This window comes from Ostrinia furnacalis, unplaced genomic scaffold, assembly GCF_004193835.3.
Source record: "Ostrinia furnacalis isolate ACB-3 unplaced genomic scaffold, ASM419383v2 OfSCF7067, whole genome shotgun sequence".
Taxonomy (NCBI): domain Eukaryota; kingdom Metazoa; phylum Arthropoda; class Insecta; order Lepidoptera; family Crambidae; genus Ostrinia; species Ostrinia furnacalis.
Window position 1 is genome coordinate 235,054 of NW_021137306.1, and position 288,358 is coordinate 523,411.

At 37.5% G+C, this 288,358-nt stretch overlaps 7 protein-coding genes, 2 long non-coding RNA genes and 1 other non-coding gene across 14 annotated transcripts; 6 read left to right on the forward strand and 4 right to left on the reverse strand.

The window, feature by feature from the left end:
- Positions 1-1,388: 1,388 nt before the first annotated feature.
- LOC114363341 (poly(A) polymerase-like) lies at positions 1,389-4,041 on the forward strand. The gene is made up of 2 exons (XM_028319026.1): positions 1,389-2,222; positions 4,033-4,041. The coding sequence occupies exons 1-2, from the start codon at positions 1,419-1,421 to the stop codon at positions 4,039-4,041; spliced, it is 813 nt and encodes a 270-aa protein (XP_028174827.1). The 5' UTR covers positions 1,389-1,418.
- Positions 4,042-13,272: 9,231 nt separating this feature from the next.
- Positions 13,273-19,622, forward strand: LOC114363342 (uncharacterized). Of its 3 annotated transcripts, none has more exons than XM_028319028.1 (2): positions 13,273-13,977; positions 14,139-19,622. In XM_028319028.1, the coding sequence occupies exons 1-2, from the start codon at positions 13,825-13,827 to the stop codon at positions 19,461-19,463; spliced, it is 5,478 nt and encodes a 1,825-aa protein (XP_028174829.1). In that variant the 5' UTR covers positions 13,273-13,824; the 3' UTR covers positions 19,464-19,622. The 3 variants fall into 3 exon arrangements, with proteins under 3 accessions (XP_028174829.1, XP_028174830.1, XP_028174828.1); XM_028319029.1 differs by having other exon boundaries at positions 13,273-13,959; positions 14,121-19,622; XM_028319027.1 differs by having other exon boundaries at positions 13,273-13,887; positions 14,049-19,622.
- An 8,800-nt stretch (positions 19,623-28,422) lies between these two features.
- Positions 28,423-38,708, forward strand: LOC114363348 (ancient ubiquitous protein 1). The gene is made up of 7 exons (XM_028319036.1): positions 28,423-28,562; positions 29,189-29,262; positions 30,680-30,813; positions 31,746-31,812; positions 32,616-32,751; positions 34,317-34,467; positions 35,489-38,708. Exons 1-7 carry the CDS (start codon positions 28,497-28,499, stop codon positions 35,725-35,727), a joined length of 867 nt encoding a protein of 288 aa, XP_028174837.1. The 5' UTR covers positions 28,423-28,496; the 3' UTR covers positions 35,728-38,708.
- Positions 38,709-40,448: 1,740 nt separating this feature from the next.
- Positions 40,449-171,456, reverse strand: l(1)G0007 (ATP-dependent RNA helicase l(1)G0007). Its single transcript, XM_028319038.1, has 21 exons — positions 170,818-171,456; positions 170,263-170,571; positions 169,492-169,707; positions 169,065-169,159; positions 168,272-168,474; positions 167,666-167,764; positions 167,229-167,358; positions 166,715-166,804; positions 165,878-166,018; positions 163,036-163,188; positions 161,907-162,100; positions 62,224-62,403; positions 53,516-53,599; positions 52,001-52,151; positions 50,920-51,017; positions 49,753-49,980; positions 47,990-48,161; positions 46,254-46,395; positions 45,305-45,465; positions 44,063-44,303; positions 40,449-40,969 (listed from the first exon to the last, which is right to left on the reverse strand). The coding sequence occupies exons 1-21, from the start codon at positions 171,147-171,149 to the stop codon at positions 40,783-40,785; spliced, it is 3,606 nt and encodes a 1,201-aa protein (XP_028174839.1). The 5' UTR covers positions 171,150-171,456; the 3' UTR covers positions 40,449-40,782.
- Positions 81,700-86,579, forward strand: LOC114363352 (uncharacterized). The gene is made up of 2 exons (XR_003656771.1): positions 81,700-81,868; positions 86,261-86,579. It is a non-coding gene; the product is annotated as an uncharacterized LOC114363352 (long non-coding RNA).
- On the reverse strand, positions 87,395-91,576 carry LOC114363353 (uncharacterized). Its single transcript, XR_003656772.1, has 2 exons — positions 91,244-91,576; positions 87,395-90,806 (listed from the first exon to the last, which is right to left on the reverse strand). It is a non-coding gene; the product is annotated as an uncharacterized LOC114363353 (long non-coding RNA).
- l(1)G0469 (lethal (1) G0469 NlpC/P60 domain-containing protein) lies at positions 155,241-160,057 on the forward strand. 2 transcript variants are annotated; one of them, XR_003656770.1, is made up of 5 exons: positions 155,241-155,763; positions 156,111-156,286; positions 157,037-157,144; positions 157,713-157,809; positions 159,364-160,057. XR_003656770.1 is itself a non-coding variant. In XM_028319037.1 (4 exons), the coding sequence occupies exons 1-4, from the start codon at positions 155,427-155,429 to the stop codon at positions 159,457-159,459; spliced, it is 717 nt and encodes a 238-aa protein (XP_028174838.1). In that variant the 5' UTR covers positions 155,241-155,426; the 3' UTR covers positions 159,460-160,057. The 2 variants fall into 2 exon arrangements, 1 of the variants encoding a protein (XP_028174838.1); XM_028319037.1 differs by lacking the exon at positions 157,713-157,809.
- A 69,268-nt stretch (positions 171,457-240,724) lies between the features above and the next one.
- On the forward strand, positions 240,725-242,901 carry Pcna (proliferating cell nuclear antigen). Of its 2 annotated transcripts, none has more exons than XM_028319041.1 (7): positions 240,725-240,835; positions 241,076-241,192; positions 241,289-241,395; positions 241,488-241,645; positions 241,749-241,865; positions 242,094-242,269; positions 242,617-242,901. In XM_028319041.1, exons 2-7 carry the CDS (start codon positions 241,079-241,081, stop codon positions 242,725-242,727), a joined length of 783 nt encoding a protein of 260 aa, XP_028174842.1. In that variant the 5' UTR covers positions 240,725-240,835; positions 241,076-241,078; the 3' UTR covers positions 242,728-242,901. The 2 variants fall into 2 exon arrangements, with proteins under 2 accessions (XP_028174842.1, XP_028174841.1); XM_028319040.1 differs by having other exon boundaries at positions 240,736-240,808.
- A 1,089-nt stretch (positions 242,902-243,990) lies between these two features.
- Positions 243,991-247,186, reverse strand: LOC114363355 (zinc finger protein 41 homolog). Its single transcript, XM_028319042.1, has 3 exons — positions 247,024-247,186; positions 245,930-246,088; positions 243,991-244,433 (listed from the first exon to the last, which is right to left on the reverse strand). Exons 1-2 carry the CDS (start codon positions 247,049-247,051, stop codon positions 245,949-245,951), a joined length of 168 nt encoding a protein of 55 aa, XP_028174843.1. The 5' UTR covers positions 247,052-247,186; the 3' UTR covers positions 243,991-244,433; positions 245,930-245,948.
- A 39,566-nt stretch (positions 247,187-286,752) lies between these two features.
- Positions 286,753-286,825, reverse strand: TRNAA-AGC (transfer RNA alanine (anticodon AGC)). Its single transcript has one exon. It is a non-coding gene; the product is annotated as a tRNA-Ala (tRNA).
- Positions 286,826-288,358: the final 1,533 nt, after the last annotated feature.

The window sequence follows — 288,358 nt, forward strand, 5'->3', positions numbered from 1 at the left end:
GTAAAGTAAATATCTCTATCACTGTTAGTAGTAAACATCTTTTCTATATAGTCAAGAGTAAATTAAAGATTTCCAAGTAAATACAGAAATATTTAATACCGAAGTGCGTAACCATGTTTAACGCACCGCGGAGCGTATTTTTGTAAATATTGTAAAGCAAACTCTAGTAAATGGAGCGAGCAGAATTGATCTCTTAGCCTTAACAAATAGAGACCACGTCATTGTGGTACCGGTTACTTTACCGGTATCCCGGCATGATGCGACGAACATGCTCCGAAAAGTTTGCATAAGTAATTCTGATTTTGTTTTCAACTTTCTCTTTCATATTGTACACATTGGACATGCCCTTGCATTTGTTTTAATTAATTCTGTTACAATTATACGTTGGCGTCTGACAAGACAGTGAGTTGATTAATTTTTTGATTTATTAATATAAAGTGAATTGAATTTGACTGCATAATATGAGAGTCAGTTCGCGAAAATGTCATTAAGTTTCACTTTGATCTTGGCGAAAAGGCAGAAAAGCGATAAATGTCATTATGAACTGCATAAAATAATGAATTATGACGAAAACTGTACATCAAACTTCAAGTAACGTAAGCACGATCAGCAAATACTAACCGATAAATGAAATGCAACCATTTCGCTGCGCAAACGGCTACAGCAACCGTAATGGCTTCAAATCGCTTTGATTATGCTCATTCAGAAATCCTGTATAGTTCAGGTGCAAGTAGGCCCGAACCACCAAATTAGGTGTGAAACTGCCTCAGATAGAACATTACACGCTCTGCGGTCGTTTTTGATACTCACAAATTTCAGACGACAGACGTGCGTAATGGCCTGTCCGAGCCCAAGATTGAATAGCGGTACTCGGCGCAACCACAGGGCGAATATGAATCGGAAAAATTGCATAGAAATTTAAATAAACGCACTTAGATACGCGCCAGGTAACGGGACAGCATGCTGGATAATCAAACACTGTAAGCCTCGTTAGCTACAACTAATTAACTTTATTAGAATATGAATTCTCAGCCAATAAAAGCATCCTTTAGGCTTCCGTATGTCATTACCGTTACGAACTTACGATGCAATAACGAGGGACAGGCAAGGAAATCATAAAATTAATTCGCCTCTAAATCGATGCAAAATTGCAAAATCAATGTAACCATCAAAGTAAACTGTAAGTTGGATGTTTGTAACAGGTAATAATTCCGAGAGTGCCAGCTATCACACGTTACGACTGGCTAATGGCTTTAAGTATCGTAGCAATTTCCTAAGACAGTTGGCTATAGATGCAGCCGGTGCAGAATCGGATGCAGCGTAGGGCGGGCTTAAGTAGGCGCGCCGTGCGGCGGCTGCGGGCTGCGGCGCTCGCGCAGTCCCGCTCGCATCGTCGCCGCGGCCGCACGTTCGCTGCGATGAACCGCCCGCTCGCCACGCTCCTCGCGCTCGCCGCCCTCGCGGCCCTCGTCGCCGCAGAGCCCCCGCGCCCCCGCCTCTTAGACTTCAACCCCTTCGCATGGCTCCCCAGCAACAGGAACAGATCGCCATCCATCATGGACTACTTCTTCCCCCCGTCGCGCACCCCAAAACAATCCAGTCTGGAACCGCCCGCTGACCGGAAACCACCACCCACCGTCCCCGAAACGACCCTCGATAACACACCCGCACCTACCACCATCGAAGAACGGTCAACAACCTACTCCAGAAAAGTCTCCACCAAAACAAAATCCACCCTCCCCGTGACCGCGACCTCCCCGCCGAAAACTAAAAAACCCTCTCGCAAACCCATCCCAGTCGAGACTACCATTGAGGCCAAAACAACTCTAACAACCAGAATTGAAACTCCACCCCCGACGGTTAGGGTTACAACTGTTTCGTCGGCGTATCGTCCCACGAAGCATTATTCTATTCGGCCGGTGTTGAGGACGGAGACGCCGACCGTTCAAGATACTGAGACAACGAGTAGCGATAGTACGGAGACCGTTTCGGAGTTTGACACCGCTGGTACAACGGTGGAGGATGCGAAAGAGACAGTGCCGACGCTGAGTACTGCTGAAGATCAGCGGTCAACGGACGCGGGGACTTTGAGCACGGCCACCGTGGAGTCGACCACCCCGACCGAAACCACGGACGCCGCCGACAGCCGCGAGGGCTATCTTCCGCTACGTGACAAACCTCAGCAGACACACGTCAAAATCAACGATCAAACAAAGAAAGAGGTCAGTGGTTTCATACAAATACTATCCCCCAGCGTTGTTTTTCTTAAACGGTTACAGTCTAATAGCCGCGACTTTCTTAGCTCCTGTTACTGTATTTTCTCAGAGCGCTCGTAAATTTCTTTCGATCGACGCAAACGCATTCGCCACACATAAATAATAAGTCGTCCGATGGTAAAAAGCAATTTTCCATAGCAAACGTCGGTGCGTTGAGGGGTGTAGGTACATAATTTTCTACTAATTAGACTTAAGAAAGGTTAAAGTGCATTCATCACTTCGATTGCGTTCCCACATTACGCGTGTAGATCGATGTAAATTATTTGCTTCTTGCAAGCTTTTATTAGCAGCGATATTAAATGTTCAAGAACTGTGAAAAAGTTCTGCGTAAAAACACGACAGTATTTCACGCCCCGTGGTCGCAGTGGTTAATTTTGTAAGTATGTACCTACACACAATTAGTGAGCACATGTTTATTTATGTTTTATGCATTATGTCATCGAGTGCTCTGTTCAGCAATCCCAAATTTAAGCAATTGCATCTTTCTCTTAATAGCAAAAGATAACACGTTTGGCTAGAATTTAAGTAGTTAATTATGTAAAGTAGGAACTCAATGTAACTTTTATTTAAAAATTAGACATCAAACAGGTCATAAAATTGTTCAAACCCTTTTTATATTAACGAAATTTTCTAAATTTCATACAATTCCGTACAAGACGGAAGTAATATTTCTATGACACCGTCAAAACTCTTATAAATCTCCCGAGGAACCTATTCACACATACTGCAAACATGAAAATAGTGCTTTGCATAATCCCATTACTTTAAAATCGCACAAAAAACATGCAACAATAGAATCCATTAGTTTTATGAGTATTACAAAAAGCGGAGCAATTATCAGGCACTATTACCCATTTTCAGTCTTAAGCACCGGACACAAAACAAAAAGTGAGAAACAAAATGAAATATGTATTAGTTGCGTAAAGGGAAACCAGGGATGTTATATGCGATGTAGTTTTCACACCTTACATTTACGTGTTTTTTGTTTTGTTAATTGCCAGTACAAATTAACAAGATCGTTAACAAATTCAACATCTAATCGCGCTTTAGCATTATAAACTGATCGCAGTACAATAATGATGATTTATTTCTTCAAAAATGGATCAGCGGATATCTCGAGAGGTATCATTACCTGGTTGACTGCATTAGTTGTTCAATTTCTATTTTCTCAGCTTACTCTTCCGAGGGCAAAGCAAAAAGCACTAGATCATCTAAAATGCGTTACTTTCCTGTCATTAGTGAGTTTGTGGTCTCAACCACAGTGGCGGAAGTCCGCAAAATTTTTGGACAGAAACAAATTTAGCTTAGTTTAGTAGACGCTATTCACTAAGAAAACTTTCACTCTTATACAGTCAATCTATCATAGGTAACGGATGGTCAGACATTTTCTAAAGCCGACCGATCTTTTGTTGAGGGCATTAGCTTTGTCGCTAATTACTATCTGTATTTGTCTTTGAAATGACTGAAATTTCTCAGCCAGTTATCGTTTCGGCTGCTGGAGACATTTTTGTGACGTAAGTTAGTAATTATTTATTACTTTAAGAAGATTCGTACAAAGATTTTAATGATTAAAAGCAAGTTATAATCATTGCGATCATTATTTACGCGTTGTTTATTTAGTTACATAAATAAGTGTGATAAATTTTATAGCCGTTATAATATCACGGTCGCTTCTAAATATAACTGGATACTCGACGGTACTAAATAACTATAATCACTACCGTTATTTATAAAATCAAATGTTTATTCTCCATAGGAAATCTGATAGATAAATTATTATTTTGCACAGATGTATCGGTGACTCGGTGAGTTAAAACTATAGATGGATATTCAGTTAAAGTAATGACCGTCGTTCCCATGAAGTCTGTAAGAGGCGATCTTCGGCAGTTGAACCATAAATTTGTCTGTGCGCAGGCGCCGGCTTGAAGTAACGGGCAGTAACAAGGAAAAGGCAGAAGGCTTGCTTTATACTAACAATTACCATTATAAGAAATTGCAATGCAGTGGCAATCTGGCCCCACTTAACCGTCGAACCTTTCTGGTTTCTGATGTAAGTTGCACGCGTTGCGTGTGCACTGAAAAGCATGGTCTGGGCCTTCTGTCTTCTATTTTTGTAATATCTAACTAACGGACTTGCGGCTAGTATGGCCAACCGGACTGCATGTTACACGTTTTTGCACAACTCTACCCTTTATGTCTAATCCAATAAGATGCTGGGAACTCGGCGCCGGTTGGCTACACGCTACCGTATTTTAGCGGTCTGGATCATTTGCATTAACAATGTCATATTGCATCGATTTATGATTTTATTACATCATTACATCACGCGAGCCAATTATTCCAGTTTATCGATGTTCTCGTTAATTCAGTGATATTGAAATTACTTCGCGTAGTTCATTCACAGGACGTGTGTACAGCAAAGGCAGTTTGATATGCGTTGCTAATACCGTTAGAAGTTCCTGGCATTTTAATAGAATCGCTTTTTGAAATCTTGGAATTCGTTGCTATTAGAAAAAAGGTCGAATGTCTGGAATCAGTTGTCATGCAGTCAGTTAATTTGTGAAAACAAAAATTTTAGAAATTAAATCACCTTGTTAATTTTAATCAAATCGTAACAAATTTCACTTTCGCGAGTTGTGGCAAATACTCAAGGTTTGCATTGATACTTCGTGCCTAATTAATCAGTACGCATTACGGTTAGAAAGTGGATAGATAGTCGGATCTGTTCGATGGCCCGAAGAGAAAGGGGCGAACCTTAGGAACGTAACCTAAGAACTAGGTTGGTACGTAGTAATCAAATGTACTTCGGTTGAAAGTGTTTCACGACAGAAATAGTCCTCTAAACATAGCTCGCGATAAGAAATGCAGGGATAAATAAGTGTCAAGAATCGACTCTATGGGAATAAAAATGTTCTCATCTCAATGCATCCTTCAGATCAGCACGGAGATTGTCCACAAGTTGCACTTATCTACCATCTAAGAATAAAATAAAGTGTTAATTAAATCGACAAGATCACACTATAGGTGTGCCGATATCAGCAGGTTGTTAGGTTGTTACGATCCACACACAGTTTGCAGTTTAAATGAAATATTTTCCTATTGCATAACTTTCATTTCAACGTGTATCAAATCAAAGTCATTCTTCGTGACATTTTCATTAAAATCAATTACTAAAAAGCGTACTTCATACTGGATTCCTTTTATTTTTTTGTCGGTGTTAAATAATATATTGCATAAGTTTTTTGTAAATGGCAGTTACGGTGTTATCTCAAGTGTAAAATTGAATTATCGCAGAGTCGTATTATGAATGGACTGGCCTCGTGGTCTCATTCGTGATTCATTGTTACATACTATTAATCTCACTCAACTAAAATAGTATTATGTACGTTTTATCTAAATCATAATGTCTTTATGATGATTTCATACAAACGCTTTATAATTAAAACGCGTTTGGGGTAATATCTGAAGCAGTTACAAAGGAACGTATAAAAATTGAATATTTTTAGATTAAGTATTACGGTACCACTCTTGGATTACTTCGAAGCTGGTGACCCAAATGCCATGGTTTCACCTCATGGTTTCGTTGGTTAAATTAAGTCCGCTAAAGAGATTAACAAAAACTCGCAGTGAAGAAAAGAAGTGGGCTTTAGGTTTAATGAAAATAAACACAACAGGTATACTTTTCTGTAAAAAGGTATACCTTTGATCGACGCTAAATTTTCTCAACTTTTTTGTAATAAGCAACAAACATAGTGCTTCCCATGGAAAACAGATGACGAAAATCATAGGAAAAAATTATTTTAGAATGCTCGCCGTGCATTGCTGCACACGGTTACTGACTTGAAACAAATTGTCAACAACGCTGAGAAAAAGTAAGTAGTTTAAACTTTCGCTTATTCCAAATTAGTGTACACGTAAATCACCATATGGTGACAATGACCCAGTGCCGCGTGAAAATTGTGGCACCAATATGTGCGCGCACTGAATGTAGTGTCACGAAACTGGATCAACTTAAAGACTACGGAAAATGATTGATAGAAATGATCCCCAATCATCCATTTGATCATAAGCATCATGCATTTAATAGCTGGAGAGCAATTCAGTTTCATGATATGTAATTCTGTGACTTATTTCTTTAAGTAGATATACATATGTATGTGCGACAGTTTTGATATACTAAACATGGAATAAAACCATCTTGATCGAGACTCGCCATCGACTTAGTTTTTGATTGAGGAAATTATAGTGACTGGCAAGTAGTACTGTTGGCACTCTATATTGTATATGAATATTAATGAAACGGGTCAACTACTTAATGACTATCCATAGAATGTAGTGCAATGCAAAGCTGGCAATTATAAGGTCTAATGACACATAATGTACCACTTGCATGGAATGAGGCGCCGCCGAAGGGTGGCGGATGGGAATCATGCAAAACTAACGAAGTAGCTAGTAAGTACATGATATGCAGCGAATGTCAAGTGTCATGGTGAAAGGTGCATCACTATTGCGGTAAACGTTAGGTTGTCAACCACAACTAAAAAACGTCTCGTTAGAGCGCTCATGAATAAAGCATTTTCTATTCCTGACATGTCAGAGAGAACTTTGAATGAGTTAAAGCTTCAAGTAAATTTTAAACTACTAGTTTTTCAACTCATCGAAGTAAATGCAGCAGTTTTCACAGATAAATCAAAGCTGTCGGATGCAGTTCGAATGATATAACGAATCATATAGCTCAAGCTAGCCCGAATCCAGTTCCGTGCTGTGTCATAATGAAACGAACTCGAATGCATGCGACGACCGACATTGACTCGGAACCGTTCAAGGCCATCAATTGTTGCATAAATGCATCATTTAACAGGTTCCGAATGCTTACACGTGAACATTTTTGCATCAATTGATATCTATTGCGTTTACAGTTGCGTTACGTATAAAGTGTGTGTTTTAATAATCCGGTCCGGTAAGACCAGTCTACATATGAATCTGCAGCGGTAGCCAATACTAGCACTTCCTGGCTTAGAACGTTATTACAGTAATGAGCTCTCAGAAGTGCTGTTATTTAAACGAATCGGTAGAAGACCATTTGTTGTTTATTTCAAAGATATGCTGTAGTTAACCGGAGTTACGAGGTGGATATTATGCTCTTAAGCGCACGAGAAGAAAAGGAAAACATGGTTAGATGAAGCGTTGTAAATAGTAACTAGCCGTCTATTTATGTACTAAATTCTGTTGCCTATCCTATCTTCATCTCAGCCTATCTCAAAGACTAGATCGAGTTGCGTGAACCTGCGTCCAATGACATAACCGATTAGTCAAAGCCAATTAGGGTTGTCGTCACGACGTGTACCGTAAAATGTGTTTATCCGCTACACTTAACACGCGAATGCCACACGCGAAACAGAATGATATAAATTACCGTTTTTTATTGATCTAGCTTTTGCTCGCAGCTTCGTCTGCGTGAATCTTGGAAATGCTTTTTATCGCGCGCGTCTTTATCTTTTAAAGAAAAGGATCAAACTATCCTGATTCTGGGTCTCAGTCTCTCTTCACCTTCCTTGACTGTTACAAGAACAAAAGATATACAATCTGTTATGGAGGCTATTTTTCAAAATACAATATCGGTTCAGCGGTCAAAGTGTAAAGTCTATTTGTTACCTAACAGACAGACTTACTTTCGCATTAATAATTATTATTATAGGATGGATGGATTGAAAACAATAGATAGTTAATTAAGACATCGTTTACGTCTGTGCCCTATGTGCGAAGACGCCTTTAACGTACAGAGACTTTTCACCATTAAACCTTTTCCTCAATAACATCAAAACAACGCGAATGAGATCTTGGAATTCCTCATTCAATACCAGATTGATAGATTGGGTAATAGTCTTGACCAATTTAATTAAATATCAAGCGGCAATACAACATGCTTCGTCATCAAAAGACACAACAAACAAACAGTACGAAAGCGAATCTAACAAGTCATAATCGTAGAAAGTGTGCGTAATTGATTTTTTTATATATCTATGTGTCAAGTAAACAGTAATGGCAATAGCAATCGCGTTTTAATGTACTGCGATTGTTCAAAGGTTTGATTCACTGCTGGTATTAAAACGGCAACATACAATTACACTTCTACACTTCTTAGTTTGATACGGTATTTAAGGTTTCTAATCGAAAAACAAGTCAATTTCAGAATAGGTTGGCATGCTTTAAATTATTGGGCGATGTGATTAAGCTATTTTTAATCTTATGTGAGGAGTGTATATTAACACATCATCCATCTTACTGGCAGGCTATTAAGGCCAAATCATTTATTAAACTAAAGACCAGTTAGCAATATTTGCGCAGCCAAAGGTGGAAGTTAAGATAAATATTGTTTACAACGTTATGCTTTTACATTAAGGACGAAGTAAAATCGTAGTCAACAGAATCGTTATTTAAATTGGCATCATTTTCATTTAGAAAGTCAAAGGTATGGTAATTAGAGAGTAATTGTTAGTAGAAAACATTTTCACTCTCAGTGTATCGCGAAGAAATACTAATGTATTCAGAGCGGCGAGAAAATTGTAACACTAACTGTATTGTCAATAAATCAAGTATTTGCCAAGCTTTGCCAAGCGTAACAAGCAAACTGAGCTGGTTGCTAAATCATTGTCTTTTATTAATCTCCATTAATTGGAAGTGAAAGTGCAAATCGATTCGCTATTAGGTCAAAATGCCGATTCAGAATTCTTCGCCTCTGACCCTACTGCCAATCTAATTTAACTATTCAATGCTTGTCTAAAGAAAGATCGCTCTTCACAAGACTCAATCAATGCAGAAAATATTACTCATGTTACATAAGATTTTTGTACCAAATGTCATGCATTGTTTCATTCAGTCAACTTGTATAGCAGAGAAAGTTCAACAAAGGGCTCTACATGAATTACTTACCTTAAAAGTGTCAGTCAAATTACGTCACGTCTCGTATATACGATGACGTATCGATGCTTACCTGAAACAGTAGAGCACAGATTCAAAACGATTTCGTAACAGTTCCAATTACAACTCGTACGCATAATACCGTACGTATTTGTTTAGGAGCCTCGGGCGAAAGTTACCGGAATAACTGACCTCTCAATTCATTATAAGATAATCGAAAGTAAAATTAATTCGGCATCGATATTGTTTTGACAGCGGCGATTTTATTGACACGTGTTAGCTGTACTATTAGAGGCTAATTGAAACGGCGATGAAACGGACACTCGATTATTTTAGTGTTACGCAATCGTTTAGGAGTAATTTAATTGTTATTAACAGCCTTTTCTGTGAGAATAGATATCTAATAGATTGAAGGGAGGTTATCCTAATTAAAATCTTCTATTAGATTTGCAAAAAAGGTATTGTAAAGGTATGGTATACTTCTTTCTCTACATTAAAAAAAAAAGAAGATGACATTTGTTATTATTACTGTTGACATAAGATCAGTTTACGGGATGTATAGGTAACAAGTGTCTGTTAAATAGGCCGTCTTTTCTGCTTCGACTTGCGAATGACCTAGCGAAGTGCGAAATTACAGTAAGAGAACCTCCTATCAAAAGTAACAGCTTTCGCAAATTGCTGGGTTATAATCTAAAATACCTCTGGGAGTAATGAAAGAATGGTTGTTGTATAAATGCCCATTTTAGGGATAAATTTCCCTTGTAACAATCTGTAATGGTTCTATTATGCTTTAAGTGAGTAACAATTCGAAACTTTTCATATCGATGGAGCGAAAAAATTAGAAACTGCAATGACCAAGATGGTTAGACGTGATTCATAAAGAAAAGAAACAAAAATGTATAGATGCGGCATCGAAAAAATAACACTCGAATGGAGTCAATAAAGCGCAGCGCTAAAGATTATCAAATAGATGAGAATAGGAGATAGATCCAGCTAACTAGTTATGCATCACTATTAATAATATAAAACGTGTTTAGCGCTTGCATACATAAATGGATGCGGCAAGTAATCCACTAGTCGAACTACTGCAAGTGTGAATTAATAGGCATAAAATGAAGCGTGTCCAGTCTCATCACATCTTTTCTTCGTCGCTAACATAAAGCTAAAAAAGTGCTGCAGAAATTATAAGATAAAAATCTTGGGTAGTTAGGATAGTAAACAACGATAGCGTATCTTGTTTTAAATTTGCGAATCATTCTACCCCAGTTTCTCAGTGAAATTTACGAATATTTGCGCGTTTCCTTAGTCTTATCAGTGACCGTTAAGACAATTACAGCTGGACTGTATCTGAACATCATTACAGTACTGCTTGATGCTAACAGCACGCATCATATCATAAAATGTGCGGTGATGGAAACAACGACTATCAACATTATCGCTGTAACGATCTCACTAGAAAGTTAACTGTTCAAAGTTTTTATCATCACTGTTTAGTTAACTAAATGCACGTTTAATACATTATACTGGCGCAGGAATTCAAATCTATAATTATTGTACACGCTATTTCATACTGGATGTAGCCATGAGAGAGTATAAGATGATGCACGCAATTTCTAACACTGCCTCTTCCTTGAATGTTACAATGTTAAGCATAGAGAAATTCTTTGCCATCTCAATTTGAGTGAGTTGACATGGTCCAAATTGAAACATTTTGAACGTTATTACTTTGGTGTGAGAAGTTCTGTATATTTGTATACCCCAGGTCGACGTTTGTAAAGTTGTTCATGCAATTTATACTACACTTCAGACAAGTGCAAACACCGACAAGCTTGCAGAAGCGATACGTGTGAACAACTTGACATAGTAAACCGTGACTAAGTATGACAGCAAACATGCTAACAGTTTGTAGGCGAAGCGCAAACGCTTGTCAAACAAATAGTTGTTGTAAAGGCCGATGATGAGCACACACTTGAAGGTACAGACGAGTGTGACTAAAGGACTTGAACAGACAATTTGCACACAGTTGTATTGTAAAGCTTCGTACGATAAATACAATAGGAGCTGGAGACCAGTAGACTAACAATATGTCAATGAACGTGAACACTGGAATTTAGAGAACCACGATGATGAAATCGATAAAAATAGTAAAAGCAAAACAAAAGACTGTTCTTTTGTTCATTGAATAACCAAAAAGATAGAACGTACCGTAAATTTTGTTTTAGACAGTCGGCGGACGCACGAGTAAATTACAGATAAGCAATCTGTAGAGAGTATCGATAGCAAATCAGTTAAATTAGCAACGTATCTATTAGGAGCAGCAGTGGTACTCCAGATGAGTGTATCTCGCCTACCGTTGCGCCTCCAACGGAATTGTGTTCAATAAAGCACTGTGTCAGCTAGCGGTATGCGCTTTTTTCCCTTGCCTCGTCCAATCCACCGTGCTCCGCCGAGCTGCGATTCGATAAGCTAGGCTTAATCGCGCTTAATAAACGTGATTCGTTTTTCTTTTGTCAACTCACTCCATTCGATACTCGAAAAAACATCACACACAAAAACAATTTCAGTACCTACATCGCCAACAAATTACAGAATACGTAACAATAGAAAGCAAGAGTTGGAGATTAAAGTTACATATAGCTAAAAAGATTAAATAATGACCAAACTCACTTTTCAATCTACAGCTTCTTTAATACCTCAAATTAATGACTTTGCAATCGTAAAAAGTGGACAGTCAGCATGCTATACTTAAATGCACGGTACGGGTACTTCGCATCGCATAACTCTCACTGCAGTCTTAAACTGTTACTGGAGTAATTTTCTTCGCACTTAACATGTATATTAAAGAAATAATGGGTACATTAGTTTCCGAGAAAGAGTGATTAAATAAAGTTGGGCGCAGAAGGTGATAAAGGTAGCGTATACTGTAAGAAACGTCATTAACAGTATTTGGAGCATGCGAACGTGGGAAGTTTGTATTGGAGAGTTGTATATTCAGAGTCGGGGAATCGACCGAGCAATATTGCATTGTGTGTCCGCAAATTAAAATAAATTGTGTGGGCGCTGCCAATGATCCGAATAGAAATTCCGGTGGCAATCTGGAGAACGTGACCACTGTTCTTGTTTGCATTGCGGTTGAAGCGGCTATAAGCGGACGAAAGTCAACCTACATTAGGATCTGGCACGTATATATTGCTGACAATTTCCCTACTGACGTGGGTCAAATTTTATTTATGTCACCGTGCTGCATTGCGGAATGAATGCAAAGGTTGTCCGCGAATCGAGCCTGTGCACGTGTGAGCATAATCAATGGGTATTCGGCGCACGCGCAGAGCGAAATTCGCGTGCCGATTGGCTCGTGCCGGCGAGTCTGCTGGACTCTTAATCCGAGGATTGTGTGGAATCACTTATGCAAATTGGTGCCGCCATAATATAATCTTTTCTATTTTAAACTTTCGCGCCTAATCTAAGGTTTTTCTTTTTTTTTCTAATCACATAAGTATCGGTGTTTCGCCANCTAATCACATAAATATCGGTGTTTCGCCAGCAAAACACTAAAATCCTTCTCCTACCGCCTTCCTTATCTTCCCTCTCCCTTGCACGCATACAAGGTGCCCTTGAGCGAGTGAGAAGAAAGCATCGAGGAATTCGCAACGTTTACGCCCATTGCGTGGACACAACCGCACATCAGTTTGGCTCGGAATGTGACGGGAGGAGCAGCGCCCGCGCCGCGTTCAGTCCCACAGCTCTGGACTGAATTTATTTATCGTTTTATATTGTGTTAATCGCATTTTGGAGATCTCCCGCGAGTGTATTTCGTGGACCACATATAGTGCAGTACATTGGGTGTGTGAANAAATATGGTGCAGTACATTGGGTGTGTGAAATATCATCGAAGAAGACGTCCACGTAGACGATACCACCTGGATGCCAGCGCCCGGAAAACCCAGCTCATCGTACCAAGGATCCTGCCTACAAGTATCTCTCGTGAGTCTTTACCTTTCAAATTTCCATCCTTCCCATGTGTTTTGCTGGCCCACGTTCACTTTTATTTCTCATTATTTTATGGAGATCAAAGCAAAATAGTACAAACCGCAAAACCAAACACCTACAGTCCACTCCAGGGGTTTCGACTCCTAACCGCGGTGTGAAGGGAATAATTTACTTTCATACTAACGGTGGCTCCATCTTGTTTTTGGCCACACCATATTTATGGTCCTTCGAGCCGGATTTGCTTTATCCGCAAAAATCATCTCAAACTTATTATATTTTATTGTTCTCACGTAACATTTCCGCATTTTCTAACATTCTACGCATTATTTTAACAATATTTTGCCTGGATGACACCATATTTCTTTATTATAAATATTTTTCGCTCATAAGTAAATATTTCGTTCAATACATATTTCAATCGCTCTTCAATCGTGCTCCATCCCGCATTATTTATTATTAACCGCGTTATGAACAGTCACTGCGTACTGTCATAATTAATTCTACGCTCATTTTGCCAAACTCAACGCTCGCTTGGTCTCTAAGTACCTACCTCCGCGCCCAGCTGCACACTGCAGTTTCGTGGCTCATTCCGCTTCTCATTTACTTTAACCGCGTCCTTATTATACATTTATTTAAAATGCCAAAGGCTAAAGAAGATGCCTCAGTCAGTGAGACTGCCAGAGATTCTCTAGCTATGGACATTCAATTGGCATTATCATGTCGCAATAGAATATTTGCTCGCATTCAGCGCACTTTCGACCTTATTTCAAAGGTCAACTCCGGCGCTGAGGCGTCTTTCCATTCTATACATAGCCAGAANCCTCAGTCAGTGAGACTGCCAGAGATTCTCTAGCTATGGACATTCAATTGGCATTATCATGTCGCAATAGAATATTTGCTCGCATTCAGCGCACTTTCGACCTTATTTCAAAGGTCAACTCCGGCGCTGAGCCACAGGAAAGTTTTATGTCCGCATGCGTCAACATAGATGCAATTCGCAACGAGTTCAGTGCTGCACTAGACCGTTATAATTATCTTGTTCTTAAACAAAACGCTAACGCCGTTATCGACGAACAGTCATGGACTAATTTCGAGGATATGTATTGCCGCATTAAATATGTTTATTCTATTTTTTCTAAGTCCTCAATCGAGCCTTCTTCGACTGGCAGTGACATTAAAAAACAACAAGTGCGTCTGCCGCCCTTAGAAATCATGTCCTTTGATGGCGACATTCGTAACTGGCCATTGTTCTACGCTAACTTTAAAACTACAATCCACGAAAATAGATCTTTGACAAACGCCGAAAAATTATATTATCTACTGGGCAAACTGTCAGACAAAGCTCAAACCGCATTTTCGGGTATTAATCCAGATGGAAATAATTATAATCTCATTCTTGAGTCGCTCGTTAATAAATACGAAGACAAGCGTTTATTGGCTTCTACATATTTAAATCAGATGTTTAACCACAAATCATTTAGTTCCGCATCTATCGATAATTTCGAATTATTTACTGATAATTTTGTTTCCGCCGCAAATGCCTTAAAAAACCTTAAAATCGATAATCTCACTGATTTCATTCTGTTTCACATTGCTATACAGAAAATAGATTCGGAAACCGCCAGATTATTCGAAATGAGTTCAAAAGACGAAATTCCTAATTTTAATAGTTTAGTCAAGTTCATCAAGGAACAGTCACGCGTTTTACAAAATACTAATAACTTAAATAATTCAACGGCGCGTGTTAATACGTCACAACAATCACAAAAAAGGCAATTTAACTTAAATAAATCTAATAAATGTCCGCAACCGCAATCATACGCTGTTATAAATAAACCCGCAAAGTGTTTATGTGACAATTTCTTTCATGAACATTTGTATAAATGTCCCGCATTCTCTAATATGTCACCGACCGCTCGGTTTAATTACATTAAACAAACAAACGGTTGTATTAATTGTTTGAGTAACAAACATAAGACCAATGTCTGTCAGTCTCAGTCTAGATGTAAAACTTGTCAAAATAAACATCATACTCTTTTACATTTCACTAACCGCGATAACGCTTCTAATTCACCGCAAGTGCCTTGTGGCTTATCAGCCGTCGCTAGAAACCGCTCGGGTTCGATTCCGGCGCAGAGCGCGCCTACGCCGCCCACGCAGCGAGTAGTTGACGCCATCGCGGCGCAGCCGTCCCTTTTACACGCGAGCGCGCTGTCTATGCCGCCATCGCCGTCACACGCGCAGCCTTCGTGCATTCATAGTAAGCCGGCCGCGGCGCCGATGGGCGGAAACGTCACTCCGGCCGCTCCTCAATGTAACGCATCCATCGCCGCGTCAAATAAAGTAAACAATCATCTTACTTCTGCGTGTAAGCAGCGATGTATGACGAACTCAACAATATTATTGTCAACTGCGACAGTAGTTGTTCGGGACTCTTTTAATAATGAACACCTCGTTCGCTGTTTATTAGATAGCGGTTCACAAATTAATTTTATTACCGCAGACTGTTGTAAACGATTAAGTTTAAGTAGTCAATTTTCAGATACTCTCTCTGTCAAGGGTATCGGTGGTACGGAAAAATCCGTTAAGGGTTCCGTATATTTCCAATTCGCGTCCCGCTTTAATTCAAACGTTAAATATAACGTAGATTCGTTAATTGTCGATGAGATAACCGACGATCTTCCTACCGTTCCGGTAGATACTTCCGCATTGCCTTATCTAATGGGTTTGCCGCTCGCCGACGAATCGTTCGGCACCCCCGGGCGCATCGACGTGCTGATCGGGGCTTCGCTTTTCCCGCATCTGTTGCTACCTCGCGTGGTCAGCAGCAACTCCTCCGCGACTCCTGCAGCTGTGCAGACCGTCCTGGGCTACGTAATTATGGGCAGTGTGCCCACGTTGCCTGCGCGACGTAATAAAACATCGCTCGCTTGTTGTTCTTATATTCCGCGTCCGTCTGACATAAACTCATTAGAATCGGCTCTAAAACAATTCTGGCAAATTGATGAGGCTCCCGTCACTCGCTCGACAAGTAAATCATTTGACGAGTTGGAGTGCGAGCATTTCTACGCAGCGACCACGGAACGTGATCCTAATACTGGCAGGTACACAGTTGCCTTACCGTTTCACTCTGACGTTTTCTCTTTGGGAAACTCAGTAGATGTCGCGAAAAAACGCTTCTTCTCGCTTGAGAGAAAATTAGAATCCGCGCCTGAATTACGAGCCGCCTATAATGACGTCATTCGCGAGTATATTGAGAAAGGTTATCTATCTCTTGTATCACCCGATATATTCAACGACAGTCTTCCTGACTACGTTATCCCGCATCACGCAGTTGTACGTTTAGATAAATCTACTACTAAACTACGCTCTGTCCTAGACGCTAGCTCTAAGACAAGTTCTGGCCTTTCGCTTAATGACATCCTTCATAGTGGCCCGAATTTACAGGGTGATTTATTTAAAATTCTTTTGAATTTCCGCCTTTTTGAAGTCGCTCTGTCGGCTGATTGTCGTCAAATGTTTTTACAAATTGGCGTAAGAGAAAACGATCGTCGCTATCAACGCATTTTCTATCGTTTCGACATGAACGATCCTTTGGTATTATACCAATTTAACCGCGTTTGCTTTGGACTCAAGTCGAGCCCGTACCACGCTCTCCGCACCGTACAACAGTTGGTTGAGGACGATGGCCATATTTTCCCGCTCGCTCGCGCCGTCGCTTCCGACTCGCTGTATATGGACGATATAGTTTTTAGTGAACTATCTGACTCGCGCGCTATACGAGTCGCTAACGAATTAATCCTACTTTTCAAAGGGGGTCAGTTCGATTTGGTCAAGTGGACGAGCAATTCCCAATCTGTACTAAATAACATTCCTGCATCCCACAGGTTGTCAGAACAACTAGAATTCGATAAGACCGTAGAACAGAGGGTTCTCGGCCTTCGCTGGTGTAAGTCGAACGACTCCTTTGAATTTCTCATCACCGCGCCCCCTGATACGTGTTCAAAACGCGCTATTTTGTCTGTTGTCGCCCGTCTGTGGGATATTATGGGTTTTGTCGCGCCAGTGATTCTATACGCGAAATTGCTTATAAAAGAGCTGTGGCTGTTGAAGCTCGACTGGGACGATGAGCCCCCGCTTTCTATTATAAATCTTTGGCAATCCTTTCGCTCTGCCTTACCGCTTTTAAATGACTTTAAAATTCCGCGCCATTTAGGTGTGTTTGAAAATTGTATTCTTCGCATAATTGGTTTCTCGGACGCGAGCGAGCGCGCTTACGGCGCCGTCGTTTACGCTCACGTTACTTGCGGTGATCAAGTAACTGTGCAGCTGGTCTGTGCCAAGTCTAAGGTTTCGCCAGTCAAACCCATGACCATTGCTCGGCTAGAGCTTTGCGGTGCAGAGCTTCTGTCGAGATTACTTCGTCGTGTTCATGACACATATGACCCGCGTTATAAGATTACCGGACTTTACGCATTCACCGACTCAAAGGTGACTCTTTGTTGGATTAATTCATCCCCGCACCGCTGGCATACATTTGTGGCCAATCGGGTCGTCCGCATCGTAGACAATGTTCCCGCGGAGCATTTTTACCACGTAGCTGGCACTGAGAATCCCGCGGACTGTCTCTCACGTGGCTTGACGCCCGATAAATTCATTGAGCATCCATTGTGGTTGCACGGACCTGCTTGGGCCCAGCGTGACCCATCTGAATGGCCTATTTTTAAAATATCCGACTTGGGTTCAAATGCCATTCCAGAGGAAAAGGTACACGCATACTCAGTGGTTTCCGACCCTGAAAATTCTCTTATTCTCGAACTTGCAGAACGCACGTCATCGTGGACGAAGTTACTGCATATTATCGTTTTCATGTATCGTTTTATGAAAAAGATACCTCGCCGCTCTAGCGCAGTCACCGCGAGCGATTTAATATTCGCTGAAAATGTCTTGTTACGTCACGTTCAGAGAAGACATTTCTCTAAAGACTTAGAGTGTTTAAATGATAACAAATATTGTTCTCCCGCTCTTATAAAACTCAGACCATTTCTTGATAATGACCTGATTCGCGTCGGTGGTCGATTAGATCACTCGGCTGAAGTTTACAGTACAAAACACCCTGTGGTGTTACCACGCCGCGACCGCGTAGTTGATCTTCTTATAGATTATTATCACAAAAAATATTTGCACGCCGGTCCCGAACTTGTAATGACATTATTACGTCATAAGTATTGGATCTTGTCGGCCAGGCGAATTATCCGCTTCAGAATTTATAAATGCAACGCTTGTCACAAGTGGAAACCGCGACCTCTAAATCCGCCGTTAATGAGCGACCTACCTAAATACAGAGTGACCGCTGCTAGTAAAGCATTCTTACATACAGGCTGTGACTACGCTGGTCCTATGCAATATGTGCCCATCCGCTCAAGGGGTGCGAAGAGCCGCAAGGGCTACTTGTGTATATTTACATGTATGACTACACGCGCAATTCACATTGAATTGGCTACCGATCTTTCTACCGCTTCGTTTGTCGCCGCGCTTAAACGTTTTTTGTCTCGCCGCGGACCGGTACAATGTTTGTACTCGGATAATGCTACCAACTTTCGCGGGGCTAATTCTTACTTACGCGACTTATACAATTTTATCAATAAAGATTACCGCCCGCATTTTGAGGAAGAGCTCGCTGAGCATCGCATAAGTTGGCAATTTATTCCACCCGCTTCGCCCCACTTTGGTGGCTGTTGGGAGTCCATGGTCAAAACAGTGAAAACTCATCTTTTTAAAACTATAGGTCAACAACTTCTTTCTTATGAAGAGCTTGTTACTATAATAACTCAGATCGAGTGTTTATTAAACTCTAGACCCCTGACCGTTCTTAGTTCTGACCCTTCAGAACCTGAGGCTCTTACGCCTTCACATTTTTTACACACATTCCCGCTTTATTCTTTGCCCGCCGCGGAGATAGGTCCTTCCCTTGAGAACCTTATCGAACGACACTCACTTATGGACAAGATGGTCCAGTCGTTTTGGAAGAGGTGGCGAAGTGAGTATCTTCATAGTTTACAAACGCGTCTTAAATGGAATAAACCCGATGGAGACACGATTAGGGAGGGAACAGTAGTAATTAATGATAACGCGCCTCCACTATCGTGGCCTTTAGGTATTATCGAGAAGTTGCATACTTCTAAGGACGGTGTCACACGGGTTGTATCCGTACGCACTTCTAAGGGTACTCTGATTCGACCAGTGGTACGCTTGTGCCCAATTCCTACGCAGTAATTTATAATTTTATTCGCCATTCCCCTCATTCATTTTATTAACCGCTATATTTATTATAATACATTTCTTTAAAGGTGACCCTTTAAGGCCGGGGGGGAATGGTGCCGCCATAATATAATCTTTTCTATTTTAAACTTTCGCGCCTAATCTAAGGTTTTTCTTTTTTTTTCTAATCACATAAGTATCGGTGTTTCGCCAGCAAAACACTAAAATTCCTTCTCCTACCGCATTCCTTATCTTCCCTCTTCCTTGCACGCATACAAGGTGCCCTTGAGCGAGTGAGAAGAAAGCATCGAGGAATTCGCAACGTTTACGCCCATTGCGTGGACACAACCGCACATCAGTTTGGCTCGGAATGTGACGGGAGGAGCAGCGCCCGCGCCGCGTTCAGTCCCACAGCTCTGGACTGAATTTATTTATCGTTTTATATTGTGTTAATCGCATTTTGGAGATCTCCCGCGAGTGCATTTCGTGGACCACATATAGTGCAGTACATTGGGTGTGTGAAATACCTCATAACTCGATCATCATCTTCGAAGAAGACGTCCACGTAGACGATATCACCTGGACGCCAACGCCTGGAAAACCCAGCTCATCATAGCAAGGATCGTGCCTACAAATATCTCTCGTGAGTCTTTACCCTTCAAATTTCCATCCTTCCCATGTGTTTTGCTGGCCCACGTTCACTTTATTTCTCATTATTTTATGGAGATCAATTGTCATTCAAAGCAAAATAGTACAAACCGCAAAACCAGATACCTACAGTCCACTCCAGGGGTTTCGACCCCTAACCGCGGTGTGAAGGGAGTAATTTACTTTCATACTAACGGTGGCTCCATTTTGTTTTTGGCCACACCACAAATGATACGAGAAAACGTTTTGTCCGGACGGATGTGATTGTTAATTCATGGAAGTCCTAGGACAAGACTGTGAGCAATAGAGACAGAAACTGAATACGGTAAACGTAACTTGTCACAAACACAAATAATCTGAGTAACAATGTAAGGTATGTCGACTGTCTAACGCGGTGCCGCGTTTTCATCACGCCGCGAATGTGGCAGATAACACTGCTCGTATCACAGCGGAGATCAGGAAACTCGCGGCACTCACGACCGTCTTGTTTATATCGTGACACTCCTATCTGTCTGCCAACAAATCGGGGTTTATGGAAAACCTTTTTCTTTGCACACACCGCTCACGCATGCAGAAATTCACGCCTCGGATTAATCTAATCATCGCAAATCTTTCTATCCCATCTAACTCTCGTCGCTCACGCGCTGCTCATTATCCGAAATCGCCTAGTGATTTATATTTGCGTGCGGATAATGGACTTGTCAAATGATTTGCGAAGTTTTGCATATGATAATCGGTTGTTTTCAATTGCTTCCCGCCTTAAATACGTATTTCATAACACGTGTGACAGAATGCGAGCGGCCAGTTAAGCATTTCCAAGTGCGGTAAGACGTAACTAATGGTGAGCAATATAAATATGTCTGTTGAGGTAATGAGTCTGTCGGCTCTTCAGAACGTTAAGCCTAGGCGTAGACCACCGACTTTTAGTTGGCCGATATAGTTGGGTCGGGCTATTAATCAGTATGGAGATGTATGAAAGTGCGCACATTGCACCGATTTGGTATTGGCCAATTCTTCATACAAATTAAATTCGGGCCCAACTATCGGCCAGCTAAAAATCGGTGATCTGCGCCTAGGCTAAGGTAAATTTCGTGACAATGTCGTTGAAATTGAAGCTTTTGAGTTTAATCTCAGCTTAGCAGTAGACGACATCTATTCTATTGTTGAAAATATACCTTTCTTATTAATTTGTAACAAACCTCTTGGTAGCCTACACCCAGGTTTCCCGTAACCTTTATCTGGTCATACATTACGCCAACGCTCAATTTTACTCAACAATATTACTACCCCACAGGCCTGCGATAAATCGCGCTACGTGCCCAGCCTATTGCCACTCAAGTAAGCTATTGGTAATCGATTGAGCTACGTTACTTACCGTTGTTCTTCCATGGATTCAATTTAGTCAATAAATACGGAAAAGAAGATTTTATGGTATCATGTTCAGCGGTGTTCACGGCGAAACCTTATGACATTCAGCATAAATAAGTAGTTATTTTAAATTAAAAGGTTCATAAGCGCCTGGAAAATTTTATATGGATATGTAGGATTTTAGTTTTATTAATCCTGGATATTCAGATAATCAGAAATACGAGTACATTGCCGATTCTATTCAAAGAAGAGGTCACGAACTTCTGTATAATCGAGGTAGTCTCTGGTTAAGTTCAAGATAGACTGGGACAGTAATGCAGAGACAATTACAATCTGCCCTCCTTAGATGTGAATAATGGAGCCCTTATTGGGAGAACAGGAATGGGGCCGCGGCACTGCCCACCAGTGAAACGGTAATGATCGTGAGATTTGAATGTACACTACCTGACGTTAAAGTATATGCAGGGTGACTCGAAAGCAGAATCGTGTGACACCTTGGAGAAAGATGAAAAAATTGATGTTTTAAATGTTTTTAGATAAGACACCTAAAGTATGAAAAGTAACAATATCAACGGGATATGATAGAGATTTCAATGTTAGACAATTTTAGGATTTGGGAGACAATATTGAAAGTATTGTTTTGTGCTTAAGTTAAAACGTAATAAGGTTACCTGGAATTATTTGATTTTTTTACAGTCGGTTGCTTGCTATAGTTATATAACTACTAAGTATAACAAGTCGGAAAAATGTGTCGTATAAACATATCAAGAAAATGACATTTTCATAGCAACAATTTAATGGACACACCCTGTGTAAGCACCGTATGACTACAGTTATCCTGATTGCAAGGGCGTAAGCGATTAAATCTAGACATGCGTAGCAATCATACAGAGAAGTATATGCTTTCCTGGTAATATCATAACATGTACGGGACCTACACTTCATGAATCTAGCAAAAATATTTTTTTTCCTTAATTACAGCTTTTACTGGATCAATAGATACGAACCAGTTTGAACAACATGTTTCATTTGGACCATTTAGATGTAAATGATTGGATAAAAATTAATATTGTACACATAAATATGTATAAAGGTGTATGAATGGACAGTTGCGACTAGGCCCACGCTTCAACGCGGTCTCATACAATTGGAAGAATTGCGTACACCACATGTGTCAAAGAATAAATTCGTCTTACTTTGGAAATCAATATAGCCTTAACTTTAAATACATTTTCATTTGGTGTTTTTACAATGTATCGGTTGATTTCCTGAATAAATATATAATAATTTTTTGCAGCTGAAAATCATTTAGTTTTAACTACGATAAAAAATCGTCGCGAATATAATTAGAGAAATATTGTCAATACAGTGTGTCCGGGCTTGTAGTGATCAAACTTTAAGGGGGAAAACTAGGGATAATTTTATCGATAAAAGTAGTTCAAATTTGGGGCTTGACCCATTTATCGCAAAATTACAGGGATTTAAGTTTTTAATTTTTAGTTTTCACCTCTTCCTTCAAAAACAAGTGAAAGCGTGGGTAGCTTAACATTAATAAGCAAATATTTTATATCATGCGATAGCCAATAAAATTATGTATTAGTAGAAGTAGAAAACAGACACAAGTTTCATACATTTTATGGGAGTAAGAATGGATTTAATTAGAAAAATACATGATTTTTTTCACTTCTTTTTCAGTTATTTTCCAACACAAGAAAAACCAGGTCGTTAAAGTATGTTTTATTTGCATTGTATTCTTAGTGTTTGAGCTATTCTACAAAACGAATGTAAATTTATTAGTCTACGTCTATTAGTTTCGACGTAATTGTTTAACAAAGATACCCCTTCCCAGCCGCTTCCATAGCGCATCGGAATAGGTTGTGTGATTCTTTCAGGCAGTGCATTTTCGCATGTTAGCAGCGCTATGGAACCGGCTGGGAAGGGGTATCTTTGTTCAACAATTGCGTCGAAACTGATAGATGTAGACTAATAAATTTACATTCGTTTTGTAGAATAGCTCAAACACTAAGAATACAATGCAAATAAAACATACTTTAACGACCTGGTTTTTCTTGTCTTGGAAAATAACTGAAAAAGAAGTGAAAAAAATCATGTATTTTTCTAATTAAATCCATTCTTACTCCCATAAAATGTATGAAACTTGTGTCTGTTTTCTACTTCTACTAATACATAATTTTATTGGCTATCGCATGATATAAAATATTTGCTTATTGATGTTAAGCTACCCACGCTTTCACTTGTTTTTGAAGGAAGAGGTGAAAACTAAAAATTTAAAACTTAAATCCTTGTAAATTTGCGATAAATGGGTCAAGACCCAAATTTGAAGTATTTTCGTCGATAAAATTGTCCATAGATTACGCCCTTAAAGTTTGATCACTACATGCCCGGACACACTGTATATTAACTTTAATAACATGCTATAAATGTTTCCGCTGGCCTATAAAAGTTGTAATTACCGCGTTTTATTCAGCAGTTGTAACAACTAAGTCATAAAGGTTCTATTTCAGGAAAAATGTTCAGTTATTAGGATGTATTAAAGCGTTATAATCGCCCTAGGTTCAAGCGGCGTAATTATATGTGCCTTATAGAGAAAGTGTACGCCTCACACTGACCCTATTACGAGAAAGGATACCATTTTATTTCAATTAGTGTTATCATTATATAACGATTGACAAAGACACAAAAGGCAGGGTAATGGGTGAAAGCGACAGAATTGATTCTGAAGCATCATCATCCGGTCTGATAACCTTAGCTTCTATTGTCGGTGGCAGCAGCGTACAATAAAGATGCTGCATTCAAACGCTGGCGTTTCATTTTCCTAAATGAGTTGCCAGTTGTAAAACTGAGTCGCAGATGGGTTATTAGGCATCGGTAGCATTGTACAACTCGATGTGGTCGCCCACAAAAGCTTTCTCGCGGCCTTTATACCTTTCAGCTGTCAATAACCGTGCTCGAGCTGTTATTAATTCATCGTTGACGATTAATGGGACTTTGTGATATCTAAATTGGATAGAATGATCGAATTCTCACAGATTTTATTGTTCGGCCGAATTAACGGGCGTAGATACAGACGTGCGCAGTAGCATAACGTTGTGACTTTGTATGGTCGAAGTGTGGAGTCACGTTCGCACAATTTACCTGCCTGACCTACAAACCCTTCACCTAGGGCACTGTACTACTGTACTAAGGTAGAATAGTGACCATGTATTTATGTATCATCCACTCTATAATTATAGCTTTCGCCTCTAATTTAGAGAAATAAATCCCTCTAATTTAGGGAATACCCTACAAATATGGCCCATTATTTTTGTCTATTTTGACGTCTCCCACTGCCGATTTCACTTGGTCGGTCCAGCGCATAGGTGACCTGTCACGCGCTTGGGTTCCTTCGACTTTTCCTTGGACGTTTTCCATCCTCGTACTTCTTAATTATGTGCAATAAAGTTTTCAACAATAAACAATTATAAGATCACTGACACAGTTCAGGCTCTGGTTCTCAATTCATTTTAATAGGACGTACAAAACTTGCTACAGTCTATGGGCACTGACTTAATACAAGTTCCTAGTGCGCGTACCGCGTTTATGCCAATTACATACGCGTTCGACCAGGAAATCCTGTAAACGATAATTTATTAATATAAACATAACACCATGTACCATTTCTCGAAAATATCCATCGCTAGGTAGCCGCTTGAATAACAAAATACTTTGGCTTGTCGGTGATAAAATAATCATGGGTTTTTAAGTTAAAACGGTGGTTAATGAAATAATGTTCCTCTATGAACCACCGGTGCAAAGTATAGACGCAGAATTGCATACTTAGCCTTGTTTTTAGCATAAGCTGTCAAGTCACGGAATAAAAAAATAGTGTCAAAGTCAATGTCAAATTAAAAAAACTTATTGTGGTTAAAATATCCAATTTCATGGTGATCATGATATATTTTTATGTTATTTACCTAACGGCAAAAACCATAAAATAAGTGAAGCCCATAAAATCAGCAAATAGCGTGTGTTATTACAACATAAACATAGAAATAAATGAATGCACATCCAATTGAGCCGTTTAGTGTAATAATGCATAAAATGAAAACTTGTGTTGAATACATGACTGGTACATTTGCATAAGCACCATGTTGCATATGTAATGCTTATTTAATAACGTGACAAATTAATAGATGACATGAGCTTACATGAAGCAGCATACTTCTAATTTATTTATAGCGAGTTAAAAATGACTCTTCATTATTATTTCTACGCGCTGGCATTTTTCTTTCAACGCTTTTACGTTTTAACTTTTAGCACTTTCTAAAGAACTTTGACAGGTGTTTATCGATTTTAATTTGCATTATTAATTAATAATTGTTATATACACGCAGAATGCCAGTTCATATCTTCGAGCGCAATAATTTTGAGACGACTAGTGAAGTGGTAGCGATGCGTCATGGCAAAAATAATAATCACGAATCTATCATATCAGAAACGAGTGCTTTGACGCTCTTCTGTTTTCATAATCTACATTTTGTCTGTCAGCAAGTTGCACTCCACGCATTTCCCAAACCGTCAAGTGCACGAATCTCCCGTTACCCCGTTACCTCAAATTCCGTAGCACAATGGAGCCGTTGAGCGATTCCATCGATGGGTAATTTAGGCCCATATTGTGTTGCCGAAGGGCCTCGCAGTGGAAAGGCACGATAACATAGCCAACCGACCGGAAAGTGGTCGCCACTTTAATTGAAAATGAAGGAAAAAACGCAAAGACAGATGAATTAATCGAGCGCCATCCGTGAAGTACGCGGGAATCTGAGCGTACCGTTATAGACGAAGAGCTAGTGAACGCCAGAATTATTATGAAGTTTGGGTCATCTTGGCTTTGGGAGCTACCCTAAAAAAACTGTCTGGCAAGGAGTTGGAACTGTCAAAACTGTCTGGCTGTTGGGGAAAATACTTCTAATTATTGCCCAAATATACATAAAAATCAGATTTTATGGTATAACGTTAGTAGAATTACAGTCTATTGAATATACAGAAAAAGTCACCGTAAAAGTAAGACTTACGTTATACCATAAAATCAGATTTTTATGTATAATATTTGGGCAATAATTAAAAGTATTTTCCCCAACAGCCAGACAGTTTTTATATAAAATGACGTAGGTCTGGCGTTCACTAGCTCTTAGTCTATTACCGGTTTGGTGATAATAATTCCTGTACACATCACTATTGTCAGCTATTACCGTTTTCGGTAAAGTCTGGGTAATGTAACGGGTATGACAGTATTTGTGTGAAACGTTTGAGATTATAATCAAAATGAGTTCACACGAGTTCAATGAACGATATTTATTAAAGCAACAATTAAAAATGGCGGTGATGAATTTGAAATGATTATAATAAAGTTTTGTACACAGTGTAAATTTTTGATAAATATCTAGTTTTACAATAGTTTTGTTAATGCTAAAACGGTTGATGCTAGATTTAATCATTGATTAATTGCCTAAATAAGCATTCAATGGCAAGACCATTCAGTTTTAGTTATAGTCAAAGCCTCATCAACATGGCTACAAACTGTATTCTAACAAATTAACGACTTTTAACACAAAACCCAATACATAATGTATTAACGGTTATTTTATCGTAGCGCATTAACCGACGTATTAATGAGTAATTAAATGTCGAAATGAGGATTGAATGAAATTTTATGACAACAATGAAAATTACCGCCACAATCAACACTACCGTTAGGGCTATTATACCTTGAATTACCATGGATGGCTAGGCCAATTTAGACCCTTTGTCCTCTGCCTGAGTACTAGAACAATTTACCTACTTGATTACGAATTGAAAGGGGATGTTGTGCTAGGACGCAATAATCGCAAATTAGGAAGCTTTTATGGTCTTGACGGGCGGGACGACTTCGCAATTTACAGGAATTTTTGGTATTTTCTTACACGGTCAAGGAATCTTATAACGTAAATGCATCCTACTATTTCTAAAGCAGAAACATCTCTATGTTCACCAAGCACCTTAAATGTCTCTTTCAGAGGCAAAGTAAAGATTTTCTAAATATTTTCAAGAAAAGTGCTTCTTTTTGATAGTTAAGATTGAGAGAATTGAACAAATTCGCCATTTTGAAACTACAAAATGTTATAATTTCCTGTCTGCAAGCCCAAAGTTGGCCACTAATGCGTTGGTGACAGGAAGAAAGTAGATCTTAATACAAAAACGAGTATTTATCCTAAATTGTCGTTTAACGCATTCATCGATTGAAATGTACTTAGACCACATGTCGTTTTCTACTCGTGACTGGAGAACTGGCACTGCTTTTGTTACACATTACAGACCATTCATTTTTGTCGCAAAATCGCTTCTATTACGACTACATAAAATACATCCGTGTTAAGCCTAACGTATTGCTGAGAATACGCACTGCTTTTGGTAAAAACAACGGCAGACAAGCTAAACTCTATGGCATCTTATGTTCGTTGTAATAGGGCCGAGTTTTCAACAAAAAAAGTAAAGACTGATGTGCCGTCTGTACTTGATTGTCCATTCTCGAACGCTGCGGTCAAGTGCGTGACGTTATCACTTTAATGTGCGCCCGCGCACGTGCCGCACTGTCCCGTTTGTAATCCTCATGCGACAAGCGACCGCATGTAATAAATATACAGGGTGTGTTGTGTTTGATCAACGGAAAAAGGAAGCTTCAGAAAAGGACTGTGTACTGTAGGAAATTTTTATAGAAACCTTGAGGATTTTTCTGGAATATTTATACTCATTCGGTCTTATNGAAAATGCTTTTCGCGGGTGGTGCGATTTATTTGCTGTCGAGTGTACATTCTGAAATTAATAGCTAATAGAAAACAGTCAATATTGCCGTTTTCACTTACTAAGGCCACTCAATACAAAAGTTGACAGTTATTTTTTCTGCACTTATAATTTACATCGCTGAGTTTTCACAACAACGTTGTTCCAGGAGTGTACGTCAAGCTAAAGGGCAGCAGAGATCCGCGCTGCAGCGTGATGGTGGCCAACTGCGTGTCGTGTCTTGACGCGCTTGCAGCCTCACATGTGCTGGGCACCATAAGTGTATGTATTCGGGAAGTGGGAAATAATTTCCCATCCTTTGTTATTTTTGAGTACATAGGCCGAGTTGCACCATCTTACTTTAACTTTGACAATCGTCAAAAATCTGTCAAACTCCGTACAAAAAGCACCGGATAATGTTATTGTCACGGTTAAAATAAGGTGGTGCAACTCAGTCATAGTCTGCTAATGATAGCAGAAAATGTGCTGATTGCTTTCTGATTTTTTGTTTATGTATAAATGTTTTCAAATCAGATGATAAACAATACGATAAGTACCGCGTAGTATGGGATTAGTAGCGCCTGACGTCATAGTTTATGCCCTATGAAATCGAGATTCGAGATTTGTTTTGTTTATTTTTTTATTGACAAAGATCTAATAACACATCTTTACTCAAACAAGTAAAGCATGCAATGATGACAAGACCAAAAGATGTGTTTTTATAGTTTTTTTGTTGTTCTAGTTTTTTAAATAGTGAAAAATTTTTAGTGCATTAATTACTCTGTAGGCAATGCAAAGTGAGGTACAAAATTAATGCATGCGATTTTATCGAATGGACAAGTCATTATGCAATAATCACATAATTTATTACAGCTGTTCAGTTAAGCATAATAGCTTTTTTGTTTCAGTTAAAGAAGTGGAAAGTGCCTCCATTTTTTGCATCCACGATGGGTATAAGAAATGCTGCGCAGTTTGTTAGGAAGTAAGTACAATAAGTAATGTGTATATTTCATGTATACTTTTTATAGTTACAATGGTTTTGGTTGTTTAACCTGTGAATTACCGGGTCACAGTTCTGTGTCATGGCTAATGGCTCATTCAACGCTATTATGCGGTTTCAAGGTCGCGGAAAATAATTATTACTGAAGTTTGAGCACTTTTCAAATGTTGGGGGCCCTGTTATAACGTTTTTAATTTCCTCCTCTTAATCACGCGGCCCAGGTAAGCGAGTGATTAACCTTAAAAAATCTTAGCCTAAAGCTTCTGCCTCAAATTTTGCGGACAGCCGCTGTTTTTAAGGGGTGGTCTAATTCGTGTCCGACCTCGACGAATTTACACTAGTTCTATGAAGCGTCAAGCGCCGTTAAATTTCGCGTGGGACATAACTGTTATGTGGGGTCCCTAGGCGGTTGCCTTAATCTGGCCTTGGTGGCCCCGTATCATTGATACGCCTGATACGGCGGTATCGACGTCCTTGAAACTGTTAAACATAACGCTTCACTTTCATTCTAAGACCACCTCACATTAGGGAGTGGATTTACATTAAAAATGCTGATGCCGCGCTATCATATAGTATGAAATTACGAGTCGCGCGACAGTCAAGTAAATGCGAAAGCGCACTATGGCTAAGAACTCACGGCGCGATTTTCACCCGCGCCCGCGGCGGTTGCGGGCCCACAGCTTCTGTAGAATGCAGATACTTATGTAAAAAAATAAAGCACAACTCACGACGCGGTTTTCGCCCGCAGCGGGCGCGGTTGTATACGGGTCCCGCGACACCGGCGGGCAACTAGTAGAATCGCGCGGGCCGCGGTAATCGCAGCCTCGGCGGTTTTCGCCCGCGCGCTCTGCGTTCGATTGGCGGGCGACCATTTTGTACCAGTGACTTAACTGCCCGTCTTGCGATTATCGCCCGCCACGTTCGCGCGTCGTGAGTTCTTAGCCTATAGGTTTAATGAGTAACGTTCAAGGCTTCCACAGACCAAACGCGGGTCAGAAGCAGTGCGGGTCAGTTGCAGCGCGGCTGAGGCACACTGAAAGCAGCGCAGTTTCAAAGCAGTTGCAACGCGGGCGGTTGTCAAAAATTTAAATATTCGAAAACCGCTTTCAACGCGCTGCTACCGGCCTGCGTCCGGTGTGTCATGCTAATATGGCCGCCATAGTAATACAACAGCGCAGGCCCGCGCTCGCGCCGCTTCTGTCCCGCTCCCGCGTCGCCTCGTTTGTCGTTCGGCAGTTGCAGTGCGGCGCGGTCGGAGCGCGTACCCGTGTTCAGATTTGATGTGACACACTTCAAAGAGTTTCTTGTATTACAACTTGCGCGGGCCCGCATTCAAACTGCGCTGCTACTGCCCCGCGTTTGGTATGCCTAAGCCTTTATTTATTAATTGTGTGTGCAGACAGCACTTCGGCGAATGCGCCAGCCAGCCGGTTCTACTGCAACCAGAAGGCGGCGCCGCCAACGGGCGCGGCGTGCTGCGCTTCACCGACTGGCCCTGTCCCCTCGGCAACCGCGTGCAGCCGCTAGCTATCAGTGAGTATACCACATTCTTCATCGCTTTAGTAATAGCCAGGCTTTAGTCTGTACGACTAGGCTAAAACTTACGGCGAGCACTCGACGATGGAATCGTCATACGCATGCGCTACTTATAGTACTGTTTTTCAATACAGGGGGCTATTCAGAAACGCTATTTATGTAGATTCGGGCCTATCTTTCGCTAAAGCCCATGCTAGCATTGAGAGAGGGATGGTAACAAACTTCGGATAACGTTTTTCGGAGTAGACGGACAACCGACACAACAACAACACACAACCGACGGACGACAAACCTTAAAACCTTTTTAGGGGTTGAATTTTTTTAAAAGGAACCCCTCATGCAAAATTTGAGACTCCTAGCGCTTGTAGTTTCTGAGATTTCTTGATGAGTGAGTAATGCCCGTTTTCACCATCAATCCCTAATTTTTAAGTGACCCCTATGGTCACTTTGATGGATGGATTTGATATGGATTGATGGTGAAAACGGGCATAAGTGACTTTTTGCTTTATGTCGACTGTAGATACCTGTATTTATTTTTGTGACGTCCCGTCTAATAAAAAATAGAATGTGCGAAAGAATTACACGAATTAATATCATCGGGGAACCAAACGCAGGTTAGCGTACCATCCCTATATTGTTGACATTCCACCAGCTCGCACTAAGCGTTTCGATGACTCTTATAATGCGAACAGCTAGGGACAGGAATTCGTTGCCTGCTGCTGTCTTTCCCGAAAACTACATATAATCCGGGCCTTTTCAAGGCGAGAGTGAATAGGCACTTACAGGGCAGATATGTACCATCCTAGACTGCATCCCACTTAACATCAGGTGCGATTGTGGTCAAATACCTACCTTGTTATGCATAAAAAAAAATATTACTCTCAAATGATGGTATTGTGATGAGTAAACTCCTATTTTATCTTCATCAGCTGTCGAGCGGCCATTCACCAACGTGACGGTACATCGAGCAACCGACGCCCGCGACAAGTTCCCCTGGTCGGACGCGTGGTGGTTCCTGTGGACGCCGGCCACCGTGTTTAGTATCACGCTTCTACCCGCTTTGGAGAGGCACGACGATGATGACGCTGCCTTCGCCGCGAGGATACGGCAGACTATCGCTGATGGGCTTGGGGTAAGTCAAAAAAAGTAATCTTCTCTCTAGAGTATCAAATGTTGAGGAAACATGGAAAATTGGAAGAGCTGAAGATCAGTCGCTGACACATTTGGGGTGTGTCAAACAATTTTGACTAACATCCTTTGGTATCCCTAACCTTCGATCTAAAGCATTAGTTCGACCATACAAAAAAGTCCGCCCAGTCAAGATTATTTATTGGTCGTATCGAGCAGTCTGGAATGCATTCTCTGGCGGTCGCAGGTTTTTTATACTTAAGCACATAAATGGCCCGCGTCCCCCTATAAAGGTCTTTGCGCCTCCCCTAGGGGGCGCGCCCCCCTCTTTGGGAACCAGTGATCTAAAGCATCGGTTCCCAAACTTGTTTTGTCTACTGCCCACTTTGAGAATAGATTCTTTTTAGCGGCCCCATTTGTAGTCGAGAGTCGAGTGCTCAGTCGGTGTCTAAGAGACCTCCTAGTAAATGACGCCTCCCAAGCCTCTACACAACGTCCCGATTTTTTTTCTGGGTCTCTTACCGCCCCCCTTTAAGCCTGCAGCGCCCACAAGGGGGCATTATCGCCCACTTTGGGAAAGACTGATCTAAAGCTATCTGGTTTGGGACACTGATGTCAGACTGGTGGTATGTAAGTATTGAATAGACCCTCGTAGTATGTATGTTCCCCTGGTCGGACGCGTGGTGGTTCCTGTGGACGCCGGCCACCGTGTTTAGTATCACGCTTCTACCCGCTTTGGAGAGGCACGACGATGATGACGCTGCCTTCGCCGCGAGGATACGGCAGACTATCGCTGATGGGCTTGGGGTGAGTCAAAAAAAGTAATCTTCTCTAAAGCCTGGTCGCCCGCAGTGAGTGTGCGAGCGCGACAGCAACATTACATGCGAGCGACAAGGATGGGCAGCTTGGGGGTCATTGGACGGGATTCCACGTGCTCACGGACCAGGCTTTAGAGTATCAAATGTTGAGGAAAGGCAACATGGAAAATTGGAAGAGCTGAAGATCAGTCGCTGACACATTTTGGCTGTGTCAAACAATTTTGACTAACATCCTTTGGTCTCCCTAACCTTCGATCTAAAGCATTGGTTCGACCATACAAAAAATTCCGCGCCCCCCCTCCTCCAGTCAAGATTATTTATTGGTCGTATCGAGCAGTCTGGAATACATTCTCTCAGCGGTCCCAGGTTTTTTATACTTAAGCACACAGGCCCGCGTCCCCCTTTAAAGGTCTTTGCGCCTGCCCTAGGGGGCGCGCCCCCCTCTTTGGGAACCAGTGATCTAAAGCATCGGTTCCCAAACTTGTTTTGTCTACTGCTCACTTTGAGAATAGATTCTTTTTAGCGCCCCCATTTGCAGTCGAGAGTCGAGTGCTCAGTCGGTGTCTAAGAGAACTCCTAGTAAATGACGCCTCCCAAGCCTCTACACAACGTCCCGATTTTTTTTTCTGGGTCTCTTACCGCCCCCCTTTAAGCCTGCAGCGCCCACAAGGGGGCGTTATCGCCCACTTTGGGAAAGACTGATCTAAAGCTATCGGGTTTGGGACACTGATGTCAGACTGGTGGTATGTAAGTATTGAATAGACCCTCGTAGTATGTATGTTCCCCTGGTCGGACGCCTGGTGGTTCCTGTGGACGCCGGCCACCGTGTTTAGTATCACGCTTCTACCCGCTTTGGAGAGGCACGACGATGACGATGCTGCCTTCGCCGCGAGGATACGACAGGCCATCGCTGATGGGCTCGGGGTGAGTGGATACGATATTTTTAGTGACTGGGCGAGGAAAAAAGGTCAGTCACTTAAAACACTCAGAAGTTGGCTACTAGTTGTGAAAGTTATGAATTTTCTTTCGCTGAGAGGATAGAGCAGCGTTTCTTACTTACTTAAAATTTTCACGTTTTACTCTTCTTCAGGCACGTTGAAAGAGATACACAATTCCTAGATTACAGTATGCGACTTTGCGAGGCCTGAGTTGAGCTTTGCATTACTTATCGTAATTCACTGCATGAGCACGATTTCCTTTGATTTACTAGAGGCAAATGCATTATTTCGTCTCACGCTGCACTGGCCACTCTGACGTTTGCGTGATTACGGTCAACTCCGTAGTCCAATAGAACAAGACCACTTTCACACTGATTTGCTTAAATTACTCAGCTTCATTCTACCATTCTTTAACTATATCCTGCCGAAGGAGTTAGCAGATTATACGGACTATACTATACAGGGTCGCGGGAGGTGCCTGGATGCGAGCGGCGCAGGACCGGTCTTTGTGGAAATCCTTGGGGGAGGCCTTTGTCCAGCAGTGGACGTCTTTCGAAAACGAACGAACGATACAGAGTTTCATAATCCTGACGTTCCTTCATCGTCTACTGCCCAGGTGGAGCTAGCGGAGTACAAGTGGGAGGAGTTGAACGCGGGCGGGCGCGCGCCGCGCCGCCGCGAGCCGCCGCCCGAGCTGGCCCGCCTCGCGCGACAGGTCAAGGAGGTGCTGCCCGCCGTGCCCATGAGGGACATCATGCGAGACCTGGGTGAGTGGCTGACTATCTATGGATACATTATGGAGCCATATTGAACTAAGAGATACTTAAAGGAGGTTTCAGGGAGATTAAAGGAATTTTAAGAACACTTCAGGGATCACAAGTACAATTTAGGAATCCCAGCTACACTTTAGCAGTCCCAGTGTCACTAAAATGTACCGTAGGCCGTACCGTAGCAACACAAACACACATACACTACAACTATTTCAAGTTACACTCGGCTATCATATTCCATTGCTTCTTTTCTTTAACTTTATTGTTAAAACTTATATGTATTGACTTAATCAGATCTGACTGGACAGAGAGACTGGATCCCACAACACAGGGAATCCTAGTGTGGGAACCAGTGCCTTACTTTACTGCTAACATGTAAACTTTTGAAATAAATAAATTTAATTATTACTGTTCAAGATGTCCCAGAAACACTTGAGGCGTCCTTTCCAGGAATTCCAGATTTCCAGGGATAATCAAGGAGTCATAAAGTATTTTAGGGACTTAAGACATTCAAGGGGTGACACTATAAAAAGTGCCAGTGACGCTTCAACGATTTCTAGAAATCTTAATAACAATATTAATGGGGATATAGATATTTTTTGTACCTCTTTGAACAGGCTTAAATACCAACTTCATCATCTAAATTAATGTTGATGAGCCTCACTTTTTTAATATTATATATATATCTATTATATACACCTTTAAAAGTGTACCGTGTCAATCTTTCATGCATGCAGTGTTTACCGTACTATTATTGTGCACTTAGTTCTAAGTTATTGTTATCTAATTTTTTGTAAGCATTGGTGTAACAATTATTGGTAAACCAAATAAATAAAATAAAATAAAATAAAAAATCCTTCAGTCTCAGGGACTTTAGAAAAGGGTAATTATTTCGCATTTTTACTTCTAAAATATACTTGGCTCCCTACACGGACACTAAAGGACTGACACCCATCGCCTTACCGACTTACCCGTCTGCACTAAGTATTTTAATTTAATACATCCCAATTATTCACAGCAACGACCCGCAGCGTGGACGTGACTATAACGAACTTCCTCGAAGGCGTGAGTCCCTACACGCCCGAAGCCACGCCCGGGCCTTCCGCGCCGCGTTACGTCACACCGGCTCCTACCGGAGTATTCTCCACGAATGCGCGCGATAGACAACTCAGCTTCCAGGAGAGAAAGGCTAATATGATAGCGGAGGCTCGCCGCAAGTATATAGAGAAACACGGGCTGGATGCGGCGCTGTGCTAGGTTAAGGGGGTAATGTTATGGATAGTTGTCTTCGACGGTTGAGGAAGAAGGCTGTTTAAAGGGGCTAAGAAGGTACAGTGGTTCCCAATCTTCGGGGTGAAGTCCCAAAGAAGTAGAGAATGCAGTAATAAAGTCTCGACGGCATTAGGGCACCAATCGCGTTAAATTTTTCGCAATGATCACTTTTTTAATTGGTCACGTTGCAATTATTGAAATTTGTGCTGAAATATTGAGATTCAGATGTGCCTTAATGCAGACGAAGTGCTAGAAAAGTTAAATATCAAAGTCGAAAGTAGCGTTCGACTTACATTTTGAGGGCATCTATACACCCGTATTCACAAATGATGCTTGTTTAAATGAAGCAGCAAATCGAACGCATAGCGTTAAATAGAGCTCTGTGATTGGTTCGTATGTCACCCTGTGCGTCCACGTGCACGGTGAGACCTCATAGTGATGTTTGTGAATACGAGCGTTAGTCTCGTTGTAGTCCGTAAAAAAGATTGGGAATCGCTGAATTTGAGACGATAATTCTTAGCCCTGACGATATGTAACGATGCTGTGAGTTCAGAAATGTTTTGCTTTAGGCTATTTTGTAGAGATTATTATTGGTTGATGCATTGTTCGACAATAGCTCTTCAAGTCCTCGCAAAACATAAGAATAAATTTGAGCCAATTAATCCCCTAAAGTGAATTCTTGCTTGTTTAATGTCTTCGCAAATAATACAATTATTATATAGCTCCGTTTTGATCTATCACAATTTTTCAAGTCTATATTTTCGACTATTTTTGTATCTTGTTATTAAAACTTTCAATTGTATCCTTAGATTTAGACGCTGAGATTTTTCTTTTTAGTTTAAAAATGTAGTAAAACACCAATTTGGTACTAATAAGGGTTACTATAAATTATTTTGTAATCTTAGAAGTGTTGTTGAGGTTAGATGTTTCAGATGTGTAAAAATTATATCTAGAGGAGGGTTGGTCGTGAAAATTATCCATAAATGTTACTACCCACGGGGAACGCGAGACGAACATAGCAGTCAAAGGATTCGCCGATACATTACTCATTATAGTGCCTAATAGATTCGATGTCTGCATTACTTTCTCGTAAGTTTAGGAATGTGATTTCTGGCGAATTATTCGAGTGACTTGTAATGCTTTATGTACTCGATTATTGCCATTTTTTGCCACTTTAAACACTTCAGATAATGATCGCTACGTGAGTTCCGAACAGAGAATCATCCTACAGTTTTTAATTTTAAAGTCACGATTGTAATTCGCCTGACATCGTTATAATTTGTGAACGGTAGGTATATGTTGAGAATGCGACATATTTTTGCTTATCAGTCTTTTTGTTTGATTTTTTGTCGTACCAGACAGGGTTGTCAACTGTAAAAAAAAATATTTTTGTCAACATTCAGAACACATTATTTTATTTTTATCAATCTGTGGTTGAGCTGGGCAATAAATTGATGTGTTCTTACGTATGGCATCGATTCCTAAGAGTTATAACGGATTCGCATAAAGAAATGGCTACGAGTATAAGTACTCATATTAGTGGTTTTAAATAGTATAAATATATGTGATTGAAAATATATATTCTATAAACAGTTGAGGGTTTAAAAATATGTTTTGTATCGAATCGTTCCAAATAGTATAGAATGTTTATTTCTATGTCCTTAACAGGCCTTTTAAAGTAATATTTTGGTATTTAACGCTAGCTGAACGTGTTAGTGACTAAGAAAATAACGGCTCTTTTTAACCTTTGTTAGGTTAGTGTTTTACATACATATCTGTTTGGTTAGACATAATTATTATTTTAAATTTAGTTTTAACTCGGTTGTTTTATTAATCCAATTAGATTAGCGTCATTATTATCTTTTAATTTGAATTATTAAGTTTTTATTTTCACTGGTGTCAGTCATTGTTTTAACTCATCCAAGTAATAGATTTTACTGATTTTAAAATTCTAGTCCAATGAGGCTTTTCTTACAAGATATCACAATATTATGCTAACACATAAATAAGCTTGTTTATTGAAACAAATAATTTATATTATATACTTTAGTCGTTTGATATCGTATCGTGTTTGATTAAATATTTTTCCTAATGTATATTTTGATACTAATTTCATTTTCTTTCATTCATATTGACTGACATCGCTTACTTGTCCAAATGTGACTGTTAAAGTTACATCAATTAATGTAGCCTAATTGATTCATTATTAGATCTCATTGTACAGAATTCATATATCACAGACATACAGTGCCGTTTATACGTGGTTATTGTGAATACATTTGTACATATTATATAAAGCAATATGTCGTTCATTGAGTTCAGTAAAGAAATCGCTCGGTCTTTCTAATATAATGCGGTTTTTATGCTCAACACATCGAAAGACAAATGTATTTTATTTTAAAACATTCATAATGTAATTAATATACGATACGTTGAGTATTTAAACCGGCTAAAATTCAATTAAACAATTGTTTTGGATATAATGCACAAACCAAGAGGGTTGATCCTATAAATTACAACAATTTCAATGAAATAATCGTTGTAGAATAAAGGTAGCAGGAAGGCGCTGGATGCAGGCCGCTACCAACCGTGCGATGTGGAAGTCATTGGGGAAGGCATATGTTCAGCAGTAGACGTCCTATGGCTGAAATGATGATGATGATGATGAATCGTTGAAGTCTCAAGAAAATAGAGCTGTCGGCAATTTAGATTGGGAAAGTGTTTTTATTTTGAGACAAAAGTGTTCGAGTAGTAGTTTTAAAGGGTTGAGCCTTTTGTTTGTGCATTAGACCCAAAATTATGCAAGCTGAGTGATTTCATAATCAACAATCTAAACTATTTTATAACTGGCGTTAGTATAGTGTGACGGTGGCCTCATGCTAATAATAATATTTGTACGGTAATCTTAAAGAAATAAATTCGCAGAAATCGATTGTCATGATCCACATCAATAAATTATAATACAGGGTGTCCCAAAATTTGCACGTCACACTGACACACTATGGAGCGAAATTGAGATTTATGGACATAGCGATTTTTTTCACAATTTCTATTTGAAAAAAATACCTATCGATAGGTTACGTTATTCTGATGAATAAATGCTTCACAAGTTTTTCTCTAAAACCAACAGTTTGACTGGAAAAAAATATTTTCCATTTTCGTTGTATGAAATGAAACATAAAGTGGTCGATTTCGACTAAGCCTTGACAGATCTTGCTTTGAAACTACTTAAGCCTTGTTCTATGGCTTGTTGACTGTAATCCTACGCTATCAGCGCGCATCCAAAGTTGCCCGTTCACAAGTTATGAGGTTCTGAAAAATTAAAAAAAAGTAAGTAAAAGTGACTTTTTTTTGGAATATCTTTAAAGATTTAACAAAAATATAAAGATTTTATACGTTAATAATGTAAATTAACCTTAAATTACTGCTAAAAACACATTTTAGTAAACTTAAAAGGAATTAAATCAGCGATTTTTTTTTCACAATTTCTGTTTAAAAAAAATACCTGTCGATAGGGTATGTTATTCTGATGAATAAATATTATGAACGTTTTTCTCTAAAACCAATAGTTTGGCTGGAAAAAAATATTTTCCATTTTCGTTGTATGGAATAAAAAAAAATCGCTGATTTAATTCCTTTTAAGTTTAGTAAAATGTGTTTTTAGCAGTAATTTAAGGTTAATTTACATTATTAACGTATAAAATCTTTATATTTTTGTTAAATCTTTAAAGATATTCCAAAAAAAAGTCACTTTTACTTACTTTTTTTTAATTTTTCAGAACCTCATAACTTGTGAACGGGCAAATTTGAATGCGCGCTGATAGCGTAGGATTACAGTCAACAAGCCATAGAACAAGGCTTAAGTAGTTTCAAAGCAAGATCTGTCAAGGCTTAGTCGAAATCGACCACTTTATGTTTCATTCCATACAACGAAAATGGAAAATATTTTTTTCCAGTCAAACTATTGGTTTTAGAGAAAAACTTGTGAAGCATTTATTCATCAGAATAACATAACCTATCGATAGGTATTTTTTTCAAATAGAAATTGTGAAAAAAAACGCTATGTCCATAAATCTCAATTTCGCTCCATAGTGTGACACCAGATGTAAATGAGCTTACGACGCATCTAAAAAGTATATTAAGTCCATTTTTAAAAATAACTAATATGAGTCATATTTCAAAACTCATCACTTTTCTATGGAAATGAATAAATAAAATTGATCATATCTTAAAACTTATGAAACTTTCTATGGACATTAAGCTTGTTCGATGCGTCTTAGACTCAGCTACCTCCAGTGTCAGTGTGACGTGCTAATTTTGGGACACCCTGTATTAACAGCGTCAGCAATAGAATAAGCTAGTACTAGACTGAAATTGGACCTAAATCCAACAGATGCAAAGGCCATAATCGCACGCTACCGCGCCCGACTTATCGTATACTAGGGTACTGCCAACCGGCTTCCTTATACATAGTTGTTCAGATATTAAGTTTATTCGACGGTGATTATATTGAATAAAAGTTTTGTTTCAAAAATAATGATGGTTTTTTATTTCATACACATTGAATTGTACGTACAAATCTTAATTTATAATAATAATAACTTAATCGATACAACGTGGATTGAGTTAGTCTTAAATTGAGCGTTGATGTAGTATAGGTTTCTTTTATTGCTTTTTGAATTTGAATTGAATTGAATTGAATTTTATTGCTTTTCTTTGGAAACCCAAATAGTTTCCAATTATTGAATTCGATTTGTTTTTGATCTCAAATAACCAGACGTGACGTCAATTTCTTATTGCTGCAAAACCTAAAACGGAATCACGTCTCTCAAAGAATCAAACGTTAATGTTAACTGTTGCCCTATGAACATAGAGTTCATGTTTTTGTTTATGGTGACGTAATAATTTACGTGCGCTTTTTGTATACTTGATTTGACGCGTTTTTTGACACGATTTTTATTCTGAACAGATTGTCTGGTAGTGTACTATTGAAGTCCATTGTTGGAAGCCATTATATCCCTTATTCCCAAGGCGTAAGCTTCAAAGTCCCAACCGCTGCGGCGCGCGTCGCGGCGTGTTAAGACCAGGAGTCGCTACTTCTTGCGTGACGGGCACGTCTTCTTCGCGTTTCTTCCGCTCTTCGGCCATCTTCTGTTCGGCTAACTTCATCTCTTCTTCCATTCTTTGGAGGTGCACTGCTGCCTCTTTCCGCTTGTCGCGGTTGGACCTTGGGATGAGTAAATAAATGATAAATAATGATTCTGGCACATAAGGAGTCAATAAATGTTAGGAACTTTTTAAAGAACATAAACACTGTCTCTGCCAGTCTCTTGCAACAGATATCTAGCTAGACAATTCCTAGAAACTAAGCCTCTTTCCAGAACACAATATCAGCCAGAGCCCGAACAGAGCAGAGGTCGGGCGCAGGTGAAGAAAAATGCATGCGTCTTTGCCGAGACAGGAAGAAAAAGGACGAAAAATACCTTCTCACTAAAAAGACCCCGATGCTCCATTACTCGCCATATGTGGGAGGAAAAAACTATAAATCCCTTAAGACGGGGAGTGATGGGAGCAGCTGGGAGCACATAGCTGTTCCCGTCTGATACTAGTCTACTCTAGGATAAGAATCTATCCAGATCCTCCGTTGTTGAGGATTCCGGGTGAAGCTCCCTTCCACATTCGGCCTGACCTAAGTGGAAGGGAACTGGGATTCCGGACGAAGCCTTCAATACCACAGCCCCTCAAGAGGTGTCCCTAGATCATGTAGCGTCAGTCTGCAATCATTAACCTAGCTCCCTCTAGTAACACTAGAGAATAGTTTTTTTGACGGGGAAAATGCATTCTATCTTGCATCAACAGGGTAGGTTTTCTGAGGCTCACTGAGTCAGAAGGACGAGACATGCTAATAAGACCCAGATGCTCCGTCACTCGCCATAAGTGAGCGCGAAAAATGCAGCTGGGAAGCACACAGCTGTTCACATCTTTCTTCGCTCGCCTCCTTAAGCGATAAGAATCTATCCAAACATGTTTTCTGCAAAAAGAGTCCACCACTCACTTGCCAGTCTCCTTGAGCGAGAAGAACATCGGCCCCAGCTCGGCCAGCCAGCGGCCGTCAACAGCTGTGACGCAGTGCATGTACTCCTTGGCCGTCATCATGAGCTCGTGGTACACCACGTAGTCCGGCGACGAGCCCAGCCCGAACAGAGCCGACGTCGGGTGCAGGTGGCAGGTCACATACTCACCTTTTTTATGACGAGGGTAAAAGGAATATTCCACCTTGCAGGGACAGGGAAGATTATGTGAGGCTCACTGAGTCAAAAGAACGAGCCATAAGACCCCGATGCTCCGTCACTCGCCATAAGTGGAAGGGAACTGGGATTCCGGACGAAGCCTTCAATACCACAGCTCCTCAAGAGGCGTCCCTAGATCATGTAGCGCCCGTATGCAATCGTTAACCTAGCGCCCTCTAGAAACACTAGAGAGTAGTTTTTTGACGGGGAAAATGCATTCTATCTTGCATCAACAGGGTAGGTTTTCTGAGGCACACTGAGTCAGAAGGACGAGACATACTAATAAGACCCAGATGCTCCGTCACTCGTCATAAGCGAGCGCGAAGAATGCAGCTGGGAAGCACACAGCTGTTCCCGTCTGATGCTAACATCTTTCCTCGCGTGTCTGCTTCAGCGATAAGAATTTATCCAGTCATATTTTCTGCAAAAAGAGTCCACCAATCACTTGCCAGTCTCCTTGAGCGAGAAGAAATATTTTTCCTCGCTTATCTCCTTCCGCGATAAGAATCCACTCATGTTTCTGCAAAAACAACATCCTCAAAAAACTCCACTCACTTGCCCGTCTCCTTAAGTGAGAAGAACATCGGTCCCAATTCAGCGAGCCAGCGGCCGTCAACAGCTGTGACGCAGTGCATGTACTCCTTGGCCGTCATCATGAGCTCGTGGTACACCACGTAGTCCGGCGACGAGCCCAGCCCGAACAGAGCCGACGTCGGGTGCAGGTGGCACGTCACATACTCACCTTTTTATGACGAGGATAAAAGGCATATCCCACCTTGCAGGGACAGGGAAGATTATGTGAGGCTCACTGACTCAAAAGAACGAGCCATAAGACCCCGATGCTTCGTCACTCGCCATAAGTGGAAGGCAACTGGGATTCCAGACGAAGCCTTCAATACCACAGCTCCTCAAGAGGCGTCCCTAGATTATGTAGCGCCCGTCTGCAATCATTAACCTAGCGCCATCTAGTAACACCAGAGAGTAGTTTTTTGACGGGGAATGCATTCTATTTTGCATCAACGGTAGGTTTTCTGAGGCTCACTGAGCCAGCAGGTGAAGACATACCCACTAATAAGACCCAGATGCTCCGTCACTCGCCATAAGTGGGCGCGAAGAAAGCAGCTGGAAAGTACACAACTGTTCCCGTCTGATGCTAACATCTTTCCTCGCTTATCTCCTTCAGCGATAAGAATCTATCCAGACATGTTTTCTGCAAAAATGACAAAAAAGTCTACTCACTTGCCCGTCTCCTTCAGCGAGAAGAACATCGGCCCCAGCTCGGCCAGCCAGCGGCCGTCAACAGCTGTGACGCAGTGCATGTACTCCTTGGCCGTCATCATGAGCTCGTGGTACACCACGTAGTCCGGCGACGAGCCCAGCCCGAACAGAGCCGACGTCGGGTGCAGGTGGCAGGTCACATACTCACCTTTTTATGACGAGGGTAAAAGGCATATCCCACCTTGCAGGGACAGGGAAGATTATGTGAGGCTCACTAAGTCAAAAGAACGAGCCATAAGACCCCGATGCTTCGTCACTCGCCATAAGTGGAAGGGAACTGGGATTCCGGAAGAAGCCTTCAATACCACAGCTCCTCAAGAGGCGTCCCTAGATCATGTAGCGTCCGTCTGCAATCATTAACCTAGCGCCCTCTAGTAACACTAGAGAGTAGTTTTTTGACGGGGAAAATGCATTCTATTTTGCATCAACGGTAGGTTTTTTGAGGCACACCGAACCAGCAGTACGAGACATTCCCACTAATAAGACCCAGATGCTCCGTCACTCGCCATAAGTGAGCGCGAAGAATGCAGCTGGGAAGCACACAGCTGTTCCCGTCTGGTGATAACATCTTTCCTCGCTTGTCTCCTTCAGCGATAAGAATCTATCCAAACATGTTTTCTGCAAAAAGAGTCCACCACTCACTTGCCAGTCTCCTTGAGCGAGAAGAAATATTTTTCCTCGCTTATCTCCTTCCGCGATAAGAATCCAGACATGTTTCTGCAAAAATAACATCCTGAAGAAACTCCACTCACTTGCCAGTCTCCTTGAGCGAGAAGAACATCGGCCCCAGCTCGGCCAGCCAGCGGCCGTCAACAGCTGTGACGCAGTGCATGTACTCCTTGGCCGTCATCATGAGCTCGTGGTACACCACGTAGTCCGGCGACGAGCCCAGCCCGAACAGAGCCGACGTCGGGTGCAGGTGGCACGGCATGCCGGTACGACAGTTTACGTACTCGCCGATGCCTTTGAGGCGGGCCGCTTGTTGGAAGTACGCTGGAAGATATGGAAATTTTGATTAGTTCTAAGGTATTATAACAGTCTTTCCCAAAGTGGGCGATAACGCCCCCTTGTGGGCGCTGCAGGCTTAAAGGGGGTCTCTACACTGTAGAGCAATGGTTGTTAACCGGTGGTCCGCGGACCACTGGTGGTCCCTGGAGGCATTCCAAGTGATCCACGATGTGCACTTGCACACCTTGGTCAAAACCACTTTTAACAGATTTTTGCAGTCAAACTGGTTTTGACCGATTATTAGGTGGTCCCTGACAAGACAGAAATTTGGTAAAATGGTCCCTCATGACATAAAGGTTAAGAACCACTGGTGTAGAGGCTTGGTAGGCCATTTGTAATTTCATCTACTTAGGAGGTCTCTTAGACACCGACTGAGCATTTGACTCTTGAAAATTTAATGGGGGCGCTCAAAATAATTTATTCTGAAAGTGGGCAGTAGACAAATGAGCTTGGAAGCAAAATAAAGTTTTGACTTGTACAGTTCGAGCTAAGATGACCAGCTCTACTGTGGTTGAGGATTTGAGATGAAGCTGGCTTTTACCGTGAAACGCAAGTCAAGGTCAAAAGCTTCTCTGATATGGGTAAAAAAAAATCTCAAATCTTAATTTCAATATTTCATTTAACCACTGCTAGATCATACAGTGTGAGTCTTGATAAAGTGCACATATGAAAAAAAGGTGAAACTAGACCTATTTTTATCGACGAAAAAAAGGTAAAAATATCCGAGTTTTTTTTAAATATTACATTTTTTTTCTTTCAATTTGTTATTTTAAAGAAAACGTAATAACTTTTAAACTAAGAGGTATATCTTGATAAAATAAAAACAGTAATAATGCAAAATAACAGGCGGTACTAAAAAAATACATACAATTTAAGTTAGATACATAGATACCAGGATTTGCAGCGCTAGATACGACACATGGGAAAAGTCCGTTCGTGGCCAAAGGCTGAAATGATTTGTGACGATGATGATGATATAAGCTCACCAGAACAGATGCATTTGCGAACAGTGTCCCAGTCAGTCCCGCACGACGCGAGCGGCAGGCGTTGTTGCTGTAGGATGTCCTTCAGCTGTTGTCGCACTTCACGCACTTTTCGCATGGCCTTGCCGTGGACGAAGTGCTCGGTGCACCACTGGCTGGAATATCTGCGGGAGAATTTAATGTTGACACTTGATTCATAGAACAATAGGGTATTAAATCGTTTCATAGACGAAGACGCGCCCCACCATTCTTTAGCTAATGTTTGAGTGTTATCGGTACATGCTAAATTATCCATGAGTGCACACGCACACTACAATAATGACGCTCTGATTGCTCGGATCAAACTCTCCGCACCCCGCGCGACCGAGAACAAAAATTGGTAGGGCGCGTCCGAGTGGATGAAACGATCTTATAGTTGATACCACCACCAATCTACTGACATTATTTTTATGAGTCAAAACATGTCTAAGTTATGGATTATGTATGATTCTACCAAATGAATTGACTAACTATTGATTAATTGCAAAGAAACTCAAAATACAAATTTCAGTTAATATTCGATGACGTAATTTCAACGGAAATGGTAGTCCAAGTGATATCACGCCATAACACACCAAGTAAAATTAATTAAAACCTGTTTTGTGCAATGATTTGTGTGTGATTGAGTAGGTAATGCAATAGATACTTAGAATAAATAAAGTCGAATAAACAAAATTATAAAGCTTATATCACAGCTTATTATACAAGAAAGCTGCTACTTTTGAGAAAGCCAGTTCCAGCCAGTTCCTCCGTGGTTGAGGATTCCGGGTGAAGCTCGCTTCCACCTTTGGCCTGATCATCACTTAGGTACCATCAGGTGAGATACAGGCCAAGAGCTTCCTCGTTGTGGATAAAAAAAAAGTACAATAATTAATTTCAAAGCATCCAGTACAAGTATGGGCATTAAACTCACTTGTTAGCCTTCCACTGGTTGTACAAATGCAGCAGTGTTAGATGGTCCGACTCAGGCACTTGAAACTTTTCCTTGACGGAGTCCGCTTCTTCCTCGCGTCCTTGCGGCCGGTAGAATACAGATGGGACTGACAGCATGGATACTGCAAGGTAATAAGGGTTAATTTACTTATTTATTTATTAAGGAAATAAACAGCAACATTCATAAATAAAACAGTCTACTGAATGAACTAGCCCAAGGGTGGCCAACTTGATTAGACATAAGATCTACTGTTTACTAACGAAACCCAGGGCGATCTACCACTTACATACTTCTTGAAATCTTAAATGAAACAGCATAGTTTAGTACACAATCATGTAGTATTTTTTGCCTTGCCATGATCGACCCCTGCACTAGCCATATTGGGGGAGGCCTATGTTCAGCAGTGGACGTCCTATGGCTGAGATGATGATGATGATGATGAGTAATCCATATTTAGGATGTGAGACACAAACATAATATTAGGTGGTATCAAATTTGTATGAGGAAACGGCTAAATCGGTGTAGTGGGCGCTTCCATACGTCATGTTCATACTGATTAACAGCCCTACCAAACTATCGGCCGACAAAGTCTGCAGTCTGCGGGGTGTCTTATTGTTTTTCATGAATTCCTCGAAATTAACTTTCGTTAGACGCCATAGGGTCTAAAGAAAGTTTTCACTAGGTTAGTTTACTTGATGTGGATTCAATATGACAAAAAATCGAAAATGGGTACAAACATGTGTCCACTATCATCGGTTTCAAAAATGGTTGTTCATAAGGACAGACCAATTGACACTCGATGCGCGCTCAAATTCGAAGTGTTTCAATGTTTTCTTAAATTTATTACTTCACTGCACTTAAGAACACAAAATAACACCAGATTTGTACACTAAAGTTCATTAATTAATAAATTAAAACCTTTAAAACAGATCGACCACGCTTCCTGTTCAACTACCCTCCAATAAAAACAGATCTACCTACTAAACGATCTACCATCCTTTTTTATTTGACTACCCCCACTAAAGTGACAGTTTGTCAGTAGTGTATTTGACAATAATACGCTCACAGATAACAACTCTCTTAAGGTAAACGCACACTTATTTTAACCGAACGCGCTGAATGAGTCGATTTAAATAAATCAGCATTTTGTTTTGTTTACTAGCGAGGGGTGTTAGGTTTTAGACCCAATGAAAATCGCCGATATCTTGGTTACTCAGTTTATTTGTGACCAGAGTGAGTGTGACATCTATTGAAACTAACGGAAACTATTTACTACTTGCTGATACACGCTAACGACTCCGTGTACCTATAGACCATGGCATATACTAAGATTTATCTGATCCCCTGAGGCGCCTCGCCATGTCCACCATCCTCCACGACTTCAGCTACGTCTAAAAGGATCAAACCCTCGCCCTAAATAATCTACCAGTCTATCCACATACCTATAATGAGCACCTCGTCAAGGCATCCTGCTGTCTGCCTATATCATTTAGGATCCACAGCTGGTGCAAGAAATCAGGTACTTGTCCTGGGATGTACGAATGCATATCTATAATGAGCACCTCTGCACTACATCCTGGTGTCTAAGGTACAAAAATCCAAATGGTATTTGGAATCAGGGTCGTGTCCTAGGACCTCCGCACGGCTACTGTCTAAGGTACCTAGGGTCCACAGCTTGCACATGGAGACAGGACATTGTCCTGGGATGCACATACCTATGATGAGCACCTCCGCACTGCATCCCATCTCAGCCGACACTATGAGCATGTGGCACTGCGGCGGGTCGAGTGGGAACTCCGCCATCTGCCGGCCGAGGGGCGTCAGCGCGCCCGTGCCGTCCAGCGCGCCCAGGATCCATAGTTGGTACATGGAGTTCAGGATCGTGTCCTGGGGAATAACGATATGAATCAATGGGGCTATTCTTAACTTTACAATTGCTGCGGCTAGCTTAAACGTAAGCCTTGATGATCAGTAAAAATTAATAACTGTATAATTAATAACTGTATCAGGAAAAAATAAATACACTCGAAGTCAAATAAATCGCACCTCCCGCGAAAAGCATTTTCAAACGTATGCATCCCCACTTTCCCACCAATATTGGTACCATTTAAAAGCCTAGTTCTAACCTTCATTTCATTAAAGCAAAGGTTTTTACACCAAAAATGTGTCTTTAGAAGGATCCAGAGTCACTTCTTCAAAAAATAGGTAGTTACGCTAGAGCCAACTTTTATGGCTATAAAACTGTTAAGTTGGGTTTAATTGCTATCCATCTGTTAAAGAGGACACGTGATATCATTATTTGGTTTTATAACCATAAAAATTGGTCCCATAGGTGGGCCCAAAGTGAGGTATTTTTTCAAGTCACATTTATGGTATATGTTAATCATTTATTAAGAAATTAAATGTGTTTTTCTTTAAGGATATTTATTGGGCTTTCAAATAACACCAATATTGTTGGGGCACCATGATTGTGTCAGAAGAAAATCGTTAAAGTTCGCGTCGCGGAAGGTGCGGTTTATTTGATGTTGAGTATTTTTCTTTTGTTAATTATTCTAGATGTGGGGTATTGGTCCAGAAGCCATAAGTTCTGTGTGACAGCATAATAGATTTGTACTCAAGTGTCATTTAAGGGATATGAGCTCTGCTCAGCCATTTCCACTGACGCTGAGCGGAGACGAAACATGTCATAAAGAACAATTACTTTCTTATTATCGTCTTTTCTCGCCTCATTGCCGCTTTAACAGAAAACAGGCTTTATTCTCTCTCCTGTTCTAAGCTTAAGTGCACCTGTGGCGGCAGGTCCATAAAGTCCAGGAAGGCCAGCTGATCTTCAACTCCTAATGACTTGAGGAGCAGCAAAGTGCGCTATATCTCTGGTACAGTAGCCGCTAGTAATTTGCGTTGGTAATACCGCTGCGTGTAGAGGCAGAATGCCTTAACCTTACCTTTACCTTGTTTGTACGGTGAGAGTTGACTCAATAGTTATCTAGTGGCATCTGCAAGAGGATCATGTAGCTGAAAATGGGGAGAAGTATGCTGACCTGTGGTGGCGGGTCCATAAAGTGAAAAGCCAATAAGTCTTCAACTCCTAATGACTTGAGGAGCAGCACAGTATTAGCCAAATTAGTCCGCTGTATCTCCGGCATAGTCGCAGCTAACAACTCGCGCTGGTTTTGCCGCTGCGTGCACCTTACGCTCCCGATAGTAATTTATTGAGCGGCATGTTTAGGAGGACCATGTAGCTGAAAAGGGCTGTGAAGAAGAAAGATAATGCTTTACCTGTGGTAGTGGGTCCATGAAGTGGAAAGCCAATAAGTCTTCGACTCCTAATGACTTGAGCAGTAGTACAGTATTAGCCAGGTTAGTACGCTGTATCTCCGGTACAGTCGCAGCTAGTAGTTCCCGTTGGTATTGCCACTGTGTGTAGAGACAGAACGCCTTGCCGTGCTTGCCTAAAAAGGAGGAGAAATATACTAACCTGCGGTGGCGGGTCCATAAAGTGAAAAGCCAATAAGTCTTCAACTCCAAGCGACTTTAGCAGCAGTACAGTATTGGCCAAGTTAGTCCGCTGTATCTCCGGCACAGTAGCGGCTAACAACTCGCGCTGGTACTGCCGCTGCGTGTACAGACAGAAAGCCTTGCCCGGGCCCGTTCGGCCCGCACGACCCGCCCTCTGGCGTGCGTTGGCCTGGCTCACTGGGTAAATCTGTGGAAATAGACATGTTGACACCACCAATCAATTGACGTACTTTTTAAAACTGTCAAAACGAAACTCACCCATAGATTTTGTATGGCACTACAAGCAAGTAAAGTCACTATTTTGTCAACTCAATTATACTACTTTTTTCAATTACAATGCGACCAATAATATAATCGTAATTAACAGGTAATTTAAAATTAATTAAGTTCTTAAGACCAGAATGAAGTGTCTTTTTAGAAAAGTTGTGATTAGTCCTAAGGCATTCCCTGGTATCCCCCAGGATTTTGGGGTTAGGTACCTATACCGATTCAAAGACAATCGCACCCCCCGTATCAAGACATAGACCGCAGATTTGCCATGCAGATGTGCCAGTGAGTACTAATCTTCGCGACTTGTGTCACCCCCTGATGCTTTGCACGCCGCTACTGTGGAGAATGTTGTCAAATTGTCCATTGTATAACTTGTAGTCTGTGCCTAAAGATACTGGTCATTTTTCAAATAAAAAAAAATATCAAAACTAATTTTTGGTTACAAAATAAGGATAAGTAGGAGGCTTCGGCAAACTCGACGTTTAAGGTGCAAGTTCGTAGCCGACTCCATACAGCAGCAGCAGACGATGCAACGTGTCGTCGCGACACTATTGTTTTCTATGTATTTCTATGAGATAGCATCCGTTGCTAGCTATACGTCGTCTGAAAGCATTTCATAGAAAAATGTAGAATAGAAAGTAGTGTGTCGCGGCGACATGCGTCTACTGCTGTCGTGTGGAGTCGGCTACGAATTTGCAACATCTTAACGCTATGTAATAATCACGATTAAGCAGATTACATGATCTAGAAATTTTAATGTAGATTTACAAAATTTCAGTTTCTATACGCGCAAACAATACTATGTGAACTGCGAGAGTGATTAAGACCAGAGGAAAGAAATAAAGAGGTAACTTACCTGTAGAGCGTCCATACCAATCCTTGGATTGTACACTTTCAGCTTGCAGTAACCGGAGTCCACCACGTACATGATGCCGTCGACAGTCAGCGACGTTTCTGGAAACAAAAAAACAATTTTAATAAACTTTCTGCGATGTAGCTGTATGCTTGATTTCCAGTAGTACACACAGGAGTTGTTTCCACAGGATTTCCTGACGTCCTCATAAAGGTAGCAGGAAGGCGCTGGATGCAGGCCGCTGCCAACCGAGGCCTATGTTCAGCAGTGGACGTCCTGTCCTGTGTAGCTGAAATGATTATGAGACCTTACCAGCAATGTTGGTAGCCACGATCTTGGCTTGCAGATCAGCTGGTAATTGAGAGTAGATCGAGAGCACCATGAAAAGCGGCGCGCTGTAGACTCTGTATGAAATCTAGTTCAATAAACCAGCTGTAATTCTTACCAACCAGGCGAAGGTCGCGGAAAGGACCTGGATGCGGGCAGCGCAGGATCGGCCATTTTGAAAATCCTTTGGGGAGGCCCTTGTCTAACCGTGAACGATATTTGGCTGAAACGAACGAACTGTTATGAGCCTCTGGGGATTTGGGTTTTTAAAAAAGAACACGAGATTAAAAGGATAAGACAGCCGTCTAGTTCGGATGGTGGAATGAGACTGACTTGGAAATGCGAGGTATCGCAGGCTATGGATGGAAAAGGATGAGTCGGCAAAAGGCGGAATGTCAAGTAAGCAATATAGGGTGCGAGGGCTATCTGTAACAGAACGAACGAACGAAGACCTCACCACTAATGTTGGTAGCCACGATGCACTTCCTCTGGCCAGGTGGAGCTCGCTGGAAGATCTTGGCTTGCAGGTCAGCTGGTAACTGAGAGTAGATCGAGAGCACTATGAAAAGCGGCGCGCTGTAGACTCTGTATGAGATCTAGTTCAATAAACCAGCTGTAATTCTTACCAACCTGGTGAAGGTCGCGGGAAGTACCTGGATGCTGGTAGCGCTGGACCGGTCATTGTGAAAATCCTTGGGGAAGGCCTATGTCCAGCAGTGGACGTCCTGTGGCTTAAATGATGATGATGAGACCTTACCAGCAATGTTGGTAGCCACGATGCACTTCCTCTGGCCAGGTGGAGCTCGCTGGAAGATCTTGGCTTGCAGGTCAGCTGGTAATTGAGAGTATATCGGCAGAACCGTTAGAGGCGGCGCACTGTCCAGGTCTGCTAGACGCTCTGTGAGAACCTGGGGAAGAATTAATAAATAAATGGGCGTTTTACACTGCGCCATTTAGTCTCAAACTAAGCAAAGTTTGTTCTATGGATACTAGACAAAGGATTTGTGAATACATATCTAAACATAGAAAACACGAAGACTAAAGGACGTAGCACATTTATTAATTCGGAAAGAGATCCTAACCGTATCAACTGGAGGCGATCAGTAAGTATTCTTTGTATGAAACTTCACAGTGCAACGTACTTATCCGCACTGTAAGGGCTATATTTCACCGGGACACCATGGCGGCGCAACCAGTCGCCGGCTACCAACAAAATTTATACAGCTCTATAGAGTTACTCACCTGGTGTCCGTTTGGTTGCGCAAAGCTGTATACATTTTGTTGGTAGCGGTGACTGGTTGCGCCGCCATGGTGTCCCGGTGAAATATAGCCGTTAATGTTAATGATAATGATCATGTATTTTAATTTGTTCTTTCGAGGATCGTCGAACCTGCGTCCTTTGGCATAGTAGCCCAGTATCACTATACCAAATAGTCACTATCTATGACCATTTGTATTTCTATTTGACGGCTATAAAGTTTAGTTGTGAAAGACAAAACGCTTATATTATAGAGATGACAAAGGACAATGACCAAAAATGTATGGAGTGTGGTCCAAATGTCCACCACTTACGAGACCTATGTAGTAAAATAGTCTACTAAATACTGATTCATTATAACCAAACCGCAATCAAAAATATGCTGTCAGTAAAAAGTTATGACTGAATGAAAAGTCTGTTTTTACCTTTTCATCCAAAAAATGTTCTTCGTATCATTTTACCCATTGCACATTTTGGACTAATCTACGCATGTTATGTTCATGTCGCATGTGGCGCGGGGTTATAGATGAACTAGCTGTGCCTACGACTTTGTACGCGTGAGAATTGTTAGAATAATGTTTCCCATTTTTACAACATTTGTCTTTACTGCTCCGCCCCTATTGGTTGTTGGGTGATGTTATTTGTCTTAAAACCATCCTTGATAAATGGGCTATCCATAACAAAAAAAAATTTTCAAATCGGACCAGTAGTTCCTGAGATTAGCGCGTAAATTACTACATTTTTTCAAACAGTCATAACTTTTTACTGACAGCTTATTTTTTTTCGTCCCATACTGAAAGTTAATCTCTATTTAATGGACTATAAGCCAATATAGGTCTCATTGGTGGTGGACATTTGGACCACTTTTGGTCATTGTCCTTTGTAGATCAAACAAATTGCTATGCAAAATCAGAAAGGAGAAAAATTATGTACTAAAAAGGAAGCCGTATTCGTTTCCCATTGTTAGTCCTTGCTAGGTTTAATGACGTGTTAACAAATGAGGTTCTTACTTACCTCACAAGTAACTTCAATATCTTCTTGACCAGGCATGAAGATTAGGATGTCTCCTTCGTCAGGCTGTAGATGAATCTGCAGAGCCTGAAACAAGAATGTTAATGTTAAACAGTGCCGTAACTAGGGCGGTGCCAGCGGTGCCCAGGCACAGGGCACAGGGCGCAGACCCTGGAGGGGCGCAGAAATGACCAGACCAGTATCTAGTTTTGTATCATGCACGCTCTGCACCCCCCCCGTAGAAGGTTACTTTTTATTCAAAAAGGTTACATTTTTTTATATTTCTCGCACCGGGCGCATAAAAGGCTAGTTACGGCACTGATGTTAAAAAGAAATGCATAAAAAAGCGCAGATAATAACAGTTCTCGCTTCTCTCTAATTCGCTTCCACCTTGCTTCGGCCTAATCGTAACTTACAATCAGGTGAGATACAGGCCAAGAGCTTCCTCGTTGTGAATAAAAAAAAAGTTTTAAGTCGCATTAAACTCATAACAGATCTAGTCTCTAGAATTCAAAAAGTTGAACGAACTCGATGGACGCTCGTCTTATGATAGATTCTTTGATACGAATAAAAATTGCTTTGCGTAATTTTTTTCCCAAATTGGTAACGTCTAATAAAATACTCATCAGTTAAGAATAATCGTCTCAGAGGTCCTATAAAAAGATATGATCTAGTGGTTAAAACCCTCACGAAAAAAAAATACAAATTAACTTTATTCGCTAAAAAATGAGTGTGACAGGGCATAAAGACTTTTAAAGACGATGTTTTGGACAATGTTAACACACAGGTACCTACATGACACAGGTGGATGAGTCAGTATATAACCAGCTATTATTGCGAAAACACTATTGCCTTGATTCGAGCCTAAGCTTATAAGATTCTGCATTAAACCAGTTCATATTTGCTATGATGCACGTACCTGCAACCTTATTTGAAGCTATCTTTATCCAAATAGCAATCACTGATCTAAACATATAAGATAAACATCTATTGCGTAGTTTGACGTCAATGTACTTAAGAAATGAGATAAGAGACGATGCTGTGCGAATCGTGAATGGGAGAAAAGTTCTAAGAGATATGGAATTCACTGATTTTTAGTGTAAACTGACAACTAGCTATGTCAGCTGCTTAAATCTCAAAAATATTTTGTAAAGTATACGTCTCAAAATACAAGATAATATTACTGACCATCGACCCACCATAACCAATAACAAATTATACCTATTGCAGGGATTAATTTTAAAATCGCTATAAAAACGTTTTTTTATTTTTTCAATTTAAATCATTTATTTACTCAGACGTGGTACAATTTCTCCCTATATGACATAAATTAAATTCCGCATGTATTATTTGAAAAAGCATAAACACCTAAGTGCTGTAGAGGAACGTGACTGTAGTCTACAGACTGCAACAATGTCATAAGTAAATAAATAAAATGTATTCTTCTTTTCGTCATGTTAAACATAATAACTTTGAACTTGTGTATAGAATTCCAACAAACAGAATCCATTTGCATTTAGAACGAGCGATAAATGCATATTTGACGTCAAGAAAAGTCTGCGTATCGAGTTAATAAAGTTGAGGTCAGAGAGGACATCCCTGAGGCAGTCCTCAAGGTCAAACGTTCGAGAACTTGAAGCTTTGAAGACTGTTTACTATAGTAAATAACTCAGTCGAATTCAATTTCACAAGTTTGTTCAATTTATCAAATAAGATGAAAGTTGCGGGGAGGCGACGTTGACAGATTTTATTACTGTCAGAGGCTTCAGTAAAATCACAAACACGATTAAAGCTACTTCTGAAACAAACGACAATGACTGGAATATAAACAACTTATCTTTCATTGTTGTAGTTTACGACTCATAAGTTTTATAGTTTTTTTTGTTCAAATTGGTAAGAAGGTAGGTTAATTTGACATCTAACTACATAGATTGTGTGAAGAAAATTTCTGTATAGACTAACTTTACATTGTTTCTGAGGCTTTTATGTGGTGATTAGCCCGCTCCGAATTAGCCGGATTGATAGAGTCAAACCTACATTCCACGACTTTGAGGTCAATTACTTTACAGCACCATCATAGGTGTGTTATGTTAATTAAAGCTAATTACTTTACACCACTATTATAATAACCACTATTTATGGCCACCAGACGCTGATTAGTGAAAGAGGGTTACATGTTAAAGGTCGTCAATGGGATGTTCAGTTCACAGCGTGTGCTTACCACGGTTCTGTTTATTTAATTATGAGTTAGAGACAAAACAGTAGACTCTATCATTTAGAAATTGTGTCTCAAATTAGGGTTACGTATATTCTATTTTATGGAGCATAATGTAAAGTTAGATTTTCAGGTTCGAAGATCATAACTTCTTACAGCAACACACGTATCATCATTCCACTTTCTTGGGAACTGCGAAATAATTATGGCAAACATAGTGGGCGTTCTGCATCTTTTCTATGTAGGTATTCTAGATTATCTTTTTCTCCGATAGCTACACCAATATTTTATTTCTATAACTGGTTCATTTCGCTCATAAATCGCAAGTTTTTAGTGCATCTTAAAACGCTGTTCCTTTGCGATATAGCATCATGGACCTAATATAAAGTATGGTAGTATAGACCATGGTACGCGTGATAGACCCTTCTTTTCCTAATTTGCGTACATAATAATCAAATTGGTATGCACAATCATCTCGATTTCATCGGACGTGGGATCTTTCTATAGACCATTGTTTACAAATCTGGCCCGGCCGGTTTGTATAACATTTACCATGAACTGGGGTAATCTAGAATTATCGTGCGCCACTTACATTGTTTGGATTCATTTGCAAACATGTTGCTTAAACAAGTATATTGAACAAGTTTTTTATTTGTAATTTGCTCACGGTTCGTTTAGAACTTTATAGAAGTTCTTGAGGATAAATTAAGAAATGCAATTTGAAACAATAAAAAAAAGAGTCGGTAAGGGGAATGCAGAATTTTAGATCAGTGACAAAAATCTTAAATAAACCAGGCACAGTAATCAAAAAATCATAAGGAGAAGAATATTGTAACATGAATAATGTAATTTATTAATTTTGTTTCTGAAGTGACACAATGATGTAGAGTTATCATTTTTCGAATAAAACTGTAGGTTTAATTGAAACGAAAGTGCTAATTATTTCACTAGAATTCATAAAACTGTAAATATTTTAGATCAACACGAGTTTCACGACTATTCGCGATTATTGTAGTTGAAATTATTAAAAGCGCCTGTATTTTCAGGATGTGCGTTTCTAGAACGTTTCGATCGGATATTGCGCGTTCCACGCATTGTGTGCAAATACAATTAGGTGTGCGTAGGCAACTACAAGAATATTAATTAAAACGAGTGTTTTATTACTATGCAGACGAACAATTTACGTCTGTGGGTGGTCTGTATTATCAATCGTAATTTGTACATTTTTGAAATTATACCCTGAACTTATGCCCTAATTAATTAAATTTACACCCTAGTTGAACTCTGGTTTAAATTGTCATTTAGTATGGAAATGTCATTTTAATCCAAGGCTAGACAGAGACAGTCATGGGTACTGCACTACATACATTTCTTTGAGCGCCCCCCCTGGCTAACTTTTATTCTCAAAGGTTTAAAAGTTCTAAAATGTTATTGTATTTCCTGTTTTTAAGGGTTTGTTAGTAGTTGGTTAGCTTTTAAAAAATGTTATTGCCGACTTAACATTTGTTACCAAAACAAAACAAATACAAAATACGTTCATAAACCTGGATCGACTGTGCTCATTCAAGAACCCCAAACTTGGGCTTGCCGGTCATCGAACGTCGTACAACCCACCAAGTCAGGTGGTAATGTGCACCTTATTGGGGCGGCTTAAGGGCTACATTACGAATCATTGCCAATTGTAGCCGAGGTAATTTAATTAGTGGCAGTGAACGCAGTTGCAAACACGCCGCGCCTACCCATTTGTTAGATCGAGGTGGTGGGCCGGGCTATGCAAGATAGATACAACACGCCAAGTAAGTATTTGACTGCAATCGCACCTGCAGACACAGGATACTAGCTGAGATATTGCTCAATGTCGATATAAGTTCAACATACAATTGCAAGCTAGCGAGATGAGTAGATGTACGTACCGCATACCGCTATCATTAAAAATAGACTGAAAAAACTTTGTGCATTTTAAGGTGGAACTTACCTGCCCGTAAATGCCTATTCACTCTCGCCTTGAAGAGGCTCGGATCTTGGTGATAGATTAGTAACACCTTAATGCCTATTGAGCAGTATTTAGTTAGGATTTATCCTAAGACGAACATAGTTTATAAACTATGTTCGGCTCAATATTCCTAAATAAAATACGTTATATTTATGTAACATCAAAATAAACTAAAAGTAAATAACAGCTATTTGATGGTAAAGAATAAACAAAATGCACTAGACAGTGACTCAGTCAACGCCTGAAATTGTCTGTGTGTGGGCAACTGGGCATGTCGCGTGTGGGCTGTACGATCAATTAAAAGGCGGATATAGTCTTAATTAACTTTTAAAACCCTTATGAGTAATTTACAAGTCCTTTAAAGAAATATTGATATACTGAGAAAGAATCGCTTGGCTGGTCTGCGATCAGATATAATGCCTCGTGTCATATTATGCCAAGCTTATACGCTTAGTGCAGAGTATACTTTTTTTACTTTACATTTTTTTCTTCATGTCGGCTGCTTCTGCGTTGCATAAACCGGACCACGGACAACTTGTCCCATTAGTGGTTCTAATGGCGTGGCGTAGATCAATCGCAAAAGCGCTATTTATCACACCATTTAATTACTAGGCTGCTATAGTTATAACTTACACCAGTTGCACAGTTGCATACATTCTTTTAAAATGCAACAGGTCTCCACAATTTCAGTTGTTTAGAAAAAAAGCAGGTACATACGTATGATACGTCAATGTTTAATAATATATCAGAAACAACCAAAAAATCGGAGTGTGGAAATGGAATAGTCATAGTTCGACATTTTCAGCAACTTTAGGGCAATGCACGAAAGTTTTTCTATGTTGAACCGAAACACTCGATTTTACTTTTAGTTTTGCTAGTCTGTTAGTAAATACTAATTTTGTTCAATTATTATGCCCCGCATAGTCACGGTAGTGTAGTTTTTTATGTTTTAAGTTTTACATATTAAGTACCCCGCATAAAAAAATACTTTCAGCGCGATAAACTTAGAACAAAAAATAATTAAACACAAAAGATAAATTACTATAACTCGTGTGTCTAGCTTAGTCGTGTGTCTAGCTCTTGATACAATAGATGTAGATAATTTCAACTACCATTATTTAGGATCGTATTAGACGATAATTAATATCAACGACCCATGCATGTCTTTTAACAAACGTGTAAATGCATACCGGTTACCGTAAAGTTACTGTTAAAGTTAGGTGGTGCAACTCAGCCAAAGAGTTCGTTCAACTTATGATAAAAAAACAATGCCAACGTTCAAAAATTGAATTTATCTTTCGTTTAATCAAGGCTCATAAACACGCAAAGGCGACGACAGGCGGAATGCTTTTTTGCATAAATCTGACGTGTAATCAAACGATTTATGAACTTTTTATTTCGCTGAATTTGTCTTCCCCTCGGGCTCGAACAGGTTAATAAATTATTTGTAAATATGATGACTAAACGAACTTCTAAATTAAGTCGAATTGTCTTGGAGAGTCCAAGATCAGCTGGAGGGTTCTCGCTTTTATTAATAAGTAAATAACTATAAAAAAGATATCACAAAATAATGACATGGACGTCTAAAGGGCGTGCAAGCATCATTTCATCCAAATGACGTCCACTGCTTGACAAAGGACTACCCCAATGAATTCCACAAATACCAATTCAGCATTGCTCGCATCCAGGAGCTTCGCGCGATCCTTACCAGATGATCTATTGGGATGCCTGCCAACAATAAGTCCGTGGTCGCTACTCGAGAACTTTTCTGCCCGAAACATTGAGGTATAATGTACGCTAGTACATTATTTACACCACAATGACCCCAAAGCAACACAATGCAAGGATGACTGACGCCCGTATTCACTAACATCACTATGAGGTCTCACAATGCTGGTTGACGCACAGAGTCACACACGAATCAATCATGGAGCTCTATTCAACGCTACTTATCTTCACTTATGGAAGCATCGTTTGTGATAACGGGCGTACGAAAACAAAAGACAGACGAGTAACATGAGAACGCATAAAAAAATGTCATCCAAAAAAGGATGCATTTTACGTTGTTACATTTACAATTACAGTTCACCACGTTTGCAACGGGTCGTCGACCCATGCAGTTCCCGCTTGCGGCAAGAATGTGCCGATTAGTTTCGTAATCCAGAGCCGATATCGATAAACAAGTAACATGCAAATCGATGTTAATTGGCAAATCTTTCGTTTCGTTCAAAGGTTGGTCAATGTAATCTATTTGTTACATTTTCGTGGCTATTGCTGAACCATCTTTAATGATTTTCGGTATTATCAGCCAAAAAAAAAACCATAAAGAGCTGAAATAAGACGAGATAAAAGTTTGGTCGTTATGGAAATCCTTCGAGGAGGCCTTTGTCCAGCAGTGGACGTCATTTGGCTGCAATGAACGATCGAACGAACAATTTGCCCTGGTAAAACGCATCATTTCTCAAACCAAGTGTCCAAGGATATTTATTTCTCGATTTAGTTAAGTGATACGTATATGCTATAAGCCTACTTATTGTGTGATATATTGTGTAGCTAAGTATAAAAAGAAACAAGTCATTACAGATATAGTTAAGCATTTATTTTCTTTTTTTCTCCTTCGCACTTAAAAATACTAATTTAATTTAATGTTATTGCAGTTTGCAACAGGAAACATGCCGCATTACCGTTTAAGCGATTATTGTAAATGCCCACTTGATTGTTCCTAAAACGCGCGTTTATTATATGGAACCGTTTCTAATTAAATTAGGGTTGCCACATCGTCAGTCGACAAATAGATTTAAATTCAGCGCAAACGTTTCATTAAAAAAAAATAATTGTCGCTCGAAAAACATCAGCCAATCGAATTCGCAACAAAATACAAAGGAATTGGTTTTATGAAGTGGTCCCGGCTTTGCTTTAAATAAAAATAACATAAAGAAAAAAAAATTAAGTAAATAAAAATAAAAAACGCATACCTAATGAACGCTTTGTATATTGCGTTCTTTCATAGTAATAAAAACCGGCCAAGTGCGAGTCGGGCTCGCGCACAAAGGGTTCCGTAGCAGCAAATATAATAAACTTATTATGTCAATTTAATCAACCTATCTCAAAAACTATAAGAGATACTTTGATCAAACCAAAAATCGTTGAAAGAGTTAATTAGCATGCATCACCTCTATTTTTTTTAGAATTTTATACCCCGTAGTTATAAAAATAGAGGGGGGGGGACATACTTTTTACGACTTTGAGAGCTGATATCTCAAAAACCGTTCACTTTAAGAAAAATGTTTTTTAGAAAACTTTATATCATTTTAAAAGACCTTTCCATTGATACCCCACACGGGTATGTACATCGAAAAAAAATTTTCATCCCTCAGTTACATGTATGGGGGGCCCCACCCCCAATTCTTTTTTTTACTATTTAGTGTCATAATTTTGTAGCGGTTCATACAACACATATTCCCATCAAATTTCATCACTGTAGTACTTATAGTTTCCGAGTAAATCGGCTGTGACAGACGGACAGACGGACAGACGGACAGACGGACAGACGGACAGACGGACAGACGGACAGACGGACATGACGAAACTATAAGGGTTCCGTTTTTGCCATTTTGGCTACGGAACCCTAAAAACAGACTTGTTATGCATGAATGTGTGAACACAAACACAATTTTACACACAAATATTAAGAGGCAAAGCTACATTTAAGATTGTAATTTGTAATTGTAATAATCGCAGGAATGTTTCTACAAAACAGCGAGCCGTTCGAAATCGTGAGCGTTTTGCATTAATTAACAACGCTATGAATACGCATGTAAATGCACTAAACCAAACATTAACACATTACTACTATGTTTGTTTTAATTTTAAGTAACTAAAAGATATTTTTTTTTTAGCTTAATAATAATCTAACAAAAATATATTTGTGTGTATGGAAATGTCTACAATAAGATCTTCGGCTAAGTTCGGGTGGGACACGTTCACACACAAAAGGTATAATATAATTTAACTACATTTAAAAAAAAACTTAAATTTTCTATGATTCAGTGTACATACACACAATAAAGTTTTACTATCCATGACGGTTTCACAGATTTAACCCGGTAGTAAACACATAGAAAGGGTCTATTCAGGATAGAAATATCTTGATGTCAATTACATACCGAATTTCAGCTATATCTTTGGACAGACCGAAATTCAACACAGTTTAACAGTCCCGTCCACGTAGTCTTCACATTCTTCGCGAAGAAAGTGTCTACAGTGGGGATATTTCCGAAGAACGCTGAGAACTTGGACGAGTCCATAGTCGCTGACGTCACGATCAGCTTCAGGGGGGACTACTCCGAAAAACGTTGTCAGAACTTTCGAATGTTGCCATCACTCTCACGCAAAGCGAGATGCCAGCATGAGCGTAGGTGACAAATAGACTCGAAACTACATAAACAGCGTTTCGGAATAGACCTGCAGGTCCGAGCTAGCTAGTGATGGATCAAGACTTACCTGTTTAACAGCCCCATCCACGTAGTCCTCGCAGACATTCTTCGCGAAGAACGTCTCTACAGGGAAGGTCCGCCCCGGGATGGTGAAGGTGGGGACATTTCCAAAGAACGCTGAGAACTTGGACGAGTCCATGGTAGCTGACGTCACGATCAGCTTCAGGTCCGAGCGACGGGCCACCACCTGTTGGACAAAAAAAGATCAATTATTTATATTGTATTGCACATCACTTAAAAGCTCCATGTGTCTTGACAGGCATACCAGTGGTAGACTTTTCGAAAAAAAAAAAAAGCATTTTTCGCCTCATCTAGACAGACCTTCGTCTGTCGTCTTCGTCCGCTGATGGAGAAAGACCTTCCCAAATGATTTCCACGAGTCTTGCGCTGCCCGCATTCGCAGGCGTTTCCTACCCTCATTCAGGTTTTTAGATGCATTAAAGATTACATTTTCGATATCTTGCATAGTTTAGATAAGTGAGATCACTTGTATTATGAAATATTTTACAGACGGTTATCATAAGAGTTAAAAGGAAAAGTGTGGAAAAACATGACGACAAAACGATCTTTGATCGCTAACGTTACCAGTAAAACAAGTACTAAACAACGCCCTGCATTACGTGCCCACTATAAAACGATTTCCAATCAACATTATCCTGTTACTGGGCCCAACAAAAACTGTTGTTTTTAATTGAAATCTATTTTCTAATCTGGTTTACCTGTCTAGACCGATTGTTATTCATAACACTAGCGATTATGGCGCAGAACAATTTAACGGTCGGTTGGGCGCAGGAGTCGCCTTGCGCATAAACGACGCAAAAACTACTAAGCTATTTGCGGATACTTGCCTAACAATGTGATGCATAAAAAGTGCATCTACAATGTGAAGAAGTACGTGTTTTAAAGACCACTGTTAAATAAAAGCCTTGCCAAGCCGCGTAGTAGATTCTTTGTAATAACTGAAGTTAATGTCTGGAGTGATTTACACTTCATGATCATAGTCTTCTTTTCTATTGAAAATGAATAGAATAGAAGACCGTGATGTAGCTAATAAAATTACAACAAAGTTGGCATTTTTAACCTTTATAATGTTCGCGGCCACTGTAATCTAAATAAACCATTCAAATCTATTGGGAAGCTGTAAATACGAGCTAAAAGAACAATCCTTCTCTACACACAGTAATATCAAAATTAAGTCAATTTCTTATTGCAGGAAAAGGCTTATTAATTAACATAATAACAATGATCATGGTTTGATTTAAATGTAAACACCATCCGCATAGAGAAAGTGTGCAATGCGTTCGGATATAAGTGGGATGAATGGTAGCTCGTAGATCAATGCCGTGTACGTACAGTCAGATGCACCTGAAAGTCCATACTCTATCTTAGGGTTTCTGATTTCTCGACCTATTTTTTTTCTCGACTTTCGAGAATTCTCGAGGCCAAAGTCTCGAGTTTTCTCGGGTCTCGAGTCTTTTAATGAAAACTGCTGAAATCGGTTGAAATTTGATAAAAACACAGGTTTTTTTAATCTCATATACCTACTTTTATGCACAACAATCAATATTAGAATTTTGTACCACTTATTTTGGTAAGGAAATAAACAAAAAATAAAATCTTCTTTCATAATTAATATTTACCAATAATCATAACAAAAGTCATAAAGTCGCCTGTACTTTAAGGATAAATAACAATAAAAATCTGGAGCTACAATTGAATCGCTTGTTTTTTAAAGAACACAAGTCCAAGTAGCAAAATTACGATAAATAGTTTTTTTTATGAACAAAAAAAAAACTTTTTAATATTTTTTTTATTTTTTTACATATTATAACGAATTGAATAAACTTTACGAGGAAGCACGAGTACCTAACCTAACGTCTGTTAGGTAAGGTAACTGTCTAATTAACAATTTTTTCAGTCTTTAAATCAGTCACATTAAACATACATGTAATAAATATAGCATACTCGTTAGTGAACATTATTACTTAGTTTCAATTAAGATCATTACTTGCTCAATCAAATCAGTTAAAAAAAGAAAGAATGGGCCAGTCTAAAAGCAACGTTGACCTATTAAATAATTAAAAACTTACTTTTGTCTAAGAAAATAGGCTTTCAAGAATATTAAAGCTTCAAAATTGAAACTCGAGAATTCTCGAGCTTCGGTAATTTTATTCTCGTCTCGAATGAAGCCAAATTTCTCGAGTTTTCTCGAGTTCGAGAAAGCTCGAGCAGAAACCCTACTCTATCTATACCGACGGTCAATTTAACTTCTTTTGTTTATTGATCAATAGGTACCTACTCTTTAAAGCAAGACATTCATGGTTAGTTTTTGGATGCACATTAGTTCATCTAATCAGTATAATGGAACAGTTTAATCTGTAATCAGTCGTTTCAGCCAAAAGACGTCCACTGCTGGACAAAGGCCTCCCCCAAGGATTTCCACAGACCGGTCCTGCGCCGCTCGCATCCAGGCACCTCCCGCGACCTTCACCAGATCGTCGGTCCACCTAGTGGGAAGCCTGCCCACGCTACGTCTTCCGGCTCGTGGTCGCCACTCAAGAACTTTCCTGCCCCAGCGGCCATCAGCTCTACGAGCTATATGCCCCGCTCACTGCCACTTGATTTTAGCGATTCTGCGGGCTATGTCAGTCACTCTGGTTCTCCTACGGATCTCCTCATTTCTGATTCGATCACGCAGGGAAACTCCGAGCATAGCACGCTCCATCGCCCTTTGGGTGACCTTGAGCCTGTAATCAGTACTAATCCTGAATGTAGAGAGATGTTTATTTGTTCCAATGTGAAGTTAGACAATTTTTTGCAAGTTCATAAGGTTCAACGTCAAAATGGTAATGTGGCTTGGACTTTATGCAGCTGATTGTATAGTGGATAGATATTAATGTATTGTACAGTCGGCGTCTACTTTCAAAATGCACCGGTCCTGCCCACACGCTCCTGTGGAAAGCGCTGGTTTAATGTACTCTATGATCTTATAAAGTCACTTTAAACGAGGTTATAAAATATTATTGAACAGGAATGTTGACGATAAAAAATCATCTGCTTTTCACATTTCAATTCGGGTTTATTTGCACTACACTTTTCTTCTAAAAATTCAATTTTCAAACCTCAATGTTATATGGAAGTTATGAATGTAAATGAATGCCGAAAGTATCATATTGCTTTTTGAAAGAGCTATTGATGTGTGATCACTTATTTGACTCTATCAAGTCTTTCGTCGGTTAAATAGATAATGATTTGATACTCAAAAGCTTGTAAAAACACGAGCTCGCATTTGCGCGTAAAAAAAGTATTCAGGAAACCATACAAAATAGTTTTGAAAAGATTATGGAGTAGCTAGTTATTTTCTTGATAGGTACCTACATGATAATAAATTGAAAATACGGCTGACTGGGCATTTGAATACATTGTCTCATCATAAAGCATAAGAAAGTTGTGTCCAATGGCTCTGAAAATTGGATCGTTTTTATATTGCGTTACATTGTTATAGTATCAGTAGGAGATTAATAACATATTGGAGGATATTAACTGTTCAGATAGCCATAAAGTCAATCATATTGTATGTTTATTTATTGTAACAGATCTATAAAACTATTTTTTGTAAAAACAGCAAGTAACTCTCAAGAAGCTTGTTGGCGACATCAAACCTTTTTATATGTATTTTTTACTTTTTATACTTTTTTTCTATTTCTATTGTTTTTGATACGTCTTGTGGACTTACGATATAAAAAAGTGAATGAATACACGGTTTTTGTTATGTCGTAAAGTTTCGTGTTTGCTTTAAAGTAGCTTCTTATTCCCATACACACGAGGCTCACACATAGGTTTCACAGTGAAATCCACAACAAATCCACAACAAAGCTAATTAATTCGCCTGAAATTAAATATAGCACGTATTGCGCGATTATTTTAGTGCTAGACGAATTTGACGTCAAGGCCCTTTTAATTACTAAACAATATTATTAATTCAAAGATTCCTTTTATACGTTTTATTATATCTAACAATAAGCTTTCTCGTCAAAACACCCACGCCTATTAATAGTCAGGATACAAAAATAGCTAACGACAAAATAACTGAAAATACTTTCTCCCATACATATTGGACTCAATATATTGACGTCATAGTTTCGGGTGAGGGACACAATCGGAATAGCAGAGGCGATAACATTACAGTCTAGACAGATAGCATTTTTATAGATGTCGGGACACTTAGTCGGGATTAGGGCATGAATATCGGAATCTCGGAATCTCGTAATATCGGAATCTCGGACTGCGAGATCCGATATTTCAATTCCGATATTGAGCGACCCAATATCGTAATATCGGAATCAGATAAAAGTTTTAATTGAGGTTTTAAACAAAGCGTTTAAACTCGCCACAACCTGCCACAAAGCCCAAAGTACATGATTGGCAAAGACCAATGATTTTCTCATGTCTCTCACCATCACTTTTTGTTCCACTGCAAATATTTTAATATCTTTACTATTTATGGTTAATTTAACTTGTTCCAAATCAATTTTAGCATTTGCCATAGGTACGTGGTCAACAAAGAACGACATCTCAACTCCCTTTCAAACATTAATTTTACTGGACTATGGACCGCCAGTTCTGCGTACTATGTGTCCTGCCCATTGCCACTTCAGCTTGCTAATCCGTCGGCATGCTATGTCAGCGACCTTAGTTTACGGAGCTCTATCATTTCTGATTAGATCTCGTAAAGAAACACCAATCTTATCCCTGTCCATAGCACGTTGTGCCCTATATTCAAAGGCCACGTTTTCGAGCCGTATACAGTGTGAGTCACGTTAAAGTGTACATATGAAAAAAGATGAAACTAAACCTATTTTTATCGACAAAAAAGAGGTCAAAAAATTTTTGAGATTTTTTTTTAATTTTTTATAGAATTTTTTTTCTTCCAATTACTTATTGTAAAGAAAACGTAATAACTTTTAAACTAAGCGGTAAATCCTGATAAAATAAAAACAGTAATAATGTTAAATAATAGGCGATACTAAAAAAAATATATAAAATACACAAAAAAGGCCAACAAATAATAAAAAAATATACTTTTTGAAAAAAATCTGCTTTGAAATTCGTGTTTTTTTGGTTTTTGATAAATTTCTCCAAAAAATGCCCCTATAACCGGTAATTTTTATCACTTTGTATTATTTTCTTTCGTGTTAATTTCGTAAAACCAAAAATCGCATGTCTCTATCCCTATCACAACGTTTGCAACGATCGTTTGAACAAAGGCCTGCCATAACATTTTTAATAATTAAAAAAAAATCTCAAACATTTTTTGACCTCTTTTTTGTCGATAAAAATAGGTCTAGTTTCATCTATTTTCATATGTACACTTTAGCGTGACTCACACTGTATAATCACTGGTAACACACACTAATTGAAGACTTTCGTCTTCGTATTAGACGATTTACCTCTTTCTCGAAATTGCATCTAACTACCTAACTGATCGTTTGTCCGAGATAGACATACTTACTTGTCAACAATCTCGAGAATCGAGCTCCTAACCGAAACTGGGTAAGGAGCAACATGGACATTCGACATAAGCTTCGTTTTTTCCATATTCATCCGAAAGCCTACCTGTTGGGAAACTCGATTAAGGTCTTCGAGCATTGTGATAAGGTCTTCCAACGGTTCTGCCTTAGTACGAAAAACAGACGGACGATGAGGTAGCAAGGTTCTGAAGTGGAGGCCACGTACCGGAAAGCGCAGCGTAGGACTCATAACCACAATGTGGACCGACGAACTCATAAAGATAAAGGTAGCAGGAAGGCGCTGGATACAGGCCGCCACCAACCGGCCATTGTGAAAATCAGCATCGGAGCCTGTGTTCAGCAGTGGACGTCCTATGGCTGACATATGGCTGGCTAGTGGTTTTGTGAGTTGTACATCGATAATCAAAGGAACAAATTACAAGCATATTCAAGTTTTTACCACTATCTACAATTTTTGTAACACGTGATTTGAATGACTGTAAAATTCGTTCCACCAACATAAAACAGGGTAATATAATGAAGGAGTAAAAGTTTGTTTGATACCTGTGATTTTACAAAAACACTTTAATTATTTGCTAGTCCTTATAGGCTCATTATCAGTAACCATTCATTATCAGGTGATCCGTCTGCTCGTTTGCCTCTTGTCACATAAAAAACCAAATGCAATGGATACCCATAACGTAAAAATGGTTTTAAAATACTTCAATTTTATGAAGTGCTGTTTTGTACCAAATTAAAGATTTTGACTAAAATCATTATTTTATTGTAAACAATCCAGAATTCTTACGAATATAACCAAATATTAATTTTATAGCACATGAACTCAATTCCGATATTAATATCGGAATTCCGATATTGAGATCTAATATCGGAATCCAATATCGGAATTGAAAACCTTCCGATATTACATGCCCTAGTCGGGATATTATTGGGGGATGGAATGGAAGCTGTAAAACTAAAACTGATTTTAGTAAGACCGCGAATGTAGGGACTAGGGTCGCGTCGAGTTTACGCTGCAATTTTTTGACAAATTGCACTTACAGCGACTGCCAAATAAATCATAATAATGGCAAATACGAATAATATAAGAAATGAAATGAAGTAGTTTATTCAGTCAGTACGCATAGGCTTTTTCCAGGGCACTTATACACGTCCCAAATATAACTTTCCCTACTACCACTTCGGGACAACATATGGGCTGGTGCTGAGAAGAAGTGGCGGAAGAAACGCATCAGTTTTGTCAGCCTCCAAATGAAATGCCAAATGTATCATCGTGCTTTAACTCGAAAATTCAAGCGGAGATTTATCTAATTAAACAATTAACCTAGACGCGTAAAACCAAATATGGACGTTTTAATGAAACCTCGCATCACCAAGCAATATTGTTGTGTTTCGGCAGTTGGAGGATCCTTGACAAAAGAGGAAAAGCCAGTTCCTCTTTTGTCGAAGATCCCAGATGAAGCTCGCTTGCACCTTCGGCCTTTTCATCACGCATTGAGTGAGATGCAGGCCAAGAGCTTTCCCGTACCACGGTAATATTATCATACAGTATTGTAACTTCATATAAACCGAAGAATCGCGAGCTTTCCTTCGAAATTCAAATCTCGGTATGCGCTCGACATGCAAAAGTCGGGGGTGTCGCGAATGTGCCACAGTAATAAACGGACGATGTGTTGTTTTTAAACAGTAAGCGCTCTTTTTTTTATAAATATAATTACAAGTACCTATTTATACAGGGTGTTAGGTAAATGGGTTTATAAGCCGACACTAACCCATGCTAACATATGCATATAAATGGTATGGTGAAGTCAGTGATATCATCATATTCACCACTTTATTTTTTTTTAATTTTCATACAATATAACATTTATAAAATCAGATTGGTATGAAAATTAAAATTTTTAAAATGATGATAGCAATTTTCTGACTTCACCATACCATTTATATGCACATGGGCTAGTGTCGGCTTATAAACCCATTTACCTAACACCCTGTATAATAATCAAGCATTTTGTACGTCTCAGTCGAGGCGCATACATTTTACGGTCGCAAAATAAGATTGGTTACTAAATCTTAACACAAATATATTTTTTTAATTAAATCTACTAATCACAAAACAACATGCATTTTTATCCTATTTCATTCACAAAGTATTTTGTTTGTCAACATAAAATAAAAATTTACAATCACAAAAAACATTTACAAAACTAGATAGAAATTCTAAGTAGGCAGTTGTAATGAAAATAGGGTCTGCAGGTGGGCAGCCCTATCGCATGTTGTCATTCCGTGACGTACCGCGCGGCTGTTGACATTTATTTCAAAAATATGGTCGAGTTGGAGTACTGTATAGATAGTATTACCGTGCCCGTACGGTAAAAAAAACCTCGCATCTATCTACTAACTTTTGAACTTTGGTATCTAATATTAGATAATATACCTCTCGTTTACGTCAATCATTTACATAGAATGGTTTACACCAACAGCAAAATTTTATGCTTGAAGAAATGTAAAAATTGGAACTTATAAATAGTAGATTGCGCAGGCAGATCCGACGTCAAGGAGTCACGAGGTGTTTTGTACTGACTAAACGATACGCCAACTCACGAGCAGAGGTGCGATGTACCATTGTTTAATTAATTACCCGTGTGCAATTAATATGGACGTGTGAAAAACATTATTTGAGCACTACTTTGTCACAAAAAGATAAATAGGGCCAAAAACATAATAAATTAAATGAATTACACATACGAGTACCTACATCAGCCAATAATTAAGTTAGCAACAATTAGAAAGGGAGGAAATAGAGGTAAATAAATAATGAAGTCACAATACGTACTCTAACAGAAACAAACAACATTGAGTAGTAGGTACACATCATAAATTGTTACGTTCATAAGCTTTTTGGCAGGAGTCCACCTTCTATTACTTTTGACAGCTCTATGAACAAGTCATAAGAGACATAATTGCAATGAATGTATCAAATTCCACATATTTGACATCCACTTACATCAAGCGTACCACACAAGTACCAGAATAGATCGAGCCAAGCCCCCAAGCATGTGACGTAGTTTTAAATTTAACCGCACCAAACGTTCGGAATAAGAATCCGAGCGTTCCATTGGTTAATTTATTGTCTACAGCCCGAATGTTATAACGGACATTTTTAGTTCGTTAATTGGGACGGGAACGTGACTTGATTTTAGAGGTAAGCAATTTAGAGCTCGATGAAGAATTTGATAAATCTTAAATTGTAGAACTTCTACATCAAAGACCAAGAAAATATAACTAAATGTAGAATTTACTAAGTCAATTTGAATTCGTAATAACAGTAGACTTAATAAATAAACATGAAAAGGACGAGGCAATGATAATAGAATGATTGGAGTTGTAATAGATGAAATGATTAGAAGTAAGATTCAATAATTATTATTGTAAAATACATAAAGCAATAATGGTTTGGTATTTGTAAATGTTTGACATGAATGTCAAACAAGTAAACGCAAATTAAAAGTAACTTGATACGTTGGATGCGCTGCGACGGCGTCTGTGCGATCTTGACATTGGACGGAACGATGCTATTTTCGTCAAGCTATAAAAAGTCAAATCAATGAGCAAACGTAGTGATGTTTGCTTGACAAGGATTGAATTGTGAATATTGTGATTCTATAGGGTGGTATTTTGACAGGATTTCCAAAACAACGCGTAAGAAAACGACGCTACTATGTAGAACAAATAAATAAGTGCTTCACGCTAATAAGACCTTTAACACAAAAACAAATATTTCATGTGAAAATGAAAATGAAAAATATTTTATTGACACTTAGTACGAATGTTACAAGTAGTTGAGGAATTCCTCTCTTTAAGTTTAAGTAACCTGTATTGAGAGGAATCCACTCTTTCGTCACATCCATAGATGTTCTAAACTTACATTATGAAAATATTACCCACTTAATAACAAACACACAACACAAAATAAAAAAGGTTTATATTACCGAGGTTCGGGATAAACGTAACGTTCATGTAAATAAACGTAACTTATTAATTTACATTGATTCAATTAAAGGTGAGTATAAAGGAACAACAAGTTTTCTACCAAGTCATAACCATTTTCAATCATATTAACATAATGAAAATGAAATGAAAATGAAAATACTTTTATTAAATAAACACTACAATTACGAGATATGTGCCGCTCTCGTATAAGGTTAACCTGTGTAACGAGAGTCAGGCTCCTCCTCAAAAAAACATAAGACTAAAATTTAGTGTTTAGATTAAATTTTATCTTTTAATTTAAAAAATAATTTAAATAGAAAAACAAAACAAAAATGTGTGTGTGATAGTGGGAGTGTGATTTTGTATGTAAGTGAATAAGTGTGCTAAGAGAAACTAGTAATTGTCTGGATTAACTTTTCTAAAGTGTCGTACGTATATTGTTCCATCCATTTTATAATAAGTTTTTTAAACGTTACCGAAACAAGTTGTGTGATATCTTTACTGCAAGTATTTTGTTGTACAGTCTAGGGGCCATGTGTGAAAAATGCCGTTTCATGAGTCCTGAGTGTGTTGTGGGAATAGTGAACCTAGGGACTCTCCTTTTGTCTAATGTTGTATGTGGGACTATTTTGTTGTGGAATCTACATAAGGTTAATAGTATGTATAATTTACGGACTGGGAGAACCCTAGCTTGCTGATACAGATGCTCTGTTGGGAACCGATAAGGAAGACCTAGTGCAACTTTGAGAACGGCTCTTTGAGCTCTTTCCAGCAGAATCATATCACATAGGTAACAATACTAAGAAAATATGCATATTAACAAAAGCCTTTTTAAAAGGCATTTGTATTTAAATTCATTTAAGAAAGTAATATCTCACCACACCAGATTTCTGATTGATTCTCCGACAATAGAGTTGTGTGGGATTGATCGACATTCATTAGAACCATTTACGCCCACAAATCGGTACTCGCCTCATGTGATACACGAGAGCGATAAGCTCAATGCTCCATCGATAATATTTGTAATAAAACCTCGTTTTATTCTGTCTCGCCACAGAAGTAATATTGGTTATTATTTTATGCAGTATATGAATGGGTATTTCTGTCAATCTTACCATTACTAGCCCATTGATCAAACTGTGACGTTTGCAACGTAAATTATAACATTTACAAATCTGCTTTACTAGCATGACCAACATGTTACTTTTATTATTGTAAATTAAACACTTGTCATTTAAAATCATTGTAGTGCCACGAAAATATGGCATTCTCATAATCATCATCATCATTTTCAGCCTCATAAAGAAGCTCAAAGTTGAAGAAATGAGGAGATCTGTAAACGAACTATTGTCACTGACATGGCCCGACGGATTAGCAAGCTGAAGTGGCAATGGGTAGGGCACATAGTACGCAGAACTGACGGCCGATGTCATTCTCAATGCTATGAAAATTGGCGTATACCATTATAGCACTTCTTTCTTTTGTTTTGTATTCTTCTTCTTGAGTTATGGTCATTTTTCCGCTGGCTCCTCTAACTTGTCCCCCCAGTGATCGAATTTGCGCTTGATAGCCTGCATCTGGGAGGAAACCTCGTTAGGATCAAGAGCTGCGTGGGGCTGCACTCTGATAAGGGTAATATCCTCACTCCAATTGAACCTGACAGCATAATGAATTGTGGCATGGATAGAGTTAACTTCGGCGCCAATATATCAGACGCAGGCTGAAATATGTGCTATTAGATTTTAAATGTCTTGAAATATTTTTTCAAGTTATCTAAAATTTGGTTTGAGATGCGACTCTTAACGCTACAAAATTTGAATAACTGTGATATGTGGTGATATAAGATTCAATGTATGGTTAAAGAACAACCTTGATTTCTCGATTCAAAACACAGTTATAAAGGAACTAACATGAGGAGTGTTACAAAATTTTGGCATCTGTCATAGGAAACAATCTTTTTTTTTTACGGGCGGGCTATATTGACTATTTGAATGCGGATTTTAGTAGGGACGTTGATTGAAAGCGGTTAATAGTTTTCTGTAGAGTCGACAGCACATCTGTAACATCAATGTAGGATTTCCCGTGACGAGACGCTTAATCACTTATTCATGAATTTCACGCTACGTTTACAAATCAAACAATGTAAGTACGTTCGCACTTGCTCGTATTGGGCAACGTCCAAAGTTGCTCCAAACCCAAAGTCCAAAGCGGTCTAGTTCCACTCATTAATTCCTATCAGGGGCCAAAGAGACCGACACGTTTCGCTTTTCATGTTTTAATTGGTCACGTTTGGAATATCATTTCAGTGTACTCCGTTTGTCGTTTCGACATCGTTTTGTACGACAGCTAAAGTTGGTTCGGGACCATGCATTGCCAAGGATCTTGAGAGCCAAAATAAACATCCAAATGCAACATTAAATGACTTGTGGTGACCTAAATATGACTAATGATGATATAAGTCATCGTCATAATCTATCTCTGGACATAGTCGTTCCTTGATTCACGTCACACTGATGTCCATTGTCCAGTGTACTTAGAATATTAATATTTGTAACACAGATCCGTATTATAGCGGTAAGGTAGAGTAAACGGTTGTTTAGCATTCAAAGGTCAATGGTAAATATAACTGAACTATGGAATTACTTGGCTGTGGGTTATGTTGGTGTGAGTTTGAGAAGCAAATCATATTGGAATTCATTATTTTTGTGTGCTTTGTTGCCACGAGAGGGTGAAGGCTCTTTTTGATTCAGTGTAACATTAGTTCCTCCACCTCATTTAACCTCTTCAATGCATTATACATTCAAACATCTTTTATTCAAAATAAAATAACATAATCTACTTACATAACGGCCAAGCTAATAAAGTTTAAAGTATTTCCATTGTGGATTTGTAAAAGATTCATCCGAATACTTTGTAAACATCATAATAGTAACTACTACAAATTGCTTCCAACAATGTCAGGTTAATGTCCATATACGAATAATATGACTAGCGGGTAATGCCACCATACCATCATTCAAAAGGTCAGGCTAAAGTTCTTGTATGACAAGGAGTAATGCCACCATAACGCCAATGAAAATAAAAGACAAAACAAGTGAAATATTTTAAAGAGCTGACGAATGAGTAAGGCTGAGTTGCACCATCTTATTTTAACATTGACAAACGTCAAAAATCTGACAAACTCCATACAAAAAACACCGGTCATTGTCATTGTTACGGTTAAAGTAAGTTGGTGCAACTCAGCCTAAGAAGCTGTCACCGTCGTGGAAAGACGTGGGAATATGATTGGGGCCGGGGTGCCAAGCGCACACGTGGTTAGCTGACGTCAACAGACATTCTCCCACTGGGACTTGTCCATGCAAGCGTGAAGGGACCATGAGTCAGAGTTGAGTATCGATAGAATAAAACCAATACTACCATCAATTTATCGATAAATGATCTCAATAGACTATAAGCGTGACGTCACAAGTATATTTTTCTATACCTACAGCAAAAATAGACTTGTGATTGTCATCATCATCGTCATAATTTCAAACACAGGACGTCCACTGCTGAACATAGGCCATCCTCAATGGTTTCCACATGTTGGTAGGGGCCTGTTTATCCAGAGCCTTCCTGCTACCTTTATGAGGTCGTCGGTTCACTTTGTGGGTGTACTTGTGATTGTGATTGCCCATAATGCCTACTTAAGTAGGTTCGCGCCTGATTAAAAGTATCCTTGCATCGGAGAAGAAGTTAAGATATCACAATTTTGCGTCTATTTGTAGTCTGTTCCTTAACTGACGTCAGACCGCCACATGAGTAGAAAATTACCATGTGAAACAACCTCTTTGACAGATTCAACAAGTGGATACCCAATGCCGTGCATTGCACTTCACTGAACTTCAACAACCTCAGTTCACATCGCCGCGTTCAGTTCTGCTAACTCTTACGAGACATGTCAGCGTGACGTCATGACGTCTGCGATTTGCGTCAACGGATGCGCGGGCGCTGGCATAAAGAACGCTTTCACCCTTAAATGGCAGGATCGATGCATGCCCTAAAAGGCGATGCCGGTAAAATCTATAATTGGGTGCACGTACAGTCCGATGAGAAAATACTATTTTTGTAGAACCTAAGAGAGGTTTTGTAAAATCAAAAAATCAAAATCAAAAATATTTATTCAGTTTAGACCACAAGTGGCACTTATGAACGTCAATAGAAAATAATAAAAAAAGAAAAAGGTAGCCCTTATGGGGCACTTTACAAGTCTCCTTATCTTTTGGGCCCTACCAGCGCTTCGAGACAAACATATGGCAAGTGCTGAGAAGAAACGCCGGAACAAACTCAGTCACCACTTATTGCCAGGAATTATCTAACGGTAAGAATAGTCAAATTTAAGTACATCAAATATGTGCAGACTGAACTGACCACGCATCCTTGTCATCAATATAGTCTCGAACCTTGTAGTACCCTTTGGACATAAGGGTATTTTTTATATGTATCTTAAATTTGTTTATTGGCAATTCGACAAGGTTGTGTGGTATTTTGTTAAATATGGTAATACATTTCCCCAAGAATGAATTACCTATCTTATGCAACCTAAATGATGGAACAGCAAGTTTATTCTTATGTCTCGTGTTAAATGAGTGGACGTCACTTTTCTTAGTAAATAAATGTATATGTTTACGGACATACATAATGTTATCAAATATGTATTGCGAAGCCACAGTAGTAGTAGTAAGAAATAGTGACAAACCAATTAAATTATTTAAATTTTTACAGCAAACCTTTTAAACGAACATTTTCTTAACTAGAATTTGTCCAAAAAACGGTGAAAATAGCAGAAGTAGTGAATAATTATAAAATGCTAATTACTAATTAAAAATGCTAATTGATGAATAGTACTAAAACCAATTAAAACAAGTCTATAATGAAAAATTCTGAAATGTTTTTCAAGACAGTACCTATGTTTGGATAATTACTTTCCAACTAATTAAAATGCCGCTGAAAATTACATTTGAATTGTCTAAGTTTAGAGCCACGGTTAGGAAAAGCTGTCGTGTTCTTTGTTTTGTGACATCACGGCGTAAGAGATTTTTTTAACATGGTCTTAAGTAACAGTGTACCCTGTTACCTACATGCTACTATGGCACAAACTTGACTTTCACTGGTTGGGTTTTTATTGGCGGCCAAGCCAAGCTGTAGATCCTGGCTACACAGGAGTTGCAGCGGTGGGAACGAGAAGTGGGAATAGTCCCGTACATGCTATTATGTACATACACACAGGTGCAGATAAGGGAAGTTCTGACTTTATAGATTTATTACTTTTGGTTTTATCTATGTAAATAATGTATTTTTCATACAGGGCGTTAAGGATTGTCCCATGAAGTATTCTTTTAAACGAAAAATCTGTTAAGTACCACCTACAAGTAGTTTGACATCTCAAACTACTTTTTTCAGATGCATCCATCTGAATGGCAAAAATCCATACAGTAAATGTTGACGACCATAATTACGAGTAGCAATAAATCGTGGAATTTCAGTTTTTAGTATGTAGAGATAAATTAAGGTTTTATTTTGATCTCATGAAGGCTATGGTTATTCTTGTTTATTGAACTACATATTAAATAAACAATATTTTAAGCCTCTTACGATATTTTCACTATCGATAAGTATAACAGTACCTATCGATAAGTTACAACAGTAAGTAGTTACCTACCTAAAGTTAAAGTGTCAATCGTTCAGTCACCGATTGACTTATGACCGTCGGTAGCGGGACTAAATACAATTGGTAAGTACGTTGACCTTAGCAACAAACTGTACTAAACGAACTGGTACAAATGGTAATTGGTAACTATAAATAATTCCATCAAATAGTCGACGCCTCGTAGCGATAATTTGCAAGATGGCGCTAGAGACGAGTGGATCAGAATCATTTGTCAAACAACGCACGTGTTCATTAGTTTAAGAACAAAAATAGACTACTTAGACTCTATATGGCACGCCACACAAATCTGATAAGTAAATGAAAGAAATATTAAATCAAAAGACTTCAGTTTGTTACAGTTTCACACCTAACCATTGAATTTTAATAGAGAATCGAGATTGTCAAATCGAGAAGGAACTTTGTCTAGAAAATATGCTCTTTTCATTTAAAAGTCAAAAGTGAAGGTTGATAGGTAGATGATTAATTCCCAATTTCAGGATGTGTTAAAAAGGCGGCGTTACAACTTTTTGAGTCAGGCTACTCAAATCCACGAGGTTGAAACAGCCAGATGACAGTTTTGTATGTATAACAATTCTTTTTTCTGTACTTAAGTAAGAACAAAAGCTTACTCCCAATATCTATTACATAAGGCATTGTAGTTTGCAACTGCAATACTGCAAATTGATCTCTAAAGTGCAGTAAATTGCAGTTATTTGCACTAAATTGATTTGTGGGCGATTCAGACAAGCACTTCCTTAGAAAGTAATCCATTTACATAACAAAAAGCATTAACAATTGACAATAACCGAGGAGACATGATTATGATTAGAGAAGTGACAAACTGACTCATAAAATTATATCGATAGTTTAAATCAGGTATTAAAATTGCTTCCGAGCGTAACAAGTTAGGAAGTAGCTAAAATCATATACAACGTGTCCCAAAATTCAAGGATAAGCCGGCGCCGCAGAATGGACATAGTCATGACTACTTTAGGAAAAATAAGAAAAAAAATCTATCTCAATTATTTTTTAAGTTACACAATAAATTATGAAATTAGTCGAAAATTGACACCCCTTATGATATTTTACATTACCACGACCACAATTTTTCAAATACTTCTGTTTTTTTGTTTGTATCGGCAACTTAAGTAGTGCTGCTGTCTACCCCAATTCTTAAAACCCTCAGAATCCTTGCAGTTTTTACACAAAAGTTAATCAAAATATGATATTTCCTTAAAATTTTGAACGATTTTTACTTTCACTCCACTTTGACTCGTCTTTTTGTAAAAAAACAGTATGAACACTACTGCGGCAAGTTTTTTATAAAGTTGACGCAACTATCCAAGATGCCAAAATGGTATAATACTCTAAGAAAACTAGTCGCAAAAAAGATATGCGTACCATTTTTACAAGCACTTCGCTTGTTAGTTAGTATGGGATAAATCTTGCAATTAAATTTAAAACCAGTTCTCCTCAACCAATTGAGCTGGAATTTGGTATACTTATGTAAGTACGATGACATTGCAATATTATGGTATCATTGAGCTGGATGGAGTCTGGAGGTGGCCATAGGAACTTCTAAATGAAATCGCGGAATTGCATCTAGTTTAGGTTCGTTAGATTTGTCTTTTCAAGCACTTGGGTGCTAGATGATGTCCAGGATCCTGATGATGAAGTCAAGAGGTGGCCAGGAGCTGGCCATAGGAACTCCTAAACGAAATAGTGGAAGCTTATCGAGTTTGGGTTCGTTAGATTTGTCTTCTCGGGCACTTGGGCCATGAGATTGAGAAACAACTAAAAACTTTATTTACTTTATTATAATCGCGCATGGAATTTATTCCTCTTTTTTTCTGTTTGCGCTACAAACTTTCGAAATTATTTGAACCTTGCATACAATTATTTTTATCGTTAAATTATTTCGTAAAATTTCGCATTAATGCTTGTTTTTAAAAAAGTTTTTTTATTATAACTTTATTTTACACTTTTTAGTTGTTTCTCAATCTCATGGTCCAAGTGCTCGGGAAGTCAAATCCAACGAACCCAAACTCGATCATCTTCCGCCATTTCGATTAGGAGTTCCTTTGGCCAGCTCCTGGCCACCTCTTGACTTCATCATCAGGACCCTGGACATCATCTAGCACTAAAGTGCTCGAAAAGATATCCAACGACCCCAAACTAGATGCGATTCCGCCGTTTCGTTTAGAAGTTCCTATGGCCACCTCCAGACTCCATCCAGCTCAATGATACCATAATATTGCAATGTCATCGTACTTACATAAGTATACCAAATTTCAGCTCAATTGGTTGAGGAGAACTGGTTTTAAATTTAATTGCAAGATTTATCCCATACTAACTAACAAGCGAAGTGCTTGTAAAAATGGTACGCATATCTTTTTTGCGACTAGTTTTCTTAGAGTATTATACCATTTTGGCATCTTGGATAGTTGCGTCAACTTTATAAAAAACTTGCCGCAGTAGTGTTCATACTGTTTTTTTACAAAAAGACGAGTCAAAGTGGAGTGAAAGTAAAAATCGTTCAAAATTTTAAGGAAATATCATATTTTGATTAACTTTTGTGTAAAAACTGCAAGGATTCTGAGGGTTTTAAGAATTGGAGTGGACAGCAGCACTACTTAAGTTGCCGATACAAACAAAAAAACAGAAGTATTTGAAAAATTGTGGTCGTGGTAATGTAAAATATCATAAGGGGTGTCAATTTTCGACGAATTTCATAATTTATTGTGTAACTTAAAAAATAATTGAGATAGATTTTTTTTCTTATTTTTCCTAAAGTAGTCATGACTATGTCCACCCTGCGGCGCCGGCTTATCCTTGAATTTTGGGACATGTTGTATGTAATGAGACATTTTGTATATTTCATAATTCATGAAGATTTGAGAGTAATATTGTAAAACAACAACTTGAAAACCATTATTAATAACACTCGTTTAATCATTAACAAAAAATATAGAGACACGTAGTAGCTGTCGGCCAAAACAGTTTTTTAGTTGAATTACCTAACGATAACTCTACAAACAACTCTATAGTGATGATTAAATTATCGACATTTTCTTCAAGTTAAATTCAAATCAAATTGATTTCAGAAAGTTATGAAACGCCGCTTACAGAATTTTCTGAGGTTAAGTATTACCAGGCCTGTTCATCTCCGCGAGTTTACATCGAAAACAAAATACGCACGATGGCCCACCTACAGGATACTATTCGACAAGGCCTCACATACGAGCGAATATTGACTCACGCACGCGTATTCTTGTGTATGACGGAAGAAAATAAAGAAAATGGTGTACTAAACACTGTGCAGTATTTAACTGCCTAAATAATAATAAAAACACAGAATGTACTTTTTTAAGTTGTCTCAAGACACTGAGAGGTAAATAAGTAGTTAATATTATTCATGATCATTCATGCTAAATCATGTATTTCCTCCGCCATTTTCCGCAGTTTGGCACCTCACGTCACATCATTTTACCGAAGTCAGCCCTATAGCTTCGGCGCAGTGCCGATCACTGACGTTTGTCAGCAAAATGGTGCTTGACTCTTGAGACAGGCTAAATTACACCATATTGTTAATGACATTGAGCATACATTTTTTTAAATACCTTCGCGAAGTAAAACTTCTGTACGTAGTACTTATTATTATTCTGTGGTATTACGTACAATATTTCAAGTACATACCAAGTACCAACTCCAGTTCAATCAATCTTGCTCTATAAATCTCAGGTTACAGTCGTCACGTGGTTGAATATTCGCAATCATGTCAAGGACTTTCGCATCTGGGCGCTTTGTTTTATGGCATCGTTTTACGATGGTTCTCAAACTTCATTTTACAGACCTCCTTTATTTTCAATAAACGTTAGTGAAGAAATAGGCTAGGTTTCATATTTAATGTCTCATTTTTAGCATTCCATAGTTATAGGTAGGACAGCCAACAAAGGGTTCCTGTGCTCGCACCTTCGGCCTGATCATCACTTTCCATCAGGATGAGATGCAGGCCAAGAGCTCCCTCGTTGTGGATAAAAAAAAATCCTCTTGGAATTTTACAGGACATAGCTATAGTTGTCTTATGAAACAGTTCTAACCGACAGGGAGACTGTTGAATAGACTTGAGTTTTCCATCACAAGTGTGCTGTTATAGTTGTTTCCATACATTCATTACATGTCTTGATATTCCTAGTAATTTTCTTAGTAACTTCCACTTCTAAATGGGAGTCGTACACTTTGAGAAGCAGTGACATTACATCGTTTAGAATTAATAGTCAAACGAACTTACCTGTACGTGAAGTTCGACTGTAATTATGCGAAGTTGTTGTCTCGTCCGAAGATGATGAAAGATAACTAGTGTAGTCCCGGCTTACATCCTCTGGCGTCACACAATTTTAAAGCTAAAATAAAATATTTCTGAACGCAGTCGTACCTAGGTCCCACCACGCCATCTANGTACTGTTAGTAGCACAACTATGTCCTGGTGTCTACATAGCAAAAAGGAATCTAGCGCCATTGTAAAACATTTTCGTGTATTACCTTCGCAGGGCAAGGCAAGGGCGGACAACCGATAGGTACTTTTTTTTTTTATTTTGATTTTGATTTTTGAACTATAGCCTGGTCCGTGAGCACGTAGAATTTTGTCCAATGAACTCTAGCTACCCATCCTTATCGCTCGCGCGTAATTATGTTGCTATCGCGCTCGCACACTCACTGCGGGTGCCAGTCGCACAGTCGCGACAGCAATATAATTACGCGCGAGTGATAAGGATGGGCAGCTAGGGGTCATTGTACAAAATTCTACGTGCTCACGGACCGGGCTTTACACACAGCTAACTTTCCCCCGGGACAAACTTGACCTTCACTGGTTGGGTTATTGGCGATCAAGCTGTAGATCCTGGCTACACAGGAGTTGCAGCGGTGGGAGCGAGAGGCAACGGGACTATTCCCACCTCTCGTTCCCACCACTGCAACTCCTGTGTAGCCAGGATCTACAGCTGACCGCCATAAAAACCCAACCAATGAAGGTCAAGTTTGTCCCGGGGGAAAGTTAAACCGTCATTGGACCCGCAACGAAATTAATCAGAACATAGGAGGAGTTCGAAATTGAGGTTCGACTTCCCTCCATTGCAAAGCGGATGACAGGTGACAAAGGTTTAAAACCTTAAACCTTTGTTTAAAACGAGAGGTATAAGTCCCGTAGCTGTATTCCCCGCCCATTTTCATTAAAAATAAAGGCTTAAAATTAATTAAAATACGTTTTTTTCCAGGCATACCCAGAGTACCTCATCACATACCAGATAGTGAGCACCGAGAACAACCAGGGCGCGGTTTGAACAGTATTCTGTACAGTTAGTTACGTAAATTATTCGTAGATATACACAAAGAGCGCCGCGTGTCTGTCTGTGAGTTTGGTATACTGGTATACTGTATTTCAAGGTTGGTATTGGTTGGTACCTTAATAATGCCAATATTTTTGACCAAACAAGAGTAAATATTAATCTCAGAATAAATCGTCAGTTTTGACATATTTCCCATACTGAAACTGTCAATGTGACAGTTATACCAGGAGTTATTCTCGGATAAAAGTTCGGTCGAATCGGGCCTAGGTGATGTCATAATAAAGATATGTAAAAGCTGATATTTGGTACGTAAAATGCCGAATTTTTAACGGTTTTTAGTTGGAAAGACTATTTTTAGTTTACTTCTGTAAAACCTATACTTGCTTAAACACGAGAACAGTATAAAAACCCACACCTTCAGTATTTAATACCACGTTTAAAGCAAATGAATATTAATTACTGAAGTTATAAAAGTAAACGTCTAAAGCCCGGTCTACACTCACTGCGGGCGCCCGTCGCAGTCGCGACAGCAATATAATTACGCGCGAGCGATAAGGATGGGTAGCTCGGGGTCATTGGACAAAATTCTACGTGCTCGCAGACCAGACTATAATCAGGAAATTATACGTTTTGTTTTGTTGACGTGCTATCGATTCTTATTTTACCGGTTTTGGACATATCAATCTTACTTGATCAGAGTTGATTAATAAATTGTTTGCTTCGTTGTCCTTTACACAAAAATATACTTTATTGCTTACACTAAAAAACACGATAGACACGCAAATGTAATAGGCTAGTTTCCTAAAAAAATTTTTTTAGTCCGTCATGTTTAATATCAAAAAATATTGGACACATATATTTTTATTTGTCAATCTAACAAATAATTACATAGTTATGGTGCGTTGAAGTTCCGCACGACGTCACAACGTGCGGCACTTTTATGCACGCATTGACGTCACGGGCCTCTTCTTATGAACTTTGGCGCGCTTTATCTCTTTAAATTTTCATTAGTTTGAAAAAGTGAAAAACGTGTAGAGTATTTTTTGATAAGTTAACCGACGGACTAATTAAAACTCTTGCTTTTTGACCCAGGAAACATCCCTATTGTAGCTGAGGCGCTCTTACCGCTAAAAGCGGTCTCTTCCACACAACCTATTGGAAGAGAAACTATTGGTCTAGCGCTGAACTTAATCAGTGCCTCAGGTATGGGGGCGAAATCAGGGATGTTATGGATATTCGTAACCGTAACCGAAACTTTCGGATATCCGAAACCGTAACTGTAACCGATTCAAAAGTTTCGGATAGTTTCGGATGTAGCCAGTTTCAATTGTTTTTTGTATAGCATTATAAAATATGTAAAGGCATACCAGCCTGATTTACCTTTATAATTCCATCTAAAGCCTGGTCCGTGAGCACGTGTAATCCCGTCCAATGACCCCAAGCTGCCCATCCTTGTCGCTCGCACGTAATTATGTTGCTGTCGCGCTCGCACACTCACTGCGGGCGCTCGTCGCTCAGTCGCGACAGCAATATAATTACGCGCGAGCGATAAGGATGGGTAGCTTGGGGTCATTGGACAAAATTCTACGTGCTCACGGACCAGGCTTTAGCATAATTTTTTTTATTCGATGTAAAGTGTGCGGCCATGTATGAACCGTGTTGGACAACTATTGCAAATTGCATTCTAAAGCACAGACATCCGTAACCGTAACCGAAACTTTCGGATATCCGAAATAAAAAAATATCCGTAACCGTAACCGGTATAATATTATTCCTATATCCGTAACCGTATCCATAACCGAAACTACATATCCATAACATCCCTACTTCATATGTGCTTCAGATTTGTATGCTCTTTCACGTCATATTATTGTCAGTGTCACCCCTCTACTTGATGCATTGGTTGAGTTATGCAATATACCTATAATGTAAAATATATTAATAAAGTCTGACTTTAGTTATGTAAAGATATTGTGAACATCTCGGTAGGATTATGTATGGGGAAGTTGAACAAGTTTGTCTATGACATAGACAATTAATACAGGGTGTCCCGAAAACATCGTGCCAAAGTTAAGTAGAAAAGATACACTGGGTTTATAACTGGAGAAAAATATCAATGTAAATAAAAATGTATTGCTAAAGTTATTGATAAAGGCCAAATTTGGAAAAGTATAGAGCAATTCCGTAATATAATCATTATTAAATGTAAAATTTATTAGAACTTGCAATAATAACTAATCTGTTTCCTAAATTTTACTAGATTTTTTGTTTTAAATTTTAATTGAAATTAAAATGTAACTTTAAAATTGCACACCCTTTTAGTCTATCATTTCTAAAATATGGCATTTTAGTATGGACACCCTGTACAATCGAGTAGTGGGCGTGGCTTCCAGTATTTGTCTGTGGTTATGCAAAGTTATCTGTACTATACATCGTTTCATCCACGAAGACGCGCCCCACCATTCTTCCTCTAATGTTTGAGTGTTATCAGTACCTACACGCTAAATCATCCATGAGTGCACACGCGCACTACAATAATGCCTTACGGATTGCTCGGACCACACTCCCCGCACCCCGCGCGACCGAGATCAAACATTGGTGGGGCGCGTCCGAGTGGATGAAACGATCTATATTGATGGGATATTTTGAGCAACACTATAATTTACGTCCAGTTACGGACTGCTACATTCTGAAATGATGATTATTGCTATGCATATTGTTTATTATTATTGAGAAAACTCAATTTAAAGTATTGGATTTCAACTTAAAAGCTCAAAATACAATAAATGTATTGTAAATTTATTATCTTGATGAACAGTTATGCTAGATCAATTTTATGGACTAACAATTAATTTCAGAACATTTTATATGTAGACATTTTTGTTATTGAATGTATAGTGATGCATTTAGGTTTGTTTACAATAATTTTCATTTAAAACGGAGGGAAGGCTTTTTTTATTTGTGATTGATCTATTTTTTCGCATAAAAGGGGTAAGTTAGCCCCAAAATGACAGCAGGACTGTCATTTTACTAAAAAAAAGTATGTATAAAAATCAAAAATTTATAATTTCGATCTGTATGTACCAAAAAAAATTAATTTAGACTTCTATTATTATTTCGGAATTTTGGTATGATAATGTGTGATGCGTTTTCTCGGTTTCTGTGACAGCATGGTGTAGATACGCGGTATTCAAGTAAAGATTTGTCTGTTATGTATATTTTTGTATTCTGTCATAAGAATTGAGCTAATTTACAAGGTATTTAGCGGTCTCCCTCCTAAATTATATTGCCCTTCCATTGATATTTGTGAAGTATTATTAATAGTCAAACGAACTTACCTGTACGTGAAGTTCGACTGTAATTATGCGAAGTTGTTGTCTCGTCCGAAGATGATGAAAGATAACTAGTGTAGTCCCGGCTTACATCCTCTGGCGTCACACAATTTTAAAGCTAAAATAAAATATTTCTGAACGCAGTCGTACCTAGGTCCCACCACGCCATCTATACCTGTCAACTCATTCAAGTTTAAAGTAATTAGGTTTAATTTTACAACTGGGGCGTTTTGTAATTACTTACTCTTAATTATTACAATAACCAAGGGTTTGGGTGGGACTCATCATCTTCGGACGAGACAACAACTTCGCATAATTACAGTCGAACTTCACGTACAGGTAAGTTCGTTTGACTATTAATTATGCTCGTTGTTGTCTCGTCCTCGATGATGAAAGATAACTAGTGTAGATGTTCAAAGATAAAAGTTGTAAAATTAAACAAACATGTTCAAATTGTAAAATTAAACAAACATGTTCAAATTGTAAAATTAAACAAACATGTTCAAATTGTAAAATTAAACAAACATGTTCAAATTGTAAAATTAAACAAACATGTTCAAATTGTAAAATTAAACAAACATGTTCAAATTGTAAAATTAAACAAACATGTTCAAATTGTAAAATTAAACAAACATGTTCAAATTGTAAAATTAAACAAACATGTTCAAATTGTAAAATTAAACAAACATGTTCAAATTGTAAAATTAAACAAACATGTTCAAATTGTAAAATTAAACAAACATGTTCAAATTGTAAAATTAAACAAACATGTTCAAATTGTAAAATTAAACAAACATGTTCAAATTGTAAAATTAAACAAACATGTTCAAATTGTAAAATTAAACAAACATGTTCAAATTGTAAAATTAAACAAACATGTTCAAATTGTAAAATTAAACAAACATGTTCAAATTGTAAAATTAAACAAACATGTTCAAATTGTAAAATTAAACAAACATGTTCAAATTGTAAAATTAAACAAACATGTTCAAATTGTAAAATTAAACAAACATGTTCAAATTGTAAAATTAAACAAACATGTTCAAGTAAAAAAAGTATTGTTTTATTCAAAGTTTCATTAATTAGTAACTATTACCCTTATCACTACTTAATCAGACATATTTTTCTTATGAGCTAAATAGCATTCATATAAACTTATTAATTTCTAAAAATGTTCACTGCAAAGTAACTATTATTTATAATGAGTCTATTGTAACACCTTCAAAATACTGTTTGTGGATTCCCCAGACCAAGCAGCTGTTCTCCGTATAACTTCAATATTATCACATTTTTTTTTTTTTTTTTAACATTGCAGATGTTGTAGCGTGCCTAATGCTATGAATGTATGGTAAAGATTGATGTGTCTATACCACTTTCTGTCATGCACGTCTCTATCCAACAGCTGATTGTGCTGGAGGAAACCTTTTTGTGTGGTTTTCTAAGATGTTTTATTGCACCAAACTAATCACTAAGTGCTTGAGCAGGACAGATCTCTACTTTATCCCTAAAGAAAGGTAATGTAAATGGCTGACACGTATCAGACTTGACCAGAGGTCTTTATTAATTTTAATTTAATTTATCAATTTTAATTGTTACACAATCATCCTTAATAACTATGTTGTTTATTTCAATTAAATTTAATGTTCGCATTCTTTGACATGTGGCTAAAATTACAATATAGCAGTCTATTTTTATATTCCATTTCAATACCTATACTTAAGAACTGTGGATACATCCCATGTATCATTATATTTAGGAGCACTAGGTCTTAACTTAAAGAATCCTTTAAACAATCTTTTGATATTTTCATCTGTTTCGTCGAGGTGAGTACCTATAAAATTAATGACAATGCTGATCTAATATAATTCAAACTACCTTATGACAATACCTCGTGAAACTTTTTAGTTAAATAAGTAATAACATCTGGAAAGCTTGGCTTATTTTGTTGATAGCCATAATTCTTGTGCATACTTAGTCCATACTACAATACATGGTTGGTATTGTTTTAATGTATTAACAGATATAGAAACTGACATGATCTCGGATCTCATAATCTCACTGATTCCAGATTTTATTAAGGCCTGCCTGATAATACTCCTGCCATCAGTCTAGGTTCTTGTGCACGGGGTGTGGTTCTTTGGAATTTTGTAATATAAGTAAATCTTTAGTAAGTTTCAAAATTGATGGTTTGTGAACTAGCTATCTCATAAACATAATATGGTGTTCCAATATGGAACTACCCCTATGCCCTTTATCTGAAAACTATTTTTTCCACGGTTTTAAGGATCATGTTGGAAATTAATATGAAACTTCAGTTGATATCAACAAAGTGTAAATACATCAATTGCAAATGCATCCAGGTCAGGACGCGGTGATACAAATCAATGACATTTCTTGTTAGTCTTTGTTGCGAAGAGATCTATGGATGGTGTTCCTAAGGTTGAAGTTATTTGTTCAAAATGTAATTAATTTCCCACTCTATGTTACTTGGTGGTTTCCTTGGTTCAAAAAACTGCAATTACATTAATTTTGATGTTTATGTACATAAACTGATTATAAATATCTCTTAATTCACACCATTGCCATATTTGTTTTGCAAGGCTATGTAAATGTAGATATTGAATACCACCTAGTCTGTTTATACATATGGATAGCAGTAACATTGTCTATTCTAAGAAGTATTTGGTATTTTGTTAACTTTGATGCAGGCAGCTTTTAATTCAAGAGCATTTATATGAGAGCCTAGTTTGTCCTCTGACCATACTACGTCTGTAAGACTTGTACCACATGAAGCTCCCCATACTGTCATAGAAGCATCACTAAATATCTCGGATATTTAAGTGTTTTTTCTAATAGTATTCTTAGATTCATTTACACTATTGCTCCGCCTCTCTACGTTGATTGTTAAAAGAAATTTTGTATTCATTTTTATCATTATACCTACTTTTTAACTGCAAGAAATTTTAGTTAATTATTTGGTGTATAAAATACCGTATTTTATGGCTAGACATATAGCTTCAAGCTTACTTGGCACATGAACTTATTGTGAACATCACCTTTGACTATAACTCTTTAATCAATTTAAAGAATTTACTTTCTTTTAGTTAGATAATATACATTAATGTCATTTGTACTGTATTAAAGAAACCTTACTGAAGTTAACGTTACTGTTTGAGAATCAGATCACACTTTTCTTTGTTAACAATAAAACTTTATGTGGATAAGATCTAAAATCATGTTCATATTATTAAAACATAATATAGTCTTTACCAATACCCGGATAATTGTCAATTATAAATAATTGAAATGCAACTTTTCTCTCATAGAGCAGCTGTAATTTGCTGTAATTTTCTAAAGTCCAACAACATTTACTTAGTAATGTTTTCCTTCATAAAAATAAATAAATACTTTACCTTAAATACTTTTTAACAACAGTCATTTATATTAGTCAGGTAATATGCATCTTTGTGATCTAAAGTTACTAAATAGGTAATAATTATTCTGTATAAGCTTACATACTGTGCGATAATCCTCTAGTTTAAAATGTTCAGTATTCACAAGTGTTAAGTTTTTCAAATTCAAAATGAAACATAGGTACCATTTGGTTTCTTATAACAAAGACTGGAGAACAGAATCGATCACTTGTAACCATCATGTTTCAATGGCATTCGTACTGAGTAACAATTTAAATTTTAATTTAATCTGCCGTTGGTCTACCAATAGCAAATTATTGTTTAGGGGTAGAGACCCCTGTTGAGGTAATTATTTATAACCCTGGACACAATATAATATCACAGGATCACTAGTGATTTGCTTCCAATTGTTAAGAATAAAAACTGATTCTGCCTACCTTAGCATTATTTTTACCCTCGTCTCCTTGCTGGCTGGTTTTGACGATTGCATGTCGGCCCGCCTGACCTCTGGAACCTCTGTGATCACATCCGAGGAGGGCCTCACCAGTTTGAAGCACGATTGTTCTCGTTCTTAGCAGATTTCAGATCACCTTATGAAGTTCTCCTTTTTCTCATTCACTATCACCTTTAATTCCTTTCATGATTATTGAACTGCCCTTGCAGTTTTTATTTTTTCAATCAGATTATTACCAAACAAATAATCTCCATTCTCAGTTTCAAGTAATGAGTCCTTAGATTGTTATTTTTTATTGTTGAGAGTGCCAAGTTTCTACATCAATTGGTTTCCGGAACATATAGAATCACTTAGCTGCTAACCCGCTTCATTCAGCTTCTTATTACAGTTTTAGTTGTTAATGATCTCCGATACACATCTGTACAGCATGGCCTACACAGGCCAAGGCTGTGGACATTTGTTTCTGTCGGGTTTCAATTACTTGATCCCTTCTCTTAGCCCTGTCATTTAGAGCAGCAGCAACTTCCTTATTATGTTTTTGAGCACACATCTTGAGTACATTCTGGAAGGCTGGATTGTCTTTTGTAACTGTTTCTTTTTCATCTTTTTTCAGTCCTTTCTCCAGGATCTCGCACCATCTCTCAGCAATTTGTTTGAGCAGAAGTGCATTCTTAGGGGTTGGAGCGGGAGCCACTCCTAGTATATTCAGTACTTCATCCCCTAATTCCTCCTTTTTGTTGTAATCCTCGTCAAGGATAAGATCCTCAAGGAATTCTGTTTCAGGATGATCATTCTCATCTTCACTTTCAATTTCACCTTCAATCTCCTTTTAACTGTAAAAGAAACACTATTGAATGGAAGCTCCTGGTACTGTGCTGCATTGTACCGCGAAATTTACATGCATTCCCTCCGGATGCATCGAGGTTTGCCGACAACGTGTGGTCCATCATAGAAAACATAGTTGCATAGCTTGTCATGCATAAAAGTTGCGTGCATTCCCGAAGAATGCCCTTGGTAATTATTGCCAACCGTGTGTGTTCCCACAGAACACCCCAGTGGTTGCATAAATAGACAAGTATTGTTTTGTCGTAGCGTGCCTTGCCGCCATATTGCGTCATGCAACAAATGCGTACATCGCCGCAAAAAAAGTGCTCTACTTATATCGCCAACCTCGTGTGTTCCCACAGAACACCCCCATGGTTGCTATAAGTAAGTTTATTACCAATAAACCAGAGCCTCGAACAGATTCTTCATTTTTTCATAACCTCACCTTCGTCATCGGATTCCGGTAAACTGATTATTTTCTTTTCCAACCGTCGAATCTTTTTCAGTAGAGGAAGTTTATGTTCTCCTTTCCTTTTTATTTCCATTATTTCGAATATTCAGTACAAAAAACACTATAAAATAACAAATTTTTCACGACCGCAAACGTGACGCCATTAAACACGGAAAACCGAATGAGTTGACAGGTATAGATGGCGTGGTGGGACCTAGGTACGACTGCGTTCAGAAATATTTTATTTTAGCTTTAAAATTGTGTGACGCCAGAGGATGTAAGCCGGGACTACACTAGTTATCTTTCATCATCGAGGACGAGACAACAACGAGCATAATCTGTATTATCATAGCGACATGACCAGACGGTGACATAGATGATGTCACTTACTACTATGCTATAAATAAACTTGTGAAGTCAGCAAATATTAGAAATACGTATACTTAAACTTGATCTAATTATTACTAGTATGCCATTGATTACACAGCAGTTAGGTAGATAATATGAGATTTTTTGTTTTGAAATAATCTGGGTGTTTTCTATGTATAGTATGTACCTATGTATTTACAAAAAAAAAGTATTTAAGTATGTTTATATTCGTTGTCTAGTACCCACAGTACAAGCTTTGCTTAGTTTGGGACAAGAAACGCAGTGTAAAATGTCCAAAGATATTAAAAAAAAAAATTGGTAAAATTGTTTCTTTTTAAAGCTTTCAAGCAAAATTTCACGTGTATCTTACTAAAATAAGGCGTCTGTAGTTTATGATATTAGACGTCTGGGTCGTTAACAACGACAGACGAAGTTCATGTAAGATGTTACACGAGTGAGACATCTTGAAAGACAAAGCCCATATACGTGAATGGCCCAGACTCTACACTCTAGTTGCTTTAAAATCTAGGACATTTCCTGTGTCAGTAACTCAGTAACAATAGAGGACAGCTCGTCTGGGTTTCAGTATGACTGGTATGACGCAGAATTTACATGGTTCACGGTCGGAATATTCGAATTTGAAAAATACTTACAGTTTACCATTCAAAAACATTTTATTGAATTTTCGTTAAGAAACAAAGGAACCACTGGTGAAAAATGTAGCGCATCGGCTAAATTTACTTTTGCAGTTTTCAGTAGTTTCTAAATGCATTTAGATAATGTTAAAAGTGAGTCCTGCTTGACAAGTATAAAATATAGTGACTGCAAGGCCATACTATAACAAAATCTAACTAAAGAGTTTATTATAATGTAATTTATCATAATCTTCTCGATGTTATGTTTCCCCACGTAAGTGACTAAGGGCAAACACGTAATGACGTCTAGCTTCTGTTTGGTAATTTGATAACATCCTTAATTGTTTTCTGATTATCTAGGATTTACCCTTTGACGCATGTTTATGATTCCACAGCATATTCATTTACATATTGATTGGTATTTCTTCTGTAAGGGTTTTCTTGAAGTAGCGGTATTCTCACAAACTCTGGTATGAGAAAACTCACAAAAGGAAATAAAACTGTCTTCTCTGGTCATCCGTATTTCTCCTAGCAACATTTGTCCCCACAGAGATTCCACCGTAACTGGTGTTGTAGTGCTCACAACATTCATTAGGGGCATTATTTGATTTCGTGACTTGTTCGTCAACTCGCACGTGTCAAACTCGCTAGCGGGTGCGAGTTGGGAAATTACGATTTCATCTATTATTTTTGTCGTCAACTCGCACCTCTTCAAAAGTACACTCAAAAGTGTACAAAGATTCCTGACATTTTTTCGCAAGTCTTGTACGAAATATGCATGGGAAAGGTTCGCAAAATCTTACATAATAGGCTTTCATCCGCAGAACTGAACTAGACCTTCCCACCGATTAATGCACGGCGTTATCTGTCCTTTAACTGTCGAGAGAAAGTTATTTATAACGTTATACAATAAATCTCCGACGATCGCCTTGAGGGCAATTAAGATTGCGGCTCTGATAGGGCGGGGTTATTTGCACCAATTACGGAGTCTTGCGGTTTATTTCCAGTTTTAGTGGCAAGAGACAAAAGGCAAAGTTTTTGTGTAAGCCTGTTTTTCATTGGGACAAACCTGGCCTTGACTGGTTGAGTTTTTACTAGCGGTCTAGCTACTACAATTAGTTCAAAGATATTTTTTTCTCAATAGGAGAGTTGGAAGAACTTAAGGACCCTGGTTACTCAGAGGGCGACGCAGTGGAATCGAAAGTTCGGAAATTAAGTGACAGAACGTAAGCTACCAATGTATTTTACACTAGATTCGCGAGTGGGTGCCAAAAAACTTCGCATGGCTTCGTCTGCCACTGTACCAGTATACTGTATGTCAGGTAAACCGAGTAATCAAATTGTTTCGCTTGACTCCGTACTCCTAATGGATTTAACGGTTACTTTCATGTATGATTGGTCCATTACTTTAATGAGCAAGACAGATCGTTCTCATTGATAAAATAGACAAGCGACACACGATCCGGCGTCAGCTATCCTGCGGCCTCTAGACGCCGCGGTTTAGTGACGTGTGGATATGCGTTTCAAATTTAAAACATGTAGGTTGTCGGTCATCGCCGCTTTTATACAAGGCTTTTATGTTCGTTTCATAAATTGTAAGTTAAGAGTATAATGTGTGTGTGAGTCATAAGATCACTTAACGCAGAATCGTCAAATTAGTTTTATGATAACTAAGTACTGACATGATGCTCAGCATGATAATGGTACCTCAGTGTGGACGCGCCGTTAAGAGAGGTCCAATTTAGCCATTTTTGTTCCATCTTTACTTTCGCACACTAAACTTAATTTGATTGAAACCAAACATGTACGTGTTTAGGCTAAGTTTTATACAGTAATACATTTATTCTTATTCTTATCTAGGTACTTCTTGTGAATGTTAATAAATAACATGTAGGTATCATTATCAAACTCGGTATTTACAGCTCTATATCATTTTGAATGGATAAAGTAGCATTTACTCTATTCAAGTTTGCGTGAGTTACGACCTGTTATCACATTGCTTTTTTATGATTTGCGGATCATTTGTCGATAATTATAATCCAACACATCACTACGCGGCGTCACGCACGTGTCTGCGTGCGTGGTGTCATGGCGCCTCAACATCACGCGTACGCGCATACGATACCATCTACCTTAGGGCTGCCCCCATACAAAGCGGAGCAGAGGAATTGGCAAGGAATGCGCAATTATTTGACTTTGTAACAGGCTATAGAGAAAAAAAAAAGCATTTGGCAATTGTATTTTATTTGTTACATTTCACACATTTATTTATAGGTCCCATTTAAAAGCGCTTCAGCTTTCTCTAGCACTGCAACATAATCTTTAATTGTGGTTTTTCTACAGGCACAGGTCCGAAGAGCACTTATACAGAATAGGCAGTAGGTATAAAAAGGAATTTAAAAAATTGATTGTGTGCATTTCAACACAAAAATCTACAGTTAGGTCACATGCCAAAGTCGATGACTGATCCTGACCAGCACATGTATGCCAGCGTGGTATAGACAATACAAAGTAAAAGCAACGGTCTAACTAATTGCATTGTCGTCATTCGTCACAATACATGGAACGAAACGAGACTAAAGACTGCAAAAAAGAGCTAAATAGATTGTTAGTAACTGTATTGAATTTTGAATAATTATTCAAATTCCGTCGAAAAAAAGGTTCATGGTTATTTATTTGCCATTTACCAATTTAGTTTTGGGTTTCAAAGGTAAATATCTGCTGATTTTTAATTACATTGTTAATTTGGATTTAAATTGGTTTGAAATAAATGCATGTAAATGTATTCAAGAACATATTTAATTTGGGTGTGTTTGGAAAATTGTTGTGAGAGGTGAAATTTAGTAGGAGATAAGATCCATAGAGGATTACCAGCAATATCAATTTTATGGCAAAAATAAAATATCAAAAGTTTTCTCTCTGAGAAAATGTTCGCTTCTACTTTAGTGGAAATCAATCCTAAACAGAACAAGTCACTTACAGATATCCTTGCAAGTCGAATTACTCATAGGACTTACTCGTAGTTGCATTGGATTAAATTCCCTTTGAGAAAATGATTCATGGTATGAGATGACGTACGATGTACAGACGATCACATCAATTTCAACACTGTGTTATCTTATGCTCTTATAAATAGGTTTTATTTTACAACAAATATAAAGTCTGGTGTCTTGTTGACTGTACAATTCTCAATTTCAGTGGGAGGACGCCTACAGCGGATGTTCTCCTACACAAGTGACGTTTGTTGGCAAATATGTTTGAGAAAAACTAGTGGCGTTCACCACACTTAATGTTCAATGAAATAAAATACTCGAATTTTTTATCATACAATCTGTTGACATGGCCATGGCCATGGCCTGTGTTTATAACATACAAAAAAACAATAGAAAAAAAGGGAGTAGCAGTATATTACAATAAACATTATGTTTATGAAATAAAACAATGGGACAAGTTTACATTTACTGATAGTTAATCTCCTGTTTTCTTTTAAACGTGTATTTAGACACATTATGTTAACTAAAATCTTAAGTTATGCTAATTATACCTCAGAAACAAACTACTACATAAACGAGCATCAACACCTTTTGTAACATAGCAACAAACGACCGCACCATGTTCTGTGTATACAAAATTTTATTACTATGTACTTTACATTTGCGTATGTTCATTTGTTTTCAATAATTTCAGCAATTTGTTTACTTGAGTTTATTCAGGTGTTTTTTGTCATGCCCATTTTCCTTTATTAGAATGTCAACCATAAAGCATTGAGCAAATAACTATTTTTTCAAGTACATAACCGCAGATTCAGATCCAGTTTCAAATCTCGTTCACGTTTCAGATTATCTGATAGAAATTGTCGCTATCTAGGTGATTTTATCTGCGAGATATCTTTGCCGAAACCTGTGACGTCATTAGTTGTATCTTGATGGATAAGTTCTTAATAGGTTAATAGGGACTTAATCAGAAGACTTTGTATCCACAGTGAAGAAGCTTTTGGCCTATACCTCACTCATTGTTGTTATAGCGACAGACTTGTAAGATGGTGGTAGCTAGCCAGGCGGACTTAGAACAAGCCCTATCACCAACCAAACCGAACAGAAAAATCTTCCCCCCGTGGGAATCAAACCCGGGATATCGGAGTCTGAAGCAGGTAATGTTATTGGATTTATTTAAATATAGCTTTATCTTTGCATTTCCATCTGTATTTTAATGACAGTCGTCACTGGGAGGTTATCTGCCGGACAGTTGTAAACTGTAGAGTCGTAAATATGTCTTTATAGCTTCTTGTTTATTTTCTTCTATGCATTATTTGCAGTACGTCCATTTTATTTCATTTTAACGACTTAAATGAAGTTAATATTGTGGGTAGAGATAAAAAAACGTATACAGGATGACTGTTTAAGTAAATAAATACGCAAAATCGAGTGAAATACGAAACAAAATGGCAGAGCTTTAAAAGGCCTTGTCCGTGTATCACATTTACATACTTTGTAGCTGTGTTCGTTTATAAGTAAAACCAACATAAAATATTTGTGAATAAATACTAATAAAACTTTATAATATAGCAGTCAATAAACACTCAATAATTATCGTGGGTCTATAAATAGATCTTGGTATGCGCGCGCGCAACCAACAGTGCTATGCGCGGTATTTGTAAAGTATTGCAGCCGGTATGCAGCTATACCTCGATAAGCTGCTTTCTTTTCATGTCTAAGGTTTAGTGTTCACTGTTCATGATTCAAGTTACCGATAGATGGCGCTGTGTACAAATTGAATCACGGTGTGCTTTATTTGCGAGTCTCTAGGTTATCTCGGTTTTTATCAAATCAAAACCAACACCTTTGGGTTTTTTGGTACATGTACATGGGCCTTTGAGCCGGATTTTGTATTTGTGAACGATATTCTTCTTCTTCTCAGTCATTACACTCTTGACAGAGTGGAGCGTCTTGAATTGTGATTGCTTGGATGTTCGTCTAATGATATCGTCATCTTTCCCTGTTGGTGGTCAACTCATTGCACTCGTACAGGGGACCGCCCACAACGATATTAAATAATTATGTATAATCATAAACGCTTGTAAAAAACGAGAAGATCTTTAATTTTTTTTGAAAATTTGGCAAAACAAAAACCTTGGACACGAATAATACCAATAATGGGACTTTTAACTTAATAACAGGAGGTTAAGGCAGCTATTATGGCTCCACATGTTAATTAATTTAATGAACGCTTTTAACGTTGACCTCAATATCAATATTGTAATGCCATCACTATCACTTTATATTTTGGAGGTAGTAAAGACACACCCAGTCCACAATCGAGGTGACAATCGGTGTGACCACTTTTGATCTAATGAGAAAATGTAAGATTCAAAAACAAACATAACTTTCAAGTATATATTTTTGATGATTGTGGACTAGCACCTTGCATTTTCCAATTTTGGAATACGAGGCTGTTTTACTGTGTTTGATAGACAGACAAATAGATAAAGTGGTTCTTTAAGGGTTTCCTTTTATACCTTGTCATTTTTTTTTATTTTTTATATCCTTGGACATTTTACACTGCACTTCTATTCCCAACTAAGCAAAGCTTGTACTATGGGTACTAGACAACGGATATAAACATACTTAAATACTTTTTTTTTTGTAATTACATACATATTATACATAGAAAACACCCAGTCCAATACAAAAATTTATTGCACTTTAAAAAGGTAGAGAGTGATTGCTACAATCAGTTTGATTAGTTGCGGATCCAATGACAGTTTAACTTAGCCGGGAGATGCTTGGTCTTCACTGTAGATTCTGGCTACAGGAGTTTCAGCTGTAGGATGAGTTGGGAATAGTCCCATTATAGTTAGTTTGAGGATTGAGCCTGTTGAATCTACTTCTGTTAATATGACCTTCTTCATGTCTAAACGTTAGCTAATCCTCATATTCTGACCACTTATGTAACAACTGGCTGGACAAGTAACATAATATGCGCTTGCGGTTTATCATGAAATATTAATGAGACTAGACTACTTTAATAACATTCATCCTAGCTATTGCGGTTTGACCGATACTATTTTTTTTTTATCCACGAGGAAGCTCTTGGCCTGTATCTCACCTGATGGTAAGTGACGATCAGGCCGGTAAGAACTTTTTAAATGAGACATGAAACGTGTTTGCTATTGTTGAAACCACGTTGGGCGCCACATTTCAGTTATGATTAAGCCTAGGCGCATACCACCGATTTTTAGTTGGTCGATAGTTGGGTCGGGCTGTAAATCAGTATGGACATGTATGAAAGTGCGCACATTACGCCAAACTGGTATCGGCCGTAAGTAAATATCGGGCCCAACTATCGGCCAACTAAAAGTCGGTGGTCTGCACCTAGGCTAAAAGGAATTTTGTTTGAATAAAAGGTACGTACGCCGTTGTATATTGTCTAAGTGCGTATAAGTTTACAGACAATGACTGACAGGGATTAACTCTGCGTTTAGCGTTCAGTGATAAGTAATAAAATCTGACTGAATTATTAGGTTTCATTGATCTGAAAACCCTTATTTATAACAAACGTAAACTCTTCCTTTCTATGCAGTTGGGTAAAAATAGTTGTCTGTAATCGAGACAAACAAGATACTAAAAAGAAATGTGAATGCCACGTGACACATTAATATCTACAGTCCACAGCACATCATACGATTCGTTTTTATTGTAAAATATCCTCTATTACAACTATACAAGATTGCCAAGGTGTTAGCTAGATATGACGTCGTCATTACGAAGAAAGCAATCAATAAAAGTGCGGTCGATCGAAAGCTTCACTTGCAACATTGCTTTTACAATGACTTTGAAATATACTTGTTATTTATCACGTATGCGTACTCGATTCAAGGGCATCGATTTAACAGTATTCAAAAGTAACTTTATGAAAAGCATAATTGAATTTAAAATTGAGTGCAGGTGTATAATCATTTATGTGCTATTTTAATGTTCATACGCTAATAAATTTTAATGTATATTTGTCATCAAGTATTTTTCCTAGCGCCATTTTTACATGTAGGTAATTAAGTACACACACCGGCAGATTTAGAGGAACGGAAAAAAAAGCATCAATATCATCATTATTTAGGAAAAAAATGCCTAATTATGACATTATTTTTTAATTTAATTCTAAATATGAAAAAACTAATTGCCAACAGTATATTTTTTTAATTATTTTGTTTAAATTACCCCATCAACAGTTTCGTTGAGTGTTTTGAATTGAATGAAACTTTTGCTAATTTGGATTTCTTTTACGTGAAAGATGTTTTTTTCCGTCATAGAAAACATAGTTGCATAGCTTGTCATGCATAAAAGTTGCGTGCATTCCCGAAGAATGCCCTTGGTAATTATTGCCAACCGTGTGTGTTCCCACAGAACACCCCAGTGGTTGCATAAATAGACAAGTATTGTTTTGTCGTAGCGTGCCTTGCCGCCATATTGCGTCATGCAACAAATGCGTACATCGCCGCAAAAAAAGTGCTCTACTTATATCGCCAACCTCGTGTGTTCCCACAGAACACCCCCATGGTTGCTATAAGTAAGTTTATTACCAATAAACCAGAGCCTCGAACAGATTCTTCATTTTTTCATAACCTCACCTTCGTCATCGGATTCCGGTAAACTGATTATTTTCTTTTCCAACCGTCGAATCTTTTTCAGTAGAGGAAGTTTATGTTCTCCTTTCCTTTTTATTTCCATTATTTCGAATATTCAGTACAAAAAACACTCTAAATAACAAATTTTTCACGACCGCAAACGTGACGCCATTAAACACGGAAAACCGAATGAGTTGACAGGTATAGATGGCGTGGTGGGACCTAGGTACGACTGCGTTCAGAAATATTTTATTTTAGCTTTAAAATTGTGTGACGCCAGAGGATGTAAGCCGGGACTACACTAGTTATCTTTCATCATCGAGGACGAGACAACAACGAGCATAAACCACCGGTGGTGTTGAGAAACGCGTTACTAGAGGAATGGCAGACATTGCCCCAAAATACCCTTCATAACATTAACTGCAGCATGCTCAGATGAATGGAAACCATCATCAGAGCAAGAGGGGGAAATACCCATCATTAATTAATTCATTTGGTTAGTGATAAGCTACCCTAATTTTTAATCTGGCCACAATTTCTAATTTTTGATCAAAACGGAAAAATTGAAATTTCGTTTCGATGATTTTTTATTAAATAAAAACGACTAAATATTTAAAAAATCTATGTTATTTTATTTTATTTTAATTATCTCTTTATTTTGTATAATAAATATTTCATAGATCAGTAGTAATTTTCCTTATTTTCATTCTTTTTTTTGCGTTCCGCTAAATCTGCCGGTGTGTGTATGTTGTATCTTTTACTGTGAAGACTAATAGGGTTGTACACAATATAAAACTTCTGCATCGCATAGACCTAGGTAATTACGAGTATTAGTATGACAGCTGTAAATTAACTTACAGACAGTTATTATTATAGGGGAGGCGTATTATTATCATGCAAATGATCTAAGATAAAGAAACAAACACACAATTTAAAATCCACATAACTGTTCATACGAAACAGACACATTGATTACCAAAACCATTAACAAGTTACTAGAAAATACTACAAAAATAGAAATAATTGCTTCGTTTACTAACAATTAAAACCAAATTAGTGTGGAGCCGACATCTATATATACATAAAAGAAAGTCGTGTTAGTTACTCCACTTATAACTCAAGAACGGCTGAACCGATTTAGCTGAAAATTGTCAGGGAGGTAGTTTAGAGCCAGGAGAAGGACATAGGATACTTTTTATACCGTTCGAAATAAAAAAAGTCTGCTTATTTATTGCCATTAAGGCGGAACAAAGTTCGCTGGGTCAGCTAGTAAACAATAAAAATTACCGTAGAAATAGCTGCAAAGAAATTAAAGGTGATTTAGGAGGTGGTGTTGCCAATTTTTGAGAGCCAGAAGCTGTGCCAAGAACGAATAAATTGCAACGAGCTTAAAACGTAACGAAAAAACAAGGAGACAAGAATGTGAGATAATTAAAAAAGTAATTAAGTCTGTGAAATTTAATTAACTGCAATTAAACTAAGTCGGATTAAACATGTTTTTGGCGTGGGTTAACGGTTTTAATTTACTTTTAAGGAACAAGTGAACAAGTATTAGTACTTAAACGTATTAATTACAGTAAAAGAAACGTCAATACCTACAAAATGCTCATGCTGTGTTAGGAGGTGCCTACAGTATTTAATCATGTATTTTATCACAACCTCTTATAAAAAATACTTCACCTTATCGAGGACTTTATCTTAAAATAGCCTTTTGTTTAAGAATTTAATGTTACATTTCCAAGACAAATTGTTAAAACGTACTTACAAATTCGAAACAAAAGATTATCAACAACTCTCGAGATTTGTTTTGACGCTAATTACTTTAGAAATCTGTTACTTCTTTTTAGAGGCACTACTACTTTTGATTCCGATGTATCGTACTAGTTATCTCAGTCATTTACGCTAGTACGCCGGGACGAGTGAAAGAGAAAAATAGAATCGAATAAATGAAAATCGATTTTCAGAGTTGGGACTCCTACGTACAGCGTGGGTGGCATCACGAGTCTTTGCTTTGTGACCTCGACATCTTAAATTCAAGACGGTGCTTCGTACGTGACGTCTTCTCTGGGAAAATTGGAAATTCCTTTACAGAAAAAGGGAATGTCTATTTATAAAAGGTCACTGTATCCTTCGTCGAAAAGGGGACCTAGCGGAATATACGGGAATAATCTATTGTATGTCTGTGGTTGAGATTCCGAGTGACGCTCGCTTCCACTTTTGGTATAATCATTGCTTTCAACTTATCAGATGATAGAGCTTTCCGGTTGTAAGTAAAAATAGCTTTATCACTAGTTTAACAACACGCTGCTTGGTAATATCGTTTTATAAACTGCCCAAATGTAGATCCTGGCCCATTTGTTGTCCCGAAGCAGTGGTAGGGTTAAAGTAATACTGGGACGTGTAAAAGGGCTCTTTATAACTCTACTTGCAAAATAAATAAATTTGAATATGCACAGGAGTCGCAACTTCGCAACGCAAGGTTGGTTCCGATTCGGAAACTTGTACTTGATAGGAAAGAATATCCGTTAAACCACAAAAGAATTTAAGTCTGTTTTACCAATAACATGTCAGATGGTTCATGAGCTGAAATCGCAAGTCTTTTATTAAAAGCTCTTGCCTGCAGTAGACATGAGTTTCTAATGTTGTTACGTATTTAGGAGGTTGTTACATATTTAGTACATAGGTGTTTCCATTCAATGTTTTCCTTGGATCGATTTGTTGTGAAAAGCTGATTATTAAAAGCTCTTGCTTGCAGTAGACATGTTTCTATTGTTACGTATTTAGCAGATTGTTGTATTTTTTTTGAAGATTATTTGTAATTTGTTATATCACAAATTACTAATACTCCCGTTAGCTCCTCGTACTAAGCTAAATATGCTTGTGTCACGAGTGAGCTCACCACAATAGTCAATTTAGTAGATAGGTAGTTGTTTCCATTTAATATTTTCCTTGGATCGGCTTGTGTTTGTCGTGTGACACAGAAAGCGGTCGTTTGTTGCATAATTCGGTTTATCGGCGCGTGCGCAGCGCTTTTAATAGACCTTCCTTCCGTTAGCTGATATCGCGAAACTGCGAAACAAGCTGAACTTTGCGTGGAACTTCATGGAAGTCACATCCGAAATGTATCAAGTTCAAGAGGATCACCTAAAACTATTTTACACCCGTATTGACAAACGATGCTTGCATAAATGAAGCAGCATATTGAACGCACAGCGTTCAATAGAGCTCTGTGATTGGTTTCATGTGTCATCCTGTGCGTCCACGCGTACTGTGAGACCTCATAGTAGTGTTTGTGAATACGGGCGATAGTATTTGTGGGTTTTTACCAACACAGCAGTGTAGCATAGTAATCATTAAAGAATTAAATGAAATTGAGGATACAATGACCTTAGAGTTGATGAGCACTGACACTTGATGAGCTGCCTTGCATTACTGAATTACATTTCTTTTCAAATAAGTAAAGTGATTTTACCTATTCGGAAATCGAACCGTAAACCTACAGCTCAAGAACGTCCAGCTTCGTTATCACTAGACTCTCTTTTGATTTTAATATAAAAAGACGAAGCGGCGACATATACTTAAATCATGTATTATGGTATATGTATCCGTGACGGAGTGTGTGTGTGTAACAAAACCCTAATAAATGTGCCAGTCGCGATCACTTCACAAATTACACCCATTTTCGTGGTACAGGTGCACCGCTGGTAGAAGCTGATAAGGCAAAACGAACACGACCCAGTGGGCAGGAAAACTAGGGTACATGTTGTGAAAATTGATAAGAAGGAAAACCGCTTGGGATTAATAGCTTTTATATAAGAACAGATGTGTGGTGTATATGTTTATATGTCGCATTGGAATTACATAAGCTATGAAAGCTATAAAAGCTCGCTCAATATTATCATAATAAACTACACAATAAAGAACTATTACAGATTTATCTATAACAGAATTTAGCATTTGAGATCGTAAAATGTAAATCACAGGAAGGTCCATTCCTGTTGTTAAACACATTATAGTCCCAAAACAATAGCAAAATAGCAGCTATTGCCTTCGCTTTAAAGTTCAAACATTGTCACTGGCCTACGTGTCAAAAGATGCGTGAGCGCCGGTCTACGTGCGTCGGAGTGCGTGCCGCGCGATTCTGCATTTTGGGCCAATGCCCGATTGTTTGTTTCGCTCGCTTTTTAATCTTGATACGTCATTGCGACCGCTTAAAAGTGGCGCACTTCCTTTATTTGGAAGGTTCCTTATGGATAATAAGGATGTTTGCACCGATTGAGGATTTTTTGAAGTTATTTTTAAAGAATAATAAAGAAGAAACAAAGAAAAGTACCTGTTTCGGGTTTAAAGTTAAATGACCGGGTTCACTTACTTTCATTTAGTACAACACTTTTATTTGTCAATTTACTGTAAAATTAAAACAGGGAAAACGATTTTTTTTTATTCAAAAGCTAAGTTGTTGTTGATGTAATGTTTAATTTAAACCAAAATACTACACTCGCGAGCAAAAGTATGGAATCACTTACATGAAGTTGTTTCCACGCGATCTTGTGTACTAACGAATTTGTTAGTAACAAAAAAAGTAGCACCATTTTAAAGATTAAACTTTTAACTTTAAATTGATACCAAATTCATTTAAATCACATCAGTATTTAAAAAGATATCCCGGCTGATGTGAAGAAGTAAGGAAAAAGACATGTATCAACTGTTTGATACGTCGCGAGTTGCGGCCTATTTACCCCCTATAAAAGCACGTGTTTTCGGATTTTTGCGTTCACACGTTGATCCATACACATCTCGGCTTCTTTTGACACTTTACCTGGGATTCTACACCTACAGAAGCAGCACAAATCGTTGCACTGTTGCAAGAAGGGCTCAGCCAGCGGGCTGTCGCACGTCAGCTCCACATAAGCCAGTCCTGGGTTTCGAAAGTTTTAAAACGCTTTTGAGAGACTGGTGGCTTTATCCCGAGACCAAGTTCTCAACAGCGCCGGTGCACATCGCAGAGGGATGACCGTTTTTTCATGTCAACCTCTCTATGAAATCGTCATTTGACTGGTATCGACGTCCAGCAAGAGCTCAGAAATGTTCGTAGGATAGCTGCTGTTAGCGAGTGGACAGTTCGTCTAAGATATGAGCAATAAAATTTGACTCCAAAAAGGCCTGCCACAGGCTGGAAACTGACGGCAGGTCACCGACAAGCACGCTTTCAATTAGGTCGCACTCGGAAGGCGAGTAATGGAGGCGAGTTTTGTTCTCCGATGAATGCAGACTGTTTTTGCAGTGCAGCAGTCGAAGAGGTCGGGTCTATAGATGGCCTGGGGAGCGATTTGTGCAGTACTGGTTCGCTAAAACATTGGCTTATGGGGGTGGCTTGCTCGACATCCCATCGAGATGTGTAGGAGCAAATTGAAAGCGTGCTTATCGGTGACCTGCCGTCAGTTTCAAGCCTGTTGCAGGCCTTTTTGGAGTCAAATTCTATTGTTTATATCTTAGACAAACTGTCCACTTGCAGCTATCCTATGAACATTTCTGAGCTCTTGCTGGACGTCGATATCAGTCAAATGACGATTTCGTAGAGAAGTTGACATGAAAAAACGGTTTTCCCTCTGCGATGTGCACCGGCAATGTTCAGAACTTGGTCTCGGGATAAAGCCACCGGTATTCCGAATGCGTCTTCAAGCTTTCGAAACCCAGGACTGGCTTATGTGGAGCTGACATGCGACAACCCGCTGGCTGAGCCCTTCTTGTAATAGTGCAACGATTTGTGCTGCTTCTGAAGGTGTAGAATCCCAGGTAAAGTGTCAAAAGAAGCGGAGATGTGTATGGATCAACGTGTGAAAGCAAAAATCCGAAAACACTTGCTTTTATGGGGGGTAAATAGGCCGCAACTACTGCTACTTTTTTTGTTACTAACAAATTGGTTAGTACACAAGATCGCGTGGAAACAACTTCATGTAAGTGATTTCATACTTTTGCTCGCAAGTGTATGTTCCCCTGTTGGATAGTAGGGTAGAATGTTGGATAGCAGGATAGAATGTTGAAAACGAAACACTGTCCAAAATTGTTACTAATAAATTTTCGGTACAATTATTACGTGTAAATTATAGAGTTCGTAAAGCTTTCGTAGTTGTATAAACAAAGCTTTTAGGGCTAAGTGCGGTCCTTGGCAAAAAGCCACGACAACTAGGCGCCAAATTGTCATTCCAGTCACAAGTTTTGAACAAAACGTCCTTAACGATGTAAAGTTCACAATTGTAGAGTAGTAGTAGAGAAGTACAGGATTTTATTGCTATTTCGAATCTACGAGTAGGTGGAGTAGGTGTACAAGGGGTGATTCTAAAATTCATTAATTAATTTTTGAAAGAAACAAAATTAGCACAGTATTACTGCAACACAACAACATTCCGCACAACAAACTCCTGTTTAATCAAATTTATTAACGGTCGGGATCCAATTTAATTTAGCTAATGTAGTTCGTCTACTGGTAAGCTCTCTTGAGGCGCATCATAAGTAGTATACTATTTCGTTAGTAGTAGGGGAGAGTTCGGTATATTATACCGCCGGGTAAATTGTACCACCCTTATATTTCGTAAACTATTTATTGAATGTCTGTAATTGCAACACTCAGCGATACACAACTAAAACCAATTAATATCGGCCATGTGGTTTTTGCCGTGACAACAAACACGTGTGTTTTATTTTGAAAAGTATTTTTTCATTGTTTTCAAGTAACTTTTGACAATTCATGTTTATATTGTAATTTTGTTAAATTTATTCACAGGATGTTTCTAATATATTATTTAGAAGCGTAAATTAGTGTGGATTACAATTATTTGAAACATTTTTCGGTATTTATAAGCTATATTTTTTACCGATTTTTTAAAAGCACTATCACCTAGTCGGCTAAATTGTACCACATCAAGTTGTATGGAACTTTACCAAAGGATTTTGAAATTTTTTTTAGTAAATCATATTTTGAAGTTATAATAGCGTAGNGGAACTTTACCAAAGGATTTTGAAATTTTTTTTAGTAAATCATATTGAAGTTATAATAGCGTAGATGTGTTTGACTAACAGTAAATGAAAGCAAAATACTGGCAAAGTAGATTAGGTAGAAGTGTGCGTTACGATAATTGGAATTACAAAACTTGTACTCAAAATCGTGATAACGTGTAAAACAATATCGATTGTCTATGTTATTAACTACTGTTCCTCTTCGTTTCCTAATTTGTTAAGAATGTATCGTATAATATTTTGCCATAGTTTTTTTAAAGGCTTGAAATTTATTGAAATCCAATTTAGTAACCCTGTGGTACAAATTATCGAACCGGTTGGCTAAATTGGACCGAAGCTCTGAACTCGTACTTTGTTGATTTGTGCTAAATATACAACAATCATGTTAATTAATACTCATGAAATAGTAAGTTGAATAATGTATCTTTTATTATATACCATGGACATTAGCAAAAACAAAAGAAAACTATGTGTAAAATGGGATTGAAAAAAACTGGTCCAAATAAGCGGACTCTCCCTTATATGAAACTTCGGTTGTGTTATACATACTTGAGGTTGTAGTTGAGGAACTCCTCAAGGCGTCCACTACCGAAACAACTGTTATGAGATTTTTTTATCTATCTGCCCTTGGATTTGAATACCACTGGAGAAATTGACAGCTTGTTAAAAGTTATCTATTCGCCAAGCCGAGATTGATCAACGTCAGTTCTAATCATACCATCAAATGACAGCTGTTTATGACAGCTGACGTTATCATCCATGAGGTGTAAGAAGACATAATATTATACTAAAACGTTTGTTTTTATTTGTATAGAGAACAATAGTGTCTAGACAAACCTAAAGAGGATTTAGGACGCTATTTGGATCAAATATGTAATTGCTCAATGATGAATAATAAATAAATAAATAAATAAATATTGATACGGGGATTTCTACTACGAGTATATCTGTTAAATTTTCTAATTTTACAAGTAACAGGATTTATTATCAGAAATAATCTGTAGCTACTTGACCCTTTAAAAGATTAACGTAGGGAGCAGTGACAATCCCATTATTCGTTTACGTCACCTTTGGAATCCATTTAGCTTTGTGCCGTGTGTACAAGCAGAAATCTCGAACCTTATTCTTTAGACATAAAGTTCACAATCAGTTAAAGAAATCTGCCATTTTGTGGTATGTTGTGATGTCGTGTACGTTTACGTTACGCGTAGTATGAACTGTGAGGTCACCTTTTAAATATGTAGCTGTTTTGGTTCGTAATGACGTGACGGTGAAAGTGTATGCTTTTTTATGTAGCCTTCTTTTTATCTTTATTTTATTGAGTGTCTTTGTCTATCTTTTTATAAATATGTAATAGATTTTCTATTGTTAGATTTTATCGGTGCTTGTGCTTGACTGATAGTAAAGTTTAATATTTTCTTCAATAGTTTTCTCAAGCATTACATTCCATTACCCATATTAGCGTCACAGATAATATAATAGATCATTTGTTATCTTTATTATGTTGTAACAAAATGGTTTGTTAATCTCCTCACACCTCTTTTCTAACAAAATGATGTTTTCTTAACTGTCATTTATGTTAGTTGCAGGGCATGGCTGAAAATCAGTGTTGCGAAGAGCCCTTCTCCTTACCGCAAACGCCAGCCAGGCCAGGTCCGATTCCAGGCCTTCGGTGTGCTTTTATCTAACCTCATGTATTAAGTTTCGAAGTCAATAAATACTTTCTTTTTCTAATACCTAAATCATGAAAATGCTGAATCATTATAAAATGAAAAGCAAAGCCAAACAAAGGATCCTATTTCAAAATGGACGCACGGTGTCACTTTCCACCATAAAAGCCGAGGGTTATTTTAGAATAACCGCCTCCATACAAGGCCACAGCTAAGGGGACAAACTTGAACGCGCTAGATGCAGTCACAGGCTATAAATGGACATGGAACCAGACATGCAGTTAGTGATGGCCATTTATTGGCGATTTATCGATAAATGTTGCAATTCACGAAGGCGGGCTTTAAGTGTGTGGTGGCTCGCTACTGTTCGTTTTTCAAAAGTTTTGATAGACATTGCACTATCGTTATGTGCATGTACACACCCAAGTAAAGCTCACTCGCTTTCGTGAGTTGTAAGAAATGTACACTAAATATTATTTTCAGCATAGTCTTTTTCACCTAAGATGATCCGTATGACACTTCAAGGTTATCCATATTAGGTACGCATAATATGCAGAATATTTTTGAAAAAAATATTTGTATTTTATTAGCAATATAATAAAAAAAATAACTACTTGTCTCGAAATATATAGTAAAAATCTGAGTCTATTGATTATATTTTAATTAAATACGATGTAAAAATATTTTTTATTTAATGTACGCAATGTGTGAAACGGAATAGATTTAGTGCTGGGGTATTTGTTGTATAACAAAATCGATTATTTCCGCGGTTCATTAATCGATTGCAGTGAATTAGTTATTAAAAACATCACAAAAATCAACTATATTTTTCGATTGTTGACTTTAATAAACGCATTGAAAATAAATTAATAGTTTTTAATTTAAAGAAATAGAAACAGTACTTTTTAGGAATCGTTTTTTTGAACACGAAGTCCATGGAATTTGAATTTGTATTATCAATAAAAATTGTTACAATAATATTCGTAATTAAAAAAAAACTATGTTTTTTGTTAAATAACACCTATACAAAATATTTCTCTAAAAGTAGGTATTACTAACTCTTAGAAAAAAAAATCGATAGATAAATTGCTATGGTTTAATTATGTGACATCTCTATAACTTTCAAACTCGAAACGTCATACGAATCATCTTACGTGAAAAAGACTATAGGTTAGTTTGTAAGTCCAGAATAATTAAAAGTTACTTCAGGCATTAATTACTGTAAACACGCGTAGTTGATCACTGCTCATTTAAGCTTTTATAAAAAAGGCCAATATTTTGAGTATTTAAGCCAATAAGTTAGAAACTGAACTTCTGATGATATTCATGCATGATTATGATTACAGTATTGTATGGATATGAGTGTTTTTCCATATGCACGGCAACAGAGTTATTTTGATCGTGAAGTAGTGATTGTTAATCTAATCCAAAGTCAAGTTTATATTTCATGCTGCTTTTCCACAAAAAAGGTTATTTGTATTTCACGATATTTACTTTTTTTTTATTCCTTTCGCTATACAGAGATATCGATAAATCTATCGATAGACCAGCAGCACTATGCATAGTTTGTTATGCAATTGTCTACGCTAGGCCTTTGCAATTAGTGCTCACTTCATAAGTGAGGAAAGTGTTTCTATTTCTGTGTTGTAATGCAATACTGAGGACGTATTAGAAGGTCTCCTGGAATGTTAGGCGTTTTATTGCTTGGACGTGCTACTATTTGATTTGTTAGGGAAATATATTCTAATTATTATTCCAAGGATCACTTACAAATTCACAATTTGAAATGACAAATGCTTTTGGAGGAACATTTATCATTATTGCTGTAGAGACTTATTTATCTTATCCCGATAAGAAATAGTTTTCGACGTTTCTGAGAATATTAATGCTAATCCGTTGGTCATTGATAATGTCAGATTACTTTCTCTGATGTTGGTATCGGATATTATTTAGTGGAGTTTCTTGCGCTGTTTCTTCTCAGCACTGGCCCATTATTGTCCCGAAGCAGTTGTAGGGTTAATACTGGGACGTGTAAAAGTGCTTTTTAAAGGCCTAATAATTGCAAACAAAATGTTTTTATTTTTTATTTAATACTGGACTTTTTATTAGTCTGCATTATGACTTCTATTTTAATTTTTAAGCTAAAACCTCTCAGATAGAGATATACTTTCTTATAACTTACGAACGGAATGTGTGTGAGAGTTGGTTGAGACACGATCGTGGAAAATGTTCTATGAGTATATTGCAAGTATAGTACACAACTTACAGATTAACGGTATCTAATAGCAATGCCTGACACGGCGGGCTATAAATAACTTAGAAACTACTGCTTTAAGGCTACGAACTGCCTTAACGTTCAGTAGGTATTGATAGAAATAAAGGTGCTTAAGAAGCTTTTCAAATCTATAGGTACTAATATTATAAATGCGAAAGTAACTTTGTCTGTCTGTCTGGTTGTCTGTCTATGTCGCTTTCACGCCTTAACCACTGAACCGATTTTGATGAATTTTGGCATAGAGATATAGTTTGAGTTGCGGGAAGGACGTTTTTCTGTCACAGACAAAATTCCACGCGGGCGAAGCCGCAGGCGGCAAGCTAGTACAGAATATGAATAGAATAGAAGTGAGCTGTCAAAATAAATAAAATATCATAAACAATCTAGTTCTCAAACTAGGATCATAATATTAGATTTTAAGGCACGGTATCATTTGAAAGCACGTTATTAGCAAGTCCGTCGGATGAACCCTTTATTGGTTGTGAAGGTACACGTCACAATTTTGTGGTAACCTACTCACAGGGATCCACCGACTGACCGACTGTCAATTTTTGTGGCAGGTTTTTAGGAATGGCATGCGGATTTAAAGGTTCGAATCAACATTCGTAGACTTATGTAACTTCTGCAGATGGATTATTTACTGGATAAGATTATTATTTATAGATAGGATCAATGGATCATAAGTGGTATATGATGGTGATCCATCAAGGATTTTTGAGACAGTCACCTTCAAATTAATGCTGAAGATAAGGTCATTTCGTGGATATTAAAACTGCACTTATTTTGGATTTTCCAAAGCCGAATGCCCTTGATAATAATTATTTACCTATATGAAATTTTTTAGCTCAATTCACTTCATGTTATGACAAGTCTCATAACTTTAACAAGTAGGTACGGGTGTGCAATTTTTTCTTAATTCACTTAGTTCTCTGTACCACAAGACGAAAGCCAAGTTTATCCTAGGAGAAAAAACAACTGCTTTTGGACTTTTATGAATAAAAGTAAATATAATATGCCCAGCTCTACATAATTTACAATATGCAAATCTTTCAAAATGTGGTATTGCGACAAATCTCCGGTCTCCTCAAAGCTGCGCATAACCAGATGTACCACAGAGAGCATGGCGCCTTAAGAGTTGTTTATCGGTAGAGCAACCGGTTTCACGGGAATTTGAGCCTTTGCACAGTCGAAAGCACATCAGCCTACACATTTTGGTCGCCAAATAGTCCGTATTACAACCTGATAAGACTCTACTGGGTTTAGCTTGATGTGCTGTCGAATGCTCTACTTGGGGCCGCCGAATACCGAAGGCGCGATTGTTTTGGGTTTCGCAGACAGCTGGTTGTGGCGAATTTGGTTGATTTTGGTTGAATGTCCTCCCAACGCGACCGTCGCAAAACCATTGTGGGGTCAAAAATTATTTTAAGGATATTCCCTTAAGAGTATTTATTGTTTTTGTTTCGTTATTCCTGTAACTAAAGAGACAACTTTGGAAGCTTTATAACGAGGAATTCTAAACAGGAACTGAATTAATTTGCTGAAACGATTAAAGGACAATGTTCGTTCTCCATACATTGTTCGCCTAAGAACCAACAATTTTGACATATTACTATCCGAAAGCGAAATAATACGATTCTGTGTGTAAGAACAATGATTCCTGATGGACACTTGCCATAAAATTAATGATTAAGAATATTAAATCACAGCGATTTTATAATATGTCGTTTATGACAACATGGCGTCTAATGTATTGTGTGAATGTATGAACACCGATTCGCGAAAAATGTTTTGTATTGTCGTCACGCCGAGTCGCAGCCAAATAGTATAAAATAATAGAACAAGTTTTAGAAATACAACTCGGCATTCCACTTTTATGTCAATATCTTTTTAGCTTTTAACGCAAATCTAGTCTTCAAAGCAGTTTAATCGATTTATTTTATTTTCAAAATAGATATTTTATTGTCTATGATGGCCGCAGGAACATCACTATCATGGACTCCCAGCAATAAAGTACGGTAATGCCTCGTACAGATTTTATCGGCAAAAATTATGGAACTTGATAGGTTTTAGACCATGCCACGCACCAAAACGTCCGGAAGTTGTAATAGTATTATAGAATAAACGTTGAAAGACTTATTTATTTAATTTTTCAATGCTTAAGTGTCCATTAGAATGAAAGGGTGCTTAATGTATTAAAAAAAATAGAAAATAATTATGATGGGTTAATGTTTTTGGGCGGTTTTTTAGGCGGTTTCTGACAATGTCCTTTATTACGTTGTTCTAAGAATCTAAGATATCATATTTTTATTTGAAATATCTTTCGTCTCCTTATTTGTTTGGAGAAAACTTCTTAATATGTTTGTGTTGTCACGTGTACATACATACAATAATAACAGTATACTTATTATTTATAAATATTATTATCGCACGTGACAGTTATTAACAGTTAACAACGAAAGCATTATTTTTGAACTTTGTATCTTTGTTAATAGATAACCTTTACCACCGAAGGAATTTAAAATGTAAAGAAAAACGAGACAGTTAAGTTAAACATTCTTTAATTTTAGAACTTTATCTGGGTCGTTTAAAGATAAGTTCATACCTAATTATGTTTAACTGTGTAATTCGTTAGTGACTAGATATATCGACCCCTTTCTCAAGATGGAATCCGGATCTCTATCACGTTTCACATTGTTTTGTTGGTCTCGTTTATAGCTTTAGTAGTACATTCCGGCATGTATTGTTGTGTGAACTTTGATTAAATTATCTCCTAGGGTACGGGTGTTCCACTTGATAGAATAGAGGCGATTTGACCACGTGGCAGTTGTCGGTTGGAGGAAGGGTAGTGTACAGCTCTAGACAATAAAATTATCTGTACTATGTTATGTACTGTATGTACAATGTACATAATGTATTATGTAAATGTAAAAGCAACAAAAATGTGTCATACGCCGGTAATTGTATTATTACCGATTCAGAAGGAAAATAGAGCAACTCATGAATTGGAGTTAGGGTGTGATCGTCAAGGAGAGAGATACACGATTTTTTCATACTTAAAAGAAGCAGACGATGATGATCAATAGGTTGATTTGAATCTTGTATACTTACACTAGCGGCCGCCCGCGACTTCGTACGCGTGGATCCTTTTTTACCCCCTTTTCCCGAATTTTCTTTGCTATAAACCTCACGGAGCCCGAGACCTTTCCAACGAATGCAAAACCGTGGAAATCGGTTCGTGCGTTCTGGAGTTATAGCGTCAGGGAGGAAAACCCGACTTATTTTTATATAGTAGACTAGCGGCCGCCCGCGACTTCGCACGCGTGGATCCTGTTTTACCCCCTTTTCCCGAATTTTCTTTGCTATAAACCTCACGGAGCCCGAGACCTTTCCAACGAATGCAAAACCGTGGAAATCGGTTCGTGCGTTCTGGAGTTATAGCGTCAGGGAGGAAAACCCGACTTATTTTTATATAGTAGATTTGATAATTAACCATAAACCGATCCTGAATAATGTAGAGACAACGGCACAATGTATACCACCGTATGTAAGGTCGAATTTGCAACAAAAGAATATTTTATGATGTCGTTTAACATACATGTTATAAATAAACCTACATATCGAGCAGGTGCTACTTCAAACCCGGTGTACTTGTGGAGCGAAAGTGCCGAGAATGCCGCGATCAGATATCACTTGCACAAGCCTCGTTACTGATTGGAACCGTGTGAGGAAACGATAAGTTCCAATGGATTTTACTATATCGATAGGGGTCCATTCTACCTCAACATGTAAGATTTCTAGAGCTTTTAAGACAAAGGGGTAGAAAGAAACCTATACATATATCCAGCAGGTAAAATATTATCGGCAGGTAGCTAATTGCTCATAAGATAGGCCTCCTAATTGATGATTATTGTCCGTGGTGCATATTTTTTCTTAAAGGTTATCATACATTTGTTTGCCACCTGTCATCCGTTTTGAAATGGAGGGAAGTCGAACCTTAATTTCGAACTCCTCCTATGTTCTTCTGATTAATTTCGTTGCGGGACCAATGACAATTTAATTGTCCCCCGGGACAAACTTGACCTTCATTGGTTTATTTATGGCGGTCAAGCTGTAGATCCTGGCTACACAGGAGTAGTAGCGGTGGGAACGAGTGGTGGAAATAGTCCCGATATCCAGCAGGTGCTACTAGTGCAGGTACTTGTGTAGCGAAAGTGCCGAGAATGTCGAGATCAGATATCACTTGCACAAGCCTCGTAAGATTGGAACCGTGTGAGGAAACGATACGTTCAAATGGATTGGACTATATTGATAGGGGTCGGTTCTAACTCGAATGTGAGAATTCTAAAGCCTATAAAAGAAAGGATAGAGTTGAATATTCGTAGTGTTAAGCAATGTCAAAAAGTAGAGCCCCTGAATATTACACTGAAAAAAATGTTTGGTTGCTGCTTACACAACAAAAGTGACCACCGAACTAAGTGTTAACTAGGTATAACCAAACTAAGTCTAGCTCACTACAGAATTATTTGTTTAATTTACACAACATTTTGTTCCTCATATCCAAAGTGTTCGGTGGTCACTTTTGTTGTGTAAGAGTAGGCGCACACCGTTGATTTTTCGTCGGCCGATAGTTTAGTCGGGCAGTTGATCAGTATGGGCATGTATGGGAGTGCGCACACTACGCCGATTCGATTTGGCCGATTCTTCATACAATTTAAAATCGGGCACAACTATCGGCCAACTAAAAATCAACGGTGTGCGCCTACTCTTAGCAGTAACCAAAAAGTTTTATTTTTTACCAGAGACACTGTGCACTGACACTGACATTTAGCACCAGCCCATAAAATATGTTGTCCCGAAGTGGTGGTAGGGCAAGCTATTTGGAAAGCGGCCTAGAACGGGCCTAAGTACAGAATAACAAAACTTTGACTTTAAATAAGATATATCGCGAAAACTTTTTTTTTTTTATTCACTACGAGGAAGCTCTTGGCCTGTATCACCTGATGGTAAGTGATGATCAGGCCGAAGGTAGAAGCGAGCTTCACCTGGAATCCTCAACCAAGGAGGAACTGGCTATCTTACCTCTAACTGTCGGACTCTCTTTCAGGTTACCTACTAGAGCTTTTGCTAGTAAATCGTTTTTGTTACGAGTAAATGAGGGTTTTCTCGATTGAAAAATCTGCCAGATGGCAATACGTAGACGGGAGTTCCAAATGCTGCATGATTGGTGGATTTTGACATGACATTGACAGATATGTCAAAATCCACGACGACCCTCATTGGACTTGGATGATCATAAAATCTAACAGTGCACAATAGCATTCGTGCACTTGTTATAAGTTTCATACTGAAAATATAATAAATGAACTAAGAATATAAATTGAAAAATAAAAACTAAAAAAAATTTTGCATTCTTCCTGCATCAGTGTTTCTGAATACATTCCAAACATAAAAACAATTTGTAAGAATAACTGTAATAAACGAAAATTTACATAGACATACGTGTCTAAGTATGCAGGTACTGTTACTGTACAGTAAAATTTGCCAATTTTCTATGGTAAAGAACAATGAAGCGTTTCATATTGAAAAAATACAATTTAGTCACGTCGAGTTAATTGATCGTTGATATACGAGCAGTTTATTAAACTTTGAATTAAAAACCTCGAGTAACGGGTTCAAGGGAGTTTGATTAAATTTTGAACTTGACTCTCGATATCAGTTGTAATATTTCAAAGTCACACAGAATTAAATTAATTCAAACTTTTCAACGAAGGTCTAACTTAGCGTACACAAATGTTTTGATTGTCTGAAGAGTTTTTGTTGAGTTTAGAGTTTTATGGCAATTTTAATCAAATCAAATCATTTATTTGTATTAAATGTGTGTGTGGTTTGACAGTTGGTAAATGGTAGGGTAATAACATCACATTTACACACATAGTACATTTGATAAAAGAAGTGTATCTAACTCTTTTTAAATTCAGTAATTTATATTGCTCAATATTTACCGTTAGAAGTTTCAGCTTATATGGGGTTCGCGACTATAGTCTACTGGTAGACCCTCAGCAATCAATCTCCACTAACTTTCAGTTTGTAGGGTTTTCTCAAGCACATTACTAGGCATAGATGTGTGCAGTCTGTTGTAATGGTTCATAGATATTAACTTGATTTGTTAGCTAGAAGTTTATGTTCACTATGTTATAAGTATGCACTGTGAATGTATCAGGTATAAATAAATAAATCGACAGTGCGATACACTATTGAAGTATAACTATCGCCTTTAAAATATCTCGATAGTGTGTACAAATAACAGCCTTTAACATTGCACGTGTTTTCTTCAAAGCACAATGCACTTCACACGTGCTTTAAATAGTAACGGATGTGTTTCTCAAGAATACTCATTATAGAGATAACTTCCTTCAAGATTATTGTAAGAGACCTCTGTACATATGGAATGTTAACTTATCTATTTTTACACTATTACAAACACTCCATAGAACGTTTTACTTACATCATTCATGGAATTAATTATTCCTAGTGCATCGTAAATTTATTTATCCAGGGATGTTATGGATATCCGTAATCGTATCCGAAATTTTCGGATATCCGAAATAAATAAATATCCGCAACCGTAACCGTAACCTATTCAAAAGTTTCGGATGTAGGCAGTTTAAAAATTGTTTTTTGTATAGCATTATATGTAAAGGCATAACAGCTTGATTTACCTATTAGAGTAAAATAAAAATTGATTTTTTATTTACTTTTTATTCGATGTAAAGTGTGCGGCCATGAATGAACCGTGTTGGACAACTATTGCAAACTTCATTCTAAAGCACAGATATCCGTAACCGTAAAGATAGCATTCGGATCAAGACGACCGCGACGCGAGACCACGACTCGAGACCGCGACCGGCGACCGGTCGCAGGTCGCAGGGCGACAGCTACTTACGAATCTTCGCGACACGAGTCGTGCGACCCATACGAAACTCAGTATGCTTGCAGTTACTAAACTAAACGGTTGTCTTCCATCCATCTGTAAACAATAAAAATAAGTACCTTTTCTAACAAAAATATGTATCATTTGAACTTACTTGTTTTATTTAATGCTTTTCCAATTTTTTCCTAAATATTGTCTCTCACAGTATTATCTTTATAAGCTTGAAGTCTCGTATCGAATACAGGTGCGTTTTTACTTACTAATTCTATTAAAATTTCGTCTTCGTGCGAAGAAAACACGGCCATTTTGCATCTGTCGCGCCACGGCACTGCCTTGTGAGCGACCGAGTCGCGCGACGCAAGTAGCCGGCAGGCCACGCCCACACGTCGCGCGACTCGGTCGCTTGCATCCGTCAGCACTTCCTATTAATTCATATAAAGCAGTGGGTCGCGGTCGCCGGTCGCGGTCTCGAGTCGCGGTCTCGCGTCGCGGTCGTCTTGATCCGAATGCTACCTTAACCGGTATAATATTATTCCTATATCCGTAACCGTATCCATAACCGAAACTACATATCCATAACATCCCTATATTTATCAATGCGCGTGCGCACTATAATTATAATTTATTTTATTGTAGCTCATATCTCATTGCAGCAGAGTTCAAGATAGTTTGTCATTAAGTGTCGGTTAAATGAATATTAATTAAAAGCCTTGCTGATATGAAAGGTCGTGACCACATTGTTAATAGTTATTTTAGTTTAAAAATAGAAGTTATTGATAACAGTGCTGCACTGCTGTGGTCAACTCTACAAAACGTTTCGATTATCAACTCTATACGTCTTTTTCGCTCATGGTAGCATCCGAAGGATACTGAAAGAGATGAGCAGAGACGAATGCTTTATCGAAATCGCTTTGGTAGTTTTATTTGCATTTCGCAACCTCGTAAAAAATAATATTATTTAATTGTAAAATTGAAATCCGGAATCAAGTTTAGTGTTCGCTTTACTGTTAATATGCAATGCAATAAAGATAGTTCAATAATAATTGTTGTAATTATAATAATTATCCAATCAAAATATTAATACGTAATTGTCAGTTGATTTGATGTTGTATTTAGTAATATGGATTTAATTATTAATGTCGGTAATGAAAGTCGAAAAAAATGAATCTCTACATTTATATCGTAAGTTTGACAAATAAAGTCCCAAAAAATAACGAATACGTACAAGTGCTGACTACGAACGAATCTAAACCTCACGAGAAAAGAGGACACACGCTTAAAAAAATGCCAGATATTAGCTGATGAGCGAAGACACTGGTCTTAAGAACAGACTTAGCAGTGGGTGGACATATATCGATAGGAAGATATACGGAAGCGACACTTTCGCAATGAGAGTACCAATGACGAGCAATTAAAGAATAATGATATGAAACTCAAGGCCTCGACCTCTACCATTATCATCAAAAACAAAGTCCACACCAGGATCCTGCTGCCAACTGCGCCAGTAATTAACGGTATAAAGGATTGACGAGCAATCACACAATATAACATACGGGCTAAAAATACACGAGATATTAGTGCCAAAAGTTGGGCCATGGTACAGACGACAGCATATCAGTCTTTACACTTTTCTTGCAAAATCCCTCCCTATTCCAAGTACAAAGAGGACACAAAGTTTAGCTGAGTGCCGTTGACTGTACTTGGTGTGGATGTGTGGATGCAGACTCATTCATCACTTTGTTTACATAGTCAATTTTGATGCTGTTGGGGATGGTTCGCAATAGGAACATTTGGAAGCTAAGAAGTATATGGCGGTCTACAATGTTGTAGCAATATTCTTGATTTGCCCATCAAAAATAATTAAGTGTTGGTAGGATTTCCCTGCCAGAAGTTTAATTTCAAGGAGATGATAAGTATTTGGTATAATATTCGTTGGGAAAATATCAAGTTCTTTAAGACTAACAGGACTAATAGCAATTGTAACGAATGTCCTTTTAGTGTGTGTCTGTCGTCACGACTGGGTATGTCTAGCGATTAACGTTGTATCATGACGTACTTTATGAGCGATGAGTTACTCTTATATGTTAATGACACACGAAAACTTTCCACCAACTACGTCACTGGGATCATAATAACAGAAAATAAATTGTTTGGCCGAGAAATCGTAATCGTGTTGACCCATATACGCTAATCGTTCTATTCTAGAAAGTTTTCCGATATGTCGACGATATACGCAGACAGTAAGTATACAGTAATGTTTATTTCGTAACGTTTCATTACTCCAATAAATCTGAGCACTAATAAATGTTAATATGTTTGTTTACAACACGTCAGACGTGGATTGGTGCATCGAATGTTCGATAATTGTGCGCATTTAGTGCATTTCTGAGGTAGGTGGTTCTTGTTTGTAGTACGACGACGAAGTAAAAGAAATGACTCTACATACCAAGCCCGCCGACTTTATTTCCAAAGAAACATGTCGACCACTTGCACTTTCTGCCTTGTGACAATAATGTGTAAAAAGTCGGCGACTGAAGTCGACGGGTCGGCGTATTTGGTGCGTAGACTGTATAACAATAAAATTAGATTCATTTTTGTGTTTTTTTCTGTCTCAATATAGTAAGTGCACACGTGTTTTTTTTAGTATCAAAGTTGTGGAAGTGATATTTATTATGGAAAATTAAAGTCGTTAAAGTTTTTATTTTATCAAACTAGATAATTATATCGACGAAATTACGTCCTTTAACTAAAACGAAAACATATAGTATGTAAACAGATCGGGGGTGTGTCACACTATATTTATCAACGGAGATCATGGTTTGAAACGCAAAAGAATCAGATTAGACGTAGAAGCAAAGATTGGTGCTGAAGCTTGTGCTGATAAGCTGAATATTGTGTGATAAGAAACTATATTGTTTACGCTTTTTTCAGGTTGTTTGTATTTGGTAAAACGTAGTTTTTATATTAAAAAAATATTCATTAGATCTATTACGTGTTTTTCAGGTTGTTTGCATTTGATGCAACGTAGTTCATATATTAAAAAGCTTTGTTATTTGTTTGCTGTTAATGAAATTATTAGTATCCGCTTGCTATTTCAAAATAAGTAGGTGTTTTAATCATACGTACTTCTTCTTCTTTTCGTGTCGACAACAAACCTACACAGTGTCAGCCCAAAACTCCGCCACAAGAGTGGCGTTGTCAGTAGCACTCATCAAATCCTCCTGAGTGCAGTTGTTTGGGCACTCAGGGCATGACATCAGGTGCTTCATCATACGTACTATGAACCGGAATCGTAGCAAGTTTGATAATATCTTGGTAATCGAATCATATCATAATATTAAAGCATTAAAGGAAAAAATGACTAATAAGCAATTATAGCAAGAAACTGCTCATAATTCCGAGTGACACTCTTAAAATCCACCAATACAATATTAAGTCCAAGAATATAATTTCAGAGATAGTCACAGGTCGTCGCTCCATTTAGTTGAAGGCTACACAGAGTACGCTATTTTACTCCTACAAAACTATGCGATGACTCGACTCTACGCGATGCAGCTCCAATTTGGGTTTACGGAACTATCTGTGTACAGTCAAGTGCATATTGTACAGTCACGGAATGAAAAGGTTCGTCAGTTTTCAAATTGATTCCTTCAACGAATCGCGAGCACATATTACCTTTTAAAACTATGTTACAGAATAATCTCGAGTTAGAGAAAATAATCTTTAACTGTTCGTCAGTAAAGTTCAAAATTATTCAGATCAAAGTTGTTTGACAATTTATCTTGTCAAGAAGATTATTATGATTGATAAACTAAAACCTTGTTGGTTCAACCTGCCATTATTATTTCTATTAAATAAAAAAAAAACTATTGTCAATTGCTCAATGTTATCATTGCATTGCACTGATGGGATAGAAAAATAAACAAGCAAAACCTTATTCGTTAGCAAACGTCATATTTATTTAAATGTTAGCAGCACTGTTTCTTGCACTGTTATGTTGGCAGGTTTGACTCTTACAGTACCCAGTGCAAGCGAAAACCGACACTAAGGTGACGAACCTTTTCATTCCGCGACTGTACATAATACTGGTTGCTTTTTGTTCTTATAACAACCTTTTTAAATCTCGTAGTAAGGCAAATTTGCTTGGGTTCACCACAATAGTCGAGCGGCGGCAGGGTTCAAACCAGAGCGTTCTTTAGATCTCGAGTCGGCAATCCGATACATTTCATGATGGCTATCGTTGCTTTTAAATAAGAAGCTGTTTCAGGAGGTCAAGCGTCCGTTTTTGTTCTGATTTAGGTTCCTTGGGATTATGTCTCCTTGTTTGCTTGAAGTACCACCGCCTAGTTTCACTTTCTCAAATGGGTTGTAAGGCTGGTTTTAGTGCCACGCGGACCGTCCGGTGCGGACCCGCTCCGCACGGCCAATCTGTATGAACTTCTAGGGAGCGTTTTAGACTAATGCGGTCCGGAGGAACCGCTCCGCTCCCTAGCAGTTCATATAGATCGCCTGTGTGGAGCGATCCGCACTGACGGTCCGCGTGGCACTAAAACCAGCCTAATACTTTTGTGTCTGACTATATAGTCACTGTCTGCGAGCGATGATGCGACACCTGCGCTCATTAAAATCGCTACCTATTGTTTGTGCCAAATTGATACAACTTCCGTAGGTGCGCGTACACTGGGAATTTGTCCTGATTATTTTTCACGCACGTTGATCAACACGCAGAAAGATGGCACAACTTTCTCTCTCACTTATTTTTCAGGCACATCGATCACGAGCAGAATTAATGTAGTCTACACTAAATGTATTTTTACTGTTAATGTTTGTTGATACTGCCCAATGCTGAAAGATCGTGATTATTTTGTAATTTATTCAATTACTTGTCTGTTCAATTGAATATTCTCTCTTTGCTTCATCTGAGAATAGATCTCTATACGAGTAAAAAGTTATTGGAAGAGCGACAATTTAAAATAATGGTTTGTATATTTTACACACAAGTAAAATTAGTGACCAACTAACATCCCTTTTTACACCGAAAACGTTGCTGTTGCCGATACAAAAATATTAATGACAAGTTGTCGATTTTAATGCGCGCTATATTTTAAAATTAAATTTTTGAATTCACTTCCGTGGCACGATTCGGAAGTCAACGTCCCAAAAAGGTTTTCGGAACTTCATGGCCAAAAGCTGCAACTGCAGGACTGCCTAATATCGTTTCCGTATTTTCGTATCTGGCCATCCCTTTCACTCGAATTGAGATGCCGGAATGAGCGAAAATGACAGATGAATTCATAAATATACGGTAACAGAGTAAGGTAGAAGCCCCGCTGCGCTGAAATATCGAAATTTTATTGATGATAAAAAAAATGGTAGCAATTTTATATTATTGAACTGCTTACAGGTATGTACGAGTAGTTGTCTTCCGCCACACCACCGATTTTTTGAGAGCTTTATGTCTACCTTGAAATGATATCCATACTATAAACCGGACTGGTCAAATAATAGGTTGATAGAGTCACCTAGATAAAACTAGATTTAAAATTGAAACCAAAACATTTATAGCCAAATATTTAGTCACATAACAAAAGCGAGAACAACGAAATTGCCTTTTAAAGACACAGAGTATGTATCTTGCAACTTGTCTATCAACTTATTAAAATATCGCGTCTCACAATAAAATTGAGTTAATATTTATCTTAATTAACCATAGTTACTGAGCAGTTAACATAACCATTATCCAATAACATTGTATACTATTTCCTTAAAGTGCATGTATAAAATAATTATTGAGTAAATATCTAATTAACCAATATTCAATACGATATCTAATGAAAGCGTGCAACCGACGAGTAAATACCCGTCTATCTATCGACAGCACATCATCATTGACTATATTTTTTTAATATTAGCATCTATTACAGCTGTATAAGATTTCAATATTAACTTTAATGTGTTGGTTACACCTAATTTGGTAAATTAGAGGCACTGGCCCATTTATTGTCCCGAAGCTGTGGTAGGGTTAGTACTGGGACGTGTATGGTTCCGATTTCCTAGATATTTTGATAGTGAAGGTTGCATGTGATTCATCACACACACAATACACGGTATGTTTGTTTGTTACGGATCTAGGTCGTCTAGTTTTGGATTTCGTCAAGGCCTGGGAACAATCGATCACGTTCATACACGAGCGTCTAAATAAAGAGTGTCCCTATTTATCGTGAAACTTATAAGACTACACTTATTTATTTCAAAAGCATCATGTCCAACCATCTTTTATGTCATCGTTTTTAGTTTAATATTTTTCCTTCAAAGCAATTTAATTCTTTTCGACATCAAAGCTGTTACTGTGCTACATTTGATCGAAGCGAATCCAATTTATAGAGCCAGTTCGATTAAATTATAATAAGGCTTCTAAAAATTGGATTGATATTACTCTAGGGTTCCTTCAACGTGGTATCGCTCGACTGAAGAAAATACTGAATGAGTTTTAGAATGCTCTATAGATAAAGGGATATACTTTTACAAGACACGAAATTCTCAGTTACCAGCAACCCGACCCTGCTCGCACAATGAATTAATACTTACGCCTGTATTCACAAACGATGCTTGCTTAAGTGAAGCAGCAAAACGAACGCACAGCGTTGAATATAGCTCTGTGATTGATTCGTGTGTCGCACTGTGAGTCCACGCGCACTGTGAGACCTCATAGTAATGTTGGTGAATACGGGCGTTAATAACCTTGCTTGCGAAATGCTCAACCAGTGTAATTCTTAATTAATAGTTTGTGTTATTTTGAAATTATAATTGTAAAATAAAAAATGATCAATGCCTTTCATTATTGCAATCCGATTCTGCTACCTATTCATATTTAATTATCTTTCTCCTCATAAATTATGACAAAAACTTTCGATTAAAACCATGATGCAACCATATCTATTTGATAATTAATTAGGACCAATTAGGACACGGAAAATTACGAAGCTGATAACGGGAGTTGGGTCAGTTAGTCCTGGTTTATTGACATCTGAATTGTCCTGATAAGGATTGGTATCTCAACAAGCTGTGATTAATGCAGGGCGTCAGGAAGGCGGCTTGCGGTTAATCGAAGCAGTTAATTATAGCTAACATACTCAGGGTCTGTTCCCACTTAGACGAGCTTTTCTCGATCCGTCTAAAGAAATGGATATGCCAGTTGGCATGGGCAGTACAATCATGAACATAGGCCTCTCCTAATGATTTCTATATTGACAGGTTCGTAGCGGCGGGCATCCAGCTCCTTTCTGCTATCTTTATAAGGTCGACGGTCCATCTAGTAGATGGACGTTCCACGCTGCGCTTTCCGGTGCGTGGCATCCATTCCATTCATGGCACTGTTCATAATGAAGGACGGATTAAGCTCATTATTTGAAATTTATGGACTCAATAAGAAATAAATTAATTTAATTTTATTTTGTTTTTTATGAAATTAAGTTCAATTGAAATTCAAGGATAGATTCTGATTCTTTTTAAGGGTGTAGAGTCTTACTTTAATAAATAATAAATAAATCTTTGGACAATTTCACACAGCGCCAGCTAGCCCCAAAGTAAGCAACTTAATGCTTGTGTTATGGGTGCTAAGCTTAACGGATATACTACTTATATACTTTTTTTTTTAAATACTTTAGTAAGTAATACCAATACTATTATTTATCTATGCTAATACATAGGATAGAACTACTTACCCTTTACAAATCGATACACGTCGTAGATCAATTGCGATCGATTTGCTTCCGATTCGAGTTGATTAATAAGCAGGACTGGTTCTTAACGAGGTGTTTAGATAACATACCTCATTGCATGCGTTGCATGGCTGTGTATGGGTGGGAACTTCTAGATAATGTTGCATAACTCATGTTGTAGAGTGGAACTGAATTGAATTGAAACTGAGAAGTGCTTTCAAAGTAATTTACTGGGACATAAAGTTGTTAGTACAGTCACCAACACTACATTAGGTAGGCAGGCAGTATACTTTTTAAGTGTAATACGCTGGGCTATTAGATTGTTGAATAAACTTCGAAAGACTCAAATATTTAACAACTAAGTTCCCAAGTATCATTTGAATTCCATAAAACTTCCAAGTTTCATGAAAATGTATTGTTTGGGAAATTGACAATGTTTGATTGAAAATAATAAAACTAGTTTAAGCAGTTTGAACATTTCAAATTAATATCAAACTTTCAGGGCAGAGTTGATGGCCGTTGGGGCAGAAAAGCTCTCGAGTAGCGACCACGGGCCTGAAGACTTAGTGTGTGCAAGCTTCCCCACTAGGTGGACCGACGATCTGATGAAGGCCGCTGTAGGCCCATTTATTGTCTCGAAGCAGTGGTAGGGTTAATATTGGGACGTGTAAAAGTGCTTTCTAAAAGCCTATTTGCAAAAATAAATTAATTTTATGAATTTTATGTAAGTACTAGGATGCGGGCAGTGCAGGACCGGACGTTTTGGAAATCCTCGGGGGAAGCCTTTAGTACAGCAATGGATGATATTTGGCTGAAACGAATGAAAGAACTAAACTTTCAAAGTCAATAAATAAGTGGCAGCTATCAGATGAGATGATGATGTAAGAGTATAGAGTAGACAGTACTACTTCACCTTGAAAATGAGCATAATAATAGCAAATAGATGTCACAGAAATGAAAACGAAGGCGATATAAAGCATATCAACATCTAAACAAGGAAATCTAACAATAGATTTGCATCGTGAGAGCACTTTCAACGGCACTTAAGCCTATAAATGTTCGTTGTAAAATAGTTCCTCTTACAACTAAATAAGATCTTCCAGTGTTAAGCTAGACGAGCTGTCATCTGTACTATGATCTCAGATACTAAACGTATTCCAGCGCCTTGACATTGAGCCAGCTATAAGGAAGTCGCTATAGCACTCATAGCGTAGTAAGCCACGTATGAACGTAAACAAAATGTGGGTGTACGGTACGTAGCGATTGCATAACTTTGTCACATGTATCCCAGCCCAGTACGTCAGTAACGTCACAAAGAAGTAAAATACAGTATGTATCCCAAGACGTCAGTTACATCATAATGAAGTAAAAGACAGTAATATCATTTCGAAGAAAGCAATGAATATAATATGACTTCGTGAAGTTAAAAGAGCTCTTTTAAATGGTGAAAAAAGTGAAAATCCTTCCATGAAGAATATATGGGGCTCTCTTTTTTCAGAAGAGAGGAACCTTCGTACTAAAAAATCACCAATCTCTGTCTTGTTGAGACAGCAACGACGAAGGAACGATCAATATGATAAGATATCCAAAAGAAGCTAACACTTATCGCTACTTAGAGTTCATTTCATAACTATGTAAATGCTTTTAGAGTTGCAAATCTATTTATGTATACTTTACACATCGATTGCTAACCTTGTGAATTGCACATAATAGATAATGTCAATAGTTTATATTAATACTAGCTCCTGTCTGTGGTATCAGCCGCATAAACATCAGTATATCACAAAGAATCTGTCTATCATTCCAGATGAAATCATAACTGACAGAGAGCCATCTGCGCTCACCTATTGTCTGGAGCTCCGGCCGGAGAAAGCTGCTCACGGCTATCAGCAGTTCTTCCGAAAAAAACACTGACAGACATGGTAACTTTTGAATTAAGGAGATCTTTCTGCCTCCTTCCAAAAGTTGCTGTGCCCTAACTGGGTCCATATTGTGTAAATGCCTGTATTGTATGACCTATGTGAATAAGGTAAAGCAATAAATGATTGAGTATTGTAGTATTGAGAAATTAATTGCAATATCAATACTGCTACTGTTAGTTTCATCACATTGCACAATAGTCTCGAGCAGCAGTTCCCAAAGTTGTCTGGGCTATGACTCATCTAATACAAGTTCCCAAACTCGGGACCCACCTATAGAAAATTTCGCCCGCTGCCCAGCGGTTGGATGGGTAGGGTGGTGTGTCGTTCTACAGGCAGGGCCCACTCAATGTTCGCTCGCGACCCATAGTTTGGGAAGCCCAGGTCTAGAGATTTACAGGGATTGAAGTGTCAACTTTCGAATAAGCAGTCCGATAGAAGATGCTCGTTTGTGATTATGACACATATTCATAGGCGTGCGTGGAATGAATGATATAGTAGGTACGTGATATTAATCGATATCGAGTTCATTTTATTTTCTCGTCACTAAACCAGGTCCGTTGCCAGGAAACCCCACGTGGTTATGCCTGGTATTCCGATTGTCGAATAGGGTATTTGACACCACCAATCAATTGACGTACTTTTTAAAACTGTCAAAACGACACTCTCCCATAGATTTTGTACGGCAATACTAGCATGTGACGTCACAATTTTATCAACTCAATGAAACTACTTTTTTCAATTATAATGCAACGAAAAATCGTAATTTACAGGTAATTAAAAATTAATTAAGTTTTTAAGACCAGAAAGAAGTGTCTTTTTAAAAAAGTTGTGCTTTAGAATTATTGGGAAATGGTGTCAAATACCCAATTGCATCGATTATGCAATCGATTGTACGCGTCTGCGTCTATTCGAGTTGGCATTGGGCTGATGATAATTATAAAATGATAGATGAGTATACAACTACACGATTGATTGCGTATGCGTATTTATGTCATTACTTTGAAAGGACTTTTATGGGTATATAAAGAGGTAAGTAGCTTTTGGTGCCGGTACTGAATAAATAAGGCGTGATTTATGACAGGAAGTAACCTACGTACAGATGACTTAGCAAAGGTTACGGGAAGCTGCTGGATGATCAGTAAGATAAGGCCGTAGCCTTTTTTTAACGTCGGGAAATGCTTAGCGCAAACCCACTGGTCGATGCGGACGACCAGTGGATTATGTGGGACTCTCCCCGCCTGCTCACTAAAGGCGGGGCCTACCCACTAAAACCCGACGGTGTCCACCGGAGCCCAAGCCTTATTCTGACCCTAAATGATAGTGTTCTGGACTGACCTACAAGTAATACTTCTGGACCATTCCCACTTCTCGTTACTACTGCTACAATTCCTGTGTAGCCAGGATCTATAAGCTTGACCGCCAATAAAAACCCAAACAGTGAAGGCCAAGTTTGTATCAGGGGAAAGTTATACTGTCATTGACATTATGGACCCGTAAAGAAATTAATCAGATATAAGAGTTCAAGTAGTACTGTCTCAACACACACGAGAAAAACAAGATTCTCGTGTAAGTCAATGACTTGAATTTCAGTGAATACGATAACGGCAGAGGTCACGCCGATATTTGCAATGATACCTGAGGATGATAAGCCAGGTGGAAAATTACCGCATATTATCAGTTATGATAAAACAATTCGTTTTGCAGCTTAAATTGTCATTCAATATGAAAAACCCCAATACAATTATCGTGTTGTGAGACGTCTGTCACGTGCCATATCAGAGTAATTAATCGACCTATCGGGCCTGCTCTTCTGAGCGTACTTATAGTGCTACTAGAAAAGTTGTCCGAGCACCAACATCACCACTAAACATAAACTCTAAACGAAATTTGGTAACTTGGGGAGCTTATAAATACGTACAGGAGGACGTATTTATTGGTGTAGTACGTACCGTACTAAGTTAAACAAGTTTATATCGAAAACAGATAAGTAATTATTAATGAACAGCCTTGCTCGCAGTTCAGAATCAGATGTTATCTAACTTAGATCTCAGAGTGGTTTTAAAGATTATAACAAGTAGGAATGTACTCGTAATAAATTTTTAGACTTCCGCATTACGACAACCAATAAAATACACACACATCTAAAATGTTATTTATGAGTATGAAGCAAGATATGAGAACAATCAAAAGTTTTTTTAAGGACTAGCGGCCGGCGCCGGCGACTTCGTACGCGTGGATCCCATTTTACTTCTTTAGGGGTGGAGTTTCGAAAAATCCTTTCTTAGCGGATGCCTACGTCATAACATCTACCTGCTCTACCTGCATGCCAAATTTTAGCCCGATCCGTCCAGTGATTTGGGCTGTGCGTTGATAGATCACTATGTCATTCAGTCAGTCAGGCACCTTTGAGTTTTATATATTTAATAAAGATGAAACAATATCTATGGTGAAAATGGTGTTTTTTGGTTTCAAAGGATATTTGACGATAGAGATAAGTATCTGACAGAAAAAACTCACCGGTAATCAGCAACTACTTACTCATCTGATAGCGTTATTTCAGATAAGTATTTTTGTAGAATCAGGAACCGGCAAAACTGACTCTCAAACTTGTTGGCAAGCTTTGGTGGTATGTACTAAAAAGTAAATAGCTGTTTTATTACAAGCAAGTACATTTTTAGTGCTCATAAAATTCAGCCACAATGCAAGTTTTAGATATCAGCTGCGAATGCAAATATTTGAATTTGTTTACGTTGTGACATGCGAAATATTAGGGAAGGTCATGGAAGGATGATAATTGCAAGCAAATATGAATTAAGCGCATTTGTGCATGACTAACAACGATAAAACTAATGCGTCGCATTATATTTACGAAAGAACTCGACGCAATACGTTTTTGCATGCAAGGTCACATGTTAGGGGGATTCAAGGTTACAATGATAGGGGACCAACTTAGGGCCCTGTCCTGATTGAAAAGTCAAATGTGTTTATGTATTTATTTTGTTGTTAGGAATACAAACAGCATTCTATTAAATACATAGAGTTACCAAATTAAACTTTACATTTGCCAAAAGAGTTTTCACAATGTTAGGGGGATTCAAGGTTACATTGATAGGGGACCAACTTAAGGTCCTGGTACACGGACGGATCCAAAAAGGAAAATAATGTAGGTTGCGGGATCTACGGAGAGAGGCCTAAGCTCAAAGTTAGCCTAAACATGGGGACTGAAGCCTCAATCTTCCAAGCCGAGGTCTTTGCCATAAACAAATGTGCAGAGATAAACTTGGAAAGGAAGCTCCAGGATCAACACATCTACATCAACTCAGACAGCCAAGCAGCACTGCTGGCCTTAACATCCTTCGAATACACGTCAAAATTGGTGCAAACATGCACCGAGACACTGAATGCACTGGGAAATACCAACAAAGTAACGCTTACATGGGTACCAGGACATTCGAATATAGAAGGAAACGAAGTAGCAGATGAACTCGCCAGAGATGGAGCCGATAACCCTCAAATCGGCGTAGAACCGTTCTGTGGCATTACCAAACAACGAGCCACCACGCTACTAACCGCCCTCTGCAAACAAGAGGCTATTGAGTGGTGGAAGTCTACATCGGGACAAAAACACTCAAAAGCACTCATTCAGGGATATAGCAATAAAGTAACTAAGGAACTGCTAAAGTTCAAAAGATACAAAGCCTGTGCAGTGACTAGAATACTGACCGGCCACTGCAAACTAAACAAACATAAATCGAACATGAACATGACCGAGGAAACTCTGTGCAGATTCTGCCATACAGAAGAAGAAACGGCCATGCATGTTCTTTGCTCATGCTTCCCGCTTATGAGCAAGAGAAGTATCCATCTCGGGCGACACATCATGCACCCGGATGAGATAGCAGATATCACGCTCCAAAGAATCTGGAAATTTATAGACTCAACGGGACTAAGCAGTGAACTTTAAAGACAAGGGCTGCCACAATAGATCAAACCTGGTCGAGTTGGCGCAAATAAAGGCCCAAAAACCAATAATAATAATAGGGTCCTGGCTGACATCTGTTGCGAGATTAAGGACATTCGACAGCACATCAGACACACATGTTGTAATATGACTCTTATTACAATAACAAAAGATGTCACTGTGTTAACTTTGATTTGTTGTGTGATTTATAAAATGCGATCATTTATTTGGAACCCAATTAGGTACGATTGAATGCCTTACAGAAAATGTAGAGCGATAAAAAAAAATACTCACCTAAGTTAAAGATTTGTCTTCGCGGTAAGTTACAAGCAAATACAAAAATTCATAAGACGGATTAGGTAATACTTTTGCATACAAGTAAAAACAAACCATAATTCAGGTCATGTCCAAAGCTATGTTTACCTAACAGCGTCCAACAATATGTTTTCTGACCTACGCCGTCACCTTCACGCTCGGATGCAAAATAATTCGAGACGCATCGCACAAAAATACACTTGCACAAATACGTGTAGTCTTGGCCGGTGCGAAAATGCACCAAGGAAATGTTTTATTTTTTTCTATCTGTGGAATTTTAAGGGCTGGTTCAGACTGTGATAACGGCGCGGTTGTTGAGCAGTTCTCGTGCATTTCCGTCAAACCGCCGTTACCGCCTCAGAGCTCGCCAATGAGAACCACCCAAGAATTTAACGCGCGTGTCTAAACCAGGCCTAAGGTGCAGTAGAGCGTCGATTATCCGAACGTCGATTAACCGAACGGCCCCGATCCCACCCGACTCGCGCGTGTCTCCCTCCTCCCACAGTTCCCGCAAGCGCCTGACAAGCGGTCAGTTGTAGACGTGCGTCACTTCTACATTGACGCCAGTCAATTAACTGTCGTAAAAGTAAACTCTCCATTGAAAATGTCTAAACGCAAACGTGTTGTCCTCACTATGAAAGATAAATACGATATCAATAAACGTTTAGAGGAAGGTGAATCTGCAACCAAGTTATCCAATGAATACAAAGTCGGCAAGTCTACCATCTCAGATATAAAAAAACAAAAGACAAGCATAAGTAATTTTATATCTCAGCTTGATGCTTTTGACGGATCCACGAGTCGTAAAACGATGAAACTTGCCTCAAATACGGATTTAGATGATGCTGTATATGAGTGGTTTACTCAAAAAAGATCACAGGGGGAACATATTTCTGGTTCGATGCTGTGTGAAAAAGCAATTGAATTCAACGAAAAACTCGGAGGGCCATCAAATTTTCAAGCAAGCACTGGCTGGTTAAGACGATTCAAGTTAAGACATGGCATTCGTGAGCTCCAAACACAAGAAGATACTCTGTCTGCTGATATATCAGCAGCAGATTCATTGAAAATTATACTAAAGGAAGATGATTGCGCTCTCGAAAACGTTTATAATGCAGACTCAACTGCAAGTTCAGGTAATGAAGACGAACACATAATTGGTGCTCCAGAAGCGTTTGCTTGTTTAGACACTGCCTTGCGTTGGTTTAAAACGCAAGCGGAGAGCGACCAGAATCAAATATCCGCCCTCGAAAAAATACGTGATATAGCCGCGCGAAAAGCGAGCTTATCTTTGCTTCGGCAGACGAAAATTGAAGATTTTTTTAAGCGTTAATTGTACTATACTTTCAATACAAGACTCTACTTTTTTAATTCTATTTTGTCATTAAAAATAAGTATTAACTTATATACAAATTGTGTTTGAATTCATTCCAAAAAATCGGTAAGTAAACCAAGTTTTTATTAACTCTAACGTGTTAAGAACATCTCTACATATTATGTATCCGTGCATAATATGTAGAGATGTTCCTAATACATGGGATTCGTCTAGACATAAATATCGATATTTTTTATCACTGTTTACATCGTGTCCAAATATTCAAATGAATAATGTAGGTCAGACAGAGTATAGGTAACATAACGTGGATATCAAAAATGGTCATCGTGACGCTTTCTAGGTCAATCGATTTACGGTAATATTTTATGAGAAACCTATTTACTTATCGCGCAGACGTGTATTCTGGAAAATAGAACTATGTTAACCGTTACGTTAAAAAAAACAAGGACCCTACAAACTAAGCTAGTTTTTTTATGGATGCATAATACGAAAACAAAATAATACGAAAAAGCAATAGTATTTTCTAATCGACTACTTTTGTATTGCCTATTTTTTTCATTCTCTCTGTCTGATAAAAAAGGAACAATCTAAGTAGGTACCTGCAAAAACGTGAAGTCTACAAATCCTTACTTCTAAAATGTTTTATACAACAATCGATTGGAAAAGGGCCCGGAGTCTTTGTGATGTTTTTGCTCTGGATATTAGATTCTATTCAAGTTGAAATTTGAGCAAAAAACTCGTTAGCCGTTCGACCTTGCCATTCGATAGCTTGCGATTTTTTTCGATATCGATAAAAATATCTTACCTCACAAGAAAAATAGTAATTCTAGTGATTCACATTTCAGCGATACAAGTCAAGGACATAAAGGATACTACGCAGCATCTACGGATTCAAATGTCCAGATGACAATAAATGAAATAAGTTCGGCATATTTAATTTCAAAATGTTGATTTACATAATACGAGTATGTTTTAAGTATGTCATCACAAGTTTTTGAAGACTAAGGTCAACGCATTACTTCTTCTTCTTTTATTAATGGCGATGGCACGCATTACTGTTTCTGTTAAAATATGGAGTGTTAGAGAATAACTGTTATTAAGAGGTACTTTAAGATGTTTAAGGGGACTTGCTGAGAATAAGTTTTTTTTAATAAAATAATTATACCATTACGAAAAAACAACAAGATATAAAAATCACGAGAACATAATACCACAAAAGGACAAACAACCGCAACCCAGTTTTACAAATTATGATAGTCGAAAAACTTCGTAAAGGTATAAAAAGATTTCAGGCCAGATATTATTTAGGCTTGTTATTCTGTTCCTTATAGAATAAATTATTATTCAGACAGGGTCACTTATTTGCATACGAAAAGATGAACAAAAAAGCAAAACAGAAACCATTTTCTTCCGCAGACACCTAGTCATGTTATGTGGTTTTACTTGTGTAATGTATGTAAATTAAGAATAGATAAAGAAATAATCTTACATCCCTGTACAAATATGTTCAATGACAAAAATGAAGCTTAAAAATACAGTACACACACTTATAAAAAATGCTTAATCCAATAAGGAAGTGGGGATACATTTCCTTCGTATTAATGTCTGAAAACAATGAAAAATTTCCCGTTCACAAACATTGTATAGGATCTGGGGACCAAGTTACTGAAGTTAGCGATATTAAAATTCAAATTAAATCACTTTAGTCGTCATCACAGGTGATACAAGATTCACATGAAAAATGAAAAGGCTGTCAGTAACAAAAGTTAAGGTTAAACACCAGTTCTGAGTTTATCCAAGGTCCAAATCCATTAAAGTACACCCTGTAGATTTGCTTGAGCACAGCTCTCACTGTCCTTGACTCAGCAGTTGCGTGTTCCTCCCAGATTACTCGGTCCTTGGGGGCGCAATTTGGTTGATGGATACAGCAACTGACATTGACTAGGACAGGGAGAAAATAAAGTGTTCGTTGTTCAGTCGCGAAAAATGAAAAACGCTTTCTGTAACAAAAGTTAAGGTAAACTCCAGTTCTGAGTACATAATAATATGCTAGGTCCATATCCATTAAAGTGCACCCTGTAGATTTGCCTGAGCACAGCCCTCACTATCCTTGACACAGTAGTTGCGTGTTTCTCCTTGGGGGCGCAATTTGGTAGATGGAAGTCGGTCAACTGCGTACTAGCGATACAGCAACTGACATTGGCTAGGATATATAGAAAATAAAGTGTTCGTTGTTCAGTCGCCTTCAGGGCTAAGGGTCCTTTGTTTGATACAGTCGGTCTAGGTCACGGAATATTTCAATCCATTTCGTAGCAAGGGTATCTTGTAGGGCCTTGGGCATACAATAATTTGGGATCCCGCAAAGAAGGCAAAGAAAAATTTTTTTCTGGTATTATCTACACTAATATTATAAAGAGGAAAACTTTGTTTGTTTGTTTGGTTGTAATTAATAGGCTCAAAAACTACTGGACCGTTTTTAAAAATTCTTTCACCATTCGAAAGCTACATTATCCACGAGTAACATAGGCTAAATTTTATTTTGGAAAAAAAATAGGATTCCGTAAAATATGTAGTCCGCGCGCGCGAAGCCACGGGCGGAAAGCTAGTCTTAGATAAATGTTAATCCGAATGACATTTCTGTATAGTATTGGGTATTAAATTGGTAGACAATGGACATCACTTAAAATAGTATTATTCGTAGCTTAACGTATAAGCTTTAGGAGGGCGGCAACCCTGGTCCAAATGTGATGCATGCATCTTAGGTTTTAGTGTTTGTAACATGTTATGAAGTCAATACTATTTACGGGAATGACTCGCTTCAATATTGCAAATGCACATGATGCATATTTATTAGGTATATTTTTATTTAAATCCAATAATAATAGCGGGAAAAACACCTTTAGAAACCAGTTACGTCTATTGTTTTACCATGTTACGACACAAATGGCAATTAAAATTCAATGTTTATTGCGCAAGAACATAAAAAAATCTACGCTATTTTTTGCTAGAACTATCTAATGTAAGCACGGGTTAATGCAGTTTTAATTATTTTTGTAATCAGAAGAGTTCGGGCGACATACAGAAGTTACTATACTTAGTTTTGTTGTCAAGGCTGTGTATTCACAGTCTTATCACAAGCATCACAAGGCAGTGATGTCAGTCATTTGCAATAACGTCAAACCTTTTGTTTACTGCACACCTTGTTAACAGCGATGTATCGGTTTGATTCGATATCTCGGATTGCATGTCATCGGTCCGATTTCAACATGATCGATTATGCCGCAATGATGGGCGACAGCAGATCTCGTGACGGTAATAAAGTTTGACACCAGGGATAATTAGATTGACTCTACCATGATAATTCAATATCTTTATTAGTATGTAGGTTTTTGGAGCACTTATACCTGCTACGTCTCAATATAGCTTACAGCTTGCCCACCACTACGGTACAACATATCAGCTAGTGCTGAAAGGAAGTGACGGAAGAAACTCAGTTACTAGCCTCTTATACATGGTATGTTTTCGAGTTTAAAACTATCAAAAATCGCGGAATATACATGAGAGTGGGCTCTCTCTCTGGGCACTTGACACTATTTTTGGGACATCATGTATGTTACAGGATGTACACTTAACCGAATTCCTATTGTTAGCCATAGGTATGTCTAGCAACGCACACTATCACAGGAACATACTTAATTAAACGCTTCGTCTGTATTTAATATTTCTCTTAAGATACGAATCCAATCACAGCATAGAAGCTGCTGTATACAATGGTTATCATTAGGAAGACCTAGTTTACAGTTTTTTTTAATAATAGCCAGACGTTTGTTTTGAAACGGTATGACTAGAAAAGGAAATATTTATACTTTTTTAATGGTTTGCAATAATTGTTTCCCATTTAACACCTACCTACGTGCATTATGCTAGGTGAATGTCAACATAGGTTGTGTACAATCGTCAGCAAGTCTATTTTTGTTGGATAATAGCACTTATTGCGACTGTATAAGATCCTATAATGTTAGCTAAATAAGCTGTCGTCTATACAATACGACATAAATGCCCTGAATAACATAGATAATTACTTCCCGGCGACATTTCACGCGATCGCTCAATCGAAAAACGCATTATGGTAGCTACTGCACAGCTGCGCTACCTACTGGATCTCTAGACAATGCTAACTGTACACACACAAAATCACGTACGTCATAGCTTCGCTATAAAGCAAAAAGTGGGCCAAGTCACTGGAAGACTCTAAAGTGCACAAAAAATTAGACCTTCCTACTTACGACCCATGCCTGTAAGATCATGACCCATGAAACTGTATGCCTTTTCATCATATAGCTTCCCAAAAAGAGTTCAAACAAAAAATATTAAACTATTATTACAAGGCACTCTACTTTACCTTCAGTAGGCCCACAATTAATCATTTGGCTAAATATAATCTATTCAATTGAACTCGAAAATAACGGATTAATTTCGGAATAGTGGAAATCGATTTAGTTTTTGCAGTGGCATTTTTTACATCAGCGAATTTTATTTATTCTAAGAAGCGAAATTTAACATTTAAGAACAATAACGCTTACTTAGTTTAACGAAAGTTTATGTTTGTATCAAAACTACATTTCTTGTTTATGCAACAGGTAATTACTCAAGTAAGTAGATACATCGAGCAATTAATTACTAGAAGCGATTAAGTATCATTCGAATAGAAAGTATCGATTGGATCTGGATACGAGTGTATCCGAGTGAAACTTGTTCCCGGATCTTTTGAAGAACCGTATTTGTTATTAAATACAACATTGATTGATAGTTCCAGTTTATTCTGTAAACTATTATTGGTACCGTTTGAAAGAGCTCGTGAAGCATTTTCAGGATCAGTAACCAGTTTTTCGACACCTTGTATAGTTTAGAAATAAGCGGGTGAGATCACTTATTGTTTCCACCCTGTATATGTACTTTGGATATGACAAAATGGTAGTTATAAATCGATGTTGGCTTTGCTATCGAGTGCACAACCCGTTCGCGCTAAGTTTGCCGGTCCGTGGAATGCGCGTCCCCTCCTCCAACCACGATTAAACGCATTTAGTTAGTGATTAAACGCAATTAATGTGTATAAGACACATACCCAAATACACAATTTTTATCAATAATAATAAATAAAAATATTTTCATTATAGTATGTTAAAGTTATAGACGCTACCCTTTGAGTGACGTCATATCGCTAGCGGCAAACTTATCACGAATGGGTAGTACCTTATGCATGCCGTATTGAAAATAATAAAGCATTTTACGTTATAAATGGAACATTTACGAATATTACCGTCAATTAATAATAGATATCACGCTAAATATAACTTGGAACAATAACCCGTTTATGTCAAATTAACTGTGAAAGGCTGGTTAATGTTATAATTATTTGTTAGCGCCGATTATTATAGTAAGTTGTTGTGCAAGTGCAATTAAAGAAAACTTAAATCAGAACTTGATCAGTTATATTTATTTAATACCAATTAGAATCTGTAATTGTTATAAATTATAAATCAATATTTGACGAGATATTAGTTTAAAAACTTGTAAGTGGGTAGGTACTAATTTAAGTCTACCTACTCGTATTCCAAAGGTATAAAGTTCTACATAATGGTGTCAACAAAACAATGTCAAATATCTACATATCCAGTATTTGACGTCGGCGTGACGTTTTAAGGCGGTTACGTGTTTTGAGAAACGTACCGATGACAGGCGCATCAACGTAAACAATATTGATCTTATGTAGTTTCAATAAGAGCGTTTTTGCAACAAAAATTTATAGTCTGACGTGCTTTTACTGTACTTTGTGCACATTAAATTACACGGTCCGTTTCTGAAGTTATACAACGATCAGGAAAACTAATATTTTATTAACAATTAACAAAAGTCAAAGTCATAAATATTAATTTATTAATCCAGTATTAGTTAGTTAATTGTCAAGTTATGTGCATGATAATCATATTCTTTGGTCTGTATACACATCTTTACACAACACATATTTACAAAACAGCTCTACATATTCCAAACTTGGGTCTTAACGCGAAGTTTATTAATGACATATACATGTAAGGGCATTATTAAATCGTTAGTCAAACCTACCATTAAATGATTCATAATATGGTTTTTTACAAGCGTAGTCGCCATAAAATGATGGTATTTGATAGTTTAACAACCCATGTACTTTACCGAACAAGTTTTAAATTACCGATCAAGTTTAACGGTATCTAACGACGATTTTGCATGTGTTTTTACAAAAACCAATTGTATACAAAAACCTATTACGCACAAACAACCATTCAAAAGATTGATCTATTACGGACCCCTGTATTGGTGATCTCTACCATGTAGCCAACTAGAATTCAACTTTAAAGTGTGTGTATAAAGTTGAATTTTGCTTAGCTAAAAGTACAAAAGGGCACCGGGAGATGGATGGTAGAGCAATAGAGCTTACGTGACCAAAGACACGTAGAGTAACTGCGCAAAAAGTAAATTTCGGCAGTCATTTGTTACGACCGTCGTAGTCCGATGAACTGGTGATAACTATTCGGTTAATTATTATTTTAATTATATGTATTTAGTTAATTGCTTCTTCTACTGCTAGAGGAAAGCGGTGGTTTAGAATTAATTTAGTACTGTTGCCAGTACATGCTTTAAATTGATGAAAAGCGCAATTATTGGATGCTAATGAAGTTTACAGGTAGGTAAATTTGAATAAGAACGGTAAAATCTGTTAGGCTGAGTTGCACCATCTAACTTTGACCATAACTATAACGATAACCGGTGTTTTTGGATGGTTTGACAGAATTTTGACGTTCGTCTAAGTTAAAGTAAGATGGTGTAACCCAACCTTAGACTTACCGAAATGTAAGCAAGTAAAGCTCAATGTTGAATAGTGTGCTAAGGCTCTCCTTAGCACACTATTCAACACTGAGCTTTACGTTTGGGTTAAGAAACACCGAACATAGCCCTCTGGCTATCAGAAATCAGAAGATCCGTAAGGAATTCAATTCACAAGTTCTTACATCTTTAATACATAAACATGTAAGAAATTTTAATATTCATGAATAAGCTCATGAAACTTTGAACCTGATTTGTACGCATTTTATTACATTTTATACACACACATTGTGTATGTATATTATATTCGTAATACATTGGTATTTATTAGTATTTTTCCTTGTTTTTTCTTGATTTTGACTACATCGAACACACCAATTGCTTTTTAGTCTTGGGGTAACTACGTTCTTATGTGACGAGAAGAAATAAGGAGTTCCCGGAATATTCCCATTGCGTGGGAATCATATTCCCTAGAGGTAATCTGGAGCGAAGAATCAAATTTGGAACGGTAATAGGTACTGCGTTTTTAAGCGATAGTACACCGCGCCACAACATCTACGTCTTCAATTTGTACACCTGTTTGGATCAAGTTTCAAATCAATGTTATCAGCCTGCATAGCATTTATATCAACCGGTTTTACCAATAATTTGTAAAACAAATGATTATGATCAATAATAATATCATCGAAATCCGATCAGTACTTTCAGATTCCTTATTTCCTTCTACAAACATATCTAAACTTACAATCACGAACTATTTCCTGCTAATAAATAATACCAGTGTCAAAAATATCGCAAACTCTTCCTTTCACGTAATTGTCTGTCAAATTAACATTATTTTTTGTATATTTTTTCATTAAAAATTATATTAATTGTCTGTCATTACTTGAATTAGCCGGTAATTGGCGAATTCAACGCCTTTACTTCTTACTCAACATCCAAACAAAGCATAATGCATTTTTTTGTAATTATTTTTAAACACGATACTATTTACGTAATAAATAACATTATAATCTGACAAGTCAATTAATTGTTAACGATAAAATACTAATCCCACATAGTTTTGCCGGAAAAGATACCGTATCAGTGATAACAGAATATGAAATTCATGTTTATTATGATTTTTAATTCCTATTATGTATATTCTACCATTGATATTTACCAAAGGAGGCGTAATATAGTCCGATATTTTATAATAAACCCATCAACTATTTTACACGGATTATTGGAATTTACAAGCAAAAGAAAATAAATACTTGTTAAAAAGAGTTTCAAACATTAACTAATGATTTGACGAGCTGAAGGGTTGTTTTCTTTTATCATTTTATATGAAAAATGACAGTGGTTTAAATTCAGGTTATCAGAAAAAGCTTAAAGGTACATCACATGCTTATTTGATATAGATTTTCATATCATCCAAGTAGGTAACTTCAGTTTGTTTCAGGTGCGAATATTATAGATTACATTGACGCATGTAAAATGATAAGTAGCTGAATACCAGTAAGTATTTATCCGTAATACATCAAGTTAACTAATTGGGAATTAGCATGGCGCCATTAATTGATAACATATTTGATAGGATTTTAAAAACATTTATGTACTATTTACTAAGTGTGATATATGGTTAGGTAAACCAATAGGTATCTTCGTACATATCTAAAGTCTAAAATTTATCGACACACATTTATGAGTCATGTATGCGATTATTGTAATTTTACGTGTTGTAATATAACTAACAAATATCCTAGCTTTAAAAAATCTGGTAGAGTATGATACAGCCAAATACATATCTAATTTGCACAAAACTCTACCAAATCGTAACTTTAAATCGTGACGTCACAGTCGGGGGAAAATGGTCAAAAATTCCACAAATACAAAGCGAGCTCCGAACACGTAAACCATTATAATAACCATTAGTTCATTCATTCAGATATAATTGGACAAAGTACAATAAACCGGCGCAATCCTCGGGACGCAAACATATTGATTTTCGCAGAATCTCTACTCGAGGTTGGTGACAAAATGTATGTATTATAGCTACATAATGCAGTAATATCATTTCAATGAAACGTAGTACGTATTGCTACATAATGTGCATCATTTCATTGAAACAAAGGTATGGGTGACTCAATAAAACTGACGTGTTATTTGGTTTTACATCGTACTGACAAGTGTGATGACCGCAAAGGTATTCCAAGGGTTTTCTGCAAGTTTCCATATCCTTATAGTTTCTTTTTTAGTAAGTATCTACATTGAGTGGAGCGTAAAACCTAAACCTGTCTTCCATCTCTATCGACTTGGTTGAAAAAACATAAAACTAAAAAAAAAAATTAATTTTACAGTTGAAAGACACGTTTTTCTGCATCTACCACACCCACGACTTTCTTAATGAAGTGTGAGACACGAACCACTACACCCGATAGACTCGATGGTAGATATAGTTTTTATATTTCAGCGTGACGTTTTTGATTATTATCATAAGTAAATCTAAAGATAAACGTGATACGTTTTGTGTGGTACGTAGAATATGAAGTCAAGATATTGAAAAACTAGATCTTGACACCGATATGAAGTGAGTAATAACGTTATCTGATTTGAGATAAGATTATTTCAAGGCTGAATTTATTACGCTGGGAGAAATATGCTAGATTTATGGCGAAATATTGTCATATCTATACCAACATTTATAAACAAACGTATAACCGTATCATCTTGATAAATATCGATAAAAAGATAGATAAAACAGTCTCCTATACTCTACATTTTGTCTTCTTGAGAAGATTTTTTTTTGTGTGACAGGAGGCAAACGAGCAGACGGATCACCTGATGGTAAGTGATTACCGTCGCCCATAGACACTCGCAGACCCAGGGGCTAAATTCGGCTATTAAACTGCAATGATGAGGATCTTTATTTTGTTAATTATATTCACAGTACTACCTTTTATATACCCGCTATCCGCAACAGGAGGGCAACTACGAAACGCAGACGCAACGTCGATCATGCTGGCATCTTGCTTTGCGTCAGGGGCAATGGCAACGAAACTTCGGATAACGTTTTTCGGAATAGCCCCTTACAACGCGAGCCAAGGCCTAGGAGCAGAATTCACACCACCTCGAGGACTTGAATGCTTCTTAAGTGTCGACGGGATTACAGAACGACAAAGGTTGATAAATTATTATGTACTTCGTAGTAAAGTAGTACTTAATTATACAAGATTTTCTGATTAAACCCACTCATTTTTCAACCCTTCTCAAAGATAGTGGGTCAAGGTTATAAACTCTCTAGCGTTTTCTGAAACCATTTGTCACTGTCAGCTTTATCGTTAAAAGCAAGTCGACAAATTTTTATAAGGTAACTTTCCATAGAATTTGTTTTTTATCTGGATGAAGTGTGGGCTGACCGATATAAGAAAACCTTGAACTTGTTGACAACTTAAAGAATTAGTACTCGACAGAATAGATAGTGGGATATTTTCTGATTAAGCTTGAGCTTCTGATTACCTATACGATTACATAAACCAAAACAACATTACTTTGGGATGAAAAAGAAAGGTACACAAAAAAATATTATTAAAATGATCTGTGTTATAAATCTATCAAATGGCATGATCATCAGCTGATATCTTATTCTGTGCCATCCACTACAGCTAACTTGCTAAGGGTGATGATTGTACTTGCTAAAGTATTTTACATGTTCCTAATTGACAATTATAATGCTACAGATATTAAAATCACGGCATTCAGCAATTTAGATCAAGGTCAAGTCCACAAATTCTGCTACGACAAGGTCACGGTACACGTGCTCACTAAAAAGAATAACCGACCTTAAAATGTGTAAAAAGGTCACTTGAAAAGGATAGTTATAAGGGGGTCAAAGCAACAAACAATAAAGGAATAACTTATTCCTGAGTCCCCCAAATTCTATTCGCCTTGTGGATAATTGGGAAAAGATTGAATTTTTGGTCACGAAATCTGACCTCGGAATTGATATTTTGATGAAGATGATTACAGTGATGAAGTAATCATTCCAAGTATAAGGTCAAACGCAAAAGAAGCAGACGAAAAATTCTAATGCCAAATTCTCATGATATTACTTGAGATCAACAACTCCAATTGCACTCTACTGGTGGATATAAGCAGAGAGTCAAAGAGCATGACCTCTATTATTCATACAGAAACTGCTAACTATATTCTAAATATCACATCTTACACTGCGTTTGCTGCTGCGAGACGCTCTCTGCGAGATCCTGTTTACTCCACCTCTCATGGGCCTCTTTGTTTTGTTCTGGAAATAAAAATATTTGATTTGATAGAACTTTTGCTTGTCGATTTAGTTGGTCATCGACAGGGAGTTGATGAAGACAACGTTGACAATCACCGACATAATAAAATCAGTCCTACAAAAGATGAATAAGAAACAAAATCTATTCAAAACATCAAGGCCAAGAAATGTGCTGGATAAACTTGAGACTAATTTGTGTATCACCAACATATAGATAATACCAGCCCTACAAAAGACAAATATACTCAGAAAACCAAGGCCAAGAAAGGGTGGACAAGGCCGTCAACTCCACTTCCGAGGCTCGGAAGAGATTGATCGGTGCAAATGTATCACCCTGTATAGCTAATAAACACATTAAATGACTATAAACAGAAACAGTAGTCCATTTTAATGGATGTGACCAGTCGTTTGGTAGTCATCCAACTAATTGAATGATCAAACGAACTTACCAAGTGAAGTTCGATCTAAATTATCCTGTTTTCGCCGAAGAGATTTATTTTACCATGTAGTACCCCTGTACGACAACCCAATCCGCACACAATATTCAGCGTAGTAGTATTAAAAAACAAAAGAGCGGGCAACCCCACCCCTACCACGCTGTGGGCTCGGTGTCCGAGCGGTCTCATTATATTTAGAGAAGAGATGACATTGACGTTTACCTCCAGGGAAGAAGATATAGAAATCTTCGGGTTGGGAGGGACCTTAAATCTCTTCGGCGAAAACAGGATAATTTAGATCGAACTTCACTTGGTAAGTTCGTTTGATCATTCAATTATCCTGCTTTCGCCTCCGAGATTTATTTTACCATGTAGATGTTTAGAGCATGGATCAATGTCCATGTTAAATGGTTAAGAGAGTAAATGTCAATGTACTAAATACATAATAAAGCAATATTTTTGTATTATAATCGTATTGCATCACTTATTCATAACAATAACAAGTATCACGGTCTCAACAAGATTTTGTTCATTATAGAGTATTATTATATACATTTATTTGTACTTCTATTAACTGTTAAGTACGACTACTGATTGTAAAAAGTTGCCAAGACAGTTGACAGAGCATCCTGTCTATCCAGCACACTGGCTAATTGAATCAACGTTGACAGCGGCGCAAACCGCAGGCAATACTGCCGCGTGTCGCGTGCTGTGTGGGCCGAACACCCTCGTGTCGACACTCCTTTCCTATATTTATCCAGTTTCATCTCAGAACTGAGCTTGACGACGGTAGTGGTTAACACCGAATCGATCACAGTGACTGCAAAGCTAACACTCTGATTGTTGTAAAACATAAGCTCACTTGCATTTTAATTAATAAATAAATAATGTGGTTAATTAAAACTTATTAATTTATTTGGATACAGTTTGACCAGTATTCCAAAACAGTATTAATTTGGATTCCAAGTAACACTGTTGCGAGGAAAAAGTTTGGTTTCTATTTAATAGCACCTTTTAATAGCAATCTTTTGATTCTTGAAACCTGACCTATAAATTATATTATTTATTTAAATAATTATATATTTCAATAAATTATATGATTTCACTAACGATATTGCTAAGCGGTGGTTATTTAATGTTATTATAGGATGCACCCGACTTTAGAATATGCTAAGAAAATAGAGTAAGGTAGGTACAATGATGTAATTGAGCATTGTAAAAATATTTATTTGTCAGTCATTTAGTGTAGTGGTTTCAAAACGGACTACTATGCCGAGAGGTCCCGGGTTCGATCCCCGGCCGGGCAGAAATTGAATTGATACATTTTAATTTCTGTGATGGGTCTAGGTGTTACTATGTATAATATGTACTTATGTATATAAAAACGGTATTTAAGTATGTTTATATCCGTTGTCTAGGACCCATAGCTTTGCTCAGTGTTTGGGACTAGGAGCGTAGTGTAAAATGTCGAAGGAAGGATATTTATTTATTATTTGCGGAGTGTATAGCGGAGTCTGGTACGTTTTGTTTGATCCACGACTGCCAAATACAAAACTTACTGCAAAGGAAAGGTAAGCTTAAATGGGCAATATGGTACTACTGATGTACCTGTTGCCCCAGCATTCTATTTTTTTTTTTTTTTTTATTATTATTATTATTTTTTTTTTTTATTTATTTATTTTTTAGTGAAAAAACGTATTAACGTCTAAAAAAAAAAGGGTCGCCATTCTAAGGCGAATTAATTGGAATTAATTCATGTTAATCGTGTAGAAATCTCTACGCCAGACGATAAAATATGAATTATGACTAAATATCAAACAAAGTTCAAGAAACAAAAAATAGGTTTATGTCATGTACAGAAACCAAAGCGTCTAACATTTTCTGAGACAATATTAAACCAAGTTCCTACTCCGTGTCTTTATTCAGACACCTTGATTCAGTCAGCTTCAGTATTATGACTGTGATGATTGAATTTTTATAATCATGCTAAGAAAAAATAACAAAATACTAATTCTCAATTTATACTTCATAGAAAGGGAAGAAAGACTCATTCATTATTATGAGTTTGTGGCAGCGTTATCAATTCGTAAAATAAAATCGCATTATTTTTTGGTATTATTAAAAAATGTCCTTAATCTAAACTAAAGGTTACAAGTAGTGGTAGTACTGGTAGGTACCTACATAATACATAGTTTATTTTATGTGGTTGATTCGTTCTTTGACTGACCAAAGTCCACTAGTCCGGTTGTTATTACAAGCGGCCCGATTTATTTTTTGATGCGTCAATAATTTTCTATTACATTGATTACAATGTAATTATTATTGTGTTATATTTATAAAGGCATAGTTATTATCGCTTTAACGCATAATAAGATACTTTGCTTGTCTAAAAGATTTAGCAAGATAAGAAATGATTCAATGTATTTCATGATGTCGCATCTCTTCTTATGAGAATTCTAACGTTATACATAAATAGTTTATACGAACCAATTGTAAAACAGTACATGGAGTTAAAACTGACCTTTTTTTTTTTTTTTTTTAAATAAATAATAATAATGATGATGAAGCCTTACTTTGTAAGACTATCAATAGTATTATTAGCATTAATCATACATTGATTAGTAGGTACAAACCTACATAATAATGTTTTTCCAATACAAGAAAAAAATGACGTCATCTTAAGTACCGATACCGATACAGTTTAAGGAAGCTCTTAGATTTTATCTATTATTTATAGATACAAGCTGGTGAGACGTCATGAATAAAAAAATAAACTTTGTAAAAATATCAGGGCTAAAGAAAGGCCGCAAAGAGACAAACAAAAATGTTGCCTGTTTGTTCAGATACAAAACAAGCATCCGTTAAAATAAGACCATAATTCTATTTGCTTTTCAGTGGCTATCGTGTTTATGTAATAAACATATTATATTAGTAATAAGTTTCTTTAAACCATAAATGAATCTTTTGTTAAAAGTTTAATTGCGGTTAAAATATCATCCCTTTTGAAGTGCTTAAACCACATAAACTTTGTTTAGCATCTTATATAAACGCTATCTAAGTCCACCATCTAGGAACATTTTTTTTTTTTTTTTAACAAGTGGGTAATCTCAGAATGTACTCGTGTTGACGGATGCGATTAAGAATATTCTTAATATCAACGTCTCTGCGCCGACGTGTATAATTATTTGTTTGTATAATTAATTATGTTTACTCGCATGGTTATGATGATTATGAAAAAAATCATCTGGGTTCGATTCGGGAATCGAATAGGTATCTCGGTACAATAAATTCTGTAACCGGATAATATGTACATTGCATTTAAAATAAAAATATTTTAAGCGGCCAGCACATACCTGTACATAGATGGCGCGTCGTCTAGGGACGCGGGTTACCTTGGTGTTCTGGTCGGTCTTTAATGGCGCTTCCCGCGTTGCGCTGGCAGCGCTGGGCATGCGGCGGCGGCGGCGCGGCGCTGCGGCGTAAATAAAGGCGCCTGCGCTTGTGGAAGGCGGCGTGGTTGCGCCGCGGGCGGGTGATAGGTCTTAGCCCATCATACCATACAGCAGGGCGTAGCTTGTCGGTACGGCCTCTGTATAAAGCCTCGATTCACACAGTTATGCGAACGGCTAAAGCTTAATTATATATTCAGTGCAGCAGCCTGGATTAGTTGTCATATCAAATAAATACCTCTTTTCCCGTTTTAGAGGATTATAATGAGTTATAGTTGTCGACCGTCGATGTAATTGGTCGACCGACCGGAAATGTAGAAAGATCTTTGTAAGTTTCCAACAAAAAAAATGTGAGACTGATAAGTACTCAAAATCACAATGTCAGTTAATATGAGTCGTTGCATAGAAAAAACGACATATTGTCATACTTCATATATAAAGTAGGCATTTATTTCCACTTCGACTCGGTTCGGTCAACAAACCGGCCTAAGGTTTATTTAGGATCTTTTATTCTGACCTTATAATAGCAAGTAATGAATCTACATAAATGCACTTTGAATTTTGATCTGATACTTATTTCTTTCTTACTAGCCTTTGTATTTAGACCAATATCGATTGGTGTAATGTATAAAAATACAAAACAACAAAATTATTCAGTTACCCTTTGTAGCATTGAACAATGTGTATGGCCACAGGGTCATCGGTCGTTATAAAAGCAGGCGGAGGCTCGACTGGGGCGAGTGCGTCCGCGGCGCCGGGTCATCAGGCTCCAAGACGGTTGATGGTTCATAAGGTGTAAGGCCAAGAAGGCAAGCTCTTAATGTGGGTAGTTTCGTACAAACGCAACATTTTTCTGTATGAGCTCATTATGTTCTGTTTTTACGGCTTTTTAAAATGGCCGAAAAGAAGATACTTAACTCGTAAAAGTGAATAATATTACAATACCTGGCTATCTCGGTAGTTAATATCTCGTTTTTACTCGCTAGAGCAAAAAACGGCTACTGGTTAAAAAATAACCGAACATAAAGTGGCTGCTGGTTAATATCTCGTATTAACGCTACTGGTTAAAAAATGACCCGCAAAAATGACCGAATATAAAGTGGTTGCTGGTTAATATCTCGTATTAACTCGCTAGAGCAGAAAATGGCTACTGGGTAACATCTCGCATTACCTCGGAGAAAAAAATGGCTACTGGGTAACATCTCGCATTACCTCGGAGCAAAAGAATGGCTACTGGGTAACATCTCGCATTACCTCGGAGCAAAAAAATGGCTACTGGTTAACATCGCGCGTTAACTTGGAGCTAAAAATGGGTCAAAGTTACGCGTCGTGTCACAACGCTTATAATAAAAATGTACGAGCACTTGCACAAAATAGTTGTTACAACCAACCTTTTGTTGGGTCTAATTCTCGTCACTACACTGCACAACTTAAAATAATTACGTTTTTTGTCGGTAAAAACGTCCTGGTGACGTCACTTAAGCATTTTTCTTATACTGCGTGCGGTCGTTGCGCGTGCGCACAAAGGAATGAGACCGCTCGGACACCGAGCCCACAGCGTGGTAGGGGTGGGGTTGCCCGCTCTTTTGTTTTTTAATACTACTACGCTGAATATTGTGTGCGGATTGGGTTGTCGTACAGGGGTACTACATGGTAAAATAAATCTCGGAGGCGAAAGCAGGATAATGCCGTTTGAATGTTTGTTGTCCAATTGCACTTGAAAGCGCAATAATTTCATTGTTTGTTGTGAATTGGATTGCTGATGACCTTTTAGGCTGGTGACTCAGAACAAATAACAGTCTGGTGGTCCGCTTACAGAGCTACTAGGTCATTTAATGTTGTGGATCCGAATCCAGTAAGGGGCAATGTTACTCGAGTATTTTGGAGAAATAAATAGTTACAGTTATAAAGTTCTTATATTATTAGGTACTCCTAACAATTTTTTCTTATCACTTTCAGCTGTCGCTTTTTACAAGCTTTATATTGACTTCACTTGTTAGTATGTGTGGGACAAATCTTGCAACTGAATTTAAGACCAGTTCTCCTAAATCGATTGAGCTGAAATTTGGCATACGAGGGCTGCACTAAAAGTATCGGGAATGGAATATTTCCACTGTTCCAGTCATATTAAAATCTATTTAATTGCAAACTCCAGGGTTTTAAAAATCGTATACCATTTATTTATTTTAAAAAAGATTCTCGGTCGTATCACAAGGTCTTGTCAAACTTGTTTAGTCGTTGAGAAAATGGAATTGACTCGAGAAAATTCAAGAGCGATGATTTATTATGACTTTTGAAGTGTTTTAACACAAAAACAGTGTGTTGACCGGATGATTTCTGCATTTGGTAATGAAGCCCAATCCAAAACCACAATTTATCGCTGGTTTCCTGAATTTCAACGTGGACGTGTCAAGCTCAGTGATGATCCCCGTCAAGGTCGTCCAAAAACTGCAGTCACCTAAGAAAACGTTGATGCTGTGCGTAAGCTGATTGAAGAAGATCGACATGTGATATACCGCGAAATTCAGGCAACTTTAGACATTAGCATGAGTCAAATACAAATAATCTTGCATGAACAATTAGGTGTAAAAAAGTTGTTTTCCCGATGGATACCGCATTCGCTCTGTGAAGAGCTCGCGTTACTTGGTGCGTCAGAACTCTCGGGAGATTACATGCAGGATCCTCAAATGCTGTATACAACATCGTATCAGGTGACGAATCATGGATATACGCGTACGAACCCGAAACAAAAAACCAGTCACGAGTTTGGGTGTTCGAAAATGAATTAAAGCCAACAAAAATTGTTCGTTCACGGAGTGTTGCAAAAAAAATGGTGGCCACGTTTGTCTCCAAAACCGGCCATGTTGCGACTATTCCTCTTGGGGGACAAAGAACGGTTAATGCAGATTAGTATGCTAGCATTTGTTTGCCACAGGTCGTTTCTGAACTCCGTAAAGAGAACTGCAACCGCCGCATCATCCTCCATCACGACAATGCGAGTTCTCACACCGCGCACTGAACAAAAGAGTTTTTAGAGCAAGAAAACATAGAATTATTAGTCCATCCGCCGTACAGCCCCGACCGAAGCCCTAATGATTTCTATACTTTCCCTAAAATAAAGAATAAATTGCGTGGTCAGAGATTTTCATCACCTGAAAAAGCTGTGGAAGCCTACAAAACGGCCATTTTGGAGACCCAAACTTCCGAATGCAATGGTTGCTTCAATGATTGGTTTCGTGTATGGAAAAATGTGTCAAATTTCGCGGAGAATACTTTAAAAAGCAATAAATACATTTTTTAAATAGTAATGTTGTTTCACTTCCTTGATTCCCGAAATTTTCAGTGCCGCCCTCGTACTTATGTAAGTACGATGACAATGCAATGTTATGATACCATTGAGCTGGTCTGATGATGGAGTCAGGAGGTGGCTATAGGAACTCCTAAACGAAACGGCGGAAACTTATCGAGTTTGGGTTCGTTGGATTCGACTTCTCGAGCACTTTAGTGCTAAATAATGACCCAGAGATTGAGATACAACTAAAAAGTGTAAAATAAAATTATAATAAAAAAAAACTTTTTTAAAAACAAGCTTTATCCAGAAATGCAGTTGTACTAAAATGAAAAAAATAATTGTATGCTTGGTTCAAAGAATTTCGAAAGCTTGTATCGCGCAAACAGAAAAAAAGAGGAATAAATTCCATGCGCGATACAAGCTTTCCAAATTCTTTGAACCAAGCATACAATTATTTTTTTCATTTTAGTACAACTGCATTTCTGGATAAAGCTTGTTTTTCAAAAAGTTTTTTTTTATTATAATTTTTTATCTTTCGCTTAGATCTCTTCTTCTACCTATCGGCAAAGATTGTCCAGTGACTAAGCGAAGAAGATTCAGAGGATCAACTGCTTGAGGACAAAACAAATACGGATAATGTTATTTAACTACGTGACCAGAGGCACGCACCAACAATCTGGTTTAACCGCTGTACAAACTCAAAGTAAAACAAACTGTATTTGTTTGGAGTACTTATTAGTATATCTAAATAAGTAATGACCAAAGTAGAAGACTGATTAATTAATTATGTTTGCTCTACCAGACTAAAGGGACTTGAATGCTGAAATCTTTATCAGCAAGCGCATCAAGCTTAAAGCTTGCAAAATCGACGCGAGCGCTACATTCCACAAGCGTGATTCCACAATATTTACGTTCGGTTCGCACGTTTCGTTACGTTCCGTTGGTTCACGCCCATGCGCCGGCGCAAGTGACGTCACGCAAGTGAACGACCTTGGGCATAACTTTAACATGTGCTGAGATACTTGAGAATTCGACGAAGAAATAACACGTTTTTCTAAGCACAAGTAGAACTGTACAAGTTGAAGAGGCAAAACGAAGTAAAAAAGTTCATAGATAAATTATTTGTGAGGAAGTAGAATTGATTGATTATATTGGCGGAAGTATTCGTAGATATAATGCTATCATCAGCATCATGAGGTCATTTATTCTCCATTGCAGGAGCACGACCCTCTCCAATTTACCACAGGCAGATGTGGGATTTGGCCTTCATATTCCCCACGCCATCGCGCCACACTGGCCAGACGAGTTGGGGAAACCTGAGTATATTGTTTCTTGAACTAATATTTCACCATTAATTCATACTACGAAATATTGATTAATAAAACAATTAATTATGAATCAAATCAAAAATACTAAACTGCAATAATTTCGACAGTTACAAAGCCTCGACAAATAAATTCTATTGCGATACAGACATGACAAGGTTGTAAAATTAAACCAAATTACGAAAAAATTTGGAGTATAATAAATACTTAAATTTTGAAATGCGTTTTTAAATCGACGATAATTTACCGTGGATTTACTTAAAATATGGAATCGATTAAGTATAATATTAATTTATGAGAATAAAATACACATTAATATATCAAGGACAAAGCCTCAAACGTTCAAATATAAGCAGACTTAGGATATCTTTTTGTAGTCCGTTGTAACTCTGGCGCCCCATTAGAATCCAAGGTGGTCAATAGAAATCAGTATCTTGACCAACTGTCGATAATGTGCCACTATAAGGAATTGGACGAGACTTTTGTCAACAGTCTCCGTAGTAAATATGTAGACTTCTAAGCAACAGTGAGTGTAATAGATAGAACAAGATTTTTTGAATGCTTGGAAATGTTTCACTAATAACCTGAACCGATACGAGTGCAAGATGGGTTGCCTGATAATTTTATCGTCAATCTTTTTTGTCTTCTGTAGATTTCGATGTAACATGGCATGATATAATTAACGATCTAACTAGTGGGAGATCTGCCCACACTACGTCTTCCTGCTTGTACTCGAGAACTTTTCTGCCCCTAGGGCTGATAGGGGTATCTATCAGCCCTAGGAGCTATGTCGCCCACTGTCACTTGAGTTTAGCAATTCTGCAGGCTATGTTGATCATTTTTCTTGCGGATCTCCTCATTTCTCATTCGATCACGGAGGGATCCAATTACTCAAAACAAATGACGTGAGAGAGAGATTTTAGGAATTGCATATATGACTTAAGTAATTTCTAAAAACAATAATGAGCACTCAGAATGAGTAACTAAGATAACGAAACGGCTGATGTCAACTTTTTCAATGAAAGAGATCAGATCGATATCAGATAAGCTCGACAAAAGGAACAAAGAACGCCGCTCTACAATATTGACGTTTTTCCGGAAACTTCTTTTCATGACTTAAAAATATTCAAGAACAGAACTTCATGAAAATAACGAACTTGATAAGCGAGCGAAGTAGCAGAGGCATTCGTGTCAAGTCAATACACCTTTATAAATAAAGTTTGACCACGCTAAAAACATCCTAGCGGGTCAAGCTTATGCAAATACTTATAATTATGTACGAGTAGAACATTATGAAATAAAAGCAGAAAAACTTGTATTCCGTTGCCAAATTGAAAATGAAAAGTTTGGGAAGTCTATCAAACAAAAGTCCCTTCTCATTCCAAAGCTAAACTTTACCCACTTAATTTCATTAAACGATCCAAGTTCCTAACATTCATAGTCCTCAGCTTCATTTGCATAATGAAGTTGTTTACCTAACATTGGCGGGCATAAAGGTAAAGTGGTCAATTTTGCCGGTCAATCGTGTAAATGCAGTCCGCGATTTTATTATCCGAGAGAGAAAAAAAACCTACCTGCCGGTTGGCGCCGGCATGTCGCGGGAACGGGCCGAAGGCGGCGGGGGGAGCCCCGCGGGGATCAGAGGGAGGTGTGACAGCTTGTGTGAGGTCAAGCTCGGTGCAATGGTTAGTGAGGGGAAAGCAGAAGCGAATAACGGTATTCGTTATCGCTCTCTTTGGTACACTGCCTCTCAATAGCTAATTCGAAAATGCATGTGTACTTGATGCTTGTCACTTTTTAGATATGGTATCATTAAATCGTAATGATCTTAATAATTATGATTGAGATGTAAAACATACAAAATCGGCGACGATCGGTAACCTGCTACGGCGGGTCTGGGGTCCTGTTTTATAAGGGCTATGAGGAGAAAACCTATTAACAAAAACTGGAGGAGGGGATTGCGGTTCCCCTCGAATCCGGAGTGGTGAGACGGAGCTGTGGTCAAATGTCCAAGTTAAGGCTCTAAGAGAGCTCTCTTTCAATATGCTCCGGTGGACACCGTCGGCTTTTAGCTCACTGGTCATCCCCATCGGCCATTGTGTAATTGGGTATATGCATACTATCTTAGATTGTTGAATTGCTATCTAATAATAATATATTGTAGTTCAATAAAAAATCGATAAAATTCGTGAGCCTTACATAATTATCAAAGAAAGTAACTTTCAACATCACACTAGATTGATTGGACTCATTAAAAGTGTAAAATGGTAACAAAAAATAATTAATTACATTAATGCGCACGAATTAGTAAATTAATGTAAAGATATACTGACGGCATTTGCTGTAACGGCGATAGACAGATATTAAAGCTGCAAGGATGGTTTTTAACAATTTTTTGTAAGGAAATTTTAGGCACAAGTACATGGTACTTTCATGCTATTAAATAACGGGTAAATAACGTTATCTCTTGTTATCGGTACGTCGAAGTGTCGGACGTCTCTATTCAGGTCGCGGCGCGTCGGGGCTCCCCGCAGCCCGCGCCGCCCCCCCGCCCGTATAAAGCCGCCGAAACACACGCGCGCCGCGTTTATCGTCACCGCGCCACCGTGTCGCACAGTTCTCCGCAAGTGTTTATTTACGCGAAATTGTGAAAGTGTCTGCGATTTCACGAAGTGAGAGTACTTTGCCCAACCAAACACCTTTGACAGTCAAGTGGGGGTGAATTGTTTTGCGAATTTTAGAGAGGCGAGGTTCAATGGAAGCGAGGTTCGTGACCTGCCGGAGTTTCCAGCAGATCAAGCCGCCGGAGAAGAGCATCGCGCCGCCGCCGACGGTGAAGGGGCTCCTGTCTCGCTTCGGGAGCCAGGCACAGGCGCTGTTCGCACCCAAGAAGCCGCGTTTCGGCTCGTCGGTGGCCATCCACAAGCTCCGCGAGACCAAGTGGTTCAAGCACGATGAACAGAACATCCTGTGCGCCGTGCTGGAATCCGGATTCGTGCTGGAGGTCCGCGCCGAGGAACCTCTCCCACCGGACTCTACTTTGTGTCCCGATTACCACATGTACGCCATTGCCATGTGGAAGAAGGGTAAAGGTGTGTATTTTGTTTATTTATTGGCTTTGTGTTATCGTATTTAAATGTTTACATTGGTTTGTAACGTGATTCGCGCGCCGCGGCCGAGGCAGCACTGAATAAAGTTGGCACACGATTTAGTCACGGTCGCACGTTGGGCTCACAATAGGATTTGTAAATAATTCATGCTGGTGTGCAGCCGGCGCGTCCGACTTAATTACATTAACAGATGAATCGTCAATGAACTATACGTCCGGTTTTGTAAGAGCCATTAACGTTGGAATGCTACGCGATAAATTTTTTAAGATATTCTAATTTTACAATCTTTCGCCGGGTCAAATATCTGATAAGGAATTGTTTGTCAACAGAAAAAACAAAGAACCCGGAACAGATAGAGGTGTATACAGTACAACAGAAAGGAGTGCGCAAACGTGTCGTCAGGACAACATTGAGTGCCTTCTGGAAGAAAGATTCTGTAATCCGCATCAACAACATTGATGACAAACAGGAGACCCCAAACAACGAGAAAGACATAAGAGCCAAGGTAATAAATCCCGACGAATATCCGACGATCCCAATTAAGCGTTTCCAATTCATAACTTCGTAATCATTCAAAATCCTTGTATCATCAATCAACTTGTCGGAAGAGGAACCGTCCATAATTTAATTTGCTAGTTACATCGTTATGATTCGATAGTCAGAGCTATAGACACATCTGTCGAAACAAGTTATACCCGAGAAAAAACTTAATGACATAACTCGGGACGGCCTTCGCGATGTTCAATAAATCTAGTCACGAATGTAAACCGTTACAGCTAATGTAACGCAACATTGCCAAGAGCATCGATAGTGTAACGTAATTACGAAACTAATGCTTAACCCCGATAATTAAAATCAATTTTGTATCATGAAATATTAAGTAGACTTCAATTTAAATGCTAACAAGCACGTCCCCAATTTAGTTAACAAATGATAACCCACTAGTGTGATTGATAACCCAATCATTTGCTTCTACTTCTAAATAGGGCATCACCTATTCCTTATTACTCATTGTCCTTTCAATCTGTGAATTCGTGGAAACTTTAATGCATGACTATTCAAACCTTCAAAGGTATATCAGTTCTTTCAGTCGAACGTCAGAGTTCTTTCTTCTTTGCGTAGGCTTGCGTCAGAATTGGAAACCTCTCATTTCAGATTGCGAATGCCTTGTGGGGCTTTCGTATCTTGGGCACTGTGGACTGAGTGACACAGTGAACAGTGGAACGGCTACTAAGGAGGCTTCTACTGATTGCAGCTGGATATGGCAACTAAGTCAAGGTTCGAGAGGAACTGGCATAATACACTGCATTTCGTCCACTGGTGTCGGTACGGGGAGACTCCGCAAGAAGCTCGCATGAGACAGGTAAATAAACTCCACTCGTACGCACGCATCCAACACAAATGATCGATCCCGTAAATGGAATTCCTTCGGAGAAAATTCTAGAACCCTCAGTAACGGCGTTTTCGCACGCGCCGACTGGTTTTACTGGTTTGCGTATTTATAAAACGAATCAATTTCGTTCGTTCCTTTTTTTAAACAACCGTATCACTGTTCTACGTAAATGCCAATTCTAGAGTTTTTTTCTTAGAGACTGCATGTTTATTGTTTTCAAATTAAATCAAAAGCTGTCCTTGCAACATTAAAATCTCATCTAAAATAAGTCAATCATGTGTATCGATACAGTAATTTGTGATGACAGTTTTCTTATTGTCCCGTTTCTATTTGGGTCATTTCTATAGCTTACTGTGAATGTTTTGCGCTTAAGTTAACTGGTCATTCAAATGGGGCTTCACCATACAAGACGAGATTAAATAATGGTAATGTAAGGGGAAGATGTGGCGGTCATCATGAGGCGACGGTGTAAGCATGGACACCATCGATGGGTCGACGTACAAAACCGAGAGATCGCAACGTAGCAATTTTGTTACAGATCAGCTTAACGACGTCGAAAACACCTATGATAATCATCTTTTGATGGTAATCATTGAGGCAGTTCGGACCTAACAGCTGGCAACTTATACACACCGGTGAGGTTTTAAATTTTAATGCCGGTTAAATTTCGCCCCTAATTTTATGTATCTGTGTTTATAGTATGTAGTCCACACTTGCACATGTACATTTTCACACAATACACGTGTCGGAAGACATTAAAACGAACGTGACTCTCGAGCTATGGACGGTCAAGAATGTCTTAAAGCGACTTTTATCTTTGCAGGGAAATTATTTCTATGCCATTCGTGATGTTAGAGATTCTGAAAGTCACGATTGTTTTATAAATGCAGGTTACGATCACACGTATTTTTTATCATGTCTAATCGATTACCGTTGGAAACTATATCTATAAATCATTAACAATATTCTGACACACAAACGCCTTTTATAAAAAAACAATTATTTTACTAGATTTTATAGTAAATTTCAAAAAAACAATATTAGGACAGGTAACTGTGTCCACTTGTGAAAACAATGATATCATTCTACATTATTGTAAGTCCTTTGCAAAGACAATTTGTTTAAACAACTGCTAAGGCTTTGTTAGCGTACAACGTATTTAGTCACTATCGACATTTATCATTGTCTACTTGAAATAGGTAATTTTAAATTCCAATTGAATACCTATACCTTGACTATAAACTGAATAATATGAAACTAGATATTTTGTTTCGCTGAATTAAGAATTGATTTAGAAAGGTACGTTTTTTTCTATTACATAGGAATTTGCACACAACACATCTTTATCTATTTTAAACTACATATATCTATTTTATCTATATGTTTTAACACGATAGAGGTGGCAGTCACAAACATAAGTCCATACATTTTAGAAATTTTCAAACTAGTTTTTGTCTAACAAAGCAAAATTTTCTACTTGTCTTTCTTGTGTTATCATCAGCCTGATGTTTTGTTCAATTTATTCATATTCTTGTTTTGGTGGTGTATTTTAAACTTAGATCTGATTAGAATCATGATTTTTGACTAACAGTTCTGTTTTTTTGCCCCCCTTTTTTAACAAAATGTTTTCCCTTCTTTTATTTGGTGATTTTAGTATCTATTTGTTACGCAAGAATAATATCGTAACTTGGGATACACCACAATATTATTCAAAGCATATTGAACTTTAATGACAAGAACATTAAAACATTTACGTAACAAAATACCAACACAAAATATTGACGTTTTTATCAACGGAGTTTGCCCGCATTGAGTCACCTTGAGGTTATCAGTGCAGTCGTAATTTTATTGCAATAGTAAACCGTGATAAAAGTAGACCTATCATAACAAAGAGGTCATGGACAGTTTCCTAAATATGTATATAAATTCGTCTAAAGACATTATCAAGTAGTTATCAATTTTATTGCGCATTTTAAATGACAAATATTACACAATAAATATCCAAATTAACTATAATTTGTTATCCAGGATGTGGTTAGATTATTATTTTTATTAACCAAAACATTGTAAAAATATTTAACTTATTTGTTTCCCTAAAACCCGTCCCGCGAATAATGTCGTAACTGAAAATTGAGTTGCAGCGTTATACGTCGGAACATGTATTTCATGTAAAGTATTTTTTGTTGCAGATAAGCGAGTCGCTAAAGTGGGGCAACATCGGCATGAACATGGGCGTGATGCTCGTGAGCCAGGCCCACGTCAGGGAAAAGGCTAAATCAGTCTGAGTGTCACAGCCCAGCGGCTCAACCGCTGGCAACACCTGCTGCGCTTGCTTTTGGCTGCCCAACACCAACATAGACTACGTCTAATTTGAAATTCAAACACCATTCGAATTTCAAATTTCGGAACACGCAGCTGATAAAAAGTTCCTTTACTTTGAATTTCAATTTCGAATTCTCAATTTCGTCGTTCTATTCTACATCAGTATTTTGTCTCTCTTTCGCTCCACTATCTTGAGTTTGTACGGACGCTCTAACGAAGAGGTAAATTATTGGACAAAACAAACATTCCTAATTAAAGACGCCCCGTGCTAGTAATAATGCTCTAATCTATGATATTACAGTGTTAATCAGTTTTCGTAAGATAGGCGATAATGTTAAGGCGAAATCATGATTAATGGTCTGAGAGTGACAACCCTAGTCTTACGTGTTACTTCTATGTTTTTCTTATGAAATAAGACTGTTTTCTATTATATTTATGATGGAATAATGACAATTGACTACGACAAACATAATTTATTGAATTGGAAATTTAATACATCTCTATCAATGTTTCGTAGTCTGTTCAGAGTTTGATATGTTTAAAGTATTTCGATCTTTGTATTCTAAATAACGACCTAATTAATGTTATTTGTGAACGTCGGATGTTGAGTTTGTGAGAGTATTGTACTCGTAAGTTAAGTTCTATTTATAATGAAGCATTTTTTATAATAAATGATTAATTGATATTTCTGTATTTTATTTGAGAGATAAAATGTTCGTAAAAGTGCTAATTATAATATTATGATTAGGGTAAATCAAGATCATTCCGTGCCATATAAGAGCACTATTCAATCGAATCATGATAGACACTTATGGAAATTCATGAAATCTGACACCAAAAGAAGAAAACAATATTATTATCATCAATACTGCAGGAGCAGGAATCAATAGCAGGCTGCAACCAATAGATCAACATGGAAAGCATTGGGGGAGGCCTATGTTCAGCAGTAGACGAGCTATGGCTGAAATGATGATGATGATGATCATCATCAATATATTCTAGTTCGTCATAACTTAAGTCATTTTAACTAAATAATTCACAGCCCTGACTAGAGAACGCAGGAGTTAGTTAAAACAAGTTATAAGTAGCTATTTCATAGATAGCACGCAGTAATAAACTTCATAACAGTGCATAGTTATCGATGTTAGTTAATATGTATGTAGTTCAATAGCAATCTATTGGAAATAGTGACTTCATATTATGTTCAATAAAATATAGGTACAAGTATCTAAATTGTTATTCCAGCTACATTATTCAACGTATCAACAGATATTGATCTAAAGTGAGGTATCCCACTATGAAGTGGGATACGTATAAAAATGGTGTGAATTAATTGCTAATGAAAATGATCCATCCTTTTTTACGTATATCCATAATAAAATGACTATTTCATGGAATGCAGATGGTACTTTTGTAGCTTTGATCCATTAGTTCTAAGTGGCTAAAGATTTTAACTTTATCAGAAAGTACCATATACCATCTGGTACGTTATAAAGATATTGTGGTTGCTCTGCTTATGGTTCACCTAGTGTAGTAAGCGAGATTTTTCAGTCGCCTGTCTTTATGAAGAATTTCTACGCTTAATTTTACAACGTCATGTAGTGTTTGTTAAGAAACAGGGAGGTGGGTATTTTATCACATATCTTTCATGTATTTCTCTGAAATAAAAAATCTAAAACATAACTATCCTTCTGGCGTATTTGGATAAATAACAGTCCACTGACCTCTCTCAGCAGTCCAAACAGCATGTCAGTAGACAGCGATCGCTCGTGGGCTTCGTCCATGATGATGGCGCAGTAGTTGTCAAGATCCGGTTCCCTTAACCCCTCTCACAGAAGGATACCATCCGTCATGTACTTGATGACAGGATGACAGTCTAGCGGAGCGGAGTGAGGAAGCGGAGAGGAGTGAGGAAGCGGAGCGGAGCGAGAGAGTAATGTGGAACGGATTACGGACTGCATCTGTCCATAGACGCGGAGCTAGGTATCGGAGAGGAGCGCTCCACTTCTCCGCTACAAGTTTTCTCTCCGCTTCCTGGTTTTTAAATCTAAAATACAGTTCACTGACCTCTCTCAGCAGTCCAAACAGCATGTCAGTAGACAGCGACCGCTCGTGGGCTTCGTCCATGATGATGGCGCAGTAGTTGTCAAGATCCGGTTCCCTTAACCCCTCTCACAGAAGGATACCATCCGTCATGTACTTGATGACAGGATGACAGTCTAGCGGAGCGGAGTGAGGAAGCGGAGAGGAGTGAGGAAGCAGAGCGGAGCCCGAGAGTAATGTGGAACGGATTACGGACTGCATCTGTCCATAGACGCGGAGCTAGGTATCGAAAAGGAGCGTTCCACTTCTCCGCTACACATCTTCTTTCTGCTTCCTGGTTTAAAAATCTAAAAAACTGTTCACTGACCTCTCTTAGCAGTCCAAACAGCATGTCAGTAGACAAGGACCTCTCGTGGGCTTCGTCCATGATGATGGCGCAGTAGTTGTCAAGATCCGGTTCCCTTAACCCCTCTCGAAGAAGGATACCATCCGTCATGTACTTTATGACTGTGTTGGGAGACGTGCAGTCTTCGAAACGGATCGCGTAGCCCACTTCGTCACCTGTAAGATTTTGTAAAGGTTTGGATTAGAAGGGATTGAAGGGCGAGATTTGTTTCAAAGGTTCAAAGTTTCTACTTTCCGGTGTTTTCCTTGGAATAAGTTATGAACTTTGGTAAATATGTAAATACATTTATTAATTGTTTTTTTTTATTTATTTGTTTATTAGTAGTTGTTGTAAATATTTTTTGTCCTCAAAGTACAATTTATCGGTTTTCACTATGAGCGCCTGTGGGTTGTAATATAGCAATGTAACTAATAACACGTTTATTGCCCGCCGTAGCTAGCAGGTGCCGGGCGAGTTTACCGAAGGCCCTTAAATTAGGGTTTCAGCAAGTGTCATCGGGTGTAGGTAGTGCTTTAGAACCAGAGAACAAAACTATTAGAGTAATTTGGCAGTTATTAAGATGCTTTATGAAAGGTTATTTATCCATACTAATATAATTCGCTAATCTCAGGAACTACTGGCCCGATTTGAAAAAAATATTTTTGTGTTGGATAACCCATTTATCGAGGAAGGCTTTAGGCTAAAATATAACATGACCTTACGGCCAATAGGCTCGAAGCAGTAGAGAAAATGTTGCAAAAACGGGAAATATTATTCAAACTATTTTCGCGCGTACGATGTCACGGGCACAGCTAGTTATCAATAAGAGTGTTATTAAATTGGATAGACTAACGATCTAGTGAAAGTCGCCGCAAACACCCAGATACGAGTAGCGTAGGATCGGTCGTAGCAGAAATTCTTAGGGGTGGCTTTTGTCCGACTGATAATGATGTCTTTATTTGACTAATGCCCGTTTTCACCATCAAACCCTAATTTTTAAGTGACCACTATGTAAACAAAATTCCTGTTATGTGTTACCATAAGCGTCACTTAAAAATTAGGGATTGATGGTGAAAACGGGCATTAAACGAACAAGTGTATTGTGTATTACCTAGCTTAGTATTCATTTCATCAGAGACTCGCTTGGCTACAGACATGGCAGCTACACGTCGCGGCTGCGTGCAACCGATCATTCCCATCCGGCTGTAGCCTTCCTCGTGCAAGTATTGGGTCAGCTGCGTAGTCTTGCCGCTGCCGGTCTCACCTGTAATCAAAATCAAAATTATCTTTATTTGTTTAAATCCTGGTCCGTGAGCACGTAGAATTTTGTCCAATGACCCCAAGCTACCCATCCTTATCGCTCGCGCGTAATTATATCGCTGTCGCGACTGTGCGACGCGCGCCCGCAGTGAGTGTGCGAGCGCGACAGCGATATAATTACGCGCGAGCGATAAGAATGGGTAGCTAGGGGTCATTGGACAAAATTCTACGTGCTCACGGGCCAGGCTTTAGACTAATTAAATTAGTACTTACAAATCGTCAAATGCTCTTAAGGAGCCTATACATGTCTCATTCTTTTTTTGCCCTACCAGCGCTTCGAGACAAACATTTGGCAAGTGCTGAGAAGAAGCGCCGCAACAAACTCAGTCACCACTGTCTGCCGGTTTAATAATAATCACATCAAAAATCGTTTAATTCACATAACAAGCTTAGAAGTAATGGAATCACAGATCGCAGAAACTAAAGGGAGATGTGAAAAGGGGGCGGGGCCAGTGTCGCAGCAATATGTCCAAAAACAGAACACATTGCGCGAGGAATGAAGACACAGTGACATTATGTGTAAACAGTTTACATTGCTTGCGTAGTACTAAAGATTGTTCAAACGTTGAGTACTGATACCGCAGTGGATAAAGAGCACATATTTTGATTACTTTGTGTGCGTGAATTTCTATTGCGACACTGAGTGTCGAACTCAGCGCATTAGTTGGCATCTCTCTATACCTCTATGGTGTAAACAGTTTACATTGCTTGCGCAGTGCTAAAGATTATTCAAACGTTGAGTACTGATACCGCAGTGGATAATGAGCACATTTTATTTTATTTTTTTATTTTATTTATTTAATAGGACAACCAACAAGACATACACTGGAAGACAATCAATATTTACAACGTATTTAACTTAATCTAAGTGCTGCCTTAATTATAGGTTGCCACGGCATGCAATAGTGGACTTATACATAAACAGTGTCTACACTTAAAGAAAAGAGTTTCTTCAGCGAGTATTATTTAGCTGGAATAACATTTCGCCAGCGACTCGATGCGAAGCTGTTTAGGATTTTTCGTTTAAATGAAGGTAGCTTGTCCCGAAAGACATCTAGATCAAGATCGAGGTTCCTTGATATACTTTTAAACTGTCTTTGGAGTCTGTTCATGGTGGCGTAGTGACCTAAATACATTCATACTATAAGAATACATTCAATCGAACGTCACTGCGTATGAAGTGGTCTGTACCCACATTACTTGTAACTTGGTATACGAACGAATAATCACACTGAATGCAGTGTGTGCACATGACACACACTCTTTGCGACGTATTGTTTTTATTTTGACTACTTTTGTGTGTGAATGTCAAATGCGAGACTGGGTTTCGAATTCAACGCATTAGTTGGCATTTCTCTGGATCTCTATGGACACTTTTTTATACATAACATGGCAGTTATTTGACCACAATCGCACCTGATGTTAAGTGGGACGCAGTCTAGGATGGTGCATATCAGCCCTGTAAGTGCCTATTCACTCTCGCCTTGAAAAGGCCCGCATTATAGTCTTCGGGAAAGACAGCGGCAGGCAGCGAATTCCAGTCCCTAGCTGTTTGCATAACAAAAGAGTCATCGAAACGCTTAGTGCGAGCTGGTGGAATGTCAACAATATAGGGATGTTACGCTAACCATACCATACCATACTGAGGGTAACAACCTAGTCCATAAAATCGTACTGTATTAAAATTTGTAAATCATATTGGCTGTAACCTGTTTTGTACGTCCTAAATCTATATAAATAAAAATGAATTGCTGTTCGTTAGTCTGATTAAAACTCGAGAACGGCTGGGCCGATTGAGCTGATTTTGGTTTTAAAATGTTTGTCGTAGTCCAGGGTAGGTCAAAACGGTGAGCAAATAAGGAAAAATTGCGATGGCTTCTTCATTGCCTTTAAGGCGGAACAGAGTTCGCCAGGTCAGCTAGTAAATAAATAAATAACATGGAAATGATTGCTATTTTTCATTCATTTTCATTCTATGAAATGATGATTTTTTCATATGATTTCACATGCGAAATTTCACAGGCAATGATTTTTTTTTATTCGCAGTGTAGCTCTCTCATATAATGTGCTACTTTTAATGAAGTATGAATTATGATGAAGGATTGCTAAAATATGAAATGTAACAACATCTGTTTCATTTATGTCGCACAACAAAAAACAAACAGTTTCACAGCACATAAATAACCGCGCGACTAGTGAAAATCATTCATTTCATCTGCCTGCTATCTAATGAAATCATACGAATGATGACAAGGAAATCTAAACCTTACACCTTTGAGTTTAAAGTTCATATTTAAAATGTCCAGTTTCGTCCGTCATCACATCTCTTGTCCTTTTCTAACACGCACATGATCAAATCATTCCTTCTTATTCGCTCGGTCGCTTCGCAGAGCTGCGCTCACGGACTTCGCTCGAATGAATTAATGAAATTCATGTGATTCGTGATTTCGTTTACTGTGAAATTATAGCAGTCTATGTGAAGTAATTTAGCAGGTGTGATTAATGAAATTCATTTCATATGATTTTCACCTGCTATTCATGAAATGTTCCATGCCTAGTGGAGTTAGTTTGTGTAATTCTTTCGCACATTCGTTGTTCGAACTCTCACTTTAGTGTTGTCCAGCTGTACTCACCGACGATGATGACGACGCTATTCTCCCGGATGACTTGCATCAGCTCCTCGCGTACGGCGAAGGCGGGTAGGTAGCGCCGTTGTTCCGCTATCGTCTTCTTTGTCACGAATTCCGACTTGGACGCTGGTTCTTCTGCCTCAGCTAGAAGACAGAAGGAATGTCATTGATTTATTCATCACACATTAGTTTGGGAACAATGAGGTCATTGTGTGTAGAATATGACCACTCCCACTCTTCTTTCATCATCATCATCATCATTTCAGCCATAGGACGTCCACTGCTGAACATAGACCTCCCCCAATGACTTCCACATCGCACGGTTCGCACAGCGCCTTCCTGCCTTTATCAGGCCGTCGGTCCACCTTGCGGGTGGACGTCCCACGCTGCGTTTTCCGGTACGCGGCCTCCACTCCAGAACCTTGCTGCCCCATCGGCCGTCAGTTCTGCGTACTATGTGCCCTGCCCATTGCCACTTCAGCTTGCTAATCCGCCGGACTATGTCAGTGACTTTAGTTCGTTTACGGATCTCTTCATTTCTGATTTGATCTCGTAAAGAAACACCGAGCATAGCCCTTTCCATAGCACGCCACGCACCTTCTTTCAGATGTCGTAAAACCCGATCAGCGAGCCTCAACAAACTGTCTGACGTTTACTGTCAAATAAGAACCTGTCACTCGCCAGGCAGTGGCGCTAACTAGTGAGCGAAAATACGGTAGTTATCTTATTACATTTTATACTTAACAGTATGGGGGGATTAAGTTTGTAAACACAATTCATAATAAAACACTGACACAGACTTCAATTTTGCTGGAAAAATAACTAAGTGAAAAATATTACCTTTGTCCAAATGTTCGGCATATTTATACGCTTCCTTAGTAGGTCCATCTTCCTCTTCTTCTTTCTCTTTCTGTATTCCCATGATGTTTCCTGAAAAGGAAAAGAACACAAGTTAGAAAAAATAAATCGATAAACTACACTACATTTTAAAACCCTTCTCCAACACAGCATATTGCTAGCATAGCATAGCTAGCTGTGCTCTTATTACTAATTTTAATACTACTTGCATTAAAAGCCTCTTATACAGTGAAAGTTACACTTGGTGTGGCTTTTTGTATACAGTCGCCAGCTGCCACATTATAAGTATATTTTTTGTGGCAAAGTCGCACCTATTACAAGTACACTAAATGCTACAGCATCAAATAGTTCGTAACTTCCAAAGTGGCCAAAAAGTTGACAACACAGTTCCAATCGTAACGAAGACGTGTTGAGAACTTTTTGAATAATTTGGGTGTCAGGAACTATTTGACGCTGACTGTACGAAAAAAAAGACAAAATATAATATGATTTGTACCTAATTTAGTCCCTTCCAGTTTCCAGTGTTTCTTCTGCGCTTTTCTTCTTTCTTTTTGTTCTCTGAACGCCTTCACCAAGGCAGAACCTTTCCTGGCATTGATCGCCATGTCTGACGTTGGATCTTTTACCTAAATATTAAAACAATTACATTAAAGATATTAGAGTATACAATAAAATGTACAAGATTATGGGTGCAATGTAGGAAGAATATAAATAAAGCTTGCCACCAGGTGTGACGATGACCAGTCTGGCATGAGTGTGGAAGTTATTTTTTGTGGCCTTTATTTTTATAAAATATCGAGGCACCACCCATATTTTACATAGCATATGAATTATAATTTTTTTCTGAATAAGCTTAGCATGTTGGGAATCTTTATAATACCGTTAAAACCATAATTATTATAAGATGTGTGATGCTTTAAATATAAAGCTTACCGGGATAACAGGCTCAGGCTGCTTTGTAAAGACGATTCTTCCGTCGAGGAATGGCGGCACGATGTTATGAACAAGTAGATGCACGCGGTCTACGCTTTCCTATAAACATAAAATTGGTAAAAACTTTACTGATATTAATTTAGAGGGCACATAGTACGCAGAACTGATAGCCGATGCGGCAGCAAGATTCTGGAGTGGAGGTCGCGTACCGGTAAGCGCAGCGTGGGGCATCCACCCACAAAGTGGACAGACGACATCATAAAGGTAGCAGGAAGACGCTGGACGCAAGCCGTCTACCAACCGGTTAACATGGAAATCATTGGGGAGGCCTATGTTCAGCAGTGGACGTCCTATGACCGAAATGATGATGAATTTAGATAACACAGATTAGAGCGCAACCATTATTTTGTCAGTGTTTCTTTTTGTGCTTGATAATGTATAATTATCTACCTACATAAAATTTGTTAATTTCTCATGTAAGTGACTGTAATGTTTTTAATGAGAAATAAATGTTCTTTAAACCTATTACAAAAATTGTTTGCACTCAAGCGTCAACAGATGGCGTTGTGCTGAGTTGACTCGCGGTGACAAAGTTTCTGCTCTCACCTCGTCCAAATCATTGTTGACGTTGATAGAGTGCACCACACCACTGGTCAGCATTCTGTTCCGCTCCCACAGCTCGTTGTCCCTGTCTATCTGTTGTCGCTGCGCTGACACCTTCCGATTGCGTCGTTTCTCTATCTGTTCTTCTTTGCGTGCCACGTATTCCGCGCTGGTGCCGGCGAATGGATCCGATTCGTCTGCTTCACCTGATTAATAGTAAAAGAATTTATAGTAGTGTAATAGGGCTATCGTTTTTATACTCAACTGTTGGCACCCCTGGCGATTGACAGGACCTTACTCTACAGTGGCGCCATCTTAATGAGTGCAAATGCGAGTCTTCCTACCACTTTCGCGCTTACCAGTTGGTGCCACTGTCATCGCTACTAGCAAGTGACAGGATCTAACTCTACAGTGGCGCTAACTGGTGAGCGCTAAAACGATAGCCCTCATTATGTTACGCTTTAAGGCTTGGTTCAGACACGCGGATTCTGCGTGGTTTTCTTTCTTTGGTAAGGCAATGAGGCGGTAACCGTGCGGTTATGGTTTGATGCGAAAGTACGAGAACTGTGCGATTATAGTTGTGTCTGAACCAGGCCTTATACTCTCTAAACCAAGGGACTACCAGCAATCCCATATCATAAACAAATTAAAGTGAAGCTTAGAACCGCAACGAAATCTGAAAGACAACAGCAAAGTACACCATTTACTTCCAAGTTGAAGTTAAGACAGATGACTTGCATAGTCTTATTAAAACAGGTTTTTGAGAGAAAAATGTATTTAAAAATGGTTGACATACCTTCACCCATGTTGTACCAAGCTCTATCTAATTTCTTTTCAGCTTCTTCCCATTCAGAGTCCTCAATATCCAAGCCACGTCTGGAAGTGGCAAACCTGGAAACGAGAAACAAGATAAGGTAAAGTATATTGTAAGTGGCATATTGTAAAGATATGACTTAAATCATACCTGCTGATAGGTTCCTAAGAGCATTGCACACATTTTAGTGTAATTGCTCAGAAATATTCAATAGGAATATCAATTTACAGAAACACAGTATTTAATTACCTCATTAATGGATAACACTAGGACAATATGGATTTCTGGAGTGCATAACTGCAGAGAAGGTTGACAAAAAATCGCCAGTATTTTTTTTCAATACACAACATGAATTTTTAGCTTCACTGCAGTTGGTTAGAAAATGTCTTCAGTTTTTGCAATTACTTACTTGTGTGGTGTAGCTCTATCCGAGTACACATAGGGTCTCCCTTTGTAATCCCTCAATGGTTTGCCACTCCTGTCACTCCTCTGTGACCTGTCGGATGGCCCGGCATCCCGCGGCAGTGGGGTCGGGAAGTCCCAGCTGGATTTACGTAGAGGAGCCTTGAGATCATCATCATCGTCATCCCAGGCTGTTTTGTCTGTGGGTTTTAGGACTTTCAGGCTGAAAAACAAAAAGCATTTTAAACTGAATTCGTAAAATTCATTTATTTTGCAAATAGGCTTTTAAAAAGCACTTTTACACGTCCCAATATTAACGCTACCACTGCTTCGGGACAATAAATGGGCCAGTGCTGAGAAGAAGCTATGTACATTGTATTTTAAAAACAAGGGCAACAATCTATCTCTACAGAAAGCAATAAAAAAATTGTTTGTCTTGTCTATCACTTTGTAAATGGTAATTTAACTCCTCTTGACACTATCATTAAAATCTCATTCTAAAGCCCGTAGTTCAGTGAGCACGTAGAATTTTGTCCAATGACCCCAAGCTACCCATCCTTATCGCTCGCGCGTAATTATATTGCTGTCGCGACTGTGCGACGGGCGCCCGCAGTGAGTGTGCGAGCGCGACAGCAACATAATTACGCGCGAGCAATAAGGATAGGTAGCTTGGGGTCATTGGACAAAATTCTACGTGCTCACGGACCAGGCTTTAATAACAAATGATCCAGACTAGGTTGTGATAAACATTTTGTGTATCCATATAATTTTACAATACCTGGGTGTCCTAGGCTCATCCTTAAACCTTGGTTCATAATAGCTCCTTCTTGAGCTGTCTCTACTTCTTTCACTGTCCCGATCCCGCCTATCCCTCCTCTCGGAATCCCCTCTCCTCCCCGAATCCCTGTCTTTTCTCCTATCTCTATCCCTGTCCCTGTCTTTCCTGTAGTCATCATGTCTTCTGTCCCTGTCACGTCTGTCATAGCGGTGTCTGTAGTACCGATCATCTTCGTCATCCTTTGATCGTGATTTCTTTTCTTCTTGAGTTGAATTGTGCACTCCTTTCTCTTTTAATTCTTTATCTTTCCTATAAACAGTCAATCAATATTAGGAAATCACCAACATAAACAGTAAATGTGAAATAATAACCTAAAAATTTTACTTGATTTAATAAAAAGAATTTAAAAGTTGGTTCAATAATTTAGGGCAGTGAATACATAAATGGCAATACAGTTAGTAAGCACTACTACGGTGTAAAATCTACTAGTGACACAACATTTCTTGCATGTGATACATACAAGAAACATTTATATGGAAAATCTATGATTTTTACCTCTGTAACCTCTCAATCATGCGTTCCCGCGCTTGTTCTGAGATACCACCAGTGTATGTCGGAGTCTCTTCATTGTGCTTCCTATATTTACGTTCCTTAGTCCCGCTAGATTCACTGCGATCAGCCTCATCGTCTTCTTCATTCGCGTCGTCTTGGAATGATATCAGCCGATTCTGCTTCCTCTTAGTTGCAGCCAGCTTATCAAGCCCCAACAAGGATGGCCTTGCAAACTGGAAGTCTGCTGGTTCATCCTTCTTTTTGATGATCAAACCTCCAGGAGCATCCCCAGATGATCCCTCCAAACGATGCAGTGTTTTGTCATCCTCCGACATTGTAAGAGGTAGGCAGAGTCACCAGTATCTCACTTTTTTAAGTACACAGCTATTGATTTAACAGTTTTGAGTTATTTATCCGAAAACAAAAGGAATAAATTGCAAAACATTGCACCAGATCGTGTTCAAAATAAAAGCATAGAGAAAAGTACTTCTTCTTCTTCTTTTATTATGGCAACGACTTGGTATTGAGAACCATGATTTCGCCAATGTCACGTAAACAGCTTTGACAGAGTGTAACAGGGTTTAAAAAAAAAACAAAAGTATTTACATTTCTAATTAAAAGCAAAATTATTTGTGTGAGTACCTAAAACAAAAAAGACAACACAAATTGAGACAACACAAATAAATACATAATATAGAAATTAAAATGTAAGGGAAAAAAAAGGGTAGGTAGGATGAAGGATTGGGAGAGGAAAAATAATTTTGATTACCTACAAACGAATTTTGCGGGATTGGATAAATTTTGATAAAAGTTTTAAAAGCGGGGGGTCCATAGAGTTTAGTATNTCTAGAGAAAAGTAATACATAGGAAATAAAAGTGACTGACGTTTGACACTAATGACATATTCACGTGCTGTCAAGTAAAATGTTGCCATGATAAAATATAACTAAACCATTTTAACATTGAGTGGCATTGACTGACTTTAAAGTTGGAGAGGGCATAAATAAAATTCCTGTCATGTGTCCAAAATGGTACAAACATTGTAAAGAATTTCCATTATAATTATTTTCTGTTTTATTTATTTATTTTATTTTATTTATTAGGACAACCAACAAGACAAACACGCATTATGTTACCATACCGACCATCCATAACGAGAACGATTTTTAATCGTGCTAGGGGTACTGACGAGTTGGGTTTTGGGTGGCGTTCGGGAAACCCAAAAATTAGTCCTGAAGTTCGAAAATTACGGCTAAACTCTCTTGAAAGTAAATGAAGCGTAGGATCCATTATAGGCTAATAAGAGCTATAAACTGAGGGAATTGAGCCCCTAAATTATTATCATTACTTAATATTTATCTGAGATTAAAGCCCAACATTATGTAAGTAATTTAAGTAACCTACCTACTTACTTAAGTGCCTTGGAAGCTTATATATCTAATCAACTGTAATCGACTGAGCCTAAGAACGGGTTTTGGGTCTTGGGAACGCAGGGCGCGTTTTTAAAACATACGATTTCAAAGCAACACAATTCGCAACCTAACTATATTTAAGTAAACCTATTATTTCGTTGCGATTTGGAATTGCTTCAAAGAGAAATCTTCAAAATCTTATCTATCAAGTGACTCTAGATAAGTTCTTGGAAACTATGAAATTGGTTGGAACAGTGTTTAACAAGCGTGTAACTTTTTATTTGTAAGGGCTTACTTACATAAGTGTCTAAGGGCGTGCCGATCATTATGTTGTGTACCTAAACACAACTAATCTGGAGACGAGCAGGTCTTGTTGAGTTAGGAACATAATATAGGTAAAAATAACAAATCTGATATTAAGTAGACAGATAGGTTCCTGACCCTTGTCATATGCCTGACACTCTTTTAAATGAACATGATTTGCACATTAAACGTGTATAGTTGGGTCAGCGCTAGTCCGAGGGTTGCGGTCAAAGGGTTTGTAAATACATAAAGGAATAAGTAGGTACCTGCTCGTCCTTGCACAAAGCACGTGTAAGCAACAGAATATCAATAAGCGTGGGAAGGTATTATGTGTCCTAATAACAATCAATCAATTAGCTGGAACTCGTAAAGCTTTGCATGAAATTCATCTTCCCAACACTCAATCTGTCATGGAAATTAGAGAATTATTGCCCAGTGGCGGAAACGCGTTCATACCTAGAATTAGTGCCAAGCAATTAAATCCTACGAAATAAACAAAATAACCGCCGCAAATTGCACATATGCGAATAAATCACATGTGTAAATCTTTTCGTTTGGTCGGACAACAAAAATAGAACAGTTTGTGATCGACTCCTGTGGCATAGAGACGTGTGTGCCATGGTTTAAAAAAAAACGAGATTGCGCGCGAAAAATTTTGCCGGCGATAGTCTGTTGTTGAATTTTAAGTTTTTTTTAGTGGCCAGAATTATTGTGATAATTTATTTCAGTGAATATTTTGATTTAGCTCTTTGAAGTTTTAAATTTAGCGTGTTTTGTGAGAAGCGATGTGTGACAAGGTCGATTTAGGGGCAATTTAATAGGTGACAAGTAGGCGCAGTCCCAGTGGTTGTTTTAGTGATTTTATTTATTTGTGATTTTTGGTGAAGTGAAAATGATGCTGGCCATGGAGAATCGAGATAAAGATATTCCAGGTTTGTTTTTTCGTCATTCTCTTCTTTATTCTTTTTTAGTCATTACAAAAAGTTTTTATTTTGTACTGAAAAGTAGGTCTTAGATCTGATGATTTTTTCTGAATTGGAATAAAAATAATAAAAAGTTTGAATGAAAATATTTGAAATTATTAGCACATTAGCATCCGACACCCAAACGAGCGATACGTTTAAAATCCAGGAAGCGAATTGTGTAATATCCATATTCCAGCAGTTATCTTCGAATGTATCCGTTCATTAACTTTATCACAAATTGCGAAAGCCGTGCGTGTAAACATTCTGTAAAGGATTAGCAGCACAGTGCCGGTCTGTAATTGATTAGCAGATAGGAGTAAGTACTGCTGAGTCGGGCGTTTAGTTCCCAGCTAAATAATAAAGTTTACCTATTCAATAACCTTTATGTACCAAAATAACAAGTTATCGATAAAAATAAATTTCGATAAATACTAAATAAATCATTTGTAACGTATTTTGAATTTTAAAAAATATGCGTATTCGTATGCGAATTGGAAATCTGGAATGCTTAGTAACTTGGTAAGTCCTCAAATTCACCCGTGACAAATTATATCTGTTTAAACCCTATTGTTTTTTTTACTGTTCTAAGATGCCATTATGGCACGAAAAACACTCGAGGGACAAGGGCCTGTTGATTCATGTTAAAAATTGTTCTGGAAGCGATATGACTCACGTCTATGACACAAGGTAGTTACATCCCACACAGAGAGTCTATTTAGTGATTATTCCCAAAGTCAACTGAATTGATCCGAGTGGGAATCCGTCGGAGCTAGCTAATCCATTTATTTTGCAATGCAGTGCACAAGACAAATGAGTGCCGACGTCGTTAGTAAATATTTTACACATGTACTCTGTCTATCCATGTAAATAACTCTTAAGAAATAGAAAAGTTTTTTTAAATAGCGCGCCATTTCTTTCGATCCATTGCAGCGTCAATCTTTTTCATCCAATAAATAACAACTGTCCTTTAGGTTTGTCTGGAAGAGATCGCTTTATAGCAATAAGTCCCTGCCGTGTTCAAATACAAGCTGAAAAATATAATTTGATAATGTAGGACCACTATTGATTTATGTAGGTATTCGTTCGTTCGTTCGTTTCAGCCGAAAGACATCCACTGCTGGACAAAGGCCTCCCCCAAGGTATTAAAAAAGTATTAAGACATCAGTATCCTTTAAGTTAGCACCCATAAAAAGTTAAGTTGCTTAATTTGGGGCTAGCGTGCGCTGTGTGAAATTGTCCAAAGATTTATTTATTTATTATTTATAATTAGAATTTTATCATTTTATGCAACACGATTAATTTTTTTCATAATATCATCCTGCTTACAAAATTAATCACGTGTCGCTACTCCCAATCCCAACGCTAATCTGGACTAATTAATCTCCTGTAATTTACCTTTTAATGCGGATTAAATACCGCCGTAAAGTAGATTAGATTAGGCTAATCCAAAGATAATGATTTGAAACAGTAGTCGATCTTTGGAACTCATGGTTTTACTATAAAGGATACAGATAGCTGATTATCTTACGAGTAGGTTGGTGGTTGTAGGAATTAACTCTATACAGGGTGTTAGGTAAATGGGTATATGAGCCGACACTAGCCCATGTTAACATGGTCATAAAATATAAATGGTATGGTGAAGTCAGAAATTTGATATCATCATTTTAATTTTTTAAATTTTCATACAAAATAAATTTTATAAAATCTGATTTGTATGAAAATTAAAATAATTAAAATGAAGATATCAATTTTCTGACTTCACACCATACCATTTATATGACCATGTTAACATGGGCTAGTGTCGGCTCGTATACCCATTTACCTAACACCCTGTATAATAGGTTAAGAGGTAGTTTGTAAATTATAACTAATATTATAGCGTGTGTTATGTGGTAATTGGCAATACATGGTAAACTTGTAAATGTAAAAGTGAAGTCCAAAATCCAAAATCGATAAAATAAATAAATAAATCGATACGGAGAACTCTACCAATGTAATTTTTTTTCAGAGGCTGGATAGAGCCTTAATTGAATAATTTATTTAATGTAATCGGCTTTCTCTCCCAACCTTTGGTCCAGTTGTGTGTTAAACCACCAGCGGATCGGATATCTGATAAGTACATTAAAATAATATTCAAAATTATCGCAAATGAAAATTTAGACAGTTAAGGATTAGCGCCTGAATTTCATAAACTTTTGTAAACTGTTACTGAAAAAGTTAAAACAACATGCAAGTACTTACTAGCGATGAATAATTTTAATCAAGTCACTACAATACACATTTAGTATTCAGATCAACATTCAATAATTACTTGACAATCGAAAGAATTTGCATAAAGTATCAAGGGTAATTTAATATTCTTAAGTCTTTAAATCGATCACATGATTGGATCTACATAATTATAATTGTTGTAACCATTTTTTACTTCAAACATTTTTTATTGAGGTTGAAAATAGCCCCCCATCAAATGTTTGTGACAGATACTTCAAATTGCTTCAGGGTACGAGTACCTACTGTCAGTTACTTTGACAAGCGTAAAGTAGTTACCGAATTGATATCGTAAAAGAACATTAAATTCTACTCAAATCAAAGCAAACAAACGCTGGCCGTAACAGCGTTATCATCTTCATCATAATTATCTCAGCCATAGTCGTCCACTGCTGAACATAGGCCTCCCCCAATGCTTTCCATGTTGCTCGGTTGGTAGCGGCCTGCATCCAGCGCCTTCCTGCTACTTTCATGATGTCGTCGGTCACAGCGGTCGTAACAGCGTATTACACTTAAAAATTTCGACGGGTTCATCCAGTGTCTAAGTACCTAGCTCAGATGGAAGAGCAGTCGCCCGGCAAGCAAAAGGTCGTGGGTTCGATTTCCACCTAAGGCAGAAGTTAATTTAACCCTTAAATTGGCACTCATTGAACCCTTGCTTCAAAAATGGTCAAATTTGGGATTTAGGTATTGTTTTGATAGATTAAGAAAAAAATATTTACTTTTTGAAAAAAATTCAATTAGTATAGAAGTTATGACATGTCACTCAAAACGGACATTGCCAATTATTTAGCATTACAACCATGTCACTTAGGGCGGACATTGCCAGTTTAGAAAAACAAACGTAAAACAACTTTTCTTAATAACAATACAGGAATCCCTGATAATCATCCTCTGGCTAATCCAGCGCCTTTTACAATCCATCTGGACTATTTACTGTTGATTTTACATAAATTTATCAAAAAATACCCTGACATATAAAAACAGAAAGTGACTGCCTGATTTATCAACATAAATCCCAAACTGGTGGGTATAAAGACACAAAGTTTGGCATGTAGATTCCTTATTAGGGTCTAGGGGTGTTATCAGAAAGGATTTTTCCAAAATTACCCCCTAAGGGGGTGAAATGGGGGTCCAAAGTTTGTAGGGCGAAACAAAATTAGTTACACTATTTAATTCGAAACTTTACAGGATACATTCCTATCGATAAATGAATAAACACGTGTTTCAGGTTATTTCAGAATTCAACCCCTAAAAGGGGGAAATTGGGTAAAAATGTCTAAAAATCAACATGAGTATTTATTCTGATACATGGCATTGTCAGTTTTAAGTGACATAACATTTGTAACCTTGAAATGAATGGAAAAAAATCGATATTTTTTTACAGTTTTGGCAATAACCGTCAGTTTTATTCGTTAATATTCTAAAATCAATCAATAAAGCACAAGAACAAGTGTAATACCTACAGTATTGCCACATTTATCAAAAGTGAAAACTTGACATTGCTATTGCATTTATTCAACTGTCTTTATTTTTGAAATGCGCGGCTTTTTATTGAACTACAGCCCCGTGTTTCACATAAAATATCATGCTTTTTATAAAATATCCCTTGAAAGTCGATAAATTGCTTTAATTTAGATTCTGTAAGCAATTATTTGAATGTCCTTTAAAACGGACAAAAACAATTTAAGGGTTAAAAATATTCAAATCAAACGATTTATTCGTAAAATATTAAGTCGCCAAATAGTACAGGTAGTAAGTAGGTACATGCCTAATAATCTCTATGTCTGGCCCATGAATGGCGTGCAAATTCCCCACAGGTCCACTGACGGTTGGTTGAGTTTTACCTACATTCGGAGCGATACGGCAGAAAATTGTCGATGAATAAATTACCGGGCAAAGTGTTGCTCCCTTTGATGTTTGATTAATTTATGTACATAGCACATAGAGCCATAGATAAGCCTACACTCCCAACTTGGCCAAACGGGATGGAGACGCTTGGTGTTCGCATAAAGTTTACTAGCGGCCGCCCGCGATTCATTCGTACGATTTTAATTTCGTAAACTCCGTTCCTAGTGGATGTCTACACCCTATAAGGACCTGAGTTTGTAGGTGTTTCTGAGATTTTGTGATTAATCAGATGTAGATTTCCATAACACTTTTCCGCTTCGATAAAGAAATCTGATTTATTTTTTCAAACACACTCTCCTTTCCGCTTTGGTGGAAATCGGGTCTTAGTGGCCTCTTAAGAAGGTCTACCGTTCGTAGGGGTGAATTTATTCTATTTTGCCGAAACCACACTACATTGTACTCCTATGTAACTAGCCCCAACAGGACAGGCAATACTTTTCTAAGCCAATGTTATGGTTTCACTTAGATTTACTTTGATCTAAACATTTTAACGTGGTAGGTAAATTCTTTTCCTAAATAAAACTCTAAGCGTAGAACAAACTAAAATAGTGACCCAAGCCGTTCTGGGAATTATTTTACGTGTAAATAAACGTAAAACTTCAAAGGCCTGTTGATTTACCTGGTAATGCTGTTAGCTCTTATTTCTATAACTCGATTACAGTTTCACTCGGCGATGGATGTAGGTACATTTCAGGTATAATGTAGTTTGGAGAAAAGTAAATTAAAGTGTTGATGCTGGTAATGGATTCATAGTTTTTGACTGGCAGTAAGTTGATTCAAGACTGCTAACGAAACAAATTAATCTGATTTATTTAAGTACCTTACAAGTACGAGTATTATTTCTAACTATACTTATATCAACTCAATAAGGCGTAATACCTACTTATTCTTATGTTAAAAAATAATATGAATTGATTGCCAGCACAAAGATTCACCATACTGTGAGCCGCGACTTCGCTTACAACGTAGATTTGGTTTGTTACAGATATTATTCATAACATTGGATTAAATACCTAGTAGTTAAAATCCTAGCTATTCTCAAACACTTTTTTTCCCTTTTCTTTAATTTTTTGCGGTTAAAAGTCTGGCCGCACAGACCTTTCCCAAGTTCCAATCAATCTCTATTATATTGAAATATTTTACTTTACAATTTAAACTGAAGTCTTACAAACAAGCAGACAAAGAGGTACATATTTTGCAGTTTCATGATTATTATTGCCATAGGCTCATAATGCTGCGGCCATGAACATTTCAAATCTAATTTTGTTGCTGTGCTGAGCGGCAATTCACATTGTTTGGAAGCATGTCCGAGTAGTACAAAATCGATTACCTGGATGCTCAACACATTTGACTCTGGTTAAGTGAAATAGCCAAAACAAAATCTTGACGAGTGTGTCCAATCTGAGTCATGATGTACAGACGACAGCACATCAATCTAAACACAGTAAGATCCTAAGTAGTGGTAATAGACGCTATTTTCATAAATGTGTAGTCTAATTTAGCTGTCGTCGTTCAATGAGTGTTAAACAAACTAACGAGCGCAATTTTCCTTGTGAACGCGACGATTTTTTTCCTTTAAAATTGTGCTGTCATTCCGTTTCCTGGCTCATAATAGCTGGACATATTATTATTATTAAGAATGAAGAGCTCGGAGGTTTTGTTAATGATTTCTTTTGCGAAATGAATTATTGGGAAGTTTCAAAAATTTTTTTTTCTGTTACATACCTACCTACTAGTAGAACATGTTTTTTTCCTTCAAAATGAAGAAGAATAAGGATTCAGGAAAAGACAATGTAAAATTCCAATCTATCAACATCATTAATACAAAAGTCAGGCACTCTATGTATACAGGGTGTTAGGTAAATGGGTATATGAGCCGACACTAGCCCATGTTAACATGGGCATATAAATGGTATGGTGAAGTCAGAAAATTGATATCTTAATTTTGATTATTTTAATTTTCATACAAATCGGATTTTGTAAAAAATATTTTGTATGAAAATTAAAAAAAATAAAATGATAATCTACAGGGTGATACCCTGTAGATGCTCTAACTAGTAGAGCCACTACATTAGGGTTTCTGATTTCTCGACTTATTTTTTTTCTCGAGTTTCGGGAATTCTCGAGGCCAAAGTCTCGAGTTTTCTCGGGTCTCGAGTCTTTTAATTAAAACTGTTGAAATCGGTTGAAATTTAATAAAAACACGGGTTTTTATTAATGTTATAATGTGTCTGGGTTATAATCAATGATACTGTAAAGTTTCAACAAAATCCGTTCAGTAGTTTTTGCGTGAAAGAGTAACAAACATCCAGACATCCACACAAACTTTCGCATTTATAATATTAGTAGGATAATTATAACTTAGTAATTAACTAAAGGAACAAAAGTCATAAAGTCGCGTGTACTTTAAGGATTAATAACCATAAATATCTGGAGCTCCAATTGAATCACTTGTTTTCCAAAGAACACAAGTCCAAATTAATTGAAAAATTACGATAATAAACCTGCATTTACAAACAAAAAAAAACATTTAAATAAATTTTTAAACTTAAAGATAACGACTTGAATAAACGTATTTACAAGTTTAGTTTACCTAAACTAACAGATAGTTAACAAAAAATTTTCAGTCTTGAAATCAGTCAGTTATACAAACTTAATAAAATATAGCATACTCGTAGGTGATCATTATTAGTTTCGGTTAAGATCATTACTTGCAAATCAAATTAGTTAAAAAAAGGAAAGACTAGGCCAGTCTAAACGCAACATTAACCTATTAAATTATTAAAATCTTACTTTTGTCTAAGAAAATAGGCTTTCAAGAATATTAAAGCTTCAAAATCGAAACTCGAGAATTCTCGAGCTCCGGTAATTTTTTTCTCGTCTCGAATGAAGCCAAATTTCTCGAGTTTTCTCGAGTTCGAGAAAGCTCGAGCAGAAACCCTACACTACATAGTATCAAAGGATACATGTACAAATGCTTTGCAGAAGTTTATTCTGTTAGGAACTTTCCCTTCTAGCCTCTATTCTGCTTTTCAAAATTCACAAAAAAGTTGTTAACAATACACAAATTCACAAAATAAACAGTGAAAACCGAAGTTCGTCTAAAATCCACGTTATTCAACTTCCCGAAAAGCGTCCAGACTCCAGAACTTTCGCCTACATTTAACACCTCTGTGTATTCTGTTTAAACTGGCGCCTGCAGCGCTGTGTCCAGTAATATTACATAGGTCATAGAGTATGCATACAGCAGGGTAGCATTGAGTTATAATGTACTACGTACTAGAGAAGACATGTCAACGAGATTGTTTCTGGCACGCAAATAGGTCCGTGGACCGAATTTCAATTAGTAGGTATGTGCTCAGCGGTTGCTGTGACAACACGCTTGGGTGCAGTTTTGTTTTTTGAAAATATACCATCCTATACACGAAAATACTGTTCAAATAACTCCAGAAACATATTAAATAAAAATCAAGGAATGACTTTTTACCATTATGTTGTACATTTATGCACTTTAAAACACTAATTTAATTTTAATTTGTCAATTACAAGGCGGCACCGCGGCGGCAGCCATTTTACGAAAATTTCAAAGATTAAAAATCGCAGACTTCACTGACTCATAAATTACTATACGAAAGGAAGGTTAAATAAAGCAATAAATTTTTTTTTTTAACGATTATTAGCAATTTGTACCGTCCAGCCCCTCGTGTTAAGCTAAATAAGCTTGGGTTACGAGTAGGCTCACACAATAGTCGTGCGGCATCATGGATCAAACTTGTTCGAATCTCACTGCTGTGGTATTCGTATGCGACTGGTTAGTTAGTAAATCACCCTAATTATTGACACCTAGCTCACGAGATAGGCTAAAATTATAATAATTATACAGTGTGTCTGGTCACCAGTGTCCGACCCGTCAGGGCGCAGTAATATGATCAATTTTATCGACAAATCTACTGATAAAACATTTTATCCCTACTATTTAAAAATTACAGATATTTTAATTTTTTTATTTCTGAGTCCGGATGGATTCTTTTATTTAGCAAAATCTACCGATGTACACGACCTATAAATATAAAAGTGAATTCGTTCGACAGCTGAAAAAGTAAGCATACGTTGTCATCAAAAAGTTTACCAAAAGCTCCCATTTAAATTTCTTAGGAACACTTAAACGTTAAAAAAAATGATGCTTCTTTTTAGATTTCAATACTCAATACGTTTATTGCTTCCATAATAGTAATATAGGATTTTTCAATGTTACAAAAAGAATTAGAAAGTGAACTTACCTTTTTTCTATTTTTAGATGCACTAAGTCATTACCTAAAAACTGATATAATACCTTGGCTTTAAATCAACTAATCTAGGTGCTAGCTACACAGGAGATGCAGCGGTGGAAAGGAGAGGTGGGAATAGTCCCGTAACTTCTACCTCACTTTGTATAGAATTGAGGTACAGCTATTATACGAGTACTCAACCGCTGAGGAGCTCAATAGTTAACAATAGTGACAATAAAATAACTGAACGTCAGAAAGGTTCCGGAGTGGAGGCGTTGGTCATCCCTAGCTTTGTCCCTACCGTGACGAGTGGGATTTTTTCTAAAATCTCAAGATGGACTGACTAAAGATAGCAGTAAGACGCTGTGTGCAGGCCACTATCAACTGGGCGACGTGAAAATCATTGGAGGAGGCCTTTGTTCAGAAGTGGACGTCCAGTAGCTAAAATGATGATGACGATGTTTCCTTACAGTATCCAATTCAATAGGCAGAAACTAAACGTAAACGAAGTGTCGCCTCTGTAATGGTATCATTATCTATAACTCATGATATTTCGTGCGCTGTTGGATGACAGTTTTAAACTAGAGATGGGTCATTTTTTTATCGAATTAGAAAATACCAGTTAACGATTCTCAAGGCGATTGTCGATTACATTAGATTTTAATCGGGAAGAAAAATTATTAAAGGCTTAAGCATCAGTATGAAGCCCATACGTACTTGTAGCATAAGTAACACGATTAGCCACAATCACCTCAGTTGTGAATTCGGAATGGCCAGTTGTAATTTTAAATTCGCATCACAGAGTGAAGTAACTAACGCCAAAAAAACGGCAGAGCGAAGTGATTTCGTTTCAACTGCCACGTTTTGTCACTTGTCTAGGAGGGCTAATATTAGTCTAAGGGAGGGGCGCTTAGATTACATGACAGGAAACGCACAATATAATAAAAGAAAATAATGTAAGTAGCTGAACATTTTTGCTATTGAGCACCATGAAAATTATAAATAACACAATTTAGTCGATTTGATTATTTTCACAATCGATTCAAAATGTGTATGATGAGGCGACCGCAGGAACGTCACTAGCAATGAAGTACGACATTTTCTGGTGCAGATTTTATCGCCTTAAATTATGAAACTTGATAGTCATGGATTTGACTGACAGCTGTCCGTCAAATTCCCGCCCCGCACCCCGCACTGCACATATTTTGTTCGCGATGTCTGTTCTATACGTAGTAATATTACTTCAATGCAGGGTAGTTAAACTTCGGGTGACGTAAGCGAGTTCACAAACTCGCGGTCGAGGCGTGCGACAATTAATTTTACGTGCAAAGGTTTTAACGAGTTAGTAACTTGGTATTGGTGTAACACTTTGTTTGATTTTCAACTTTGTCATACTCGTAAAACAGCAGAGCTGGGCTGCACCATCTTACTTTGACTTTATCAAACGTCAAAAATCTTGAAAAAAAGCTTGAAATTTGGCATGCAGGTACCTTACTAAACTTAAAGCTTAGTTACAGCAGGATATTGCAAAAATTCCCACGGGAACGAGAGTTAGCGGGAAAATCATTTTGTATGAAAAACCTAAACCGCTTTAGTTAGACGCTTGAAATTTGGCATGCAGGTACCTTAGTAAACTTTAAGCTTAGTTACAACAGGATATTGCAAAATTCCTACGGGAACGGGAGTTAGCGGGAAAAAACATTTGTATGAAAAAATCTAAACCGCGTAAGATAGATGAAGGGGGTAAAACGGGATCCAAAGCGTACGAAGTCGCGGGCGGCCGCTAGTTGATATTAATTTGGTAATTTATAATGCCAAAATCTTTAGTTCACTTTGCTTAAGTTAGTTTCATAGGTTTTTTTCAACAATGGGAACGTGTTAATTACTTAATCTACTATATAAAAATAAGTCGGGTTTTCCTCCCTGACGCTATAACTCCAGAACGCACGAACCGATTTCCACGGTTTTGCATTCGTTGGAAAGGTCTCGGGCTCCGTGAGGTTTATAGCAAAAAAAATTCAGGAAAATTTAACAAACGAAATTCCACGCGGGCGAAGCCGCGGGCGGAAAGCTAGTTATGGTATAAATCTTGTAACTTTTTAATCAACAGTTTAATAATTGTCAACCAAACTAAAAAGGTAGAATGACCAGCATCGATGCATCATTATAAATTGTATTGAACCGAGTTCAAAATAAGTAAGTATTTTAAAAGCTAGCTAATTATCCTACACACTCTTGACCTCATTACCGAAATACTCATTATAATGACAATGACAATCCTCAAGCCAGGAAAACTTTTAAAATACCAGAATATAGTGCCAAAGTCCTCATTTCATCGCATCATTTCCATCAGCATGTAGGTCAACGATCAAGTTCACGCGCGTAGTCATTATGTTACAGTATACGTGTAAATATACAGTAGATCGAGTCCATTGTCCAGTAGGTAATTAAACTTATGCAAAGAATTAATAGATAAAAAATAGAAAGAAGGATGCAGGCCGCTACCAACCGGCCATTGTGGAAATTATTGGGGGAGGCCTATGTCCTATGGCTGAAATGATGATGGTAATGAGGAGATAATTAATATGAAGCTCTTTTCTGACCCGAGCATGAACTGGTATCGTAAATTTGATGGATACCGTTTTAACTGTATTAGCTTTTCAAATTGGAAGAAAGAAGAAAAGGTGGTTCTTAGATGCATTCTTATTCATTTAGGACGTAGAGTAATTAGCTTGCCTGTAAAACTTCTTATATTATCACTTTTTAACAATCTGTAGAGACACGTGAAACGACAGTTTAGAGATAAGCGCTAGGGCTACCTCAGTCATAGTATAGTAGTCACCTCTTACGGGACTATTCCCACTTCTCGGTCCCACCACTACAACTCCTGTGTCCTGCTTGACCACCTATAAAAAATCCAACCAGTGAAGGTCAAGTTTGTCCTGGGGAAACTTAAACTGGCATTTTGGACCCGCAACGAAATTAATCAGAAGAAATTAGGAAGAGTTCGATGTTAAGGTTCGACTTCCCTCCAATGCACAGCATAGTCACCTCTTGCTTTCTCTTGCGTTTAGCTGCCGGATCAGGTCTCAGTTTATTATTTTTTATGCTATATGTCATTTGGTCGAGGTGATCTTCTGAACGGATGATGTTGCAGTTATCGCTCCTGAATGCTCTTGGAATTTTTAACTTCATCCAAGATGTTGTTCTAACTATTGAGGTCCCCCATCCCTCTCACTTTCTTCTCCTTTTCTTGCTGCTCCATCTTCATTGAAGTCCCCCAAAATCCCTTTCATTTATCGGCTCCTATTGATGCTTATAAAAACATTAGTAAGCGTTGCGGTGCATTACCATGTCGCTGGCTGGCGGCCAAGTGTCTCCGCTTGAACTTGGCTATTCTGGTAACTCGAGCCGCGTTTAGACGGGGAAGTGACACCTACATCGCTGGACATTGTGAAAGGTCGTTTTCATGGCGCGATTTGAAGGGCGCATTTGGTGCCATCAATCCTATGGTTTCAAGTTCAAGATCAAAGATTGTATAGCTTTCAATATTCCATCTTTTTGGTAACTCGAGCGGCGCTTAGACGGGGAAGTGACACTCTTCATCGCTGTACATTGTGAAAGGTCGTTTTCATCCCGAGTTTGAAGGGCGCATTTGGTGCCTTCAATCCTATGGTTTCAAGTTCAAGATCAAAGATTGCATAGCTTTCAAAATTCCATCTTTTTGGTAACTCGAGTCACGTTTAGACGGGGAAGTGACACTTATTGCTGGACACTGTGAAAGGTAGTTTTCATGGCGAGTTTGAAGGGCGCATTTGGTGCCTTCAATCATATGGTTTCAAGTTTAAGATCAAAGATTGTCATAGCTTTCAAATGTTCCATCTTTTTCTCTGGTTTTTGATTCTATTGAGTACCTTGGTGTCAATTACCATATTTACATGAGTTTCCAAATTAGGGCTTGAATACCGGAATTCCGGAATTTCGTAACTCCGGAATTTCGGATACATTTTTTCCGATATTTCAACTCCGGAACTGAAGCCAATATCGTATTCCGATATTGAAATTTTTCATAAATCATTTAAGTTTTCAAAACGTTTAAGAATCAAAATAGGTTCTTAAATAAGGAAGTCCTTGAGATATGTATTCGCAACTTTATTAGTAATAATATTAAAGAGGCAATAGGGCGAAACCAAAGCTCCAAAATGTTCGCTAGAGACAACTCTAATGGGCGAAGCCAGCTGAAGAGAGCGGATGATAGAGTAAAACCTGTTAATAGCTCAGCCACAGGACAGTTCCAACAGCTAAGCTAACTCGACACTATACCGAAGATTAGCCGGACATCAGCCCTTACGTGATTAGGGTGGCTCTCAAATAGCTAAAGAACAACAAGGCACCGGGTGATGACGGAATAACCTCGGAACTTCTGAACGCGGCAGGTGATAAGCCGATACTGAAAGTCCTTCATAGACTGTAACTCCGTCTTACTCCAGGGAATAATGCCAGAGGCACGGAACAAATGCCCAGTTATCGAAACGTTTACACTACCATATACCGCATCTATACGCTACGGCAGGTTATACAGAAGACCGAAGAGTCTAACTTGCCTATATGCTTGGCGTTCTTAGACTATGAGAAGGTCTTTGAGCCTGGCTGAACACGAGGGCGATTCCTCTGCGATTTCTCTGCAGCGAGCTGTGAGGCAGGGAGATGTAATAATACGTCGAATTCAACTCGGCTGGGCAGCGTTCGGGAAACTACACAACAGCTTTTCGACCAAAACACTTCAGTGCCTAAAGTCGAAAGTCTACAATCAGTGTGTGTTACCAGTAGTGATGAGTGTGATGACACACGGTTCGGAAACGTGGCCTCTTACTATAAGGCCTTATAATAAGCTCAAAGTTGCACACCATGGTATGGAGAGTGCTATGCTCGGTGTTTCTTTTCGAGATCGAACCAGAAATGAGGAGATTCTTAAACGAACTAAAGTTACCTGACATATAGCGATCAGATTACCAAGCTAAAGTGGCAATGGGCAGGGCACATAGTACGTAGAACAGACGGCCGATGGGGCAAGGTTCTAAAGTGGAGGCCACATACGTGTACGTGTTTGTCGGGAAGCGCTTTCTTTTTTTAACCAACTCCGGAACTAGAACCGGAATTCCGGAGTTGAGTGCCCAATATCGGAAATCAGTTCCGGAGTTGAAAACTATCCGATATTGCAAGCCCTATTCCAAATATGAGTATTTACTCAACTTTTAGTTTCCTTCGGCTTGCGAAATTGTGGTCTGGATGACTATCTACTTGTAACAACACCAATAACAGAGATTGGCTTTACAATATAATTGGGGCTCTCTGCTTTGATTCATGTTAACCAAACCAAACCAACTACCAAGCAATTTAGAGTCATTTTCTTTGATGTCACGGAAGCCCTTAACGGGCATAACAAGTCCTTCCTTGTTTTTGACCTTAAGAGAAGGGAATAAAGTTCAAAATATGATAGGAACTACACATATTCCCAGGTACATAATATTCTACATATTAACTACAAATAAGGGTTAAGTTTATTATGAATCGACTTTTAAAAGTAAAGCCGCGTACTGTAACGAAAATAAGGATGCTGTTAGTAGGTAGAGCAAGTATTCGTTGAAACATAAGGATGTTATCCTACCTACATAATTGCTGAAGCTTCTTTCTTTATGCACAACTAGCTTTCCGCCCACGGCTTCGCCCGCGTGGAATTTTTCGGTTTTTTTATATGACACTCAGCAATAATGTGGCTCAGATCCCGAGATTACCCCTTACAATTTGACAAACACACAAACTTTACCTCTTTAAAATATTAGTATAGATTTTTTTTGTATTTTCTTTTTTTTTGGTTTTTAATTTGATTTGATTTAATTATAATATTGATATTACGTGTATTGGAAAATAATAATCACTTGATAAAGATTACTAACATTAGCATTTAAGGTGTGTTTACTAACCACACTATGAACTTATGAGTTGTTCGAAATAAAAACTTTTTATTTTTATTTTTTTTATTTAAAAGGTATATTTAATACCTACGACACTAGTGTTATTAAGATACTACGTAGATTTATGTCTCGCATGTGGGTCACAATATCTTCCCGGCGAAAATTTATTTGAGATTTGCCCCAAGCCACCACAGCCGCGTATAATACGATTTTAATGCAATAACCTCAACGTCATTTCACATTACGGATGAGGATGTACAAAAAGATATTTTCCCTTTCATGCTCTGATTATTTTTTTCATTTATCGCACAAAAGATTCCCTTCAGACTCTAAGGATTGGTGAGATAAATACTTCTCGTCATTGCATATTTTAATAAATGGTATTAAAAACCTTTTGAAATAAAAATCTACTAACCTACGCACCAAAGAAAAAGCGCTTTTCCTTGACAAAGTCTGATCAAAATCTAATAACTTCAGTAGTATCAGCTATTGTGTGTTCCTTTTTTTTCAATTGCCTGATCGTTTACCTTTCAGGCCTAAGCCTGAAAGTAAAAAATGGATCAGATAACTGGATTTAGAGAAGCAAATGGTATATTTTCCCAAGAATGAAGAATGTTCACAAATTTTGGTTTTTAGCTCTCCGTATTCTCTGTTAAAAATAAAAAATACACGTGAAAGAATTATTTCGATACGTCAATTAGTTTCCAAGATATTGAATTTTAAAAGTGCGGGCGGCGGCCAGCCCGCCATTTTATGCGCGTGACGTCATATTACAGTGTCTGGCTCATATTTGTATGAGTGGAATCTTGCAAGCTAAATTAAGACCCACTTCCAGGCAACCGATTAAGCTGAAATTTCGCAAACACATGTGATTTGGATGACCATGCAATATTATGATGACATGGAGCTGATCTGATGATGGAGCTGGAAGGTGGCCATAGGAACTCTATAATAAAACGACTTAAATGCATCGAGTTTGGGCTCGTTCGTTTTGTATTGATGAGTATTTTAATTCTATATAGTAATCGGGGTCTAATGATGGAGCTGGAAGGTAATTCGCAATAAAACGACACAATCGCATCAAGTTTGGGTTTGGTTCAATTTTAATTTCTGTGATGGGTCTGGGTGTTAATATGTATAATAAGTTTGTATTTACAAAAAAAAATGTAATTAAGTATGTTTATATCCGTTTTCTAGTGAGCGGACACTGTGAATGTACGTCACGCGGGGTCACGTGACCGTCGGCGGGACTCAATATTTAAGCGAACTTTGAATGCCTATAAAATCATAACTACTGGATATTTTTGAATGAAATAAAAACTAATGTATTTGTAAATGTAAAAGCTTAACTGTAACATAGGTTTCAAGTGATTTTGCATACCTAGTAACATTCTCAATTATACGTATATCTTTGTCACTTTGATGGTTGCGTATAAACCTAACTTCAAACGGAGGTAAATCCATTGTACGGTATTTCAGGATAACTGATAGAACCGATTATGAGCGAATAAATATTTTTGGGGAGTATTAAGGAAGGTAGTCAAAAGAAATAAATGTTGTATCATTTAAACGAGGGGTTTGTTCGTTATTGGAAAAAAAGAACGTACAGTTATTACTTAACAATAAAATATAATTTATGAGATTTTGTACATGGCAGGGAACTCCATAATGGGACTTGAACAAATGCCATGAAAAGGCTTACATAAAAATAAAGAATTTGAATTTTCAAAATACAAATCTAGGCAGGCAATCGTTTCGGGAGGGGTGACATTGACATTTATGTCGTGACAGAGCATACAAATCCTAAGCACATTGAAGTCTCGCTGACGTTTATCGTCCCAAAAACACCCTTCCGCACCCCTCTCATACCTCAGGCATTAACTCTAGTTAGGTCCTAGACCTATAATTGCATTGACATTTTTATGTAAACCACATACCTCTTCATAATTTAAGTCCTTCAACCAACACTCATATTTAATTAATACAAGCCCGCGAAGAGTTGAAGTGGCCTGACTCATATTATGTCATGCAATGCAATGCCAGGTCAATGTGGATTATAGAAAGGTCCGATAAGGGAATGCAGTTTAAGGTCGTTATACACTTTGTAGGTAATAACTCGATTGGACATTTGGTCGAAGCTCTACTTTTAATCTAACTATCATTTTTCTAATTCTTTTCTATACCTATTAAATGTTACCATCATTATGTTAACTTTGAAAATTTAGAAATAGTTGAATTGTCATACTTGTCGATGATGATTATGAAGTACAAGATAAGTTTGTGGATTGATGGTGGCATGCGGAAGCAATGAACAATCTTTCAATATCCTATTTCACCTGTTAATCAGAACTGAACAATGTTAAAAACCGGGCGATGTCAATGGGGGAGGCCTATGTTCAGCAGTGGACGTCCTGTGGTTGCAAATGAAGATCAAGACAATGATGATGATGAAACAATGTCACTGAACAATGTAAAGAAGTGACAATCATTAGAGTATGTGCATTTTGTTTTTTCGGGTATCATTTGATTCGTAGACTAATTTTATTATGGTTTCATTTACCTACATTTCATTAATGATTGCAATGCGTCATCCTCACTCGTGGTAATATTTCATTCACCAATTACCATGATCTCAATTAGTTAATTAAGTCTCAAATGACTCAACGGGCATGACAAATGGCAATGCCAGATTTTGTATGGAAAGTGGCGTCTTTTTTTTTTCGCGCGGCCATCGACCAAACTTTGTTTTTTGATTACAAAATAGTATAATAAACCAAACTTACTATGGCATGTATACCTCTAAACTCAGTCTGAACTGAGTTACGAGCATTAGAAGTTTGATGATTTTCATACTAGATTTGCTTTTTGTGCGCAAGTTTTGTAAGAAATTGCAACAAAATATTGCGCTATTTTTTTATTGCGCTGATTCTGCTCCATATTGATGTCTGGAGCCTTTAATGGATGATATTGTTTGTTTACACATACAATCTCACTATTTTGTTGCAATTTCTTACAAAACTTTGCGCGCAAAAAGCAAATCTAGTATGAAAATCATCAAACTTCTAATGCTCGTAACTCAGTTCAGACTGAGTTTAGAGGTATACATGTCATAGTAAGTTTGGTTTATTACACTATTTTGTAATCAAAAAACAAAGTTTGGTCGATGGCCGCGCGAAAAAAAAAAGACGCCAATTTCCGGCATTGTCTTTTAAAAGGAAATCTTCCTATTGCTAGGTAACTGTTGTTGCATTATTGTCACCTTACGATTTAGCTCTATGCTGAAACTTCAATTGAATAGTGATATGTTTGGAAGCTTTTAACTTTTATCTCTTATAAGGTTCACTCACGGTCAGACAAATAATTGACATTACTATCTTTGACCTACTTCTGACTTACTTCTCTTCAGCATCAGATCTCCGCCGATTGTGTTTTCATTTTATTATTATGTATATTTTATGCAGTATAGGTTAGTGTCCGTGACTCCCACTCGGCATGGGGCACACTGAAAACCAGTGTCGTGGCCTCCTCACCGGAACCCCGCGGGGGCCACGGCATTTATGCTGAGTGGGGTCCCATTGCGATGGACATCGCTGTGCGACAGGGTGGCACTGCTTAGTTTACTTGATCTTTCATTGTATGTTTTATGTCACCTCTGTCTTATTTGCTTTTTTATTTTACCTCTTTTGTCTTTTGTGATGTCCATGGCAATAAATGTTTCTTTCTTTCTTTCTTTCTTTCTTTCTTTCTTTCTTTCTTTCTTTCTATTATGGGCCCTGAATGAAAATAACTTTTATGAAACAAATAATTAGGTATAACTTTTTGAAAAATCTAGGTGTACATGATGCTTCAGCGTGACATTGTATCATTGTATCGTTGTTAATTTTTAAGTGATTTTATCTTAAACTCTGTCGCCCATAGAGTGAAACGTGAACGCATCTAAGCACACTGATTGTCTCGAGAGCAGGATGCATCTCTCCCTCAGTCAATTTAAAGTATGAATCCGAATGATCGTTCGAGTGTGTACTATCTTTAAGAGATTTGACCTACGCTGTAGCAAGGACGGCGTGTCGTTAGAGACCTCGGCTAAGCTTAGCTCTAGTAAATTTATTAAGGTACCTTCACTTTGCCTTAGATGTTAAATTAGGTGTGATACAAATACTGCGTGGTTACTCTTCGCGTAGTATTAGGTATATCTTGAATGTTTTCTTTTCTCTTTTCATTTCGAGTGCTCGTTAATGATTCTATCATCTAATTATAATAAAGTAGGACGTGTCAATTTTGGATAGCAAGCGCCACAAAATGCGAAATACGGGTTCCCTAATTTCTGTGACTTTCCCTGGTTTTAAGTACGTCACTCCTGACGTACGAAATTACTTTTTTAACTTTAAATTTCATTCCCAATCTGGTTGCTTATGAAGTGGAAACAAATCTGGCGGATATTTTTACTCTTAGTAATTTTTCTATACGTGTTTCCCACCTGGGAATGGAATTCGAAAACTCCGAATCGAAAAAGTTTGACTCTCGTTTTCAGGGATAATCATAGGCCACTTCTTCATGAATCTTTTGACTAAAAATCAATAGGGCGTAGAAAGAGCAGACTCCAATTTCATATTAATAAGTTAATTTAACGAGTATCTGCTTACAAAAGCTCAAAGGATTTACTTAAACGTTAACCTAATTAATACCAAAAATCTCATCCTGAAATTCGCTCGTGTCAACACCGAGTTATTAATTTTGGAAGTAAATTAGATGGTTTTTTGTTCGGCTTATAATTTGAGGGTAACGTTTGATCACGTACATACAGGATTGAGTTCAAAGCAGTATACGATGTATTACTACATTGATTAATAATTTTAATATGAGAACTCATAAGTATTTGCCTCAATTTTCTTGTGTTTTCTTGAAATACAAAAAGTGAATTCGGCCAACAGGACAAAAGTTTCGGTGTCATCCATTTTTCTCTGCTTTCAAGGTTACATTTTGTAAGAGTCAAAAGAAAGGGTTTCTCAAGTAAAGGATTAAAGATGGGACAAGCAAGAAGCGTGCGGGTCAAATGTCCCATAAACCGGATGGTTACGGGCGTGATCAAATAAGCTTTATCTTACTGCTACCCGAGATAGAGCAAAAGTTAGGGTTGACAATATTTTAGGTAGTTGAAAATGGTCTTTTTTTGAGAAAATGTTACATATTTAGATAATTTCTTCTAGTTTCTTCTGAATATTTTAAAAATAACATTTTTTGTTTTACCCTATAAGAAGAAGAACTGTAAATGTCCTGCCCTAGACAAATGGCAAAACGTGACAGTAATAATTTCGAAAGGCCTTCGCTCCGGCGTTTTTTGTATGAAGTTACTTCGCTCCGTGAAGGAATTCGATTCAGAGCGATCAAAAAGTCGTTTTTGTCGGGCCCACTATCTGTAATATGTAAAGTTTGAAGTGTTACATTTAAACAATGTGACAGCCCTACACAAACATGAATCCACTTTACTATTTGCGGTAACACATCGCAATAGCACGACTTATCAGATTTTATGGGACATTGTGTGTAAAAAATAGTCCGTTGAAATCCAAAGATTTGGAAGGACAAACTCTAAAGTTGTTTACAGAGGAAAATATCTTCCTATTCTGTGTTTCGACGAATTAAATAAAGCCTTTTTTGGAGAATTAACTTTTTTGCTTCCACTTTGTTTAGGTTAATTATTTTTTCTGATATTAAAATTAGAATTTGTGAGATTAGCGTATAACTCTTGCTGTCTAACTGCTAAATCATTTTTTAGACAGGTGTTTCTTGTTGCCTTGATTAAGAGCTCAAAATAACGTCGATTTTGATTCTTTGTTTGTTGATACTAGTGTCGGTGTTGTGGGCTATAATTCTTGGAATCGGATTTTGCATGCTCATGATTCCAAAATATACCTAACTGATATTAAGATCTAGGCTGAAAATTTTCTAGAATACTCTTTTTCTCTTTATGTCTATACGTTACCTATTGAACTATTCAATGTATCATATTGATAAAATCAGGAACAGTCATACATATATACCTATTTATGTAACTTTGGTACAAGTTTTTAAAATAAAATAGCACCAAGTCTAGAAGCATGAACAAGCAAAGGTTGGATATTTTTCGTCACTTCTCTTTATTACCGGTTTAATGTGGTAGCGAAAAATACTGTAAAGTTGCTGAGGCAGGCTACATACTCGTAGCTGTATATTTTCCACACTATGGATGGACGTATTAACTGGACAATTTAGGAGAACGTAATGGACCATTACGGTAGTTTCCACCGTGGAAAAGTAATTCTCACCCTAAGGATGTGAACTGTGTTACTTACTAGTGCGCTAGTGAGTGACACTATTATTCATCTGGCACTTACAACAATTTATAGTGCACTTATGTATGATTTATCACTTCTCCCCCAAATGTGAGTTGGACAAAAATAGATCCAATACATATGAGTATAGTGCAGAATTTGTATTGGCAGATGATTTGGTTTTCATCGTGTGACAAATAACAACTGAGTTTGCGATCTGTTTGGCCCAAGTTGATTCTTGGAAATTTTCTTTAACCAGTCGAAAATAAACCTATTTATTTACGAATGAGATGGGACTGACACTTTTAAATGTACAATGGCAAGGCAAGATAAAAGTGTTGTTTTATTGTAAAGAAATAGGACATAGGTTACATTTTAGTCACAAAGAAAAAGGGTATTGAATTGTTTTGGATCGCGATATACGCGACGCAAACTTTTCAGTCGTAATATATTTTTCCAAGGAAAATGGAACATCGTTTATCTGGAAATATTAAAATGCACCCTTTCATAAGCCAGCCAATTCAAACGCTGATGGACGAGGCGGATGGGTGCACAGGTGATTGGAAAACTGAAATGCAGCAGCGTTTGTATTTTTTAGCTCGTTTCGTTTAGACTACACTGAAATACTCTTTGATCGACTTTTCGGCATGCAAAATCTGTAAATGAAAACTTTGTGGTACAGTCAGCGACAAATAAGTAATTCGTGATATGCAAAGTAGCCAAAAAGTTCGCAATACGACTTTGTTACAATTGGAATAAGGTTGTGTTGTCAACTTTTTGGCCATTTTGGGTGTCACGAACTATTTGACGCTGATTCTAACTAATAGGTACCTATATTAATTGCCAATTCATGATTTATTGGGCAGTACAGTAACTCTTTTGTAACACACAGTCATGCTTGTTGTCTATGCTATGACAAGTATGGAATTTGCTCTCATATTATCTTCCATTTACACATATTTATCATCATCACCATTTTAGCCACAGCACTTCCACTGCTGAAAGTAGGCCTCCCCATTGGGCCTGCATCCAGCACCTTCTTGCAACTTTCTTTACCTTTATTACCATTACCATGTTTATGTAAGGAATTTAGGAAAAGCTTTGTTATTCGTATATACTCTTCATAAATAAGGCTTCAGCCACACGTCTTGCTCCGACGCATTCTGTGCACTTCAGTAACCGCTCAGACAACGGTTCGAGCTAGTAATCTCCCGTCACTGTGAAATTGTTTTACGACGAACCCGTAAGTCGCGGCCAATTGAGTGGCTAATGGCTGTAAACAGCCAATACGGGAACTACGCTAAACGGGATTTGTGGTATCATTTTTACGAGGGTATAACCATAGCTCTATAGTCTATATTATCTTCATCCATGACCATTAGTCTTAGTAGTTTGATAATATAACTACTATTAAGTTAGTTTAGTTCGGTTTCGCTGATTTGAATTCTGCCAGGTGCAGAAATATAGATGTGATGAGTACGAGTATCTCTGTATAGGGCTGATATTTCTATCGTCAAATATCTTTTAACTGAAGAATAACCTTGTCATTTTGACATAATTATTTCCCATACTAAAACTGTCAATGTGCCAAACTTATTCTTCAGTTAAAAGTTATACGATTAAAAAATCAGCCCTTAATGCATTTCCCGACGGAAGAAACTAGTTTAATCGCTCGTAGCTCACTTGATAAGTTCTCGAGACGGTGGACCTACGATTTTGTGGAGATCGCGGGAAGCACCTGGACGCTCACAACGATAGTTAATTATTTTACTGATTTACAACAACAGGAAATAAAACTTAAATATAAAAGAAACGTTGATATAATACGGGTTATTATTGTTCTGGCACGGACTCAAAACACGACATTGTATGTGTATTATGACACTCAATCGCTTTTCGTTATTAACCTTACTCGTTGTGCCAATCATCATGAATATTGTATTGTTTCTTTACTTTTGCTGTAGTATACAACGTTATCACTAATTAATTACCTACTTTCATTATGAAACGAAATGTATAAATTATTGTGAATGGAAGTAAATGCCAACTACAAAAAGAGTTTTCTTGTGAGATCTTTATTACGAAATAGTTTATGCAATTGCATTTTCATTTCAATTTCATATGAAATCCATGTCATTCTACTCTAGTTACTACAGTGATAATCAACAGGGCAAACGGTGCTAAGTAGTATCTAGGCACATTTTAAAATTCCTAGCCGTATAGTTTGAGAAAGTCTTACTATTTCCAGCGTGTAACACCTACATCTTCAGTATTTTCAGGCCATTCCTTCACAGTTTCCCGCATTCCCTGCCTCCGCGATTTCAGTGTTTGTTTGTACTTCAAACAGTCACTTTGATTGATGTCCGCGATAAGATCCTCATAAAGATTTATTAGCAACAGGTGGTTTCGGAACGTTTATTTTTCTCCATTGTACAGTCAGCAAACAAAGCAAAGCAAAAACATTATTTTTTCCCTTTATTTCGTCTTTAATGACACTTGGAATTTATCCAGACTTTATTTCGAATCTCATAATATTAATACGGCTCTAGGTCGCATAGTGGTGATAAAATTCGTGACGAGTGGTCCGCAGATAGATATTAAATCTAATCCTTACATATTTCGGTCCAGATAGCAACAGTTATATGTAGATTATGTCATAGTAATTTTATTTCAAGTACACGGAAACATTAAATCTGATAGAGTTGTAAAACTGTTTCATTTTAAAATGACATGCATGAAACATTGTATAACGAATGGATTAGCCTAGCCTGACAGGAAAATCTGACATTAATTTATGTTGATCACGGATACAAAGTCTCACATAGGTTTATTTTCTAGGAAATAAAAATTTGAATTTCAATATTTTCTAGAAAACTCCTTCGAGTTACTAGCCGAAAGTTTTATCATGGAACATTCTACTCACTATACCAGCTCAGGAGCCTAGTGTTGAACTTAATGTTAAAGTTTCTAATCGATTTTTTCCCTGTCATTCATGATGGTGTCAAATATTTTCATATGATATACTTTTTTGCCATCCCTCCATAATATTAAGGAAACGCCTGGATTTATATGGCGATGACTTGGTTAGTACATTATATTGCTCGGATCCCACTCCACGGAAATAGAAGGCAAGGTCAAGTCCTCGCACGGTGTAAGGTTACATGGCAATCGTCGTTTTTTATTAGAATTTATTCGTTTTGGGGTCTGTTAATCATAGAAAAGTACTCTTTATTGCTCACCAGATATAAACTGAAAATATAAATATTGGAACGACATACACTTCATAATATTGCTTTAATTTGTAAGCCAGGACCAAAGGCAAACTGAATGGTTTGGTAATTAATTACTAAATAGGGTAAAGAAGTGAAAATGCGCATTTAAGACACGTTATTCTTATTGTTATGTTTTCAAATTTTTTACACGTTTTCCTTCCATAAAAAGTTTCTTCAGGCCTATCTTGATTTTGTTTTTGATTTGCAGACTTGCACACCTAATTATTATCTGATAAGAAAGATCATTAAAAATGAGCTTCATTACTGGTTACTATCTTTTCTTTACGGTACCTAGGTATGTTGACTACTCATAAGTAAACAATTTAACTTCAACTTAGGGCTGATTTTTCAATCGTCGGATAACTTTTAACTGAAGAATAAGTTTGGCACGTTGACAGTTTCCATATAGAAAATATGTCAAAGTGACAAGTTTATTCTTCAGTTAAAAGTTATCTGACGATTGAAAAGTCGGCCCTTAATGAAATAAAAAAGAATTACACCATAGCACGTTACAATCTATGTATCCTAATAAGTACGCAGGAAAAATCATGTCTCTACATTTAATATCATATTAGTATTATGTAGTTATAAGATATTATCTTTAGTGACTCTATAATAAAATACTATAGCGGACTAAAGTCCAGTCAGCCCATTTGTGTGCGCACTAAAAACCTCATAAACTTGGCTATAAGGTTGAGCAAACATGGTTAGAGGGCAATATTTGAAGACATTAAAATCTTGGTTATAATCTAAATATATAAAAGGAGAAACTGACTGACTGACATATCAACGCACAGCCTAAACGGCTAAACGTAGGCACTTGAAATTTGGAAGGGAGAAAGGAATTCCCGAAATTCCCACGGGAACGGAAATTAGCGGGAAAAAACATTTGTATGAAAAAATCTAAACCGCGTAAGATAGATGAAGGGGGTAAAACGGGATCCACGCGTACGAAGTCGCGGGCGGCCGCTAGTAATATATACTTAGGGCTGATTTTTCAAACGTCGGATAACTTTTAACTGAAGAATAAGTTTAGCACATTGACACTTTCAGTATGGATTATATGTCAAAATGACAAGTTTATTCTCCAGCTGAAAGTTACCTCACCCTTGAAAAATCAGCTCTTAGAACAATATCTTTAGCTTTAGCTTACCGCTTGTCCGGCAACTCTTATAAAAGGCTCTACCAAAAGCGTGCGAACCACTACATCCACCGACTCTACCACCTAGTTGGAAGGAAAAGTAAATTGTCACTTAGAAATAAGTTAACAATTTACAAAACCTGCATCCGTCCAGTGTTGACTTACGCCAGTCCGGTGTTTGCTCACACTTCCTGCACAGACCTTAAGAAATTCCAGACCCTCCAAAACAAATTCTTACGCCGAGCCGCGGACGCCCCGTGGTTCGTGCGTAACACGAATCTCCATAGAGATTTCGAGATCCCATCGATTGATCACTTTATGAAAGAAGCCTCTCGCCGCTACTTTGATAAAGCGATCAACCACAAGAACCCTCTTATCGTTAGCGCCGCCACGTATACACCCCAGAAAGATGTCGCTGCCCAATACCGACGACCTAGGCATGTCCTAGACGACCCGGACGATCCTATTACCGAATTTCTGAACACAGACATCACTGCCTTNTCGCGAACGTCGGTCCGCGACCGACATCATAACTTTTTTTACGCAAAATGCGATCTGCTTTTGTTTTTAGCACTTAGAGTTCATATTTTTGGTTCTAAATTGGAATTTTTAATGTAATCGTAATTTGTTGTTCGAATTTTAACTGTAGTAGGGGAATTTTTGGGTTTACTCGGAAAAGTTAAGCTAGCAATTGTTTTGTTACGTTATCAAGTGACTTATAATGTTTGCTAAAAGTGCATGCCATGGCCATTGGCCATGCATCTTTACGCACGTAATCGAACTTATGACCCAAGGCCAAACGTTTTATGACCGGGCATGGATATAGGCATGACGTTCGATAATTTGTCGTAAAACATTTTATGAAGCAATCAATATTTTAATTTTTGATATCTTTGGCTGGCTGGAGAGTTTCATGGTGCTATTTTAGTCTCGATTCGCTAATACAATGCCCACGGGTATCGATAGCTAGCTGTAGCTTTAGAAGAAAGTTAAAAGTCAAAAGAGTTTGTGGCTCAAAAGGATAAAATCAATATTTTAAAAAGTGGGTAGACTTTGCTTTGACAGTTAAATTGGCAAAAACAAACTCGCATCAAGCTTAAATACGAAATTAGCTGCGTTTAAACTACGAAAGCAAATCCAATCTGTCAACATTTGTTACAAACCTCATGACATGTAAAATTACTGTTTTAATTGCAAAACTAAGTCCGATATTAATTGGCCGAACATGTCACAAGTCGCAAGCCAATATGATTAATTTCGGTCGTGCGATCATTTGCGGTAATGATCCATTATGGCGGTAGTCGTATATGGCGCACAATAAATAATCTTCGCTGGAACAATGCCCGGTGGCGAATTAGAGTACTACTTGGGCAGAATGTTTGATTGTTTATTGGTCTTGTAGTAAATTGGAGGCATTAACGCATCTGCGTCGGTAGAGACACACGATGTTGGTTCCAGTGTGCTTACCATGAGTTTACGTTATGTGTGCTCGCATGCGACTGCGTAAAAAAATGACATTAATTGTATGACATATTGTGCAGCGCCCCTAGCGGCTACTTTTAAGAAACAAAATCTTCTTAGAGATTTTTGACGTACTCGCTAGCGAGCACACCTGACGTAAACTCATGGTAGGTACACGGGTTCTTGAATGGTAGTGTGCATGCTAAAACCGCCAATTTTGTGTTCTAGTAGTAAACCAACTGCTTGAAGCCCAGTGGTCCTGGGTTCGGTCCTATTGGGGGGCAAAATTTTCTGTTCGATTTTGTTAGTGGTAAAGCTTGTTCTAAAAATGCCTGGCTTGCTACCACCATTTTGCCTAAGTATGTCGCCATAACAACAATGTTAAAAGCATATTTAGTGTATGTTTTTGGGGAGGAGTCTGAATTGTGTTCCGGCAGTTAGATGTAGGTTCCTTTTTGGATGAGACTTCCAGCTGCAACCCACCTCTGATCCTCACTTTTCATCAGGTGAGATGCAGGCCAAGTTTGCTCTTCGTGAATAAAAAATCAAAAAACATTTTGTATGTAGATAGGACTTACTCAACAATTCCTACCTATGTACTCGTAAGATTTAGTTCCTTAGATCCTCTTTCTTTTTATTAATTCTTCTTTTAAGTTCCATACTAAATAAGGTAGAAAAGTATATTGAAATTGGATGACTCGTTTTTCATCACAGTGAACATAAAAACAAGCCTCACCTTTTTCTAATATGAGTAAATCTCGTGTTATTTGCTCTTCAACATTCGTCATAAGGCTGTCATGTACGCAGACAAGGACGTTGTGCCTACAGAAAGAAATGAAGTTGAGGTATGTTACAATATGATATTGTTTTTCTGACGCTCAAGTAATTTCTCATAATACTTAAATATGTATTTGGAGTCGTATTTTGGAAGCATTCGAATGAAAATTATCATCATCATCATCATCATCATTTCAGCCACAGGACGTCCACTGCTGAACATAGGCCTCCCCCAATGCTTTCCATGTTGATCGATTGGTAGCGGCCTGCGTCCAGCGCTTCCCTGCTACCTTTACGATGTCGTCGGTCCACCTTGTAGGTGGACGTCCCACGCTGCGTTTTCCGGTACGCGGCCTCCATTCCAGAACCTTTCTGCCCCATCGGCCGTCAGTTCTGCGTACTATGTGCCCTGCCCATTGCCACTTCAGCTTGCTAATACGTCGGGCTATGTCAGCGACTTTGGTTCGTTTACGGATCTCCTCATTTCTGATTAGATCTCGCAAAGAAACACCAAGTAGAATGAAAATTAGTCCTTTAGAAAAAAACGTAATTTTTAATTTCAAATTCTTTAAGAAATTAGGTAGCTGCGTTTGTTCCATGAATTCCGCGAAGAGTGTGTGCGTATCTACTGATTTTAGATAAGTAGAGATGATGACACCTGTGATTTATCTTTTACCTACCGCGTTGCTTTTAGAGTTTTCCTACATTTTATTTAATTGTAATAGTAATAATTACGAATTGATCAAACATGCAAAATTGCCAGTAAGCAAGAAATCAAATTAAACTTCTGATTATCGAGATTTGATTGCGTGTGCGTATTTCATATTCTATTCGAATACTTACAAAATATGCCTCTGTTCTTACGCATTGTTATGAATTACTGAGGCAGATATTTCTAGATTGTCCATTGTTGTCTAGAGTTATTTTTACTCTTATTTTATTGAAATAAATATTATTTATTTTGGCTAAGTAGTATGAATCACATTGTTTATTTTTGTCATGTTATTTTACCAGGATTTAACATGGAAGGTGAAGATTCGTTGTAAATTTTAATAAGGTTACGGTAGAATATTTTAGTTAGAGCCAATCTAAATAATATTAAGAAAAGCAATTATGTCGTTTTATTTTTCAGCATTAGGTACGTTACTCTTTTGAGAGATCGTTTTCAGTATAAAAGGGGTACAAAAAAGAAACTTTCCCACATTTTAATGAAACTTGAACACCGATCCCATAAAACTCATAAAAAGAAAGCAAAGGGTAACTACTGAAGAATTTACAACATCCAGAAGTTTTGTTCTGAAGACGAAAATAATTCGAGTGTAGTCTTCCTCAAACAATTTGAACTTGACCGGTTGGACCTTTGTGCCTAGTTAACTAACTAAATAGTTCCCGAGGGAATCTTTTGAAGGTACATCAGACTGAACATTTTTAATTGGAAAATACCCCTTATTACAACTACACAAGAGTCACAAGATGCCAGAATGTTCAGCTTAAAGTGCCGTCGTCCGTACACGACATGCGATCGCTTATACCGATTATTATTTATTTTATGGAACTCTACGTAAGTTTATCCACATTGTCCTAATTTAAGGGCCACCTTATATTCGTTGTCTGACCAGTGGGTGACTTGTAGGGATGGCCTTTTGCCATTAAGTTCACCATTTGTTAAAAAATTTACGTGCATTAAAGAATGTCATATTACATGAAAATGTAGAAAATATACAAAACAGCTATGCTGCTAAATCTTGTCATAATTATAACTGAAAATTAAATACATTTATGTTTCCCATGTCACAAGCTTTGCTTTTGGATTACAAACAATATAATGTACGAGTGTGTTACAAGTCTTTGTGTTTCAACTTCTTTGTGTGACCTGTCACAAATGTCCACAAAATAGGAGTAATTCATACGAATTTTAGAGCAAATGTTACTGAGACCGATTTTGGAACTTATTTAATAACTGTATTAAGCATTCAGCAGTTAAAAGAATTAAAGAAGGCTTCAAAACTAATTTTATTTAATAAGGTATCGCTAAAATCTTATATCATCGCTCTACATTAGCATTAGAAAAATTTGAATTTGAATTTGAAAAAGTTTCTCTATTGATTTTTAATACAAACCATTTTAAAATATTAAAACAATCACTTATTTTATGATTTTACCCCTATTTATAAAAGGTTTTTCAGAATTGTAACGTTATTTCCAAAGTCCAAACTCACAGTTATTTACAATCCATTCGCCTCATAAATTCATATAGATGTAGAAGCCCACTCAAAAATAACTAAACAAATGAATCACGCGATTGTTCAAACTAAAATAGAAAATCTTTATTTACCTGGCATGATAGAAAAACACTTGAGGGAGTTATTTCAGAATTTGTTAGTCTCAGAGATTATTTATTCCGACCTACTATTTTTGCTTTAAACACGTAGGTGGCATAATGTTTTGTTTACCCATTTGATTTTATTTTATACAAACAGTGGAAATGTCTTTGTTGGGTGTAATAACCACTAAGACTGCAGGGATTTCTTTGGTCTGACTGTACAACAAACTTCTAAGAATTCTACAAATATGTAGAGTGGCGTATAGCGTATTATTAACGAGTGATATTTTGTGAAAAGTGCAATGAATCTTTTGCAATAAATCATCAGTCATCTAGCAAGCGAAACCTCGCAATTTCAAGCCAAATTAACTCAGGTTGTTGTTTCAATAACAGTTACACGCAGTTACCTGTACAACTGTAACGAATCACACTATTGCTATTTATTTTGTACTCCTTTATAAACTACTACGACGTTTAATTAAGGAATTAACCCTCGCATGGAAGACTGAACTCTTACATTTTCTGGCCAAAGACCAGACGGTCGTAAATTATTGACACTTTCAGCGACCTTGCTTGATCCGAGACCAAAATAGCGGCTGATCACCGGTGATATTGACATTAACACTCCGGAGTGAACGCTGGCAGCCGCCGACGAGTGACACGATCCAGGGACGTGAGGTAGCCCTGATTAAGAACTCAACAGATCGGCCCAGTGGCTCTCAACATTGCTAGAACACCCTTAACTCTAGGGCAATCGTTTGACAACCTAGTGGTTGTCAACATCACTAGGGTACCTTAGTTGTGGAGCAATCACAAAGCTCGCACTAAGCGTTTCGATGACTCTTTTATAATGCGAACAGTGAAATTCGTTGCCTGCTGCTGTCTTTCCCGAAGACTATAATCCGGGCTTTTTCAAGGCGCGAGTGTATAGGCACTTACAGGGCAGATATGTACCATCCTAGACTGCATCCTTAACATCAGGTGCGATTGTGGTCAAATAGCTGCCTTGTTATGCATAAAAAAAATCAATACCCAAACGAAAAATGTACGGTTCGCGAGCGATCAGCAATTTTTTAAAATAATTGAAACTGAGATCAATATTTCTTGAACGCGACATTTTCAAGCAAGCAGACTGTTTGTTACTACGGCTATAGCAACACGGCTACATCGAAAGCTTATTCGTCATAGTTTACATGTTGTCATAGACATGTTATTAATTTCAGTAGTATTTAGTTTAATACCAACTGACTTTGGTTACAAACTAACGTGCAGTTGATTGCTTCTTTTTAGCTGAATTATCGTGTTATCTTCTCAACCCCATCCAGATAAGCTAAAATGATTCTATAAATTGTGGGTTCACCACAACAGTTTGAGAATCTATGCAAACAGACGCGTGTACATGAAGAAGATAAATAAATCCGAAGGGTTTGATGTATAATCTTAGGCAAAAGGAGAATATTTGTTATTATGAACGGGATATGTGCTATTGATGATAGGATGTTGCTCGTGCTTATTATTTTTTGCGTAGATTATCGAGCTATGTTTATCAAATACCTGCTTATGTACAAATAGTTACACAAAATATTTATGATTGTCAGGATAATAAATACCTACGTCACCTTTTAAGAAGTTATCTGTTCATAGATATTAGAAGATAACGCTATCCTGAAATATATTTCTTATTGTGAAAAGAGGTGCGGTTAACGTCTAATATATTTCATCGAGGTACAATGAAAGTGCTGAAAAAAGTTTCAGTTAGATTTCCATTCATTACGAAGCTCTTGGAGCGCCTTGACTGTACGTTATTTTTGATTTCGATCACTTAAAAAAGTTGTCTAAACATAGTTACCAAATACATAGTACGTACGTAATAATATGTACTCATATACACGATAACGATAGTCTATAAACAGACAATTTTGCTTCTTACGTTAACCTCTCTTTTATCGTTGATTGACATATAAATCAACAAATATGAAGCGAAACATGGAATATGGATACACAAATGTTACCTTGAAAAATATTTCAAACTATTACTTTGTAACATTTCGCAGCTCTCCAGCAACTAGTTCTTAAAAACCGTCCCATAAGACTGAACTCAATGACTGTATGCAAGGCCCTAGAACTGTGCCATAACCATAAGGACGAAGTACACTTATCAACTCTGAAACGGATCGTAACCGTATCAACTCGAGGTGGACAGTATTCGTTGCATAAAACTCCGTAGTGCAACGCACATTTAATTTTATCCGCATCGTAACGTAAACGTCTCGCCTCGCAGTTGACAGCGCGACAAACGGCGACACGATGTTGATCCCTTTCCAGGTTGATAAGTATGCTATTACCTTAAGTTGTCCCTAGATTATAAAGTTTTCTACATAAATTATTAAATTTCTAAACCATACTTCGTCGGCTGCATGTTAAGTTTCGTCATTTCAGGGGTCTTTTACTTAAACGTAGCCTTTTTCTAAAAAAAAATCCACTTCTAATTTTATTTTTATTTTTATNAGTTAAAACGTAATTTAACCTTGAACCTACTTCTGTAGGACGCCTATAAAGGCATGACTTAGGTCTTTAACTATCCTCTTTATACACGGTGATACTTTGCATTCTTGCCTTTTTTTTTCTTTCTTTTCTTTCTTTATTTTATCGACAATCTTTTCTATTTTTGAATATCTATTGGAGTTTTTAAAATTATTTTTGAGAGTTTTGTAAAAAGCTGACGCCCACTGTTTATTCCACTTGCGCCTGTTGAATGTGCGAGACAAAATTGGTTTATTTCAATTTATACTAAATTTCTAAACTAATAACTCAGTGTGCTTTCTTTACGGGAGTGTCTTGTTTATTTAAAATAATAGGTATTGTTCCCTACTTTTATCTCTGTGAATATGGCAAGGATGCAAAGTAACACTCTGAAAAAAGAAAACTAATAAAAATTATTTATTTTCAGACAAAGCAGTCCATATTTTAGTTAGTAACAATTGATCTTAAAGACTATGTTAGTTAGGTTAGCAAAAATGTTCTTAGAAGTATGTTAGTAGTAGGTACAGCATATGGGTTTGAAAAACTGTAAAATTTTAATAAGGGCGGTTTATTGCTTTACATGCCTAATGTGTAAGAGTAGGCGCACACCGTTGATTTTTAGTTGGCCGATAGTTGTGCCCGATTTTCAATTGTATGAAGAATCGGCCAAATCGAATCGGCGTAGTGTGCGCACTCCCATACATGCCCATACTGATCAACAGCCCGACTAAACTATCGGCCGACGAAAAATCAACGGTGTGCGCCTACTCTTAGTCAACAAAGCGACCATAGACGGCTGAGTCTCCTCTCAGAAATAATTTCCAAGATTCCATTCCCACTTGACCTCAGTTTTTGTAACACAGACGCAGTTAAAAAAAAACTAAAAACACAGAAAAAGTATTTACTAAAAAAATAAATTAAAAAACATATTTTCCTCGACCTAATTTCCGGCCAGCATTTTCGCAAGCACTCTAAATTCAGCCTAACCACATAAAGTAGAGGAATCCTAATTTATTGCTTTTTGGCTCCAGGGGTCCCCAGTTTGCTGTAAGCTAAATCGGTATACGCCGTTTTGTAGTTGTTTAGACGTAGTTGGACTGCTCCCCTGACACGTCCAGTTGGTTTTGGGGAAACAAACATTTTGACGGTAATGAGCTGTGTAATTAAATTATGGTGTATGGGCAGAAAAAGTCGTCTATGTAAAAATATCGTTTAGGGCTAGTTCCCAAGGCAATTCCCCCTTCCCTCCGGACATCTGAGGCGGTCAGACGTGTGTCACAGTAATCTTTATTTGTTAAAATTAATTTTTAAACAAAAAATAATACACAAAAATCCGCATACAATAATAGGAGCTCATAACTGCGACGGAGCTCCGTGTACAACAGACGCCACACGTGAGTGTTACCTAGTATTCACTACGCACTCGATAAGAGCGGGGGTCTAGTTACGGTGGACGGAAAGCGGTGTTGTACCAAAGCGTCGCGACCGTCCAACTTAAGTTGAGCTACGCCGACTGTCCTTTCACTTCGCTCCTACTAAGCGCTGTTGCCCTGGTACTTTTGAGTTTGGCTTTGTACGCATCTACATCATGCCGCTACGTCACTCCCCCCCCGCGCCGACCTCCCAGCACATAGATGCCCGGGCGCCGCTCGCGCAGCCGAGCTCGGCAGCCGGCGGAGAGCTTCGCAAGGAACTTTCGGCATCGCAACTGCAACAGAGCTCATCAGATGCTGAGGGTACTAAGTCGGAAGACACGTCATGCAAATCCTCGGGGATAACGCAGAGGCAGAAGCGCAAGAGGAGAAGTACAATAGATATACAACTAGCTAATTTTATGTCCGAAATGAGAGGCATGTTCGCAGACCTAAAAAAGCAACAGGAGTCAAAGATGGATAAACTCTGTGCAACATTTCAAGAAATAAAAAATCAAAACACAGAAATAAAGACGTCTATAGAATTCCTCACATCCAAATATGATTCTCTTTTGGAGGAAGTCAACGACTTGAAGAAAGAAAAGTCACAAAATCTTGCACAAATTCAGTCACTGGAAAATAGATTAGAGAATTTTGAAAGAAATGCTCGATCTACTTGTCTGGAAATAAAAAATCTACCTGTTAGTAAACCTGAGACTAAGGCAAAGCTAATGGACACAGTGACCAAGATTGGTTCTGTCCTTAATTGTGACATTCAGAAAAATGACATACGAGACATCTTCCGCATCAACACTAGAAATCCTGAAAACAAAACTTTGATCGTGGAATTAACCAGCGTCATCACTAAAGACAGCATACTTAAAGCTTACAAACAATATAACAGAGGACCCAATAGACTGAATACGGAACATTTAAAAATTGACGGATCTCCAAAACCAATTTTTATATCGGAGAATCTTACAGCTAAGATGAAACGACTTTTCTACACTGCACGAGTCTTCGCGAGCAGCAACGGATATAAATATTGTTGGTCGTCAAATGGCAAAATATTTATTAGAGAGAAAGATGGGTCTCCATATTACATGATCAGGGATGAATTAGACTTGAAGAAGCTTGAAAGATTGCTATGACTATATTATACTTGTATGCTAGTTTATGTAATGTCTATTCTTATGCTATTCGATGTTATTTCTTGTAGTAATATTGGTACGTTGCTCAGATTCATTATTATTATTACTTTGTCATACTTCATATCCAATTGCCATTCATATAATACACACACTCAATTCAATGAACTCTATAGTAATTTTACAACACACAAACACATCATATTGATTACTAATGCAAGTGCAACTTTTATTGTTCTACTGCTGCTTTTGGTTTCTGTCCTATCATGTTTCATGAGAATAAGCTTTCCGTTTGGATTGTGCACTTATGTCAATAAACCAAGTTCGTGTATGCTCGTAATTTTTGCCAAGTACATTAATGGATGAGCACCTAAGAATAATTTCGGAAATAGATAAGGTGTCTGTTGGTAAATCATACATATGTTCCCCTGAAAATTCTACAGCATACATAGCAAACACGAAGCTTAACTTGAAGATATTTCATATAAACATAAGAAGCATCGGTAATTCCGTTAATTTTGAAAATCTTTTGCTTTTAATAGATTGTACTAAACTAGACCTAGATATAATAATTTTATCTGAATGCTGGCTGAGTAAGTGTCCCCATCTCCCAGCGCTTCCAGATTATCAGACCTATAAAACCAGCCATTTAAATCAGAATGACGGGATAGTGGTGTACATAAGGGACAATATCAATGCCAAAGTGTGTGAACCAATTGTGGTTGATGCTAATTGCTTAAAATTGGAGTTATCTTCGGGTATGGCGATCCTTGCTGTGTATCGCTCGCCGTCTTTCAGAAATATTGATAACTTTATTAATTCAATGGATACCTTACTGCTTTCACTACGTCACTTCAAAAATATAGCTTTAGTTGGGGACCTCAATATAAATATCTCTTCAGATAATCCAGATCCAAACACCAACTTGTATTTGAACCTAATGGCATCTCATTCTATGTTACCAGCTCACCTCTTCCCCACCCGTAATAATAACTGCCTTGATCACCTGATCCTCAAAAGCGACAAACCGGCTGTTACGCTAGTACTAGACTCAACATTTACGGATCACTCTCCTCTTGTATTCTCATGTCAGTTGGATTGCAAAGTTGGACAAACTACAAAAGTCACTTCCAAACGTATTGATATACCAGCTTGTGTGAAAGAGATTGAAAACCTAGATTTCTCTGTTGTTCTAAAATGTTACGACGCCGAAAATGCTTCTAATACTCTTGTTCAACAATTATCAAGTATAATAGTAGCAAATACTAAAACCGCTATTCTACCGAGCAGAAAACGCATTAATAAACCCTGGATCACGCCGGGCTTGCTTCGATGTATTCGTCACAGGGACAAACTTTATCGTAACACCAAAAAGCAACCAAATAATGAGATCTTAAATGTTATTTATAAACGCTACAAAAACTTTTGTAATAATTTGCTCAAAAAAATTAAAAGGGAATATGAACGTTCACAATTCGAAAAACACAAGAAAAATCCAAAGCAGCTGTGGAATCTTATTAAAAACATCTCAAATTTACAGCAGAGAACTTCATCTTCAGACGAACTCATATCCAGTTATGATAGTCCGCAGACAGCTGTTGACTCGATTAATAGTTTCTTTGCTAGCGTGGGTAAGGATTTGGCACATAATTTATTATCCAGTTTTCCTAATGCATATCTTCACAGTTCCATCGAACCCGATAATCCTATGCCGGACTCTATGGTTTTACTAGGTACTGACAATGCAGAAATTGAGGATATTATTTTGGGGCTAAAACTAAACTGCGCGAAAGGATGGGACGGTATTCCGACCTCCTTGATTAAGGAGGCGAGACATATCCTTATCCCGGTCTTAAAACACGTGTTTAACCTTTGTCTCTCTTCTGGTACTTTTCCGACTGCTTTTAAGAAGGCACTAGTTCATCCTATATACAAGGCTGGGGACAGATGTAGTGTCAATAATTATAGGCCCATATCAGTTTTACCTGTCCTTTCAAAAAATTTTGGAAAAAATATTGAACAGAAAACTAATACAGTACCTAAATCATAAAAATATTCTATCCTCTAATCAATTCGGCTTTAGATCAGGTAAATCAACAGAGGACGCCGTTCTAAATTTAACTAGTACCATTGTTAATAACTTAAATCAAAAGTCGACTTCACTATGTATTTTTCTCGATCTTACAAAGGCTTTTGACACTGTGTCTGTCCCCTTGCTTCTGTCTAAGCTTCATCGGATTGGCATTCGTGGTGTGGTGCTCGATATCTTTAGGAGCTACCTTAGTGATCGGTCGCAGTGCGTCGCGGTTGGCGAATTTCAAAGTGATAGTCAATCAATCACCTACGGTGTACCCCAGGGCAGCGTCTTGGGGCCAACCTTGTTTCTAATTTATATCAATGATCTTTGCCAACTAAGCCTGCCCAACTGCAAGATTATAACTTATGCCGACGACACTGCGATTGTTACACATGGAAAAAGTTGGCAGGAAACTCGCTTGTTTGCAGAATCCGCTCTAAATAGTGTAATGTTTTGGCTGTCTCGTAACTTGCTAACATTAAACTTAGGAAAAACTAAATTTATCACTTTTTCTCCTAGGCTTTCGTCTCAACCGGACTCTTCATTTAACCTTATTGCTCATACTTGTAATATGATCCCAAATAATTCATGTGCTTGTGTCTCAATCTCTCGTACTCAAAACATCAAGTACCTGGGTGTTATAGTGGACAGCACTATGTCTTGGACCGAACACATTGGATCTGTTACAGGAAGAGTTAGAAAACTTATCTTTGTTTTTAGTAAGCTAAGGGTTGGTGCTGATCTTGGTACGCTCAGGATTGCTTACTTTGCTCTTGCCCAGTCAATCATATCATACTGCATCACAGTTTGGGGTGGTTCTGGCAAGACAAAAATTATTCCGCTTGAGAGAGCCCAAAGGGCTGTCTTGAAGGTGATGGCCTACAAGCCTATCAGATATCCCACCAAGACGATACATGATTTCTGGGAAATTCTTTCAGTACGCAAATTATTTGTTTTAAACGTTGTACTCCGTAAGCACAAGCTTCTTATTTATAGTCCCGCTTTACTGGAAGGCAAAAGAAGAAAGGATAGAATTTGTGACACTGTCATAAGTAGAATTGTATTAGCTAAGCACCATTTTGACTGCATTTCATCTTCTTTATACAACAAAGTAAACGCAGCACTCCACATCTACTCCCTTCCCACTTTCAAATGTAAAATCCTTTTAAGTGAATGGCTTCTTGGTCTTGATTATGACGCAGTAGAAACTTTGATAAAGTAGTGGTAATGGTAATTGTATAATTTGGAAAAAATTGGTATTAAAATAAAAATAAAAAATAAAAATAAATCTAATCATAATGAAACTTGCACTCTCAGCACGAACTATACACACACATCACTCACAGTTAGTTACCTACTTCTAAATAATGTGTAAACTTAACTATTTAATTTATAAATTATAAGTTAAAATTAAGACTAAAATTAAAACAAAAATTCTTTTAAGTCTGCAATGTCAGCCTGTATGAGGTGGGCGCTAGCAACTGCGACACAGTCCTTGACTAATGCAGTTGCTAACGCAACAATGTTTGTGCATGTAAGTGTTTTTGTTGCCAATAAAGATTTATTTATTTATTTAATCCAGTTTGTTTCAGTAATGCTTGATCCCGTAAAATTCGGTCAAATTTCCAATTACACATTCGAACTGATTGGTTTTTCCGGGACACTGCTGTAAACGGGATTTTCGTGTGAACGTTAATATTAAACCACGGGATCCTGCAAAAAATAGGTCCCGCACAAAACGGGATGTATCTGTGGGAACCAGGCCTTACTTCGTGATGAAATTGTGTCGAACTTCTCTCTTGAATCAAAGGTTTTGAGTTTGATGTACAATTGCTACGCTATGCTTGTTAGATTATTTTGGGTCTTTAAAAATGTGTGGACATAATACACAGCGCCATCTGCACTATTGATTTCTAGACTTTTTATTCCTGCTATTCATAATACCAAAGAAAAATCCCTTACGAGCACAAAATATCTGGACTGGAACGTACATAGTTTCTGGTTTACATTACATTAGATTCAAAATGTATAATTAATTGAATTAATAAATAAACTATCATTATCCAGGTAATTAATTAATTTGAATACGATATTGATAATTCAACAGCCATCCTAATGGCTAATCCTCAGATGCTTTAACAGTGTTAGAATCCTAATTCTAACACTGTTAAAGCATCTGAGGTTGAGAGCACACTTGTTAGTTCATGAAGGAATTTGGAACAAGGAACACTTGTTCATGAAGTGATACAAATCTGCTATTTTAAAGACCTGGCCAGCATGGGAAGTGAAGACCAAATCTTTCATTTGCCTGTGATAAATTAAATAAGAGAGCCTAGGTTTGCGCTCTTGCAGTTGACACTAAATGACCTGACGACAAAGGTTATTGGTGAAGGAAGGAATACTGTTTATAAAATACACTACTGTCTGTTTCGGTCCCTGTCTGGGTTGTAAAATACAATTAATGCCCGGTTCGAGCAAACTTATATCCGAGAATAACTCCTGGTATAACTGGCACATTCACAGTTTCAATATAGTATAATATGTCAAAATCTGACGATTTATTCTGAGATTATTATTTACTCTTGTTTGGTCGAATCCACCCTAAGGGTACATACGATGGATGTCATAGTACTAAGCTTGATATAGAATCTTTCCTCCGTACATTGCGTAGAAAAGTCCAAGCGTAGGCTCGGAATGGGTCATCAAAGCAGCATCGATTCGGCTTGAAGATACACCAACGTGTTTCAATACTAACGGAGGCGAGTGCAGAATTGGCAACGTTTTGTTTGTGCCTTGCTTTGCGCCTCGCAAAGCTCACCTGCGTTTCAGTAATCTACCCTCTTGGCTACGAACTTGCTGATGTTACTGAAAGTGAGCAACCTACACAAAGCATCTTATTTAGTTGGAATATGAGCTATTTTGCAAAAAAATATTATGTGTTGCAAAAGTGTAGAGTGTATAGGTGTGCGTTATCATTTCTTTTCTAATAGTCTCGCTAACCTCTCGTGGTAAGCTAAATGTGCTTGTGTTACGAGTGGGTTCAACACAATTGTGTTGCATAATTTTAGGTATTTGTATTAGTTACTAAGTTCGGTCATTTTTGTAAAGAGATTTTGTAAACCCTTGATAAAGGGGCTGACAACAGTGACTAAGTTTTTTCCGCTGCTTCTTCTCAGTAATGGCTTATTTATTGTTTCGAAGCAGTTTTAGGGTTAATTCTTCTTATTCGTGTGGCTCTTGGCAGAGCGGTCGTGGTCTACCCGTAAGTTTAAGGGTTAATACTGGGACGTGTAATTTAAAAGCTTAAAAGCCTACAAGCCTATTAAAGTCATATTCAATTAACTCTATTAAATCACCTAGTCTGCAAGTCGTTTTTGTGTTAGTTACTAAGAGTTAAGTCACCAAATAATATCTACCTACTGGCGGCCACCCGCGACTTCGTACGCGTAAACCCCGTTTTACCTCATTAGGGTTTGAATTTTGCAAAATCCCGTTTTAGTGAGCCCCCCATGCAGAAATTGAGGAAAGTAAAAGGAACCCCCATGCAAAATTTGAGTCTCCTAAGACTCAAATTTTGCATGGGGGTTCCTTGGGCACTTGTGATTTTTGAGATTTCGTCATGGTTTCTGAGTCAGTCAGTCAGTGTCCTTTCGCTTTTATAAATATAGATGTACCTACGTTTCTAACACCCACGATGTGTCTTAGGCCTTATGAAGTGAAGCCGCGTGCTATACCCACCACGACACCGGGTTGCCTCGCTGAATAATAACGAGCCACTTAACGTCTCCAGGCTATGTGTCTCCCGTATTTAATCGAATACGTTTTATAAGGAGATGAAGGATAAATCTATGGTACGCGACTAAAATTCTCGCGAGGCAATGAAAGTAAAGTAGGAGCTTACAGCCTGTCTAAGACAGGCTTGGGAATCTTGAGAATCTTAGAGATAGGTTAAGGATTTAGGTGATAAAGCAGAAAAAATGGTGGATTAAACGTTACTTGTCAGTGCTTGGCGTTTAAATCGATTTTAATATGTAGTTAAAGAGAATAATCGTTTACCTCCTGTCACATTAAAAAAAAATCTCAGTAACCGCAGCACATTGTAGCGATCATCAAAATTAAGCGACTTAGGCTACGGTTGCTAATAAATGGGTGATCATTCCGACTATTTAGTGATATTTTAGCAATCACCAAAGTAAAACAACCTACGCAGCTTACAATAATCATCATCATTTCAGCCACAGGATGTCCACTGCTTGAGCATAGGTCTCCCACAATGATTTCCACAATGGCCGGTTAGTGGCGGCCTGCATCTTACAATGTCAATCATTTATTATAATAACTAGAAGTTACAAAGTTATTATAATGTGCAGGAAAACCTGCGATAAAAAGCAACCTATCTATACCAGAATGACCCAGCACATCTGAATCAAATAGACCAAACGTTATTTATTAGATTAATATCGTTACTTTCATTACTGTACCAATTACCGCAGAGAAAGTCAATCAACCTCCATAAAAAGAAAAACAAACATCGAAGTGGGTAACTAACGAAAACCCGAACCAATCAAGCGACAAACAAGTTGGGCAATCAACTGACTATTCTGTCTCTTCTAATGGCTCAGATGGACTACAATATGGCTGGGGAATGGAATGTTTGAATCGGTCTACCTATACTGGTAATTAAAAAATGGGAAAGATCGACCCAGATTAATTTACAAAAGGTTCTGTATAATTTATATGATTCACTTACTAAACAAAGAGTACCTACTAAACAAGAAACAAACTGTTTTTGTTAGACTTTTATAAAGGCATCCTTATATCATCATCATTTCAGTCATAGGACGTCCGCTGCTGAACAAATGATAGGCCTGACCCATGGACCTATAAAAAAAGTCGGACGGATTCTCATCAACAAAATTCTGTGACGTTAGGATACACCAGCTTGCCTGTACGTACAGGCCGGCACGCACACATTCACACCCTGATACACCACTTCGAGTGCAAACTTCACACAGTTGACACATTTAAGCAGCGAAAAAACAACACGAATACGACATGTCTAGTGTGATGAAATTGTGTAAAAACCGTTCTGTTCGAACAAACAAAAATTAAGGAATCACATTTCACAGGCAAAATAATAATCCAATCACTTATTTCCCGACATTAAAATATTGAAATTAATTGAAATCAAACGTCATTCACTCGAAAAAATAATACGTCAAAGACCAGTGTTCTCAGTTATTTACGTGGGAAAATTACCCGAAATATGGGAAATTAATAATCTGTTACGCTTTCCCGCTTAAACCTCGCAACCGATTTTGATGAAATTTGGCATAGAGATAGTTTGAGTCCCGGGAAAGAACATAGGATAGTTTTTATCCCGGTTTTTGAAACAGGGACGCGCGCGATAAAGTTTTTCTGTGACAGACAAAATTCCACGCGGGCGAAGCCGCGGGCGGAAAGCTAGTCTACATATAATTGCCAAGTTTCATGATGATACAATACTTAAAAGTGCGTGTAATTCAGATTCTAAGATTCCATTACATAGTAGTTACATACACGACGACCTAATAAGAGCGTATTAAAAACGAAAAAATGGACAGTTACATTATTTAATTACGTGTAAAAAGAATTTTCTGTCATCTTACATATCATTAAAACGACATTTCACGACGAAAAAAATAAAATATAATAAAGGTGCAGTTGCCAAGAATATTGCCGAGAAAGTTCCCGAGAATATTCTCGGGAACACTGAGAATATAGCCTTTCACTGCAAATAGAGTGTTTCGTTTAATATACACTTATCTGTCGACTTAATTTAATACTATTTTACTTAAGAAAGTTTGTTTATTTCCATTTGATAAACATGATTCTCAACCTTTCTCACTTAGGAGAACGCTCCCGGGAACGCTCCCGAGAATATTCTCAGCTGAGAGAGCGTTCTCGGGAACGGCACATCAATAGCCTGACCAATGACTTCCAGATTGACCGTTTGGTATTGGGTCTAATTACAAATATTATAAGTATTATTGTTTGAAATGTCATAATTGGGCAATGAACATGGCACATAGAGCACGCAGTGATGGTCATTTGGGTGGCAAGGTTCTGGAATGGGGGCCTCGTACTGGCAAGCACAGTGTGGGATTGTCTAGATCAGTGGTTCTTAACCTTTTAGTCATGAGGGACCATTTTACCAAATTTCTGTCTTGTCAGTGACCACCGCATAATCGGTCAAAACCAGTTTGACTGCAAAAATCAGTTAAGGCTTGGTATTTCTGCTAAAGTAGGTATTTCGCGCTGTCAAAATCTGCGCGCGCAATTCTTTGCCGAAAACAGCGCTCCAAAGAGCTCCCGCCACAATTTCCAGCTACACAGTATAGAAATACGCAGTTGGTTAGGTTAGGTTGACTTCCTTCCGTTCAAGTGTCACACTCACAGCACTTTCTAATACAAATTATATCCAAGTGATACAAATTAAAACAACTTTCAGAATTTTTAGGAATGTATTTTAGAATCGAATAAATTAATAATTATATGTAAAATATAACTGCCAAAGTAAACACGGTTCAAAGAGGCGTAGCGTCACCCGACCTTCCGGAAGTTCTGCGTCGGCCAAAATAATTTCAAGATTACGTCACCCGACCTATGGGAAGGTCATCGGGAGCTTGAGCGATTGGAAAAACATTTTATGATCAGTTACTCGTAGTAGTGATTATTTAGAGCTTGGATAATAAATTATAGTTGTTGCAATTCACGAAACTTTGCATGTGGTTAATTACATTAATCAGTACACGCATCAATTTTGTTCAGTCTTTTTGTTTATTAATAAATAAAAATATCATACTAAAATTGCATACATATTTGTTTGTATTGGTCTGGGTGTTTTCTTTCCATAATTTATTATGTACGGGGCTCTGTATCGAAAATCACTATGAGCATCACACGCGGTTATCTGCCGCAGGCACCCGCTCTGAGCACTCATGGGAGTTTATGCAGAGGTCGCTAGAGTTTGACTTTGAGCTTTGTTTATAGTCATTATGAAACAGCACTGTCTTGAATTCGAAAGGGTAATTTGACGGTGTTAGGGGAATTCTAGGAATAAATGCAGAGCCTCCTCATTGAGATTGAGACATTTCAATTTGAGATTTCACTTGACATTGATTGCAATCTGACATGGAGTTTTCAAACACTTGTAAAAATAAAAAGTAATTAAATCAAAAGCAGTAAGTATCTAGTATTGATATCAACTTCGAAGCAAATGACTCCCAAAATATCAGTGTGCTCTTCTAAAGAGTGTAAGACGATTGTATGTAGGACTAGGTACTATTAAAATGTAATTTTAACTCATTGGTTTTGTCTCATATTTGAGGAATGTACTATGTATCATGAGTAGAGTCTTCGTTTAAAAGGATGCGAACCATTTAAATTTCAATAGGTAGACAAAATTGATAATCCTTAATTATCAAAAATTTTAGCTTTCTCCAGTAACACTGATATTATTATACTGTGACTCATCAAAGTCACCATTGTCAAAAATATTGACAAATCGCGAACTGTCACGTCCAAAAAACTGACACGCGTCCGTCCTCCGTAAGCGCCACCGCGCGACTGATTGAGATTGTCCAAGCCGTCATGGACGATTTTTTCCACATTTTTTAACATAGTAACTAAATAAGACGCAATATAAAAATTTCATCCGTTAAAAGCCCTCAAGTTATTTCTGAACTTTAGTTTAGTAAAAGATTTAGAATCTCAAATTGCTTATTTTAAAAATAAAACCATAAATAGAAAACGAATAGAGGTAACTTTGGGAATTTATTCTATCGAGTCAACTTCATTAAATCGTGTTTCCATCCGTTAATAGCCCTGGAAAATATCGTCAACTATGCCCAATAAAAATCTTAGCCTTTAATTTTACTGTTTAGTACCTCAAAAATGAAAAATGAAAACCTCATTTTCGCCATTTTCTCTGCTACCCGGCCTTAAAAGTGGTTTTGACCAAGGTGTGCAAGTGCACTTCGTGGACCACTTGGAATGCTTCCAGGGACCACCAGTGGGCCGCGGACCACCGGTTAAGAACCACTGGTCTAGACAGACATGCCATGTTTGGCTCTAGATGCGGGCAGTTGCCAACCGGCTAATTAGTAAATTATTAGAGGAGGACTATGTTCAGCGAGGACGTCCTATGGCTGAAAATAATGACAATGATGATGACGATTACCATTAATTAGTCTAACATAAGGCGTTTCTTGTACAAGAAGATGGACAGAAAAGTGGATATACTGTTATGGGGTTCTTTTATCATTCTTTGGTAGTGGATCTCTAAAAATTCAATCTTGGACCAGTATTACGAAACAACACCTACGAATCACTAAAACGTAGCGTTAAACTTGCTAACCGTTACGTTTAGTTTCAACTTAAACAAACAAATGTGACTTTACTCCGTGATTCATAGAGACGTAAAATAAAGCTGAAAGCAGAAGTGCATAAAGCTGAAATACTTCAACAAATATGTGTAGCAATTTTACGTTGTTATTATAGTTTATTGTGCACAGGGCTGTCCAAAACTATCATGAGCGTCCTTCTATCGTGCTTGATACTAGTAAAGTCACAGCACTACCTCAAGGGTAGGGCAAGCTATTTGGGACGTGTAAAAGCGACCTAGAAAGGACCTTGAGCTCAATAGCAAGCACTTAATCATATTTATTTTCAGTCAGTTTCTATCAAGCTTGTAATGCCCCAACCATAATTGGGAACTAATACACCACAAAAATTTCATTGTCTCAGATTAAAACCTAGGCTAGTGTACTTTTTACCACTTAAAAAATGTTTTTTTTTGTTATAGTTATTAATTATGTAGTGCGAAATAATCCCGCACTTATTACATAATATCATTTTGTCAGTAGGTATTGAAACTATGAATTTGTTTAAATATTTCTCAAAACTTAAATAAATAAATATCACCTACCAAACGAAGTGCGATTTTTTTTATTTTATCCACGTTTGCCAACCCTAGGGTAGTGCTTAGCCGCCATCTTGGGATTTCTTATTATTTATTCCATACGGTGTGCTTTTAGTGCGCCAATATAAATCAGGGTTTTAACTAAAGTGCTGTTACCGAAGTAACTGTCGACATTTTTCTTAATATTCATACATTTTGGATCTAAAAGCCAGTGTATGTACCTATAGTACGATAGTAATAGATTACTTGTTGGTTTTAAGTAGGTTGGCACTTTTTCTTGAAGATACATTACTATCTACACTAATATTATAAAGAGGTTGTTTGTTTGTTTGGTTGTAATGAATAGGCTCAAAAACTACTGGACCTTTTTTAAAAAATCTTTCACCATTCGAAAGCTACATTATCCACGAGTAACATAGGCTACATTTTATTTTGGAAAAAAATAAATGTAGTCCACGCGGGCGAAGCCGCGGGCGGAAAGCTAGAAGTAAATAAAATTGTGAATTATTTTTTATGCCCAATGATGGAAGAATAATAAGTTTACCTAATGAGTGCGAAAATCATTTAATACTTACTCTTTTTTATGCAGAGCAAGACAAGTACAACTTATTTGACCGCCTAACTTATTTAATCTGAGAATAATATTATTATGTTATTCTTCTTCTTTTCGTGTCGACAACAAACCTACACAGTGTCAGCACTGTCCGCCCAAAACTCCACCACAAGAGTGGCGTTGTCAATTATGTTATTAACCGAATCACTATTTTCCTTCCAAAAGACGTGGTTGCGTTTTCTGTTATTCCGGGTATTCTTGCATAATAGCCATACCTAAGATGCACCGAATATCTTGTCTTGCAATTTTGAGCTCGCGAAAGGCGCCAGAGCAGAATACTTCAGGGTTGTCACTCAGGATTGTTCCAGTTTTACTGAAATCTTTCCCACTGTAACAACATTTCAGATGCGGTATTTGGTAGCGAGAATATAGGGTTGTCTCATATTTTGTAAAACGAACATTGTGAGTGAGTGATGTTGTCACGTTGTTAAAAATACTTACAAAAGTATCATTAATTCAGGAAATTCAATATTTTAAATAAGTTTGGTAACCTTCCAAAAGACGTGGTGGAAAACGAAGATTAGGACTGACACTTTTTACATAAAATACTTTCAGTGAATTGACAACCTTAAATCAAATCAAATCAAATCAAATCAAATCAAATCAAATCAAATCAAATCAAATCAAATCAAATCAAATCAAATCAAATCAAATCAAATCAAATCAAATCAAATCAAATCAAATCAAATCAAATCAAATCAAATCAAATCAAATCAAATCAAATCAAATCAAATCAAATCAAATCAAATCAAATCAAATCAAATCAAATCNAATTCAATATTTTAAATAAGTTTGGTAACCTTCCAAAAGACGTGGTGGAAAACGAAGATTAGGACTGACACTTTTTACATAAAATACTTTCAGTGAATTGACAACCTTAAATCAAATCAAATCAAATCAAATCAAATCAAATCAAATCAAATCAAATCAAATCAAATCAAATCAAATCAAATCAAATCAAATCAAATCAAATCAAATCAAATCAAATCAAATCAAATCAAATCAAATCAAATCAAATCAAATCAAATCAAATCAAATCAAATCAAATCAAATCAAATATATTTATTTTGCGAACATGGGTAAATGTAGGTATTACAAGTATTTTAGTATCTCCATCTTCCACCTTTTGGCATGCAAAATTATAAATCAAACTTAATAACTTAACCCTACACTGCATTCAGTCCCTTATGTGGGACAACCAATATAATTGATGCTTTTTCTGATTTGAGCCAAGTAGCGGCATCTATCATTACGTAAATAAAGTGACAACAACCAATAGCATCCATTTATTGCATTAGTTGAAATTAGATGGCAGCACTATCTCGCTTAATCAGTCATTTAATTGAAAATTTTGAACGTTAGCCACGCGCCGTGCGTATACATTTTGAAAATTTAATAAAAAATAGTTGTTTATGGAATACAACAGTGGATAAATTGTTTTCATGTCGAAATATCAGTGATCTAAACAAATGTAAGTATATTTTTTTGATTTGGCCTCATTTCGATACTAAATTTTTACAATTACTGTGTGTTCCCGATGTGTCACTTCATGCAGTGATGATACACTTTTAGATATGTATACTAATGGTATGATGTTGATTATTTTTGCATAGTGGCGAAGAAAACCTCATCCAGCGCTCAAATCCAAAATTATTTGACAATACTATTAGGCAATGAAGATTAACAAGACTCCTTAGGCCGAAAGTGACGATGACATTGCCTCAATTAGATCTACCCTCAACAAACTTTCTGAAACATTTAGCAATAAGTACGGATGACGAAGAGCAATTCTTTTCACTGAACAGGTATGAATTCGCTGCACCATTATCAGGGTCATATGCTGGTGACATGCAGCAGCATAATATACCAAATCCTAGTGGTTAGATCCTGCTGTTCCCTACATTCAGATTCGTGATGCAGTTAGCTTCACGAACTCATCAATCAACAGTTGTTTCTTCCGCATCTGCTGCAAAAGACGCTTCTCCTACACCTGCTGTTTCCGTCGCCAGAATAAAGCAAAATATCAGCTGGAAAAAAAATTTACCATCCAACAAATCTTGAGTTTTGAGGGCAAACCGATCTAGAACCAGAAGTTGAAATTCCTTTGCAATATTTCTTGTAATTATTTGCCATTGATAAGAAATTCCAAGTCAGTAAGTAAACCAGTTTGAAAAATTCAGCAATATCAATGACAATACAACTCAGCCACCAGCAGGCACTGCAGGATACGATCGTCTCCATAACTCAGACATCTAATAGAAATCCTAAAAAAAATGTCAAGCTATACCCAAACGAGAAGCATTGTCAGTGGATGAGCAGATGTGCGCTACTAAGGCCTCTATCATGCTGCGCCAATATTTACCTAATAAGCCTCATAAATGGGGGTAATCCTTGATAACTACTACACATGCCCTGTATTGATTACGCTTTAATTTAGGTAGGTCATTGCATGCAGTGCCACATATGGAACAAAATAAAAAAATCCATTTTCTCCTCAACTACTAGTTTTTTTTTATTTTAGCTGTGCTTCCCGTGTTCTAGACCACAAATATTACCTGAAAAGATTTTTTTTTCTAAAAACAAAAAAATCATGCAGTGTAGGGATAAACTACTCATAAATGTAACATCTTACATGTATTCTGAACGATCTAAATACAATACCCATGTATTCTGAACAATCTTATGTTGCGTTTGGAATATCTAAACCTAATTCCAATAGAAGGCACAAGGTTTTAAGGTAACCGCAAATCTGAAGCAATTTGGAGTAAGAAGGTATTACGAATTAGAATGTAACAGTTTTTAGGGTAAGAACATATTCTGGTTATCAGGAATTTAGTACGATTTAGTGAGCTTAAATTACCACGTATCGAGTTGTATTACTATACTAGCGGCCGCCCGCGACTTCGTACGCGTGGATCCCGTTTAACCCCTTAGGGGTGGAGTTTCGTAAAATCCTTTCTAAGCGGATGCCTACATCATAACATCTATCTGCATGCCAAATTTCAGCCCGATCCGTCCAGTGGTTTGGGCTGTGCGTTGATAGATCACTCTTTCAGTCAGTCAGTCACCTTTGAGTTATTTAGATTTACAGCAGTGTAAAGGAATTATTACTAGACCTTTCTGATGTTGATAATTATGAAGTTGATAAATAATTAAGTCGGTAGTAACTAAATCTGTTCTTTCATTCACAAAATATAAGTAAAATCATTGTTGACAGAGTTTCATGGACATTGTTTACGAGTCCGATTGATGCTCTACACTAGAATCGCCGAAAACTCCCCGTAATCCAGGTAAAAACTACATATTGTAGTTCCCATTTTCCCTATAAATATTCGGAGACTGGCTCGTTACGCCACAAAAATTTAAAACGCGCAAAAAATCAGGCACAGGAATCGCATTGTTAAAGGCGTACGCTGGACTGCGCGACAATGGAGGGTTAAAATGGAAACTCACTTTTTCATCCATTTTTGTAATTAGCGAATTGTTTCATGGTTTGTGAAGAGGCGAATTGTTGTGTCTTTATTGTTGGATAGGAAAGTACTTTTATTACGAAGACTAGTTTAGGGTTAATATTGAAATGTTCGATGATTTTTGATGAAGCGAGATGTTGTACGGGATGTCACGTAATTTCTTCACAGAGCAGGTATAAAGGCTGCTGGAGATAGCTAAGAAAGTTTTAAACCTGTTTATGAATGAGATTTATATATTCAACATCAAATAAATCGCACCTTCCGCGACGCGAATTTTAAAGATTTTCTTCTGACACAATCATGGAACCCCAACAATATTGGTGTTATTTGAAAGTCCAATAAATATCCTTAAAGAAAAACACGTTGAATTTCTTAATAAATGATTAACATAATACCATAAATGTGACTTGAAAAAAGACCTCACTTTGGGCTCACCTCTGGGATCAATTAGACCAATTTTTATGATTATAAAACCAATTAATAATGATTTCACGTGTCCTTTAACAGATGGATAGCGATTAATCCCAACTTAACAGTTTTATAGCCATAAAAGTTGGCTCAAGCGTAACTACCTATTTTTTGAAAAAGTGACTGGATCCTTCTAAAGACACATTTTTATGGTAAAAACCTTTCCTTTAATGAAATGAAGTTTAGAACTAGGCTTTCAAATGGTGCCAATGTTGGTGGAAAGTGGGGATGCATACGTTCGAAAGTGCTTGTCGCGGGAGGTGCGATTTATTATTTGATGTCGAGTTATGAACAAATGTGATAAATGAGGGGCCTATAACGTGAGCTATTTTACTTATCTGCCAGAAAGCACGATTGTTTATTATGATTGCGTCTAGGTCCCTATTATTACCTAATGTACCTGTACGTTCTCGTACATACATAGTATTATCACACACCGTCACGAATAACGCGGTGTTACCTAGCCGCGTCAGCAATACGTCAACTATTCCGACAATAGCTGACATTACTGCACATCAGTCAGTTTGCAACATCAGCAGGAACTAGTACTTATACAGTGCTGTGAAAATTACATTAAGCTCTATTGTAAGTATTATTATCTCATCATAGCAAAATTTATCTTATGTAAAGTTAAAGTTAGATAATCAGAAGTCCACGCGTAAAACTTCCTTTGGGTAGTTGACCACATGAGTAACTTTATTGGAGTCAAAACGAAAAGAAAAAGTACAATACTTTACAATTACATACCAACACTACCCTTTTTACCCTGAAAATTTGTTCTAAAATAACTGCCAAAACAAAACAGGTCGCTAGTTGATACAAATCTACTTACATTTTAGCCCTTCAGCAAACTCGATTTCAATTCCAATTTGAATCGGTTAAAAGTTAAAGCCGGCGTCGCAGTGCTATTTATTGAATTTATTTCAAGACGCAATTATTAAGTAAAGTATTGCCTAAATTGGTTTTGGTAATCATCAGTGGGGTCGCAATGGCAACTGAATCAACTGATTTGGTTACGACGTCGTCTGGGGCGGGAAATGAAAAAGAAATATCAATTTACGGGTTATATTTAAAGTCTCGTTTTAGCAGGCAAATAAGAAAACACAATTTAGGTTACAGGTCAAGGTTTTGACTTTAATAAAATTGGGACGAGTTAGTACTCGTAGTTATTGTTATGAAATGAATGAACTCAGCGATTTGTTTCTACAATAGTTGCCCAATACCAATTTTCGAGATTTTTAACTTTAAAATTTCTTATTAATTTCTTTTGGACGGTAACAAATAGGGTCAGAATTTATACCTTCCTTTCCTAGCTTACGCTACAAAATCTATCTTCCAAATTCAGGCTTCTAGACTCCGAAGTCAGGACAGTCTAAAATCGATTGTATATTGTATTGATATAAATATTGCCAGCTTCAACCATTGAGTGGTTCTCGATTCCAATACGACGGAAAAGATCGGAAATTCCCAACTCGAAAAATCTTATTAAAAAGAGGGGATCTCATAACATTTTTTCGCTAAATCTGGTCGCATCAGGTCACAAAGTCGAGGGATTCGACTGGGGTGGTGTTTATTTTAGAAAATTGGAAAAGCGGCTTAGTGTATGCTTGTAATGGTAAATTATTTGTGCTGGGCTGATAGCTCGCGGCATCAGGGCGGTACTACGAGGCGGCGCCCAGGGGTTTGGAGTGAAGTGTCTTCGAGTGACTTCGCGAAAATACTCTGTAGCGCAGTTCCAATCGTGGACAATGTTTTTATAGGTACTCGTACAACTCTTAAAAGACAGTATGATACTGTACAGTCAGTAAAAAAATAATTTGGAAAGGCCTTTTAGGATAGTCAGAATAAAAATGTTTGATGTGAGATTCTGATTGAACAAAACTTGAAGAAGTGACATCACATAAAAACCTTCAGACCGATTCCTACTAGGATGAAGTCACGGACTTAACTTCGCCTAAAGTGACGTTGCTCTATGTAGAGATAAGAGAGAGAAGAAGATTTGTAATTATACTATTTTGTTATGGATTGAGGTAGCAGCGAGTTTATCTTAGTACACCGATTTTTACCTAGAGAAGTATGTATTTCAGGTTTTTATTATGCAATGCCTATCGTTTGTCCGATTCCTACAATATAAAGGTACAAAATAATAAATCTTCATCAGATTTTTCGATCGCGTTCCCGTGGTATTTCCATTGAAATTGATTCGGCATAGTAATGCCTCTGACAGTCTCTCCATCACGCCCGTCGTTCCCTCTGCATAATTTCCTCGCCTGTTCACGAATAAATAACATTAAAAATCAACTTTTCCGTAGAAATAAGGCTTATTTTAATGTTCAATTAACTCTCTGCCCGTCGGATCAAATCCATTTTGTATGCCATTATTTATTTACCAGATTTGGAGTTTGAAGTTGATCGATGCCGGAAATTGATAGGGATTATTCTGGATTAGTGAGTGATAGCGGAGATGGTAGCTTACCTGCTGTGGAGGCTTGTATAGTATAGTATGTTCACTTGGTTGTACCCAACTACATAATGATCTTGCGCCCGTATTCACAAACATTACTATGAGGTCTCACAGTGCGCGTGGACGCACAGGGTGACACACGAATCAATCACAGAGCTCTATTTAACGCTGTGCGATCGATTTGCTCCTTCACTTAAGCAAGCATCGTTTGTGAATACAGGCGTTGGTGTGTAGGAATCTGTCCGGGAAATCTCGATTATTTTGATATTAATGTTGTAAAGTGAAGATGAATTCGATTTTCTTTTATGACTTCTGTAAGCCTCAAAAATAGAGTGGTAAATCAATTAGATAATTTTGTCCATGGATGGGTATGTGTAAGTTATTGTTGTACCTATATTAAGATGTTATTACAATTTTTGCAATATCTCATAAACAACAATGTTCAACAATGTTTTACGCTTATTCATAATTCATGTAAGTGCTCGTATGTAAATATTACAAAAGTCGCTTAATTCTTTCAAAAGCTCCAGTCATTAAACGCTATCCTATTTATATAGAAAAACAGGAAGGGGAAATGTACATTTTTTCCAAAACAATGGCGTATATTTCCCACAAAACAGACATTCGGGGAGGGTTTAGCCATCAAAATTTAATTAAAACATTGTCCTCGCTCGAAGCAAAATAGAAAATGACAAAGCGGAAGAATCCAACAATAGAATCCTCATCTGTCAAACCGATTGCCACAAAAGGATTATTGGGAGGCAAGAGGTGTGGGATTACGTGTACAGATAGAGATTGTGGTAAATGCTATCAGAGCATGATAGATTCTCAGCACTTGCCAAATGTTGGTCTCGAAGCGCTTTTAAATAGTCTATACAAATAAAGAAACTGACTTTGACATCATTGTCTTTTCACCCAATATCAGGCCATTTATTAACGTAAATATTTCCAAGTCTCGTACGTACGTCACGTACTCTACGTTGCCAGAGCCTGAGTTCAACGGATCATCGCAGGATTAAGATGCGTGCCGCGACATAATGTTATCAACGCATTTAAGCGATTTTTGTCGTCTCAAATTGTCGATAAGATTTTATTGCGACATGCTTCCTTGCTGACCGACGACCTGATAAAGGTAGGAAGGCGCTGGATGCAGGCCGCTACCAACCGTGCGATGTGGAAGTCATTGGGGGAGGCCTATGTTCAGCAGTGGATGTCCTATGGCTGAAATGATGACGCTTCCTAGCTTGGCGCGAGGCGTGAAATATAAACTAAGACTTCTGACTACTCGTAACTAGTTCCCTTAACACGTAATGAGTAAAATTTCACCGGCAAATAGCTTACTGAAGAACTGTCAGGTCGAACACCGAATCTTTCTTCGTTCCTTCGCAAACGTTCCAATACGTCACTTTGGTACAGCGCTTTTTTAATCTTTTCAGGGTAGGGTTACAAAAAATAGACCAATTCAGTTAGAATTCTTGTTTATACATAAGAAGGAGGGAAACAAACGTGTATGGATTGTAATTTGTAATGGCTATTGGATTAAAATTGTAAATTATAAGAATAATCTGCGAAAAAATCGCGTCTTGATTTTATCTGTGTTTGCAATCTTCATGATATTGGTTGGATCAGGAATGGATAGACGACAGCGCATAAATTTAAACACTGTGGGGTTTTATGTAGTTATAATAGAGGCGATATTGGAATAAAAATTTATAATCTGATGTCGTCTTTACCTACACACTACAGCGCAACAAACGTACCATATTGACTCTAACATCGCTATTATGTCTCGCGAACTAAGAGCGACTTTTGCCAATCCAATCGCCAATACACTTGAAGTGCTTTCGGGTGTATTAAGATAAGTTTTTAAGCTTTCCCTCGCCGGTTTCAAAAGCTTACGACATTTCGAAGACATTAATTTTAATCTTTTAAATCAAGTTACTGAAAGTGACACCAGCTTTCGAGATCGAAGATAAAGAAAAAGAACATTTGAAATTATAATTCTGGGAACATTAAAGTAATAAGTTTGATTCTGGATGCTGAGTGACATCTCATAAATTTTAGATGCGAGTAAGTAAGATTTATCATTGAGACTTGAATAAATTTGATTTTTCTGAAGCAAAATCGAATAAAAAATCTAAATAAAATCTGTTTAAATAACGAGGTACTTTAAGTCTAGTACTTTAACTTAATAAGTCTGTGTAGATTTACGTTAATAAATCTACCATTTTTGTAAATAAGTAGAGTAAGATAAAAATTGTCTGTGCTTGTCTTCAATATTTTTACGGTCAGAGGTAAGTTAATGAAAATCACTAAGCCATGGAAAATTCGTACCGGAAAACGCAGCGTGAGACGTCCACCCACAAGGTGGATTGACGACATCGTAAAGGTAGCAGGGAAGCGCTGGACGCAGGCCGCTACCAATCGATCAACATGGAAAGCATTTGGGGGAGGCCTATGTTCGGCAGTGGACGTCCTATGGCTGAAATGATGATGAAAAATTCGGTAAGGGCAATACGTCAGCCTCAAATTTTGTTTTCAATAGTATTATAGTCTATTGCTGTGGTTGACAAAAGAACAAAAACCGCAAAATAAATTGACTGTAACACAGGCCACTTTAACGTTTTAAGTGAATGCGACATGCATCTGAAAAATGGGATTTACACGGCACGATTTCTTCTTGTTCATCAATTAGTTTTGGGGAATCCGCCTATAAACTCGTACTTTATTCTAAATTCGCTTATTCGCTTTACTCGTGGATAATAATAATGAAATGAACATAATAATATAACATTAAAATTTAAATTAAACTTAAATAACTGTCCCTAGTGTTGGTGGGCAAAATTTATATTTGAGATAGAGTCAGTACTTAAATCATTTAAAATAAACTATTAATTTAAAAATAGTAATTAAAATTAATAACTAAGTACCTAATTCCAGTGCTGTACTCGTACTTTGTAAAATATAAGAAATTATTTCAATTCAAAGCACCATTTAAATTAATGTGAACACATTGAACGAATAACAATAAATATCATTTAACCATCCAATCCAACCTAACACGTATTTATAAACATAACAAGTCAACCCTTGTAAATCCCATAAGCTGGGGCTAACGCCCGCAGACCCCCTACGAACGGATACCGTCATATCCGTTCCAAAAATAGGGAAACGCAAATAGCTCGCGCACGCCCTCTAGTTTTTATTGTGAACACTAACCCCGGGCAAGTGATAGTGCGACATTCCCCTCGATAGTGTCGTGAGGTGTAAATATAGAAAGCATTAAAAACACACGTGCGGTGCTCATCTGTTGTAGAAAGATGGTTAGATGTGACTGAATGCCGCTTGTTCTTTTTTATTGTGTAGTTACAGGCCAATGACTTGCACTTGTGACTTTATTAATTGTTCGGATTTCTATTTTCGTTTTATTTTTAACTACTTTTTGTTTTCTTTTTCATTTTTTTTTCGTTAATTTTTCGATATTTTAAATTGTCGTTTTTTACTTTCAAGTAGGTACCCTAATAATTTAATTCTTACATTTTTAAATTCTAATGCGTAAAAGCATATTTTTATAGTTTGCAAATCATATTAGTTAAGGAGACTGGCTGAGTGTGTTTATCGGATTTTTGTTTCTTATTAATTTACACTAGAATTAAAATACGTTATACTTAAACAAAGTACAGTTAATAAGCCCAAATTAGTGTTTCCTAAATTACAAACAACGTAAATAAACATTCACTTTGTATAACAACCATCGTTCTTAATTTAATAAATCCATGCTCGTTATTTCGCAAAATACATTTTGAAGACGAGACAGGTTTTAGGAAGCGGAAATACAGCCTTTAAGAGCGTCAAAACGAGTTAATTTCCGAACACAATTCATTTCCGCTGGAACGCCGTCTCTGACGGTCGTCGGTTGTCACAAATAACAGTCTACAGGGTGCTTTATACTGACTTTGATGGATATAATTTAGGTGTCGAGAATTGTACAAGTGTATAGTCGCCAGCACGATGGACAGTTCAATTTTGTTGGACAATCATACTTACCTACTTACATTTAACTTTTACATAAGTAACTACGTCATACTTATTATAACTGCCTGACTTCATAGTAAGCTTGATGATCATTTAGGTATTTGTATAAATAAAATTTAATTGTGTATTACCATGCAGTCAATTCATTATTTATTTTTGTATTCAACTTATTTGGTGTAGCTACGTAAGATTTTCTTTTCATAATCAATTTTCACGCTTTTTTTCGATGTTCAAATCAACCGACTAATTAACAAAAAAATAATTTTGAAAGATAAGATTCAGAAGTTTCAGTGCGAAAATAAAAAAATCAAAAGGGAGTTAGTAAACTTTCGTTAGTATTATGAAAAGGCAGCAAAAACCTAAAATATGTTATTTAAAAACTTTCCCCAGAAACCAGCTCAAACATATCCCCCACATCCCGTACAGACATGTCGGGCAAATTCAAAATGCGAACGTCCCGTGACGTCACCGGAAGCCGCGCCGGAAGTCGCTCGCCGCCGCCTGCGCCGCGCAAACTTGATCATTCTTCCAATTGGAAGCGGATTCAATGAGGGATGCTGTTTATTTCCTTATTTTCTGTACGTAAGTACCTACTTTACAGTTGTTTGTGAATATTTATTTTGAAAAAATGTTGCCGTTTTAGTTAATTAATGATAAAGATATTCATTTCCTGTTGTACTAAGCTTTAAGCCAATATTTTGGAAACTATTGAGACAGTGAAATGGAATAAGATCAAGTGGTAGTGGGCGGGGCACATAGCTCGAAGAGCTGATGGCCGCTGGGGCAGGAAAGTTCTTGGGTGGCGACCACGAGCCGGAAGACGTAGCGTGGACAGGCCTCCCACTAGGTGGGCCGACGATCTGGCGAAGGTCGCGGGAGGTGCCTGGATGCGAGCGGCGCAGGACCGGTCTTTGTGGAAATCTTTGGGCGAGGCCTTTGTCCAGCAGAGGACGTCTTTCGGCTGAAACGAACGAACGAAATAGAATAAATCACTACAATAATTTATTATAAATAAAGTCGCTTTCCTGTCTGTCTGTCCCTATGTATGCTTAAATATTAGAAACTTACGCAATGGATTTTGATGCGGTTTTTTTTAATAGATAGTGATTCAAGAAGAAGCTTTTTAAGTACACTTAGCACCCGTGCGAAGTCGAGTGGGTCGCTAGTTCTTTTTTAAACCATGTAAGGTAAACTAAAAGTTTCTGAGCCTTGTAAAAAAGTTTTCAGTTCAAAAAGCAGGTCGTACTTAAGTCTTGTAAAGTAGTAAAGTAGACATACCTGTCCACTAAAAACTTTACATGAAATCAAGATCAAAGTTAAAATCTTGTATGTAGTAAAAAAATCAACAGACTAATGCCTGTATTCACAAACATTAAGGCTCAGTTGCACATCTTACTTTGACTTTGAAAAACGTCAAAAATATGTCACACTCCATACAAAACACCGGTTATCGTCATAGTTACCGTTAAAGTTAGGTATTGCAACCCAGCCTTAGTCTATGAGGTCTCACACGTGGATGCACAGGGTAACACACGAACCAATCACAGTGCTCTATTCAACTCTATGCGTTCGATTTGCTGCTTCACTTAAGTATGCATCGTTTGTGAATACGGGCGTTAGGCTGAGTAGCACCACCTAACTTTGACCGTAACTATAACGATAGCCGGTGTTTTTGTATGGAGTTTGACAGATTTTTGACGTTGGCTAAAGTTAGATGGTGTAACCCAGCCTTAGGTACCTTAAAATATAAGTTAGGTACCAGTAAACCCAATTTGCCTCGTTATTCCACGTGGAGTGTAGGTAAAGGAAAAATAAATCTATACTTATAATAAATCTGTAGAGAGGTCAATTCTGTACATTAAATATATTTTCAAAATAACTATCAGGGGGTGATTAGTGATCGATACTGATGCCAAAAATGCAATCAGTAAAATTTTTGTCTGTCTGTCTGTCTGTCTGTCTGTCTGTCTGTCTGTCTGTATGTTCCTTATAGAAACAAAAACTACTCGACGGATTTTAACGAAACTTGGTACAATTATTCTTCATACCCCTGGGCAGGTTATAGGATACTTAGGAATTCCCACGGGAATGGGAATTACCGGGAAAATCGTTTTGTATGAAAAATCTGAACCGTTTAAGTTAGACGCTTGAAATTCGGCATGCAGGTACCTTAGTAAACTTAAAGCTTAGTTACAACAGGATATTGCAAAATTCCCACGGGAACGGAGTTAGCGGGAAAAAACATTTGTATGAAAAATCTAAACCGCTTAAGTTAGACGCTTGAAATTTGGCATGCAGGTACCTTAGTAAACTTGAAGCTTAGTTACAACAGGATATTGCAAAATTCCCACGGGAACGGAAGTTAGCGGAAAAAAACATTTGTATGAAAAAATCTAAACCGCGTAAGATAGATGAAGGGGGTAAAACGGGATCCACGCGTACGAAGTCGCGGGCGGCCGCTAGTAAAGAATAAAGCGACATCTATACTTATAATAAATAGAGGTCAATTCTATACATGAAATATATTTTCAAAATAACTATCAGGGGGTGATTAGTGAAATTTTTGGCTGGCTGTCTGTCTGTCTGCATGTCTGTCTGTATGTTCCTTATAGAAACAAAAACTACTCGACGGATTTTAACGAAACTTGGTACAATTATTTTTTGTACTCCTGGGCAGGTTATAGTATACTTAGGAATTCCCACGGGAACGGGAATTAGCGGGAAAATCCTTTTGTATGAAAAATCTAAACCGCTTAAGTTAGACGCTTGAAATTTGGCATGCAGGTCAGGTACCTTAGTAAACTTAAAGCTTAGTTACAACAGGATATTGCAAAATTCCCACGGGAACGGGAGTTAGCGGGAAAAAACATTTGTATGAATAAATCTAAACCGCGTAAGATAGATGAAGGGGGTAAAACGGGATCCACGCGTACGTAGTCGCGGGCGGCCGCTAGTTATTAAATAACATAGACAAAATATTATTGATATCCTCGCATTCCTCGTGCCTCGTATTGTTTGTCTTTGACAAACATCAAAAACATACGTCCCAATTTTACGCCTAAGTTGATATTTTATAAACGCCTACGCTACTCAGAGACCGGTAGATATCATAGTAGAAATAAGAACAGAAGGGTATTTTTAAATGAATGAAAAACTAAGGCTGAGTTGCACCACCTAACTTTGCCAGTAACTTTAACGATAACCGGTGTATTTTGTATGGGGTTTGACAGATTTTTGACGTTAGTCAAAGTTAAAGTAAGATGGTGCAACCCAGCCTAATTGTATGAAAGACTAATCAGGAATGGCAGAAAGGGATGATTTAGTTTAGTGATCACGATCGTGTCTTCAGTCGTAGACTTTCACTGCCAACGTTTATCCGACTGCGCCAGAATGAGGGTTATGTTTTTCGAGGGTATGCATGTATGTATACTTTTTTGGCACGGCCTACAGCCTAAACGGCTTGACCGATTTTAGCGTGAGAGATGTCGTTAGATTCGTCTTAATCCTGAGAGTGACACTGGCTATATTAAAATTGAAAAAATCGAAATGGCGGATTTTAGGCGCCATAAACCTATTTTATCTACCCATTTTCAGAGTGATTTTAATCTCTCAATAATACAATTCACTCCATCCCTTAAGTTACACCATTTACCTACGTATTATTTTTGTTAAATTTAAAATATCTCAATATTCATTGCATTATTTTTTTATCTACAACGAGGAAGCTCTTGGCCTGTATCTCACCTGATGGTAAGTGACGGTTTCCGAGTTTATAGTCGGTATTACTGCCTCTACAATATTTGTGGCTATCCCAAAAACAGAGTGCCAACAATTAGTCATGGACGAAGAATAAAGGCTCTCCAATTCCAACAATAATACCGAAATTTGAATGCAAAATGTGATTCTAATAAGAATCCCGAATTTACACAACAAAGAAACCATCCTGCGATTTCAATTTTCTATTCTGGTAACATCGATTACGGGCTACTCTTTTCGTGAGATAAAAAAGGAATTTTGGGTTTATCTCATTTATAATCTGGTTTTGGTGTGGCCTGACGAGGTAAGCCAGGATATGAAGTTATTTTACTTGTTCATTATTTATTCCACCAAAACATTTTCATGTAAAATGTTGCCAAACAAGACCATAATGGTTCGCATTGTGAAAAAGATCTTCTATTCTCATGTAGACTCAAGCTTTAACTAAACAAAATCCTAAGAGAAAAACGATTGTTCATGCAAGGAAAAGTCGAAGGAACCCGCTCGCGTGGCAGGTCACCAATGCACTGGACCGACCAAGTGAAATCGGCAGTGGGAGCCGGCGTATGTGACTGCACCAGACAGTCTGCTAATAGAGAGAGATGGCGGGAGATCGTGCGGAGAGCTGTCAGTATCCTGTCCTCTACAACCGATGTGAACAACGCCTCAACGTTCGCTCTGCCAAGAGCGAAACGAATAAGAAGGTGAAAAATATATTCACTGCAGTGAACAGTTAGAGGAATACAGTGTGGGTAGACCTCCCACTAGAATCTAGATAAACCAACGTCCTTCAGGTCACGGAAATAACTTGGATGCGGGCAGCGCAGGCAGGAGCGATCGTTGTGGAGATTTTGTCCAGCTGTGGACATTATTAGTGGACTGGTAGGGTAGAAAGATTATGAGACATGTAGAGGCTCCTGAAGAACAAAATATTTGACGAGTTGTAAGTACTATTTAAAGGTCTATACAAATAAAGAAATTTTGACTTTTACTTATTTGGCTAAAACGAACCTCCCTTTTTATGTCTCTACAAAGTAGCTTCATCATTATCATCATCATCATCTCAGCCATAGGACGTCCACTGCTGAACTTAGGCCTCCCCCAATGCTTTCCATGTTGCCCGGTTGGTAGCGGCCTGCGTCCAGCGCTTTCCTGCTACCTCTATGATGTCGTCGGTTCACCTTGCGTCCACAAAGTAGCTTGGCTGTTCTCTATTTCCTGTATTAGGGGACTTTCAGCTGAGTTGTGAAATCGACGCCCTTAGCCGGGGTCAGGGCGTCGCCGTTTACCTTCGGATTATAACATTGGCGGATTTATAAGGGCTCCAAATCTATTTGCTTTCAGACTTAGAAAGTCATCGCATTTTGCAATTACTAACTTTGTAGGCAAAAGATAAAATTTAATAGCAGTTTTGCTGCCCGGGAATTTATTAAAATTTTCATGGAAGATTATAAAATATTAAGCTTCAAAACAAGATAAATGGAACTTAAAACGATACAGCGAGTTAAAACGTAGGTCCTTATGAGAAGATTATAAGAAGATTATCTCTACTAAATAAAGGGTTAAAAAGTTATCCACATGGCGGATCCGGACGTATGTATTGTTTATTATACCCTATCTTTCTTTCACATTAAGTCTTTAATTGGATGATTGATTTCAATAACATACAAATAATCACAAACTTAATTACAAATAAGTCTTGAAGTTCATGTACCTATACTGTTTTATAACACACCTACAGAATATGGTATGTATCCTGTGTTTACCTTCCGTCTACACACACACGAAATAAACTTAAAATGAAAGAGAAGAACAGAGCCAAATATAAAGAAAGCGTGAAGTGGTATGCGCGTACCAAATAAGGCACAGTCTTCAGCACATTTTATCCATTCTTGTTGCAAAATAGAATTAATTCCAAAGACATTAAGATACCAATTTTTACCTTCATGTGCCGCTCTGTACATCTTCAAACACCTACCCACGTTTATAAGCACTATAAAACCAGCCTTAAGGAATATTAAAGAGAACCATTCTTTATTCATTAATTTTATGCCTCATAAAACACGTTTTGTTAGCGAAGAAAACTAAATACTTTGGCTTCCGAAATATTATGAGAGGTTCCTGACCCTGGAGCCTTATTTTATTATTTATTAGCTTTTGCAAAAATTATAAAAGTTTGAGGTTATGTTTGAATTTTCTTACTAAATAAATGAAATGGTTTAGTAGCCGGAGTAGAGTAGTAAAATAGGAGAGTTCCTATTTTCGTTTTAGCCAAATGACGTCTACAGCTGGACAAAGGCCTCCCCCAACGATATCCACACTATCCTATCCATATATTATAATATTTTAAGCACTTTTTTATGCAAAACAAGGCAGCTATTTGACCGCAATCGCATCTGGTGTTAAGTGAGATTCAGTCTAAGATGGAACATAATATCTGCCCTGTAAGTGCCTATTCACTCTCGCCTTGAAAAGGCATTATTTGTAAATTGTAAGTCAGTCATAGTTCACAAAACTCTGTTAGTGGGTAAACATAAATTTCCAATCCAAAACATCTTTCTTTACTTACTTTATAGACTCTCACAATTCAACTTTATACCACTATCAGTCAGCTCGTAACCAAGCTTTTCGCAAGCAACTTTTAAATAATATAAGAACTAAATAGAAGCCTGAAGGCGTTTCGTTACTTCCAGAACTGAGAGAACAAACAAAAACAAAATTGTTGTTGTAGGTACTTACTTTTGAATAATTTTATCGCTTATCGGGTACCTGTAACAAAGGTGAAAGTTGTAAAGTTTTGTTTACGGTTCAATGATTTGGAAATTGATAAAAGTGTAGAATATTGTTTTATTGAAGGTTTTGAAGGGTCTAAAGATGATTAAGGATGAAGCTGTAACGGGTGCAGTGATAGATTCGAAAACTAATATTAGTTAGGTATAACAATGCTTAACATTTTAGCGTGATTATTTAGGTACATACAAATACGATAAAATTTAATATAGAATAGGGTTTGCAGCGTTGGTATGCTATAAAACATAGCACGGTGACGGCTCGTAGCTCTTAGATTTTGACGTCATTTTCTTTCCAAAATAAAGTCACTATTGAAATATTACAAAATTATAAATAACTTGAAAAAATCAAACTGCTTAAGGCGGGAATTTTCCATTTCATGGTGTTAGGTCATTGAAAATTATTGTCAATCAGCAAGGATTTTGATGGAATCGATTATTCCAAAACCCTTTACTTAACATAAACGCAAAGCTTATCGAAAAATCTGCATAATCGACACTTAAAATCAAATTGGGGTCAGCCCTTCATTTATTGGAATGCAAATTTCCTGATTTCGAATAAAGGACTTCATAAATTGAAATTCTACAATCGCTTTCGCGTTTTTCCTCTTTCTATTCCATAGAAATGTACAGACAAACCATACGTTTTCGTTGCAAAAACGTCACTATTACAACGACATAAGATGCTATCATCTTGACGTTGTCTGTACAGTCAGACGTACACGAACGGTGTGTCGTATTAAACCGTACAGTCAGAGACGCACGTATCAGATTTACGCGTTCCCACTTGATTTCCAATCGAGATAGGTCCAAATCGGGATGCTTCCTTTGTACAAATGTACACACGTGAGGCAATGTCACGTAATGTTTAGAGAATTCTTTTTTTAAAACTATGTAACTTTGAAGTTTAAAGACTTTTTTGTCAATAATAGAAAAAAACACTGGGCTAAAATACTAATGTGTTCAAGAACCAATAGCAATGCTGTAGGAGTATTTATGTGGGGATAACTCAACTACACCAGGTACGAAGGGGCATCGAAATCTAACCTGGCAGTTATGAGAAAAATCAAACTTACTAAACTTTACGTACCTAAGTGTACTTACTACTAAGAAAATAAAATGCTTCTCCTACACATAATATTGTACAAATATATTTGTTTCATAATCCCAACCAACGTACTTACTGAATACTTAATATACTTAATTTCATAATTCACTTTGTAATTATCTCTTTGCTTCTTCCATAAAGCTCAAAAACATTTATTACTACCGTATCCAGTTAATTCGGTAGAAAAACATAAATTCACATTTTGCAAGTCTAGATAATATATTGAGTTTAAATTTTTTTGACGATGAACATATTTTTGACTCATGCACGTACATTTCAGCACACTACTTTCATTGTTTTAATGAATTTTCATTAATGAAATAATACACGGGAAAAATTTCTTTATAGCTCGCAGCGCTTTTGAACAATTCCGTTCCAATATAAATGTTTTAACATTATTTTATTTCTCGTGAACGTTTTTTGTCAATTGGCAAGGAATATTAAATTTCACTTTAAAATGATCAATCAAATTTATTGTTTGACTTTCATTAAGAGTGAAGTTTAAAGACCATTAAAAAATACATGTTGTGTTACCAGTGATAACTTATGGCTCGGAAACGTGGCCTCTCACTATAGGCCTTATACAGAAGCTCAAAGTTGCACAGCGTGCTATGGAGAGGGCTATGCTTGGTGTTTCTTTGCGAGATCGAATCAGAAATGAGGAGATCCGTAAACGAACCAAAGTCGCTGACATAGCCCGACGGATTAGCAAGCTGAAGTGGCAATGGGCAGGGCACATAGTACGCAGAACTGACGGCCGATGGGGCAGAAAGGTTCTGGAATGGAGGCCGCGTACCGGAAAACGCAGCGTGGGACGTCCACCTACAAGGTGGACCGACGACATCGTAAAGGTAGCAGGGAAGCGCTGGACGCAGACCGCTGCCAATCGATCAACATGGAAAGCATTGGGGGAGGCCTATGTTCAGCAGTGGACGTCCTATGGCTGAAATGATGATGATGATGAAAAAATACATAGAATGGGTATTTCACGTAAATAAGGTAATTCTAAATAATAATAAAGGTTTAAATTACTACAAAGGATGTTTATTCTTTCGTATCAATATTAGAAAGCTAAATTGTAATTAGCCAATCCAATTAAAAAAAAAGAAATGACAGACGTATTCCACTTAGAGCACCTATCGATATTTCGTGGATTTTTATATCTATAGATGCTAAGTGGAATAGGCCAGGTTCTGTTCGCGCGAGGGCTATTTGGGCGGGTGCTCAAAGTGAATACGTCAAAAGACAGTCAACTAAATTAGACGTAAGTAAATTAAAACAAAATACGAGTAGGTAATTACTGCAAGTACACAACGTTTGAGGTAAGTAATGGTTTCGAACAACTATTTATAGAATCCCTTTAAATAAACTCACATGGAACTAGTGATGTTGTGAGTTCGTTGACTTGACTATCAAGAGAAAAAGAAAGAAAATAAATTTTGTAAAGTAGAGATCATCGATACATTCAATAGGGTTTCATTAAAATGATCTTACCCAATTAAATGCAACTAATTTGCAAATACCCTGTTCTATATTAATTTGGTAAAAGGCAGAAAGAGGAATAGCCATAATCGCATAGTCCACACTAATAAAAATGAACTTATCTACTTTCTACTTGAATCTCGTTATACATCACGTACATAAAATATTCGTACTTATCGATAACCAATATTTAACCGTCAAGCATATTACTAGTTGGAGCTTTCCACTAGGTACAAATAAAAGTAACTTTGTATGGAATTAAATTGATCACAAAAGCTCCGAGCTAATTCAAAGCTGCATGTAGAAAGTTTCATACGGTGGCTAATGGCGTAGCTCGTTACCTTTGGCTTTTTAGTAATAATATCTAGTACATAAAAGGTGGAGATTCAGTGAGCTTACAGCTTATAGAATGTTGGTTCTACTAATTAGGACTGAAATTAGGGATTTCATAATCCAAGTCTCTTATTTGTAGTCGTCTGATACAGTCCAGGGCTGTATTCATTTTGGACGTATGCGGTCGTTGTTTCAGCCAAATGACGTCCACTGCTGGACAAAGGCCTCCCCCAAGGTTTTNTGGGCCCCTGTTTTAAAGTGATCCCATAAGGCCTAAGGTGTCCCTTATGTGTTGGTGAAAACGAAATTCCTGTTAGGTTCGTTCGTTCGTTCGTTTCAGCCAAATGACGTCCACTGCTGGACAAAGGCCTCCTCCAAGGCTTTCCACAATGCACGGTCCTGCGCTGCCCGCATCCAGGCTCTTCCCGCGACCTTTACGAGATCGTCGGTCCACCTAGTAGGAGGCCTGCCCACGCTACGTCTTCCAGCCCGTGGTCGCCACTCGAGAACTTTTCTGCCCCAACGGCCATCGTCTCTGCGAGCTATGTGCCCCGCCCACTGCCACTTGGTTTTAGCAATTCTGCGAGCTATGTCGGTCACTTTGGTCCTGTTAGGTATTTAATGATTAAACGAACTTAAAAAGTGAAGTTCTATCATAATTATGCGAGGGCTTTGTCCGAAGAGATTAGAAATAAGAACTATGTAGTATCACGTACGGTGATGCCAGTTTACGCACTGTTAGTTGAGGATATATTTTTTTTTGTGGGTATCTCAGTTTACATCCCATTTGACANACTGTTTGATTTATAAAACTAGTTGCCTTTGCCTATTAAAAAATCATATTGACAGGTGCCTGACAGCAATGGATTTCGCGCCAAATATTTCCCGCTGCCAGTTGTCAAATTGTGGAGGTCAGCGACTGGAACGCGTCTTGTCTTGTTTCTCTCGGTTATTTACTGTGCTTTTTGTGAGTTTTCTCCTAATTTAATCAATCGTAAGTGTTTTTACTTCCATATTGCTATTTCCAGATACTATTTAATTAAACACCTCCATGTTCAGACTGGATTTTAGAGGTCGACTGATATTCACTTTCCGTTACTCGTTTGGGCGTTGATATTCCTGATATTACCGCCTATTTTACTATTAGTTCCGTTTTATTGTTATCTAATGTACATAATCTAAGCATTTATTGTATTATTCACGGATTTCTAACAGTATAATTGTTAATCTTCAGACAATGTTCGAAGCCAGACTTCTGCGTAGCTCCATCCTCAAGAAGGTCTTGGAAGCTATAAAAGATCTCCTCACTCAAGCCACATTTGATTGTGACGACAATGGAATACAATTACAGGTAAGTTATTAGCCCATTACCTGTTGATCATATTTTATAACATAACCTCATTGTTGATGATGGTATTTATTTACCGCTAAATTAAAATGTTTGCAGGCTATGGACAACTCTCACGTATCTCTTGTGTCACTCTCGCTACGAGCAGATGGTTTTGATAAATACAGATGTGATAGAAACATTTCCATGGGTATGAATTTAGGAAGGTAAGTTTTTATAATGCAGTCTTGACCGCAAACATTTTCTTCCTTAGATCTAAAGTTATATCTATAATAACTACCTTCTATGTATCTTTCAGCATGTCCAAGATTCTCAAGTGCGCTGGGGACAAAGACACTGTCACAATGAAGGCACAGGACAATGCAGACACTGTCACATTTGTATTTGAGAGCCCCAACCAAGAAAAAGTGTCAGATTATGAAATGAAACTCATGAATTTGGATCTTGAGCACTTAGGTAAACATTGTTAAATAAAGACTTCAATATGAAGTTGAGAATGTGCTTAGTTTTTGCTCCGTGTCTGTTCTGTAATGACTAATGGTAATAAGTTTTTTTGTAGGCATTCCTGAGACAGAGTACAGCTGTACAATTCGTCTGCCAAGTGCTGAATTTGCCAGAATCTGTCGTGATCTGTCCCAGTTTGGAGAGTCCATGGTCATATCTTGCACAAAAGAAGGTCAGTTGGAATATCATAACTTGTTTGAGTTTCCTTTATTGTATCTTGCAGTTTTTGCTAATCAGTGCATATTGTTTTATCTGGCTTATTGATGATGTCTTATTTTACCATTCATACTTTTACTATCTTATCTTTTACAGGTTTTACTTTTAATTTATCAATTTTATGGAAGAAGACTAAACTTTAAAGTAGTTAAAGACCTATCTAACAGCCAATTCTTGTTTTTAGGCGTAAAATTCTCAGCATCAGGAGACATTGGATCAGCAAACATCAAGTTGGCCCAGACTGCTTCCATTGACAAGGAGGAGGAGGCTGTGGTCATTGAGATGGACGAGCCAGTCACCCTCACCTTCTCGTGCCAGTATCTCAACTACTTCACGAAAGCCACATCATTAAGTCCACAGGTAATTATTACCATAATAATGTTGAAGAAACTTTTTAATCATTAAAATTTTCAGAAGACTGTCTCCAAACAACCATTTCTTTACCATAATGTCTATGTTGAACAAATGGTAGACTGGCCTCTCTTAATCAGGGTTCTCTACAGCTTATCTTTTATTTTTGGCAGTATTTAGTAATGCCATTGCTATCCCCAGTTAACCATTTCATTACCATAACATCAGAGGTGAATAAGTGGTTGACTACATTATCTTATTCAAGGTGCCCTGGAGCTTACCTCATGCTGTTGACCGTTATTGCCCGTGTTACTATTTGTATTTTTTCAAAATTCTTATCATTCTCTTTCTTACAGGTTCAGTTATCTATGTCAGCTGATGTACCACTAGTGGTAGAATACCGCATCCAGGATATTGGGCACATTCGTTACTACCTAGCACCGAAAATCGAAGAAGAAGACAGTTGAATACATAATTTTGATCTTTTTGTACTACTATCATGTCATAATATTAAGGCCATTCGTAATAATTATGTTTCGTTTTCGTTATGCTATACTTTCTATTCTGTACACTGTGTGTATTACATAAAAATTGTGATAACAATGAAAGCAGAAGGAAATAAACCTATTTTTAATAACTAACTATTGACTTATCAATGAAACCCAGTTTCAGTTCCGAATCATTTATTTTCACAGACATACTTATCATTACAAAATAGTACAAATTATATTTTCCATGTTATACATGAGTATAATAAATTAAGAATCAAACCAAATTACTATAATTCACTTTGCCATAAAATAAACATTCTTCTAAACCAAATGGAATGTAAACATAGAGTCAAATTCTTAAGTAAAATCTTATTTAGATATAGGTACATACATACTCATAAATAAATATTATTACAACTCCATGCACAGAATAAACACTTAAAGGGAATGTATTAGCAACTCTTGAAGCTGCATTATCAATAAATACATGACTAGGAGCAGTCATTCATACAATGTGTAATATTAATTATTTGTAAGAAAAAGTGCAAATGCTGAGTATTTGAACTCGAGCCACAAAACTATGTCAATCATTATCATCATTGAATAAAATCACATGACTATATTGTAAACATACTCTATTATTATTATTATATTGACTAGTCTTCAAGTCAAATACCTTAAAAGTATAACTAGGGGGATTATAAAAAATATAATTCTAAATAAGTACTAAAGGAATAAGTGAATAAAAATACTAAAGGAGGGTGGAGCAGGATACGAAGTGACAGAACGAACATTATTTACCCGACATCGCTACATTTTGACGTCAAACCAATTGACAATAAAACGCAAGTGAGCCTCGCTGGACGACTGAAGCAAACTTTACGAAAATATTTACTTCTAACTAGACTGAAGATATGTTTTCATTGAATGAGACATCATAAGGCCAAACGGATGGCTACAGATCGCGGCCATTTGGGTACCGAGTAAATTTCTCCATAGGAGTGTCTCCGAATAAGACGGTGATCGCGCATGCAAAATGTACAGTCAGCGTCAAATAGTTCGTGACACCCAAAGTGGTCAAAAAGTTGACAACACAACCTTAATCTACTTTGGGTGTCGCGAACTATTTGACGCTGGCTGTACGAGCTTTAAAATAAGGTACGGCCAACGAGAAGCGATACCAAATGTAAATAAACCCAATGTCATGGGTGAACCCGTCTGACTTTGACATATTTTGGCGGAAGAACGAGACATTACGACAAATACATAAGATGGGAAGAGACAGAATATATTGTCAACTCGACCTTTTGTATCGCTGCTAGTTGGCCGTACTTCACTCAATGGCATTAAAAAAATGTCGCCATCCGTCTCAATTTTACTGAAGAACGCTCGATACTGCATTACTGTAATCTTGGAGTGTTTTTAAGATAACTAACTCGTCCAGCATTACCCACCTACGTTACAAACAAAACCGAACCGAACTTAACCGCAGCGTGCCGGGTGTCACGTTCACTGTTTCCACTTCTTGGCAGAGAAGAGCACCGCTCGCTGTTTGAGGAACAGCGAGTAGCTTTGCCGGCGCGGCGCGGCGGGGTCGGCGGCCGCCGCCTTGCGCTCGGCCGCGCGCCGGCTCGCCGCCGTCATCGCCGGTGCGTACGCGCCTCTACGGACGCGTCCTCTTCCTGCAACAATATGATGCATTTGAGCAAGTTTGTTCCTTCATCTTTCGTTTTTAAATGTCTAATGAGCAGGGGATCCTAAAACCTGAGTAGCCTCTCCCCAGATCAGATTGCTTCCCAGAAGCTGGATACCCCCATGTCTCCCTTGGGCCAGAAGCTGGGTGCATGCTTCCCTTGGGCCAGAAGCTGGGTACCCCCGTGATTCTCTTGGGCCAGAAGCTGGGTACCCCCGTGATTCTCTTGGGCCAGAAGCTGGGTACCCCCGTGATTCTCTTGGGCCAGAAGCTGGGTACCCCCGTGCTTCTCTTGGGCCAGAAGCTGGGTACCCCCGTGATTCTCTTGGGCCAGAAGCTGGGTACCCCCTTGCTTCTCTTGGGCCAGAAGCTGGGTACCCCCGTGATTCTCTTGGGCCAGAAGCTGGGTACCCCCGTGATTCTCTTGGGCCAGAAGCTGGGTACCCCCGTGATTCTCTTGGGCCAGAAGCTGTGTACCCCCGTGCTTTTCTTGGGCCAGAAATTGGGTACCCCATGCTTCTCTTGGGCCAGAAGCTGGGTACCCCATGCTTCCCGAGTGCACACCGTCCCGTGCCGCTAGCTTTTATTTTTTCGATTTGTATGCAAAGTTTTTATAGTCTCGTGACGTAACGATCAATGGCGAGCCCTTGTAGTTTGAAACCCTGGCTTAGATAATGTTTTTGATACGCTCTTACTGGCTAACCAACGTGGTTCACGTATGCAATTTTGAGAACCCTAGTTACTTATCCCTAATTTTTAAGTGACCCCTATTAAACAAAATTCCTGTTATTTGTTACCATAGGGGTCACTTGAAAATTTGGGATTGATGGTGAAAACGGGCCTAAGACAGGGGTTCTCAAAATTGCACACGTGAACCACGTTAGTTAGCCATTAAGAGCGTATCAAAAAGATGCTTATAGAAAGTAGCGCTCACCTGCCCCCCCTCCCCTGGCTCAGGACTCGCGCTTGACGTCGGAGGGCCCGGGCTCGTCGGCGCTGACGAGCTGGTCGTGCAGCGTGCGCAGGTGCCGGAGCAGGTTCCCCTATGCTTCTCTTGGGCCAGAAGCTGGGTACCCCTATGCTTCTCTTGGGCCAGAAGCTGGGTATCCCCATGCTTCCCTTGGGCCAGAAGCTGGATACCCCTATGCTTCTCTTGGGCCAGAAGCTGGGTACCCCTATGCTTCTCTTGGGCCAGAAGCTGGGTTCCCCTATGCTTCTCTTGGGCCAGAAGCTGGGTACCCCTATGCTTCTCTTGGGCCAGAAGCTGGGTACCCCCACGCTTCCCTTGGGCTCTCCAAAGATGGTCACCGCAGAATAACAGCGTCATGTTCTGGGTTTTATTTTCTACTCCAGAGCATGACCCATGCTGAGCGGTGGCCAATTTTGGTTCTAACTTGTACTTGCTTTTTGTTATCTGTTGTGTTATATTTTAAGTTGGAACCAAATAAATGTTTTTCTTTCTTTCCTATAGAAAGTAGCGCTCACCTGCCCCCCCTCCCCTGGCTCAGGACTCGCGCTTGACGTCGGAGGGCCCGGGCTCGTCGGCGCTGACGAGCTGGTCGTGCAGCGTGCGCAGGTGCCGAAGCAGGTTCGACTTCACGTTGAAGCCTTTGTTGCACAGCCCGCACACGAAGGGCCGCTCGCCTGGAATAGTTTATTATTTATATTTTATGCTCGGAGTTTCCCCTCAGAAATGAGGAGATCCGCAGGTAGGCAAGTAACCGACATAGCTCGCAGAATTGCTAAAATCAAGTGGCAGTGGGCGGGGCACATAGCTCGTAGAGACGATGGCCGTTGGGGCAGGAAAGTTCTCGAGTGGCGACCACAGACGTAGCGTGGGCGGGCGTCCTACTAGGTGGACCGACGATCTGGTAAAGGTCGCGGGAAGAGCCTGGATGCGGGCAGCGCAGGACCGTTCATTGTGGAAAACCTTGGGGGAGGCCTTTGTCCAGCAGTGGACGTCATTTGGCTGAAACGAACGAACGATTTTATGCTGTAGTGTAACACCCGTATTCACAAACATTACTATGAGGTCTCGCAGTGCGCGTGGACGCACAGGGTGACACATGAACCAATCACAGAGCTCTATTCAACGCTGTGCTGTGCGTTCGATTTTCTGCTTCACATAAGCAAGTATCGATTGTGAATACGGGCGTAAGTGTTGTCGAGTTTTGATGTAATTTAAAAGTTCGCGTCGATTAACTTCAAAATGATCTCACTTTGAAACACGACCAATCACAGGCATGCAGTTTTGTGGAACATTTGCTTTTATGAAAAAAAAATAGGGTGTTAAAAGTCTGCCTAGTCGTGTGGCATTGTAGCTCTTGAAGGAATGGTCCGGTTTTTTCTCATTTTGTTATTCTTCATAGCTATAATTTATAACTTGAAAAAATCTAACTGCCCAAGTCGAGAATCGAACCCACGACCATTCGCTTGCCGAGCGACTGCTCTTCTTCCTGGATGAACCAGTCGACATTTTAATTTATAAAGATCTATTGAGGCCTCTCAAAATCATCAGCTCTTTTTAAATAACTAAAACTGTATTGGTGTGTGTATTATTATATCACGACGATACTAACCTGTGTGCGTGCGCATATGAATGAGCATGGAGGCGTTGGAGGGAAAGGTCTTCTTGCAGTGCGAGCAAGTCTTGTTTTGCGCGCCGTCTGTGAAACGATTGTGACGTTTTGGTGGGGCACTGTTGTTTGAAAGGGCCAATTCTAGACAAGACCGACATCAAATCACTTTAGAACAGAATCATAATTTTATAAAGACAATCACAAGGTAAGAATGCTTTGTTTTAGATAACCAATAACAATTTTGTGCAAATTTCCAAATAACAAAGCATTCTAGAATTTTTCAACATAACTGAAGTGATTATCATGAGTGTAGCGGGTGTAATAAATAAAAGGTGACACACAAGCTTAAAATAAAATATACATCGGAATGCGGTAAGTTTGTGACTTGATGTTCGTCTGTCTAGAATTAGCCACATACATAACAATCAGGTTTCAGCTATGTTAGTACACATTAGGACTTATGTTAGGAAAGTTAGGTAAGAAAATGTAAGAAATTAGCAGTTAGTAAGTATAATTAGTTTAGGTTATTATAACTAAGAAGACAGGTTAGAGAAAGGAGGATTAATTATAATAATTACTATTATAGATAAAATATTAAATTAGACTTATAAATAAGTAAGCCATGAAGCGATTAAGATACAGGTGGGACTTGAACCCGCGAATTTTCGCTTGCTCTACGAATCCCATCTCAACCTAAAAAAATACACTTGAAAAAGTCGATATGCCTAGGGTAGGAATGTACTAACCCACAACCTTTCGGCGGGCGACTGCTCTAGCTAGATCATCTAAAGCCTGGTCCGTGAGCACGTAGAATTTTGATATCATTTTATTTTTTAAATTTTTATACAAAATAAATTTTATAAAATCCAATTTGTTTGAAAATTAAAATAAAGATATCCATTTTCTGACTACACCATACCATTTATATGCCCATGTTAACATGGGCTAGTGCCGGCTCATATACCCATTTACCTAACACCCTGTATACAGGGTGATAGGTAAATTTTAATTTTCATACAAATCTGACTTTATAAAATTTATTTTGTATGAAAATTAAAAAAAATAAAATGATGATATCAAATTTCTGACTTCACCATACCATTTATATGACCATGATAACATGGGCTAGTGTCGGCTCATATACCCATTTACCTAACACCCTGTATACACCACTATTTTTTTATCACCGGAAAATTTTTAACAGGTTATGTAGAAATGTGTGAAAATTGTGAAAAAGTGTTTCANATAATATAAAACAAAGTCTCTTTCCGCTGTCTGTCCCTGTCTGTTTTGACCTTTAAAACTACGCAATAAATTTTGATGTGGTTTTATTTAATAGATAGAGTGATTCACGAGGTAGGTTTATATGTATACTTAGCACCCGTACGATGTCGGGGCAGGTCTCTAGTATAATATAAAATACAATATAATACAATAGAAGAGTATAGAATTTATTGTTATTTCTGTTTACAAAATTATGATGGTAAATATCAAAATGCAAGTAATTTTTGTCAGATTATTCGTAGTCAAAACGATCAAGATTTTTCATTTACACGAAGGTACTTACTTACTAGCCGTGTGGTGACGGCAGAGTAGAATACATTTGTCACCAACCCCTACTCTTCCCGCGGGTGTCGTAAGAGGCGACTTAGGGACTACACATCAAACAGAGAATGGGCAGCAGCGCTCTCTGAAAAACATCAATCTTTTAAACTGCGATCTCCAACCCGCCTGCCAAGCGTGGAGATTATGGCAAAACCCTCCACTATAGTGGAGGAGGCTCATAGTCCAGCAGTGGACTGTAAAGGGCTGTTGATGATGACTTACTTACGCAGAAATTTTCATTTTCCCACTTTTCAATTACATAACACAACGTCACAAGGTCGGTACAGATTACCTCGCCTGGCTCATCACTCACATTCTACCCGCCCTGTACAAATAACTGAACATACCCGGATCGGGAGAGGTCAACAAGCCGCCCTAATATGCCGCCCTTCAGCCACTCAGCGGAACCATTTCCTAGTGCTTAGGCTTAGTGCCTGTAGGCAACAGCTGGCAAAATGGTTTTACAAATAGGCACATTTTTGGTAAGTAAATAAGTATGTAACCTGAGCATTTTGTTGACTTTAAAATAACAAATAAAGTAGAAATAGATACATAACGTCGTTTTAGTTATAAGATTGGACGAAATGACGCGTCATTCGATTCTCATGTAAAAGCAGTTGTTATTTAAATGTGTTTCCATTCTGTTGTAGTCGTTATAAGGATTATTATAAACTAGCTTTCCGGCCGCGGCTTCGCCCGCGTGGAATTTTTCGTATTTCATAAATAACCTATGACACACAGCAATAATGTGGCTTACTATTGGTGAAAGAATTTTTAAAATTGTTCAGTAGATCCCGAGATTACCCCTTACAATTTAACAAATATACAAACACACAAACTTTACCTCTTTATAATATTAGTATAGATAATGGACTAAATACTTATTACTGAAAAATGGTTGGTACCTAGCATACTACAAGATTCGAACTATCCAATGAACTATAAATTCAACTTGATAAAGGATCCCTAGAGTCTATATATAAGGAAGACGGTGACCTCTGGCGGCCGTATTAGTAAATCCGCAAAATGGTCGCATTTTCCTCTGATTCACATTTCCTCAGGCTCGTATTACCAAACAACGTTTAAAACTGGAATTCAATCCCAATTTAGATTGTGCTCTGTGATTGAATCGATATCAATAAATTTTATTGTTCTCTTCCTGGGTTGTCTGGTAGATATCGCTTCCTAGCTAAAGGACCGCCTTTGTGTTTCAGTTTCTAATTTCTTTGGTCAGTTTTTTGTGGTGTGCAACACATATAGAGTATCTGTCTAATGATTTATATGGCCATATGGGTTCTAAGGGTACAGTTACACAGACACATTACTAGCAAGAAAACATGCCATTAGCAAGAGCATTTTTAAAGGTTATTAAACCTTAGTTTGTCGAACTCCTATGTTCTTCTGATTAATTTCGTTGCGGGTCCAATGTCAGTTTAATTTTCCCCCGGGACAAACTTGACCTTCACTGGTTGGGTTTTTATGGCTCTCAAGCTGTAGATCCTGGCTACACAGGAGTTGCAGTGGTAGGAACGAAAGGTGAGAATAGTCCCAAACTAGCAAGAGCTACTTACTAGCATTTGTGTGTGCTTTAAGCATGCTTATAATCATGACATTTAATTTTTATGATCATGTAACTGTACTTTAATGTTATAAATTAAGCCAAATCTAATCTCTCATGAAAGCATGTGTATTTAGTGATACTTCTACCCAGTTCGTTCGTTCATTCACTGAATGAATGACCGTTCTCTATCAGTTCTTTCTACGTCATTTGGCACTATTGTTCAGCTGAAGAGCCTCGTTTTTCTAATTCGCTCCACTAGGTAGGCCTTTCATAACTCATATTATAAGATGCATGTTATTTTACTTGAAAAAAAATGTAATGCTTTTCTTGTAATAAAGGTTTGTTTGGTGACTATATTACATACTTTGGACTTATAAGCACTAGATTATCAATACAGTACAGTACAGTACAGTGCCTACAACATGTAGATCGTTCGTTTTAGCCAAATATTATATCCACTGCTGGACAAAGGCCTCCCCCAAGGATTTCTACAACGACGGTGGCGCCGCCCGCTTCCAGCACCACCCGCGACCTTCACCAGATCATCAGTCCACCTAGTAGGGGGCCTGCCCATACTACGTCTTCCGACCCGTGGTCGCTACTCCAGAACATTCCTGCTTTATCGGCCATTAGCTCTGCGAGTAAGTAAATATATACAAAAGTACTGCAAAAGATTTCTCGACACACCCAAATATTTCAGTGTGCCTACCATGAGTTTACGTTAGGTGTGCTCGCTAGCGACTGCATAAAAAAATGACATTTAAATGTATGACATATTGTGCAGCGCCCCTAGCGGCTACTTTCAAGAAATAAAATCTTCATATAATTTTTTGACGTATTCGCTAGCGAGCTCACCTAACGTAAACTCATGGTAGGCACACAGTATAACACTCCCAAATTAAAGGGCGAATATTTATGTACCTCAATACTTAGAACATTGCGTATTTAATTTCGCCTCTCCGCACCTGTGGCTCTTGTTTATTCGCGAATCCCGACTCCTGGTGTTGCCAGTCAAATAAATTGCAAAGAATTATGCATGCGGAGCTTGTTCCCGAGGAATATAAGTCGGGAACGGCTAATCAGAACAATATTTTGGAGGTGAGAGAAGCATTTGCAAGGAGTGCCGGGATATCACGCAATTTGGGAATAGTACACGTTTTAGGTGTTAAGAGTGAAGCTTTGGTTTATTATTATTTTATATTGAGAGCAAATTTTGACAGTTGTTGAGATAACTACGCGCGTTTACTTAGGTATTTGATGCGTGGTTGAGTACGAGTAATATTTTAACAGGGTGGCCAGGGAATTGACGTTCAAAGCAAAATTTAGATTCCTTACATTAGGGTGTATCTAAATCACCCCCAACGACATTATACGGAAGAGCTGGACGCAGGCCGCTACCAATCGATCAACATGTTTTGATTTTAAGGCTTTTGAAAAGCCTATTTGCAAAAATTTAATTCGTTTTAAAAGTCAAGTATCACCAACCACGGGGTTGAAAAGTTAATACGTGAATTCTTAAATATATTTTAAACAGAACCTTAATTTATTTAATCAACATTAAATTTTAATACAGCAGATAAAGGTTGGGATAGGGAAAGGCCGGCATAATGAAATAATGATGAAGATAAAGAATGTTTTGGGTCGAAATAAATAATTAATGAGTCGTTAATTTGTAAATGGACGCACACGTGTGAATTCTTCTTTGTATTATTATAAACATTTAAGTAGATCTTACTTGTGGATTAATAATTGTGGATAGACTTAAAATTGTATTAGAGCTAAAAAAGTTTGTACTAATACATATAATAATTTGAAAATTATAAATATGTGACTTGAAAAAATCGAACTACCTAAGGCTGGAATTAAACCCGTTTCTCAAATTAGTTTGAAATGCAACTCTTTACGTTAAAAATTAAATAACTATACCTACATAAAAATATACCTACCTCTGTTTCTGTTCCTTGAATTTACGAAAATGTCTACTAAGTTTTTAATGGAATAACTAAAATAATTTCCATTGAATTTTGTGAAGTTTTTGAACACCGGATTACGTCCTTTAAACGTTCCAATGATAAAATCTATCATAATTTCCAAAGAAATTCCCAACTTTTTTCACCTACCAACTTATCTACGAATATAACTCTCGAAGAGTGAACTGTACATGAAACTCGCGAGAAAGTTTCCTTTCACGTCAAAATGGCAAATTGTAATATCTTATTATGACAAAATCTTTACCAAAATTGTATTACCGAGTTTGGGGAATATTCCTGTGGTGTAGACAGTTCGGTTGAGGTGACACTGACAGATTAAAAAGGACTCTGAGAATATTCAAGGACTTTGGTATGAGTCTATCGCTTTCAGAATATCTAGGAATTATGGTAGACCTATTAATAGAGCTGACTTTAGTCACATTTTGATATTAAATTCCGTAGAACATCAAGGTATCTTGCGGTTTTATAGTTTCACCCACATGCATTAGTTGTCGGTTCTTTAAGTTTTCTTCTGGATGTACACTTTAAAATTGGATTTAAAGGAAATTAAATGAACTTTTTATAATATACATCGTCCAAGTGATTCCCTTGACGGTTACAACATTCTTTAAATCGGGCATCAACATGTTGAAAAGCTTTCGTTAGAGTGTGCCACCTTGCATTTCGGTCAAGTGCAGGAGAACTTAATGGTTTACATATCCCTCACACAGCTTTCTTTTTTATCTTTTACCTGGTTCATTCGTTCGTTTCAGCCGAAAGACGTCCACTGTTGGACAAAGGCCTCAAGGATTTCCACAAAGACCGGTCCTGCGCCGTTCGCATCCAGGCGCCTCCCGCGACCTTCACCAGATTGTCGGTCCACCTAGTGGGAGGCCTGCCCACGCTACGTCTTCCGGCTCGTGGTCGCCACTTAAGAACTTTCCTGCCCCAGCGGCCGTCTGCTCTACGAGCTATGTGCCCTGCCCACTGCCACTTGATATTATGGGCCTCATAAGAAGACTCAAGGTCACCCAAAGGGCGATGAAGCGTGCTATGCTCGGAGATTCCCTGCGTGATCGAATCAGAAATGAGGAGATCCGTAGGAGAACCAAAGTGACTTTTACCTCAAATGTAATCAACATACCACACGCCACTTTCATTCTGAGAGACACGAGGGAATGGTTCTCACCATATGGCCATAAGACCACGTGAAGTACATAATAGCTGTGTATGCGTATTGCGTACCTCTTCTAATCTTCATGAGTTAAAATAGTAAGAACATAAAAATTTAAATCGGGAGGACGGATTTAAATTGTCACCCACCAGTGTGGAATCCGGTGATTAATAAATGCAAACCGCGAATTTTGCCGTCGAGTACGAATACGGATACTGTGAGTGTTGTGTGTCGTGGTAACATCACTAGTGGTAGTGTAACAAATTAAAATATGAGGGTAGTTGAAAATCTTCAAGCCCGCCCGAACGGACGACGCCGCGAACCGCCAGTCTGTTTGTGACCACCGCTGCAGCATAGCAGCCGAAACGTCAAGCCGTGAGTACATAATGTAACTCATTAATACCTAAACGTCGCGTTAAGACCCGTGTCTTACTATTTTAATTGAAATGGAACGCGAAAGTTTAAAATCTTATAATCTTCATGAGGTAAACAAAAACTCAGTTCTAAACAAAATAATGAACTTTTTGCTTACATTTTAAATTATCTCATCTCTACTACTCGTATATTTTTGTTCAAAACGAAAAAACAAGAGGTTAAACTATCATTTAAAAAGATAACGTTAGACAATCTCATATTTCATGTCGAAACAATGTCTTTATTTGATGCTCCATAGATTTCAATGTCATAATTCGGTCGTATCGTTCGGCAGTTTAGCACCAATCGACCGAAAATTCGTCCGTCGAGCCTAATGGGTAAGAAGCAGATAACACGTTAAAGTGTTGTATAAAATATGAAACTATTGTAATAAGAAATAATACTGTGTAGGTATTATATTCTGTGAGAGGTAATTTCTGGAAAAATCTTACCTAATTCAGAAAATCCGCTCAAAAAGAATCATACATTATTCTGAAGTGTTGCTCAAAGAATTAAATTTGACTAATCAAAGGGAGTCAAATAAAATCTAATCTAGACTTAACATTACTATTTTGTACTTTATCTATTACTAATATTATAAAGCTGAAGAGTTTGTTTGTTTGTTTTTGAACGCGCTAATCTTAGGAACTACTGGTCCGATTTGAAAAATTCTTTCAATGTTAGATAGCCCATTTATTGAGAAAGACTAGGCTATATAGTAGGAGCAGAGCAACAATGAAAAATGTTGTGAAAATGGGTTTTCACGCGTACGAAGTCGCGGGCACAGCTAGTTATTTATTTTATACTAGCTGACCCGGCGAACTTCGTACCGCCTTAGCGTAGAGATTTTCTTTATATTTTTTTCCGTAAAAACCTTGTACAGAGTATTAGAAAACTACAAAAAAAAAATCAGCCAAATCGGTCAACCCGTTTTCATGTTATGTCGTGACAACGGAAAACGGGTTTCATTTTTATATATATAGATTAACGTAGTAACAGTTATGCGAGCGTTTTTACTACAACAAAATAATAATAATGCTCGGAAGAAGAAATTCTTAACATCTAAATAACATAAATAGTTTGTAAAAGTAGAAATTAAAGGGCTCAACGCAAATTACTTTCGAGTTTTAAATCTTCGACTGGAATTTCTCACTTAATACCCGTTCCCCGAAAGTGTCCGGAATCGGTATTAAACATTGACAACGGCCCGGACGGTGTCCGGAACGCAAAGTAGCCGGTTACACCGAAACGCAATTAATAGATGGGTTTCGTATTTAGGTAAGGGTTTGCAAAATTAAGGCGGTCCCTTTATTTGGTACGGTCAACAAACGCGGTAATTAAATTAATCATGTTTGACATTTGCTCTTTGTCATAGGCTGGTAATTAATGACCTCTGAAAAATTGATGGGTATTATGTTGTTTACAATATTGATAAACAGGATTTAGATTATACTTGACAAAATAAACGTTTTTTTATCCTGCTACATTGCTTGGGTGAATGGGTTAGTTTTTTGAGAATGAATTTTTTGAGAACGTCAGAAAATTGTTTTAGAAGGAAATCAGAACTAGCAGGGAGTGTAAATTAATTTAGATTTTTAAAAGACTCGTTGGATTCGAATAAAATGTTTTGTTTGGGCTTCTCATTTGTTATTTTAGAGACACAAAAAGTTCAATACCTACTTATAATGTTTTTGGTCAGAGGTAGGTAATGCTAAAATGATAGGACGCTCGATTATACTCATAATACTAGGTACTTGCTGTGAAAATCTAAAAAGGTAAAAGCAGCAACTTAATAATTCTCCAGCCACAATAATCGATTGGAGACACTTAAAAATCTCCAAAGTAGAAAACGAGCATTTACGAAAATACAACATAGATTACGTCATGCCGTTACCTGAAATGTGTCACGGTGACGTTTATTTACTTTCCTCTCTTTTGTTTTGTCGTAATTCTTGAAAACCGTGCCGCAGATCTTTTTAATCCCGCTCACGGTGCTGTCAGGTTTTACTTTTGCTATGAAAAATTATGGGCCCCAGGTGAGTGCCATACCTACCTTTACACAGGCTATGGCGTAAATATGCCCCTTTGTTAGTGTATATAGAACAGTATTTCGTAAGGAAAAATGTTATGCGGCAAGGATTTTGATTAAAGGCTACTGAATCTTGCAACGTCTTATAAAATGTTATGGTTTTATTATAGTACGTTTATGTCTTTCTCGGTTTAGTATCCAAATATACTGGGTTATTTGTAAACACCAGTAACCTAGCAGGATAAAGCTGACATAATAAGCAACAACTTTAAACGAATTTTGAAAATTCATTAGCTTTTTCATAATTACTAAAATACAAATTAATATTAAAATCTCTAATTCATAAGTCTTGTTTTAAGTTCATAAATCTACGCGCATCATCAAGATCAGATAAGCAAAATAACGCTACATATAACTTGAAAAATATTTTTGATAATTATATGTTAAAACTCGTAGAGAACGAATGTTGTTGCACATACTCGTATTTATCAGCTGTGTAGACCTACAAGGTTGCTGGTGTTTTTCAAGTAACCCTGTATAAATACAATGACTAGCTTGATTTTTCTCACTCATTTGGTTGTCTGATTCAACTGGTTCACTTTGACGCGCTACATTTCATCTGGTCTAGCTGCGTAAAACCTCTACATACTTCGTGCACGGCTGTGTGTGGCATGTCGCTAGGCGCAGTGAAATGCGTTTTACATGGCCGTTTCAGTTGCTCCGTACATTTTCACGGATTGGCGAGCCGGTTTTAGAATTTACGCCACTTGTACTCGTAGTATAGCGCAGTTCCTCTAGCATCGTGTGGGTTGTATTTAAAAAATTTGGGTCTCTGACTTTGTAAGCAGCAAAGGGCGTCTAACACTGATTTAATTGTCTATTTATAGTTTTCAATTTAAGTGTGATAATTAATTAAAGGTAAAGGTTACGGGAAGTACCTACTCGTACCTAGATGACCGTAGCGCAGGACTGGTCGTTAAGGAAATATCCTTGTGAGGGGCATTTGTCCATCAGTCGTCATTTGGCTGAAATGAATGAACAAAACTTTGTATTAAAGGTTAACCCAGTGATAGTAACTATTTACCATGAGTTTTAACCTTTTCCAATAATCTGTTTTTAAAGTTGCAGTGTGAAATGCGAAGAATGAATCGTCACTAAAAAGTTTGTGATCCTGATATTGACGGCTTCAGCGTGGAACTTTAGAAAGTCACACGCATGCCGAGTGCACTCAATCTCCACTCACTTGCTAAGGCTAACTTCAGACTAGCAATAAAAGTGCGTTGCTAGAAGTGTAAATAGGTTTAATTGTATATTTGATTTTCATTTAAAAGTGTCTTGCTAGTTTTGAGCAATATGAGACCTTCTTCTGTAAAAACTTTTTGCTAAAAGTATTATAACTTATTAAATGTAATTGTAATGTCCTGTATGTGAAGCCCGAAACTCCTGTACGGGAAGGTGAACAAATCACAGCTAGAAAATCTCGTATAGGATATGCAGTTTCACCGGTCTGATAGGCTTATTCCTACTTTCCATCAAAGCCAAGAGGAGAGCTGTTTGAATGACCAATCAGATTTCGTTATTCTCCACCCAGCTTTGGTTCATACGTCTGGTTGGTTTTCAAACACATCTCCTCTCCTCTCCGCTTTGGTGGACACCAGACCTTAGGACGCCTTAGAAACGCTTTTAGAAATTGTATGAAAACTAGCGGCGCCACTGTAGCGCTTCCTCACGCCTCTAATTTGAAGGCATGCTTATTCCCGTTTTCACCATCAATGCCTAATTTTTAAGTGACCCCTATATTAACAAATAAAAGGAATTTTGTTGTCATAGGGGTCACTTAAAAATTAGGGATTGATGATGAAAACGGGCGTAAGTCTACCTTCCCGCCTCACAGTAAGCTGTATGAAAACGCCCTAAGCCTTTCTACTCTTCATTAGAGCAAACTTTGAGGCGCGCTCGCGCGGCTTAATGACGCGTACCCATAACACATAATGTTCACATGACGAATGTGCGCGCAAAAACACCCTTAATTATGAAGTCCTTTGGCATTTACTGATGTGGAACACTTTATTAGTCTCCCGACTTCAGAACACAGTTTGGAATTGCGAAAAAATGACGTCGTTCTAAAATGTAATTTATAATTGGGGGAAAAGACTTAAAATGGCTATTGCAGTCATTTTGGGCAAGAGATAATGTAAACGGGCGTATAATGAAAATTGCTTTCTTTTGTTACTCTCATAAGTATCAAATGATGTGATTCTTTGTTGTTCCGCCTATTGTACACTACAAACGTCTTATGCTTTCTCGTGATGATGAAAATCGTGTATTATACAGGGTGTATTACTTGCTTAATTAACCCTAGTCAGCTAGGGTAAATAAAATTATCGCGCGATTTTATTAAATTTTACTGACTTGCAGTCTACCCTAGGCACATTTGTTTAACAAAGTAGGTAGGTATCTTTCGCAAGTTTGTAAAAAGGATATAACTTATGTAAATTATGTATCCGTCTCCTTCATGCAAAAAATACTGCTTCAGCCATAATTCCCAGCAAAGTACTGTGTAAAGAAGTAAGGTCTATTAATAAATAAATATGTATCTGAATATCCCATTTTTTCAACTAGTAAAATTGATTTGGTATGCAACCGAAATTAAAATAGCATGCATAAAATCATTGGGCTATTTAGGCTTGCAACTCTATTCCAATAAACATGTGTCAAAATACAATAGTAACAATTTTATTGAAACCAAACCAGCATCAAAGCCACTAAAAGGATTCGCACCTCCATTTTAACAAACGCATATATCTGCTACGTCAATCACAGGCAGCAGCGAATATCACATCGCACTTTCAGCGTCACAACAACATGGCAACATTAGGTGGTGCGGCCATGTTGAATAAAGAACAGCGTTTAGCCAAAACGATGGAAACCCCAAAAACATTTTTGAACAACCGAGGACTTAGTGTGAGTTACATCAAACGTCACTAGCGAACATTATAGAATTACACATTAACATTCAGGTCTTGAAAGTGTCCGCTAGAGGCGCTGTACAATCCGTCATACATTTAATGTCACTTTTTTTACCCAGTCGACATCGAATGCGTTTGACGTAAACTCACACTACGCCCCCCAATACTAAAGGTTCAGCCAAACCAACGCGATCAGCCGGCGTGCAGCGATGGCGACCAATGCATTTAAGTCTGGTCTGAAGAGCTTGTGGTAACGAAGGACAACTACGGAACCCTACAGTGCGCGTGACACGACACGCACTTGGCCGGTTTTAAGTGTGATTGCGGTCAAATCTTTTATGCATAAAAAAGTTGCATTCGGTTTCCTTTTTAGGTACTTTTATTTTATTACAAGACCAGCTACAGTTGCTGGTTTGGATTCCATGTAGAACAAGATTGTGTGATGAATACAGAATGCACTCGTATAAATATTAGTTGTTTCCCTGTTTTTTTGTCGCCACAATACGAGTACAAACTCTGCTCAGTTTTAAGCTAGGTCTTTGTTGCGATAATAATAAAAAGTGTTTTTTTAATTAATTAAGTATTAACCTAATTAAAAAAATCGCTTCGTTAACCACAAAGAACTCTCCCTAAAATGAGGAGCCGAGTATGGCGGTTAATTTCACCCATTTCCACACACAGCACACGTAGACAGGTCGCCGACGCGCCTCGAATATTAATACCACATCACTATGTACTATACAGGGTGTACACAACATTACAATTGAAGAGCTGACTCATTGCGTTTAATATTGATATAGGTTAATTCAACAAGGGACGGAGTAAGTAACCTTACTACGATTTTGAAGCTACGAGACTACGAAAGAAAAGCGATATTGACCCATGTGCTACGAGCTACGACGTAGCTATCACAACATACTGTGACTGTGATATCTTGTAAGTTCTATATTCTATAGTCTACGATCTAAATTTTTGTCCCTGGAACACAGTGTCTTTGCGATTAATAACCTTGTGTTATTAACAAGCAACGCTTTTAACTATAAATACATATTAAATGAACAATAATCATTTCCTCAATAGACTTTGCGGTTTCGTAATAACAGTAACTGATCTAAAAATACGTTTACTCGGAAATCAATGTTATTCGGCATTATTTGTTTACAAAAGCAATGTTTATTTGCACAAACTACACTATTTCAATCAATTTAGATATTTTTCGCGGAAAAACTAAATTCCATAGGCATTTATGAAATTGCGCTACATCAGTTATGAGAATTCGTTCAATTATTTTTTCGTTTTTCTGAAACACCCTGTATAGTACCAAAACAACATAGTACAACAAGTAAACAAAGCAACCGTGATTTATCGTGCTAGTTTCGGATTCCGCTACTGGGATATAGGCGGATGAGGTGTTACTATGACGTATTGTTGCAGACCGCAATGTCCACGGCGACCAAGGACTTTGTAATACAAAACATTGTAGATACACGATTAAGTACTGAAACGCCGTGGAAAGCATACCCGTTTTATCTATGGTTCTCAGCTGCTTATTAATTTTTACCAAAATCGTCTCTATTTTTTCGATGATTACAGACCACATGATGGAAAAAGTATTAAAATAGTCATGCTTTCACATTTTAGACATCCACCTGCAATAATACGATACTAAATAAATATCCCTATCACTCAGAATACCATATCTGACATTGTAGTACCATGTATAAAAATTAGTACTACGGTAGTGCATAGGTAAGTTGCCTATTTAGCTTACATATATTTTTATGATATTGGAAACAGTTAATTTTGGTACGTATCATGTGAGGGTCAATACGTTGTCTAAACACAGCTGAAAAAAGCGCTTGGTCACTGTTTTCGACCTTTTTTCAAAGGTTCAAAAACATCACATGTAATGGTATGAATCAGCAGTTTTAAAATTGATAACATTTAAGTAATTAAAGTAATTATTTTACAGTAACCTATAGATAATATTTTATCATTATCATCATCATTATGTCAGCCATAGGACGTCCACAGCTGAACATAGACCTCTCCCAATGATTTCCATGATGACCGGTTGGTACCGGCCTGCGTCCAGCGCTTTCCTGCTACCTTTATGAGGTTGTAGTTGTCCACCTTGTGGGTAGTCCAGTCCTACGTTGCGTTTTCCAGTACGTGGCCTCCACTCCAGAACCTTGCTGCCTCATCAGCCATCGGGTATTTTTACACACTTTTTTTTACATTTTACACTGCGCCGCTAGCCCCAAACTAAGCAAAGCTTGTACTATGGGTACTAGACAACGGATATAAACATACTTAAATACGTTTTTTTGTAAATGCCTACATCCCTACATAATTATACATAGAAAACACCCAGACCCGTCACAGAAATTAAAACATCATTCCAATTTCTGCTCGGCCGGGAATCGATCCCGGGACCTCTCGGCATAGTAGTCCGTTCTTAACCACTACAACAAACGGCCGACAATAATTCAAGATAAAAAACATGTAGTAGTTAAAAACGACACTTTTTAAAGTAAAACTCAACCCTTTGCATGCTAGCAACTTCTTTATTAAAACTTGGTCGCGATACAAGCTATTTCAATACAACTTTCCCCGTAAAAGATTTACGGGCTAAATAAGTGTTGCCAGCATAGAGCCAGCAACTCCGTAACAAGTTTAAATGTCTAACTTCGCAACACATTTATACTCCCCCAAACATGTATAGAGTCATTTTCACTTACAACTTTGTAATGGCAACCTTCACTGTTTCAGGATAGATGAAGGTATAGTCAGAAGAAGGCAAGTTGAAAAAACTCATAAAAAACTGTAGTTTTTACACGTCAGTATTATTTTAACCCTACCACTGCTTCGGGACAATAAATCAATGTTTTTTATTTCATGGGTATTTGGTTCCAATTTTATCTCTTTATACTTTTTTTGAAAGGACACTCTTCGGGCAGGGTGGCTTAAGCTTATATTAGTAAGTGCTCGTTTCCGCCTGCCCTAAAAATCTTAAGTAACTAATATTTTATTTTATTCATTTACTAGCGATCCGCCCCTGCTTCGCACAGGGAGGTACAATGTTTAATACTAACTTAAAAACCTTCCTCTTGAATCACTTCTATCTATTAAAAAAAACGCATCAAAATCTGTTGCGTAGTTTTAAAAATGTAAGTACATAGGGACAGACAGCGCAAATTAATGATTTTAGCAAAGACATAACTCATAAGCAAGTAAAAACTGAGAAAAGAAATTTGTGTTACAGGCGTTTATCCTCTACTAAGAAATGTTCATAAGAAACCATTTTTAGTATCCTCTAAGATTGAGTGATGGCTAAGATGAAGTGGTTTACGATCAAGATTATATTTTGAGAAATCAAAAGCTGTAAATAGAAAAGGTGTCCCAAATTCAATGAAGATGTTCAATCTTTGGTACTAAGAATTTAGAATTCGAGGAATTCTGTGCGACTTCCTTAGACAATTCACAGGCGAGATTAAAGGGCAAATTATTTTTTAAATATAATTAAACTCAAGAAACTGTTAAATGAAGAATGTCAAGATAAAAATAGCAGATTGTTAAGATTATTTTTGGAGCAGCAGATTTTTAATTTTAAAAATACCTTTTTATTTCACAAACAAATAATAATTACTAGTTACTTTAAATGACACTACAGTGTTTTAAAAGCATGATGTATCGTCATCTTATTCGCGTTGAAAGACTCAGAACTCAGTTTGTAATGTCCTTACATGAGTACTTACAGCTTGACGTTATAGCTGTTACTACAGCCATGGTCATAAGCAGAACCAATATTATAATTGTGGCAAACCTATCCATTTTAATTTTTTTAGAATTCTGTTTTTGCCTTCTGTCTCGTTGTCATATCAACGGTTCGAAATAAACGCGAAGTAAATTCTAGTTGGTTTTTAACTCTTTTTGCACTCCCTTTCCTCTGATCTCTCACTGTCCTCAACAATAATAATGAAACGTGAAAGTTTACAAACTTATAATTATTATCTTTGTTCCAATTTTCGCCCTGCCCTTTTGTTCTATAAATTTTAAAACATTAACCGATTACTTTCAATCTTTCAAGGGACAATTTGGCAACAGTCTCTGTCCCCAGCAACAATTAATCAAGATTAAATTTCGCTAAGTTTTTCAATTAATAAAGAGGAAGTGAGATCTTAGATAAAATGACTGATGGCCCGGCTGATTGCGACCGAAGTTCGAAGGTTTGATTCCATTATTTGTTTATCTATCACAAATATTGGTAAACATTAATTAACAAAGTTGCCGCTATTATTGTTCTATTTAATCAACAGATTTCATGACGCGATTGATATTAATAACTGTTTTTGGGAACTTTCCTGTTACAGGTACAATTAGTGATATGTCGTTCTCTTGTTACAATCTATACTAATATTATAAATGCGAAAGTAACTCTGTCTGTCTGTGTTTCTTTTACCACAGAATAATAATAAGTACTACGTACAGAAGTTTTACTTCGCGAAGGTATTTAAAAAAATGTATGCTCATGTTATTAACAATATGGTGTAATTTAGCCTGTCTCAAGAGTCAAGCACCATTTTGTTGACAAACGTCAGTGATCGGCACTGCGCCGAAGCTATAGGGCTGACTTCGGTAAAATGATGTGACGTGAGGTGCCAAACTGCGGAAAATGGCATAGGAATTACATGATTTAGCATGAATTATCATGAATAATATTAACTACTTATTTACCTCTCAGTGGCAACTTAAAAAAGTACATTCTGTGTTTTTATTATTATTTAGGCAGTTAAATACTGCACAGTATTTAGTACACAATTTTCTTTATTTTCTTCCATCATACACAAGAATACGCGTTCGTGAGTCAATGTTCGCTCGTATGTGAGGCCTTGTCGAATAGTATCCTGTAGGTCGGCCATCGTGCGTGTTTTGTTTTCGATGTAAACTCGCGGAGATGAATAGGCCTGTTTTTACGCCTAAACCACGAAACCGATTTTAAAGAAATTTGGCAAAAAGATAGTTTGACTCCTGGAAAAGTACATAGGATAGTTTTTATCTCGGTTTTTGAAACAGGAACGCGCGCGAAAAGTTTTTCTGTGACAGACAAAATTCTACGCGGACGAAGCCGCGGGCGGATAACTAGTAAATATAATATGCCATTATCTTGTTACAATTAAAGATAATTATGTTATTCTTGGGAAAAATTCGCACGTCGGAAAATTCCCAATGTTGCTACATCTGAAAAATACTACCTACTTTGTACAAAATTTAGAACAAAGAAAGAACTAATCAGAGCTATTAACCGACACGTTTAAAAATACTTTTTCTATTTGGAGCTAATTGACACCGTGATAGCTCTCGGAATCCGTGGAATTGTAGCTTTCAGGAAAAAGCTCTCGGCTTGATCTTCGTAAGCACTCAAAGGATTCCTTTGAGTAGTTCAACGCTAAGTATTATCAGGATTTACTGTATAAGGATGAGAAATAAAAACTATTTTTTATTGAATATTAATGTCTACATTTCTTTTCATTACGTACCTAATTTGTTGTAATTTTTTCACAGGTAAAATATCTTTCCATACATCCTAAAGTTTTATGTTAGTTACTTGCATAATTAGTGACCTACTACTGTCATTGCTTAGTTACTCTTCACTGATACATAGATATTCGTAGTGGTGACTGACAGTAGGACTGGGACGTGCAAAAGCGTTACAAAAGCCTTTTTGCAAAAACCCAACGTTTTATAACTAGGTACCTATTTATTCTTCTAAATTTTCTTTCAAGAATTTTCTTTCAACAAATATTTTTTAATATTTTAAAACCCAGTTACAAATTGCCATACCCTCGTCAAGAGTGGTATGTTTAACAAAATATTTCGTCGAACATTAACTTATTGTTTACATACATACCTATTACATTATTTTCATAAACTTCCAGTACTTTACAAAGTTTACTAATTAACGTAGGCACATCCAATCACAATCTTCAAAATTACCTAGTTCTCCACTCAGTTTAAGTAATATAATAAGTTATAACACGATTTCCAAAATGAAAGGGAGGTTCTAATCTCATTTAAATTATCAGCTTCCTAATGGCGGACTCCATTAGCAATGTATGTAGTATGTATTAACCCTCGCTGTACGAAGTGGGGTGTGACACACCCCAGTCCTTTAAAAATAGCCACAATTTTAAAAATTTGCAAGTGCTTAATTTGAAATTCTCAGTAGCTGGAATTATGACTGCTGCTTCGATCAGCGTTGCAAAATCAGACCAGCGGTGACTACCAACTGAGTTACATGCCTTTAAAGTGCGTGTGGGTGTCACACACCCCACCTGGTACGGGACGTTGTTAAAAAGTTTAAAAAAAAATTAACAGTTTTGGTGTAATTTATACATTTTTAGCTTTGTCAATTGAATAAAATTCAATACAAATAATATTTTTCGTGATTTTTACGGTATCTGAAATTTTCAAGCACTTTTAGTCAAATGAGATGACTTTTAGTGCGAATCTGGAAGTTTAGTACTGAGATCCGAAGATGTATGTGAACATACACTTATGGGCTACAATTTATACTTGGTGATACAATTTATGGGCTACTGAAATGGAATAACATATTTTATAAATAAATAAAATTGTTACGCTCCCATTTTATGCATTGAGCATACTCATTTTCTTTCATCAGAATTGTGGTAAATTGAAAACCGATGATCAAAACAAATTTTTTATAAAAGTGGAACCCCGAGTGATCTCCAAAACCCATTCTATTATTATATACGATTCGGCTTCGATATCTATAATACAATAGGAGTTTATTTCATGTGTCAGATGACAAGGGTGGAAACAACCTACGATTCATGTTGTTTATTTACGTGCAATATGTGGGCATATTGTAAAAGTGGAATGCCGAGTTGTATTTCTAAAACTTGTTCTATTATTTTATACTATTTGGCTGCGACTCGGCGTGACGACAATACAAAACATTTTTCGCGAATCGGTGTTCATACATTCACACAATACATTAGACGCCATGTTGTCATAAACGACATATTATAAAATCGCTGTGATTTAATATTCTTAATCATTAATTTTATGGCAAGTGTCCATCAGGAATCGTTGTTCTTACACACAGAATCGTATTATTTCGCTTTCGGGTAGTAATATGTCAAAATTGTTGGTTCTTTAGGCGAACAATGTATGGAGAACGAACATTGTCCTTTATTTTTTTCTTATAGTATTGTGTTGTTATTGTTTATATTTTGCTTACTGTGTTCAATAAAGTCTATTCTATTCTTTTAAATACGAAAAACATGTATCTTTAGTCGAGACATCATATTATTATCAGGAATTTTTGTGGCAATATTTCACCTTATTACAACCACATAAGGTTCTTAAATGTAACTTGATGTGCCGCCCGTATAATAAGGAAATATTGGTACAAATAGCACATCAGATTACACAATTTTGTTGCAAAATAGCCTGTTTTCAAAGGAGATAAGAAGCCATAGTTAAGCTTGACGTGCTGTCTGTACATCCAGAAGTCTCGGAGTCAGCACAACCTACGCACAGGTTGCGATATGTTCCCTAAGGCCATTGCCAGGCAGTTACCCTAGGGGCGGGGTTAAGTATAGTGTTGTGTCACTATCAATAATTTCTGGTCACCTATCGATAAATTTAAAATACAGGGTGACTTTGAAAACGTTGGCATCCTTTTAAAATAAGACTACTCATGATACACAGTACATTCCCCAAATATGAGATAAATTCAATGAGTTAAAATTTCAAAATTTAAAATCCAGAACAAATATTGTCCTTGTGTTAATAATATGACAGATTGAATGCTTTTGAATAAAGTTGCTCCGGAAATGCCTACGAATAAACACTATATTTTGTATAAAGTTTCAGCTGAAAATTATGTACACAAAGATAAAAAAGTGACCCCCGGTGATGCTCCCTGTAAACGGTGTCCTGCATGCGGTAACAGCTGCTACACTTTTGGCAACTTGCAATTTATGCGAACTCAGTTCCATAATGAGCTCCAACTATGAAGACTCCTTCCGTGGCCCTTCTCAGGGTAGCGGGAGCGGTGTTGTCTCCTGTGGATTTTTTAAGGATAGCAGAAGGTCGGGACGCCTTAGCGCTGGCACGTCGGATGACGACGCCAGGCTATGTGTACCCAGCGTTCTTGGCATCCTGGTTTTACCGCCTTATTACATTTTACCGCTAATCAAAAGTCGATAACATAAAAGTGAAACTATCGACATCACTATTTAAGTCTCCCCGTTTGTATTCAGAGCGGGCCTAATGGACCCGATTTGTACCCTGGGTGGTATCAGGCGCTTCCTTTATCTGATACCTTTGCTTTTCTTGTAATGTAACCTGATGATTCGATTTCTTTTAGGCTGAAATTGAATGTCATGATGCACAATACCAAATAATTATGTAATCTATTAGTCACACAATAAAGGTGACAATAGCCCAATAGTTTGCCTTAGAAGACGCTAGTTTAATCCCTGTCGATTGCTGGTCTGAATTTTGGTAAGCCCACTCCTAAAGGCGCTTTCAATTTAGACGTTTCGTGCCGCACGCGGTAAATTGTATGACAACTGCGTTGGAATAAAATTGACAATCACCAATAGTTAGGCTGGGTTGCACCATCTTACTTTGACTTTAACAAACGTCAAAAATCTGTCAAACTCCAAACAAAATACGCTGGCTATCGTTATAGTTACGGTCAAAGTTAGGTGGTGAAACTCAGCCTTAGTGTGCGTTGCAAAAGCACGGCAAGCGCGCGGTAAAAGTCCGGCACGAAACGACTAAATTGAATACGCTCTAACACAAGCATTGCTGGATTTATGACTTCTGACGTTTCCATACTAATGTATGAAACCGATTTTGTTCTGATGTGTCACACATCACGTCAGACCAATACGATTCCGAATTTATTTATCAAGCAATATTCAAATCCGTAATCCACTGCCAAGTCGAGTTTTTGAGCTTTGTTTTTAGAAGCTTGTTTCCAAATGCTTAAAAATAATATTCGACCCAAATATAAAACCGTAAAGTAACAAAATAATCTAGGCAGAAACGACAGACATTGTAGGACAGTTCAGTGTTTGGCAGACATGACTAGTGACGTCACTGCAATTTCAAGACCGACGCAACGAACCGCTAAACGTTACGGCGCACTTCTTCATTTGATGTCAGACCACCAACGTCTGAATCAAGGAATTTGATTAAAAGAAAAATAAAAGATTATTTGATTAATTTGGTAGATCAATCATCAATAACATCGTAGTATGTAGAGTCAAAAAATTTGAACCTCCAGAAACTCGATCATTGAGAGATTCTCTTGTTCTCACTCAGATTGAGGTAAAACAATGCGACTGTTTTTTTTAATTATTGTCCCCATCATCATCATCATCATCATCATCATCATCATCATCATCATCATCCCATGTATAATTTTTAGTATGTACATACCTACTGTTAATTATGAAAAATCTAAAACGTTAAAATAGCGGTATCGTTATAGCCAATGAGCTGCTGTCATAGTGACATTAACGTATTGTCAATGTCACACGAGAATCAAACGTCAGAATAGAGGGACGCCCGGAGATGACTCCGCGCGCTTTTGGGCTAAGTGATGAATTGTATCTAAAATAAGGCAATATAATGTGAAAGATGAGTATCCAGTGTTTTATTTATGAGAATAGATCGACCGGCCCTTAATACTACCTAATGTTGTTAGTGTCCCCACCGAAACACTTAAATTACATGTAGGTGAAACGTGTCATGTGTTTCAATTTAATAGAAATAAAATATTTTACAAGACGGAAAAAAAACATTCAACACAAAATAACAAATTAAAATATCAATGAAACATCACAACATTGGTGCTCTAGCGTTTCGCAGAAAAACTTTAGCGCCTCCTTGGCAACGGGCAGACTTTTTTGCGGCAATTGACACGGTTCGGAAGTGGGATAGTCGGCCACGCGTGGGAGGGCACCACAACAAAACGGATATTTTTAACGCGCTACGTATTACAGACGGCTTAGAATTTGGAGAACAGTTTTGCAGTAAAGCTCTTATAATGATGGTGAGAGAGTTATGGCTGTGATAGTAGATGGTGTTAGGGATAAAATGTTGAGTTCAAATAGTTGTGGGTTTAGTGGATTGATAGGAGCTCAAAATAAATTATTTACTAATAAATTCCAGTGAATAGAGTAACGCTCCCATTGAGCTTAGGTTCAATTCTTTGTTTTATGAAATACACATTATGTACACAGTCATCAGTACATCAGACTATAAATTTTGGGTACAAAATAGTACTTTTCTCTCTACATAAAACGCTAGAGTATTAGCTTTATGTGCTCTCGTATGTAATTTTTTTTTGCTTAAGTATCCACATTTCATTAAAGTTTAATTATGATCTAAGCAACGTCTTAAATTACTTAAACATTATTATATAATTATTTCCAAAACCTTTCGAATTAATTAAACTCATACCGAATATTCCCAAAGAGTATTCCCTATTCCAGAGATAAACACCGAATCGTTGACGTCCTCTTATGTTAATATCGCAACTCGTAAAGCGAGATCGACTCAATAAAGCAAGATCAACAAGCTGTTGCGAAGAAACCAATAAAACCGGACAAATAGATGATGGAAACAATAATGCTGTACCAAGCACCGGTCCCACCAGACTTTTATGGCTGCCGAGATGGGACACAGTAAAATAAAAGGAGTGAAACTACTCGATACGTTTCTGGAATAAAGTTTGCGCGAAGCTACCAGTGCTGCTGCGATTGGGTAGGTAGGTCACAATACTAGGTACATCGAAAAAATCAAGTTAACGTTGGATATTTTAAAGTAAAGACATTATCCATTCCTACTTATTGATTTAAAATCAATAAAAAAAGTTATTGAGTTATTTGGCAAAATCTTTTTGCCAAACTAGCTAGTATCCTCATGCATTTTTACCCTCCTTCTGATGCAGTGGGGTAAAAATGCAGGGGCCGTTCGTGAGTTATGCGACCATCAAGTTAATGAGTGGAGAACACCAACCAGGAAAATAAACAATGAAAATTCCTGGGTTGAATTTGCTTGTCAAATTCTTTAAACTCTTTATAGATTCTTGATGGCTCACAATTGGAGTGCAATTTTGGTTTTGTTCCCCAGTCGCCGAAGCACAGACAGTCATGATGTCTTGCTCTGCGTGACCAAACTGCACGCATGAAGATTTAATGAAGGCTAGGTACTGACAACGCCACTCTTGTGGCGGAGTTTTGAGCTGACACTGTAGGTTTGTTGTCGACACGATAAGAGAAATAACTCTTTGTAGGTATTTTACTATCATCTTTTACTGTGGCTAGAGAGCCATTAGGAGCGACATAAAATCTTCATCAGATGTATTGAATTGGGAGTGAAAATTTTGCAATAATAAGACTAATGGGAATAAAGCATGCACTAACTGTTCTATATTCTTGAGGAGTACGTAAAAGGCAGTAAAAAGGTAATAAACAGAGAAACGTAAAAGCAAAGACAAAGCTCTAAGTTTAATACCGAGTTTAATATTTTTGTTATTTGCCCTCGTAAATGTATTTTTCTTTTTATTTGGTCTGGTATTGTAAATTTTTGTACGACTTACACGCTGGGATGGAGACAAGTTTTATTTCTCTCACCCATATCTAAACATAAGTATTTATTTAATGTCTAACGTTACATTCATCATCATCATCTTTCAGTCACAGGGCGTTCATTGCTGTTATAGGCCTGTCCCAATGTTTTCCATATTGACCGCTTGGTAGCGGCTTACAACTATTGCCTTCCTGCTACCTTTATAAGGTAGATTCTATCAATTTCCTTCCAAATCCATTCCTTTAACTTTAATTGGATCTACAAATCAACCGTTTAGAACGCCAAACTGTTAAGCTCAGCCATTTTTTCAGTGTAATTGTAAGAAAACAACAAAATACAGTCCACTTGTCACCAAAGTGGCCTATAAAATCCTCGGGTTTAAAAACTTTGTAGACCCTGGAACTACAACACGACTGGATGGCAAGCACCTCATTATTATTCCTGGTGGACCATAACAATCGTGTCGAGGGCCTGTTCGGATTTCACTGATTTTACGACTCTAACTGAAGGATGACTGTCACACCGTTGTATAATTTAGCAATTGATTAGCAGTCTGCAGGGAAATATTCTGACGGGACTATTCTAATTCTTTTTTTTTATGCTGAACAACGGAGGTATTTGACTGCAATCACACCTGATGTCTTAAGATGCAGTCTAGGATGGTACATTCCTGCCCAGTAAGTGCCTATTCAGTATCGTTTAAAATGATCTACACTTTTTATCTTATTTTGTCTACAAATAAACCAAACCAGTAAGGTTAACATCTTAAATTAAGTCTTAAAATCCGCAGAATGTCTTTGAAATATAAAATAGCACTCACGTAATTTTATCTGGATGCGATTCTCAATGAACGTTGAATGATCTGTAACAAAGAAAATATACATTTTAAATATACATCTTGTAGAGTTAATACTATGTGTCATGAGTGTGCATCATTATGTTAATTTCATGTAAATAATATAAACAATTACATGCTTAATTAAAAGATCCTAAACGTTACGCTCCGGTGTGAGCGTCGGATTTTGTTACGGGCGCCCAAGTGCGCGTGGATGAGATATACGCCCTATTTTACGAGACAGCACGAGAATTTTACGCGAAATCTTGTTACGGGGATAGAGGCCTCAATCAGGGCATGCTAATGGAACGCACTGTTTATGCGAGCCATTTTATCATTTCTACACATTGCACAGGTGAGTGGGAACGGCCGGGGTGACAAAAATAAGTAAAGGTAAACATTTCATGGATTAATCTCGTAGGAGAGGTTATCAGTGAGTGCTAATGAAGGTAGTTTTAAAGTGGAACAGCAGATGTACGGATGTACCAAGTATTGACAAGCAATTTGTGAGAATTACAGTGTACCAACTTACGCGTAACATCACTCTACAGACCGCACTGTGTCTTAATTAGTTGAAAAAATTGTAAATAAATAGGTGTACACTATACAGTACAGTACGCGTGAAAAATCATTGACTTTGTGCAATGTTAATCCCAACCATACAGTAAAAAAATGCCATGATTTTAATGCTTGAAATTATCAACAAAAATATCTATTTCACAAGATGACCACAATATAATTTAACGATAAACTTTTCTCCAATAGTGGGATAAAGCCTAAACAATATTCACAGTCATGAATATAATAAATAATGTCAACACATAACAGTTATTGACGAAATGTTTTATGAGCCTACGTTTTATTACCCATAACGTTTATGGTTGTTTGCCCAAACACACATAACAGGCTTGTCTTGTCTAACAGTTCCGAACAGAGGCTCGAACAAACCGATACCCACTTCCCACTAGCCACACAGAATATCAAACGCGGTACCGGATAAAGTATGAAAACGTACGAATTGATTTTCGCCATGAGGTCCATGATTTTCGCGTTAACCCGACGCGACGCTCCAGAGATATTTTTTAATTTTTTGTTTCAAATTTCGTTTAACGTTATTATTATACTCGTAATAAATAATATTCATTTACCTAGCTCAGGCTCCGGTCTCACACACTCATTAATGAGTTTTCTTTAATGTATTGTATCCTGTATTTTTGTGTGAGAAATAAATCATTATTATTATTATTATTAATAACGTAATGGAAACGAGGAACTTTATAGGACTGGAAGAAACACAGATTCTACTCAACTTGCGATTACCACTTATTGTATGTAGTTGGTCAATGCATGTCTTAAAACATACATTGTTCATAGTAACTATGACATGGTTAAGCGACAGTAGTGTTTCTGAAAACAGATTGCAGAGACGGATATTATTGAATAAATACAGAAAAATTTGGCAAGCCTATACAACCCAGAATTACACAACATATTTGGTACCCCAGGAGCTACTAAAGACTTACCCGTTACGAGGTTACAAAGTTTCTTTTAGAGCGATTGCTTCAACTAAACTAGCAATACTGAAAAATAAACGCTGCGGCTAAAGTCGAAAACCCTTGCCGTATGTTTTCAGCCGACACAGTTAAAACTGAGCGCAGTTTTGGCGGTTCTACGTAGTTTGTCTTTAACGAGCCTTTAGCCGTGTTTACGTTATAGTCCAGTCATTACGTACATTCAAAAAAGAAAATGAATTTGCGCTTCTAATTTTTTAATATGTTGTAGGGGATACCTAGAAAAGCTTAACTTGAGATTGTCGACCAAGCTTTCCTAGGAGCTTTCGCCGCCATGTTGAAAAAAGGGGTAAAATTTGTTTTTCGGCAATAACTCGGCTATCCGATGAGACTCGAAAATTTTTGTAGAACACTTTTTGTAGCTTTCTTTGTGCTCTACAATAACGCCCGAACCATTTTTAGCGTATCATGCATCGTTATCGAGATATCGATCGATAAAGTCAAAAATTTTGGACACAAATTATTTCGGAATAATTAAATAATTAACGTCAGATACGTACAACATAACTTCGAAGGAAAGGTTGCAATCATATTCGACGGTTATCCGACTGATATGACACTCGCTGGAACGAAAACTTCGGAAAGAGTACGACGTTCGAGAAAAAACCAATCGCCGGAGTTCACATTCGATGAGACAACTACTCCAAAAGTTAGCCAGGAGAAGTTTCTCACAAGGGATCAAAACAAGAACCAACTAATACAAATGCTTTGCCGTTACTTAAAAAAAAGTAATTAAAAAGTAATTAAAAGTAATTAAATTTTACTTTTTACTTTTTAATTAATTATTTAATTATTTCGGAATTTTTCATATTTATTAAGACCCAAAGAAAAAAAAACAAAAAAACAAAAATTGTGTCCAAAATTTTTGACTTTATCGATCGATATATCGATAACGATGCATGATACGCTAAAAATGGTTCGGGCGTTATTGTAGAGCACAAAGAAAGCTACAAAAAGAGTCTTACAAAAATTTTCGAATCTCATCGGATAGCCGAGTTATTGCCGAAAAACAAATTTTAAGCGTTTTCCAAGATGGCGGCGAAAGCTCCTAGGAAAGCTTGGTCGACAATCTCAAGTTAAGCTTTTCTAGGTATCCCCTACAACATATTAAAAAATTAGAAGCGCAAATTCATTTTCTTTTATTTGCCTTTTTTTCGGACGAAATGACTGGACTATTAGCCGAGTTGTTAGTTAGGTTTATCAATCCAGCTAGACAGTGTGCCTTTTCAAGCTCAGTCCAGCTTCCGACTTGAACATTGGTTTACTTTGCAGTCAGTTTTAGGTATGTTAATTAGGAGTTTCAAAGTCTCGGCCATCTCTATATTAAAATTATTCTGAGAAAAATTCCCAGTCAATACTAAATTTTAATATTCGAGATTTTTTTCTAACCAGTTGATAACTTGTCATCGTTGTTATAGCTTTTGACCACACATTAGGCCGAGTTGCACCACCTTATTTTAATTGTAACTATAACAATAACCAGTGCTTTTTGTAAGGAGTTTGACAGAGTTTTGACGTTTGTCAAAGTCAAAGTATTAAGATGGTGCAACTCAGCCTTACTTTTTGCATTTTCACGTAAGAAGATGTGACACAAAACTGTTGTAACAAACTGAACTATCTCAACGTTATTAACTCTACTTCATTTATTAATCTTATGGGTTTGTAAAATTGCTGAAAGTCAATTTCTTTGTTAAATCAATATTTGTACTCGTAAAGTTACGTAATATAGCCTACCTACTAGATTACGGTACTCAGCTTGACCTCTCTTATTCATCTTAAATAGAAAGACACGGGTCTTAACGCGACATTTATTAATGAGTTACATTATGTACTCACGACTTGACGTTTCGGCTGCTATGCTGCACAAGCAGACTCTCTTATTCATTTCCTAATAAGAAATTAATTCACATTATACTTAATATTTTTTTCTGTTCTATTTGCGTTATGTGTTGTTAGTACGTTAGTCAAAAGACGCTGCTAAGCCGGTTCTGAATAGCAGGCGTCGGCTTCACCTGAAGTCATTTAATTTTCTCATTTTATTTGCCGTGACATTTTTGCATAATTATTTCAAGAGCTACTCTGGTGTCTGCAGAATTTTGCATGTCAATAAGATTGAATAAAAACTAAATTTAATTGCATCTAGATTAAGTTTCTGAACGAGAGGGCAATGCACCTACAATTTTTGCATAATATTAATATTTTTAAAGGCTACTTAATGAAATCTCAAACGAAGTTTTAAAATTTAACTATCAGCAGATTGAACTTGTTCAAATAAGTTTAAATCGGGAAACCTATGTATGAAAACTAGTCTTTAAACTCACGTACATGATAATAGATAAGCCTGGTCATGCAGTGAGATTAACAAAACATTATTTATTTGTATAGGTATCCCCTAAAACTTGACAGCGCATCATCCTGGCACAAAGTGTACCTTTAATGTCACTAACTGTTTTTTTAAGTTAAGCTATCAAGGATTACCTAAATTCGGAATATTTTACAGAAATTATCTGTTTTTGGGATTGGTATCTCTTATTGTACAAGTAACCATCACAATCCACGCAATACTTATCCTTATCTATTATCATCTCAAGGAAGATATTTCACAAACGCAGACCTATTTATAAAAATGATTTATCATCACAATTCCTAACGAATGGTTAACACGTTATCCGTACTGTTACCGACAACGGTATTCTATTTATCGTTATTATTATTAGCGGGGATCCAGTAACGAACGAGGTATTAATTATGGGGAATTTATGGACCGCCAACGTCCCCACGGAGGGTCTGTTTACAGGCATAACTAATAACTTAAATATGAAACTTGGATCTAAATTTAGGCCTTAATAAGCTGGGTGTAGGTATTAGTATTAGTGAAGTATCATGGTTTTCTATTTTTGTGCGAGTAGTAAACCTAGACTGATTCAAGCTATTTTTGGTTCAAACATATTTCAGTACTTTAAAAACTATCAGTAGGTAGGCAAAGGGTATCAGTAGGGTTCCCTTAAGGAGCTACTAATTTAACATTATCTCTTAAAGCCAACATCGGCTTTCGGCTACTCATAAAAACGCAGAAAAATAAAAAGAATTTGCTTTTAATTTATTCTTTCCTCAAGAATAAAATTAAACTCAGAAATGCACTTAAATAGTAAAACTTGGTAATTTTGTAGTTAATTCAAAATATAGTGCCTGCAGAAACAGTTAAAGCGAAGTTTTACGAAAGAGATTCTTAAATAAAATTAAAATTCATAAAGCTTTTTACTAGTACTACATTATACTTGTTTGCCTTTTTTAAGTCAACTGAAATGATTTTATCGAAATAATTTCCATAAATACATTGATTAAGAAACCAATATAGAGTTAAAAAGATGGATTCTTAATCACTTTAATGCTTAACTTTTGCAATATTCAAAATATACTTCATTGATGTCAGCAGTCAATGAGTGCCAATAAGACTTGGTCCAAAATGAATAAAGCCATTTCATTTCATTATAGTGTAGCAACCAAATATTAATACTCAAATACCTAATTAAAGAGTTCATTAACCATTAAACTAGGTAATTAATATTCAATAGCTTTAATCTGAAAATCTAGGTTTGCTATAGACATCAAAGTTTTAATTACTAGCGAAGACGCGCATATAAACAATCATTAATTCTGGATTCAGGATTGCGGCAAATCACTTCCAGAGTGTTTAGCCAGCTTACGACTGTGAGACATACGATCGACAAGGATGTGCAGCTGAATTTACAACTTGCTAGTTAGGCAAAGGTTCAAATACGTTCAGAAATTACTTTTCGAAATACTGCAGACATTTTTCAGATTTTTATATTTAAGTAACGTCCTTGATAACGCATCCATGTGAAAAAATGGATACTAATAGTTGAAGATGTGTAATATGTAGTAAATAATAGAACTGCAAAAAAAATTAGGACCATAATAGATAATTATTATCATAAGTAAAGCTCTGAAGTATTAGAATTATGCTTACATCAGAAATATTGAGTATTATACCTAATAACTTTAGAGTAAAAGTTTACTTCTGTCCAGAGATAGACAGGGATTGGTCTATAGCCTTCTTCGAATCTCGAATCGGCAGTTCAATGCCGACGCCGTTGGTCTTTTAAATGACGCATATGACTCATATTTTGGTTCAACATTTTTATCAACAGTGTGTCACACAAGGCGTTTGCTGCCACGCCACCCTAGCAGAACTTTTGCACTTCCTTCGGACGTATTTACATTCTAGTCCCGATCGCCCCACAAAGGGAAATATAAGAAATTCCCTCCAACATTCCCTCTGAGAAGGATAAAGGTCAACCATTTAGACTTGAAACATTTTAATGTTGAACCCCTGGATTTTGCGTTAGTTAGTTTTTTTAATGTAAGTTTCAAAATGTGTGCCGTAATGCCATCGAATTTTGTTGAAGAGTGTTCGTTAGAACTGACATGCAGATTCTTCAATTTCAAAATTGAAAATATGGAAATATGTATTGTAAGGCTGGGTTGCACCATCTTGCTTTAACTTTAACGAACGTCAAAAGTCTGTCAAAGTCCATACAAAAATCACTGGTTTTTGTTAAAGTCACGGTTAAAATAAGATGGTGCAACTCAGCCTAATGAGGGCTATCGTTTTAGCGCTCACCAGTTGGCGCCACTGTAGAGTAAGGTCCTGTCACTTGCTAGTAGCGAAGACAGTGGCGCCGACTGGTGAGCGCTAAAGTGGTAGGAGGACTATCGCATTTGCACTCATCAAGATGGCGCCACTGTAGAGTAAGGTCCTGTCAATCGCCAGGGGTGCCAACTGTTAAGTATAAAAACGTAAGCCCTCATTGAACAGATTTTATTGTGAAACTATCTGAATCTCAGGCTGTGTCTCTATATTATGGCTTGCTTAAGCTAATATCCCAAGACACTGTTAGAAGTTTATTAAAATCTCCGAATCCCTAACACTCTTTAAAAGTTACTTTTATTATAAGATTATATCGCCTGTATTCACAAACGTTGCTTGCTTAAGTGAAGCAGCAATTCGAACGCATAGCGTTGAATAGAGCATTGTGAGACCTCGTTAATGTTTGTGAATACTGGCATATGAGTATAATGCGTGGAATCCAAAACTGTTTTTTAAATATTGTACTTGAAACCCAAACCTAAGAATATTAAAAGTACCGATTTGGCTTCATACCACAACCCCACTTCCTAAAACTGCGTAGACCCTCTAAAAATTTCAACAATGAACAACAATTAGGCTGAGTTGCACCACCTAATTTTGACCGTAATTATTACGATAACTAGTGCTTTTTGTATGGAGTTTGACAGATTTTTGACGTTTGTCAAAGTTAAAGTAAGATGATCCAACCCAGCCTTAAAGTCGGCTTGTGATTCCAACATACATGATCGCAATCCCTTTAACCGAATCTTCAGTAACTTAAAACTTAGGCAACATTCCAGTCACCCCTCGGGGACACGTCGCAAACACTTGGGATTTGGAATTCTACAGCTAACTGTGCTGAAGAATATTTCCAAGAAGCTTTCAGCGGAAATTCTTTATGCTTTACTCGTAAGTCAGCTTTCTGTCATATCACCAAAATTTTCCTTTTGGTGAAGAAAATTATGATAAAAATATGACATTTTGTTAGGTTCCTCTCTGTGGTTTAGTGTTAGGACCACCGGTCACAGAAAGGGTTTGATTCTCACAATTTGCATTGAATACGGGATTCACAAACATTACTATGAGGTCTCACAGTGCGTGTGGACGCACAGGGTCACACACGAACCAATCACAGAGCTCTATTCAACGCTGTGCATTCGGTTTCCTGCTACACTTAAGCAAGCATAGCTTGTGAATACGGATGTCAGTCTTTTAGTTGGTGCTTGTAATAAGTCCGCTCAATTACCTTAGCATGTTGCTCTATTAAATGTCAACAGCAATTTCATGTTTCGGGATTCACCAACCTTATAGAGCAATAGCATCCCAAATTCCTTAATATTGACTAAACTTACTGTTACTGAAGTTCTTTATAAGAAAAGAAACAAAGCGCCCATTATCATACTCACTTATTATTTTTAAAATAAAACACCAAGGCTGAGTTGCACGGTGCAACTTGAACCACTTAACTATAACGATAACCGATGATTGTTGTATGGAGTTTGACAGATTTTTGACGTTTGTCAAAGTTAAGGTAAGATGGTGAAACCCAGCCCTAGTTGTTATAGATCTTTTGTGTATTCTATCGCAATATTAAATTTTATTCACATGTGAATATTTTCTCACGCGAATGGAATGAATGGTCACGTTTTCTGTATTTAAATTATTCCCAACTCGAATGCCGAGTCGAATTCATTTCGCGCGAAAAAATGCGGGCCGTTGTATGAAAAAACCGATAATGTGTCGTAACTTGTAACTGTACGTGGAACGAATTAATCTGTAGTGATATTTCCAGTGAGAGTGCGAATTGATATTTTATATACGAGTAAGTATTCGTTTATTTTAGAAGTGGTGTGAATTTGGAAAATAGGTAAACCGACAGCTCATTAATTTACACACCGGATAGCTGATGGACAGTCGCATTTAAATGCCAAAAAATAAGATAGGTAGAAACGAGAAGCTTTATTTACGTGTAAGTGTATGTGATTCTCTTGCCATGGATGGCCACACTACGTTGCGTCACGCTTACAGCCAATAAGTCAAACGGTGTGAAATTGAATTGGCCATGCACTTCACATTACTTGGGCATGCGCCACTTATTTTTTCTTTTCTTGTTTACATAATTGGAAAGCTACATCGTCCATGGGGCTACCCTTATGGCTACAAGATCCTATAAAAACATCACTCCGTGCTTATGCTACGTGTTAAGTTCATACTACGCCACGCTCTTTTCCACAGTTACTGATCAGAGAACAGTGTGCTTACCATGAGTTTACGTTAGGTGTGCTCGCTAGCGACTACGTAAAAAAATGACATTAATTGTATGACATATTGTGCAGCGCCCCTAGCGGCTACTTTCAAGAAACAAAATCTTCATAGAGATTTTTGACGTACTCGCTAGCGAGCACACCTAACGTAAACTTATGGTAGGTGCACTGAGATTATATATTTTTTTATGTAAGACAAGGCAGATATTTGACCGCAATCGCACCTGGTGTTAAGTGAGATGCAGTCTAGGATGGTACATATCTGCCCTGTAAGTGCCTATGACACTCTCGCCTTAAAAAGGCCCGTATTTAGGAAAGACAAAAGCAGGCAGCGAATTCCAGTCTCTAGCTGTTCACATTATTTCACCAAATCAATTTACCTCTATTTTTGCTCCAGTATATCCATGCCATAGATAGTCACAGTAACATAAATTCTATTTCCTTTTCAAGCTATACTCAGATTTGTTAGCGAGTCAAATGGCGCGAAAGATCCCCCTGCGTCAGTTGCGACCCAACTATTTCAATATCGGGATACCCGCAATTATGTAGATTCCGTATTTCTTTATTGAAGGGAGTATTGGACCGACCCATTATTTACTGACAATAACTGACTAGTTCGAAACGGATTCGATTATTTTATTTGCTTCTGTGAATTTATGAGATTGACAACGATAGCGATTTGCTGTTATTTTATTGAACATTTTCTAGCGTTAGGTCAGGTATCAAAGTAAATTTGAAATAACTTGAAAGAATCTACTTCCCTAAGGTGGGAATCGAGCTCACGACATTTCGATTGCCGGGCGACTTTTTCAAGTTACTTAAAATTTCAGAAAATTTTCTTTTTATCTTCTTATTCATGTTATCTTAGTTTCTAGTTTCTTTGTTTTCTTTTAACATGTGTCATAAAATGTCATAAAATAAAACTAATGAAGCCACTGTTCATATCTTCATTATAGCTTTACGGATCGTTTTGCACATTTTTACCGTTGGAGATAGGTAACGCGATATTTTTATGGGACCCTCTTCATGGTAATTTCATTACACAAGGTGTATTTATACTAGTACAAAATTAAAATACGCATTACACAAAATTTTGTATTTTTATTGCACTTCATGCTAATGAGACGTCGACTTTTGACAGGTTGTCAAAGAAAGAAAGTACAAGTCGTCGATATGTTTTTTTTTTGGAATAATGCCATTATCACCAAGACGCCTGGCTGTCGGCGAGCTTTGTGAGTAGCGCCTTTAAGACATATTAGAGACAATTTTCGTGTCAAATAAAGTTTTCTTTACTGAGGCATGCAAATGCTACCCATGTTGGAGCGGACATACATGCAAGATGTTTATTCGCTTGTGCCTAGAAGGCTTTGGACCTAAATTCGGACAAAGAGACTAGATTCTCTACATTTCCACAATGTGAAGCTTAAAATAATCTAAATTATTATCACTAATTGGATTTTTGGCTCTATGTTCAGACAAATCATGTGCCTGTTGCTTCAATACTTTTCAAAACCTCCAGTGATAAAAAGCTCCAATATTTTTCTTATGTTTTGCCATTTTGCAGACCTGATTATGAATACACCTTTAGCTTTACAAAAATAGCAACATTTTATTTGACACGTGCGAAAACCTAGGATGCGTGAAGTGAGTGTCAGGTTCTATGACAATTTTGGTCATGTTTGTAATAGTAAACCTTAAATAATTCCAATTGGTTGTGCTGTCATATAAAATGTCACAGTAAATTGCAAGCGTTATTCTATACTATTTTTTTTGTGAAACGTCCATAACGCAAAAAAACATAGCCCTCCTTCTGGCGTAGTCGGGTAAAAAACTGCAACTTCAATAGAATAATAGTGATGTGACTAACAACGCCTGTATTTACAAACGATGCTTGCTTAAGTGAAGTAGCAAATCGAACGCACAGCGTTTTATAGAGCTCTGTGATTGGTTTGTGTGTCACCCTGTGCGTCCACGCGCACTGTGAGACCTCATAGTAATGTTTGTGAATACGGGCGTGAATGTACACGAGAATACTGGTCTTACTTTTACTTCACTTGTTTACTTTAGTTCGCCACAAAGCAGTTGTAAACAATGCAGGAACTTGATACGAAGCAACCGATAAAATGTTAGTTTTACCTCCACTGTTCCATATAACTTTGCTTGTAAAATTTCATGAGTTTTGCAAATACTGGCATGTGTATCGTCCAAGTCTTCCACAGTACAGTTTCATGATAAAACATTTTGTAGTCTTCTTACAGCTTTACGGATCCATAGAGCGTCTCGTAGTGCAGGGAAAAGTTGAAGGCACCAGATCATGTGGTAGTTCACCAATAAGATGGATACTGGACAGACCGGATCAAGGCTGCAACTAAGTGCTTGGTTAACGAATGTACAGTCAGCGTCAAATAACCTTATTCCAATTGAAAGAAAGACGTGTTGCAAACTTTTTGGATACTTTGGGTGTCACGAACTATTTGGTGCTGCTGTACCCGGAAAGCTGTAATTTACGAAGAATAGCCCGAATTACAAAGACTCATCGTGATTTATAATAATGACCACGACCACTCTCTGAATGACTCTGACAAGAGTCTACCGACTAGGAAGAAGAAGTCTCCTTCTTCTAGTTTTCTTCTATCAAGGGTGGTAACAACTGAAGTTATAATCTTAGATATAATTATAGACAATGGTCATGGCTCAATCAGACTGGCTTTATAGCACTCCAAAATACAAAACGTAGTATTTTTTCCATACTGATTTGTTTCAGGCCTGCAATGTCCTAACCCTTTCAGCACAGAATAATACGAAAGTGCGTTCGACTTTGAAAAAATCTAGTGAATTGGTAAATCAATTTTACCGTGCCAAGACGCTTCCGATCGATCGTACGGTTCGATATATTTGCTATTTTTCATACAAAAACTTTCAATGGCGTTCAGTCGGTGCTGTGTTGAGTGACAAAGATGGACGTGTACCTGACTACGGGAGGCGTGAAAAGTATTAATTTATTTAAATTACTTCTTTTGTGGATTTCAATGAATTTTGTGCGTATTAATTAAAATTATATCCTTAAAAATATAATTCGCTTTAATTTTATAAAAAAGTTAGATGTAGCCGAGTACCAGGTACTCATAAAGTTCTACAGCACGAGCGTGCATGTCGGGACGATGTTTGAATTTTTGGTAATGTAAGTAATGGAAACCTTTCGAATCTTTTAAAGGCCTGAACATCAGATTTACTCTAGAATAAACTCAAAAATGTCTCCGAGACACATAACCACCAAATAGTACAAATCCGCTGTAGAAAATACAGCCACCAGTGAAAATATCGAGAGGATACCAGGATTCTAGTACCAATAGATGAACCAAAATGATCCCTTTTATGAAAATTTCTAACCCCATGTGTTATTGAATAATAGCCTCGACATCTGGGATTAAAAAAAAAAAGTTATTACTAAAAACGAAAGCTCATGTTCAATTTTAAGATGCTACTACCCCTAAAATTCAGGTTTTGACAGAGTTCTGGGTTATGGCCATGAGCTATTTTTGAATTTTTTTGCAGAAATTAGTATCTAATAACGATATTATGTCTTTATGAAGAATAATAAAGCTTCTTATATCTAAAATGTCTTTTTTTAATTAGTTTAAATTGTAATTGTAATGAAATAGCTATTCATAGGTTCATGACGGATTGATACGATCGTGCGGGGGGTTTTAGGGGGGTTAAAGTCACCCCCTAAATTTTTTCGCTATTTTTCTCTATTTACTAAGATCCTAAAGACCCCAGAAACTAACGCGATTTTTTAGAAATCGTCAAATTTTTCTCTCGTGCTGAAAGGGCTAACCAAACTGGAAAGAAACACCAGTAGTTTTACAACCCAGAACTTACGATTCCAGAGTCTACCTTTCTTAACATTTGAGTCGACTGATGCATCAATGTAAGTAAAACCTTGTTGTAATACAATTAAGGTCAGAAACTCAGTGTCAGCCTAGACTCATGAGTCGCCATAATATTATTATCCAGGTTAATGAGCCTTAATAGGACGGTATTAATTAGAGCTAGGTCGGCTGAGTTGACTGACCCGTTTCTAATTTATTTTTTTCAATGTCATACACAGCGACAGCTTATGCAAACATTATAGGTACTTACGGAGTTGAAAATAGTTACTATTTTCCGATAAAAAGGTAAATTCTCATATGTTGGGTTAAAGACTATTCCTACCTCTCGTTCCTACAGCTGCAACTCCTGTGTAGCCTGACTACACAGGAATCTACTGCTTGTCAGTCAATAAAAACCCAATCAATAAAGATAGAGTTTGTCCCGAGGAAAAAGTTAAACTGTGGGGCATGCAACAAATAAATATAAGAGTCCGAAGTTAAGAATCGACTTCCCTCCAGGGTTCCTTCGAGTGGATCACAAATGATCATGGTGGGATGAGAAATATATTTTGGCTAACTTATAAAGTATAAGTATAGGGCAGCGTAGGACCGTTCACTGTGGAAAACCTTGGGGGAGGCCTTTGTCCAGCCGTGGACGTCATTTGGCTGAAACGAACCTAAGTTGTTTGTTAGAAATAATTCTTAAAGATAATGGAATAGGACACTTAATTTTGCAATGGAAACCTATAAAGTAGAGCGAATTTCAAGCGGCCGTTTGCACGAGCTATCTTAAGAATAATCTTCTTTCTTTTTTAAAAGTTTGTTTCTCCCAAGACCAACAAATACTACTACTTTATGACAGTTAAGACAAAAGTACGAAACTCCTTGTATATTTAAAGTTCTCAATAACTAATGAATGCACTTTAACTTCGCTCAAACAAGAAACAATGTAAAGTATGAAACCATCAGAACTTTTACGAAGTTCTGTCTGAGAGCTTTAAAGCGTGAATTTAAGATGTTTTGCATAACTATTTAGTTTATTTTATCAGGAAGTATTCCAGGTAATATTAAAAACACATTAATAGTTTCAAATGAAATAATACTCGTAGATTTTTGGTTGCGTGGTCTTAAAAACTATCCAAATGAAATATTTGACGGACTGATTAGTTTTCAGTTGATTTAACTTTTCATTACATACATAGGTACACGTTAATGATTAGAAAACTGTTTTTGGCATTACATTGTGGTTAATATTTGTTTATAATTATTTGGTCATAATTTCGTCGCAAAATTTTAAAATCATCATTATCTTTTAGTCGCCTCTGCAGAGCACAACCATCTCTAATCATCATCATCATCATCATCAACAGCCCTTTACAGTCCACTGCTGGACTATGAGCCTCCTCCACTATAGTGGAGGGTTTTGCCATAATCTCCACGCTTGGCAGGCGGGTTGGAGATCGCAGCTTAAAAGATTGATGTTTTTCAGAGAGCGCTGCTGCCCATTCTCTGTTTGATGTGTAGTCCCTAAGTCTCTATTATTATCTAACCATCTCTAATATTTAGAGGCAATTGGAGCAAATGGATAGGTAGATCAGATAATAAAGTAAAAGTAAATACGAGTATTTAACATTATGTATATTCAGGACCGGTAGTTATGGAAATCCTTGGGAGAGGCCTTTGTCCAGAGGACGTCTTTTGGCTGAAACGAACAGACCATGTAAATTCAAAATTTACTTTAAATTAGCGAACACTTAAATTTCCTAGCCCTCGTATTCTAATTACTCTTAAGCCGCCCTAGTTCGCCGGACAGGCATAATCCTGAGCTAAGGCCAGGGCCTTAATAATTTAGTATAGTTCAGCTGACGTTGATGCTGACTTCCGAGCTATACCTGACGTTTCAATTGAATGCAATATTAGATTTCGTGTAACTCGTTGCACGTTTTTGAGGCAAAAGGGATGAGTCGAATTGTATATTCTGCACCAGTAGAAACAGTTTTGGGGTTATTCATTAACTTGACACAACGTCCAGTTGGTGCAACTCTCCAACTCATAATTAGTAATCAATTACTATTTCGTCACCTGAAACGTCACACCTAAAATTTTTACATGAATTAGTAAAATCAATTTTATGTTTTTGCCTACTAACGCGTTAAGTAACAACTAATAATATTTGGCATGGGTTGGCGGCTTGGTCTATAATAAATTTAATTAGGTAATTAATACCATAGATCAATAATTTTACGGTATACCGTTTAAGACATCTGTATTTATCAAAATATAGTAAAAATATTAACTATAAATATTCATGAATACTGATTTTTAGGCAAATTTTCCCAAAAGAAGCCGTTCTTGCCTTACAAAATCTAGGGAGAGCCAAGTTTTGTCAGCTCGCAAAAAGTAAGTCATCTAACAAGGTGTAAAATACCCTATTTAATGCAGTATAAATAATGAATTTAGTACCTAGTTGAAGCAATTGCTATAAAGATACACTTTAATAATGGTCAAGCGACACAAAAAGAGCAGACAAACGAAAATCACAACCAATTTTAGTTCCAGCCGCCAGCTCCTTAATACTGACTCAGACTGTCCGCTATTAATAAATCAGTCCCCAGTTTCTGGCGAGATACAGGCGTCTCAAGTTATTTCAGTTAGCTGAGAACACTTCAGTTTTGATCCTGTTAACTTATTAGCATCTCATAGACAACGCTGACTGAGTGGCGGGTTCGTGTAATCCATACAACGGGGCTTGCTGTCCATTATTAATAATGCAATCCTCAATTCTCAGATGTTTGCTTGAGATTGTCTCAAAGGAATCGGTGAAAGCTTGTGATGACGCCTACAAGAAAGTTATTTATTAACCAAATGGAATTATGCTAAAGATGCCTAAATTCAAGATTAGCTGTAAAAGATTCAAAGGAAAGGTAGCTACTTATTACAGCAATTGTTTGGTTTAATTACATAAAATATCCTTGTTATCAATAAAATTCATGAAGGTGACTTTTTAGAATTTAAATACGTTCTTGATTGTTGTCCGACTGAAAGCTACCATAAACCTTCTAGGTATATGAGACGTCTACTGTACCTAATATTTCTGATCCATCGATAGTTTAACTGTCGATAAGTAGAAGGTACACTATTTTAAAAATTATAAATAACTTGAAAAAATCGAATTGCCTAAGGCGGGAATTGAACCCACGACATTCCGCTTGCTGGGCGACTGCTCTTCCAACTGAGCTACTTAGACACTGGATGAACCCAAGCAAAGCAACCAATGCAAGCGGAAGGTCGTAGGTTCAATTCCTGCCTTAGGCAGTTCGATTTTTCAAGTTATTCATAATTTTCAAATTAGTTTGAGATGCAACTCTTAACGCTAAAAATTAAATAACTAAGACACTATCTTTACATAATCAGCAAGCAATAAACTCGATCTCTCTTGTTTACTTAGGTAAACAAGTACGATACTAAAGCCTGGTCCGTGAGCACGTAGAATCCCGTCCAATGACCCCAAGCTACCCATCCCTATCGCTCGCGCGTAATTATGTTGCTGTCGCGCTCGCACACTCACTGCGGGCGCCCGTCGCACAGTCGCGACAGCAATATAATTACGCGCGAGCGATAAGGATGGGTAGCTTGGGGTCTTGGACAAAATTCTACGTGGTCACGGACCAGGCTTTACCTTTACGGATTACAGTAATCAATTACCTGGTTCTTTAGAGAAGAAGTTAATTGATTTTATTTGATAAGATGTTTCAATTCAATGAAATCTTGTCAGGTGCGATTTCCCAATCTATTTAAAGGTTCCTACGCACAGGATCGGTCTATTTATATCAAAAACACGTCTCAGTATCAATCTCCAGTTCTCCAGTCGGAATCAACAAAGGGAGATAAGGGAATCATTGGCAAAAAGCGTAAGTAACGTGAGAACATTTGCATATTACTCGGTACAGTCCGCCGGAATAAGGATAAGAACAATAAATGATAGAATTACAAAAGTAATTTGAACTCTGAAAAGTAATCCGACTTTTTCATGACTTTGTATTGTGAATTGTAATTGATAGCTTTGCAGAGTTAGAAAGTTATGCTGGATTTTTTTAAAACACTCTCTCTTTATAAAAAGTGAAAATAATAATTATACATAATAAAACATTACAACTGTATAGAAATCTGTAAGACTCAGTATAGTTTTCAAGGCGAATTTTTGTATTTAATAAACATTATTATTATTAACTAGCGGCCGCCCGCGACTTCTTACGCGTGGATCCCGTTTTACTTCCTTAGGGGTGGAGTTTCGTAAAATCCTTTATTAGCAGATGCCTACGTCATAGCATCTACCTGCATACCAAATTTTAGCCCGATCAGTCCAATGGATCAGATCACCATGTCAGTCAATCAGTCAATCAGACCTTTGAGTTTTAAATTTATAGATTTTGTCTCTAGAACATGATTTTCCCTACAGAAAACATTGATAAAATATTTTAATATTCAGGCGGCTGCCCTAATTAATGAGTTACTTTAATTCATAAGCACCTTTATTAGGTACTTGGTGTTTTATAAGAAAACATTTTATTTACCTATCTAAACACTTATTCTTTAATCGCCATATGTCACAACTTTGAAAACTAAATAACATACAGACTTACTTGCAGCGAACTGTAGTCACATACACTGTTTCAATTTCCCAGTCGGTTTGTATTTTTGTTCACAAACGAGATGTAAGGGCAGGAGTACAATAATATTTTAAATGAAAATTATTTGTAATGTAGGTAAGTACTATATG

Bases quoted from the DNA above. Each gene is read 5' to 3' on its own strand.
- LOC114363341 (XM_028319026.1), top strand. From the start codon at position 1,419: ATGAACCGCCCGCTCGCCACGCTCCTCGCGCTCGCCGCCCTCGCGGCC.
- LOC114363342 (XM_028319028.1), top strand. From the start codon at position 13,825: ATGCCAAAGGCTAAAGAAGATGCCTCAGTCAGTGAGACTGCCAGAGAT. The intron at 13,978-14,138 runs GCGTCTTTCCAT...TCCGGCGCTGAG, and splicing joins AGGTCAACTCCGGCGCTGAG to CCACAGGAAAGTTTTATGTC.
- LOC114363348 (XM_028319036.1), top strand. From the start codon at position 28,497: ATGGTGGCCAACTGCGTGTCGTGTCTTGACGCGCTTGCAGCCTCACAT. The intron at 31,813-32,615 runs GTCGGACGCGTG...TATGTTCCCCTG, and splicing joins GCCCGCGACAAGTTCCCCTG to GTCGGACGCGTGGTGGTTCC. The intron at 34,468-35,488 runs GTGAGTGGCTGA...AATTATTCACAG, and splicing joins GGACATCATGCGAGACCTGG to CAACGACCCGCAGCGTGGAC.
- Pcna (XM_028319041.1), top strand. From the start codon at position 241,079: ATGTTCGAAGCCAGACTTCTGCGTAGCTCCATCCTCAAGAAGGTCTTG. The intron at 241,193-241,288 runs GTAAGTTATTAG...AAATGTTTGCAG, and splicing joins ACAATGGAATACAATTACAG to GCTATGGACAACTCTCACGT. The intron at 241,396-241,487 runs GTAAGTTTTTAT...TGTATCTTTCAG, and splicing joins ATGGGTATGAATTTAGGAAG to CATGTCCAAGATTCTCAAGT.
- LOC114363355 (XM_028319042.1), bottom strand. From the start codon at position 247,051: ATGCTCATTCATATGCGCACGCACACAG. The intron at 246,089-247,023 runs GTTAGTATCGTC...AAACTATTCCAG, and splicing joins TCATATGCGCACGCACACAG to GCGAGCGGCCCTTCGTGTGC.